The 266,106-nt window shown below is 40.1% G+C and overlaps 13 protein-coding genes across 18 annotated transcripts; 7 read left to right on the forward strand and 6 right to left on the reverse strand.

Moving 5' to 3' along the window:
- Nucleotides 1–33,086: 33,086 nt before the first annotated feature.
- On the forward strand, nucleotides 33,087–47,414 carry rnf17 (ring finger protein 17; the record flags this gene model as incomplete). The annotated part of the gene is made up of 37 exons (XM_083902859.1): nucleotides 33,087–33,153; nucleotides 33,956–34,068; nucleotides 34,154–34,251; nucleotides 34,336–34,411; nucleotides 34,488–34,577; nucleotides 34,667–34,770; nucleotides 34,877–35,045; nucleotides 35,521–35,597; nucleotides 35,687–35,761; nucleotides 36,168–36,463; nucleotides 36,548–36,652; nucleotides 37,476–37,634; nucleotides 38,259–38,430; nucleotides 38,523–38,670; nucleotides 38,744–38,931; nucleotides 39,009–39,138; nucleotides 39,222–39,378; nucleotides 39,594–39,709; nucleotides 39,811–39,928; nucleotides 40,354–40,468; nucleotides 40,612–40,890; nucleotides 40,989–41,136; nucleotides 41,620–41,732; nucleotides 41,847–41,937; nucleotides 42,051–42,172; nucleotides 42,261–42,477; nucleotides 43,345–43,456; nucleotides 43,554–43,717; nucleotides 43,862–43,981; nucleotides 44,143–44,223; nucleotides 44,341–44,460; nucleotides 44,553–44,609; nucleotides 45,324–45,434; nucleotides 45,604–45,727; nucleotides 46,243–46,378; nucleotides 46,470–46,662; nucleotides 47,319–47,414. 37 exons carry the CDS (start codon nucleotides 33,087–33,089, stop codon nucleotides 47,412–47,414), a joined length of 4,857 nt encoding a protein of 1,618 aa, XP_083758985.1.
- A 942-nt stretch (nucleotides 47,415–48,356) lies between these two features.
- On the reverse strand, nucleotides 48,357–56,736 carry cpap (centrosome assembly and centriole elongation protein; the record flags this gene model as incomplete). The annotated part of the gene is made up of 18 exons (XM_083902861.1): nucleotides 48,357–48,552; nucleotides 49,556–49,676; nucleotides 50,111–50,195; nucleotides 50,282–50,422; nucleotides 50,625–50,714; nucleotides 50,852–51,027; nucleotides 51,225–51,333; nucleotides 51,489–51,629; nucleotides 51,956–52,087; nucleotides 52,185–52,350; nucleotides 52,464–52,596; nucleotides 52,707–53,466; nucleotides 53,573–54,283; nucleotides 54,369–54,523; nucleotides 55,129–55,227; nucleotides 55,501–55,581; nucleotides 55,682–55,811; nucleotides 56,362–56,736. 18 exons carry the CDS (start codon nucleotides 56,734–56,736, stop codon nucleotides 48,357–48,359), a joined length of 3,801 nt encoding a protein of 1,266 aa, XP_083758987.1.
- A 1,432-nt stretch (nucleotides 56,737–58,168) lies between these two features.
- Nucleotides 58,169–60,137, forward strand: LOC310938369 (transcription termination factor 2-like; the record flags this gene model as incomplete). Its single annotated transcript, XM_083902862.1, has 6 exons — nucleotides 58,169–58,230; nucleotides 58,452–58,557; nucleotides 58,890–58,976; nucleotides 59,118–59,187; nucleotides 59,941–60,081; nucleotides 60,132–60,137. The coding sequence occupies exons 1-6, from the start codon at nucleotides 58,203–58,205 to the stop codon at nucleotides 60,135–60,137; spliced, it is 438 nt and encodes a 145-aa protein (XP_083758988.1). The 5' UTR covers nucleotides 58,169–58,202.
- ttf2 (transcription termination factor, RNA polymerase II) lies at nucleotides 60,114–68,183 on the forward strand. Its single transcript, XM_083902240.1, has 19 exons — nucleotides 60,114–60,600; nucleotides 61,347–61,467; nucleotides 61,967–62,128; nucleotides 62,225–62,382; nucleotides 63,245–63,326; nucleotides 63,440–63,553; nucleotides 63,630–63,780; nucleotides 63,873–63,978; nucleotides 64,064–64,248; nucleotides 65,105–65,258; nucleotides 65,333–65,424; nucleotides 65,643–65,728; nucleotides 65,823–65,959; nucleotides 66,069–66,248; nucleotides 66,427–66,485; nucleotides 66,560–66,713; nucleotides 66,815–66,897; nucleotides 67,778–67,852; nucleotides 67,937–68,183. The coding sequence occupies exons 1-19, from the start codon at nucleotides 60,154–60,156 to the stop codon at nucleotides 68,079–68,081; spliced, it is 2,691 nt and encodes an 896-aa protein (XP_083758366.1). The 5' UTR covers nucleotides 60,114–60,153; the 3' UTR covers nucleotides 68,082–68,183.
- Nucleotides 68,184–69,392: 1,209 nt separating this feature from the next.
- On the forward strand, nucleotides 69,393–88,703 carry mphosph8 (M-phase phosphoprotein 8). 2 transcript variants are annotated; one of them, XM_083902629.1, is made up of 14 exons: nucleotides 69,393–69,549; nucleotides 72,486–72,647; nucleotides 73,605–74,645; nucleotides 75,413–75,509; nucleotides 75,639–75,917; nucleotides 76,009–76,131; nucleotides 76,354–76,442; nucleotides 85,572–85,712; nucleotides 85,798–85,884; nucleotides 85,967–86,121; nucleotides 86,531–86,682; nucleotides 86,799–86,923; nucleotides 87,180–87,263; nucleotides 88,008–88,703. In XM_083902629.1, the coding sequence occupies exons 1-14, from the start codon at nucleotides 69,442–69,444 to the stop codon at nucleotides 88,047–88,049; spliced, it is 2,685 nt and encodes an 894-aa protein (XP_083758755.1). In that variant the 5' UTR covers nucleotides 69,393–69,441; the 3' UTR covers nucleotides 88,050–88,703. The 2 variants fall into 2 exon arrangements, with proteins under 2 accessions (XP_083758755.1, XP_083758756.1); XM_083902630.1 differs by having other exon boundaries at nucleotides 73,608–74,645.
- Nucleotides 88,704–102,254: 13,551 nt separating this feature from the next.
- zmym2 (zinc finger, MYM-type 2) lies at nucleotides 102,255–121,107 on the forward strand (the record flags this gene model as incomplete). The annotated part of the gene is made up of 25 exons (XM_083902863.1): nucleotides 102,255–102,968; nucleotides 103,655–103,826; nucleotides 106,138–106,292; nucleotides 106,670–106,818; nucleotides 107,441–107,603; nucleotides 109,439–109,651; nucleotides 111,082–111,235; nucleotides 111,334–111,452; nucleotides 112,323–112,448; nucleotides 112,603–112,753; nucleotides 112,844–113,016; nucleotides 113,126–113,291; nucleotides 113,973–114,001; nucleotides 114,100–114,244; nucleotides 114,325–114,446; nucleotides 114,539–114,713; nucleotides 115,189–115,356; nucleotides 115,682–115,809; nucleotides 115,927–116,013; nucleotides 116,223–116,421; nucleotides 116,522–116,664; nucleotides 117,888–118,002; nucleotides 119,007–119,249; nucleotides 120,048–120,192; nucleotides 120,619–121,107. The coding sequence occupies 25 exons, from the start codon at nucleotides 102,255–102,257 to the stop codon at nucleotides 120,875–120,877; spliced, it is 4,413 nt and encodes a 1,470-aa protein (XP_083758989.1). The 3' UTR covers nucleotides 120,878–121,107.
- A 12,226-nt stretch (nucleotides 121,108–133,333) lies between these two features.
- gja3 (gap junction protein, alpha 3) lies at nucleotides 133,334–134,758 on the reverse strand (the record flags this gene model as incomplete). The annotated part of the gene is made up of 1 exon (XM_083902802.1): nucleotides 133,334–134,758. The coding sequence occupies one exon, from the start codon at nucleotides 134,756–134,758 to the stop codon at nucleotides 133,334–133,336; it is 1,425 nt and encodes a 474-aa protein (XP_083758928.1).
- Nucleotides 134,759–140,845: 6,087 nt separating this feature from the next.
- Nucleotides 140,846–141,649, reverse strand: gjb8 (gap junction protein beta 8; the record flags this gene model as incomplete). The annotated part of the gene is made up of 1 exon (XM_083903053.1): nucleotides 140,846–141,649. One exon carries the CDS (start codon nucleotides 141,647–141,649, stop codon nucleotides 140,846–140,848), a length of 804 nt encoding a protein of 267 aa, XP_083759179.1.
- Nucleotides 141,650–144,678: 3,029 nt separating this feature from the next.
- On the reverse strand, nucleotides 144,679–163,600 carry cryl1 (crystallin, lambda 1). Its single transcript, XM_083902587.1, has 9 exons — nucleotides 163,487–163,600; nucleotides 162,904–163,011; nucleotides 161,660–161,786; nucleotides 157,642–157,803; nucleotides 157,382–157,477; nucleotides 155,751–155,849; nucleotides 151,914–152,022; nucleotides 148,171–148,277; nucleotides 144,679–144,999 (listed from the first exon to the last, which is right to left on the reverse strand). Exons 1-9 carry the CDS (start codon nucleotides 163,525–163,527, stop codon nucleotides 144,883–144,885), a joined length of 966 nt encoding a protein of 321 aa, XP_083758713.1. The 5' UTR covers nucleotides 163,528–163,600; the 3' UTR covers nucleotides 144,679–144,882.
- A 407-nt stretch (nucleotides 163,601–164,007) lies between these two features.
- Nucleotides 164,008–187,632, forward strand: ift88 (intraflagellar transport 88 homolog). 5 transcript variants are annotated; one of them, XM_083902533.1, is made up of 24 exons: nucleotides 164,008–164,180; nucleotides 164,547–164,609; nucleotides 164,735–164,794; nucleotides 164,899–164,952; nucleotides 165,037–165,100; nucleotides 165,302–165,371; nucleotides 166,074–166,164; nucleotides 166,282–166,441; nucleotides 166,711–166,839; nucleotides 167,221–167,567; nucleotides 168,371–168,441; nucleotides 168,555–168,641; nucleotides 168,823–168,922; nucleotides 170,257–170,343; nucleotides 170,459–170,645; nucleotides 171,290–171,398; nucleotides 171,501–171,651; nucleotides 172,729–172,844; nucleotides 173,255–173,307; nucleotides 173,823–173,888; nucleotides 174,333–174,439; nucleotides 177,664–177,736; nucleotides 186,795–186,902; nucleotides 186,983–187,632. In XM_083902533.1, exons 1-24 carry the CDS (start codon nucleotides 164,100–164,102, stop codon nucleotides 187,102–187,104), a joined length of 2,556 nt encoding a protein of 851 aa, XP_083758659.1. In that variant the 5' UTR covers nucleotides 164,008–164,099; the 3' UTR covers nucleotides 187,105–187,632. The 5 variants fall into 5 exon arrangements, with proteins under 5 accessions (XP_083758659.1, XP_083758660.1, XP_083758661.1 ...); XM_083902534.1 differs by having other exon boundaries at nucleotides 166,282–166,386; nucleotides 166,737–166,839; nucleotides 177,664–177,750; nucleotides 186,740–186,902; XM_083902535.1 differs by having other exon boundaries at nucleotides 166,282–166,386; nucleotides 166,737–166,839; nucleotides 186,732–186,902.
- A 2,232-nt stretch (nucleotides 187,633–189,864) lies between these two features.
- On the forward strand, nucleotides 189,865–191,734 carry il17d (interleukin 17d). The gene is made up of 2 exons (XM_083902209.1): nucleotides 189,865–189,993; nucleotides 191,196–191,734. Exons 1-2 carry the CDS (start codon nucleotides 189,902–189,904, stop codon nucleotides 191,524–191,526), a joined length of 423 nt encoding a protein of 140 aa, XP_083758335.1. The 5' UTR covers nucleotides 189,865–189,901; the 3' UTR covers nucleotides 191,527–191,734.
- Nucleotides 191,735–211,814: 20,080 nt separating this feature from the next.
- Nucleotides 211,815–218,807, reverse strand: eef1akmt1 (EEF1A lysine methyltransferase 1). The gene is made up of 5 exons (XM_083902195.1): nucleotides 218,793–218,807; nucleotides 217,768–217,966; nucleotides 217,479–217,561; nucleotides 216,666–216,955; nucleotides 211,815–212,299 (listed from the first exon to the last, which is right to left on the reverse strand). The coding sequence occupies exons 2-5, from the start codon at nucleotides 217,921–217,923 to the stop codon at nucleotides 212,166–212,168; spliced, it is 663 nt and encodes a 220-aa protein (XP_083758321.1). The 5' UTR covers nucleotides 217,924–217,966; nucleotides 218,793–218,807; the 3' UTR covers nucleotides 211,815–212,165.
- Nucleotides 218,808–219,916: 1,109 nt separating this feature from the next.
- On the reverse strand, nucleotides 219,917–247,448 carry xpo4 (exportin 4). Its single transcript, XM_083903037.1, has 18 exons — nucleotides 247,369–247,448; nucleotides 244,573–244,730; nucleotides 236,833–237,007; nucleotides 234,867–235,043; nucleotides 234,626–234,768; nucleotides 234,391–234,536; nucleotides 233,629–233,806; nucleotides 230,090–230,249; nucleotides 229,828–229,997; nucleotides 228,394–228,568; nucleotides 225,841–226,047; nucleotides 225,659–225,745; nucleotides 224,209–224,389; nucleotides 224,002–224,123; nucleotides 223,776–223,906; nucleotides 223,215–223,332; nucleotides 222,969–223,061; nucleotides 219,917–221,989 (listed from the first exon to the last, which is right to left on the reverse strand). Exons 2-18 carry the CDS (start codon nucleotides 244,698–244,700, stop codon nucleotides 221,792–221,794), a joined length of 2,589 nt encoding a protein of 862 aa, XP_083759163.1. The 5' UTR covers nucleotides 244,701–244,730; nucleotides 247,369–247,448; the 3' UTR covers nucleotides 219,917–221,791.
- Nucleotides 247,449–266,106: the final 18,658 nt, after the last annotated feature.

Consider the following 266,106-nt stretch of genomic DNA (forward strand, 5'->3'; position numbering starts at 1 on the left):
TTTTGACAAATTATCCTCTAGTTTTGGGGTAGCATATGTCTTTCCAGCCATCTTTCCTCCATGTTTTGACTTTGGACACAACTAGCAGCTATAGCATCTTGTAGCTAAGTAGCTCTTTGTAGCCAAGTAGTTCGTTGTAGCTAGTGGCCTGAAATCTGACTAATTATCCACTAGTTTTGGGGTAACATACGCCATGTCTTTGACCTTTGACACAATTAGTAGCTATTGCATCTAGTAGCTATTAGCTCAGAGGCCTGAAATCTGATGAATTATCCGCAAGTTTGGGGCTAGCATATGTCTTTTAGCTATAGCATCTAGTAGCTAGGTAGCTTTTAGTAGCTTGTGGACTGAAATCTGACAAATTATCCTCTAGCTTTGGGCTAGCGTATGTCTTTTCCGTTGTCTTACCTCATGTTCCTGCATTTCTTGTCATTGGACACAACTATCAATCGATCAATTATCCTCTTGTTTTTGACATTCATTGTAAATATTCATACTTTTTTTGTGTACTTGGTTCCACCTTTGAGTTGGACGCCATAACACTTTGGCATGCTGCTATAACCACTAAGGGAATCACATGTGTTACTGCTTTTTTACCGTCAATTGCACTTCTGAAAAAGCACATTTATGAATCTAACCCCTAACCTTTAATGTCCCAGAGCTTAAGTCATTCACAAAGCTGACGCACGACACGTGACAGTGTTGACACAGCGATGACTGAAGAAGATACGCGCTGATGACGCAGTGTGTTATTTTGAGATAAGTGCAGGATTTATCAGATTTGTGGAAAGCTGGTGTTGTTCTAGGAGATGTTTTAGCTTTCAGCCTGAGCTCATTTTTTAGACTAATCTCACACTCACATTTTCTAACACGAGCGATAACGTGCATGTCACCCAAAACAGACATGTAGGTAATCTGTAAAAGAGCAGCAAAAAAATAAATAAATAAAACCACACCTGCACGCGGTTCCAGAGACCTACATCTGACCCTCCACCCCCCACCAACCTATTTCTAAAATCCCAGGATATTTATTGCAGAGATGAGGATCTGGATTTATTTCCTCTCAGGAGGCTTTAAATTAAGAGCGAGGGTTGTCAGAGGTTAAATATGAAACATGGATTCCCAGTCAGACGAGGACAGATGAGCTGCACACAGTGAAAAGTACAATAAAAATGTCTCCGTTGAATGTGCTACATGGACAAAAATGTCCAGTCCGGCGTAAATCGGGGATTGTTCTACAAGTCATTTATAATTATCTTTGGGTAACTTTCAGAAACCGTCGCAAAATTACGGAAACGCTCGGTGTTAAAGGGTTAATAACCCCAAGAATCCCAATCCTGCAAACATATTAATAAACTAGAAAGAAGATCATTGATCGGTGCTTGTGTAACCTCACCTCGGCTGGTGAGTTTGACAGTATTACCGCTTATTATCCGCAGGGAAAGTATTCCATTACACTGGCCTTAAGTGCGAGCTGAGGGCTAAATTAAAAACAAACAACCGAGGAACAAGAATGTGAAAGATAACAAAGCATCATTTTAAAAAGTAAAGCTGTGTTTAGCAGCCGCGGGGAGGAGGAGCCGCGGTTGTTTTTGGCAGCGCCGCAGTGTTCGCAGGTCCACGTTGGCCATTAATAAACAGCTGGGTTTCTTACTGAGCCGTGTCCAATAAAGTGCCAAAGCTAATGAGTCAGAAAATGTCTCTCTGTCTCTGGACGAGTGGACGCACACAGAGCTGCAGCCGTTTAGAAAGTCACAATCATGCTCTGTCAAACGCTGAGTTTCTTCAATTTTTCATGAGCAAACGTACGAATACAAAAAAAATCTCATCCAAGTGTTACAGTTTTCAAACTCTGAGCCCATGACGGATGGAGAGATCAACATAAAACCAAAAAAATGATCCTCGAGAGGCAGCTAAAAAAAAATTTACGAGCCAGGATCCGTCTTCAAGTGTTCGCCTGTGGCCAAACCACAGCAGTTTGGACCAATCAGGGCTCTGCGAGGGAGGAAGAGCCTCGCATAAATATTGCTATAACATCAATTATATTAGAAGTGGACGTTATTTTATCGCCCCCCCAAAAAAGAGAAGCACTACATTTTCCTCTAACTCTGCTTTACACAACAGTTATCTTTGCTCAAGGACACATATAGACTTAGCAGAGCCAGGAATTGAACCCACAACCTTCCAGTTTGAAAGAGAACTCGTCACTGATACATTTCCACAATGTGACGAACCGTCGTCTGTGTGACTGACATTAAATGAGTTTTAAAAACCTGAGGCACTTCAACAGAAGCTGCTCATCAAAGACATAGTTTAGGTTAAAGAAAGAGAAAATGGAATTTGATGTATGTACAGATCACACACCTGGAGAAGTTTGCCTTCAGCAGTGTGTGTGTGTGTGTGTGTGTGTGTGTGTGTGTACTCTTGTTACCTCTTAAGGAGCTCTTCTGGCATCAATCGTGACCTTGTCGGGACCAGTAGTCACACACAATTCAAATCAAGATTTGAATTGTGGTTACCCACTGCCTTAGAGGTTTCCCTGCTTCAACACACCTGATTCAAATGACCGGGTCGTTACCAGGCTTCTGCAGAGTTAGACAAATATGACTTGCTTGAGTTAAGTTGAAGATGCTGAAGATGAAGTCGAGTTGCCTGTAGTTAAAATGTGCCTGATGTTTTTTTGAAGAAAGCCAGCACACTGTCAAAGTGCATCAGGGGAAAAGGATCATTTCTTGAATTTCAAAAATTCATTTAAATTATTCCTTAAGAGGTTTGCAAATATTTTCAACGGATCCTTGTTCAGGGTAATGCCGACCATTATGATGGTAAATTTCAAGTCATTCCGAGATACTTTTTGTTTTTGAGAAGAAAGTCAGCTCACTATCAAAGTGCATCAGGGCAAATGGATCATTTCCTAAATTTCAAAAATTCATGAAAATTATTCCTTAGGAGGTTTGCAAATATTTTCAACAGATCCTTGTTCAGGGCGATGCCAACTATTACGATGGTAAATTTCAATTATTTCGGAGATACTTTTTGTTTTTGAGACTTCAATCAGCTCACTGTCAAAGTGCATCAGGGAAAATGGATAATTTCCTAAATTTCAAAAATTCATTAAAATTATTCCTTAAGAGGTTTGCAAATATTTTCGACAGATCCTTGTTCAGGGCAATGCCGACTATTATGATGGTGAATTTCAAGTCATTGCCAGATACTTTTTGTTTTTGCTGATGAGCTGCTGCCTTCCTGGTGCAGCATGATAAATCAGTGAAAATTAAAATTCCTCCAAAGAATTTGAAAATCAAGGATACACACCATCTGGTCATGCTCAACCCATACCCAAAGTCTTAGGGCAATCTGACTAACGATCAGCGAGATATGCCTGTCACAGACACACAGACGCAATTGCTTTATAGATAGATGTACACAGTTTTAAACTTGAGTGGTTGCCAAAATTTGGATAGCAGTTGGAAAGCTTCAGACAAATGTGGGTCCCAGAGATGGATCCTTCAAGAACACCTGCCCTAAACTGTCATACAGACAGTTCTGACAAACACATACAGTCAAAGTTATGTGTTCTACGAGGATCTGCATGTTGTTACAGTGTAATAGTTTTACTCGCACATTAAAAGCATTATTCTTCGTAAATCTCCATGACAGCACACCGCGTCGAAAACACGCCCAGTGAACAAAATGGTCTTCAGGGAATATTTCGCTCGTGAGCCACAGGAAAGTGATACCTCTCTGAGATCTTATCTCAGCTAAGTGACTGATTCAGACCTAATCTCAGTCTAAACAGGTTAATTTGTAGCGAGTGCCAAGTGTGAGGCGAGGCGCACGCCTCTCGCAGGATGGGATTTCCAAGTGCGAGGTAATTGTTTTTGGAAGACCCTCCTAAAGACTTGTGAACTTTTCCACTTTGGAGGAGAAACGATGGCGAGAGAGCTCGGCGGTTCTGTACATCCAGTGATATAATGTATTCAGAAACAGACGTAGCATCCAAAACCAACAAATGCTTCGATGATGTATCACTCAGTTGCTGTGGCCTGTAATTAAATCATATTGAGCTCAGCGCTGAAATTCTGCGTTTCAGACACGCTGAGATGGAAGCAATTAAGCGTAGTTATTGATGATGGTGTAGTCAGATAGTTTGTTGAAACGTTGACTCGGTGATGTATCTCGCCACAGAAACCTCTAAAGACCGAGCCAAAACTGTATTTATCGTAGTTTATAATCAGCTCCTCGGAGAGAAAAAAAACAACCCGACTCAGCCAATAATTTCCTTGAAAAGCATCTGTGGAGAACCAAACCAAGGCTATTCTTTTGCATGTTCTCCTTATGTTTTCCAGGATTCCTTTTCAGGTAATCCAAGTCCCTCCAGCAATCCAAACAAGTTTGGGGTTAAGTAAACTGGGGAACCTTAATTACCCAGAAAAATCGCAATTATGTCGTCCATCGTTTGCTCAGCTAACGTTACAGAAATTTAATGATCTACAAATGTACCAGAATAGAATTATATAAGTCTCGTCTGAATTGACTGTAGGTGTATTGTATATGGTACTGGTGTCTGGGGCAGTCCACGGCCAACGGAATTGGGCTTGTAATCAGAGGGTTACATGTTTGAATCCCGACCAGGTACAGGGCTGTACAAAGTACCCAATCCCCATTGGGATTACTGAAAAAACTATATATATATATAAATATATATGGTAGTTAGTATCTCTCAAGGGGTAACAGTCTATTGTATATCGGCAGGAACCTTCCTTTGTGTAATTATTCGAGTAAAGGTTTGTATCAGGTTTTAATTCAATAGAATTTTTAATGTGTCAGTTTGGTCGTTCCGGGCGCAACCGTAGTACAAATGGTCATTTGTCTCCGTTTCTTGGCGCCGTGAAAGGCTGGCAAACGCTCAATGTAAAGGGCCTCTTGTCCAGTTTCCAGCTCCCCTCAAAGAAGGGACAAGCGGTGTAAACGAAGGATGGACGATTGATTCCATTAAAAAGAAAACTTGAGGGGATATAACTTATGTACAACAGTAGCCTAGCTAATGCCAGACTGCATCTTAATCTCATTTGAGATCGAGTACAGCATGAGTCTGGAAAGGGTGTAGACCTCTCTACAATCTGACCAATTGGCAGAGCGACGTTTGCTCGCAAAAACTGTGAAACATGCTTTTCGAGGAGGGACCTCTGTGGAGCCAAACAGCCAAAACGAATGATAGCTGTGCTTCGGTAGCCGTCAAGTTGGATGCATGCAAAAGCTCTTAGCTGTCTCTTATCCGTCATCATTGTGTTGAATCCATCTCTACTGATGCTCAGGGGAAAAACCTGTTTGTGATTGGTTCCCCTTCTTTCGGAGATTCTGATGTTGGCCAAAACGTTGTCCTTGCCAGATGTGTCTGCAAATCGCTGGCAGACTCGACTGCGTGTTTAAATCAAGTACTGCGATGCCAATTTGATGGTTTTTTAGAGGGTCAGCGAGGCTTTTTATGTTTGGTAACGTTCATATTTTCCGACCCATGGCTCTCAGTATCGCTGTGTTCAACTCAACTGTTGAAGTTCTACGGACAACCTTATTGGGTAGGCAGCGAGGTTTGGAGCAACAGACCAAAAACACCAAACCAAAACCATGTTTCCTCAATCTCTAATGACACATCATGGTCATTTTAAGACTTAATATGATACATTTCTTACAATAGCCCCTTTAAATTAACTTAATTTGTGGTTGAGCAGTTGGCTTTGTGGTCACACATTGTGATTTTGACTTAAGAGACAGCTGGATTTGAAATGGCTCCACTCTGCTGAAGTGCCCTTGAGCAGGGTTTTTTTTTTTTTTTCCAAAGAGCAGTTTCTGCTGCTGCTGCTTGCAAAGCTGACCGCAAGAAAAGCAGAAAATCTCTCATCGTGGATCAATAGTCACATTTGTTCCACATTCCTGACAGTATTTGCTTTGGTAATCATAAAACATGGTGTAAAAACTGACCGCCATGCTGCGTTCCAGTGGAAAAATATGTGGTTTGCTAACTCCACACACACACACATACATAAGTGAGGAAGACAATGCAGTTGTGGCCAGAATGTACTTTATAACCGGGTTTATTGGAGGAGGAGGGCGAGTCATCCTGAACCAAATATGGTCACAAACACAATCACCTGGCTCGTCCGTCACGGCACTGACGGCGTGTATGTGTTTGCGTTATTTATTCATATTCTGCACTGAGTGGCCTGCAGAAAGAATGAATGTCTTCACTCCCCAAAAGGTTTTTATTTACAGTAAGAGCTATTTACTCTCATTTGGAACAGTTTGATCCGTGCTCTCTCTTAAGCTCATAACACACATACGTTACCCACATTTACTTGTGCTCTCCAAATTAGGATGCTGTGCCTCACGCCTGTAATTAAAGTGCATTCATTCACGCTGACTCGCTCCAGATTAGGGCAGTATTTCTTCAATGTAGCATCCAGAGGACAAACCTCACACACAGGCAATGAAAAAGCACAGATCTGGACAGAGTTTCCAGGGAATGAAGAGCAGAGCTTCCCGGCACCAAAGTGAACCAAGACAATCCCAGCGGGCTCTCAGCTGAATCCCCCTGCAGTGGCATAAAGCTCTGGTTGTACTCGGCAATATTCCACGACCCATCGGCTTCAAAGAAACTCTCAGAACAAAATGCTTCAGTATCAGTCATGCTCACGATGTCCAGCGCCTACAGCTCAACGTTTATTCAAAGCCAAAAACTAGTTTTTTATTTTGTTTTTATTTACCAAAACGCCAAAAAGTCTTACCAATGACAGCATATAAAAATATTTGAATGTGCTTTGTTTTACTCTCTAATAGCAAACATTCAAATATGGCAAAAGACATCAACTATATACTTAATAAACTGACAATTATTGATCTAACTATCAAGCTATTGTTTAGGTTATTATCTAACTTGCTGCTAGCTACTAAGCTATTTCTCAGTTATTACCAAGCTCACTATCAAGCTATTTCTCAGTTTATTATCTAGCTACCTATTCAGCTGCTAGCCATCAAACCTTTAATCAGTTTATTATCTCGCTAGCTATCTAGGTGCTGGATACTAAGCTAGTTCTCAGTTATTATCACGCTAGCAATGTAGCTGCTGGCTATCAAACTATTTCTCAGTTTATTATCTAGCTACCTATTCAGCTGCTAGCCATAAAGCTACTTATCAGTTATTATCTATTTAGCCTTCTAGCTGATCGCTATCAAACTATTTCTCACTTTATCATCTAGTTAGCTAGCTGGCCAGTTATCTGCTAGATATCTGGCTATTTCTCAGTGTCTGAGTCTTATTTTTGTGACGTTTCACAAAGTCAGTTGCTATGAATGTCTTTACCTTACAAAGTCTAAGGTGCAAAACTTGGTTAGTTTTGTTGTAATTTTTCAACAATCACGTCAGAAAACTTGACAGTGAGGATTGATTAATTTTTTTTGTTTGTCAAGCAAATACCTCACCTTTGCCGTTTCAAGAAAACACTGAAACTGCTCCACCAAATATAGGACACGTTATGGGTACGAGCATGACGACATAATAAAAACACGTTTGCACAGAGATAACAGAGCTGTGCAGGAGGCGTCAGGTTAATATGACATTTACAGCAGGTTATTCACGCATTCTGAGATTCAGCTGCAAAAGAAAATACATGTTACTCACCGAGTGACTCACACGTTAAACATGCCAGGCAGCCGTATCAGGATTGACCCCCTTCTCAAAGCAGTGTAGGTAAACATTATGATAGAGGAGCTGTGCAAATATAAGCCCCAGCCCTGTTACACTGATTTTTATCAGCTATAACGCTGTGGTGGTTCTTGAACTGAGCGCTGGTTCTTAAACTTAAACTTTTTCGACAGCATTTTAAGAAATCAACACATTTCAGAAAAGGCTACAGAATTCCAGACATTCAGGGCCACCGTAGGGAGCAGTTCCCATCAGTGTAATAAAGCAGATTGGTGTAAAACAAGGGTGGAGCATGAGTAATGAAAAGAAACAATGTGGCTGCATTTGCGATGTAGAGAGTCAACAATTTATGGGTAAATAATGAGTAGGTTTGAAGGCCATAAAAAAAAGGCCTCATGTGTTAGTCACATGATGAGTCTCTTTCTAGTTTACTAGGTCAAGTTAACTGAAACTGAAGTGTTGTTGACTATGGAGGGTTCAACTTCTTGCTATCACAAAATAGAATAGTGTAGATTTATAGGTGAGTTACTATAGTCCCTAATGAAAATAGAATAGGGCCCAGCATAGAACCCTGTGGAACTCCGCAGGACAGAATAGACATTACCAATCATAACAGAGTAACTTCTGTTAGTCAAATTAGAGGAAAACTGCTCAATTGCAGTGTTGTGAATACCTTTGTAAGGTTTCAGTCGAGAACTAAGGACTGCATGAGCAACTTTATCTGTAACAATGAGGATAAGACCGACATTTTATCGGTGATATGTTTGAAGCAACACGCGACAACTGTGAAATTTGCTCCAAATCTGTAAACTGTAAAGATATAATCTGATATTATATGGCCTTTTAAGACATACGACTCTACATTTGGCCATGCAGTCTGTGTCTTTTTGTCTCTTTGTCCTCTCCCTTCCTCTGTTGATCTTCACGAGTACCAATGGAAACTCGGCTCCATGTGGTTCTCATTTCAGAGCGGTTTCTGTTGACGTTCTCAGTTCGGAGAAAATAATAACAAAATTAGAGATAAGATGACAAACACATTTCAGATATTACGCTCAGAACTCGACCCTGCAGAGGGTTTTAATGACTAAGACGGTTCATGGTGTCCTTTGAGAGTCAGTCTGAAAGTGTTGCTCTCAACACGGAGGATTTGAGTGACATCGTCAACGTCTTTATTCTCTTTATATGTTTAGATTTAAATTTTACATTGAATACTTTCATTTCAAGTGTCAGAGCTTCTTTTTACTGCGAGAATTGTTTTCAATTTGTTCCCTGAATCAGATTTACTTGGAAAAAAAATGGTTTTCAGGGTCATGACTAGACTTCAGAAGTTTGTAAAATGATAATATAGTATAAATGTAATAATAATAACGTGTTTACTCTCACTTTACAATATCACTGTGACTTTACAGTAGCACAGTAGAGTAGATTATTGAGATTTAGCAGTGCTCCATGCATTTATACTACATTTTACTGTTACTTTACAATAGTAGTTGTGTTTTAGCAGTATGACATTGCAGTAGCAAATTACTACAACACTGTATATTACTGTAACTTTATAGTAATACCTAGATTCAGTAGATAACTTGAGATTTAGGAGTATTTTCCTGTTTAAATGGAATATACAATAAAAAAATAAACGTTTAAAAATAGTATTATGTTTTAAATTATCACAATGATAGCTTGATTTGTTGTGAAATTGGCGGTTAAAAACTTCTTAAGCTGCTTCGATCTCTCTGAACAGATTATTGTTTTTATGAAATGATGTAAATTAAGTAAACATTAAGCTTTAAATAAAGCTTACAAAGCTAAATTCTGGTTTGTTTGTTTGAAGCCGATGGGAACCAATAAAACAATACTGAACGATGTCAGTGCCAAACTTCCCGAATACTTCAGTCGCGCTGCAGTGCCACCTTCAGGCCTCAGGCCTTCAGGATAGTCTTTACAACACGTTTATAGCCTGAGGTCGTTGTGATCCTGCGGCGAGTCACATACGGTATCATTCAAGCACGTCGTGAAGTGACTTTATTCTCCTGTGGATCCAGTCGTTTGCAGAAACATTAACAGTATGTTGTTGACTTTATTTTCTCTGTTTCTCTGTCTTTCCTCCTCCACCCCCGCCTCACTCACGAGCTGCTTGTGCAGAATGGCCTGTATTTTGGGTGTGTTTCCGAAGTATATAGTTATATATATACACACGGCTCCAAGCCACTAATCAGCAAAAAACCACAATCCCAGACTTCTGCAGGAAACCCAACGGTACAAAAATAGCCATCAGATTAGTGGAGTGAAGCAAGATTTTTTTTTTTTGTATCTGCTGACAGGAACATCATATTTTTGAAAGAAGATTCAGAAAAAAAGCATCAAAATTAAGTTTTCTGTGCTTTTAAAGATGCCATATGCAACATATAAGTATTTTAAGATAAGATAATCCTTCACAGCAGTAAAGTCAGTAAAGATAATGATAACAAATAATAAACGTGCATTTCCACATATGTAAAAGTACATGTTTGAAGGATACTAACAATAAGACGAAAAGGTACAACAGAATGGATATTATAGATTTTAAATTACCAGAATATATGCAGTAAGCTAGTTAGCTAACTAAATAGATCAAGCCATTCCTAGATAGATAATCTTTTAGCTAACTTTAAGCTAACTAGATAGATAGATCATCTTTTAGCTAACTTTAAGATAGATTTAAGACGTCTGGTTCACTGTCTTTATTGGAAATATTTTGTATGAATCCACTTACAAAACATTATTTTTATACAATAAAATAAAGACCAGAAGCCACACAGAAAGAGCACAATGAAATCAATAAATAAAATGTACCGCAGCAGCAGCAGCAGCAGCAGCAGTATTATTATTATTATTATTATTATTAAAGTCGTGCCACTGATTCTGCAGCAGTGAACCCAGTCAGTGACAGACACGAACATTGTGTGATGATTTAAGTCGTGACTCATTTGGTGTGTGAATCACCGATGTGTCTGCCGGAGCCTCGGTGATGATCTCAGCAGCCACAGAACATCATTCAAACACAACAAAGGAGGAAAGAACACTGTGGTACCAGGCTGATGATGATGATGCTTCACAGAATTTCAAAATTAAAGTGTCTGAGTTTTGTTATGGAACTGTTAAATAGTTCATTATAACTTGATATTCATTGAATGGGGGGGGGGGTGGTAGCCACGAGTTTGAGACCTCTGATTTAATTAAATATAAGTCAGATTAACATGTTTACATTTGATTTTGCTCATTTTAACATTATGTTAACATAATCTTTGGAGATACGGAACTTCTTGTTCAGTTTCAGCTCCTCACTGCTGAGGACCAGGCAAATCGGCTTCCTCTGTGTCGGGTGTCGTAAATAAATTACCAACACTGCAGGCTAATTAAATAAAACCCAATAATGAATCGAAAAATAGATTGCACAATGTTCGGGGGAGTGATGCATGATGACATTGATTAGTTGTTGTTTACGGGCTGTTCCGCAGCTCATCAACAATAACACGTGTCACGTTTGCGTTTAACCACCAGAAGAACTCGGCGTTCTGTCTCATAGCGAGCCATAAACGTGTTTGTGTCAGATGTTTGTTTGTCTGTAATAATAAGAAGGGGAATGGTGTTTGGGGTGTTGACTGTCCTCTCTCTTCCTGCTCTCCTCAGCTTCACCGCAGATGTTCCTTCTGCGCTCGTAATCAACAAATATAACATAGTATTAGCAGAACTGTGACGTACAATAGTTCCTCCTGGCATTTTTATAGCGCTATGTGTGTGTGTGTGTGTGTTCTTGTTCTGGCATAAACACTGACTTTGTCAGGACCAGGAGTCCTCATGGAGACCAAAACCTGGTCTTAATGAGGCAGAACCTCACTTCTTCAAAGGGCTTTTTCGGGGGTTAAGTCCTGGTTTTGGGTTTTAGGTTAGGGCTTAAGGTGATAGGCGGTTTGTTGTGATAGTTAAAGTTCGGGTTAGGGGAATGCACAAAGATGTAAAAACAAGTTTGTGTGAATGGGTGTGTACAAATTTTGATTACAACCTGTCTTTACGAGGACATTCTGTCTTGTCCTCACAGAAAATAGGCATCATTTTGCAATGACTTCCAGCTAATAATCAGTAACATGTCTATCTATCTATCTACCTATCTTAATAAACTGAGAGCTAGCTAGATAAACTGAGAAATAGCTTGCTCTATTTGGCTAGCTAACTAGCTAGCTGTTTCTCAGTTTATTATCTAGCTCTATTTATTGAGACAAACAGCTGTTAGCGAGATAGCTCGTTGGTTTAGCTAAATAGAGCAAGCTATTTCTCAGTTAGATAGCATGCTAGCAGCCAGATAGATATTTGCACTTTTTTTTTTAATCCATTAACCTGCCCTATTTTTATGCTATTATTAATTTATGCACAATGTAATTTGTGACTTCATTTCATTGTCACAATTTATGTACTTCTCAATAACAATTAAATTCAATCTAATCTCGTCTAATCTAATTTGACAGCGTCCCTCATGCAGAACTTCACTGCATGTTCTGTTCTCGGCTCAGGCATTTGTGCACCGAGGGTGAACTGCTGCGATTCGTCATGGAGAAGTGTGTTTTTTATTGTGCTGCCTCACTCAAGAGACATCATCTCAAAAAAAAAAACTGCAAAACGCCACCATACTGTATGTATTATACACTGTAAACACAGAAGAAAATTAGGACCAGACATGTTCAAACTGTATTGCATAACCTTTTAAATATAAACAATGATCCAAATGATTGTCAAATAAGTGCACGTACTGCTTATTAATTCCATCAGTTCTACTCTCTCTGTTTGTCGCCCAGCATCATTTCCAGGTTGCACACACAGTGATTCATTTTAGGTCAAGATAGATGGAGGATTGAGCTGGTAAAGCGAGACAAGAGGAAACAGATTGGAGTTTCAGATTCCAGATTCATCCCAAAGTCCACAATCACTACTTGAAGCTCTTTAACACGAATCAAGGGTGTCATTCATTCTCATTCATCCTTTTCTTCAGCACAGTTCTTCTTCAATTTTCCTTTGAAAGTTCCAAAGTTCTTCACCATGGCGCAAAGTTCTTCAATGTAGCCCAAAGTTCCTCACCATGGCCCAAAGTTCTTCACCATGGCCCAAAGTTCCTCACCATGGCCCAAAGTTCTTCACCATTTACCATGGCCCAAAGTTCTTCACCATGGCCCAAAGTTCTTCACCATTCACCATGGCCCAAAGTTCTTCACCGTGGCCCAAAGTTCCTCACCATGGCCCAAAGTTATTCAATGTAGCCCAGAGTTCCTAACCATGGCCCAAAGTTCCTCACCATGGTCCAGAGTTCTTCACCATGGCCCAAAGTACTTCACCATGGCCCAAAGTTCTTCAATGTAGCCCAAAGTTCTTCAATGTAGCCCAGAGTTCCTAACCATGGCCCAAAGTACTTCACCATGGCCCAAAGTTCTTCACCATGGCCCAAAGTTCGCCAATGTAGCCCAAAGTTCTTCACCATGGCCCAAAGTTCTTCACCATGGCCCAAAGTTCTTCAATGTAGCCCAAAGTTCCTCAACGTTCAAAACGCGTAACACTTGCGTAACAGCTGTTCCAAATGTGACTTCCTGGTTGCAGTTATTATCTGTCCGCCTTCTGTAAATGTGACATATTTCCAGTTTTTGATGTTGCTGGAAAAGGACAGAAACTTGGACGCTTGAGTTTACTCAGAAACGTTAGGAAGCATCAGCAAGCATTCACACACCTGTATGAAATGTTTTGTTGCTTAAATTCAATCTCAGCGTCTTGAGCCAGTCTGATCACATCCAAATTCTCTAGTGGCATGTACAATGTTTACACAGTTGCCATACACACACAGAGAGAAACTGCACACACACACAAACAGCAACAGTAGCTGCCAAACTGTTTCATCTGTTTCTGTGTGTGCTGGACGCTGACCAGCAGATGTTCCTCATACTCCGTGCATCCGAGAGCACGTCGTCCGTCCCCCTCTGTCATTGTCACTGTCACAGTCACGGCTCTCAGCATCCGCAGCCAAACATAGACACAGATGACAGGGCGCACTGCGCAGTGATGCCCTCCTTCGCGTTCCACGTTCCACAAACCCGGTGCCCTCTGGAGAAACCCTGTGCAGTTGTGCCGAGCAAGGATCGTAATCACACACACACACACATCCTGTCATTACACAACCACCCAGCTTTGGCAGGGGCAGTGAAGGAGAAGCTCTCGGCCAGCCTGACTTTATTTACTAAATGAAATGTGAAGACCGAGGCTCAGCGGCTTCTCGCTCAGCAGGGGGTGGAGGAGTTAAACCTCCAACGAATCTGACACTTCGCAGAATCTCAGCAAAAACAAATGTTACATCATCAGTTCACCTTACATGCCAATTCCATGGTCATGTGAGTGTCTCCTGTTGTGCCTCTTGTAAAATAAACTATATGGACACAAGTAGTGGGACCTCTGACCCTTTTGCAGCTTTACCAGCTTCCACACCTCCTGGAAGACTTTCCAGAAGATTTTGAAGGGTTTCTATGGGAATTTGTGCCCAATCCCAACCCCCAAATCCGACAAACAACCACTCACTAGCACACCTACGGTCAATCTAGAGTGTCCTATTTGCCTAATCCCCAAATTGGATGTTTTTGGACTGTGCGAGGAACCCGGAGAACCTGGAGAACACCCATGCACACATGGGGAGAACATGGAAACTCTGGGTCACTAACCTGGGTCTTCTTGCTGCAAAGGTGTAGAACATTGAGGAGGTCAAGGGCTGGCGTTGGACGAGAAGGCCCTGGCTCACAATCTCTGTTCCAGTCCATCCCAAAGGTACTCCATCGGTCAGTGAAGTTCTTCCACGCCAACCTCAAAGTCAAACCATGGCATACAAAGTAAATTAAACCAAAAGGAGGAACAAACCTGTAGCATTTGATAATCCTGGACTGAGATGCCCTGATCCCTGGAGAGGAGGTCATGTTTGCGGATTGTCTTTAACAAAGGATACCTCCAGGAACAAGCTTTTGGATAGGTACACATCGGTATTTCTATTTTTGAGTGTCACTGAGTAATCACTCACTCATTCCTAATTAATATTTTGAAATAGGCATCAATAAATATTCTTGTGTGTTACTCTGGGCCTGAACTGTGGTAATGGCTATCGTACAAAACCCATCTCACACCTAAAAAATGTCATTCTCTCCTTGCTTTGTTTTTGCACTCGAGTGCATAACTGAAGGTGAAGATGAGTAAAGACGACTTTGAGAGGTTACATCACACGCAAGTCATGTGACTGTCGAGGAAGCCTGTTTTCACATAAACAAAACATTTATTTGGGATCAAACCTGGGATTTGTAGGTCCAGGTTCAGGGCTCTGATGTTGTTATGGGTCAATTGTTGTTTGATTCCCGACATCTCTGCCCACAATCATACACGTATCCTCTCGCAGGCCTGTAAATCTCTGTGGATGAAGGTGTCTTCGGCATGTGCTCCTCGCGTTGTGTAATGTTGTTATGAAAGTTAGACGGCAAACAAAGGGGGAATTCTTTGAGTTCACACAACCTGTTGAGGAGAGAAAAGTCAGTCAGGAAAGTCGCATTACTGCAGAGGTGAGAAGCGATGCTGCGTTCCATTTACATCGTCAGAAAAACTTGGGAAACTGCTTTTGTCACAGCAACAACAAAATAACAGGAAATAACAGAAAATAACTAAGCTAACACACTAAGAACAAAAAAATAAAGATTAATATAGAAGAACTGAATAAATAAGTACCAATATACAGTGTACAGTATAAACAGTATTTAAAGAAGTAATTGAACATGAATAAGTGAACTTTTTAAGCTAACAAGTAAGGGTTTAGCGTACATTGGTACTCAAGGAAAGGCTAACTTATGTCAAGCTAGCAAAATATGGAATTTTGCACACATAAACACGGTTTAAGAACTGAAAAAATAAGTACAAATATACAGTGTACAGTAATTGAACATGAATAAGTGAATTATGCATAACCTAATATTGGACTGAAGGAAAGGCTAACTTATCTCAAGCTAGCAATTGCTAGTAAAATTTGTACGACTGATTTACTGTAAGAAAAACCAAACAAAAACCAGGTAGCAGTGTTTGTGTGGCAGCCATCTTGGAATCCCATGTCAGGGGTTTGTTACATTGCTCCAAGTTGGAAATTCCAAGTTCCGACAACAAATGGAACGCACCGTAACTGCACGCAAACTTTGTTACTGTACTAATGGATATTTTTCAGGTCTCTGTTTCAACTTTTTAATGTATATTCCAATATTTGAACACAAATATTGTAATATATATGTTGGTACTGTGGGTGAAAATCTGCAGAAAACTGTTGAAACAGGCCTGAAAATGTATGAGATAGTGGACAAAAACAGTAAAACAATAGTTGATGACACTCACTGTATCAATCCCAACTAACAGTTTATGACATCAGCGAATAACAGGAGGTTTTGAAGTGGATTTGCAGAGTTTTAAAAGGGCTGTGACATCCTGGAATTCAGTAATGATACAAAAACCCATCTGAAACATGAAAAATGTAACATACTGTATTATGCCAACAATTCCTGGCACTCCTTTGTTCTTCTTACACAACCCGTGTTTGCTGCCAGCAGCTCTTGAACTGTGCACAACCGAAGGTGAAGATGTGAAAATGTGAATATGTCGAGACTTAAGTCAAGATGCTGGGACTTAATTTGAAATACTGAGACTTACGCTAATTAAAATGTCAAGATATTTGTCAAAATATAGAGATTTAAGTCAAAATGTTGAGGGGGGGGGGGAGTATTAATGTCAAAATGATGAGATTTAAGTCAAAATGTTGAGGATTACGTGTGTCAAGAAAAAATGTCCCAACATTTTGAGAATAAAGTCAATTTAGGGAATAAAAAAATTAATAATTAAAGGTAAATTGTCCAGGGATTGAATCCCAATCCCTCAGGTTGATCCACAGCCACATGTTCTAAATGTCCATGATACCGAAAAGACCCTCATGTTACATAATTACTACGACAACGACCAGTGTTCTGTTCATTTAACTGTATGTATGTGTGTGTGTATGTGTGTGTGTGACTGAGTGAACGTACTGTACCCACACTGTGAAACAATGAATGGGTGGAAACCACTAATGATTGAACAATAATGTGGGTCCCTGTTTGTCCATAAACATACACATGAAGTACACGTGAAACACTTTCAAACACACGTGTGCATTCACTCGTTCACCTGACAGCAGCACAACACAATTACAGCTGTTCACTTATTCATTTCACGCAAAAATAAAAAGTTGTATAATGACCGTTTTAGCCATGTTATTTAATTTGTTACATGCTATTGTGCATGCATTTTATTGCCTTGTGTGAGCTTTTACATATTTTATGTCATCTTTTATTTATTCTTCGTTACGGCTGCGGTTGCTTTAAAGAGCTGAACAGGTGCACTGTACCTAATAAAGTGGCCTCCCTGACACACACACACACACACACACCTCCCCCCAACTTGTTTTTTGTCTCTTTATCCAACAACTTTCACCTTTCCCCTCAGGAAACACGGCAGACCATGAGGGCCCAGACAGTCTTGTCCCAAAACAAACAATGCTCGCATGACACCGCTGACCTCCGACCTCTCATCATCACACACGGTCATGAGACCGCCGCAGACACAATCACATGACCACATGTACAACCAGAATTTTCATTAATGAGCATCAAACTGCGAAGGTTCTGGCTGAAAAAAAAAATCAACCACAGGCAGGAAAAAGTCAACTTTTTGTAAACAACTTTCTCCCTTTTTGACTCTTTACCAAACGGCCAAACCCTCTTCAGTTCCCTTTAATCTGTTTTTTTATTATTTATTATTTGTCCACATTGTAAAAATTCTCCTTTATGTGGACGTTGCATGTCAGGTCAAATCAAGTCAATCAGTTTTTTTTTGTTTTTTTTACAGTCAAACATTCATCACTCCATGTTTAAACAGTGATGTGAGTTTTGAAGCTGTAACAAAGAGCTGAGATCTACAGATCTACGTTAAAGTCAGTTTAAAGCAATCAAAATTAGATTAGTTAGACATGGCCTCGAGCGAGTCCAAGTCAAGTCTGAAGTCTTTGAGCTCGAGTCCAAGTCAAGTCTCTGAGATCAAGTCCAAGTCAAGACTCAAGTCTTTGAGCTCGAGTCCAAGTTAAGACTGAAGTCTTTGAGCTCGAGTCCAAGTCAAGTCTGAAGTCTTTGAGCTCGAGTCCAAGTCAAGACTCAAGTCACAGTTCTGAAGTCTTTGAGCTCGAGTCCAAGTCAAGTCTCAAGTCTAAGTCAAGTCTCAAGTCTTTGAGTTTGAGTCCAAGTCAAGTCTCAAGTCCAAGTCAAGTCACAAGTCTTAGTCAAGTCTGAAGTCTTTGAGCTCGAGTCTAAGTCAAGTCTCAAGTCTTTGAGCTTGAGTCCAAGTCAAGTCTGAAGTCTGAAGTCTTTGAGTTTGAGTCCAAGTCAAGTCTCAAGTCTCAAGTCTAAGTCAAGTCTCAAGTCTCTGAGCTTGTCCAAGTCAAGTCTAAAGTCTTTGAGTTTGAGTCCAAGTCAAGTCTCAAGTCTAAGTCAAGTCTCAAGTCTTTGAGTTTAAGTCCAAGTCAAGTCTCAAGTCTAAATCAAGTCTAAAGTCTTTGAGCTTGAGTCCAAGTCAAGTCTAAAGTCTTTGAGTTTGAGTCCAAGTCAAGTCTCAAGTCTATGTCAAGTCTGAAGTCTAAATCAAGCCTAAAGTCTTTGAGCTTGAGTCCAAGTCAAGTCTCAAGTCTAAGTCAAGTCTGAAGTCTAAATCAAGTCTAAAGTCTTTGAGCTTGAGTCCAAGTCAAGTCTGAAGTCTTTGAGCTCTGTGCGCTGAAATTCATCAAGGTTCCTCGTCCAAGTCTTTGTCCGAGCAGAGACATGAAAGAGACATGAAAGTGTGTGTGTGTGTGTGTGTGTGTGTGTGTGTGTGTGTGTGTGTGTGTGTGTGTGTGTGTGTGTGTGTGTGTGTGTGTGTGTGTGTGTGTGTGTGTGTGTGTGTAGCTGTGGCACAAATCCTTCTCCGATGAGCTCATCCAAACACAGACAGAACTCTGTCAGTGACCACAAACGGACTGGGAGGACAGAGAAACCAGAGGAGGATGAAGGGGAAACGTTGTTTTTGGATAAGTGAGATGAAGGAGGTCAGAGAAAACTCCCGGAGTTTTAGCACCTGCGTCTTTTCCTTGGCCACCGTTTTTCAAGTCCAGTTGGCGGCAAAGCAGGTTTCTGCACGAGGAATTATGAGCGGCAGCCAATCGTAGCTAATTAGTCATGAGGATGAATTGCAGTGAGACACATTATACTACGATGTAATGTGCTCGTCTGTTCAGACAGCTGCAGGGGGGAAAGTCTCTGACAGTTTCTCTGACACCAGGTACGGAACAACCGGTCCAACGACTACGTTCAACTGTCAGAAATGTTCTCACCGCAATATCACGCTCGTGCAATCGTAACCTAATTTTTTTATTGCGTACAAATTAATGACTGTCTGGTCTGTAGACACTGTCTATATATTTATATATTATATTATATGAGTGTTAGGGTGTGTGTGTTGTAATAAAAATACAACTTTTTTCTTGTCATTTTATGACTTTAGTACGACTTTATTGTCAGGCAAAACTATCAGACCTGTAACGTTTAAATTAGTGCTGGGCTAACGCATGACGCCTGACCGGAAAAAGACGTCACATTTACGTGGCGCGACACCAGAGTCCAGGCACCGTTTACCTGCTAGCTCCGTTAGCTGCATTCGCTCCTTTAGCGCCGTTAGCGCTCCCACAGTCGAACTGGAGCGGTCTGTTTATTAAAGGAAAAGAGCAGCGCTAGAAATAAGCAGCGTACCTGTGTACTGTGTATTTGTGCCTCTGTTTTTAAAGTTTAGCATTACTTATTATTATAGACTCATTTCAATAATCTGGAGTCACGCAAACATGACGCCATGTGCGTCTTTTTCCGGTCAGTCGTCATGGAAACGTGGCATGCATTAACGTTGGCGCCGTTAACGCGCTCACCGCTAGTTTGAAACAATGTTTACATGCAATATGGTTTATAAGAGCAAATCTGTCTCGTGTAAGATACAGTATCAATGTTGCATATCTATATCAGGGGCCAGTCCAAGTCTTTATGGGGCCCTAAGATTAATTTGCCTGGTGTCTGGTTCATATACAACATTTATTTATCTTGGAATTTTGACCTGAGTGCATAGAAAATTAAACTAATAATAAATTAAATAATAATAAATCAGAGTCACTGAGAAAGATCAATATTTTTCTAAGGTTGTTCTTTAGTATAAAAGAGTTGGGGCACCACTGCTTTAGCATTAGCTGCACTCACTGTCATTTCACCTCATGCCTCATGTTCTCCTGTACAGTATTTACACCCGTGGTTAAGCATTAAACTAAACCAGGTATGCGTTTTGTTCTCGTTGTGTCATAACCTCTTCGCAAGCCAACTCTTGACAGCTTCTGTCAACACAGCTCAAGTCAACTCCTCCCTTTTGTCCGCAAAGAAAGAAAAGCAAAAAAATGCCTCGATGCGCGACTCGTGCTGTTTCGCGATTGCGTCACTTTATTGTGTGCACACATGACAAGGATTAATTCAGACAAAAAACGTGTGTGCAAGAAGAAGAAGAAGGAGAAGAAGTCACGTAGAGCGCGTTTGTCTCCGTTTCACAAGGCGCGTAAGCTATGCCGGGCATGCACGGGTGAATTACAGTACGCGGTTTTATTGTCATCTTGAGGTTACAGCGCTGGATTACAGAAACGTGGGGGCTTCTGGCATCGAGGAATGCGGTCGCGCAGGCACGGAGTGCGAGGCCCACTTTTATGTATATGCTGCGTTCTGTGAAACAGGGCTCTGTTCCTCCTTGCAGCACCCTCTGACCTATATATTTTATTCTGAAAAAAACAGAAAACCAAAATCTGACGTTACACGATCCGTGTGCAGGATTCTCCTGTGGAGTTCTGAAAGTCACACTATAGGAAGAAAAAAAAGAAAAAAAAGAAGAACACGCTCAAATATTTACAGCCTGATTCAAACAGTGACAGCCTTAACAGAGTGTCGGGGAGAGATTTTTATGATAGCGACCGCACGGTGTTTTTCCAAGGAGACTCTCCTTTTCTCTTAAGTCTTTGCTGAGCAAACACACAAACGCCGTTCACAAGGATGTCGCAATGTTAGTTTAGCAGGAACGAGCCTGGAAAGGCCTCGGTGTGCACTCATACCTCTGGCGTGATGTGCAAGACGTAGAGGCGTCGCGATCGAAAACGACGTCACGATCTTTTTGACAGAACGGAGGATTAAACCTGAGCTAGGGATGGGAATCAGTATCAGATTCCCTGGATCAGATATCGGAGATATAAAAATACTTCACTACGCACAGACTGTAAATAAATGTAAATACTGGTATTTGGTATCGGTAGATACTCAGATTTTGATATCGGTAGATACTCTGGTTTTTGATATTGGTATCGGTAGATACTTGGATTTTTGATATCAGTATCGGTCGATACTCAAGTTTTTAATATTGGTAGATACTCAAGTTTTTAGTATCGGTAGATATTCGAGTTTTTGATATCGGTAGATACTTGGGTTTTTGATGTCGACACTGAAGTTTTTGGTATCAGTATATCCCCTGGTTTTTGATATCGATATCGGTAGTTACTCAAGATTTTGGTACCGGTAGATATTCAAGTTTTTGACATCGGTGTGGGTAGATACTTGGGTTTTTGATATCGTATCGGTAGCTACTTGGGTTTTTGATATCGTATCGGTAGATACTCAAGTTTAGCACAACTACACGTGAGCTCCTCCCGGTAACCTGAAGCTTCTGCCAACTAATAATAGTAACTAGTAACCATGGCAACAGCTGATTTGGGCGACCCATCGTCCGACACTCGAGCCCTTTCCCACTTCTCTGAAATCACCGGTGTGGAAATATTTAGTGTTTCCTGTGAGTTTTGTCAACAACAGCCCCATCTGCGCTAAAAGTCATCGGAAGTCGAATCAAATCAAAGGATTTGGGAGAATCGTGACATCTCTGCGAAGACGGTACCGGCAGCATCTCACGTTCCGACAGAAGCGTCTAACAAACGTGCGATAAAAGCAGTTAGAAGAGCAGCCGGGGCCAAGGACAACACAACACGAGGACTTGTAAGATGTGTGGAGGATTTGCACGTGCAGATATTGATGTCATGCTTCGGCAGCGCTCTGCAGCGCCGCTGCTCTCCTGACTGTTTGTTGCCTCGGTAACAGATTGTTTCACAGGACGATGCTGTGGGCGGCGGCGGCGGCGTCGTGCTCACAGAGAATTAGTTCCACATGTGGACGACTGTCGGTGTAAACAGCCCCCCCCCCCCCATCTAAGTGGATCATGCTTCGCCTCAGACTAATAGACAGTGACGGTTCTGGAAGGAAATGAAGGAGAATTTATAATGTATTAATTCATGCAACAACAAAAAAAAAACCTGCTGGTTTCAATTAAGACAACAACAACAAAAAAAAGGCATAAAGATCCATCACGGCTCTTTATTGAGAGCAGATTCAGAAATTAGATTAACGAAGAAGCAAGTGGTTATCGAGTTAATGGTGTTTGGTTAAGAACTTAAAGACGGAAACAATAAAATACTCTTTTAGAGCTAATTTGGACTGGATTACATGGATTACACCGTGACATTAGCCTGGTGTGACGTCAGGAACCGTTGTGCTGTGAGTGATGGAATTCCTCATCTATCTGTCACTGTCACTTCAAGATAAGATAAAATAAGATAAGGTAAAGATAAGGCTCAAGGTTCAAGTATTCTGTCATCACGTAAGGAGCATGTGGAATGACACTGTCTTCTGCAGTGTATACTTACAAGTAGAAAGAATTTAATAGAATTGAGTAAAAGGCAACTTAAAAACTTTTTTTTTTTAAAGCATTAATATGCATAAATCTGTAACTAAAAGGTTGGAAAATCCAGCTAATTTAGCTAATTTCAGGGCCTAAAAACAAAGTCCTGTGATACATCTATGGGTCCCAACCCAGTCTTTGGGAATCCCTGGTGCACAGTCTACTGTGCTGTGCCAGGGTTTTACCAACAAACAAGGGTGCTAACGCAAGCTAATGCTATTGAACCTTGCGAACCGAGACGCTTGACATTTAAAGAAAATTTAAAGAATACTATGAACCGTGTAATGTTAGCTTTCCTAGCTTGGCTACTTTGTTGGCTAATGCTAAGCAGTCATGACAACAGTTACAAACACAGACACCGGGTGCAAATCAACTGACTTGTTAGCATCAGGCTAGCCACGTTTGACTGTTCCCCTGCTAACTCATTGTTAGCAAGTTGCTCTGAACGGACATTTGGAGGAAAGACTTCAAAATATTATCCCACGAGACGTCGTTAAAAATAATAACGTTAGCAGCGTCGTACAAACTCAGAAGAATTCAAACTATCTTCCGTGCATACTTGTTTTTTTCTCCTGCCAGTCGTCTTCCAAGAAGAGACTGTTTACCATTGCGTAACTGCAAATCTGACATTTTTCGGAAGTCATTGCGTCGTCTCGGCAGATTACAGGGGCCGCGTGTCTTCCACCACCGCCAGATTATCGCTTTTCGTCACCTCGGAGGCGTTCGCCCAGGTGTTTTCACCTCGCCCACAGTCGCACTTTACTCTGACTGACAGGGAGGCGGAGCTTCTCTCACAGCGAGGTGTGTAATTTAAGTTATAGGTTTGGCAGCTGATCACATCGCTGTCATTGTCTGTCTACGGGAACGAAAGGATGTTTTGAGATGACAGCGGAGGGAACAACAGAATTCCAGGCATTGTGTGTGTCTGTGTGTTAATACAGTAAATTCTCAAGTAAGATCTCAAGTGCTGTATTCTCAACTCATGACAGAGGACGACGCAAATCTATTGTTTTTGTGCTTCAGATTCCAGGTGATTCACCCGAGCAGCTGTGTTTCCATGTGATTCATGCAGGAATCATGAAGACAATCCACATCAGTCCAACTCCTTCTAGTTGCGCATCTCCTGACAGATGTCACGTCCTGACGCACAGGCATCTGTCAGCGGTTTAGTTTTTTTTTGTTTTTTTACCGTCGCTCACACTTTTAGTGTCAAATCCTGTGCTGAGCTTTTATTTTGAAGCCTCGCGTCCGCATCGCCTGCAGGAACTCACTCGACTGCCCGTATTTGTCGTGCAGAGAAGAAAGTTAGAAAATAAATAAATAGTCCTCTGGAATGAGGGAGGCGTGAGCGTCGTCTCGCTGTGTTGTCATTTCAAACAAAAGGTCGCGACCTGCGGCTCACACAGGTGTCATTTTCTCACTCTGACAAAATACAGCTTTGCGAAATCTGTGTGCCTCACAGAGGAGCCTCACTTTTACGGTTATCGGTCAATTTCCTCTTGTATTTTGGCATATTAAGTTTCTGTGTTGTTGAGTCAAAATTAAGATTCATTTTATATTGCATATTTAAAAAAATAAGTCCCAAAATACATCAACATATTACCAAATTTCACAAATTCAATCTGATTCTTAAAACAGTTTCAGTACATTTTGCTTCGCTGTGTATACATAGTTGGTGAAAATGGAAAAATATTCATTGTCTATAGGTTGTGAAAAAAAGTTGAAATTATGAGTAAAAAGTCGAAATTATGAGATAAAAAGTCGGAAAAGGTGAGATAAAGTCATAATTATGAGATAAGAAGTTGAAATTATGAGATAAAAAGTTATAATTATGAGATCAGTTTGCCTATAGGCTGTGCTGGAAAAAATAGCCGATAAGACACTCTATATTGCACATTTTCTTAGAGCCTTGGGTTTTTAGCATAGCAATGTTTAAAAAAGCAGCATAAATGCTCTGTGTTCTCAGGATTAACAACAACAGTGCAGCTTTAAAGCATGCAATCATAATAATAATGAAGATGCATGTTGTCTTTCTTATACATTCAGTGGTTGTATGAGGGTCTTGTGATCAGATAAACCAGTGTCAACACTGACTTTGCCTCCTATTCAACCTCTTCATCCTCACAACTGCCCACCCAGAGGGAGTGAAGCTGTATGTACGTACATGTTCTTTCACGCACGCACACACACACACACACACACACACACGCTCCCACGTAGATCTGGACCCTCGGTGCCGACCCCCGCCTCACCCTGAGAAATTGTGCCATATCGATGCTGAGAAGCAGGTCAAGCATTCTGTAAGTGCACCAAAGTGAGATAATTGTAACATAGACTGCGTGCTCACGGCTTACCATTAAAACATAAACCCCGCCTCCCCCCCCAAAAAAAGTCTCCGCCTCCTTCTCACCTCCACTTACACGGCATTTAAAAACAACCTGTTGTTCTTTAAAAGGTGGCAGCCTCTCGTGCGAATAGAAGTGATCGTATTCAGGTTTTTACGATGGACAGGTCATGTGGTTAGCGAGTTAGCGAGTTAGCCTCCCCGCCGCCTCGATGTTCGACGAATACTAGGTCACAGAAGGCCGGCAAGGTCTCACACATGCAGCGGCTTTGCATGTTACCTCCAACGACTGGTACGCCGTCCACCCTCCCCTTCCTGAGCTAATCCTCGACTGAATCCCATGTGACGAAAGGCTTGTGTGTGTGTGTGTGTGTGTGAGGGTGTAAGGAAACATGACGGTGAGCGCTCAAGCACGTATGACTGCGTGTGACTGAGGACACAAAAGGGTTCAGAGACAGTGTCCCTTAACTGGGGATTGTTTTTGACGAAGCGGTGGAGCAGGAGCTCCTGTGGCCTGAATGTGTGAGCTGCTGCTGCTGCTGTGGTACCAGGGGCACGGACTTTGATGTACACTGAGTAAATCAGGAAAACTAACCTCTGTCGCACTGTAACGCAAATTACCAATGTACAGTTAACAGGGGTTTTTGAAACTGGGTCAATGTAAGAAATGTTTGCAGCACCCCGACACTCCTTTATACGCCTCAGATATATTATGACTAGGTGTAAAAGTCAAAATTTTGAGATAAAAAAGTTGAAATTATGAGATAAAAAAGTTGTAATAATGAGATAAAAAGTTGAAATTATGAGATGAAAAGTCATAATTATGATATAAAAAGTTATAATTATGAGCTAAAAAGTTATTATGATGAGATAAAAAGTTATAATGAGATAAAAAGTTGAAATGATGAGATAAAAAGTTATAATTATGAGATAAAAGGTTATAATGATGCGATAAACATTTATAATGTTGAGATATGTCATAATTATCACATTTTTAAAAAGTCATAATTATGAGGTCACATTTTGAAATTATGAGGTAAAAAGTCGAAAGTGTGAGATAAAAAAAAGTTGAATTTATGAGATAAAAGATCATAATAATGAGATAAAGTTTAACTTATGAGATAAAAAGTCATCATTATGAGTTAAAAAGTAATAATTATGAGCTAAAAAGTCGAAAGTGTGAGATAAAAAGTCATAATGATGAGATAAAGTCATAATTTACGGAGCCCCCGAAGTGACATGAGAAAAAAAAAAAAGTCGAGATCTCGAGTTTCAAAGTCGAGATCTCGAGTTTCCCAAAAAAATATGAAAAAAAAATAATTTGAAAAAAATATATTTTTTTTTTTTGGAAACTCGAGATCCAAAAACTCGAGATTCATAAAAAAATATGAAAAAAAAAATTTTTTTGAAAAAAAATTTTTTTTTCTTTTTTTTGGACACTCGAGATCTCGAGTTTCAAAGTCGAGATCTCGAGTTTACCAAAAAAATATGAAAAAAAAAAAAATTTGAAAAAACTTTTTTTTTCTTTTTCTTTTCTTTTCTTTTTTGGAAACTTGAAATCTCGACTTTGAAACGACTTTGAAATTTTCTTTTGACTGGTGTGTTTACAGATACGTGTGTTGCAATAATCCCACACACGTACATTTTCAAGAAACGTATTAACCACTGCCTACTACAAACGAAACGCGCTTTCAACTTTCAATATTGTAATTTTGTTATAACGCAATGTGTAACGGTCGTTGTGGTTGTTGTTTGTTTGCCTATACACACACTAACACTGACCTCGGCTGTAAATCCAGCTGCTGGCTCTCCACGCCGCTATCACAACGGAGGAGCCTGCACATACGCAAGCAAGCAGCATTGTCATTCCAGTCAAAAGAAAATTTCAAAGTCGAGATTTCAAATTTCCAAAAAATTGTGAAAAAAATAAATAAATAAAAAATGGGGAAAAAAAAGTTTTTTTTTCTCATGTCACTTCGGGGGCTCCGTAATAATTATGAGATAAAAAGTCGAAATTATAAGATAAAGTCATAATGATGAGAATAAAAATCGAAATGATGAGGAAAAAAAAGTCGAAATTATAAAATAAAAAAGTCGACCTGGTACTGTATACTTACTGTAGAAAGATAACACACCTGTACGGTATTTTAGTAACGCCCCTCTTCCACCTGTTTCCTTGTTATTAAACCTCTTTCACAACATATAAAACACAGATAAACTCTTCATTCCACTGAACTCCAACAGTAAATAGACAGTTTAACTTACAGCTTTCAGTCTCGGTCCCCACAGCGACGCCATATTCCAGTCCAGAAAACACCAACGGTCCTCCCTCACGCGAGGCGGCGTCCTCGGATCCCTCGGCGCTCCGTGCTAGCTCACTTAGCTTAGCCGATAGCCTCCTCCTGACGTCAGCAGCTCTTCCTGTACTTCAACTTGGCTCAGACACACTTTCACTCGCACTGCTAACTAGTTATTAACATCATACACACTTGTGTGCGCGCGTACACACTTATATAATAAACGTCTCTTGTTTCTTAAAAAGTCTTCAACAATTTAACAGCTTCGCTTCCGCTTCACGACTAAGAGCAGCCTCTCGCGCTCTCCTCTCTCTTTTCTGTATATTTCCTCTCTCTTTGTCCAACAGCGCCCCTCACTGGTCACCTCCATCACTGCAGGAGATTCTGATTTACACCTCAGGCGAATGAAACAGCAATATATAAGATTAAAAGCGTATTTTTCCCTTTTGTTTTCTTTTAGAAAACATCACTTTATACACCACTTTATTTATTTATTAATGCACTTATTTACATTTTCACCAAATTATATATGTATTTCAGTTACAGGCATGTCTCATAAGTGACTTATTCTGGCTACAACTTTTTCCCCCCAAAGAATTAGATGTACCCAAGCTCTCCAACACTGGTGTCTAAAAACCATGGGCAAATAAAACCATTTATAATTCTAGAGCTAAATAATATTTTAGCTCTAGAATTAGAAATAGTTACATATATTATAAAACAGAGAATTGGAATTGGTAGCATAACAATACAGGTAGACAGACCAGGATGGCCGAGTGGTTAAGGCGTTGGACTTAAGATCCAATGGACAGTTGTCCTCGTGGGTTCGAACCCCACTCCTGGTAAGTAATTGACATTTTAGCAGGTTAATTTCAACCAGAGGGTTACGAAATCCCTCATGTCAATCACCACTGAAGGTTAACTACTGCTCAAAGTTCTCGTACCTGGTTTGTGTGTTCACTACTGATACTGTGTATGAAGCGAACAGGTCAAATTCACTATCACTGACTACTTTGTGTAAAGGTAAAAGTGTTTCCTATGAATATAAAAACTACATGCCTACTTGTATTGTAGTTTATTAGTATTATATATAGTCCATAGTATAGTATTATATTAGTAGTATAAGTATATAAGTACAAAAGTACAAGTATAAGTATAAAAAATTCTAACTGTAGTCAATGTGCATTGTTTGTTAATAATTTACGCTTATGCTGTAACTTCAATGTATAATGCTAATCGTAATGTAGCATCATAGCTTTAAAATTCACTGTCTATATTATTATCTAAACTCACATATCATCATTTTTACATGAGAGTTACGTTACGTGTGATATAAAGAATGCTGTGAACATGCTACTGCTAGTCTACGCACAGGACTGCTATGCTAGTGTTGTGAAGTTAGCAAAAACTATTACGAAAAAAAAAAAGCCAACGGCTGTTACCGTTGTTCACGTCATAGCTAACGATGCTGACTTAGCTTAACATAGCAAAGAAGAAAAAAGAGAGTAAAACATTAGCTACATTAACATTAACAACAACGAAAGACGTTAGCGCAGTAATCTGAGCTAACTTCTTTTACTGTCAAGTGAACTGAAAAAATAGTCACTTTACCTCGAAAAGTCGAAATTATGAGATAAAAAGTCGAAATTATGAGATAAAAAAGTTGAAATTATGAGATAAAAAGTTAAAACTATGAGATAAAAAGTTGAAATCAGAGATAAAAAAGGTTGAACATATGAGGTAAAAGTATTGAGGTTAAAATTAAGCTAACGACTGCTACCGTTGTTCACTTCATAGTTAGCGATGCTGACTTAGCTTAAAGTAGCAAAGAAGAAAAAAAGAGAGTAAAACATTAGCTACATTAACATTAGCAACGAAAGACGTTAGCGCAGTAATCTTAGCTAACTTCTTTTACTGTCAAGTGAACTGAAAAAATAGTCACTTTACCTCGAAAAGTCGAAATTATGAGATAAAAAGTCGAAATTATGAGATAAAAAAGTTGAAATTATGAGATAAAAAGTTAAAACTATGAGATAAAAAGTTGAAATCAGAGATAAAAAAAGGTTGAACATATGAGGTAAAAGTATTGAGGTTAAAATTAAGCTAACGACTGCTACCGTTGTTCACTTCATAGTTAGCGATGCTGACTTAGCTTAAAGTAGCAAAGAAGAAAAAAAGAGAGTAAAACATTAGCTACATTAACATTAGCAACGAAAGACTTCTTTTACTGTCAATTGAACTGAAATATTTGTCACTTTACCTTTTAAATTTTAGAGGTAAGCAATAAACTACTTTGCCTGTTGTTCACGTCATAGTTAGCGATAACGTAGCAAAGAAGAAAATAGAGAGTAAAACATTAGCTAAATTAACAACAACAAAAGACGTTAGCACAGTAATCTGAGCTGCTCTGATTATAGTGAACTAGTTTGTTTGTTTGTTTTTAAAAAGGCTTGACTATGCCTCATTTTTGGCAACACAAACCTGTGTTTACAGTAACACGTACCACATTTCAAACAATATGGTACACGCTGGTGAGGAAAACCAGACACTGAACCATGCAATAAAAACATTTGTATAAGCTGTAGGTATCAGTATCTGCATAATTCCTGGCATCAACCATACATTTGGATTTATTGCAACTGTTGTGACCGTTTTTTTCCCAGAACATTATCTGGATCATATCAATGTCGTCACGAAAAAAACGTCGGGCGCCGCGTAAATCAAAGTGCGCAGAGAATAGTTGGTTTGACGGCGACTGAATTAGACCACAAGCCTCAAAAAGCTGTTGGAAATCTGTAACTCATGGATATAATAAGGTCCATTCTGAGCAAATATCCTCCACATTTGTGTGTGTTTGTGCATCAATGCGGTCACTACACGAGTAAAGGCATACTGTGTTTTTAATGGTGCTGAACTGAAGACAAAGTATGACCGGTCTTTGTCTAACAGCAGGTCTTTCTTTGACCTGACAAAGAAGATTCGGAAAGAGCGACTTTCATTTTGCTCTTTTCACGTTGTCACCAAGTGGCCTTCAGGGAGATGGGGGGGGGGGGGGGGGGCCACTTAGAGACCGATCCATGAGCCTCCTGGGCCTTGAGGGTCTGCTGACCTTTCCTTGTTTTTACGTACTTTTTAGAAGGTCAAGGACCTGAAAGGAGGGAGGATGGTCCAAGGAGTTCAGCTACAGGCAGATCCACGAGATATGAGACGTTCTGGTTCTGATCGTCAGGAGAACATCGTGAAATTGCAACCGGTGGCTTTGACTTGGAGGACAAAGGAATTCGAGATCGTCCTACCGACATCATCGAGAACATAATTAATGAGGAAGTGGTTCGATATATAGGCGTTTGTGGTGGTTGTTTTTGTCGTTCCTATGGAAACACGAGGGGGCGGGAGGGGGGGAATCACCCGAGGATGTGAGGTGACCCACATTTGGAACCCCCATTCCCCTAACTGGCAACCCCACATCTCTTACCCCCCCGTGGGCAACATGCTGATTGGTTCATTACCCATAGTGAACACATTTACTGACCCCCACCCTTGAACACCCCCCCCACACACACACACACACATATATATATATATATATATAAAAACACATGCTCCACCAACCCCATGGAGATGCCTTCAAACATAGCTCCACACTCTCTCCTTCTGCTGGAATGCAGGGAAGCATGATGGAAAAATTATGTATTTTTCATTTAATATATACATTTTCACGTATACATACATGTATAAGCATATGAAATATGACTAGAATATATGACCTATAATTATACAGAAGTGATTTATTGACATTATACAAGGTTAAATTATCTTCTGAAACCTGTACAATTTCAGCTAAATTAAAAAAAAATAGTACATATAGTATGTATACTGTATATATACAGTATATTTACATAGTAATACCCTTGTTTGTGTGGCATAAAACAATTAGATATGTGACAGAAAAAGACTGTGACGAGTAGAGAATGAAGGGATCTTTATTTAATATGAAGATTTGACGATAATTTTTGGTTGTGCATGCATGATCTTTGATTTATGTGTAGTTATTGTAATACTTCTGTTGGATATTTGTACTTCATTACCTGCAGCTGTTGGTTCACTTTCACTTCAGATCATCGGCAGTGGGTGTATTTATGCACGTATGTGGAGATCCTGCACTTTCATTGCTCCCTCCAGGGATGCAGTTAAACGCTCTGTGAAGGTTACAGCTTTCGACCGCGCTGCACACTCCATGATTTACCTTGACCATCGCACGTGTGTGTGTGTGTGTGTGTGTGTGTGTGTGTGTGTGTGTGTGTGTGTGTGTGTGTGTGGTGTGTTTCTTCCTTGCTCTCCATGAGCTGTCTCTTCTGCTTACTGCTGCCTCACTGCAGTGACAGACCCACCGTTGTCCTCAGGGTCAGCGCTTCTACAGTTACTGTAGTTTAGCTGCTGCTGAGCCGTGGCCTTATTGGTTTAAAGACAAACGAAAGGGACTGAACGCACACGTGCCGCAGAAAATACACTCTGCAGTGAGAGAAAATGATGATTATTTGATAGTTGAATAGAATTAATTCTATGAATACACGATTGAAATCTTATAATTCCTGCCTTTATTGTCATCTCTTTACCTTATTAAGACCAATATTGTACTTAATTACACAATGAGCATCTGTCTAGCTAGCATACCATCAACGTAGCCAGCATTAGCGGAGTATCTAGTTAGCAAAAAGTGTATCTATCTATCTAGTTAGCTAGAAGAATATCTATCTATCTATCTATCTATCTATCTATCTATCTATCTATCTATCTATCTATCTATCTATCTATCTATCTATCTATCTATCTATCTATCTATCTATCTATCTATCTATCTATCTATTTTAATAATGTAAAAATAAGACCAGAAATTATAACATAACAGTCATAAAAAGTAAAGAAAATATGTAAAATCTTTTTTAAACAACAATTTATGCAGTCTCCCGCAGTTTCATCTTATAGATAGTGCACAAATACCTCACACTGGTATATTTATATTTATTTATGTATTTGTATTTCATAAAATTTGGAATATTTCATACAAATCCTCCACATTTTGATACACATTAACACACATTTTCAGTAATCAGAGTACATTTTATAATGATTCTCATTCATCCTCACATAGCAATCATTCAAAGAAAAAGCAAATATTGAATATTTACTGTTAATATTATATCTAAATAGCTCTGAGTCAAAAAAAAATACACTTGCCCTCATGGGCCAATACTTGTTTGTATCTTAGTCTTTGGCGCCCTCATGTGGTCACACGTGTTCGACAAACGTTTCCACAGAACACCTCGAGACATGTACACAGACTTTTTTAAATCTTTATATTCTATATTTTTTAATTCAGGGAGTTTCATATTTATAAAACCTTAATAAAGACCATAACAAGCCCAGAAAAACCTTTATTATTTCCCAGAGTGACGTCACAGCTGACGTCAGCGCGTCCTTTTTTTTCGGTCTCCAGATCACTTCAGTCCGACGACGTCACGGCATTGATTGGGGCACAAGAATCGAGCCGAACAGTGCCGAACTATAGATCAGTCAAAAAATACTTTACAATCCCGAAAACATGGGTTAATTTCCGACATTTTGCAAAGGAAATGTCTAAAATTTCATAAATTAAAAGTGGAGTCTGGTGTACTCGGCTGAATCGTGAACTCTCAACCGCAGACTTGAACGCACCTGCGCGGTCACGTGACGCGCGATTGCACACGGAGGTCTCGAGAGAGAGACACACACAGAAACAAGTGATTATTGAGAAACTAAATTAAAGATGAACAAACTGAACAGTCCCAGCGCTGTCACCTGCCACATTTGTGGAGAAGCCTTCGCTCTACCCGGTACAACATTTTACACCCCCTTTCTTACACTTTAACGCGCTGTTATTAAGCCAATTTTACGAGTTCTCTTCACGCTAGCTTTGCTATCTTAGCTTAGCGCGCTAATTGCTACAGCTAACGAGCGGCTAACTAGCAGCTAGCGTGTTTCGGCCCGTGGTTTTTACGGATTAAATCCATACATGAAACCATTTAATGTAACTGTAACACAGCGAACGCTGCCTATTAGATAGGTATGTGTTATTTTCTGGTTTTAATCACATGTTGTTCTTAAAGTTTACGTCTCAGAAACTTCACGCTAAAGTGGCCGCATTGACTCAGCATTGACATTATTAGTAGTGGGGAACTTAAAAAAATGTTCTCGAATGTTCTTGTGTTTGTCCTCAAACCAAAATGATTAAGTTTTAATTAATTTATTTGTGTGATATGGAGCAAAGATGAAGAAAATATTCAGAAAATATTGTTTAAATCATAGCTTCCAACTGAATTATCCACTATCAAAATTGTATCCAAGTATCCAAGAAAAATGTGTGTTTGTAGAAAAACATAACAGTTTAATAATTACCTCTAATGTTTTTAAACATTAAAAATTCAGGTATATTTTCGCTAATCAAGAGGATGACTGTTTTGAATGACATGTTTTAAGCCATATTTTGCCCTTTGACACATTAGAAACTAGCTCACTACAAACTAAGTGGATTGTTTGGCAAAGTCATCTCCTTTGAGTTATTTCTTCTTCACGCTGTGCGTTTGCAGTTATTAATATTTAAAGTCGCGTTATGTTGCGTGTGTTGTGATTTTTCAGAGGATGACACTGTGGGTAACCTCCCTCGAGTGCTCGTGTGCGGCCACATCTACTGCACGTCCTGTCTGCAGTCCGTTCAGTGCGGAGGCGTCATCCAGTGCCCGGACTGTGAGGTAAAAATGTCGCGTGGGTTATCCAGTGAAGAAGCTTTTGTATCAACGGTATAAGATCCATCTTAAAGTTTCCTTTCCTTTTCAGGTTGAGACCACGCTTCCTGAGGGCGGCGTGTTTTGTCTGCAGGAGGACAGCAGAATCATCGGCCTCATCTACACGGCTAAAATTAACAATATGAAAAGGTAAAAATTAGATGTTTGTCGCTTTGCGAAACACGAAGTACATGTTTTTCATTTTGGCAATTTTTGTTTGGGTATTTCTTGAAGCTCACAACCAAAGACTCGTCGACGGAGCAAGTTGTTATTGACTTATCCTAATGACGACTGTGGCACTGGGGAGCAGGTATGTTTACGATATCAGGAAATAAATGTCGTAATGCCAGCTGCTCGCTTGAAATGTTGTTGTTTTTTTAATCCAGCCAGCTGATATTGAGAAGATTGAGAGGGGGTTGGATGAAGCTTTGGCCCAGGCTGGAGAAAATCTCGCCCAGCTGGAAAGCATCCACGAGGTGAAGACGACTAAAAGTCCAAAAAAAGCTCCACACAACTTCACACCAAAGTGTAAATATTGACGTAGGTCTTCATTTTTGTCGTGCAGACTCTGAGCCTGGGTCTGGAAGAACAGGTGGAGAGAGAAAAAGCTCAGCTGGGGACGGAGATCAAGCAAGCAACAGACAAGGCTTTACATGCTGTTCAAAAGTGGTGTGGGATGAAATCTTAATCCTTAAATAAACCGCAGAGCGTTTAAGTCGAGCTCAAGTCGAGCTTCACCGGACAGATTTGGATGCTTTATATATCTCGTCAACAGGAGGAACATGCAGCTGAAACGACTCGCAGAAGTTGAGGACTGCTTTGCCACCCGCCGAGCAGAAGTCTGCCGCGTCCAGGGAAGATTGAAGGCCCTGGAGAACGCCATACAGATGGCCAGAGAAGTGCGCCGCGTCCCCTTCCTGGAGCAGTACTGCGTCCTGGACAAGGTCTGAAAATGTTCTACAGACAAACCAATCATCTGTTTTCAAAACAAACTCCCATATTATCCACTCAGTTTGAGATTTTTCTCAGTTTTTGGTCCTGGAACATTCCTACAGCACCCACAACCATTTCATTCCGAATGGGAGCATAGTTTACAAAATTGACTTCATCTTCTCCTGAAAAGAGCTGAAACTAGTGATTAAGACCCTTAACTTGTCCGTATTCCCACTGACCATTCCTGGGTTTCACTTACTTTTAAACTAGAAGACTATGTTAATTTTTATAAACAATCTATAGTCGCGATTTGGGAGAAAATTATGATGTATGACATTTGTGACTCTTCTGTGTCTTTGCCAGTTTGTTTGTTTTCATGCATAACTTCTGCTATCATCATGCTTACTAAGGGTGTGGAGTCTGACTCTGGCATAACAAAATCCTGAGTCTAATCTGAACCTTTGAGTGTCTCTGTCCGTGCGGTAGGTTCTGCAGACGTTGCGGGCTCCTGTGGATCACCAGTCCTTCGATATGAAATGCATTACTCAGAGCTCTGGATTGAGGTTTGTCAGTCGCTCACTTTTACTACTGCAATGTTCTAATGTTTCACCAATGTTTCTTGCACTTATTATGTGTGTGTTTGTGTTTACAGGTGTGTTTTCCAGTCAGACACTCTGGAACAGGGTTTGACCTTGATGTTGAAGATGGACGTCGGAAAGCCGAAACTGTGAGTCCCAAAAATATCTCGGCTAACAGCTACTTGTGTCATACATTAGCAAGTTATGAGATACGTGCATTATTTTCTCTCACGTATGAACGTAACAAGCTCTAACTGGATGCTAATCAGCAGAAATGGCAGATTCCTTGTTAGAGTTTTCTACAAATACCTTTGCTTAGCTACTTAAAGCGGTATTTTGTACTGTAATTGAACGAACAGCTTCTGAGTCATTGTGATGGTTAAATGTCTTGTTGTGGGAAGATTAGGGGCCTTGGAATTGAGCGATCTCGCAAAGTCACGGTCTTGCAAGAAACACATGCTGCGTTACAGCTCAACACACTTAAAATGAAAGTGTGTAGGAACCCTGTATTTCAAAATTACAATTTGATCTGACCGTATAAAATCCTCTTTGTAGTTTGTCGGCGTTTCCACTCAAAGGCTCCTCCCCGTCGGCCAACGCGAGCAGAAAGTCACCACTGCTCGTGGCCGAGGACAGACAAAGACACTCCGTCTCATCCACTCAAAGGAAGTTCCCGTCTCCGCAAAGACGGGAGCAGGAGAAGGCGTCAGGCAGCGGTTCGTCGCCTCGAGCCTCCTCTCCAGTCCCGAGACCTCGCCGCTGGTCCAACCGCTCTCACCACAGCTCGGGCTCCGACGTCGGAAGTCGAGATGTCATCGTGGAGGAGCTTTTAGAGGAAGGAAAAGAACACGGTACAACATTCGAGCGCACAACGTGTACACGAAAGCGAAACCTTAATCTGTTTTTATTAATGTCTTCTTGGTGGTTTCTTGTAGCTACTCCTCCTCCTCCTCCTCCTCCCACTGGTCCTGAGCTGGCCAATGACAGGTGCAGATTGAACAGGAAGAAGAAACATCAGGGGTGGGGTAAGAGGATGAACGGTAAGAAAAAGCAACTTTTACTTACAATAGTGCAGTACATGTCCTCTTAGATTTCTAATTCACACAATATCAAAGTCTGCACTGCACACACCGGTGCCTACAGAAACACATGGTTTTCATTGATATGAAAACAATATTTAGCTCTGTTTTTATACATTTAAATTTTCCTTCTTTTTTTTTCCCCAGGAAAATTATGATTAAAATTGACCGAGTCAGAAAAAAGTGTCATAAATTATTATTTTTATTATGAAAAATTGCAGGAATAAAACAAAATTCAGAAAGAATTATCAAATTAATTCAGAAAACCTGCCTGAAACATTGATTAATTTTGAAAAAACTGAACGGGAAAACGGTTTTTCAGGAAGTATTATTGACTTAATTCAGAAAAACAGTCAAAAAATAAATCGATTGTACTACACAATTACTACACATCAATTCAGAAAAGCAGAATATTATGATTAATTTGGAAAAAAATAAGCTGAACATTTTTTTGGGGGGGGAAATGTATCTAATTAATGCAGAAAAACGGAGCCAAACATTTAATTTTCAGCAAAAATTATTGAATTAATTCAGAAAAACAGCCAGTTATTTTATTTATTAAAGTGAATGCAATACACTTTGTAAATTACTTGCCAAGTTTGAAGCACTTTAATACAATTTCAACCAATACCTTCTGAATCCTGTCCAAACACAGTTTTAGATTTTATGCCGTCAACATTCAGACACACACACACACACACACAAGTTCCTTGCATTTATACATAGATTGTGACATATATATATAAGTATTTAACATGTTTCTCCTCCCTTTAAGACGTTACAGTGACGCAGTGGGTGGTCGTGTCCCACATCGTGAACCCGAGTCACTTCTACGTTTGCTACGTGGCCGAGAAGAGGGAGAGCGAGATCCTGTCGAATAAGATCAATCTCTTCTGCCACAGAGAGAACTGCCTTTTCACTCCCAACGATAAAGTCGAGACTGGTGTGTACACGTTTTTAATTGTTAAGCTTTGTTGGGGAGGAAAAAGAAGCATTTGAATCAGTTGAACTGAAATGCTAGATTGCTTTTACTTTGAAACAGGAACAGGAAGTGCTGTGTTTGCGACATGTGTGACCGATAATCATTTTTACTATACGTTAAAATTAGCTTTATCTTGACTCATTTCCCTCCTGTCTACTGCCCATGTTTCCCCTTTCACCACAACCTGTCTTGGCAGATTGCCGCACATCTTTGAGTCTGGTTCTCTTTGAGTTTTTTTGATAATGGATTAATTGGTTTTAAGCAAGATTTATGATTGTTTTAGCATCTAAAGTGTGAATTTTTTCTTAGTGTCTTTGCTCCACATAACAAAGAAATCATTAAAACGGAATAATTTTGGTTTGTGGACAACACAAGACATTCGAGAACATCATAATTTCCAGGTTTGACAAACACTGATCAGCATTTTTTAACGTTTTCTGATATTTTATAAACCAAATCGAGAAAAATAATCGTTAGTTGCAATATCTAGGACATGATTCCATTTTATTCTTCAACAAACATGACCAGCATAACTTCTCTCCCCGATCGTTGACATCTATCATCTTTGAATGTCTCTCTCTGCAGGATCCACGATCTTTGTGAAGTGGAAGGATGCCCTCTGGTGGCGAGCCAGTGTGCTTGAAGTCTTCCAGCGCGACTGCGCGGAGAAGGTGAAAGCCTGCAGCGTCGCCCAGCTGGACCGTGTTCAAGTCTTCTTCCCGGACTTTGGCGTCGTCACAGGAGTTACGATATACAGGTACGTACATGTACGTGTAGACACGGATGGATGGACGTGTTACTTCCTCTGTTTCAAAGACAAGAAACCGTCACTGTTTTTTTTTTTTGCAGCGCGGAGGTGGAGGAGTCCGCACTGAAGGCCGTGAACGCGGTGAACAAGCAACTGAGGAAGGTTCATGAGTCGGTGAACGTGGAGCTGAGACGCTTTGCTCCTCAGGCCATCAGATGTTCCCTCAAGGACCTGGTCCCGTATGACCTGGTAAGAAAAACCACCAGTGCTCTGTGACTTGTGCTCATAAAGCCTGATTTATACACAGCGCTTTGTTTTCCAGGCAAAGGGCTGGGGTAATGAGGCGGTATTTGAGTTCTGCAGTGTGGTCGGCTTTGCGGCTGTGGAGATGAGGCCTCTGGGTCAGGACAGAGACTCTCTGCTGGTGGACCTGAAGAAGGCGCCCATGGACCAGTCCAGTGACGTGCCCATTTCTGTCAGAGAGTACCTGGTTTTTATCGAAGTGGCCAGGTACGCTGATTGTCGTCTGTCTGGTTCTATCAGTCATAGCTGGTATGAAACTCACACGTCTGTTTTTGCTCGGTTAGGTTTTATTCTGCGGTGATACCGAGCAGACACCCGCTCCAGTACTACCCTCCCATCTACCCCATTCCCCACATGGAGCTGGACGCCGTGGTGTCCCACATCAACAACCCTGCGGATTTCTACATCCAGCTGGTCGGTACCTTAAATTAGCGACGAGAACGCTCTAAACCCAGAAAGGAAAAAAAACGGTCATTCAACACAACTTTTTCGACCAGGTGGAGAACATGGAGTCCTTGTTACTCTCCCGCAAGCTTCAGGACTGTTACGGTGCAGAGACTGAACAGGAGGACCTCAACATCTACTGCCCTGCGATTGGACAGGCCTGTGTTGCACGCTATGATGACCAACTGTGGTACAGAGCTCAGGTCACAGGTGAGGATACGTGTATAATTGATTTATGGGTTTGAATGTGTTTTTGTATTATTTTAAACCTGATTTTTCAGCTTCTTACATGTGAATATTTTCTGGATTCTTTGCTCCATATCACAAATAAATCATTAATATCGTATATATTTTAGGTCGTGGACAAAACAATGCATTTGGGACCGTCATTATTTTGCGTTTTCTGACGTTTTTTATTCATTTAGGACATCCTGGTTGCAGAAAAGTGGAAGTGTGGTTTGTCGACTTTGGCAACGTCAAAGTCTTGTCGGTCAGCGACTTGAAGAAGATTAAGGATGAGTTCTTTGCTCTTCCTTCCATGGTGAGAACATGGAGTTTTTGTACTTGCATCGTATGAAATCTATGAAATCATAATCTTTAAATTGTCCAGGATCAATCTTGTGCTGGGTCTCTTCCGCTCAGGCGATCCGCTGCTGTTTGTACGACGTGATTCCTCTGGACGGAAAAACCTGGGGCGACGCCTGCGCCGACAGATTCATCAGCCTGGCTCACCAGAAACTTGTCACTATCGTGGCTAAAGGTACACTACCGTTCAAAAGTGAGGGCTCACTTAGAAATGTCTTTATTTTTGAAGGAAAAGCATTGTTAATGTAAACGACAAATGGTACATTGTGTTTGCTAATCGTGTTAGAAGGCTATTGGATGATGAGAAAACCCTTGTGCAATTATGTTAGCACAGCTGAAAACAGTTTTGCTGGTTCTTTGATGAAAGGGCAAAATGATTATTTTGATTAAAAATCATTATTTCCATTCATTTTGCAACTCTTTTGATGAATGAAAAAGTGAGACTTTTAATGTAAAACACGACAAAAATTGTATAGGTGACCCCAAACCTTTGAACCGGTAGTGTATGTGTTTGCAGCTGTGATATTTTTTCCTCGTAATCCTAAAATTATAAGAGAAACGACACTCTTGACGCCATATTCTTCTCCGTCACTCGTCCAGGCAAAGCGCCAAAGTCTCAGCCTCTGCGCGTACGACTCTACGTGAACATCGGCGACGAGCAAGCCGGCATCAGCGAGCTGCTCGTCAAAGAGGAGCTGGCCACCTTCAAAGACGGGTAAGATGTTTGTCATCATCTGAGGGTCTACTGTAGAGCTCAAGTTTGTTTACTCTATCGTGTTGGCAGGAAACACTTGTGCATAAATGATTGGCACCAGTGGAAATCCCTTGAAAAGGTCTTTGTGTTTGATGTTGACCAAGGTTCGGAAACCCTGCTCCTCCTCCTCCTCTTGTGTCCAAACCTGCCGCTCCCTCCGGTGACGACTCCGCCGTGTGGGACCCTCCTCTCGAGCTGGGCTCGACGGCCAATTCTCCGCAACCAAAACTCATCGCCGAGGAGAAGGACGAGGAGCTGCTGGACCTCCAGCTGAAGCTGAAGCCCCACGCTGAATTCAAAGACCTGAAAGTGAGAGTCAGCCACGTCAACTCGCCGAGCAGCTTCTACGTGCAGCTCTCCCAGTACGACGCTCAGCTCAAGAGGTCAGTCGTTTAAAAACAGGACACACCGCCACCTTTTACATGAAGGAGCCCACAGAGGGGGAGGAGGTCATCATGGTTTTCTCAAATGTGTTTTCCAGGATATGTGAGCTGGTGAAACAGGAGTGTGCGCTCACAGAGCCACAGGAGGTGCAGTGGAAGGCCGAGATGTTCTGCGCCGCTCACGTTAACGGCGTTTGGGAGCGAGGGCAGATCTGCTCTGACGTCACGTCCAACAACATCGCAGAGGTTTGTAGCAGCGTACCTGACAGTCGCAGTCATTACTTTAAGCCTATTTTTGTTCAAACATATTATTAGTCCATGTTCCACCCGCGGCTAATAGCCTGAAATAGTAGAAGAAGCCCTTTTCTTTTGAATTTGATTTTTTAAAAGATATCGAATGGTAGGAAGACTTAGCTACATGCTAAATCTGAAACCAGGTAATTAATGCTCACAAACGGAAGGAGAGCATTTTGCTGTCTGTTAACATTGGAACTTGTAAGTCAAAACTCGGGCTAGTCGTCGCTAGCATTCATGGATGATAACGACGCGTTATTTTGGGGATTTGGCGCAGACAAACGGCAATGCAACGACTTATTTACTGTGAAAGAAAATCAACACAAGTGTTATTAAACGGTAAAAGAAGCATCTAAGAATCCTAACTTCATGAGGTTGCTCCTCGGGCTTAAACTGTGCACCAGTGACTCTCTTTTGCTCTTTCCTTGTTACCAGGTGATTCGCTGTGACCACGGCAACGTGGTGAAGATCGACATCAGGAACCTGCGACCGCTGTCGCCCTCGCTCGTCGGCTCTCTGTCCTTGGAGTGCACGCTGACTGGCATCAGGTTACACACACACACACACACACACACCATTTGTGTTTTAATGCAGCTGAAGACGCTAAAACAGCAGGTACTGTATTCTTGTCTGAATCCACCGACTTCCCCTTTCTTCCTCAGGCCTGCAGGAGGCAAATCCAGCTGGACTGCTACAGCCTGTGACGTGTTCTCCTACTACCTGACTGGAGTCTCAGCTGTTGTCACCATCGAGGTCTGTCTCCGCTCTTCTTCTTCTTCTTCCTCCATTTATCCCCGTTAGTTACCGTTTCCATCCCATTCGTGTGCGTCTTTTGTTGGGTCTTTATGTCTCTGCTCTGTGTCCAGGAGTTGTCGGACAAGCGTCCCGTACCCGTCACTCTGTTCTGCTCCAACAAGAAGGGGCAGCTCGTCAGCATCACCGACTTCCTGGCCAGCGAGGGCCTTGCGCTCAGAGAAAGGACATCAAGGTTTGTCTGTGTGTGTGTGTGTGTGTGTGTGTGTGTGTGTGTGTGCGAGGACTGTAATTTCACAATTCCTCTTCTGTAATACTTTCAGAGACGCTGTCGTTCAGAAACCCAGTGAAAGGGCGGAAGAGGCTCCGTCTACACCGAGCGACGCTCGTGATCAGAGGAGCTCCGACGAACGTGAAACCCAAGCTAGTCCTCAGAGTTCAGAACCTGCTGTCGTCGGTCCTTTCGCCTCCCGGTCATCGGTCCCCTCCATTCTCTGCCCTCCCAAACCAGTTCCACGCAGGATAATGACTGCTGAGATGGTGATCACACACACACACACACACACACACACACACACACACACACACACACACACACACACACACACACACTGTTAAAACAAGGTTCTGTTTCAGTGTCTTCACAAGCTCTTTCACTAAAAAAAGGCTTAAATTAAAAGATCAATTTATGCTAAAACCTCATGTAGCAGAGATCTCCTCTTAAAGGGCTAGGTTAAAAAAAAATAGTGCTGGGTGCCTTAACACGGTAGTGGCGGTTAATGGCGTCAATGCTAGCGCATGACGTGTTTCCATGACGACTGACAGAGGCACACATACGCAGTACACAGGTACGCTGGTTATTTGTAGCGCTGCTCTTTTCCTTTAATAAACAGACCGCTCCAGTTCGACTGTAGGCGCGCTAACGGCGCTAAGGGAGCTCATGCAGCTGACGGAGCTAACTGGTAAACGGTGCCTGGACTCCGGTGGCACATAAACATGATGTCACACACGTCTTTTTCCGGTCATTTGCATGGAAACGCGTCATGCGTTAACATGCGTTAACGTGCGTTAACCTAGTGCCTAAAAAAAATCCGATTAATATTGCTAGGTCTGAGTAAGAAAAACTCCCACAATGACACTTCTCAGATTCCTGACCTCATGTTGTCTTCTTCTTCTGATAAGTGGTCATAATAAATAAAATATGCATTAATATAACTGTAAACAATAATATTATTGATTCACCGGGTTAGAGAGCCTTTAAAGTTTATAGCAGCTTCAGTTCTGTGAAAGTCTACTTCATAGAAACGGAAATATTGATATTGAATCAAAATAGAAATAGTAAATGAGTGATAAACATAACCCAGGCTTTTATTATTCATGTTTCTGGGTTTTTATGTGTGTGAACAGGTGAAGACGAGGTCGTACAACCCTCCAGAGCTGCCGTGCCTCGGCCACATCCAGATAAAAGTCTCTGCAGTCGGAGACGACGGCCTCATTTACACCAGGACGCAGAACGCAGGTGCTCGTCACAGTAAAATGATTCCACACCACGACACATGCTTTATTATATTGTGTATATATCAAATTAAGTTTATCTGTGTGTGTGTTTTTGTCAGAGTGTCAGCTGGAGCAGCTGAGGGAGAGGATTCAGCAGAGCATGAAGACGCTGCCCAACCAGAAGCTGTACACGTGGAAGTCGGTGCAGGGCTGCGTCGTCATTGGGCCGGACATGCTGTGGTACAGAGGGCAGCTGCTGGAGGTGTTGGGAGGACACGTCAAGGTCTGCAAAATACACACACACTGCACTTTAATCCCTCAAACTGTTAAAAGCAAAGAAAAGACCACTAATAACTGCTCTTTTCATGCTTTTTTAATTGATAATTGTAGATGATATGTATGTTTTGTGTTGCTTTTGTGTCACCAGGTTCAGTATGTGGACTTTGGCCTGGTGGAGAACATCCCAGTGGTCCACGTTTACCCCATCCTGCTGTGTGACGATGTCCCTCAGCTGTGTATGCCCTGTCAGCTGCACGCCATCAACCCTGTAAGAGTCTCTCTCTGTGTGTTAAAATGTCAGGAAGTAAGGACAATAATGGATTAATCGTTGAGGTTGAGCATTACCAGCACAGAAAACCCTGAAACCTGCATTAATAAGGACAATAAAGCACTTGAACACCTCTTCTTCTTCTTCTTCTGTGTTCTCAGGTTGGAGGGTCGTGGCAGAGAGAAGCCGTGGCCTTGATGAGGGAGATGTTAGTGAACCGCTGTGTCGACATGATTGTCGTGGTAAATCTTTATTTAAAAAATGTGTTTATGTCCTCTTTAGGACCTTTTTTCTGGTCGTAATGGACCAGAAAGGAACTGCTATGGGATTAACTGTGTGTGTGTGTGTGTGTGTGTTAGGAGTTGCCCTCTGACCCCAGAGGTCCCCTCACTGTTGAAGTCTTCCTGGACGGACTGAGCCTCAGTAAGGTCCTGTGTCACCATGAACACGCCTCCATGGACCAGACTGTGTCCACACAGAAGGTTGTAGCTTTGTTTTTGTCTTCTTATTATGTTGAAATACTGTATGTTTGATGAGACGCCATCATTTACACACATTTACACGTCTGTAGGGAGATTCTCTGCTGCCTCCTACACTGTTCCTGGACGATTGGGACATCGACACTGAGGTATCATCATCATCATCACAACGGCTATATATGTGACTTCACTACTAACAAACCATCGGTCTTTGCCTCCTGAAATGTTTAAAGCAGCCATTCTTAGACCCCAGAGGTCTCAAACCTGTGGCCTTTTATTTTGAAATTCTGTGAAATGTTATTATTATTATCATCATTATCGTTATCATTATTATTATCGGTAGTATCATTATTGTCAGTATCATTATCATCATTATTATTGTCAGTATCATTAGTATTATCATTATCGTTATCATTATTATTATTATCGTTAGTATCATCATTATTATCATTATTGTTGTCAGTATCATTATTATTAGTATTATCATTATTGTTATCATTATCGTTAGTATCATCGTTATTATCGTTATCCTTATTATCGTTAGTATCATCATTATTATTGTTATTGTCAGTATCATTATTAATATTATGGTTATCGTAATTATTAATATCGTTATCTGTATCATTATTATTATTATTATTATCGTTATCCTGGTCACCTCAGTTTGAGACCCCTTCCCCAGACCCTTTGAAACCTCAAATCTTATCAAATCAACACTGTTATTCATTTTACAGACCGAAAATAATCATCCATACATTTGCAAGTGTAAATAAAACTCCTGCAGTACTTCCAGGGCCCATTAGGGGGAGCTTACGCCACACTTATACACTTGAAGAGTTCTAATTATAACGTGTTGTGTCCAGGGTGTGAAGGATCCAGAAGAACCCGTGTTGGGACCGTTCATCTGTTCAAAGCTGCCGGAGAAGGAGGAGCATTTTCCAGTGCGGGTCAAACATCTGTGGACTCCCAATGAGGTAACCTGAACTTTATCCTCCAGTATAAAAATCGTCCTGGATACATGCATTTTGTTTAAAACTGAACATACATTTCGTCTTCATCCTAGCAGGATTATAAATGTGATTACTGGAATTATCCTGGAAAAAAATGACACACTTTTTTTTTTTCTCTCTCTGTCTGTCTCAGCTCTTCCTGTGGTCTTTAGAGGAAACGGAAGAAGTCAAAGTGGACGGAGAGACGCTGAACGAGGCTCTGACGCGCATCAACGACGACCTCGCCGCTTTGTCACGACTCAGCAACTTCCCTCAAGGTAACAGAACGCTCGCCAGGCTGGATTAAACCATTTAAACGTCTTTTAACTGAATAGAAACGAATATTGGAGAGAGAACTTTAGGTTAAGGGATTTACCCCAGGTCTCTGAAAAGACAACTTTAGGTTAAGGCGATTTATTCCAGGTCTCTGAAAAGACAAATTTAGGTTAAGGGATTTATCCCTGTTCTCTGAAAAGAGAAGTTTAGGTTAAGGGATCTACCCTAGTTATCTGAAATATGAGTGAGGTTAAACAAATGTTGAAAGATAAATTTAGGTTAAGGGATTTACCTCAGTTCTCTGAATGATGAAAGCCAGCAACAGTAGCATTGTTTTGGTGGCAAAACACACACACTGTAGCTTTAATCATGAAAATAATGACTTTATTTCAAAAATATCCAACACTTTAATGAATTTCATAGAATTACTGAGTTTAGTAAAGTAGTCGAAAAAAGACGCAACGACGCGTCTGAGCAGAGTCCACTTCCGACTGACTGATGCTGCCGTGGTTTACAGGTGGTCCGTGTTTGGCCGAGTACAGCGACGGGAAATACTACCGAGCTAAAATCATGGAAATCACCAGCGTGGAGCCCGTCATGATCCTGGTCCAGCACGTGGACTTTGGCTCCTACGACACTCTGCCCACCAGCAGGTCTGACCTCAGGTCGACGCGTATCAGACGTGGTTCCAAGCTTCCTCTGTACAAACCTAATGGTTTTTTTTTTGTTGTCACTTCCTGTCAGGCTGCGTCAGATCCCGCCCGAGCTGCTCAGGTTCCCGCTGCAGGTGCTCAAGGTCAAAGTGGCCGACCTCAAAGCTCCGAGCGGCAGAGTCCAGCGGGGAGACGCTCTGCCCTACAGCCCCAAGTGGAGCGTGAAGGCCGTGATGGACATGATCGACCTGCTGCACAACAACGCCACCACAGCCTGCGTCGTGGTGAGAAAACACTTCAACTTAACACTTACTGCTGCTTCTATTTAGGTCTTTAAAACCTTAAAATTCTAATTAAGTGTGGTTGTATAACGTACAAAAGCTTTTCTGCCTGAAAATAAGAAGTTTTGAAAAAGCTCACTCTCCCCTGCACCAAACCCCATAGAGAAAATCAGCGATTTAACATCACAGCACACAGGAGTGGTTGATCCACTGCTGCCTGCGTTAGTGACTTCAAACGTGTTGTTTTGTGACTTCAGTGTTTGAAAACCTTTGTTCGCGTTTACCTCAGTGACAGAAACCGACCACACGAGGCAGCAGTCCACCAGCAGCTCCTGTGTCCCTGAGAGATAAAAGTGCTGATTTTCTCTATGGGGTTTGGCGTGGGAGTTACAAACATCAGCTTCCCACTCAGAAAAGGCTGTTTTACTGTGAGAAAATACAAAAACAATATATATATATATATATATATATATATGTATTCTGAAGATATTATAGACTTAATCAGGTGTATGTTTTATTTTCTATTAGAGGCTAGTTCTTTAGTGACGGCAGAAAATATTCATATTTTAGAAGCTGAAAAAGTATTGGAAAAACACTTAAAAAAGACACTTTCTCTCAGAAACAGCATGTGTTTTTGTTTGTCGTCGTCGTTGTTTCAGGCTCATGAACCAGAGTTGACCGTGCGACTCTACAACGAGCACAAAGAGTTGGTTTATGAGCCGCTGGTGAAGAGTGGACTCGCCGAGCTCGAGTGAACAAACTCAAACACTCATCCGTTCACACGTTCATGTTTGTGTTCATTCATTCATTCCTTGTTATATCATGTTACCTCAACAACAAAGTGTTCAACTAAGTTACACTATTTGACTCTTAAGTCAATATGTGAAGAAAAAAAGTATATAATTTGTGTTTTTACGTTTGTTTATACCCCAATATTTTTACTGTGTGCGTTGGAAAAGATGAGCCTGGATTCCTGGGAAGGGACAAAAATAATGCAGGTAAGAAAATGACAATTATTATTAAAAATATCAGAATTAAAGACAAAGATTTTTGCTTCAAGTTTTATGGAGAAACTCATTGTCCACTGGCATTTTTCCAAACCTCAAAATGTTAGTTTTGTTCCTCAAAAACCTTGAAGACTGGTCTATAAATTGAATGTTGTTTGTTAATTGTTAGTTCCTCTGCTTTGACTCTTCGCTCTTTTGTCTTTTCTTCAGGTTTTATTCGCAGACGTCTCCCCCGTTTTGTCGCGATCATCTTTGTTTCTTTTCTGTTGTGTTCGATCTGCAGATTAAAACTCTTTAAAAACACACTTAACGGCGTCGTCTCTGCTGTGTTTTATGACATTTATTTATAAAAGAACACTCGACAATTAACAAAACAAGGAGGATAAAAATGTATTTTATATCATCATCTCGGGGAAAAAAATAAATAGGTATTTCACATTTTTACAAATGAAAAAGGGTTTCATTTTCAAGCCTGTAGTGGAAATAAATGTAAACGAATGTAAACGGTGAGTTCATGTCGGTGCAAATTCACTCAGTTAAAATATTACACTTAAGTTCAAGTTTTAAAATAATACTTAAATAATTAAAAGGGAAGATTTTAACTTCCTCAAACTTAAAACTGTGACAGAATTTTGAATTTCTCCAAAAGAAAGAGTGAGGCCATGACTTTTCTTCATGACCACCCGACCTCTACTCCCTGATGTCCATGAGGACGTTGCCGTCTCTGTCCTTGATCCTGACGCGCCCGGTGGGGTAGTGGGTCTCCTGCCTGCCGTCGTCGGCGTACACGGTCTTCACCGTGCCGTCGGGATACTCCCTCCTCTTGTAGTCGTCCGTGTGGATCTCCCTCTGGCCCGTGTTGAAGTGGATCTCCTTGGTGCCGTCGCTAAACCGGAGACCGTAAACAAAAATTGTTATCTTATTACTCAAAATAACAGTTTATGTGATCTGTTCGATACTATTTTTATTTTAAAAGTCAACATTTTCCTTTGCATTTGACTAATAAAAGACTCTTATCTTGACTTGAAAATGTTTCTGCAGATCGTTCTTATCTGCGTTTCCACCTCAGGGTATGATATAGTTGATATAAAGTGACAATATTGTCTGCTGTGATGCTGTAGCTACCGTAAAAATTATAAATAACTATGTTGAGTTACCATGTTTTGACTTAAAGGGGACATATTATGCAAAATCAACTTTTTAATCATTTAAATCCTTATATTTGGGACTCTGGAGGCCATATCAGTCAGCACAGTGTGAAAAAAGATGACTTTTTGTGGTCCTCCTCAGTCTAAGTACAGGAGATAAAACATGCGATGTTGACTTCCGCGCTCATTACTACGTCACAATGAGCTAAATTCCTGGAATTGTTGTCTCGCGGAGCTCCGCTTTGTCCGTAAAACACGCAAGAGTGCTGGCGAGGGCAATGGTATCAGAAAACACACTCTGCTTAAAGTTCTATTTTTGGCTCCACGGTGCAGCACAGAATTCTACACACGACGGCAATGTGCCTGCTAGAACCTGCTGATGATCACTTTTCCAAATGCTAACTGCCGTTAGCTCCTCTGTGGCTGACGTCATTTCCTGTCCCTTAAGTTTTGTTTTACTTTTTTGCTGTAGGTATATAGGTAAATAGGGTATAATATGTCCCCTTTAACCAGTGGAGTTAGAAGAGCGTGTCGTCTCACCACTAGATGTCAATAATGCTAACAAAAGTTCAACAAGTGCATGTTTAGAGTCTGGGAAGAAAAAAAACCCAGCTTGGACTAAAATTGCTGTGATTATTAGCAGCAAGCGTCCACTAGGTGGCGAAAAAGGTGAACGATTCACCGTCTCTAATGATGTCTGTTCTGTCTTTAAATGTGATGATAAATGTGGTCGTTACTCACGGGTTGACCTGGATGATGGTGCCGTCTGTTAACACGCTCTCTTCTCTGCCGTCTGGAAACAGGTTCTTCACCGTCTGGTCAGGGTAGGTGATTTCCTTACGGCCGTCGGGAAAGAGTTTTTCTAGAGCGAGGGTGAAAAAAAAACCAGGAGAGAGATAATGTACGATAAACTGTGAGGACTAGACTGGAAAAAATAAACTGCTCTCAGAAATATTAAGATGAAACCAGTGGTGCTACAAATGATTAAATGGAAGAAATTCACTTGGATGAAACTTTTTAATCAATAATCTCCAGGTTATGGTGAAAGGAGGATGATTACTTGTATACTAGAGCATCTCACCCCAAAAGTTATTTTATGTTGTAATGAATATATTTTGCTTATTTCAGGGTGTGAGAGTCTACGAGAACATCACGACATTGATGCTCCTTCCAAAACAAAGGGGTAAATGAAGCAAATGCTTTGATATCATCTTATTTAATCTCTCTTTAACCTCTTTTGCTGCTGTAACAAGTACACTTAGTCTAATCTGATGTAAAAGGATGTGATAATCTCACCTGTCTGGTTGTTGGGAAAGTGCAGGACCTCCATCCCGTCAGGGAAGGTGACGTGAGTCGTCTGAGCTTCAGAGTAGAAGTAGATCTGAGGACAAAGAGCAGAGCAGTGATGAGACTCCACCGTTTTATCCCAGGACAAAGTTCTTCAGCGGTCAGAAGAGAAGCTCTCACCACTCTCTGGTCGGCCGTGATCTGTTTGGTGTCTCCGTTGAAGAAGGTCACTTTGACCGTGAGTCCGTCCGCCGTCAACTCCTTCCTGGTACCGTTGGAGAAAAGGATGACGCGATCGCCGCCGACCAGAACCTTCTCGATCTGGAAGCAGCAGAAACCACAAGAAACACGCTTCAGGACTTCACTGTGATCTTCCGGAGTAGATAGTTTGCGGTTCTTCTGATGGTGGAACGAGCTCTTCGACGTTATCGGAGAAGAAAAGGTCTCGTTCCTTCTTCAAGGAACTCTTGAAGGATCATCTTTTCATGGACAGTTTCTCTCTAAAAGTAGAAGACGTTCTCACCTTGCCGTCAGGATGTGTGATGACTTCCTGAGGCGTCTCTGCCTCTTCAGGTTCTCTGCTCTCTGACTCTGTCGACAGAGAATCTCTTTGCTACAAAAAAATACACAAGAGATGATGAAGAAGAAGTGATGGGAGCTCAGGTTCTCCAAGAAGAACCAGAGTGACTGCTGGTGTGAAGACAGAAGATTAGAAGAAGGATTATTAGCAGGATTATTATGGTCTCTTACCGGTGAGAAGTTTTCTGATGGTTCTTGGTTCTGTGGTTTCTCCTGACTCTTGTTGCCGGCTGTTGATTTCTCCTCTGAAACTCTCCTGACAGGCAGTGAGGATGAAGATGATGGAGATGAAGATGAAGCGCCTCCTGCTCCTGATGACGGTCGTCTCAGGCTGCTCTTAATCCCTGCTGACGACGATGACAACAAAAATAATCTGGTTATGGACAAAGAGACTCTCGCAGTAAGTGAAGAAATGCTGTACAGGCCTGAAAATTATTATTACAATGATTAGGCTTAAAGGAAGTTTTCTTTAATATTTTCAAAATAAAATCAATAACACGGTCTTTGGTTTCAACATCCATATTATTACTGTTAAAAACTTTACCCGAGACTCCTTGACCGATCTCTGCGGAGCTCCTTCTACACGCTGCTGCAGCGCCGCCCTGTGGTGCACTGCTGCTACTGCTGCTGCTTCCTCTGGAGTCCAGAGGACTCTGGGAAAGATACACACAAATAAATAAATACAATGAAAAGACGAATCAATGTCAGTCTAACAAAGAGTCATGATTTAAAGTCATGAAAAATTATATTCTAGCCATATTTAGTCTTCGATTATTCGCACTGAATTCAACATGTCATATATTCTTACGGCAAATTTCACTCCTTTGGTGACGACAGTGGACAGATTGTTGGGGAACATTCTTGGACCGTCCTTTGTTTCCTTGTCCTTCTCTGCACTCACAGAGTTTTTCTTCCAGGAGCTGAGGCGGAGCTTCTCCAGCATACGGATCTTTAACGTGAACGAGAGGGAATTCGACATGACATGGCGGCAAGTATACAAATGTCTTGATATCACTCTTCCATCTCCGATATACAATATCGTGTCATTTTACACATTTTAAAAATACAAAGCTGTAAAGAAACAGCTCAGAGGAGTTGGCTCATTTACGTAGGGTTACAAATCGCTAAAATGGACGCCAAAATTCAAAATAGCCGACTTCCTGTTAAAGTGATGCCATGGTTACGATCGACTTTTTTGTTCGTCTTGTTCTATAACATCTTCCCACCAACTTTCGGGAAATTCGGTGGAACTAATTTTGGACGTCTCATGATCACCTCGTCTCTGAGTGAGCCGTTCTCTTCACTGAGCGTCTCGATGTGTTGCCTCTGCCTGCTGTGCGACGACGCCCATCGGCTCTCCTTCCTCCTCAGCTCCTCCTGCAGGGAGTTCAGCTGCTGCTTCAACACCTGGCCACCGAGGGGGGGAGGAGAGAACCAGGGTTAATTAACTTAACCTAACGTTGGCTGCCGTCTCTCTTTGCTAGCATTCGAAGAAGAATCTCACCTGGATTTCCTCCCTCTCCTTCTTGTCGGGAATGGCTCTGGCGGCCGACACGTGTTTCTCGAACAGTTTGCGTTCCCTCTGCAGCTTCCTGTTTTCCTCTTTCTTGTATTCCTCAAACTTGGCCGACTCCTCCGCTTTCGTCCGCTCAAACTCCAAACGCTCCTTCCTGGAAAAAAAACCCAAAAGTAAACGATGAAAATGCTTTGTGTTTTCTCATCCCGAGTTGTTTCGTCGGTTTCTAAAGATTAAAGTTCCAGGTTCCAGAGACAGCATTCTGACCTGAGGTTCTCCTGGTTCTTCTCGTTCTCCTGCCTGAGTTTGGCGAGGGCGACGTTCTCCTTCTGGAATCTCTCGATCTCGATCTCCAGCTCGACCAGTCTCTCCCTCAGCTGCCTGGACTGGAGCTGCTGACCTGAGGATGACGACGATGATCATTTTTAATCTCTAGAGCTGTAACTAACGATTATTTTCCTAATTTCTAATCTCTTCGTATTCTAAATATATGGAAAAGATGAGACTCACTCGTCTCATCTGCAAGTTTCTTGGACTCAGAAGCAGCAGCAGGAGGAGGAAGAGTTGCATTCTGGGTCTTTGGCTTCAGTGACGGGAACAGCTTTGTCATGAGTTGGGAGGCAGGAGGAAGAAGATGAGGAGGAGGTTCCGGCTCCTGATTGGCTGATATTTCCACAACTTTACTCGCTGCCACTTTCCTCAACAAAGTCTGTGTCGGTGGTGAGACGCTGGCGGCCGTCGCCGCGGAGACGGTGGTGTCTCTGCTGCTGTCGTCGTCCAGCTGCGGCGAAATCTCGTCGACGTCGTTCCACGTGTCGTCGTCGTCGAACACGACGCGCTGTCCATCTTTGTCCTCGATCAGCGTGGACTCGTCGCCACCGCCGCTGCCGCCACCTTGTTCCGCGTCCGACGCTCCGTCCTCGTCCTGATAGGACCACTTATCGTACGGCCGGTGAGATTGTGCGGGGAAGGAGAAGTCGCCGTGACGCGTAGGTGCTTTGACCGCGACGTCGTCCCGGTCTTCAGATTCAGAGCCACCGCAGGACGAGGGCTCGCGCTTGTCCTCGACGCTTCTCCTACGGTTCGTCGCTGAAACGTCGCTTTCATTCACGGCAAAAGCTTCAGACGAGCTTTTACGCGTTAAACCGTCGCTGCTGCTCCTCTGGAGTTCTCCTCTAGGGGGCGACTTGATGGGGGTGGAGGAGAGTCGGCGCTGGTGGAGACCCTGAGCGGCCTGCAGCTGCCGGTGATGCTGGTCCATCTGAAGAACCTGAACAAGAACAGAACAGAAAGTGATCGGACAGTATACCATACAGAGCTGCAACTAATGATGTTGTGTGAATTCCTAACATCAGTAGATAAGTTTAATAAAGCACCTTCATGACAAACGAGGAGTTGGACGAGAAGGACAGCTCATCGGCCGCCTGCTCCAGAAGCTCAAACTCTCCCAGCTCCATGTTTTCCACCTGCCGGTCACATTCCCAGCTCTGGAGCTTCTCCTGGAAGGACGAGTCAAACGAGTGCACCGGGACTTTATCTCCTTCTCCTTCTTCTTCTTCTGACACGGTCGTCCTTTCTTCTGCCGATGCAGCGTTCCTCTCTTTAGCGGCGTAGCGTTCCGCTCCGAACACGCCCACCTGTTTGGTCACAGGGTTTGGCTGCGTGTTGTGAGGCCCGGGTTTTATGGTATTCTGCGGTTTACTCAGTCTCCACTCCGCTCCAGACTCCGCTCCTTGTGTATTCAGCCGTTGATAACTCCCCAAAACTGTCCGCGCCGCCTTGCCGTCAGCTCTGATGAGCTGAGGCGGTGAAATCAAGCCTTTCAGTCTGTTCTCTTTGTTCAGCACGGCGGTTTTCCGCTGCACGGGAAGCCTCTGGTTTGCGCTCCCTCTCTGGACGGCCGAAGGCTCCGAGTTGCTGCGGGACATCACTCTGACCTGGCCTTGTTGTGGTCTGGAGTCCGTCTTCACCTCATTTTTCCGTAAAGGTGCTTTACGATTGTTGGTAAACCGGGAAAGACCCTGGCCTCGCTTCAGAAACGGCCTCTTGGGAGGAGCTTGCACAGCAGCTTCAGCTACAGCCTGGCTCTGTTGTGGGAGGTTGACGACAAATTAACACTAAATTTAGCTTGATTTTTCCACAGTAGAATGTAGAGATTTGCAGTTTTCTGACCTGCTGTTGCCGTGCAGACTTCAGCCTCTGATCCTCCAGCCTCAGCTGCTCCTCCAGTAACTCCTCAAACGTCTGCTTGTGACCTCCGATGCCTGGCTTAATCGGTCTGGTGAGGGGATGGATACACATGGAACATGAACCTCTGCCGCTACCGTCTTAAAGCTGCAGTTTGAAAGCAGGCTCTGTCGGGCAAAACTATCAGCAGACCTGAGAGGGAGCATTTGTGTGTATACAGCAGCAAACCTGAAGCTGAATTACCTTTTTCTGAAGCTTTTCATGAACGTTTGTACTGTATATCCCCCAATATTTCCCCAGCCTTTGAAATGAGAATTCATGCTATAAATAATCAAATAGGTAGCTCTTGGAAATATCCGGTTTACCTATTCAACGATTCTATAAATAATAGACAGAATCTTCATTATTTTATGCACAAATTTGACTCTTCGGCGAAGAATTGGGTCACAATGGTTTGAAAATTTAGAAAGTTGGATTACTGATCATTTTCTAAATGAATCATGAACTATTTTCAGTCCACTTTTCTTTCATAATTTAAAGCAAGATCTGGGATTTTTCAGCTTAATAAACGTGCATATTTTCTGGTTTCTTTGCTGCACTGCAAAAATAATCATTAAAGGTCAAAACGTAAGACATTTGAGAAACTCCAATCAACATTTTCTGGCCAAACTAATATAGTTTTATGAAGAGAACAAACCATAACAGAGTACACACCTGTCCTGTAAGACTGCATCATCTTTTCTACCCCGGTCTTCAGTCACATCGTCTCTGTAACTTGATATTATCGTGTCGTCCTGCTCCTGAAAAACGTCCTCCTGATCGTCGCTGACGGAGTGCCACGTGTCTGTACGAAACGACGCAAACACAAACGATTCATTACAGATATAGATATAACTTTTCCTGCAAATACACATTTGGTCACTATCACGGTTGCCACGGAAACCCTGCATACGGATCAAAGGAATAACCTGGCGAGTAGTAAAACATTATGCAAAAAATAAAAATCACCACATTGACCTAAAACTCGGTCAAATTAATTAATTTGGTGAGTTTCTGTGCATTAAAAGTGACCTCAAAGAGTGAGTGAAAGAATAACAATAATAAAATGCTGTCTCACCTTCTTGATCGTCGTCATCCTCCATGCGAGTTTGACTTCTTGGTGGGCCTTCACGTCTTGTTGTGAAACACTCCGAGTCATCTGGGAAGTGGATTATCACATGGTGAGGGCAGGAAAATCATGTTAAATCTTAACATCCTGTATCTCTCTGATCTAGAAGGAACCTGGAGTCTTTCCCTACCTGCCGCACAGTCCTCGGCTCCGTTCGTCCTCCCCAGCAGCCTCTGCTGCTGCTCCTCCTGCAGAAGCAGCAGCTCCTCCAGCTGATGAGCCTTCAGCTGCTCCTGCATGTGCTGCTGCCACTTCCTCAACTACACAAATATACACACACGCACACGTGTGTCATATTTAAATCACATCACAATTCAAACTGATTTAAACGACACCTAAAGGACGACTGCCGCTCATTGACAGTGCACAGAAACACTTGCAAAGACACGATTTAACCCCTTGACATCATAAATAGTCTTACTGCGAAAACACTAATAATAGCAAAGACGCAGAAAGTGTGTGTGCAGGAGAGGTAGGTTACCAAGTTACCATGTCAAACGGCATATTCTAAGTCCAACTTCTATCACAATGTTCCATCATAATACAGGAATAATAACATATGTGCCAATCATTTCATAATAAAGCTGTTGTTTTGATGCCCAAGCGTGTTTATGATGCAAAATGCAGCTGTAAATATTCCACTTTAGTGGTGTTTGTGACCTCTGCTCTAAAGGATGATGTTCTCAACCCAGAATTATTCAGTTTCAATGGTTTCTTTGTTATATGAAGCAAAAAAAAAAAACACTATTCACACTCACATTTAAGAAGCTGAAAAATCCAAATACTAACTAACACACCACTCAAACTCACCTGTTCCAGCTTCATCATCAGAGACACATCCTGTGAGCTGCTCGCCGCCTCATCCAGACTGTCCATGTGTGCAGGTTTGCTTCCAGACGCTGGGCTGTCACTGCCAGCCCTCTCTCCTCCGGACGTGTGGGCAGCAAATCCATCCACAGCGAGGCAGCTGCTGTCGGCGGAGGCGGGCAGAGGGGCGAAGTCCGAGGAGAAGGAGTCGTCCGGCTTTGCGGGCGACGACGACCCCACAGAGGAGACGCCCCGCAGGGAAGCGGCGACCAAGTCGGTGCTGGGGCTGAGGATGACGCCGGCTCTGTTGCTGCTCGGCATCCACCGGGCCAGGAACTCTGCCTGAGAGTAGCGGAGCCCGTCTGGAGATGATGACATGTTGACCGTGCCGTCTCAGGCAGGGCCGGCTAATCTGGGGATTTGAACGGACAGATTATGGTGACAGGTTAGGGGGTTAATGACACTGTGAACAAACACGGTTGAGATCACGGTCAGATCCAAGAAAACTATAAATGGAAAGTGGTTTTACTGTGAAATCAGACAAGCTATTAGCTAAGAATGTTCTCTCTTATTCCTTGTTTTGGTCAATGAAAAATATACAATAACAGGACATGTGGATTTGATCTTACATAACACTCTTGTTTTTCCACGTTTTAAAAACTTGGATGTGGATGCTTTAAAACACTGTTTGGTTCCATAAGTGATGTTTTTAGAGCATTAGTTCATCCTTTCATCTTCATCTGTATGTGAGAATACCTTCCAAAAGTTTGTAGATATGAATCAAATCACTGGTAAGACAGAACTCCTTGCACATGTTCATTTCTGAATCTAAAAAAAGTATATTTTTTAAAAGCATAGGACAGCAACTAGCAATTATTTTCATAATCGCTTAATCTGGCAATATGTTAGCAAAGAATCTTAAGTCCAAATGACTAAAAGCAAAAAATAAAACCTTTCTAGCTCAAGTTCTCGTCATTGAAAGTTGTATTTTATCTTACACGTGATCTTTAGAGTGAAAATGCCCTCAGAATGTTGTGAAAAAGGTGCATTTCTAACGTATTTTAAAGGCCTCGGCTACACAGCTCGACACTCGATTGTTGTTTACGGTGGTACCTTTTAATCTCAGGCGCACATAAGCGTCTATTAAACAGGCGCGACGCCGCAGTGACAGCGCGAATACACTCGGAACGTGAACAGAAGTGGGTCAAAGACGTGAAAATTACCTGTAACGAGGCAGAAAAGCGATGTTAGTGAGGTAAAAAGGCTGCGAAGTCAAGACATGACAGACAAAAGTTTCGAAGGCTGCCGCCATGTCAAAACAAAGCCCGCGAGAGTGCGGGTGCATTGTGGGCAATGGAGTTCATACGTCACATGTCGTCATTCACACAAAAGTGCGTTTTATTTATTTAACTATTCTCTTTGGTGCGTACACATAACGATAAATAAACCATAAACTAACCACACGGGTTATAAAAATTACAATCGGTATTTTTATTAATTAAAAATCTAATGACATCCGGTTCAACAGCGCCTCGTTTAAATATTTCAAAATAAAACCATCCATAAATACACACATAGCGCAGTGTCCATATTACGTTTGTACTGAATGTATCTTTAAATATAATTCATTTTAATCGTGATAACTTAATTGTATAATGTGGTTTACTGCTAACACAGGCTATTTTTGTTGACCTATTTTGGCAATCAAACTTTATTTTGAAGGTTAAACGTCGGAAGTTCTTACCGGCGGTTGCGATTGGTCCATACGGAAAATACCCACATTCATATTTCAGCAGCAACTGAAGCTAAGAATTGAAAACATTGTGTGTGTGTGTGTGGAGAAAATGGAAAGAATTACATGTGAAGTTCACGGTAAGTCACTTTAAATCATTGTAAGTTGTACATTTTGTTTTAAATGATCACTCTGAACGCTGTGCGTCGTTTCCAGAAGTCTTAGTTACGTTTTTTATTTCCTGCGTGACAGTGCACTTCACTCGGCTTTAGTTTCTCCTTCGCTAACTCTCAGTGTTTGCTAACTGTCAGTGTTTGCTAACTGGCTCATTATTCATTTAATTCTCTATTCTCACACACAGGTTGTAATTGTATGTTAAAAACCGGCGTCAAAGATGGACCGAGCAAAGGCAAGAGCTTCTACGTATGCGTTGACAAGCAAGGCTGTGATTTCACTCTGGTAGCCAGGTACTTCATCTTCATTTATAGACTTATAGATAGTGAATGTGGATATAAATTGTCTTTTTTGTGTCAAATTAATAAATAAAATTAGGATTAGCAGCGTCTAAAAAAATGACTTTCATAAATAAAATCTTTGACTAGCTGACTTTTTTTCTCCCAGAAATTACAAAAAATAAACTGTACACACATAACACAAACTGGTGTTTTGTGTGGTTTTTCAAAATATAAACTAAAAAAACAACAACAATGTAATAATAATTTAAAAAAATTAATAATTCAATGAATCGGAACCCCTATTGTGCACAGTTCCATGTTTCTGTTTCTCGTCTCTTCTCCAGCATCCCTCCGTCACACTGCCTCCATCATGAAGACTCAATGGTGGAACTGCAAGCGCTCAACTTCAATCAGCAGAAGCAGGTCCACAGGTGACTGCACTGTACTTTACTGTTACACCACAGCGTACGCGTCACTGTAGCTTAAAGAAGCTTTGAGCACAAACTATTTCATTGTTGTTTGGATTGGATTTTTAACACAATATAATATCTTTTATTTTTCCCTCCTCCCAGATTATTCTTTCGCTGTGTTGCCGGTAAAAAAGCAGGCCAGAGATGGTGTGGAAATATTCCTTGGGCTTCGGTAAGACTGACTTGTGTATACTCTCGTATTCACCTTTTTATTACACACTTTTTCGATCATCGTCAAAATAGCTCCCGTAGTTAAATTCAGTCATCGGATGATTGTCGTCCGTATAAATAATATCCACTAAGATACTCAGATAAGGCTTAACTGTTCATCTGGATTTTATCGCAGGAGGCGAACACCTAAATGTGTTTGTCTTTGTTTCGCACAGATCTGCACAAATATCACATTTTCAATGAAAAGGAGAATTATTATGTTGAAAATAAGTATTCCCTCTAACATCAGCAACACATTTATTCACATATGCATGCCCCTACGCCCAACTTTATGTTAAAATCTCATCATTTCCATCAAATACAGTCAGGTCCATAAATATTGGGACGTCAACACAATTCCCTTCTTTTTGGCTCTATACACCAATACAATGGATTTGAAATTAAACACACTTTTCACCTTTAATTTGAGGGGATTTACAGCCAAATCAGGTGAACGGTGTAGGAATTAAAATACTCTGATGTCTATGCCTTCCAGACTTCAGGCTGTATGTAAGTAAGCTTGATTTATGATTGTTTAGTTTGTCCCATTACTTTTGGTCCCCTAAAAAGTGGGAGGCACATATAGAAAGTGCTGTAATTCCTACACCGTTCACTTGATTTGGATGTAAATGCCCTCAAATTAAAGCTGAAAGTGTGCAGTTAAAAGACCCAAAAGTATCATTCATCATTCATTCTGTTGCCTTGTGTTCTGCAGCCAGAGAAAGAAAACAGAACTCCACCCGACGCACAGCTCCGCTCCTCCCTCCTCTCGCCCGTCAGAAACCCCTTTAAGGCCTCGTTGTGCGATCTGGACAAGGACGGTGAGGAGAGTCACGCCAGAGAAAAGGAAAGTGTGGTGAAGGGAGGGACAGGAGTGGAGGACGGAGATAAGACGGACACTTACAGAGGTAAACCGCTTCCACCGGGGATGAAGGTGAAGAAGAGGGTCTCGGACGAGGAGAAAGACGCTCGCAAAGCAAACGGCGCGGAGGCGACGGCGGAGAAGAGCGACGAGAAAGCGGGAAACGATCCTTCGACCTCGACTGTCGATCAAACGGTGCATCCTGAGGAAACGAATGAAGAGACTCGCAAGGACTCGACCGAGCAACCGAATCCCACCGAAACGCGAGCAGAGCCGGCTGTGAAAGACGGAGCCGAGGCCCCCGGAGACTCCGTCCACGATGACGACGACGACGACGACGACGTCGTGTTGGTGTCGGTGAAACCCGCCGCTCAGAAAACTCCCCCGGCTTCCACCGTACAAAAAACCCTCACCGCCTTTGCAGGGTTTCAGCCGGCGTCGAAGGTCAAAGGTCAACAGGGGAACACCAAAGGACTGCAGAGTCTGCTCTCTGCTCAGCTGCAGCAGAGAAAGGTGAGCAGACAGAATATTTAAAAATTCAATACTAGCCGTCCCTGTGGGGGAAATTGATGTAGATAATGTAGAGCATTGGTTCTCAAAGTGCGGCCCGGGGGGCCAATGGCGGCCCGCAGAAACACTTCTGGCGGCCCGCAATGAATTACAGTTGATAGTTTTAATCCAGGAGCTACTAAGCTTGTTAAATGTTTATTGGACATTACTGGATACAGACCAATAAGTGTAAACAAAAATACTGGGTATTTACCTGGTTTCTATATGGTGAATTTTAGTGTCTTATTGGGTTATAAGCTGGTAATAAGCAGGTAGCTACAGCCCCCAATTACTAGCTATTTACCCAGTAAATATATGGTAACAGAAATGTGTTACTTGGTATTAACCTGTAATTAGAAGGTAAGAACAATGGCCAAAATACTGGGTAATTACCCAGTAAATTATATAGCTTTATTATATTAATGCTTAAATTAGACTATATTAACGCTTATATTACTTAACACTAAACCGTAAAACTGAAATCCGGTCATTAAATTTATTACTGTTTTATTTTCCTTTGGCGGCCCTCGGTCCAATATTGGGTTCCTAAATTGGCCCTCAGGTATCAAAACTTTAAGAACCCCTGATGTAGAGCGATCAATACCTTTTAAGACCCTTAGATGTACAAAAATGGGGCTAAAATGTAAATTTCTTGACTTGTATTGTTGTCATTTTTGAAAGAAATCTTCATGCGTCTTTGTTTTGTCAAGGCCACTCTGTCTGTGGTGAACGTGGCCGCTCTGCCAGACAAAGGAGAGAAGCTGAAGACTCAGGTCAAGGAGCTGGAGGACGCTCTGGACTCTCTGCGTCTCACCGCTGCGTCTGAGCCGGGTAACGGAGATTAGGATTAAGATTATATATACAGTATATATAACGCATCAAAGTATCTATGAAGCGGTGTTTTCTCTATTTTTTCCCTTTTAAAAACACACCAATGGGGCTGCAACAATTATTATTTTCTTGTTTTATCGATTAGTTTTTTTTTTTTTGTCCATAAAATGACAAAATGTCAGAAAATATATAAAAAATGTCAATCGGGTGATTCCCAAACTCGAAAGAAAAGTAATAATAATAATGAAGTTATACACTTTTAATGATGTATTTTGTTATCTGGAGCAAAAGAAAACGTGTATTCATTGGTTATTAATTGATTATAATAAAGAGAGTGTTTTAATCGTTCATCACAGCCACTCTCTTCCTCTGTCGTCAGACTAAAATGTCTGTTTTATTATGTAACACCATAAATATGCAGGGAAAAACAATTAGAATTTGCTTCATTTATGTCCTTTCTTACCTTGTATTATCTCATACGCTGTTGTATAACACTCAGATTCTCAGGAGGAAACCAGTGGCGGTGAATCTCGTCCAGGCAGCAGTCACACCACACAGAACCCGTTCAGTCGTCAGGGAGGAACCATCCTCCTCCCTGCGCCTCCTGCCTCAGGCTCCTCGCAGCACCAGGCCTCCGGCGGCTACACTCAGTTGTACGGAGGTGAGCTGAACGTCGTCTTCAAACACTTATTCAACGTCTTCATTCGCTGCTTTCAATGACGATCAAATGCTCTCAATCTTTCCGTCTTGGATGCAGCCAATCCGCAGGTTCCGGCGTATTACGGCGGCAGGATGACCAACGACCGTCTGCTGGCGGTGAAAAACGCCACCAGCGAGACCATCGACCACCTTCACAAGTCGCTGGAGTCCTGCCCGGACACCGAGGCCGAAGTACCGGACCCAAAGGGCATCAAGGTATCACCGTTTCTGAGGTTTTCCATCTCATCAGTGCGTCCTCACAGTGTGGAAGGTGGAAGAAGCGCACGGTGCAAGTAAAGTGGGACACGGTGGCTGAAAACACCAAGAAAGAAGTGGATTCTGCTGCTACTGTTCATCCTTCCCTTTAGCCTGACATTTTTCTCAGAATTCTGACTTTATTCTAACTATAAAAATCAGAATTCGTACTTTAAACTCACAATTCTGACTTTAAATCTCAGAACTTTAAAACACAATTCTGACTTTATTCTGAGTTAAAAGTCAGAAATGCAGGTGGAAGAAGCACACGGCGCGAGTAAAGTGAGACGGTGGCTGAAAACACCAAGAAAGTTTAAGAAGTGGATTCTGCTGCTACTAAAACAAAACCTGGACCTTCCAAACTTCGGTAACCAGGGCTGGAATGGCATTTCATTTTCATCCTTCCCCTTCTGAGTTTAAAGTTGGAATTTAAAACCCAGAACTCTGACTATATTCTAAGAATTCTGAACGTTTAAGAAGTCGATTCTGCTGCTACTAAAACCAGGGCTTTTAATCCTGAATGGACCCGAGTGGCGTTTCATGTTCATCCTTCCCCTGAGCCAGAATTCTGAGTTTAAAGTCAGAATTTAAAACTCAGAATTCTGATTTTAAAACTCTCTGACTTTATTCAGATATTTTAAGTCAGAATTTTGAGTTTAAAACTCTGACTTAAATACATATTTGGCTGAACATCAAGTTTCTGGGAACAAACCTGTGTAAATTGTAATATTTGGCTGATTATTATTATTATTATTATATTATATGATAATGACAAGTATAACCAGTGAAAAGCATCGTATATACAGTATATCCATGTGTTCAGGTGACGCTCCTGCCCCATCAGAGGAGAGCTCTGGCCTGGCTGCTCTGGAGAGAAGCTCAGAATCCATGTGGAGGAATTCTGGGTATGTTTTCTATCACTTTATCATCGTTACTTTAAAGAGGTTTAAATGCTGATAAATAAGAAATCATGGACTCAAACCAATGGATGTTGTTTTGTGTGTGTGTGTGGTTCCAGCTGACGACATGGGTCTGGGGAAAACGCTGACCATGATTGCTCTCATACTCGCCAACAAGAAGGCGGCGAAAGAAGAAGACGAGAAGAAGCTGGAGAAGTGGATCTCCAAAACTGGTAACGGGGGAACCTGTTCTCATTTTATTTGGTTCTCCTCTTTATTTATTTATTTGTTGTGGTTTCGTGTCTCCAGACCCCAGCATCGTGGCGTCCAAAGGCACTCTGATCATCTGCCCGGCCTCCCTGATCCACCACTGGAAGAACGAGATTGAGAGACGCGTGAGGACGGGGAAGCTCTCGGTTTACCTTTACCACGGCCCCAACAGAGAGAGGAGCGCCAGAGTGTGAGGGCGACACGTTCACGTCTCTTAGTGAGGATTTTAAAGGTTCTTTTAGTGTCTATCATAAAACGGCGCGTGTTCCCTTTGTCCCTCAGCCTGGCGGATCATGACGTGGTGGTGACCACGTACACACTGGTCTCCAAGGAGATTCCGGTGCAGAAGGAGGACGCAGACAAACCGGCCAACGACTCCGCCGAGGTGGTGCGTCGCATGTTTTTTTTTTTTTTTTTTTAAACCCAAGTATTTGAAAGAAACAACAAAGTAGAATTCACTTTTCTTTGTTCAGCCGAAGCACGCGGCTCCTCTGCTGCGAGTGGCCTGGGCTCGCGTCGTCCTCGACGAGGCTCACAACATCAAGAACCCCAAGGTGCAGACGTCCATGGCCGTGTGTCAGCTGAGAGCCTGCGCTCGCTGGGCCGTCACGGGAACGCCCATCCAGAACAACCTGCTGGACATGTACTCGCTGCTCAAGTGAGACCACGACGACCATGTTTTGTGCCTGTAATTCAGGATGGCACCATATTATTGTCGTTTTGTTTTATGGTTGTTTGAGGACATTTTTACATCATTAAGTATCGCATCAACTCGATAATCACTTTAAAAAGAAAAGTAATCTTTGAATGATAATCCCTAATGAGACGGAGTGAAAATGTGTTTTTACCAACGAGTTATGAGTGAAAATGAGTTTTCAGACATGGCCACAAGGTGGTGCTATTAATCACTCTTTCCCAGAGCCCGTTTCATGATCACACAATGGAAATTTGATGATATTTTTCCCGCCATTTAATCTTAGAATTATGTTGTCTAAATTAGTGCTGGGCACTAGGTTAACGCACGACGCGTTTCCATGACGACTGATCGGCAAAAGACACTTGTGACGTCGTGGTTACGTGCCGCGAAACCGGAGTCCAGGCAACGTTTACCAGTTAGCTCCGTTAGCTGCATTAGCTCCTTTAGCGCCGGTTAGCGTGCCTACAGTCGAACTGGAGCGGTCTGTTTATTAAACGAAACATTTTTTGAACAACCCGGAGTCACGTTAACATGACGTCACGCACGTCTTTTTCCGGTCAGTCGTCATATAAATGCGTCATGCGTTAACGTGCGCTAACTTTGACACCGTTAGCCGTCGCTATCGCGTTAACGTGCCCAGCACTAGTCTAAATGATTTTAACCTTGATTTCTTTGAATATTAATGCAGTCAGCCGCTCTATGAACAGCATTTAGACCATTTTGTGTGTAACAGCACATTTTCACATTTAAATTTAAAGTAATTGGACTGTATGTGTGTGTGTGTGTGTGTGTGTGTGTGTGTGTGTGTGTCGCTCAGGTTTCTCCGCTGTTCCCCGTTTGACGAGTACAAAGTGTGGAAAGCTCAGGTCGACAACGGCTCCAACAGAGGCCGAGAGAGGCTGAACATCCTGACCCGGACTCTGCTGCTGCGACGAACCAAAGACCAGTCTGACTCCACGGGGAAACCACTGGTACACACACACACACACACACACTCACCAGTGACTCTTGATCAAGTTTAAAAAGAGAATTTCGAATATTTCAGGTGTCTCTTCCCGACCGAACCTGCGAAGTCCATCGACTCAAACTGTCCAAGGACGAGCAGTCGGTGTACGACGTCGTCTTCGCCCAATCCAGGTTAATCCGCTCTCATTGTTCTCATTTTAATTAGAAAAAAACACATTTAACATGATTACTGTGTGATATTTGGGATTATTAGATCTGTAACTCTGTGTCTTTCAAGGTGATTTTAAATAGTGAAATAATCATCGGATGCATGTATTTGTGCATAAATACAAGTAAGGCGCTGAAAAAGCTTGAATTTGACCATGTGCGATTGTGTTTTTTCTTTTTAGATCCATGCTGCAGAACTACCTGAAGAGACACGAAGGAAACGACGTGAATACGGGGAGGAAATCCACGTCCAATCCCTTTGATAAAGGTCAGAAATCGTCTCTTTCTACTGTTTTTATGAACGAGTGGTATGTGTTTGGGGTTTTATAACGTGTAAATAAACGCGTCTCCTGTCTCTTCAGTGGCTCAGGAGTTTGCAGGAGTGTCGCGGCCTGAAGCTGCAGCGTCCAGCTCGCAGCAGGCGTCCAGCACCGTCCACATCCTGTCTCTGCTGCTGCGCCTGAGACAGTCCTGCTGTCACCTGTCCCTGCTCAAGAAGGTACAGTGTATATATGTGTGTATATATATATATATATATATATATATATATATATACACATGTATAAGTATATACACACTTGGAAGTCAAACGTCTGCCTCTCTCTCAGACTCTGGACTCGACGGAGTTGCAGGGCGACGGTATCGTCTTGTCTCTGGAGGAGCAGCTCAACGCTCTGTCGCTGTCCTCCGGCCCCTCGCCGTCGGCCGCCGACCCCAAAGACACCGTGGCCCTCAACGGCACTCGCTTCGCCGCGCGGCTCTTTGAAGAGGACGGCGAGAGCAGCAAGGTAGAGGAAATCGGCCCCTAGTCGTTGTTTCAGCCCCTCCGTCCACAGTGTTTATTTGAGCTACGAGATGCATTCAGGAAACCTTGTAAATTGCATTGCCGGTGCTACTGTATCCACCTTGTGGTAACGAATGCACCACAAACTTGAACTTAATTCTTTAACCTCCTCTTGTTTCTAGATCTCCTCTATTGTCTCTGAGCTGAAGGCCATCAGACAGAAGGGTGACGATCAGAAAAGGTAAAACAAAAACCGCTGATGATTATTCAGTTATTCAAAACCTTACTTTCTGACTAACCGTTGTCACGTGTCAGCGTGATCGTGTCTCAGTGGACCAGCATGCTGCAGATCGTCGCCGTTCACCTGCGTCACATGGGCCTGAGATACGCCGTCATCGACGGCACCGTCAACCCCAAGCGCCGCATGGACCTGGTGGAAGAATTCAACACCAACGCAAAGGGACCAGAGGTGAACGTCCACGATGAAAACTTTAATTCTGTTGTATTCTCCTATGCAGTGACGGTGAAGTCGTGTTCGGATTTATATTTGTTTTGTTTCTTCTGCCAAAGGTGATGCTGGTTTCTCTCTGTGCTGGAGGAGTTGGACTCAACCTCATTGGTGGGAATCACCTCTTCCTCATTGACATGCACTGGTGAGACACACACAAAGTCTTTAACAAGTCCTTGAGGGAACTGGTCCTTGAAAGTCTTTGAGAAGTCCTTGAATTTGAGGGAATTGGTTGTCAAAGATTTAAGAAGTCCTTGATTTTGAGGGAATTTGTCCTGTAAAGTCCTTGAAAAATCCTTGAATTTTAGAGAACTGGTCCTGGAATGTTTGAGAAGTCGTTGAATTTGAGGGAATTTGTCCTTAAGTCATTGAAAAATCCTTGAATTTGAGGGAATTTGTCTTTGTCATTGAAAAATCCTTGAATTTGAGGGAACTGGTCCTGGAAAGTTTGAGAAGTCGTTGAATTTGAGGGAATTTGTCCTTAAGTCATTGAAAAATCCTTGAATTTGAGGGAATTTGTCTTTGTCATTGAAAAATCCTTGAATTTGAGGGAACTGGTCCTGGAAAGTTTGAGAAGTCGTTGAATTTGAGGGAATTTGTCCTTAAGTCATTGAAAAATCCTTGAATTTGAGGGAATTTGTCTATGTCATTGAAAAATCCTTGAATTTGAGGGAACTGGTCCTGGAAAGTTTGAGAAGTCGTTGAATTTGAGGGAATTTGTGAGAATTTGTCCTTAAGTCTGAAAAATCCTTGAATTTGAGGGAATTTGTCTTTGTCATTGAAAAATCCTTGAATTTGAGGGAACTGGTCCTGGAAATTTTGAAAAGTCCTTGAATTTGAGGGAGTTGGTCGTAGAAAGTTTGCGAAGTCCTTGAATTTGATGGAATTGGTCCTTGAAACGTCCTTGAATTTGATGTCAACCGAGGTGTCAGAACCCTGAATAATGCTACGGAGAACTTTAAGATCTTCTCTGTGTTCACAAACTATTTTATTCCAACATTTTCTACCTTGAATGTCAATGACAGGAATCCAGCTCTGGAGGATCAGGCCTGCGACCGGATCTACAGAGTGGGACAAAAGAAAGATGTCACCATCCATAAGTAATGGGTGTGAATGTTTCATTCAAATAAGTTCTCTGATATTTCAGCTCCTTTTAAAAGGCTTAACATTGTCCTGTTCTTCAGGTTCGTGTGCGAGGACACGGTGGAGGAGAAGATCTCCACGCTGCAGCTGAAGAAGAAGGAGCTGGCTCAGAACGTGCTGTCGGGAACGGGAAGCACCGTCACCAAACTGTCGCTGGCCGATCTACGGATCATTTTTGGTGTCTGATATGCAGAGATTAAGGGTATAAATATGCAAAAATAGTGTGATAACCTCATAAATGTGAGGAAGCAGCTTCTCTAAATCCCATATATAGTGTTTGTATGTGTGTAAGGAACTCTTAAACTCTGTGTATTTTTGGTCAAATATCACGTTACGGCACATGCTGAAAAATGTCTTATTGTTTCGATTGAAAAGAGGATTTCCCCGCTTTAAATGTTTCATTTCAGGTTGTTTTACTTGAATCTGATTAAAATAATAATAAAAAAAATGTTTTCTGTCACATTTACTTTATTTCCTAAAATGTATGAATGTACATAATAATTCATGACCATTGTATAAAACGCATAACTCGACTTCCATCTTTGTGTGGCCCATGTTTGCATTGCTGTCTAAAATATTTGCGACGTCAAAATCCACAGGGACAGCTTTACGGCTGCGTTGCCTTTACGAAACATCGTAAATTTGGGTTTCGAAAGTTAAAAAATTGTGCTTTACAATAATATCTCATATTACAACTTAGCATCGCATAATCATGACCTAGCATCTCATAATCATGACTTAGCATCTCATAATCATGACCTAGCATCTCATAATCATGACTTAGCATCTCATAGTTATGACTTAACATCTCATAGTTATGACCTAGCATCTCACTATTACAACTTAGCATCTCACAATCATGACCTAGCATCTTACAATTACAACTTAGCATCTTACAATTACAACTTAGCATCTCATAATTATGACTTAGCAACTCAAAATCATGACCTAGCATCTCATAATCATGACTTGGCATCTCACAATTACAACTTAGCATCTCATAATCATGACCTAGCATCTATATAATTATGACTTAGCATTTCATAATCAAGACTTGTCTGTCTTAACATCTCATACATAATATCTCATAATTACGACTTTGCATGTCATAATTCTGTATTAGCATCTCTTAATTTTGGACTTGCTATCTCACAATTACGACTTTGCATTTTTAGAATCTCATAATTACGACTTAAGCGTTAACGCGTCGTCACAAAGGCGATTTTTAAAAACTTAAAAGAACGACGAATTTCCACGGTCGATGTGTTTATTATTTTTTCTTTGAACTCCAGATTACGAGTTCGGCCGCGGTACGTGAACGCAGCGCGGTGGGAGCGGGCGGTGACTGTTGTGCACTCGGTTCATCTCCGCCTCCTCCGAGCCGCAGTCAGTGAGGGGTTGGCCGGGGTTTCACGCTAATACCGCCCGTACCTACCTCTGTGTGTGTGTGTGTGTAGGGGGGGACGAACAACACACCGCAGGAGAGAGAAAAAAAAAACACAGACCCGTTCTTATCGCCGCCGCCGCCGCCGCCGCCGCAGCAGCCATGGCCGCCGCCGACGCCGTCGACAAAGTGGAGCCCGCGGACAGCGAGCAGGACGAGGAGGAGGACGTGTACGAAGTGGAGCGGATCATCGACATGCGCGAGGAGCAGGTACAACCCCAGCTATATGCTACATGCTACATGCTAAGTTGCTACGTAGCCGCCGCCTGGCTAGTTTGGCAGCCGCAGACATGGCTCCGGCTCGGACTGGCACTGGCTTCGCGACGCATTGCCCACGTACAAGTGGACACTTTAATGAGGCTAAAAAATACAATACAAACATACGCTGCAGTGCGTTTGATTAAAGTTAATGCATTTACGTGGTTATTTTTGTTAAAAAGCGGTGCCTCCTTTTGTTTTGCTGTGGCTCGTCCATATTTTCATAGCATCGTTTTTTTTCCTGCATAACTTCTCCCATGATGTCCGCTCTTCTCTGCGTCTGCCGAGGCCAAAAAAAGGACGGACGGACGCTGTTTACACCATTATTAGCCTTTTATATAATCTAAATATACGTTATGATGGAGCCAAATCACTGATTTAAAATACACAAATACTGCAAATACACTGACGTTTGCTAATGTTATTGTAGCATCGTGGCTAAACAAAGTCAATAACCTCCTGTTTGTGAGTTCCCGGAGCATAAAGAGTCCAACCTGGACTTTTATATCAACATATGTCAACAAAGTTTGTACTAATTAACAATTCCCTGTGCATTTACAGAGAAATATATAGAACAGTCTGTTTTTTTAATGCTTATAAATCATAATTAGTAACAGTAACAGTAACGTGCAAATCCGACCTAAAGACAAGCTAGCAGCATAGCTGTACTAATAGTGTGCACTAATACTTACATGCATATGATGCATATACTGACAAAAATGTGTAAATTAGACATTTAAATCAAGTATAAAGCCTAAATAATAACATATTTGTAGTCACAGTATGCACTAATAGTAATATTTTGCAGAGAAATGTCAAAGTTATACTTTTAACTTATGCACTCGTACTTGATCTAAACTAAACTTAGCTAGCAGCACAAGTTTAGTATGCACTTATACTTGTTTTTTTTAGACTTCCTGGTGCTTATACACACTAAAAGTGTGTAAATTAGACTTTTAAATCAAGCATAAAGCCTAAATAATAACATAATTGCAGTCACAGCATGCACTACTAGTAATATTTTGCAGAGAAATGTGTAAGGTACACATTTTAAAACTAAGTATGAAACTTAACTTATGCACTCATACTTAATCTAAACTAAACTTAGCTAGCAGTATGCACTAGTACTTGTTTTTTCTGATTTCCTGGTGCATATACACACACACTAAAAATGTGTAAATTAGACTATTCAATCAAGTATAATGCCTAAATAGTAACATATTTGCAGTCACAGTATGCACTAATAGTAATATTTTGCAGAGAAATGTCTAAGGTACACTTTTTTAAAACTAAGTATGAAACTTATGCACTCATACTTAATTTGTATTCCATCCTGGGACATACACAGAAATAAACATCTAAAATAGACTTTCTAAGTCAAGTGTAGAGCCTAAATACTAACATATTTGCACATGATTTTGCAAATAAATGCACAAATAAGACTTTCCAAACCAAAGTAGCAGCGTACTTGTACTCATAGGATGCATTAATACTTTATTTTTCCTACTCTCCCCTGCATATACAGATGAAAATGTCAAGTACAAAGTCTAAAAAAAGTCCAGTTTAATAAACTATATGCCAAAAAGTGGAGTAGAAAAGGATTCAGGTGTTTGAAATGAACGTTTTCCAGCCACACCTCGCGAACACAAAGTCAAGACGAGTCTTACAAATGATGGTTTTCGACGCAGCTGTTTGCACAGAGGCTCGCGGGGCTCTGGTTTTACACTGTTTTTTTACTGCACGCCTTACTTTTAACAAGAGGCTCACCTCCTGCGTTCAGTCAGGAACATTTTAAGGAGGGTGGAAATGTTGCCGTGGCCTGATGTCAAGGACGAAGCGACCGCGTGAAGAAGATAGTGTGAAAATACAAAATAACAGCAGGAAAAAAATCAGCGTGCACAGCAGTCTGGGTTTGGTCGGAATAAACCATGAACATATATATGGATCTGTGACATGGTTAATGAACACATTTTAATAAATTCAGCTCAGTATCTCGTTCAGTTTGACCTCAGCTGGATATAAAGTGTGAAAATGTCGCTAATTACACATTTCGGTGTCTGAAATGGGTAATTTAGACATTTGAGCTGTCGACAAATGGTTTTCACCTCGTCTGTCGAGCACATTTAGATATAATGGAGATATTTGCACTTTAGTTTTCTCAGTTTGAGCCATTTATGTTTGCATTTAGGCCTAAAAACATCCTACTTGATCCTTTGGTTGTCTCTTACAATAACAAAAGATCAGGAAAGATAAAGGAAAATCCTTTATTTAACTCCCCTAGTTAACTAAAACACATGTGAGTGACTTTAAAAATAACATTTTAACAATACATAATATATTCAATAAAAACAATATTGACAAATTTGTGGGTGAAGGAGTTCCTGTTTGTGCCTTTTTACACAGTTAAGAAAACGTGGAATAAAGCTGCTTTTAGAGTGAGATCTTCGTAGGATATCATTTGATAATTTTTAGAGGAATTATTGTCCTGATCTTCACACGTCTTACTCTAAAACATCTTCGTTTCTCACAGATCTGATCTGTGTTAACATATACGCTTATTATTACCTTTCATTTCTGCTTTATTTCTTTAAATGAAGGATTTTTCCACGTGTTGGGAACGACGACGTTGACATTAAATATGGTCAAATTCTGCTTTAGCACGGGTAATGTGCGTTAAAACAATTAAATAATCTCAAAAAGTAAGTTACGCAATTCAGTCAATTCCATGTATCTTCTAGCGGTCAATTTGATGATGTATCGTTGTCTCGCTGTTGTGAATAAATGGAGAAATGGTGATATTATTGGCATCGTGGACCATGTATCTCCTGCGACAGGTTGGCGGCGCTGAAACCCGAGCTTCATCGTCTGTGTTTTCCCGTGTTTTTCAGGGCGAAGTTCTCTACAGGGTTCGCTGGAAGAACTACTGCTCGGACGACGACACGTGGGAGCCCGAGGCTCACCTGGAGGACTGTCACGAAGTCCTGCTAACGTTTAAAAAAAACATCGTAGAAGCCAGGGCCAAGAAGGAAGCGGAGGCCAAGAAGATCGTGGTGAGTCCGAAACTACGTCCGTGTATTTGTTAGCATTCAAGTGTTAGAAATATTCTAAAATCATGAAGTTAAGAGGTTTTTGTTGATGTTTGAACGTTGTAAAGTGAGAACAAATGTTAAATACGGACGTGTTGAGCTCTGACATGAGTTAAAATTGGGTATTAAAGGCGCCATATGTAAGAATGTGGCCAAAAACAGTTACTTCATCCAAATTCAAAATACCGAGGTCTTTTAGGTTTCATAACTGGCAACCCGTGGTTGCTCGGCAGCTGAGACTCTACTGACTGCAATGATTGGTAGACGGCGGTAGGTGGCGCCACATGACTCCAAAACATGATTTCAAAACATAAACATGATTTGCAGTCTGCAAAATATTTTTTTAATGCAAATATTTTGTCTGTACTGTTGTTGTTGGTGAGTTCAGTTTGTTATATGAACATTATTCCTGAGTCTCTGTGACATATTAGGAGGATTTTTATGGCCAGTTGCTTTAGATTTATTACATGATGCACCTTTAAGTTTAAAGAGCAAAATGATTAGAGGGTTATTGTTTAAATTATGGGAAATGTATATAATGTGTTATTGTGTACTGTTGTTTTAGTTTTTGTGCTATTGTTGCTGTTATTCTGGGTTATATTTGACTTTATTGGCCAAAATAAGCCATTTTTGGTCATTATTTTGTCAAATGGATGTCAAAATGTTCATATTTTCAAGAACAAAACAAAGTGAAATAAGGAAATGGTTCATTTTATTCATTCAAAATGTGACTTTTAATATTAATAAGATGTTTTTTCATCTGTATTTGTGCAATATTTTATATATAACCAAATTGGTATATTACAGACATAAGGCTCCACCTGTTTTAAAGAAAGTAAACTGTTTACATATGAGATCTGAGCAGAAAAAAAGCAAAGATGTTGTATTAAAATCCAAATTTTCCCCTTTCTTTTCTGCTAGAAGCCGTCGCCCGTGAAGAGCGAGGTGTTTGACGCCGACTCGGACAGCGACAGCGACAAAGACCGTCCGGTGCCGTCGCCCGTCAAGAAGAAGAAGAAGAAGAAAAAGATCCGGGAAGAGGACGAATCCCCTCCGAAGGAGAAGAAAAAGAAGAAGAAAGAGAAACGTAAGGACGAGGTCAGGCCTCAGCCTGCTCCAGAGAGCGATGAAGACGACGAGGAGGAGAAGGCGCCCGCTCCGTCGTCGCCCGCCAAGGACAAAAAGGCCAATTTGAATTTGAAAAAGCGGCTGATGGAGTCTGAAGAGGACGACGACGACGACGAGCCGGTTCTCTCCAAGAAGCAGAGAAAGGAAAAGGTGAAAGAGGTGAAGAAGGATAAGAAGGAGAAGTCAGACGAGGGGAAGAAGAAGAAAGCGAAGAAGGAGAAGAAGATGGAGACCTCTGAAGACGAGGCCGCCGCTCCTCTGGAGGACGACCTGAGCGAAGGTCCGTCGGAGCCCCAGGCGGACGACTCGGTCAAGTCGTTTGACAAGGTTCGCCTGGACGATAAGTCCAAAGAGAAGAGGGGGAAGTGGGAGGTGAAGCTGCAGGGCATCAAGGACATCTTCTTTGACAAAAAGGTCAAAAAACCAGACGTCGGGCTGAAGGAAAGCAGCCTCCAGAAGCTCAAGAGCCTCACGTCCAAGGGCAAAGAGGAGAGCGCGCCGCACTCGGACTCCAGCGACAGCTCCGCCTTACACAGGAAGGTGAAGAGCAAAGGGCCGGAGAGTGCGGCGGCGCCCGCCAAGGTGGCGCCATCGTCCTCGTCCACGTCGTCCTCCGCGTCTTCTGTACCCGCGGTCAGCGTCAGCGTCAGCAGCAGCAGTGGCACCGCCAAGGTGAAGGAGGACGAAGTGGCCAAAGAGGAGGTGGCAGCGAGCTCCAAGGACAGTCTGGGCTCTGCTAACCTGTTTGAGAAGTTCCTGCTCAACTGTGAGGCCAAAGATCGAGCTCCTCGACGGCAGCCGGCGCCGGAGAAGAGCACCGCCAAACCGACGAAGGTATGACGTTCTCACACCCTCTCGCACCTTCTCACACCTTCTCACACCTTCTCACACCTTCTTAGACCTTCTTACAATCACCTTCTCACAACCTCTCGCACCTTCTCACACCTTCTCATACCTTCTCACACCTTCTCATACCTTCTCACATCTTCTCATACCTTCTCACACCTTCTCATAGCTCACACCTTCTCACACCTTCTCATAGCTCACACCTTCTCATACCTTCTTACCCTTCTTACAATCACCTTCTCACAACCTCTCGCACCTTCTCACACCTTCTCATACCTTCTCACATCTTCTCATACCTTCTCACACCTTCTCATAGCTCACACCTTCTCACACCTTCTCATAGCTCACACCTTCTCATACCTTCTTAGACCTTCTTACAACCACCTTCTCACACCCTCTCGCACCTTCTCACACCTTCTCATACCTTCTCACATCTTCTCATACCTTCTCATACCTCATACATTCTCGCACCTTCTCACACCTCATACCTTCTCACACCTTCTCATAGCTTCTCACATCTTTTCATACCTTCTCATACATTCTCACACCTCATACCTTCTCATACCTTCTCATACCTTCTCACACCTTCTTAGACCTTCTTACAACCACCTTCTCACACCTTCTCAAACCTTCTCACACCTCATACCTTCTTGGTGAACATTTGTGCTGCTGTTTTCTGAGTAAACTATATTATATATATATGTTTACGGTGGTGTTGTTGTCGTTGATTATTTCCGTCTCTTTGCCAACATCAGGTCATTGGGAAAATCGAGAAGGTTCCAAAGGCGTCCAAAGAGTCCCCGGCTCAGAAAGCGGAGTCCGAGAAGACGGAGAGGACCAAGCAATCGGACGGTAATAAAAACATCTAAATATGGGCGTTGCACGTAGACGGCTGAGCTCAGGCTGAAAGAGCAACGTGAAGATACTCAAATATCTTTCAGGAAATAGTCAAATAATCTGTGTTCATCTGCTCGTCTTCAGCCTCCAGACCCAGCCAGAGCTACGGCTTCAGCCTGGACAGCGACGAGAGGGACTCGGAAGAAACCACGGCAAAACCCAGAGCCGGAGAGGATTCAAGGGAGCGGCGAGAAAGACAGGAGGAGCCGCAGCAGCAGCAGAGACCCAGCTGGGAGAAGAGGACGACGCCGACCACGACGGACGACAAGAAGAAGAGGCGAGAGGACAGCGAGCCCAGGCTCTTCATGGCGTGTGAGGAGAACCAGGAGGCGCAGGAGACGCCGGAGGGCGCCGACAAATCTGGTGCGTACACCGACGCGTTTCAATCTTATGTTTCTACAAAAAAAACCTGCGCTTTAATATTTTCTCCTCTTATCTTCTGCCCGTTTGACAGAAAAGGGTCAGGCCACGCTGAGCCTCGGGATGGACCTCAACCTGGACTGGATGACTCTGGACGACTTCCAGAAACATCTGAACGGCGAGGATGAGATCCTGTCGGGTCCGCCGCTGTCTCCCAGTGAGTGCTTCTACCACTTCTACCCCATACTGGCTATAAAATAAGTCAACATATTTTGATATTCAGTCGCTGTAAAGTCTCTGTAGGAACTATTTTACCTCAGATATTGATGCAATGGATCCACCAGGTGTTCAGTTTGGCTCCGTATTCTTGTTTTGTGGTGTTGTTGGTTGTTGTCTTTTCTCCGTAATCTTAATCTTGGCTCCACTTTTTGTGCGTCAGGCGAGTTGCGAGATGCTGTGAAGTGTGGGGATTACATGGCGGTAAAACTGGCGCTCAATTCCAAAGAGGACTACAATCTGGACCAGGAGGTAAGTCGGTCATGTCGCAATGTTTTTTGATTTTTGTTTTGTATTTATGTATCGAGATTGATTTATTTAGATTGTTTTGATTGAATCTCAAGGTTTTGAGCCTTTAAGACGAAAATGAAAAATTCTTGGATTATACAGTTTGCACCTTGGTTGCCCCCAATGTGTGTGCTAGTGTGAGTGGATGTGTGAACTTTTATCTATCTATCTATCTATCTATCTATCTATCTATCTATCTATCTATCTATCTATCTATCTATCTATCTATCTATCTATCTATCTATCTATCTATCTATCTATCTATCTATCTATCTATCTATAACGGACACCGTAACGTCCACATTAACATGCGATAAACAACCTTATTTTGTTTTAAAGGTGTTTGACATAATTATTGGCCGTTGTCTCCAAAACCGACATCATTTTGTAACCTACTTTATACACGAGTGCGACGCTCGTGTACATACTTTAATACATGAAGATAGTGACTTAACTTTTACGTGACCTTGACTTTGCGTTGGTGTCCGTGACTGCGCTCAGAGGACATTATATAATAATAATAATAACCCATATATTAATCAGAAATTAAAAGCCTGTTCTGTCACAAGAGGAATCTCTTCATCGACTCACTTTCTGCGAATCTCCGAGCACCGTCGCCTTTTGCAGCCGACGAAGGTAAGAGTGTGACCTTCATTTATTAATAATAACTTTATTGAAATAAACACTGTTGTAATGTTAGATATATCATTTCACAAGACAATAGTCTTTATAGCTCATATAGAGATTTATATTGAAGCTTTCTGTTTATTACAGATTATACTATATATAATTGACAAATTATGTTTTTCACTTTGTATGGGGGGGGATGGTTAGAGTCTTATTTTGTGTGCATGCCAGTTAGTGCATAGAATATTATATCACATTATATCATTGTAATGTTTGCACATTTAGAGACTGCATGTTCATGTTTCCCTGCAGTGACCAGGTTTGGGAAGACGACGCTGAAAACAAAGAATCCAACGGGGAACGAAGATTAAAGCATTTGAAGCAGGTACAACTGCACATATGTATCGCCATCACAGTCATAACACAACATGCACTAGCAGCAACTCTTATATATTTAGATTGAACCTTTTGTCTGTTATCATCATCAACAACATTTAAACCCAACAAAAATATATTGATATTTGAGTGATGGAGCACCAAAGTGTCCTCATGTTTTGTGCACCTGTATCTGGCCTGGTATCCTGGACTCATTGAAGAATTTCGTTATAAAAAGTCATCCTTTTCTGTATACGCATCATCAAGAGCAACGTCTAGTGCATATTCTGTTCTCCCTCATTTCGTAGCATTTCATCCAACACCTCATGACGACACATTTACCGACACAGTAGACGTCGTACGCCATGTTTTTCGAAACGCTGCTTGATCCAATAAAGCCATTAACTGTTCTCAAATGGGTCACATGTCGTTTTTCTACCGAGTTGTGAGAGGTGTCGGCTGTTTGAGTGAGTCTTGGTGGGGGGGCGTGGCCAAGGTGCAGATGTGTTTTAAATGTCGAGGGATTATTGAGGCGGTTTCTTGACTTATCACCACCGGTTAAATCTTTTCAGTATTTACTTCCCAACAACTGTGTTTGAACCTCGTCACTTAATTATTCCAATTATTCACTGGCTCTGTGTTGGTGATGAGTCTTACGTATACTTGTTCTTTTACAGGCCTGTACTATTGGTGGCAAGGGCTCATTTGAAGGAGAGAGGAGCTTGATTGAAGAGACGAGTTTGAGCGATGCTCTTAGGTTGAGTCAAGAGGGAACGGCAAGAATAGAAGATAATATACTCCAACATTTGGATTGTCTTAAGGATAAGGTTGAAGAAATGGCTTCGTGCTACCCCGGCGACGTGAACGCTAAGCAGATGAGCGACCACAAAAACGTCCGAAATGACGGCAGCGCCGCATGTAATTCGGCCGCCAAGCAGACTAGTGAAGACGAGATGTTGGCCGACACTAAAGGCGGTTTATCGGGTGACATGAGTTTGGACGCGGAATGGATTTTGACAATGGAGCACGATAAAGCGGAGCTAGCGGGCTTAACTGACGAACAGTGTTCCCCCGATGAATCAAACGATGAGGCGGAGGATGTGGTCGCTGGCCGTTTAGAGAGCAAAAATCCCGGTGGTTCTGAGCTGGGCGCCAAAGAAATCTCTAAAAGGCAAATTCGCCGCTGTAGGAAAACCTCAGAGAAGAAAGAACCGGTACGATCGAGTCAAAGGACTTGTAAAAAAGTCCTCGATTTAACGCCTTGCCCAGAAGACGAAGAAGAGACAAAAGAGCCGCCCAAAAAACACTTCTGTTTCTACTGCCAAATGTCTTTCACCCAACTTGCAAAGCACTTGGAAAAGAAACACGCCTTGGAAACGGACGTCGCCCACGCGATTCACTTCCCCAAAGGTTCCAAACTCAGGCAGACTTTGCTTGACCAGATTCGCAATAAAGGAGATTACGAGCACAATTGCCACGTTCTTAGAAGCGGCGATGGGGAAATTGTGTCCAAGAAACAGGTGAAAAACCCTGCCGTGTCTGTCCGCGACTTCCTGCCCTGCAAGCACTGCTTTGCTTTTTATCGCAAAACCGACTTATGGAGACACGAGCGATCGTGTAAGGCCAGAAAGGGCGACCAGAAACCTTCTGAAGGCACAAGCAGAGTCCACCCTGCTGCCTCGCGGTTGCTTCCGATGTCGGAGTTCTTAACTGGCGGCTGCAAGGAAATCGTACACATCATGCATCAAGATGACATCTCGAGGCATATCAGGAACGACCCGCTTATTTGCAAATATGGCAACGCCTTGGCTGTAAAGTACGACCATGACAAGTCTCAGTTTGCGTACATTGCACAAAAGATGAGGGAACTGGGTCGATTTATCGTCGCTGTGAATGAGCTCGACAACAGTGTTAAGTATTTGCACGAAATATGCCAACCGTCCAAATTCACATTGGCCGTCGAAGGGGCAAAGAAGGCGAGCGGATTTGATCCCGGCTCCAACAAGTTTAAAACGGTCTCCCTCGTCTCGAAGATCGGCTACTCCTTGAAACGAGCTGCAGAAATCGCGTTTGGGGAAAGTCGCATGACGGAGGACAGCGAGAGCGAAAGTGAGGTCAAAAAGTTCATTCACCTCCTCGACACAAAGTGGAGCGAGTGTTTTTCGCGCAAAGCCCTCGCGTCGTCTGTGAAACCGGAAATAAAAACGGTCGACGTGTCGACTTTGACGGAAGATTTGATGAAGCTGCACCGTTTCATCGCGAAAGAGGAAGACGAGGCCAGGAGGGATCTGAAAAAAAGTCCTTCTTTGTCGACGTGGAAAAAGCTCAGCGAAGCCACGCTAGCAGACGTTTGCCTTTTCAACAGAGGACGGGTAGGAAACATCGGACGATTGCTTTTGCAGACTTACAATTGCAGGAAGAGCAACGCGACATCCGTGCTGTCGGCGGAGCACGTCCGGAAAAGCACAAGATTAGAGCTGGAGCTGCGTGCCTTTTTCACGAGGTTGGAACTTGAAGGTCAGTTTGGAAGGAACATGCTAGTCCTGCTCACGGAGAAGATGGTGCTGTCGATTGACTTGCTTATTGAAAAGCGCCACCAGGTGGGCGTGTCGACGACGAATCCATACCTGTTTGCCCGCAACGAAGGCCCGTCCTTCATCCGAGGATTGGATTGTTTCCGCCGAGCTGCCGTGGAATGCGGAGTTAAAAACCCAGACGCGCTTCTGTCCTCGACGATAAGAGAGCAAGTCGCCACCTGTTGGCAGCTACTGAGCCTAAGCGAACGTGAACTGGACCAAGTAGCACAGCTCGTCGGAGTGAACAGCCAGGAGTGTTACCGGCTATCTGAAGACGCTTCGCAGCTCGAAGACGTGAGCAAAGAACTGATCAAGATGGAACCCACGCTGCCATCAAGTTCGCCCGCCACCGAAAACAATGGTGAGTACTGATTTTCTTTGATACTGAATGTTGGATTTGTAAGACACCCAATGGTCAAGAGTTCCGCTTAGAGATTCGGCACGATTGAACGGTAGGTTCCTATTCCTAATGGTAACACAAAATACGTACCGTATTGAACCAAACCAAATAGACTCGATAGAAACTCGGCAAAAGGGTCTGTACATACCGTCCTGTACTTAAAAGGACTACATTTCTGTCATGCCGAGCTGCGGACTCACTGATGCTGAAGTTATGAATCTTACTTCTCTTGTATAACCATGTTTTTTTTGTTTTAGGAGCCACACAGAAGGCCCCTTTAAAAAGAAAACCGTGGAGTGAGGAGGAGCAGGCTGCGGTGAAGCGTTACTTGAATGACTACATCACGAACATGAAGGTTCCGGGCAAAAAGCAGTGCAACGCTTGCATCGCCGCCGAGCCGAATCTCCGCGAAAGGTCTTGGACGGACGTCAAAAACTACGTACACAACACACTACAGACGTTACGGAGGAGAATAAACCAAGGGAAGTCTGAAGGGAGTCCAAAGAGTCCTGCAGCTGAAGTCCAAACGAGCATCAAGCAAGATTTGCAGAACACCAGCGTCGTCTGTTCGTTGACGACAGTAAATCCAGATGACTTTAACTCAAGCTGCCTGGTGACAATGGCACCGCCGACAAACATGAGAGAGTCGCCGCCGCCGCCGTTCGCCCATGAAATGACCACGAGCTACGCGTCCTTGTGTTCCACGAGTTCAAACATCCTCCACTCGAGTCAGTCGCTAATCTCCTCTTTCACGCCGCTGAACGCTACCGACACGCAAGTAGTTCCTACGTTTACGCCGCACAACACCACAAACGCACTTATGCCTCCTCCGTACACTTCCGAGAGCAACCACATGCTGCCGATGTCGTCTTCGTTTTCGCAGAACATGGCGGTTATGTCTTCGGTGTACGCTCCGCACGACACTTCCGGTCTGCCGATGATTCCTGCTTTCAGCACGCTGAACGCTCCAGTTACCTCAATGATCCCTACGTACACGACACTAAACACGCCGAGCGCGTCGATGATGCCGGCGTTCTCCTCACTAAATGACCAAAGCAGGCCAGTCGTCTCTTCCTTCACAGCACTGAACCACACGGACTCGCCGGCTTATCCCACAAGTCCACCCGGGATCCCCACGACTGCCCAGGTTGTCCCAACAATCCTCGGACCCAGCGTCCCCGATAGAGCGCCCATGGTGCAGGAAAGTTCGCCCGCATCCAGCGTGGAAAGCGGCAAGCGTCCGAAGCGAAACAAGAGGTTATGGAGCGAGGAGGAGCAGGCGGCAGTTAGGCGCCAGTTTGGGGACTTCGGCAAACTGGCCAAAGTGCCGGGCAAAAAGGATTGCGACGCGTGTTTAGCTGCTGAGCCTGCATTGAACAGCAGGACGTGGAGGGAAGTCAAGTATTTTGTCCATAATTCAATCCAGTCCTTGAAAAGAAAAGGGCACGTGGTTGCCGCCAAAGAAACTGGAGAACGCGAACCCCAGACTCTCACTTCGAACACAGATTGGGATGGTCCTGTTTATCTTTCGCTGTAAATTTAACTTTTTTCAATGAAAGGACTCGGTGACTCGTAACACTTTGGAAGTGTTTGAGCACTGTGGCCATGACCCTCAAATCACACGGGGTTTAAAAATTCAGTAGATGTGAACTGTAGTGAAACACAAACCCGGCAGGCGTATGGATCTCGGATCCCTGCCGTCCTGAAGTACTTAGAAACTAGTCTACCAGACTAAGCTGTTGGTGTACTGTTGCATGAATATATGCTAAATGAGTGGAGTTGAGGATGTTTGTACTGTAGCTCGGACTTCTAAAAAAAAAAAAAAAAGCAGTTATTAATGTGTATTAATATGTTTAGATTGTGTATACCTAACGTAACGGTCCGTGATACAGGGGTGTCCATTCATCAAAGCTTATCAATGGGAATTGTTGTAATTTTTGATATGTGATCGCGTCGTTCAACGTAAACCGAACTCTTTTTTTTTTGGCCAAACCTAATTTGCAACCAATCATTGGCGCACGGTGTTGGCACTTCATCTCAAGGTTCAAGCTAGGGCTGGAGAGGCTTGCGATTTGCTTTCAGGTATTCCGATTTTATATTCGTGTACTATTTGGGGTGGATTTTGTGCCACCTAGGGGTGACGTTGCATATTGCCGCCAACTGAAATTTGGTACAACTCGGAAGAGGTAAGGGAAACACTACTTTTGGCAACCGAAGGCCTTGGCGAAAGGGGATTTTGGCTTGTAATCGGAGGGTTGCCAACCTCTGTGCCCAATTCCCATTGTTCCCCCATTGAATTGGGTCAAGTGGACACTCTATAAACCCAGTGTACTCCTCGGGCCGATCTCAAGACCGGATAAATGGGACGGTTACATCGGGAAGGGAGGCCAGCCGTCGTAAAAACAAATATGCGGTGACCCACGTATATATATATATATATATATATATATATATACGTTCTACTTCATTCGAACATAGTACGGTTAAATTGCAGTGTGCTAATTGCGTTGTTTCACGTTGGTATTTTAATTGTGAATTTTTCAGCCCTAGTTCAAACCGCTATTAACCCAGCCCGAGTTCATACCCCGTTATTAAGCATTACTAGCCTCAGTACGTGGACAATTCTTTACTCTTTACTCATCACTTCCACAATACACTTGGACGCGAATCGAAACATACCAGCAAATGTTGATGATGATGACGATGATGATGATGATGGATGTCCGTTGGTTGACTTGCGCTCCCTGAATGCCTGATTCCAAGTGAACCAAATGCTCTCTGCTTTAGCCTGTAGACGTCCGTGTGTTGTAGACGTAGACCCTAACCCCCGACCGCCTGCACTTGTGGACGATAAAGCATCTGGGAAATCAAAAATAGTCACGAATGATATAATCACATGTGTTTTATTCCATGTTTATTATTATTATTATTATTATTATTATTATTAATAACCAGAAAGTTTGAAAGGTTGGGCTGTATTTTTATATCACTATACACAAAATGTAAAGAAGCATTTTTTTTAGTACTTTATTGTATTTAATGAACTCTAATTTAAGGTAATGTACACTGCATTTGTCCGTTTAATCGTCATCGCCGTGTTTAATTTTCATCATGTGCTACATATAAAATATATATCGCGTCATCATGGCAAACGTGTTAGTGGATTTTGGGCTTGTAAATCCATACTTTGTGAAAGTGACGTCGATTAATCATTCAAAAGGGAAGAAAAAAAAGCTGCAATACATGTATAAAACACATGGTGTTGGACGTTGCCAGATATTTTCCTAGTATTATATTATCGTATGTTATTACAAAAGAAAACATTTTGAGGTTTCTTTAAGGAGCTGCAAACCTTGTTGTTTAAAGGTTTTAAGGTAAATTAAACGCGTTAATGTACAGAATCCACTTAATCAATTGAAATATTCAGTCACTGCAGTTCAGGACGTTTGAGAACGTCGTTATTTTAAGGTTTTTGGACCAAAAAAAGGTACGAAAACAATCATCCGATTGTTGACGGTCGGCAGAGAAAGAACAATCGACGACGCGGAGCACGTTGTTTTATTTTCAATCAATTTCTCTGCGATGAAATGATGTTTTTAGAGTTTCAGACGTCACTGACGTGCCATTTATCAGAGAGGAAAACTCAGTAGCAGCTGTGTCAGTGTTCACTCATTCACACCTTACTCTACATATGCATCAGTTTTTCAGTTCAATCATAACTTGGAAGAGGAGAGTTCTTCTCGTGTGAAAGTTCAAGTATTGAGACACTTAATCGTTTTTACCGTCCATTGTTTCAAAGCAGTGTTTCTCCTCTCTTTGTTTTTATAGTAGACGATGGATTTTCTTTACATTGCTGTTGTACATAAAGTTGCACATGACTCCTCCACATCCTGTTGTAATTATGTTTCCTTCTTACCTAGTACTGTAAGGAACCTCTGCTTGAACAATAAAAAAAATGTTCCTTGGTTTAAAAGTTGAGGGTTTTTGTTGTAATTAAAGGCATCCTGAAGTGCGTAACTTAAGTTTTTGTGCGATTAACCTATTGTTATCCTTCAGATTGTTATATCTGTTGCTTTGCGGACATTTTTGAGGGTTGTTAACGTGAATAAAAACTCGATTTTGCATTTCCCGAACTTGTGCGTTGCTCGAGGGCTCAAAATATTGCGCCCCCCTTTAAGGTGAAAACGGAGGCAAAATTGAGTTCCGCCGAATTTCTCGAAACTTGGTGGGAAGATGTTACCGATCAAAACGTACAAAAAAGTCAACCGTAACCATGGCCTTAGCGCAACAGGAAGTCTGTCATTTTGAGGCGTCCTGAAGTGCGTAACTTATGTTTTTGTGCGATGAACCTATCGTTATCCTTCAGATTATTGTTATATCCCTTGCTTTGTGGACATTTTTGAGGGTTGTTAACGTGAATAAAAACTCTTGAATCCTTGCGCAGGGGTCAGGTCTAGCGAAAAAACTCGATATTGGCATTCCCCGGACTTTTGCGTTGCGTGAGGGCTCAAAATATTGCGCCCCCCTCTAAGGTGATAACGGAGGCAAAATTGAGTTCCGCCGATTTTCCCGAAACTTGGTGGGAAGATGTTACAGATTAAGACGAATAAAAAAGTCAACCGTAACCATAGCCTTAGCTCAACAGGATGTCAGTCATTTAGAATTTTTGACGAAATGTTGTGTAATGTTTTTGCGGATTTCAAAATGACCACCCTTGTTTTTCGTTGTTTTTGTTCTACCTCTGTTTTTTTTTTTGCTCCTTACAAAGACGTCAAATTCCCACGTCTTCTTCTCGTACGAGAAGTTTGTAGCTACGCGGCGCGAAAGCTCTTCGTCGTCTTTCCTGCTTTTGGTGCATCATTTGGCAGCGTTACAGCACCACATACAGGCCTGGAGTATGTACTACAAGGTTTATAGACATTTCTTGAAACCACGGTGCGTTTGCGATAGCATTTTTTTTTTTTTAAGAATTAATGGCTACTTTGGCGTTTTCAGTCACACTGTAGCTGATTATATTTTAGATACTTTCCTTGGGAGGAAATGGCAATAAACAAACACTTCAGGGATTCTTATCATGACACTGTAGCCTTGCATGTGTGTCCATTTTGTCCACAGGACGTGAGCGGCATGTCCTTGACCATGCTAGCGGCGGCGGGAGGACAGGACGACATCCTCAGGCTGCTGATAAAGAAGGGGGTGAGGGTGAACGGGCGGCAGAAGAACGGCTCCACGGCGCTGATGCACGCCGCAGAGAAAGTAAGTCCTTCCTCTTTAACCACGTATTTTATTTTAGTGTTTATTCTCAATCACATTATCGTTTTTATTCACCTGCTCTCGTCAGAACTTCCTGACCACCGTTGCGATCCTGCTGGAGGCCGGCTCCTACGCCAACGCACAGGCGCTAACGGGAGAGACGGCGCTGATGAAGGTAACGGGGGCGACTGGGATTTGTGTTTGATGGTGCAATAAAGTTTCGTGTCGTTTCACTCTTCGCGTCTTTGTCCTCGCAGGCTTGTAAAAGAGGCAACGCGGACATCGTGCGCCTCCTGCTGGAGTACGGCGCCGACTGCAACATCCTGTCCAAGCACAAGAACAGCGCCATGTACTACGCCAAGCTGGGCAACAACCTGATGGTGTGCGACCTCATCAAGGACCACATCAACGCGTGAGTCTGACCGCACGACGCGTTACTTTGCTAGTGCCGGGCACGCTAACGGCGTCAACGTTAACGCGCATTAGCGCATGACGCGTTTCCATGACGACTGACTGGAAAAAGACGCGAGTGACGTCATGTTTACGTGCCTCGGCACCGGAGTCCGGGCAACTTTTACCAGTTAGCTCCGTTAGCTGCGCTAGCTCCATTAGCACCGTTAGCGCGGCTACAGTCGAACTGGAGCAAATAACCACGCTTACCTGCGTATGCGTTTCCCTCTTTTTTTAAAGTTTAGCGTTACTTTAGAGACTCCGTTGACGCCGTTAACGTGCCCAATGCTAGTTTTTAGCTAGCTAACTCAGCTGTTGCTGTTAAAAAGCGCGCCTCCTCCCTGTTGACCTGTTCTTTTGCCCACCTCTAGGTTGTCCAGTGTGGCCGAGGACACCATCAGGTCGTACTTTGAGTCTCGCCTGCAGATCCTGGAGCCCGTGTTCCCTCTGGCCTGTCACAGACTCTGCGAAGGACCAGACTTCAACATGGAGTTTGCCTTCAAGGCTCAGCCACAACCTGAGGGTAAGATATAAGACGCCAAGGGTGAGGGTGAGGGGAGACAAAAGATTCTTTGTCTGCTGGTCTTTCAGAGACTTTGCATGTTGAAGAAGAGATAAAGATATATTTTTTCTCTCCAGGCTCAGGAATCCTCCTCTTCATCTTCCACGCCAACTTCCACAACGAGGTGGTAGCCAGGCTGTGTGGACCCTGCAGCGTCCACGCCGTGGTGCTCAACGACAAGTTCCAGCTGCCCATCTTCCTGGTGGGTTTATTTTTTTTAAAACACACTATAGCAATTTACAAGGTTTCCTGAACGCATCTCGTAAAAACCTCTCCTCTAAACTCAAAAGGACGGCGCAATCCACAGAATGAGAACCCTTAAGAACGATGCAATTTCCTAGGGTCACTGAATGCATCCCGTAGCCTCAGACTTGAGGCCATTTCCGGTTGAAAATGTTTGTTTTTCACTGATTCTCTTTTTGTTTCTTTGCTCGTTCATTTAATCTCGAAACTTTCAGGACAGTCACTTCATCTACTCGTTCAGCCCAATCCCGGGGATTAACAGACTCTTCATTCGTCTGGCAGAAGCACCGACGGCCAAGGTAACGGAATGATCACGTTTAATCTCCGACGTTTAGGACGAGGTGTAAACGATCCAATTGTAGGAGAGCAGGGTGGGATTAAGCTATTATTCTCCATCTCGTCCAGTATTTGAAAAAAAAAACTAATCATAGTGGAACAACTCTTTTTGTTGCTGTTTTTTTTTTATATTTCATGGACTAGATTATTAAAAGTTTTTCCTGTTTATTTTTAATTTCGTTATAGCAGCTAGTTCGTTGGACCACCAAAATAAAAGCTCCTACAACCTAAGAACTTAAAATACTCACTTTTTAGACCAACATTGAAAGATTTTATTACATTTTACTGTGACATTTTATATTTTTAACCCTTGTGTGTCGTTCATATATCTGTAACTCGGCCAGTATTGGTTTTTTTTAATCAATACTATAATAAAAGTGATGTTTACCTTTAGCCCTTTAGTCATTTAAACATTATTTGTTTTTAAATATTTGCTATATTTTACTTATCTAAGACCACATTAATGGCTTTTGTTGTAAATAAATAATGGTTTTGATGTCTTTTTAAAATAATGTAAACAATTGATCTGCTTTTTCAGCTTCTTAAATGTGAATATTTTCAAAATAAGAGACTTAAGGACGTCACAATTTACAGATTTTCTGACATTTTCTGTGTTCTAAAATAACCTAAATCCTAACTATTGGTGAATATAAGCGGTGTTGGATTCTCATGGTCTTGTTTTTCTCTGATATTTTCTCTCTCCTCAGGTCAAACTCCTCATCTGTGCGTACAAGGTCCAGCTGCAGTGACAGGCAGAGGTCAAAGGTCAAACCCCGAGTCACCAGCAAAACAAAATAAACACAAATAAACCCTGAAGACCACAGCACAGACGACGGACGTCTTTAAAGAAACGAGGAGGAGTTTTGTTTTTTGATTCTTGACGTATGTGGCACAAAGGTCGTGACGAGGTCACTTCGGTGTCGGGATGGAAGGAGTTAGTCGTAGTTTTTCCTCTCTTTTTTACGTCATGTTGAAGATGAAGGGGAAAAAAAAAACTCCTGGTTTTGTGCCTTTTCTCTCTTAAGCTCCGCCTCCTGTTAGCGTGGACGTGTTAGCTGTGTGTGTGTGTAGAATGAATCTGCCGAGGTTTTTCTCCATTATTTATGTACATTTTTGGGACAAAGTCTGATTGTTGTTGTTCTCCACACTACGTCACGTGACCGTGAGGTCGATTTTTTCCGGGCGACGGGATCAATCTAACGATGATGCTTTTTGTTGTTTTGTTTTCAGCCGTTTATCCCCGTGTTTGACACGTGTCGAACACCGTCGAACGCAAAAAATGACGTGACGACAGGTCCTGGCACGTTAGCGGAGACGCAAACAAGCGGCCTGAAAATACGAACAATTTCAACGGTACGATGTTAATGAGTGAAAACATCGTTAAGACCAAGGAACTAGTGATGAGGGGCATTCTGGTTTGGTTTAGACGATTACGGAAATTATTTAAAAAAGCTGTAAAAAAAACACAACATTAGCTAAGTTTCTATTAAAGTTTATTGCAAACATTTTAACTGGGAATTTCAGTCTGTGTTCAACCTTCAACTGCTCCTCCTTTTTCTCCTCCCTCTCATCTTCCTCTTACTCTCCTCTTCTCCTACTCCTTCTTCCTCTCCTCCGTCTCTTACTCCTCCTCAATTCCTCTTCTCCTTCCTCCTCATTCTTCCTCCTCCTTCCTCTCCTACTCCTTCCTCCTCATTCTTCCTCTCCTGTTCTTCCTCTCCTCCCTCTCTTACTCCTCCTCAATTCCTCTCCTCCTTCCTCTCTTCTCCTTCTCCTTCCTCCTCCTTCCTCTCCTACTCCTTCCTCCTCATTCTTCCTCTCCTCCGCCTCCTTCCTCTCTTACTCCTCCTTCCTCTATTCTCCTTCCTCCTCCTTCCTCTCCTACTCCTTCCTCCTCATTCTTCCTCTCCTCCGCCTCCATCTCCTTCCTCTCTTACTCCTCCTTCCTCTCCTACTTGTATCCTTCCTCTCATACTCCTCTCCTCTTCTTCCTCTCCTCCCTCTCTTACTCCTCCTCAATTCCTCTTCTCCTTTCTCCTCATTCTTCCTCTCCTCCTCCTTCCTCTCTCCTCCTCCTTCTTCCTCTCCTCCCTCTCTTCTTCTCCCTCCTCATTCTTCCTTTCCTCCTCCTTCCTCTCCTATTCCTCCTTCTCATCCCTCTCCTCTGTCCCCTAATCCTCCTTCCTCTCCTAGTCTCTCCTCCTTTCTCTCCCTCTCATTTCTATCCTCCCTCTATTGTTTTATTTTAATTTGAAAATAATTATAAAGTAAAGATGTTGCCTTTGAGTTAAAGTAAAACCACTATCTTTGTCTTTCATGTTGCTATTTTTATATATAATTATTTTTTTCACTGTTCATATTCACACGCTTTATATAAAATAAACACTTGTTTTTGTTTTTTTTATCCACACGTCCGCCATTGTTGCTGTGCGAGACTTCCGGTGTGGCATATCCGGGTATGGTGTAAAAAGTAGTAGCTTTTCATTCGGTGACAACAACAACAACAACAACAACTTTGACAATAACAACAACAACAACAACAACAAAACAAACCATGTCCTCTCGAAAGACCGGTGTCGTGTGCGCCGTCACGGGTTGCCATAACAACTGGTACAAGCGAAAGTCTTTCCTGGAGCAGGAGTGTTACGACCACCGGCCGCAAACGCGACGGAAGTGCGGATGTAAAGCTCCGTACGAACTTTATCCTCCGCCGAAGAACGCGGCCACGCTGCGCCGGTGGCTGAAGGCGTTGAATCTGAGGAAGCCGCCGAAGAGACCGTACGTCTGCTCCTTTCACTTTGTCGACAACAAACCCACGGAGGACCACCCTGTACCGGAGAAGTGGCTCGGATATGAACCGCAGGTAAACAACAACAACAACAAACAAACTAAATTAAACACTAAATGTTATTGTTAAGTGTTAGTCGTGTGTACTTTCGTGTTCAAAGTTATTAAAATTCGGGTTAAACTTGACTAATTAATTTTTTTTAATTGTGTCACCGCACTCTAATATTACACAGAAGTGAAACCGAGCCGCCATTTTAGTTTTTTTTCGATCATTTCGAGCGTTTACGTGATATATTTTTAAGTTAGTAAACGGACACCGGAAGTGCTGCACACAAGTACAAAGTGGTGGCTCCCGACTAACTTCCGCTTTCCAAAATAAGACTGTCACGTGATGACTGTCCCCCCTTTGTTTTTGTGTTTTGCTACCGGTAGTGTGTTAGCTTATTTAAGATTCGTCCACGATTTGATGGGAAAAAATACATAAATAAATGTTCTGTTGTCATGAAATCGGAGTGAAAAATGTTTGCGAGATTAGGACGATTTTACGTTTTTTGGGGGGAAAAGGTCAAAGTAAATGCAAGTAAACACTAGGGAAAAGCAAACGTTTATTTAAGCTAAACTTACACAAGCAACGTGGCTAAAACCTGATAAAGTTATGACAAAGTATAACAATTATATAAAATTAAAATGCACAATTGTATGCTATTTTATTTTAACAAACTGCTGACGTGAAGCCTCGCGTTAGCTACGTTTAATCGCAAAACTTTTAACCGCATTTTCAGATTCTTTTTTTTCTGCGTTTCCTTCGACTGCTGTAAAGCAATTATTTTTTGTTGTTTGTTCAGCGTGACAAGCAGTAGGTGGCGCTAAAGTCCACATCGCCGCAGAAGAACGAGGTGTAACGTAGACGATATTTTGGTTTTAAAATAATGTTTTGATTCAAAAGTACATAGAGCTGCCAATTTGAGGCTGTTTTGTGTTCATATAAAATATATTTACGTATATTTATATACAATTTGTATCAATTCTAAGTATAAGAATCACAGTTGTGATTGTTTCACTGTCTCACATAAGAACTGTTGGTGAGTTACATGTCGCGTCGATTCAGTGACGAAACGGTGAACGTGACAGAAAGTGTGTGTGTGTGTGTTCAGTGCAGGTCACATGACTTCCTGTGTTCTGAAGCAGCACATGCAGAGGTTTGACGTGTCTTCAGTTCTGTTTCGAAAAAACACACCAGGATGTTTATGCGCACCACGTTTTCCCATGAACTCTTCCTTGGGTTTCAAAAAACAACAACTCATTTGTCAGACTGTATATTTTCCCCCTTCAGTCACATTTGTAAGCATTAGTGACATCTAGTGGTGAGAATAATTATAACATGTGATGCTTTTATCAAACTACTCTGGGTTTAATAAGCTTACACTTAAATGATAATAGAGTCGAGAAAAATTAAATTAAGTTTAATTAACTTAGGTAAATGATGCTCCTTACTACAACAACAACACATAATCAAATATAATTAATGGTATCACAGATTTGTGTTACCAGATCCTCACTTTTTTAATACTTTTACTTCTACAACGTAAGTACTTTTTACATCAGAAAATGACTTTTTGATACTTAAGTGCAGTAAATGTCACAGACTTACAACTTGGGCCCACGGTTGGTGTAGTGGTTAGCACTCTTGCCTTTGCAGCAAGAAGACCCGGGTTCCTGGGTTCGAGCCCCGTTTGGAACAACTTAGGAACAAGGGCCTTTCTGCAAGGAGTTTGCATGTTCTCCCTGTGTGTGCGTGGGTTTCCTCCGGGTTCTCCGGCTTCCTCCCACAGTCCAAAAACATGCGATATGGGGATTAGGTGAATTGGTCACTCTAAATTGACCGTAGGTGTGAGAGTGAGAGTGAATGGTTGTTTGTCTCTATATGTGGCGAACTGTCCAGGGTGTACCCCGCCTATCGCCCAATGTCAGCTGAGATAGGCACAGCACCCCCCGAGACCCTCTGGTGGAGGAAAAAGCGGTGGATGGATGGATGGATGGACTTCCAACTTCTACCAAAGTCATTTTCGAGTAAGATACTTGTACTTTTACTCTAAAAGTACACCTTTCAGGTACTTTATTTGCCTCTTAATGTCACATATTGTGAAATTTCAGCCTGTTGAATAGTAATAAATGTGTTTATAGAGCGCTTTTAAAGAATTTTAAAGATATTTAACAGTTTAAAACACATTATTTCATGTATAAAGTGCCACATAATGGAGCATAAACGATTATTTACACCTGAAAAGCAGTTTTCTAACACAGGATCTGGCAACCCCAAACATAAATCAATAAATAATGTATAGTCATGATGACGTCACCTTTTATGTCATAAGGTGATGGAAACGGTTTGTTTTTTTCCGTCTTTCTCGCGCCGCCATGACGTCACTCTCAGCTCTGCACGTTTCAGCGTTTTGAACGCACCTGATCCGCCATTTTGATGACGTCACCGGCTCATTAGGCCCAACACGCACACACACACACACACACAGAGTGAGAGTATGACTCATGTGGCCTGTTTTACTCATTTACGCCACTTTTAAAAAGCCTCTTTCGGCTCATTTTCCCTCATTTAACTCAACTTAAATCAAAACGCTTCCCCCCGACAACTCCGCGTGTGACGAAAACATAAGTTATTGAAGTTATTTCCGCTCAGCTGCTCCGCGTTCTGCTGCTCATGTCTGGTTGAAATTACGTGAGGAAAGCCGAGGTTTCGCTGCCTGAGAGCGGAGAACATGAACTCCGTCAACCCGGATCTCTGCCTCTGATTGGACCCGGACCCGGACCGTCAGGGACCGTGAGTGCGACCTGGTTCCAGTGGGGGTTTTGTGGGTGTTTTTCTCGCCGACGTGGACTCGGTTCTCGCGGCGGCTGTGATCCGGTTTCAGGTTTAATAGGTCGTTTTAATTACCGGCCATGCTGCCGCTGATTGATCCGTGTGCGCATGCGCGGAAACGGGGAGCGAGGAGAGGAAAAAAAGGAGAAAATTAGAAGAAGTACGAATGGGTGCCATCAAAGAGCATAATACACGAAGGGAGTCTCACTCTGCCTCTGTTTCTGGCTACAGTAATCATGAGCTCGTAAGCATGGAGGACTTAAAGGGATAGTTCAAGGTTTTTTGTTGTTGTTTATAAAGGACTACAAAGATTATTCAATTAATCGATTGTTCAATTAACCTACGACTCAATTAATCGGGTTTTAGAGTTTATATATATATATTAATACCAGCTGTTTTCCAGCTTCTTATCATCTTTCTACATTTTATGGACAAAAGAATACTAATTGAAAAAATAATTAGGTAAAGAAGATTAGGTAAATGTTTTTTTATTTTTTTTAATCATTTTGCATCACAAATAAATGTTTTATGAAAATACACTTTTATTTTGAAATTGAAAACCAGAATGTTGTGATTTTATGATCTGAAAGGCTGTCTTAAAGGCGCCATATGTAAGAATGTGGCCAAAAACGGTTACTACATTAAAATTCAAAATACCGAGTACTTTTAGGTTTGGTTTTCTGACGTAACTGGCAACCCGTGGTTGTTCGGCAGCTGAGACTCTGACTGCAATTATTGGTAGACAGTGGTAGGTGGCGCCACATGACGCCAAAACATGATTTCAAAACATAAACATGATTTGCAGTCTGCAAAAAAAAAATTTAATGCAGATATTTTGGCCGTACTGTTGTTGTTGGTGAGTTCAGTTTGTTATATGAACATTATTCCTGAGTCTCTGTGACATATTAGGAGGATTTTATGGCCAGTTGATTTAGATTTATTACATAATGCACCTTTAAGGTGAGAAAGTTGAAAAGATTTTCTTAAGATATTATTCTTTTAGATAGTAAAATACCGAATCTATACAAAGATGTGTGCCTCTTGTTTATCCTGCTCTGGCTGGTTCAAGTGGGGGTGACAATCAAAACAATGGGAACAATTATTCATTGTTTGTCTAGTAAACACATTTAGAACGGTTTTTAACATAAATGTGTGAAATGTTTCTTAGTTTGTGTTTGCAGTTTTCTGCCCACATATAAATTATAAATTATAATAATAATTATTATTTAAATAATAGTTATAAGCTTATTTAGTGCTGTAAAACATCACTGGTAAGGAAATTATGAATTTAGTGTTGACACATTGGATTTTCTTTTAGAAATGACTGTATTTTAATTTTGATATGTCACATTTGTGAGCTGTTTTTAATACTCTATATTGATATAGTACAACACAGCTTCTTAGCTTTAATGGGGTTAGCTTTAAGCTAACTTACGCCTGTAGTCCTCAGGCAGGAAGCAATGAGTATTATCTCTGGTAATTAACACATTGCATTATGTAAACACATTTTTTGTTGTTTAAAGCCAAATGTTTTTGTCATTATTCGGTTAGCAAACGGGGACAGAACACAGCTTCTTAGCTGTAACAGTTAGCTCTTAGCTAACTCACATCTGTAGTCATTGGGCAGGAAATTAAGAATAATATATCTGGTAAAGAAAGTAGGATTATGCTCATTACACATTGGATTGCCTCAACCACTTTTTGAGAAATTCCTGTATTTTAATTTTGTTATGAGCTGTTTTTAATACTGTATATTGATATAGTACAACACAGCTTCTCACCTGTAATGGAGTTAGCTTTAAGCTAACGTACGTCTGTAGTCCTCAGTTAGGAAGCAATGAGTATTATGGTTAGGTTAGCAAACGGGGACAGAACGCAGCTTCTTAGCTGTAACAGTTAGCTCTTGGCTAACCTACATCTGTAGTCCTTGGGCAGGAAATTAGGAATAATATATATTGTAAAGAAAGTATGATTATGCTCATTACACACTGCGTTTTACAAACACTATGTGGTGTTGTGGTGAAGTACTAGCACTGTTTTTGTGTTTTATGCTAATGTGTTTAAATTGTTTTGTTTGTGACAGCAAATGGAGTTAGCTAGAAGGCAATAACTTACAACTTTTAACAGAAAATGGCGTCTCTAACACGGTAACGATTGACGTAAATGTTTATGTGTCGTATGAACGTAATTGGCTTGTGTCGCACGTTTCGCGTCGGAGTTTTTCCCCAGCGCAGAGTGAGGCATCTTCACCGCGGACGATCTGTGCACCGAAAGTGGCAAGTCGCACGTTGTGCGCACGCGCTCCCCGGAATTAATGTCAAGGCACAAAAGTGGCGCTACACCGTCTCGAGCTCTCCTCCGGTAAGACCACTCCACTGACGGGCTTTTTTATTATTTCGCCGTTTTCGCGTCACACTCTCGCCACTAATTCAGTCAAACTTTCTGGGAACTTGTGCGACGCCTCCGGCGGACGCCCCAGCAACTTCCCCGGTGGGTCACACCGGGGCGAGGGCACACGTTACGGCGCCGTTAAGCAGTGAAACTGGGCTGATATGTGGCTCCGCCGTGTGTGTGTGTGTGTGTGTGTGTGCTGTGGCCACTGCCGCCTCTAGGCTCCAGTATTGTTCAGTTGGATCCCTAATGGCGGACGCCAGGCAGTGCTGTTTTCCGCTGGGGGAGGAGGAGGAGGGGGGGGGAGGAGGAGGAGGAGAAGAAGCGGGGGGGGGGGACTGGGAGAAGGAAAGCGGGGTGCGTTTAACGTGCTAACCGGGGGGTTCACACCCGCATCTGGGTCACGCTGCCTCCCGCCACACCGAGCAAGCCCCCCCGTTGTTTACCAAGCGCATGACACCAACCGGAGACAGTTCATGTGATACGCTGACGCCATGGCGCCCCCAGCGGCCGCCGGGCGTACGTGTTCACTGATTGCGCCAGGGTGGAACTGCGTGCGGCGGGATTGAGGGGGGGTGGTGGGGTGGGGGTTACTTTCCAATTAAAACCCCCGGCGTCACAGGTATCATATGAATCGGGCTTTCTCGTCCGGTTCGGGCGTCGGTGCCATGTGTGCGGCGGCGGCGGCGTCACCGTGGGAGTTTGCGTCGCGGAGAAGCCCACGTTGCTTGTCTTAACGTCAGGGATTGTGTAGGTCAGTGTCTCAATCTGTGTGTGTGTGTGTGTGGTTTTAATCCGTGATCATGTATAATCTTGGTGGTGTTTTTTAAACAATGGCGCAGTCCGTAGCTGCTGCTGCTGCTCCTCCTCCTCCTTCTTCATCTGCCGCTAATCCAATCGCAGTTTTGCGCCAGGAAGAGCAGGAGCAGAGCAGGGCTGCGAGCGGAGAGAAACCACGTTTCTCCTGCTGCTCAACTTGGAACGCAAACCCCCTTCATTTACCCGGGTTATTTATGGTGGAGCTGCGGAGCTCAGGTAGTTTTATTAATTTTTTAAAATTTGTTTTACTTCCAGTGATTTATAAAGTTTGGGAGCTGCCCTTTAAAGACAACTTTATGGCCGGAAAGAGGAGCTCGTATCACGGGGGTCGAGCGATGGCCGCTGGTGGTGACCGGGCTCCAGGAGCGGGTTAGGCACCGGTAATGAAGGGCACCAGCCGGCCCTGTTCCGAATCGGCACGGTACAGCCTGTCCTTGCTCAGTTTAGCTAAAATAAATATCTAAGCTTTCATTAGCTGCTGTGCGCATTACGCATCATATCTTTTTTTTAGTGACATAAGCCTTATATAATGTTTACAAGCGTCTGATGTGAATGCGTGTGCGCAATTGGCGCAAACCTAGTAGTGTGTGTGTGTGGGGCGGGGGGGGGGGGGGGGGAGTCATGTCAAGTTGCAGCTGATGTTGTGGAGGAGGTTTGGAGGAGCACACACACCTATGTGAAGGTGATGGTGTTCTGTTGCTCAGAGGCAGCTCCTCCCTCCTCCCTCCTTCCTCACCCTCCACCATCATCATCACCATCATCATCATCATCATCATCATGTCCACCTGGTGTTGACGTTTCAGAGCAGGGCTGCATGTCAGAGCTCATTCACGCCGGATCCCGGTTCCTCGCTCCACGTCCACGTGAATGCAGCTCAGCTCAGCTCGCAGCTCTGCATTGCAGTCTGATGAACTGAGTCTAGACCAGAGGCTGTGTGTTTTTTTTTTTCTTCTTCTGCGCTCGCTTTGCACACAGAGCTTCCCTCTGTTGGTGTTTTACATCAGGCCAAAACACTGTGTGATGCATTTTTTTGGGTGATATTTTGCAGCAGCAGCAGCGCAGTCATTAATGTCCTTGTCCAACATTTGGTCGTTTACTGATGTCATTTTTTATAAAAATAGAAGGAGAAAAAACTCATTCTGCAACGACAACGCTCACTGTGTTTGTCTGTGTTTTTCGAACGGTCGAGAACATCTTATTGATCTTGAATGTCATGCTGTTTTGGTTATTGCTTCCTGTCATGTGACCACTCTGTGTGTGTGTGAGCAACTCTTCCTCTTCCAGCTTTACAACCATGTAGAGGTTAATGGTCGCAAAGCAGCGCTCTGGTCTGGACAGCTGTAGGTTGTTGTTGTTGTTATTATAATATAGTGTGTGTTGTAATTGACAATGACAGTCCTGGATCACTTTAACTTCACTGGATTTGTGTTGAAAAAGGTGCTTTTAAAGGTCAACTGAGGGCTTGTTTTGAACGTACTAACCCAAAATTGTGTTTGTGTGTAAAATCTCTTCGAAAAGGAGTTCAACCAGTCGAGTCAGAAACGCCACAACGTGTCTCGGGCTAGCCATTGTGAGCTATTGTTAGCCATAGCTTAGCAATAACAATGTGTTTGAACAGTGCTATGTGTAGCGACTAAAAGTAGCTATGTTTGTATTAGGGCTGTCACGATTTTCGATTTAAGTTTTTTTTTTTGTTGACTTTTCTAAAGCGATAGCTAGCTAGCTAGTTAACCGAGTTGTTTTCCTCATTGCGTCGACGTCCTTATGCATGTGACGATTACGTGCTACATGCGCATAACATAGTTTACATCCAGTGGTTTTGTTGTCGACAACGGAAACTCTGTGCTTCAATGACTACAACCACAACACTGTTTTTTCCCCTTTTGGTATATTGGTTAATCCTCGATTCCACCTTTGCATTCGAAGGTCGAGATGAAGTCAAGAATTGGTGAAGAAATGTGTATTTTTGTGTCGTTAGCTAAGTCATTGTAAGCAATATCGGTCAATAACATGTTTTTTTTGCGCTCATAAACGGTTGTTAAAAAGTTAACATGTACGACTGATTTCCCGTGATACAAATTTGACGCGAGTGATTTAACGGTAAATGTAGCTGTGTTTGTATGGTGGCAGCCATCTTGGCATCCTAACATGGTCTACAGGAGGTTGCTACGATTTGGAAATCCTGGAGTTCAGGAGGTGTTCTATTTTTCCCATGACCTTGGAAAGTCTGAGCTCAGACTACATATAGAACTCAGCATGAGCATTAGAAACTAGAATAGGCCTTTTATAGCTCCCACTTACCATAGGCAAGGACCTTGCTTTATGGAGGCGGCCATCTTGTGTTATTATGTGTCATGCTTTTCCAAACCAGTCGGAGAAACGTCATCTGAAGTCGGAAGTAGTAGTAACGTAACCTCCGAGAGACTGCGTACCGGGTGAGAAAGCGGATATAAACATGGACGCTAACGCATCTTGGGCTAGCCGTTGTTAGCTATACCAGTTGATATTAATGAGTATTTAGCAATGTCAATACAGTCTTTTGTGGGGCGACGGTGGCTCAGTGGTAGAGCGAGTCGTCTTTCAACTGGAAGGTTGTGGGTTAGCTTCTCCGCTAGTCTACATGACGACGTGTCCTTGGGCAAAACACTTGACCCCACGTTGCCAGTTCAAGGAAACGCTCCTCAATATTTTACCTACTGCCAACCTGAGTGAAGTGAACTAAAATATCCGTCCTATTTAATAACTGTCGAGGTATTTATTGTCAACTTGGGTGGTGAAGTTAAAGTGAAAGTTGTAAAATTATTCAAAAATAAAAAACCTGTTTCCCTCCAGGTGTCACCACCACAGGGACTTGAGACTTTTTAATGGACGTGTCCCACAGAACTGGGGACATGATGCTAAAATGGCCTCCGCCTGTGTGTGTGTCTGTGTGTGTCTGTGTGTTATGAAGGCAGAACCCTGGATTCCACTGTGATGTCGACGGCGCTCATTTTTAACCGCTTTATTCAGGTGCTTCAGGCTCTTCCTGCTCTGGGTGAAAAGCACGGAGCTACAAAGACTGTTCTCTGTGTGTGTGTGTGTGTGTGTGTGTGTGTGTGTGTGTGTGTGTGTGTGTGTGTGTGTGTGTGTGTGTGTGTGTGTGTGTGTGTGTGTGTGTGTGTGTGTGTGTGTGTGTGTGTGTGTGTGTGTGTGTGTGTGTGTGTGTGTGTGTGTGTGTGTGTGTGTGTGTGTGTGTGTGTGTGTGTGTGTGTGTGTGTGTGTGTGTGTGTGTGTGTGTGTTGTTGTGCAGCAGCTGTCAGCTCTGACGTGATGTGTGGCTCCACAGTCGCCGTCACTGCTTTGTAGCATGAAGAAACAGAGAGATTTTTGACAGAAACGGATCAGCGTGGAACTTCTATACGAGGGAGATCCGACCCCGTTATCATCTCCATGGTCCATAAAACGTCATGATGATGTCCGTCGGTGTTTGTCAAACCTCAAAATTCTTCAGATTTAATGACCTCTGTTCTGTGGAGCAAAGAAACCAGACAATATTCACGTTTAAGAAGCTGAAAAACGGGTTTAATGCTTTGAAAAAACACTTGATTTAATTGTTTCTGCCCTAGTTTATACTGGCCACTTTATTAGGTACATCTGCACAACTGCTTGTTAATGCCAATACCTCAAATCGGCCAATCACACGGCAGCAACCCATAGACAACTGTTGAATTTCAAACCCAGCACTTGAATTGTGCAAAGCATGGACCCATAAAAAGGTAGAAAATATCCACCGAGCTGCCGTTTTCTCTTTGAGAAAATGCTTTGTTGATGCCAGAGGTCAGGTTCAAATCGATTTGAAAGGCAACACCGCTCATTACAATTAAGGTATGACGAAAAAAACCCCGTCTCTGAGCATGCGCTGCACGTCGAAGCTTGAAGCAGATTTGATGTAAAAATTTTCCTTTTTAATCACAAAGGATGTCGTCTGAACCGTTTGAACGCCACGTTGGCCAAGTCGTCGGCGCATTAGCGTACCCGTGGTAGTAATGTGGAGGGGTGTGTGTGGGGGGGGGGGGGTGTTGGCCTTAGCATCACCATGGCAACCAGGGTGTAGCTTCACTGGTTGCCGGGGACAACAAGTGGAGAAGCTGTGTGGAGCATCACACAGGGGTTGATAGCCGAGGAGGAGGGTTGGTGTGGAAGGCAGCAGTTAAGAAGAGGAGGAGGAGGAGGAACAGGCAGGTGCAGAGAACAGAGAGAGGAGGAAGAGGAGGAGTAAAGTTGCCCTCGTTGCTGGGCAGGCACGTAGCCGTTCTTGGGAGTCGGCCATGGTGACATCGCCTCTACGGTTGCATCTGCCGAGTCTGAGCAGCCCTTTCTTGATTTGACTCAAGGTTCCGGCCTCCGCCGTCCGTCCGTCCGTCCTTCCACATTAGCCAGTCGACTAACGCTCGTTTTTTATTATTGCTCATTCTGTCCGTATTTTCTAAATTCATCGAGTCGTCATTTGGTCCAGGAAAATGATGTCAAATGTGGAATTGGTCTTGGGTCAAACCAAGTAAAGAAACCAGAATTTACAGACATTGAAGAAGCTAAAACAAAACAGAGCTCTTGATTAAATTAGCCCTATTGTCCACCAACCGTCATGTGACCAGGACTTCAAGGGCATTAGGGGTGTGAATCACATGGTACCTCACAAAAACAATGCGCGACACATGGTCCACGATACGGTGATTCAGTGATAATCCACGTCATTGCGATATCTGTTCAGCTGAAGAAACCAGGAATTTTAAAAGTCGCAGGATTCCTCAAGTTTCCCCCTCATTCACTTGAGCAGCGGCACCACGAGGAGACATGAAGTAGCGACAGGGACCGTTCGCGTGAGGACAACTTAATTTGTGGATTTAAGATATCGTATTTGCTCCCGGCGTATCGCTTATCGTATTGCGCGGGGAAGGATGACCATATGTCGCCAAATCTGCGTTTTTACCCACACCTTTAGGACATTAGGTTTAGCTGATTTAAAATACTGTAGTGGACAGTTGCTAATGCTAACAACAGCTAGCCCAAGATACATTTACATCCCGACATCTTGTTTTAATAATGTTTGTTTTGGCTCAGTTAATTAAGATTAATTTGTTTAAAAAGAATACATTTGAATTTATTATGGGCATTTTTTTTAAATTGTGATAAATCTGCTAAAAACAGAGACATTTAAAGTTGCTAGCTGTGCCTTAGAGGAAACTCTTTTATACCAAGATTTTAATCATGAGAGGTTTCGCAAAACAATGGACAATAAAAACGCCATCAAATAGAAGTTAAAATGGCAGATTTATGATTCTGTAATTTTAAATTACAATTATTATAAATATTCACTGGGTTCTTACTGTACTTTTGAGAGAAACGTGCTTTGTTGGCGTAAATTAGGGTTTAAGTTTTCTTTAAATGTGTTTTTTTTTCTGGTTTCTTTGCTCCATGTGACAAAGAAATCATTAAAGCGGAATCGTTTTTGGTTTGTGGCTAAAACGAGGCCTCATTTTGAGGTTTAGGTAAACACTGATCGCCATTTTCCCCCCCTAAATATTCATTTTTTTGACAACAACTAATCGATTTATGCATTTCAGAAGTATTCTACATCAAATACTGGTGGAAAGTAAACAAGTCTTCTTTATATCCTGCTGTTTCTGCAGTGACATGACTCACATCTGAGGGATTCTGACCCCTTTTTCCTCCCAGTCTTGGTAGAACGTGTCTGATTTATTGTGATGTGTTAATTTTCCTCTGTAAAACGGAGCTTTGAGTCAAAGCAGAGCTTCAGCTTTATAGAGGATAACGTCGTTTTTTGTAGTTTTGAAATCAAAGCCTCGTATCTGGGACGTGCTAATGTTGAGTATTTGGATAAACAAAGAGCGGTGGTCGTTTGTGGCAGTGGTGGGTTTTTCACGGGGCAGCAGGAGGCATCGTGGTGGGGGGGAGGTTTCCTCCGGGGACACCTGAGCTACCTGTACAGCTGTCGACCATCATGAGAACCAATCGGCGGCGCCGCCTTTGGCCCAATTGTCTCCAAACCTTTTGTTTGTGTTGCCAGGTGGTTGCCTTAGCGATGGATGGGGAGTCGGAACCAAACCCCGCTGTATCGGAAGAGGCAGGGGAGCAGGTGGAGCCCATGGACGCCACTCCCTCCCCCCAGCAGCAAGCCACGCCTCCCCCAGAGGAGGCCGCGGAGGCAGTTTCCATGGAAACGGACGACGGAGCCACAAAGGAGGGCGGCTTGGAGGACAATGACGACGATGTGGTTCTTGTAGGGGAGGAGGCACCGCAGCCTTCTGCCACAAACCTCTCCCAGGACATGGGCAGCGCAGATTGCCTGGAGCTGCTCGCAGATGTCGCACCTCTCGACATGTCCACCGCGCCGCCGCCGGCACTCTCAGCGAGCCCCAGCCCGCCCACGTCTTCCATCGCGTCTACGGTGGAGACGCCCCCGAAACCGGCGGCGGAGCCCATCGTCATTGACGACGAGGAGGACGTCGAGCACGGAGACGCCTCCCCTTCCTCGCAGGCGCCCCCCGAAGGCGGTGGTGGCGGCGGCGGCAGCATCTCCCCCCCGGCGCCGCTCTCGCCAAACTTGCTCAGCAGCACCGAGCCGGATTCGGAGATCAGGATCGCCAGCGTCACCACGCTGGGCTCCGACGGCCAGAAGGGAGACGACGCGTCCGCCCCCAACACTCCGCCACATCCTGTGGACGACGTCCAGGCCGACATGAACCTCATGATCACCTCGGTGACGTCGCTGCAGGGAGACGCCACGTCCTTCACAGTGGTGAGTTATTTGCACACACACGCGCCAATTAGTGTCATCTGTATGGGGATTTGAACCGGCAACCGGCCACTGCTATGTTTCCAACAAGGAAAGAGGATTTATATTATATCAGGGTTCCCACGGGTCCTTGAAATCCTTGAAAGTTTGTGAATTTTTTAAAAAAAGGTTTTGAAATCACCCTAAATGGACATGGGTCCTTGAAAGTGCTTGAATTTTGAAGAAGTGATGTTGATAATTAGGTAAATGTCACCTACTGTGTCACGCCCTGCGTTGCTCGATGTATGTAAACGCCGTGCTGTGGACACTGTCCACTGTCTCTCTCTCTCCGCTGTTGACGTGAGATTCCGTGCAGAACAATGAGCGAGTAAAGTCAAAACAAGAGCTGACACTGACACCGACACTGACTTTGACCGAGACGCCAAGGACAATCACTTGTCCACATGCATGAGCTGCAAATCAATAAAAATGGACGCTCTTACAAGTCGCCCTCTCATCTTAAGCTGCAACAGTCCTTGAATTTGTGCGAATTTGTCCTGAGAAGTCCTTGAATTTGATGTCAATCAAGGCGTGGGAACCCTGCGGTTACTAAATGCGGGGGATTGCTAACGTGGTTTGATTGAGAGGACAGTTTTGTGCAAGGTGAAGATCTATCTTGTGTGTGTGTGTGTGTGTGTGTGTGTCAGGTGGCAGGTGAAGGCCAGGCAGAAGAGAACGGCCTGCAGATCAGCAGCACCTTCAGCCTGAACCCCGACACCCCGTCTGGTCGACCGCCGGCCTCCTTCAACCCCGGGCGGGGCTCGGGCCCCGTGGGCCAGCTGGTGCAGAACGGAGACACGGGGACTCACAACAGAGCAGGTGAAGAAACTGAACGCCTTGCACTTTCTCATGGGTTAAAACAAAAGAAATGTCTTCTTTTATATGGTTTTGAGAGACTCGGACCATAGTAGGGATGCAAAATATTGGACTTCTTGCCTATATATCGTGAGTTCTTGAGGTCGTTCAGTCTCTTCTGGCGGCTTATTCTTAAGTATAGGAATCGGTCAAAATCACCACATGGATTCACCATCCACAGGCTGTAAAAAAATGTAAGTAATCGGTCATGTTTGGGCTGTTTATTTCCTTTTTTTGCGAGAACAATATCGAGAATGATGGCTTTGAAATGACTCGGCGCAAATGTGGTTATTATAGTTCATAAATTGTCTAAAACGCCTGAATCTGACTAATATCAGCGCCGAAGCCAATATCTACCAATATCGCTCCAATAACAACATTTGTATTGATGTATGAGAAGTATTTTGATAAAAAAGGGACAAAAATATCCGGTAAAATAGTAGAAAAGTACTACAAAATTGACCTGTTTGTTGATAATGGGACACCATCTTGTAAAATCACGTCCTTGTAAGACAAAAAAAAAGACTTGAAGAAACTTGTCTTTTGCAAACTTCCCTGCATTACATCACTCTGAATTGTGGGTAATTGTCTCCAGCTGACTCTGCAGCGTCGTGGTTAAACGTTGAATCCTCACAGATTTCTTTCAATTCTGTGAATAGATAAAGAGAGAGGGGGGATATGTTGGGCTTGGACCTGTGGACTCGCTCTCGCCAGTCGACACCAGGTGGTGCTGTTGACTGTAGGATTAATTATGATCTCGTTTCTTTTTCCACATTCATCATCGTAGTTTCATGTCTGTTTTTGGAATCACATGATGTTTCACAGCGTCGTTGTTGTCGCCAACAAACAAACAAAACAAACAAACCACTGTGGAGCCTGAGAGGCAACAAGTGTGAAGCTGCTACTCCAGCCTAAAATGGTGCAGCTTGTTTTTTTTTTTCTAAATAAGTAAATGCGACGCCTGCCTCTTCCTCGTTGTCGGTCGTTTCCAGACTGTGAAATCGATAATTTATCATCAGGTTCTTTTTAAGATGAGCCGTTACGGCACAGATGCTGGGAGTTTAATGGTCTCTTAAGGCACATTAGCTTCTTGGTCTGAGTCCAGAACTTTTTACTAAATGTCATACCCGAGTCTTTTCCTCAGTTTCCTGTTTGCCTCACAACTATTATTATCTGCGTCTATATAAATCATCAAATCTTAATGTTTTTGGTGGTAGGCAAAAGAATCCGACGTGATGTCATGAATATTCAGGATTTTCTGCTATAGTTTTAAAAGATAGCTTTATTAAAATGAGATGCTATGATGCAGAAGAGCTGGTTTAGAGCATGAGCACACAAACGCTGCTACACTGCTTAATGCATCTTGATGCTCTAGAGTCTAGACCATGCTAAAGTGATGAAAATTTTACAAGGTTTCTTGAATGCATCTTGAAAATTTACGAGGTTTCTTGAATGCACCTTGAAGCTGTAGATCCTCAGAACAGTGATGAAAATGTATGTGGTTTCTTGAATGCATCTTGAAGCTGTAGACCATGCAAAAGTGATGAAAATTTACAAGGTTTCTTGAATGCATCTCGAAGCTATAAATCCTGCGGAAGTGATGAAAATTTTACAAGTTTTCTTGAATGCATCTTGAAGCTGTAGATCCTGCGAAAAGTGATGAAAACTTTACAAGGTTTCTTGAATGCATCTTGAAGCTGCAGAAGCTAAGAAAAGTGATGAAAATTTGCGCGGTTTTTTGAATGCAACTTGAAGCTGTAGATCCTGCGAAAAGTGATGAAAACTTTACAAGGTTTCTTGAATGCATCTTGAAGCTGCAGAACCTAAGAAAAGTGATGAAAATTTGCGCGGTTTTTTGAATGCATTTTTAAGCTGTAGACCCTGCGAAAGAGATGAAAATTTGTGCGGTTTCTTGAATGCATTTTGAAGCTGTAGACCCTGCAAAAGTGATGAAAATTTACAAGGTTTCTTGAATGCATCTCGTAGCTGTAAATCCTGCGAAAGTGATGAAAGTTTTACAAGGTTTCTTGAATGCATCTTGAAGTTGTAGATCCTGCGAAAAGTGATGACAATTTTTTACAAGGTTTCTTGAATGCATCTTGAAGCTGTAGACCCTGCGAAAGTGATTAAAATGTTACAAGGTTTCTTGAATGTATCTTGAAGCTGTAGACCCTGCAAAAGTGATGAAAATTTACCAGGCTCTTTAAATGTATCCTGTTTTCGAGAATTTGATGTTTGTGGACTAAACATTTGTTTCTTCTTCTTCTTCTTCCAGATTCGTGGATCTCCCAGTCGGCCTCCGTCCCCCGCAACCAAAAACAGATAAGCGTGGATTCTCCGTCGCCCGCTTCGTCGCTACCCAAACCTCCAGGCCAGTCTTCCACGTCCACGTCGTCCTCCGGCTCCCAGCCTCAGCCCAGGACGGTCAAGGTGAGAGCTACAGGCGTAGACCTAGCCCGGTTTTTGTTTAAAGATATTTTATGTGCGTAGGACCAATGCAGCTGTAGATCCAGAAATGATGGTGCTGAACAGCTGCAAACATAATCTCCTGAAGTCGGTACCTTTTATATTTCCTCAGTTATTGGATATTGCCCGTTTGAATCATTCCAGTTGATGACTGTTTAACTGAGTGCAACAGAACTTTTCACCTGTTTCTTGAATGTTTCTTAGTTGTTTTAAATTGACCTGCAGGGCTTTTTGAAGGAGGTTTTTAACTCCTCTGCACTACCAGCAGAGAAAGGTCATAGATTTCCTTATTGCCGTCGTAAATTCCCGTTCTAATCTCGTGTGGTGTTTGTCCTCGTCAGGTGACGTGCGCCAACTGCAAGAAGCCGCTGAAGAAAGGCCAGACGGCGTACCAGCGCAAGGGCTCCACGCACCTGTTCTGCTCCACCACCTGTCTCTCTGCCTTCTCACACAAACCCACCCCCAAGAAGAGCTGCACCATGTGCAAAAAGTGAGTGTGGAAACCTAGAAGCCGGTTGATGATTTGACTTTATGATTGTCCGGGATTGGCCTCAGTCAGATTTAGTGAGGTTGTAACCATAAACCAAAACCCTGTCTCATTTATTGATTGAACCTTATCTTTTATTTTTTTATTAAAGGCTTAAAAACAATATTTAAAGCTGTAGTTTGTAACTTTCAAATGTTAACTAATGTCTTTGAGGTTCAAACCATTGATACACTCCGAACATCCCAAATATTGCATGTTTGGCACAGGCTATACAGGTTATACAGCACGTATTATAAAAAGTGACGATGTATCGGTCCATTATTGGTAGATATCTAAGGTTGTGGTATCGGTATCGGACGAGAAAGAGTGATCGCCAGTCATTCCTACTTAAAAAAAACATCAAAAGTTCCCCTAAAAACTCTCAGAAGTGAGTTCTACTGCTCAAAAAAACCTGGTCTTTCGGCAACAGCTTAACAGGATAAACTGCTCTGCTGCTGTATACGCACAAACGCTCCCTCACATCCTGTTTTCTCAGATTGAAAATGCACTGCAGCTTTAAACATGAATGCACCGCTTGCCGTTTGTCACCGTTTCACCTCTGATGTTGTGTTTGTTTATTTTTCAGGGACATCACGAACATGAAGGGCACCATCGTGGCCCAGGTGGATTCCAGCGAGGCCTTCCAGGAGTTCTGCAGCACAGGCTGCCTGGGCGCCTACGAGAACAAGCAGAACCCGCCCAAATCAGGCATTAAAACCAAATGTACCGTCTGCGGGAAACTCACAGAGGTCAGTGTGTGTGTCTGCTGCTGTGTTTAACAACACAACTTAAACTCTGTGTATCCCTGTCCGAAAGTGATTGAAATTTACAAGGTTACTTGAATGCACCTCGAAGATGTAGCCCCTGCGAAAGTGATGAACATTTACAAGGTTTCTTGAATGCATCTTGAAGCTGTAGATCCTGACAAAGTGATGAACATTTGCGAGGTTTCTTGAATGCATCTTGAAGCTGTAGATCCTGAGAGAGTGATGAACATTTGTGAGGTTTCTTGAATGCATCTTGAAGCGGTAGAGCCTGCGAAAGTGATTGAAATTTACGAGGTTTCCTGAATGCATCTTGAAGCGCTAGACCCTGCAAAAGATCCAGAGAAAGTGGTTCAAATTGTACAAGGTTTCTTGAATACATCTTGAAAATTTGCGAGGTTTCTTGAATGCCACTTGAAGCTGTAGATCCTGCGAAAAGTGATGAGTGTAGTGTAAAAGTGTGTGGGAAGTCTTATGTTGAATACAATTTGGGTGTCTAACCATAGAAAAAAGACTTCAATAGTTGCATAAATGCACTTTTTATTAAGTACAAGTACTGGATTAATTGATGATGAACATAATCGTATATAAAAAGCCAAAGTTTCCCTTTAGCAGACTTTTTCAGGAGAATATTGTCCACTGAGGACACAGACAAAATGAAACCGTCCTCCTGAGTGGACACTTAAGTGACACTGAAGCCTCTGGAAAATGCTGTGTGGACGTTTTTCTGGTTCCACACCATAGAAGTCGTGATACGATGTCGATATGAATCGGAATTTTAAAACTATGCTGCGTCATTAATTTTTAAAAAGTCTCTAATTCACCGATCTTTCATCACCTTCTCTGCTTTATTGACACATTCGGTCCTAAACAAACATCCCCCCTCTGTCCCTGCGTCATCGTCTTCCTGCTCCGGTCACCTTTGTTCATTCACTATTTATCTCTTCCATGTTCCTTGTCAGGCTCCTCTCTCTTCTCTTGTTCCCTCCTCCTCTTCCTCTCCTTCTTTGTTCTCTCCATCCTTCAGTTTTTCACAATGTCTTCTTCATTAGCCGCTCTGTCTCCATGGACACCGCATGTAAGAATGATCGCGGCCACGTAGTCGTCGTCACAGCGGTCGTGTTGCTTAACGTACAACAGGGGGCGCTCTCTCTCTCTCTCTGTCTCTCAGCTCTGAGCGCTCACTCACTGTTTACCTCATTGTCTCAGGTGCTGCTGCTGTCACCTAGCAACCACGACGACCTGTGTTTGAGAATAAATGTGCATTATTTATGTATCGGGCCCTATTTGCATATCAAAGTGTCTGTGGACTGTATGTACTGTGTAGTGTATGTGTGTGAGAATATATTTAAATTTACACTATATATAATATATAATACAATAGCTCACTTGTACTCTGTATACCAGTTGTATGAAGTACTTTTACTGTGTAATCCAGGGTAAAATTACACTTTTTGCAACAAAAATGAAGGTAATTGTCCATTTTTGAAGTATGAAATCTTTATTTTTTTATTGGTAGTTTATGGTTTATGGTACCACACGTACTTCACATACTAGAAGTATGAAATACGTACTAAAAAATGAGGCTAATTAACCATTTTTGATGACATACATACTGTAAATTTCAGGATTTTTTCAATCAAACTGCAATTTGATTCTATTAAAAAGTTAAATAAAAGTGATGTGAATATGTTTATGTTTTCAAATGGATTTCACAAATTCGCAATCGCAGCATCTTGGAAAAGTAGATCGTAATTGGATACTTTTCTTCAAATTCTTAAATGTGAATATTCTAAACGAATGAATTCATTGTACCACAGATCCGGCACGAGGTGAGCTTTAAGACGGTGACGCACAAGATCTGCAGCGACACGTGTTTCAACGTGTACCGCCGCGCCAACGGCCTGATCATGAACTGCTGCGAGCAGTGCGGCGACTACCTGCCCAGCCGAGCGTCCGCCAACCACTTCCTCCTGGTGGACGGCCAACAGAAGAGGTTCTGCTGCCACACCTGCATCAGGGAGTTCAAGCAGGTACCGCGTGACGTGCTCACCTGCAAATAGACGTGATTATTTCTTTACTTGGTTTAGTCCAGAGTGAAATGCTCCCGTGCCTTTTTTATATTTTAGGTTGAGAGTGTGTTAGATCAGCTGTAACTGTCATCTCCTTCTGTTCACTGCACGTGCGGCTCCTAGCAGAGGTTTCTAGAAAGTGAGATGTCTCACTCTGTAAAAAAAAAAAAGATTTTGTTTCCAATTAGTCGACTAATCGGATACTACGTGATTATTTCTTTACTTGGTTTAGTCCAGAGTGAAATGCATCCGTACGCTTTTTATATTTCAGGTTGAGTGTGTTCGATAAGCAGTAACCCGTCGTCTCCTGCTGTTCACTTTACGTGCTGCTCCAAGCGGAGATTTGTAGAACGTGAGATGTCTCACTCTGTGTAAAAGAATGATTTTGTTTCCAATTAGTCGACTAATCGGATAATACGTGATTGTTTCTTTACTTGGTTTAGTCCAGAGTGAAATGCTCCCGTACGCTTTTTATATTTTGGGGTGAGAGTGTGTTCGATCAGCAGTAACCTGTCATCTCCTGCTGTTCATTGCACGTGCGGCTCCAAGCAGAGATTTGTAGAAAGTGAGATGTCTCACTCTGTGTAAAAGAATGATTTTGTTTCCAATTAGTCGACTAATCGGATAATACGTGATTATTCCTTTGTACCGTTTTATATTTTGGGGTGAGAGTGTGTTCGATCAGCAGTAACTCGTCGTCTCCTGCTGTTCACTGCATGTGCGGCTCCCAGCAGAGATGTGTAGAAAGTGAGATGTCTCACTAGCCATAAAACATTTATTGTTTTTCAGACTTTGTTTCCACAGCGCGAAAAAGCCATGCGATGAGGTGACGAGACCATTATCGACAATTAAATTAGCCTGCGACTCATTTTATCGCTGATTTTTGTTGACTGATCGTTACTAACTGATCTCGAGTGATTTAAATGATTAAAAAATAACTTAAAAATGGCCCAAACCATTGACATTTTTCCTAGCTACTACAATTTAAGTTGCATTATTTTTCTTTTCTTTTGTTTCCATATATAAATATACTCCCATATACATACACATACTAGAGCATGTATATCTGAGTAAAATCCAGACATTATTATAGTCAAACCCATGTAATTTCAAGTTCTTTAATTGAAACCTAGATTAAAAAAGGGTGAATTCAAATGTTTGTTCGTAAATTGCTTTATTGAAAATATGGTATAGTGGAAACATTTAATAGAGAAATATAAGCAGTTAAAATAAGTGATAGTGATATCTTTTACTGTTTATCCTTTAATTAGAGAGAAGAGAAAAGGATTTAAGTTGTATTTAAATCTCTTCTCATTCATTAGTTGAGTAATAAAACATTGTGGTCTCCACCTTGTTGTATTTAAATATTGATGTAAATGCTCTGTGCTCAGGCTCACAGTAAACTGGCGACCTGCTCCACCTGCAAGACGCTGATCAAGACGGGCGAGGTGCTCCACAGCATCGGGGCGAGCGGCGCCATGGGCTCGTACTGCTCCGTCAACTGCATGAACAAAGGCAAACTGACGACGACCTCGTCCTTCATCAGTGAGTCGAGCGGGAACGGAAACGAGAGCCGCTTTTCACGAGCCGCTTCAGCTCAGAATGTTGTATTCTAACGTGCGTAAAAATGTTCCTTTTCTCAGCGGACGCAGAGCCCTCGTGTCACTTCTGTAAGAGGAACTCGTTACCGCAGTATCAGGCCACGCTGCCCGAGGGGAACATCCTCAACTTCTGCAGCTCGCAGTGTGTCACCAAGTTCCAGGTAAGCGCAAAAGTCAATATCCACCATAGGTTTTTTTCTTGTTTTAGAGAAGGAAAACAACATTTTTTATATAATAAAATTATACCAAGTTTGAAGTAAGGCTGACCCTTTTTCCAAAAATCAAGTTTGGTTTGTATTTCATTTGAATACATTTGAATTTGAGTCCAACAAAACAATACATAAGGTAATTATTTATTTATGTATTTTATTATTATTATTATTATTTTTTAAATAAAAAAACATATTTAAAAACAATACATAAGGTTTTTTTATTTATGTATTTTATTTCTTTTTTTTTTTTAAATAAAAAAATATATATTTAAAGAAACACATACGGTTATAAATATCATAAAATATATCAATGAATGTTTGACATATCTAGTGTTTTATAGTTTTATGATTTAATTTTTGATTCTATTTTGTTTTTCGGTCTCATTTTTATTTAAAGATTATTTTTATTTTTTATTGTAAGTCTGTTATTTGATTTAATTTGTTTTGACTATGGTTTTTATCCACTTAGAATTTATTTTAGTCGTTGTAGATGCACGCTATCACCTCATGTGAGCTATTATGCCTTTTATTTATTTAGTTATTCTGTGTTTCTGTAAGCACTTTGGTTCACTGTGGTTGTTTTTAAAGTTGGATTGGATAGTTTCATATCAAAACAATGAGTTTTACTTTACAACGGCATGGATGAATAACATAACTGCAGTAGTAACGCTTGTATAATAATGAAATAACTTGTATAGTAGCTCATGTGACGGCAGCAGAGTGTTGTGGAGACTAATTGCATTGTTTTTGTACTTAAATATGTCGGTTATCACGATATTTAATCGATATTTAGTTGTTTGTTTGTGTTTTTATTTCCAGAACCAGACTCATCAAACGGCCACTAACGGTCAGACGCCCGTGTCCACGACCAACAACGCGGTGCAGCTGAAATGCAACTACTGTCGAGTAACGTTCAGTTTGAAGCCTGAGACTCTGGACTGGAAGGTGAGAGAATTAGAATAATGTTAAGGAAAAATAAATGTGTTATTTGTTTATGTCGGGGTTGGCCGAAGAGGCCGTGTTTTTGAACAGAACTCTTTTATCCACAGCAGGGTAAAAAAACTAACTAAAAAATCCATTTGAACATTTGTGTCTGAAGGACAAAGTCTACCAGTTCTGCAGTAAGACGTGCTGCGAGGATTACAAGAAGCTCCACTGCATCGTGACGTTCTGCGAGTACTGCCAAGAGGAGAAGACGCTGCACGAGACGGTCAAGTTCTCCGGGGTGAAGAAGCCGTTCTGCAGCGAAGGTACATTCACTTCCTGTTCTTTGTAGCACGTCTCAGCTGATGCGTCGGTAGGTTTAAATTCTCCTCTTTTTTTTTTTTGCTCGTTTCCAGGCTGTAAACTGTTATACAAGCAGGAGTTCATCAAGCGGCTGGGTCTGAAGTGCGTCAGCTGCAACCACTGCAGTCAGCTCTGCAAGAGAGCGGTGACTCGGCAGCTCGGCGGCCTGACTCGGGACTTCTGTGGCGAGCCGTGCGCCAAGAAGTTCAACGACTGGTACTACAAGGTCTGCAGCTCACACAATTATTATTATTATTATCTCTCATATATCCGTGCTTTTATTTGTATAAATTCTAAAGAGAAGTGTTTTTTGTTTGTTCCCCTGTGGCCACTAGGCGGCGCGGTGCGACTGCTGTAAGGTGCAGGGGCACCTGACGGAGTCGGTGATGTGGAGGATGGAGGTGAAGCAGTTCTGTGACCAGGAGTGTTTGCTCAAGTTCTACCTGCAGCAGAACGAGCCCATCATGGTGACGCAGAAAGGACCAGAGAACTCCAGCCTGGGTAAGAAGAACGTAAACAAACAGCTTCTTAAAGTGAAACTTAACCTCTAAACCACCTTTTAATATATAGGTGTAAACCAGTGTATATGCAGAGGTGGAAAGTCATGAATTACATTTATTTGCTTTACTGTAATTGAAGAGTTTTTTGTGTTAAATTTTACTCTTACTCCAGTAAGAGTTAAAAAAAAATTGCCAGAATTAAAGAAATAAATGAATTGGTGTTACGTTCCCTGAGTGAGAAATTAAAAGCACTTTGACCCATTTTGACATTTAAACAAACTACTTTTTTACTTTAACTTGAGCAAAAATATTTTTTTTAAAAATTGAAAAAAAAAATTTTTTTTGGGAAAACAATTTTTTTCTTTTTATATTTTGGGAAAAAAATTGTTTATTTTTTGAAAGAATTTTTTTTTTTTTTAATGTTTTTTTAATAAAAAAATTTGAATTAAAAAATGTTTCGGTACTTGTTCCACCTCTGTATGTGTATCTCATAAATATTATTAGTTGTTCTAGATGAAAGTATAGGAAATAAAAAAAAAGAAATAAATGTAACAATCTAAATATAAGAAAGTATATCTTCTGTCAAATTCCTTGTTAGTGTGCCAAAACTTAGCCAATAAAGCCGATTGTGATTCATTTATGAAGAAAAGGAAGTGATTGCATTTTATTTTCTTTCAAACAGGCCTCGACGTACAAGGAACCAAACTTGGGGTACGTAAAAATGTGTTGCTTTTTTCACTGATTTACTGATCTTGTATTTTATTGTAAAAGTAACATTAATTTTTCCCCCCTCTCTTGCGTCGTGGCAGCTGGTGAACCAGGGCACGATGGCGTACGCCGGCGGCCGAGGTCTGATGAGAGACGTCAAGAACAAGGCAGTGCTCTGCAAACCGCTCACGCTCACTAAAGCCACGTACTGCAAACCGCACATGCAGAGCAAACACTTACAGACAGGTAAAGTAAGAGACTTTTAAAACAACAATCTAACACATGCTGAGATGCATTTACATATATATTATTGTGTTTATTCACAGATGTAGACGATGGTGTGAAGAGGGAGTATATTCCTGTACCGATACCTGTGCCTGTCTTCATCCCCGTACCCATGAACATGTATTCGCAGCTCACTCCCACTCCACTCTCTCTGCCCATACCGGTAACTGTTCATATTCCTCGATCTAAGTCCATAAATCTCACTTAAATAAAAGTGAAAATGACATTTTATTTTGTTGTACTGTCCTGTCGCAGCTTCCTGTGCCCATCTTCCTGCCCACCACCCTCCAGGGGGCGGAGCAGATCGTTCAGACCATCAACGAACTGAAAAACAAGGCGACCGCCTCTGAACCCGCGGCGACCTCTGAACCCACGGAGGCCGACGTGATCTCCGACGTAGCGGAGGAGATCACAGAGGAACAGAAACCAGGTACTGGATTAATCTGAAATGAAAGATTACACATATTTTTCTTTTTTAAGGTAGATTGTGAGAGGCCGAGTGTGTAAAGCTAGTAAATTGTGTTGATAAAAAAAAAAAATTCTTAAAAAAAAAAATTACTTAAAAAAAAAAAAATTATATATTCTCCAAAAAAAATGGAAAAAGAAACATTGAAAAAAATTATTCCAAATTTTTTTTTTTCAAATTTTCAAAAAATATATTTTTTCCAATTGTCAAAAAAAATTCATATTTTATTTTTTCCAATTTTCAAAAAAAAATGTTTTTTTAATTTTCAAAAAAACATATTTTTTTCAATTTTTTAAAAGATATATTTAAAAAACATTTTAAATCTCTTATGAAAAAAAAATATTTTTTTGAAAAAATTTGTTCTGCTGCTACCTTAAAAGAAAATGGAAGTCGGCAAATGATGACAGTGAGGACTAAACCCGACTGCTGTGTGTTTCAGATGTGAAGCTGGTGAAGGTGAAGAGGGAGCGTGAAGAAGAAGGCAAGGAGGAGGAGGTGGAGAAGGAGGGTGAGTCGTCTACAGGCAGCAGCTCTGAGAAAGAAGAAGAGGAGGAGGAAGATGACAAGTATGAGCCAGACCTGGATCTGGAGGCAGACTTCCCTCAAGGTAAACACCTCTGTGTGTTAATCTCCACGTCTTTTTTATACTTTACTTTAAAATATAAAATTGAAGACATAAAATCAATAGCTCAAGTTGTTGTTTTACTGGGTGCTCGTCAACGTACCAAGAACGATAAGTTTCCTGGAGTGAGTGAGACGTGATACGAGAAACTGGTCCAACTTCTTTCTTCTTCTCACTGAAATAATCACTCACTCTCTTAATAAAATGTCAGGATTAGGAGGATTATCTACTGATTGAATTGTGTTAAAATCTTAATCTGGACTGACTCCTTCGTCAACACCCAAAAAACGTTGTGTTTTTTTTGTCTCAGACTCTGCTCCTGCTCTGGAGGGAATGGACGAGGAGATGACCTCCTCTTTACCTCCAGTCCTGGCAGTGGAGAAGGAGGATGATGAGGAGGAGGAGGAGAAGGAGGATGAGGAGAAGGAGGATGAGGAGAAGAAGGAGGAGGAGAAGGAGGATGAGGAGAAGAAGGAGGAGGAGGAGGAGAAGGAGGATGAGAAGGAGGATGAGGAGGAGAAAGAGGAGAAGACGGAGGAGGAGGAGAAGAAAGAGGAGAAAATGGAGGAGGAGAAGGAAGAGAAAGAGGAGAAGATGGAGAAGAAGGAGGCGTCGCCGCCTCGACCTCAGCCCAGGAGACAAGTACGCACCACACACAAATGCTTCAATGCATGATGCTTCATTTTAAATGAAGCATTTTTTACAAAAAAAATCATAAAAAATAATGAAACTGTACAATTTGCAGCTTTAGTTCTGGGAAAATTGACTCTTTTATTGGTATTGGTACAGAATTGGTATAGAAACAAACCTATTTATGGTTTATATATATAACAGTTGTGTTTGTGTTGCAGGGAAACAAGAGGCGAGCGGTGGAGGAGAGCGCGGACGCGACCACGTCGTCCTCGTCCTCCTCTCTCCCAGCGAGCAGGCGCTCGCCGCCGCTCAAAGCTCGCTACGGCGTCAACGCCTGGAAGCGCTGGGCTCTGACTCCGTCTGAACACGGCGACGACACCAAAGTAAAGAGCGAGTCCAAACAAAGCGTAAAGAAAGGTAAGAGACGTCGACCTTCACAGGAGTTTACACAGCGTGTGTGTGTGTGTGTGTGTGTGAGACGTTTGTATATTTATATGAATGTGTTTTTCTCTTTCAGCGCGTTCCAAAAGCAACCTCCTGTCGCTGAGCTCAGACGAGCTGAACGCGGCGCTGTCGAGGTTCGTCAGGGAAGTGTGTCGGCCCAGCGGGGAGCGCTACTCTCCGGACAGCATCCTCTACCTCTGTCTGGGGATCCAGCAGGTCGGTACCAGCGGAAAAACACGACAACAAGAAGACGCCTTTTTAGAGTCAAAATCCAACAGACACTCATTTAAATGTTATTTAATAACGACTAAGTCAGAATTTCTCAGTTTCTAAGAAGTTTCCAGTCACAAATCAGAGCAAATTCACAAATCCTGACACAGTTGTTAAAATTATTATATTTTCTTAAAAAGGAAAAAATTGTTCATTAGTAAAAAAAAAAAAAAAAGTTCAAATTAGTTTTAAAAAAAAGAGTTGAAATATGTGAAATTATAAAAAAAAATTGTTAAAATTATAAAATGAAGTGAAAAATTGTTAATTAGTTAAAATTTGTGTAAAAAAAAAAAAATTGTAAAAGTAGTCAATACATAGAATATGTAGTTGTCATATGATATGAAAGATAAACTTTAATTGCGCCCTCTGGGGAACAGGGAGCCTGCATTCTGAGCACATAATTCCAGCCTTAACGTCACTCTCCCTTACCAGCAGGTGGCGATAGTTTAATTAATCTCAGACAAATGGAAACGTTAAATGTTTATCTATCTTGTCGTCATGCAGGCGCTTCATAGTTGTTTTTGCGGAGAGAAAACTTGAATTGAAATGTTCCTCATTGCATTAAAAGTGTATTAAATATAAAGAAAAAGCTAAAAAAAAAAAAAATTCCTCTAAATGTATTTTATCATTGTTTCACAGACAGAAAATATCCACTTTTATAAAACAGCAGCGCACACACACACACACACACACACAGTAGAGTTTTCTCTCCTTTTTCTGGAGAGGTAGGAACTAAGTTTAAGGGGGAGTGGTTCCGGGTAGGACAGACATAAGTGGTGCGCTGCTCCCCCTCCCCCGTCCTTTCCTCTCACTCACATGTGAGCAGCAGCAGCAGCATGGCTGCACGGAGGAGCTCGACGCTCTTTAAAAGCGTCTGGATCTGGATGTTTCTCCCAGTAACTTCACGTAAGGTTGACTTTTAACTGTTGACGAAGGGAATCTTTAAGATTTAAGTGTAGAAATGTGGCTTTAAACTCTTGAAAATGTCCTTTCACAGCCATGTGTGTGTCCTGTGATTAGAACTCTTTGCTGTTCACATCCTGAAAACAGTGATGATTTATTTCAAATGAGGACACTTTGAATCTTTAGATCTTCCTGATGTTTTTATTCATTAATTAATTCATGGATTTATTTGTTAGTTTAATGAGTTTGTCTTGTTTGTGTCGTAGCATCTCCACGCCAAAGGCCGCACCGATGACCTGTTCAGCGACGCGTGTTACCAGCAGTTTGGAGAGGAGCTGAATAAAGTGCTGAAGGACTGGCAGCCCAGCGTTCTTCCTGATGGTGAGGCCCACAACTCATTCATGCACGAGCTTTGTTCTACCACAAAAAGAGCTTATTGTTTGAATAATATGCTAATTAGATGAAGAGATAAATGAATGCAAACAAAGTGACGATTATAAAACACTATTTTGGTCGTTTATAGCAAAATTCTCTCTTTTTAATGTGATATTTAACAGTGAAAGTGCTGCAAAAAAAGCATTAAAAATAACCTTTTAAGTGCTTCAATTTGACCTCTGTCTATTTTAGTGGGTTTTTTCAAGCTAGAGTCTGCACCCAGGGTCTTTATAGGTGCTTGAAATCCTTGATGGTTAGATAATTTGCTAATTAGATGAAAAGATAAATAAATTCAAACACAGTGACTATTTTGGTACACACACAACATTCTAGCTCTTTTAATGTGATGGTGAAATTATGTATCGTCATAATCTGCCACTGCTGGAAAGGTGCTGGAAAGGCATTAAAACAACCTTGAAAGTGCTTGAATTTGATTTTTCTGCTTCTTAAATGTGAATATCTTCCGTTTTCTTTGCTCCATGCAACAAAGAAATCGTTCAAAGTGAATGATTTTGTCATTTTAGACCAAACAAGTACTTAATTCATTGGGAAAATGATCAACAGATTAATCAATGAATGAAAATCTGGTTTATACACGCAAAAACACCTCTTTTACGTGTGTATAATTTTGTCGTATAATATTCCAGGCCTTTCAACAACAATAATTCACACAAAATGACAAGAGAAATAAAGCAGTGAAAGATGACCTTTAAAGGTAGTTTAAATGGCGCCCTCTGGTGGCCGTGTGCTGCAGCTGTCCAGTGATTATAACTCCGTCTGCTGTTCACATTCTGACTCGCTGTGATTGTACCCTAACGTTATATGAGGACACTGCAGCAGCACTCGGTTTAAACTCTGGGTTTATTAAATTAATTTAATCCCCGCGATTACACTGACTTTGCCTCGCGGTGGCGCCGTTTTCCCCCGCGTCCCTCCCTCCCTACCCTCAGGTTCCCTGTGGGCTCGAGTGGAGGAGCAGAGTCTGTGGAGCAGCGGTCAGCTGGGCGAGCAGAGTCCCGGCGCTCTGCTGCGCTCGCTGGTTTACCTCAACACCAAACACTTCGGCCTGAGGACGGTGGAGCAGCACCTGCGTCTGTCCTTCGCCAACGTCTACGGCCCCGACACCGTGCATCCGGTCACCATGGAGACCGACGTCTGCATCCGCGTGCCTTCCATTTCTCAGGATCAACACGGTGAGAATAAAACACAAGTTTTTCACATATTAAGGCCCCCGTCCCAATACCTCCCCGAACCCTAAATTTTTGCCCCAACCCTAAATTTTCCGGCTTTTTGTTTTTTTCTTCAACAAAGATGGCGGCTACATCTGCCAAAGAACAATTTAGTTGTAATATATCTTCGCAAATAAGCACGTTACAGTGTTGGAATATGTTGGTTTGATCACTAATGTCAGAAAATAACTGACCATTTGTGGAAGCAGCTAGCTAACTAGCTAGCTAACTAGCTAGCTAACTAGCTAGCTAACTAGCTAGCTGCTTCCCTCAATGAGGGGAATCTACGTTGAGGGCACTCCAAACCAAGTGGAAATTTTAAGGGGGAGGTATTGGGACTGGGCCTAAGTTAAATATATTTAAATATTTTAAATTTGTCTAAAATGTACTTTATGTCCATTAAACCCGAGAAATCATCATAGTTGGGACTATTTTCTCATATTGACATTTTTGTGTGCGTCACAAATCAAAGAGTACAAACAATGTAGTCGATTATTAATTTATTATTCTATTAATTACCAGTTATTTTGCTCTCTTACTGTGTTTTTTTTTTTTTTTTTATGTATTCAATCTGAATGATTATGGTTTGTGGACAAAACCTGGACATTTAAGGTCATTATTATCACTTTTTTTGTACATTTTATGGTCAAAACGACATAAAATATTGACCGGTTATAGGCTCAATTCTCCGTTGCAGCCTGTGAACAAACGTGGGATTAAATCACCATAAAATAACAGTGGATGTTTTTCTCGTTTTCTCAGTAGAAACAAATTCAAAGAAGAGGAAGCGTAAATCGGACGAGGGAAACCAAGACTACGAACCGGACGACGACTCGGGAGACTCGGCCGCTCGCTGCCCGCTCGACAAACACGAGTGTCGTCTCTACGACCTCTACAGATCCAAGTGGTGAGTTTTTACATTAGATTATATATATATATATATTTTATTTATGTTATTTCTGTAGTATCAGCAGCACCATTTTAAGTGTTAAATCTTAATCTGGCGCCTGAAGGACGTGTTTTTGCGTTCCTTCCCTGAGCATAAATATTACCGTCAAAGTCCAGTGATTAAAACTCTTTGCTGTTCACATCCTGAACCACGATGTTGATTAAACAACGATGAGGACTTGACTTAAAAATCAACTTTTTCATTCATGTAATAGAACGACATTTTCAACTCAATCATCTGTTAATTTTAGATTTTTTTTTTCCCCCCTCGTCCCCTCCAATTTTTGCCCCCATCTCCTCCCGCCTCCCTTTTTGTCCCAAATTCCTCCCACGCCCCTTTTTGTTCCCCCCCCTACCCCCACCGTCCCTCCTCCTCCTCCTTCAGCCCGCCGTCGTTGCGGCAGCGCCTCGACGTCTTCTACGCTCAGCCGGACGCGGCGTGCGGCGACGGCGCCGACGCCCCGCTGTGGTTCACGTCGCAGCCGCTGGAGCGGCAGATCCTGGAGAGCCTCCTCACCAGAGTCCTCCTGGTCAGGGACATTTACACAGACAAGCCACGCCCACAGGAGGAGGAGGAGGAGGAGGAGGTGGTGGAAGAAGGCGTGGTGGAGGTGGAGAAAAAAGAGGACGGAGGTGAAGCGTAGCAGCCACTTGGGATTTTTCTGTTTTTGTTAGTAGAGCCTGAAGAAGTCGTAGTAGTTTGTGCTCCTCCTCCTTCCTGTCGTAGCTCCGCCTCCTCCTCCTCCTCCTCCTCCTCGCTGACTCTCCGTTTCCTCCTGGTGAGGGAAACGCACAGAGGAGAAAGAACAAAGACACAAACACTTGATGAAATAGAGGAACAGGCACAAAGATGTGAGGGAGGAGCTGGGATTAAATGTGAGACACAAAATAAAAGGAGGTGAAGCCGTAATCCTCGACGCTCAATCCCACCTTAATCAGGTAGAAAAAAAAAAGAAAAGTCTGAGTGTTTTTTTTTTCCTCGTTTCCCATTTTCCCGGCCACCAGAGGGCGACAACAACAACGACGGCGGTCCACACAGACAGGAAGTCCTCACTGTCACGCTGTAGGTGGGAAAACGCGGAGTCGAGTTCACGGCGTCTAACGACGTCAGATAAAGTAAAGTGAATCAAAAGAAGAGAAATGGAGGATAAGATTAGAAGTAAAAGGTCGCAGGTTTCCCACAAAAGTCTCAAACTCGCGTGTCATCTGTTAATAAATCATAATTATTCCCGCTCAGGCACAAAAATGTCCACATTTTTAACCATCGGAGGGAAAATAATCTAGATTTCGAGGTTGTTTACGCCCACACACGACTGTTAGTTTGATAGATTTGCTCTCAGGTTGTTTTTACTCGGATGTTTTCCCTCAAAAGAAATCATCCCTCTTTCAGATAATCTCACAATGACGTTATAATCCCACCTCTGAAGTGTCTGGACCAGTTAAACTCAGAGCCAGGTTTTTGTTTAAGTGCAGAACAAATAAAACGTGAGATTAAAGACTTAAGAAAGAACTGGAACTTAAAGACAAGCGACTACTGCACACAATTTAGACTGAGAAACAGAATAAAAGGAGTTGAAAAAAAAGCTTTTTGATAATTTAGTCCGGATTATCACTTGTTTTCTAATTGACAGAAGAGGAATCTTGGTGTTTTTTCACACTTTATCACACAAATGGACTAAAAAGGGCGGAGCTATTGTCATTAGTTCACTAGAGTTCACAGTCTGAGGATTTAATCAGATTAAATCTAGTGTTTTGAGTATTAGAGGTCAACTGATGTGGATAGTTTTGGCCAAATTTTGTAAAGAATAAAACCGTTAATACAAAAAACTCTTAATTATCTACAGTATTTTCATTAAAAGTATCAAACGTGTCATTGAAATATAAACTTTTGGATTAAAAACATTCAGTTTTAGTGACGCGCATCAACATAAATGACTAATTCATAAACTTCCGCCGCAGATTATTTTAAATTTGGCCCAATAAAAGAGTTGAGTTACTGGAGAGTATTAGTGACATCTAGTGGTGACTTTCCCCAAGTGCGTCAGGGAAACTACGGTGGCCTTCATGCACCAGAAAGGACGTCGTCATCGTCGCACTTAAAACTTGAAAAACTCTGCGTGCGACCGTAGAAGAGAAAACATGAAGGCACAAAATGGCCGCCTTCGTAAAACACAAACGCGTACATTTCGAGGATAGGTAAAACATTTTTTTGAAGAACATGCGTGTGGGTGTTCTTATAAATTAAATCCAGATTTTGTTTATTTTTTTGCGTGAATATGACGGATTATATTCCCGCCTCTTCCTCTGAATCAGCTGGGCTGCGTTCTCTCTCTCGTCGTCGTTTTTTCCGCTGCTCTTCCTTCGCTCGCTGACATCGACTCTCAGGCCAAAAAATAAAAAGTTGCTGCATCCACAGAAGACGAAGAGGACGACGACGCCCGGACTCTTGTCTTCTCTCCTTTTATGGACCTTTTGTTCCCTGTAGCATTATTGTGATTTTGTTGCGTAACTAAACCCAGATTGGGTCGCTTTTTCCACGTGTAAATAATCTGTTCTCAGACGCGATGGAGTGGACACAGACGCTGTAATCTGAGTTTAAACGGAGAAACGTCATCGCGGCCGCACTGAAAACTTCAGCTTTTTCTATTCTATTATTATTAAAGAAGAAAAGACTGACTATTTATTTCTTTTTGTTATTAAGTTTGACGTCTTCAAGGGACTGGGATTATTGTTTTCCTTGGACGCTGCTCCCTCCGTCTGTCTGTAATCCATGAAGGACGTGGATTATTTCACCTGGGACTTTGTTTATTCTCTTTTCTCGTCTGTAATTTCCTCCGTTTTTTTAACATTTAGTTTGGAAACTAAAGCGACTTACACACAAAAGTGCGAGGACGACAGATTAAAAACAGGATAAAGGGTACATTTTGTTTGTTGAATGAATATATGCCCCGCCCCCTTTAAGGTGATGGTTTTTTCCTGTGGGATTTGGTTTACTGCTTACTCGCAGATTAACAGAATTCTGACCAAGAAACAGTCAAAATTCGCCTTTTCTCTGAATTCTGAGGGGGAAAATCTCATAATTCTGTAACTCTCAGATTAAAGTTATAATTTAAACTCACTTTTTTTCAAAATTCTAATAAAAAAGTCAGACTCCTCCATTTAATCTCTGAATTCTGAGATTGGAGTACGACTTCTGACTTTTCTCAGAATTGAGGAAAGAAACACCTCAAAAAATAACTTAAATTTCAGAGGAAAAAAGGCAGAATTCACATTTTCTCTGAATTCTTCGATTTAAGTAGGTGTTCTGATTTTTTTATTAAATTTTTTAGAATTCTGAGGGAACGTAAGAATTTTGTGATTCTGAGATTAAAGTCGTAAATTAATTTCAGTTTCTTTTTCAGAATTATGATTTTTTTTCTCAGAATTCTAACAGAAAAATGTCAGAATTCACCCTTTAATCTCTGAATTCTGAGATTAAAGTAGGAATTCTGAACTTTTTAGAATTCTGAGGGGAACAAATTAGATTAAATTATGACTTAAATCTCAGAATCACAGAATCCTGAGATTTAAGTCATAATTTAATCCGTTTTTTTTTTTTTAATTCAGAATTATAATTTTTCACAGAATTCACCCTTTAATCTTAGTAGGAATTCTGACTCTTTTAAGAATTGTTAGGGATAAAAAAGGTAACATTAAATTCTGACTTAAATCTCAGAATTCTGACAGAACTCAGAAAAAAAGTCAGAATTTAGACTTTTTTTTTTTCTTTGCTTTAATTGAGATTATAAATTAAATTAAAATAAAATTAAGATTATTTTCACTCACTTATTGACTTGGACATCCAAACACAAATGTGCTTCCCAGTGCTCAGAATATTAGGAACACCTTCCACCCACCAGTGTCTCTCAAGTGTCCCTGTTATTTTGTGCACTTTACGGTTTGAGAACCAGGGGGCGGCAGATTTCACGTAAAAACCTTTAAACTCTTCAAACTGACCCTGGATCAGTTCGAAACCTCTTCCTCCCTCTCAGACGGTTTGGACGCTGCGTACATTAGCGATGCTGTGGCTTGGGCTTCGACGCCTAATGTGAATGTGCCTATCTGTAAATACTGAAAGTGAGTGACTGTGACGTTTGTGTGTGGGCTGATCTGCTGACGCGGTCATGTACAATAAATGAGTTTGTTTTCTAAAAAAACCAGAGTTTTTTTCTTTAACGAGTGATGGATTGATTCCACCTGCAGAGGAGCCGCTGATCCTGGTCCTCAGGGGCCACACCTGCTCCAAATGACTGAGTTAATTATCTTGTGCTGCAGCAAACGGAGACGCCTGAAACGCGCAGGACTGAACTTTTTAACATTCGTAGGTAACAAATTTAAATGTTTTATATTTATTTATTTATTTACAGAAGGTGGAGTTTGTAAAGCGCTAACTCTTGTGCACCAAAGCCCGTAGAAAAAAAAATCAGTGTTTTTAGCTCGTGGTGACACAGGAGCTGCTGGTCCACATACATTTTCTGTTACCGAGGTAAGTTTTTAAAAATGTTTTTTCCACCACCGAAATAACAAGAATTTTTCATTTGAACGTACAGACTGAGTTAGCCGCGGATTTAACGTCTTTGTTTTGGTAATTAACTACATAATGTAACAATTGAGGGTTTTCTCCATGGGATTTGGTGCAGGGGAGTGAACATTTTTAATCTATGGATTCTGAGATAAAAATTAAGGATTCTGACTTCTCAGAATTGAGAAAATAAAACACCTAAAAAATAAGTCATAATTCAACTTTTCTCTGAATTCTGATGGGGAAATAAGATAAAATGATGACTTTAATCAGAATTCTCCCTTTAATCTCTGAATTCTGAGATTAGAGTACAAACTCTGACCTTTTTAGAATTGAGGAAAAAAAACGTAAGATTAAATTATGATTTTAATTTCAGAATTCTGACAGAAATTTTTTTAGAATTCAGATTTTTTCCACAGAATCCTTAATTGCATTATTTGAGATTATACTCAATGTAGAATTCTGAGGGGAAAAAAATGTCACATAGTCCTAATCCTCTTCTTTACAAAAGTATTTTGCAGTTAAACCTTTGTGCATCTTTATATAATTTTGTGAAAACAAATGAACGAGCATAAATGACAAAGAAACGTTTAAGTTCTAGATTATCTGAGCTCACAGAAGTCCTTATTAATCTCCCAGATTAAAAACACGCCGGCTCATGTCCGCGAGCCTCTTCACTGCGTGTTCTGACCTTCTTTATCTTCACCAGGTCCCATTTTTACCAGGTGTCGGGCGGACGTGACACCTAGGCAGCGAGCGCTATCTGCAACATGACAGGAGGGGGCGTGGCCTGTCCACACCACGAGGTCAGAGGTCGCAAAACCACGGAGACGAGGAGGAGGAGGAGGAGGCCCGGGAGACGCTTCAGGAAAAGGTCAAAGGTGAGAGGACGAGGCGTCTCACTGTGAACATGTGGTGTTTCACCTGCGGGGAATTCATTCAAATTTGGTCCAAAGGTTCACTTTAACAGGTCAAAGGTCACTGAAAAATAAGAATTTCTTCCAAATGTTCACTTGGATTTCAGGATAAATAATATTCTAAGTCATAAAAGTTCAAAACTTAAGGTAAACTTTACAACTGTGAATGCAGCAACATTTTAGGAACGAGTTAAGGGAATATATACAAATATGGTACAAACGTTCACTTGGACTCGAGGATAAATCTGTTTTATCCTCGAGTCCTTTACTTTAAATCTGACCTTTACTGACTTTAAAGTCAGTAAAGGTCAAAGTTAAAGGTCTTAGTGAGAAAATCATATGTATCTGTATTTGTGAACGCAGCCTTTTAAAGGGTATTTTTTCAAATTTGATACAAACGTTCACTTGGACTCAAAGATGTTCTGAACAGATTTTACAGGTCAAAGGTCACGGCAACTTTACAAAGCATGAATAATCTCGTGAACGTAGCCTTCCTGAAAAATCTGAGAATTTAGTACAAACGTTCACTTGGACTTAGATGAAGGTCAAAGCTCAAGGTCAAACCCCTTTAGAAATCATGAATGCAGGAAAATCTTAACATTTGATACAAATGTTCACATGGATTTGAGAAGATTTAAGTCCTTAGAGGTCAAAGCTAAAGGTCGCGGTAAACGTACGATTTCTATTTTAATCTTGTGAATGCAGCCTCTGGAACGGATTTTTTTTTTTTCAGACATGGTACAAACGTTCACTTGGACTTAGGTTCTGAACAGATTTTACAGGTCAAAGGTCACGGTAACTTTACAAAGCATGACCTAGCCTCGTGAACGTAGCCTTCCTGAAAAATCTGAGAATTTAGTACAAACGTTCACTTGGACTTGAGGAAGGTCAAAGCTCAAGGTCAAACTTGTTGATACAAACGTTCACATGGATTCTAGACTGATTTTATGAGTCAGATTGATTGAGTTACCGCTGAGGAAAATGTGTTTACGTCTGGCACAAACGTTCACATGGACTCAAATATGAACATTTTAGACCACGGTGAATCACTCGGGACAAAACTACTAGAGATTGGAAGATTTTGTTGCTAATGTTACCTTTTAGAAAGTCCAGATTTCCCTTTAGTAACAACTGACAGAGCGTTGAGGAACTGTCTCATATCATAGCAGGAGTTGTAAGAGGCCATAAGAGGAAATTGTCCTTGTTTTTTAAGGACATTTAGGGTTGTTAAAGTTAAAGATGTGGTTGTAAAATGTCAATCCTTCAATTCACAATCCAAAAAATAAAGAATATCATCATCAGCACCGTCCTGTTTCTCCCAATGGAGGGAGCTACACACTCGCTGTCAACTCAACTACCTCCTCTTCCTCTTCCTCCTCCTCCTCACACTCACTTTTAATGTTTCTCTCAGATCCATTTCTGGTTTTCCAGAGCCGTCGTCGTCACCTTCAGACCCTGAAACACAAATCTTATATCGCACCACAATCGTTCACCTACGCAGAGGCGCAGCTTGTGAGCAGGCAACGGCTTGGGGCCCCCCGGGCTGATAGGGGGCCCCTGACACTCCCCGTCCCCCTTAAAAAACAATGACATCTCAGTAGGAAACCTCCCTAAAGGGGCCCCACCTCACTTTAACCTGTGTGAAGTTGTGTAATGAATTTTTTTGACTAAGTTTATATAGTTTTTTAAAAAAGCTATTTACAGTATTTTATTGTTCTTTACATTTATATTTTCACATACTTTTTAATTACAAGGTTTTTTCATGTTATTTCATTCATTTTGAAAAAAACAAAAAAAAATTGAACTTTTTCATAGGTGTCAGATTATTTATAACATAATGGTGATGAACACTGGTTGGAAGGAAGGGCCCCCTGGGGAATTTTTGCTTAGGGCCCCTACAGACTCTAGAACCGCCTCTGCACCTATGACCTTTCATCATCACCTTCACCTCCTCCTCCTCCTCTTCCTCACTCTCTCACTGCATGGGGAAAAAAAATCACATATGGAGACTTTAAGGAAGAGGAAAAACAGTCATTTTTGGGGGGCGTTGCCATGGTGACGATGAAGAGGTTGAGGTAGAAAACACACGGTGACCGTTTTTTTTTTTGAAGAGGCAGCTGTTTTCTGTCCTCTGTTCTGTGAGAGTTGGCCAGACTCCAGGAACTGTGTGTGTGTGTGTGTGTGTGTGTGTGCGCGCGTGTGCGTGTGCGTGTGTGTGTGTGTGTGTGTGCGCTCAATCCCCGTCTCTTTCAGCGCACATAAAGAAAGCGCTGACCTCAGCGCGGTGCAGCGGCCGAGGCCCGCGGCTCAGACTATAGGCGGTGATTAGAGCCTCTAATGTGCGATGAATCCTCTTCCAATCACATGATATGAACCGATGATGTCGCCATTTAACGATTAAACAACGGCGTCCGGGGGGGAGGGGGAGGGGGAGGGGCTACTGTCTACTGTGTGTGTGTGTGTGTGTGTGAGGTCAGGAGGTCAGGAATGGATGACGACTGCATTTCTCGGCACTGTAACTACATTTTCTGCGCTTTGTTACTCAATTCATAATCTGACTCTATTTAACACATTTTTGTGTTTTTGGATTTTAATTTCTAGAATATTTTATCCTTTTTTTTGTTAAATTTATGCCAGGTTGTGCATTTTTAAGTGTTTTTTTTATGTATTCTTTTATTTTTAGTCAATCATAAACGACGTTAACTAAAATACTCACACTAACACACCTAAGGCCAAAAAATGTCCTCATTGAAATCCGGTTAAAATCACTGTTTTTGATGATTCAGGACAAAAAACGTGGCAATTTAAGGGTTGAAAACTGTTATTAATGTTTGATATGTATGATGAAGACTTATTATTGTATATATATATATATATATATATGTATATATTAAGTTATTATAGAACTCAGCAAAGGTCAGTTGGGCTTATTGAAAACCAGGAAGCAATCCTGCATATTGTCCATTTTTCACATCAATATAATATTTCTTCTAAGGTCAAAGGTCAGTGGCTTAAGCTTTGTTTGTTCCCCAGTTAAGATACGGTGAGACAGGAGTGAGGATCTGTGAGGACAAAATCTGTGACGGTGAGGACGCAAGGAGCAAGGAAATGAGGAAGGAAACAAGGAGGAAGGAGGTGAGGAAAAAGAACAGAAACTGTTTAAATTCACCAGTTTCACAGATCTGATCAATGTCATCTGTCACATATATATATTTATAGCTTAGGTGCATGACATATATCATACCCTGCTGTGACCTGTAGGTGTCGCTGCAGAGCTGACCTGTCCTCTTTACATAAACACGCTATCAAAGACATCATTTGCATCTGCTGCAATGTTGCATCAGAAACACACACACACACACACACACACGTGTGGGGAGGCTTCATCAATGTAGACTAGAATAGAATTATTCTTATTGTTGTATAGGAACAAACAATTTCCCAGGCTCATTATTTGGCAATCAACTAATCAGTGTTTCTCAGTCAATGTCATGACATCGATTTTATAACGTTAATAAATGTTTCATAATGTTATAAATCAGGTCGACAGAATAAACAATAATAGCTGCCAAACATTGATATTGGATCATTATTTGGCAAGCAACAAATCACCGTTTCTCCTTTTTAATTTCATAACATCTATTTCTAAAATTAAAAATGCTTGGTTCATTATATGGCAAGCATTCAAATCACTGTTAAAACGAAACTCATTAAGAATAAAAACCTCTTTTGTCAGAGTGTCGAACACAAATGATAAAATCTACATAACTATATGTTTTAAAGACATTTCCACACAAAAACAAAAATATTCCACTCTAAGGTCAAATAAGAACAGAGTAAATACGAGGAAAAGATTAAATAATCGGAGATATTTAATGTTCGGCTGCGAATTTTTGAAATTCAACTTGACAAAATGTCCAGTGAGTGACATTTTTTGAGTTTTCCGTATTTCTGTCAAACGTCCAGTGACGTGGATCGTTTTGAGGTGAAACAGTCAAACGGAGTCCATGAATGTTTCCATGAGGCAGCGGCGCTGTGGCCTCCCACAGACAAATTCATCACACTCCTGAAATACATAAAGAGGCTCTGAGGTATTCGTGCTGTGGCCTGAGTGTGAATTTGTGAGGTGATTAAAAAGCTAAAAATAACTCTCTCTCTCTCTGTCCGTCACTCTGTTCTGAGCCGAGGACGAGCGACTTTCCACTGCAGGACGGCAACTCGGATTAGCATAACAATAATAACAATGATACAGTTTATGTTTAAAGTGCTTTTAAATATTCCCAAAACTCACATAGGTTATAAAGTCTGAACCACCTTTGACCTCTGACCTTTGACCTCACTCTCTCACCAAAGAGACGCGTCGCTCTCGCAAAAAATGTCAGGTTGGGATGAGCGGGAGCTTTGTAAGCGGTTACTAAACAACAGCAGCTTTCACACAAAGCTGAAATTGGAGCATTATTTGGCAAGCAAGAAATCACTGTTTCTCCTTTTTTAATTTCACAACATCTATTTCTAAAGTTAAAAACCTCATTAAAACGCTTTATAAATTGGTGCCAAATAGTTTAATTTAAAACAATCCCAATACACAACAGGTATTTTACGTGTTTCACGTACGTGAACGAAAATTGGTACGCGCGTTAATCTTGTCAGGACGGACAAAAACGTCAATGAAGACTTTATCCTAAATCCTACAGGAAGGCGGCCATTTTGGATTGAACTGCCGTTTTTTTATTATTATTATTGTTATTATTCCAGAGTGGAAACAGAGGCTCAGGCTCAGAGTGAGTGACAGACTCAGCCTCTCGTCTGTCGCGCCAACAGCTCCATTATCTGCCGTCACTCCTCAGCTACTGAGGCTGAAGAGCTCAGCACTCGTGTGGTGACTGTGCTCTTCCTCAGAGCCAGAAAACAAATGAAATAAATAAATACAAATACGTAAAAACACAGCTTTTAACGTCTCACTGTTGTCAGCTGATGTTAATAAATAAAGTAAACAAGACTTTAAAAGTGATGCAGTCAATTTAAACGTAGTTAAAATTACATTTATGCGTTTATGTTTTTGTTCAGAGTTAAATTTGGTTCCTGAGAGTATTCGGTGTTTAAATTTACTACATTTTTGGTTTTTAGGTCCCAATGCAAGATCCCAAATGTGAACGTTTTTTAACTCAGAAAGACTCTATATATTTGGATTTTAACATTTAAATTCAACATTTAGATCTGAGTTTTGCACTTTCCAAAAGGGTTGTTCTACAAGGGCTGAGGTTCTACCTGGAACTATATGCTTCTTTCAAGGGTTCTTGGTGACACTAATGGTTCCAGTAATAACCATTTTGATCCAGAGAACCCTTTAAAACCCCTTTCCTTAATAAAGGCTTTTACAAGGGTTCCCCTCCAAAAGCAGGGTATCAGTGGGGTCTTAAAAAGTCTTAAATCCAATAATTTGAATTTAATTATTGGATTTAAGACTGTTTTTTACGCTGTGTTTTTACAGCTTAGCATAGCAGCGGAGAAAACTTCGTTCGACGATTTGTGGCTCCAATTTTCCTTCATGTCTTCCCTTCGTCTCTCACGGATTTGAAATGGGTCTTAAATTGTATTCATTATGGTCTTAAAAAAAGTCTTAAAAAGTCTTCTAAGGGGTTCCAGGAGACCAAAATGGTTCTCCTTGTGTATCTTGTGTTTATAAGTTTGCAAATATGTCTGTAAATCTGCTCAAAAGTCACTTAAATGTCATTATTTGGAGTCAAAAATGTAAAAAAAAATGAGTGTAAAATTGTGAAGAAAAAGGCGATGACGGCAAATCTATGGTACAAAAAGTGTTTTTTTTTTATTTCGTCGACAGTTTTGTAAACATTTGAGGTAAATGAACATTTACATCAACTTGTTCTTACAAAAGAATCATTCATACACAAAGGCACTTCTCTTTGTTTAAGACAGCGTGGGAAAAGCCGGAGGAAAAAACAAAAGTCATGCTCTGCATGAAAACGTTAAAGAGGAGGAGAGAGTTCGCAAGTAGGAGTCGTCGTATCCTGTCGTACTGTCGGGGGCGGGGCCATGGGACAGGGGGCGGGGCCATGGGGCAGGGGGCGGGGCCAGTGGACACTGTCTCAGCGGTGGAGTCCATGTCTGATGTCACTCTCTCTCTCTTCTTTATCATTTTTTTTAAAAGTTCTGCCTTTTCTTTCAAGAGCTGATGCTGTTTTTTAATTATTTTTATTTAAGACATTTTTCCTTTGAGGATCAGTTTGACGTCTCTCTCTCTCTCTGTCTCACATTCATTCACTCTCTCTTTCTCTCTACCAATATTACCTTTGCAGAACAGCAATTGTCTTTTTTTTTCCTAAAATGTGCAAATCTTTATTATCAACTACCAAAAATGTAAACTTTAAGGAATCAAAGAAAAAACAAAAACAAAAAAAACAAATGCAGATGAACGACTTTCAGGTTTTTTTTTCGGTTTTAGAACAAAAAAAAAAACACGGATCGAGTTGAGAATAGGAAAGAAAAGGCTGATTTGTCCACGCGTCGTCGTCGAAACACCCTGAAACGTCTTAAAGGTACAGACACGATTCTCCGAAACCCATTTTCATGTGACGGGGAAAACTTAGTTCATTAATTCAGGTGTTTTCTGTCGTCGGTGCAGGAAACTACAGCGAGTTTAACCCTTTAAGGTACTACTCAACCATTTGGTCGACCACAATTGAAGTCATTGAAACTCATCTGAAATACTGTAGGGTCTAATTTAAAAAAAAAATTTTTTTAAATATTGATTGTTATAGTTATCATAAGTACATAAAATAAAATTATAAAAAATGCAAAAAACATTTTTTTTCTTGGTGAGTACCTTAAAGGGTTCAGGTGAAACAGTAACAACATGGTAATAGTATGCTAATACATGTGTATTATTTAATATTATATTAGTATTTAATAATAAAGTCTTATCCAGGGAAGCAAAATCCACAATTAGCATATTTATTAAAGGTCCGGTGAGTTTAAGATTTAAGGTGAAATCATTTTTCGTTAGATAAAGATAAAACAATAAATCGCTCACCTGTATGAGTCTTTTTATGATGCGGCCATTTTGTGCCGATTATGTTCTAAATCTCTTTAGGTTTGATGCAAACTAAAGTCCACACCGGTTCTTTGGAAGTTGCTAAATTTGACCTTTACGTCCATACACTCTTAGAAATAAAAGTGCTAAGTAGAACCATGTAAGGTTCTTCTGCTTGTCCTCATGGGAGAACCCTTTTTGGCTTCAGGTTGAGGGTTCCACCGAGAACCCTTTTAAAACCCTTTATTCAGGAAAGGGCTTTTAAAGGGTTCTCTGGATCAAAATGGTTCTTACTGGAACCATTAGTGTTACCGGGAAATGGTTTTTCAGAAGCTAATGGTTCCAGGTAGAACCTCAGCCCTTGTAGAAGAACCCTTTAGGAACCCTTATATTATTGTACACTATAGAACACGATGCTATAACCATCACCATATTGTTATTGTGCTGTAATTTAAAGTGTTTCTCATGTGTTTGCTGTATTTTTTATGTTTTTAATTTTTAAGGGGGTATGTGTGCAGTTAGGTCAAAGGTCAAAGGTCAGGGACATGAAAGCGTTGAGAGAGAGAGCGGTTCACACTGCCAGGTCGCTCGGCCTGGCTCTGACGCTGCTGCTGCTCTTGCTAGCGCGGCTGAGCGGCCGCGGGTCTGTGCTGACGGCCACAGCCGGGGGCTGGTGCATCTCCGCGGTGGTGGTGGTGGTGGTGACGTAGCCTCCGTCCTCCTGCTCGCTCTTCTCTGCGCCCACCCAGCTGCCTGCGTTAGATGCAGTGCTGGAGGAGGAAGAGGAGGAGGAGGAGGAGGCGGCAGCAGCGGTCGTGTTGGTGTTGCTGGTGGTGTCGCTCTTAGGAAGCAGCAGCAGCTCAGCATCGACCGGCAGCTGCCGGTTGTCGGTGCAGGTGGAGGAAGAGGGCGACGGGCAGGGCGAGGTGGCCTTCATCTCCCGAGTCTGCTGCTCGGTGGCCAGGTTGGCCCAGTTCTGCTGCGTGGCCAGCCTGTGGTTGTTGTTGTTGCTGATGTAATATTGGGAAGGCCGACGGAGGGACTCCTCCTGCTGGAGGTCGTCCATCTTGAAGTCGGCCGCCGCCGGCGTCACAGCCGCAATCGCAACCGCAACCGCCGGCCCCGCAGGCGGCAGGAAGGCGCCGCTCCCCGCCGCCGCCGTGGCGTCCGTGTAGTTGGGAGGGCGGCTGAGGCCGGGCGGGGCAGTTCTCGAACACTCGGGCCGGGCGACGTCGACGCGGCGCAGCGACTCGCGCCCCGGCGGCGACCCGTTGGTCATGCCCTGTTTGACCTTCTTCCAGCCGAGGTGGTAGATCTCTAACAAATTCAGCAAAAGGGACACGCACGCCACCACAAGCATAAATATGATAAAAATGGTCTTTTCCGTGGGCCTGGATATGAAGCAGTCGACGGTGTTGGGGCAGGGCCACCGCGCGCACTTGTACAGGGGCCTCAGCTGGAAGCCGTAGAGTAAATACTGGCCCAGAATGAACCCCACTTCAAACAGAGTCTTGAAAATAATGTTGAAGACGTACGTGCGCAGCAGCGCGCCTCGGATGCGGATTTTGCCGTGCTCGTCCCTGATGGGCGGCTTCTCCTTCTTGCCGCCGTTCCGGTAAGGGAGTTCCTTGTCCTCCCGGAAGCGGTCGGCCTTGCGCAGCTCCTCCTCCTTCTCCTTGCGCTTCTCCTCCATGCGCACGATGTGCAGCACGTGGCCCAGGTAGATGAGCGTCGGCGTGGACACGAAGATGATCTGCAGCACCCAGAAGCGGATGTGCGAGATGGGGAAGGCCTCGTCGTAGCAGACGTTCTCGCAGCCGGGCTGCTGGGTGTTGCAGGTGAAGTCGGACTGCTCGTCGCCCCACACCTCCTCCGCCGCCGCCCCCAGCACCAGGATCCGGAAGATGAAGAGGACGGTCAGCCAGACTTTGCCGATGACCGTCGAGTGCTCCTGAGCGTTCTCCAACAGCCGCCCCAGAAAACTCCAGTCGCCCATGCTTCAAGATTTTCTAGCCTATGGAGAAAGTACAGGCTGGAGAGGAAGGAAAGGAAGGAGACAGAGAGAGAGAGGGTTAAAGCCGGGGAATGGAACTTTTCAACGGAAACAAGTGTCCGGTTTCCTCCCAAAGTCCTAAAAAGGTTAAATGGATGCGAATGGGAGACTGAACGGTTCTTGTGACGGACCGGTGACCAGGCTCTGTGGAGTAGCCGGTCTGATAGTTTTGCTTGACGGAGCCCATTTTCAGAAGATGAACCACAGACATGGTGGAAGTAAAAAATTTATTCAGTCGCCACTAGGGGGCAACTTACGGTGGACTCGGTTGCTAGTTTTCGGCTCTTCGCCGCTAGAATCAATTTTGCAAAGATTCCATTTAGAGGAAAACGACGGCGACAACTCGCTAGCTCGGCGCTAGTGCGACTGACGGCTGGTTGAAGTTTGACGCGATAAACGCTCTGCTGTTGTATACACACAAACGCTCCCTCAGTCACTGGGAGTCATAGTTTTGTTTTTACAATTAATCAATTCACTGCACTGGCTTTAAACACAGATGCCTGTCCACTGTGTCCACTCTGTCCACTCTGTCCACTCTGTCCCCTGTGTCCTCTGTGTCCTCTGTGTCCTCTGTGTCCACTGTGTCCACCACCTGTTTGATTCAACCCTCTCTTTCTCTGTGGCTCGCTCCACTGACCAGCAGGCATGTGCTGAGTTCAACATTATAATGTTCGAAAACAGTGTTAAGCGGAGATGGGGCTCTGGTGTGGCACGTGCACACACACACACACACACACACACACACACACACACACACACACACACACACACACACACACACACACACACACGGGTTTGTGCATCTATTCTTCTTAGGACACTGCATCGATTTTCCCATTCCTTTGAACGGCCTAAACAAAACATTATTCCTCACTTTAACTGTAAAAACAAATCAAATCTTAGTCCTGAACTGAACCAGTTCCTCAGAAAATTAGGTTCTGCCTCATTGGGACCAGGTTTTGGTCTCCACGAGGATTACTGGTCCTGACAAGGTCAGTGTTTATGACAGGAAGACGTGACAAATACTTTACAAATACACACCACATTAAAATAACAATACAAACATGTTCATGTGATTATATTCGGACGATATTTGACCCATTTTAAGTGTCGAATTTTGCCATTTACATTAGATTCAGTCTAGCTTAGAGTCAATTTATCAGTTTTTTAACCAATGTACTAATATATTGGATGATAATGAGATTAAACATAAAAACAGGAGCAACTTTGTCATTAAACCAGCTGACAAAACATGCTAAATTATTTGATTAATCAATTATTCAAAGTTTTGCTGGTAAGTTTCCTTCTTTTATTTGATGTTGTATATTTAAAAGGGTCCAAAACATGAGAAAGTTAACCTTTAAAGCAGAAAAACGGCTTTAAAAAGTATTTTATTTTAGCTTCAAGCTAGCTTACTATCTGACTAGTGAGATATTTGATGTGGTTTTAGCACAGGGTTCAGAACATTAAAAAGTAACCTAGCATGCTAAAACATTGCTTTAAAAACGTTTCAGTTTAAATTAAACGTTTCGTAAGCTAGCTCAATATCTAACTAGCTTACTATATAGATATTTGATGTTGGTTCAAACACAAACATTAAAAAGTTAACTTTTAAAGTGATAAAACTACACTTTAAATTTTAGCTAGCTTAATATCTATCTAGCTAGCTAGATATTGTATGTAGGTTTAACCCAACACACTAAAAAGTAAACATTTAAGCTAGCTAGCTACTAACTCTGTGTGAGATTTCTGCACTGAAAAGTGAGTGTACACTGTAGAACGACAATAAAGGGCATTCTATTCCATTCTATTCTACAAACACAAACAGAGGAATTATAAAGAGAAACTTACTAAAATATTCTTGGATTATATCAAGTAATAAATCCATCGACCAGAGTTCAGAATGTATATAACACCTGAAAAGAGGGAGAAAAACAAGTCAAAAACAGGGATTCATTTTCACTTTTAAGACTTTAAGTTAAGGTTTTAACCAATTCACAGCAGCACATCTAATCAAAAGAACATATACTGTAAGTAGTTATAACTTTCTTAAACATAAGAACGACTGAAAATCATTTAAAATGTAAAATAGTGTTGTTTTCTGTGTGATTTGCACTATAAATAATTAATACTGGGGTGTCATTAAAACCACAGGTGTGACCTTGTGGTGGCTTAACTGTGCTGATAACAACAACAACAACAACAACAACAATAATAATTCTGTGTGTTTCTCAGGTATTTGAGGCATGTTTGTGACGCTGAACGTTCACAGTCAGGTTCAGATACAAAGACAAACCTGTGAGGCCTCACAATACAGACTTTACCAGACGGCTTTTAACAGCCACACGGGCTTTGTCGGCCTTTTGTCTCGCTCCCTTAAATATTATTATTATTATTATTATTATTATTATTATTATTATTATAATAAGATGTCCTTCCTTCCTTCCTTCCTTGACTTAGGTCCAACTGCAGTTTCCTTAAGTGCAGGACAGTTTTCCCAGCTGTGCTCACGCTGCATCATTACCTTCAAAGTGGAGATGTCATACTTAAACACGACAAGCAAATCCTGGAGACATCAGTGGTGCCATCGTGTGCAGGAGGAGCTCCTCCTTCTCTATCTCTGGTTCTGTCGCCTCTGACGGCTCAAGTAAGTTTGCTCGAAAAGTTATCACAAACTCATTCACACTCTCAAAGGTCGTCTCCTTCTTCAACTTCTTCTTCTTCTTCTTCTTCTTCTTCTTCTTCTTCTTCTTCTTCTTCCTTCTCGCTTGTTGTTGTTGTTGTTCTTGTTGTTTGTTGTCAGTGTTTGGAGTCGGAGGCGGCTCGCTGCTCAGTCAAACAGAGCTGCCTCCTGGTTCCAGCCATGTCTGGACTGTCACATTGTGTGACCATGCATGAGTGAATCCACAGAGTCATCAGCCTGTCCACAGTCACACCACGCCCCTGTACACCGCACACACACACACACACACACACACACACACACACACACACACACACACACAAACACATGTACATTAAAGTTCCTGTAAAGTTCCTGTGATCCCACAAACTTACCCTAAACTTAAAATCCTTCAAAAACTTAAAGGTGCCATATGTAAGAATGTGGCCAGAAACGGTTACTACATTCAAATTCAAAACGCAGAGGTCTTTTAGGTTTCGTTTTTCTGACTTAACTGGCAACCCGTGGTTGCTCGGCAGCTGAGACTCTACTGACTGCAATGATTGGTAGACGGCGGTAGGTGGCGCCACATGCCAAAACATGATTTCAAAACGTAAACATGATTTGCAGTCTGCAAAATATATATTTTTTTAATGCAAATATTTTGTCTGCACTGTTGTTGTTGGTGAGTTCAGTTTGTTATATGAACATTATTCCTGAGTCTCTGTGACATATTAGGAGGATTTTATGATTTATTACATAATGCACCTTTAAATGCATTATCATAAAATAGTGATATTTCACATGTTTTAAGGTAGAATTAAGCGCTAAAAATCAATGTTAACTCCAATAAACCTCACGTCTGATAAAATAGATAATTTTAAGGTAACAAAAACAGCATTAAATGGTCTAAATCAGGGGTGTCAAACATATGGCGCGTGGGCCAGAACCGGCCCGCCAGAGGGTCTGATCCGGCCCCCAGGATTAGTTTGCTGTTGAAATACTACAATGGTAAATTTAGGGGTAATATTATTGAAATTGCAGTTATTTTTCTCATAATTTGAGTTCTTGTCGTTCATAAGTTATTATGCTATTATTTTATTGGTCCGGCCCATTTGAGATCAAATTGCGCTGCATGTGGCCCCTGAACAAAAATTAGGTCAAACCTTTTTGGGGGGTAAAAAGGGGCGGGGCTTAACATGTAATCACTATATATCGCAATAGTGATATTTGTGACGATATTTAATAGAAATGTATCAAAAATTGAACGGATTGTGTTAAAATAATCGGATTTAAAAATCTGAAGTAATGAAACGCACACACACACACTAATGTTTTTTTTTTTACTGATTTATGACACAAACAAAAACATCTCAAAGAGCAGAATGACTTCAAGGATCAAAGTGCAAGTGTGATAAAAAATATCTTCCGTACAAAACACAAACAATCGCAAAGAAACCGTTCAAATCGGAGTTTTCTAAATCTCATCGCAGGGTTTCGATTCGTGAACGAGGACAAAGACTTTTCCTTTTGTTTTCCTTTATAAACAGAAGGTCGGTTTTGTGGCTAAAGTCAAAAATAAGGCACATCCTGTGAGCTGATACAGCCGACTGAAAACGAACCCGACAAGCTTTTAAAAGCAGGATTAGGAAATTAAAACTCCAAAAAATAACAGTCAAAATAACACAAATCATAACAATAAGGCAGTTGTTTCACTTGATAAATTCAAGCGTCCACGCGGGAATCCAGTATTTCTGAATTCAAATATTCTTTTGTTTTTTATCCATTCAGAAGAATAAAAACACCTTAAACAGCCGTAATATAAAGATATACATACACATATATAAACAGTATATGTGGGTTTCTATAAGATAAACTTCAATTTCAAACACTTTCAGTTCAAGTAAAAGACGAAAAAAGATTCAACGGCGAAAAAAAGGTGAAAACTTCATATTAAATCTTAAGTCGGCATTAGTTCTAAACACACACACACACACACACACATGTGGAAATTAGAGAAAGTTAAATTAAAACTACGACATTTAAAGGTTAAAATCTTGTGCTACAGTCACGTGATTCATCCACATATTTAAACACAAACTCAGAGTATTTGTTTCTCTGCTTTAACACTTTTTTTGTTGGAGTTCCCGCCGTCACCACTAGGTGTCAGCGCAGACTCATTCTTCTCTGGTTCACTCACCGTCAACATGAAAACAAACTTTTTCACTTTTTCACATAAAAAACGACTGTAAAAAAGAAACACGGTTGTTGTTCGATGGGTTCATTTATAACGTCCGACTATCAATACGGGATTTACTGTCAGATAATGTCGGAAAAGGTCATTTTAAAGACATAGTTTGGTTGTTTTCGTTTGATACTCAGATGCTCAATTTTGCTTAAAATGTTAGCCACTTTACAAAAGGCTCACCTAATAATAAAATGTAATCAATAATATCTCAAAAAAGACCTTTCTTTCCACTGTTCCACGGCTTTTTCTGCCCGGAAAATGACATTTTACTACACCAAACTCCATTGAGAAAATCGATGATTTTACAACACAGAACACGGCAGCTTCTGATCCACTGCTGCTTCAGTCAGTGCCTTCAAATATGTTATTTTGAGATGTCAGAGTTTGAAATCCTGTGTCTAGATAAGCTAAAAAAGGCTGATTTTCTCTATGGGCTTTGGTGTGGGGGGAGTGAGAGAAGTCTTAAAGTATTATGTGAGATTTTATGAGGTGAGGTTTTTGTGAAGTGGCTAAAATCTGATGTTCGTAAACCACCATTTTCCCCATCTTCTCAAAATCGCCTGTAAAGTGTTAGTTCAGAATTTTGGACTCAGCTGGTGTGATGGAGACGTTTTCAAGATATTTCATTCAGTTCTTCTAGTTGCCGAGTTCACTGGTGCTATGGCTAGCGCAAGTCAATGGCACAAGCTAGCATGGCATTAGAAACACTCATACCGCATGGCCACCAGCGGACTGATTCCGCTGCTGCTGAGAAAGTAGTCCCTCAAAAATTCATGCAATGCGAGGTTAGTTTTGTTTCAAATATTATTCTATCAACACAGATATGTACACCGATAGTCTGCCGTTACAATTGATTTGCCTCGGGTGCACTGTGGAGTCGGTATGAGTGTTTCTAATGCCATGCTAGCAGGTAGCATTAGCCATAGCACCGGCGAACTCGGCAAATAGAAGAACTGAATGAAATTTCTTGAAAAACGTCTCCATCATCACCGGCTGAGTTGGAAAATAGGTCTTATGTCCAAAAATTCCGAACTATCCCTTTAACGAGACAATAGCCGTGATGCATTATGGGTGTATGGGTTTTTTTCCTCCTCTTGTGGATCCCATCGACGTTTGTCCTTCAACACAAGGTCTTGTTGCTGGTGGAATCCGTGCGCGCCGACAGCAGCATCTCGTTCTTCTTGTTCTCCATCATGTCGTTGTCCTGCTTCACGCTCTCCGTGTACAGGTGGTTTTTCCTCTTGGACCGGGCCGAGCACCTCAGCAGCGCCTTGCCGATGAGGTAGCCCAGCTCGGCCACGTTCAGGATCATGCAGATGGTGGACGAGGACACCATGAAGATGGTGAAGACGGTCTTCTCCGTGGGCCTGGAGATGAAGCAGTCCACCTTGTTGGGACACGGCCACTGCTCGCACTTGACCAGCCGCGGCATCTGGAAGCCGTCGTAGACGAAGTACAGCGCGTACATGAAGCCGCCCTCGAAGATGAGCCTGAAGAACAGGCTGCAGGTGTACGTCCACCACAGCGGGCCCGTGATGGGCAGACGCCTCTTCTTCAGCATCTCCCTGTCCACGTCCGTCATCTTCTCGTTGCCGTTGGACGCCAGCATGGTCCTGGTGTCCTCGCGCCGCCTGTAGGCCACGTGCATGGCCACCAGCAGGGCCGGCGTGGACACGAAGATCAGCTGCAGGCACCAGAATCGGATGTGCGACACGGGGAAGAAGTGGTCGTAGCAGACGTTCTTGCAGCCCGGCTGCTGCGTGTTGCACGTGAAGTCCGACTGCTCGTCGCCCCAGACGCTCTCGGCGGCCAGCACCAGGATGGTGATGCGGAAGATGAAGAGCACGGAGAGCCAGATCTTCCCCAGACTGGTGGAGTGTTTGTTGACCCCGCCCAGCTGGGCGTAGAGCGCCCCCCAGCTCATGGTGGTTCAGACGACCTGCGGAGGGAACGGGGAGAACGAGGTTCAACGGCCTGGAAAGCGTGAATTAAAGTAGTGACATCTGGTGGTCAGAAAGGAGATCGGAACAGAGGATATCGCTAATCCTTTCCGACGCTACGCTATCGGTACTGGAACCCGAGTTTTTCTATACATGTGCACATATTTGACATTATCTTTGTAGTAGTTATAGAGCAACTGCCAGTGCATCGGGGAACTACGGTGGCCCTCACACACCAGAAAGGACGTAATTCGTTCCCATGTTTTTGCCGTAAACTTAGCCTTGAAAATGCTAAAAAACTAGCGTTACCAAAAGAGCAGATAAAAGGCTTAATCTAAGGCTAATTTGAAGTGATAATACACATATAATACACGCCCTAAAACAACATGACGACGGTTCTCGCACATATGCTAATCCTGGCTCACTTACACCCTCGCCTTTTCCCCCGTGAGCTTCGCGCCGACGTGACATTTATTACTGTATCACGTTTCAGTCCCGACAGCTAACAACTGGTTGTTGGCGTTGTTGTTGTTGTTATTAAACAAGCAAAGCCTCTGAGCATTGGTTTGGCCGGTGCCGTGTTTTGACTTAGACACAGTTTGTGTAAACAAGGAATGACAACATAGTAGAACCACATTTTTTTTAAGATCGTATCATCGTCGCCGTCGCGGTCGTCACAAAACTAAACGTTTGTCAAGCGGTCTTTGAGTGGACAAAAGCAGCTGTCAATCACAAGATAAAATTGTTATATCAACATTTTTAAATAGATGACCTGAGGTCCACTGAGGCGGCCATTTTGTGTCACCCTGTTTTTACAGTAGCCCAAACGAGGACAAACAAAAACATCTTTTTAAGTTTGGACGCTAACTGAAGGCGACGTAGTTTCAACTAAACACTTGAAACATTTTATATGATTATTGAAGGATTTTCACTGGTAAACATTTAATTACTGTACCTTTTAATTTGATAAAACTGATGTCATGTTTTATAAATGTTCATTGCAATCAGCTGAGTGGCCCCCTGGTGGCTATTCAGTATATCCTTACATCCAGACTGACTTTCACCACTGTCTATTTATAAATTGCACTTTTTGGTGCCATTATAAGTGTTGTTTATATTTGTTTTGTTTAATAATTTATTAAAGGGCATTTAAACCTGGAATCTGAGGCGAGAGGCGACACGGGGGCCACCCTGGGTCACCGGAGAACCTGTGTACGGCCCTGCGCTGAAAACACCATCACTCTTGTTTGAACCTGAAGACTTACAGCTAATGTGAGTATTAATATTATTCATGCGAGAATCACTTTTAAAATTGTTTTTAATGAAAATTTAAAGTGAGTGAAAATACTGAAGTAATTAAATAAAGTAAAATAAAGTGACGACAGGATTAAAATATGTCGTCATAATCTTTAAAAAGACACTTTAGCGAAAGGACGTAATGAGTTTTTAAATCTAAAACAATAAAAGGTTTTACCTAAATATAAATGTAGCAATCTCTAAAATAAAGTAAGAAAAACTCACCTGACTGTGCAACTAAAATATATAATTAAAAACAAAGAAAATCAATAGTTTTCCATGAAAGTAAAGTGACTTAATCCTTTTTGTGTGAAGAAAACAGTTTTTTCCGCGCTCCAGAATCACAGAGTCAGAGTCACTGAGCTGTTGAGGAGGAACTTTGACTTTAAGAGTCTTGACTCTCTGTGAGAGACGCACCTGAGTCTGCACAAGCTTTAACATCACAGCTGCTGGAGGCAGAGGGGGCGTGGCCAGTGGAGAAGGGGAGGGGCCAGTGGTGAAGAGGAGGGGCCATGGTTGCAGTGGGCGTGGTCAGAGCGTGCGAAGGCTGATGAAACACTGAAGATGAACACTTGAGGATTTGAAGCTGTACACTTAGCATTCTTGTCTAAAGTACCGTAAAGGTAATACTTGAGTAAAAGTACAAGTATGTGACCAGAAAATCACTTAAAAAAAAAAAAAAAATATTACTTCATTAAAAGTACTTAAAGTAAATACCGTTTAATGTATCAAAAAGTAATTTACTCATACAAAATGTACTTAAGATACTTGAGATATTGGCGGATACTTGAGATATCGTTCAAGACTTTAGATATTGGTAGATACTTGACATATCGGTAGATACTTTAGATATCAGTAGGTACTTTAGATATCAGTTGATACTTGATATATCGGTCGATACTTTATATATCGGTAGATACATTAGGTATCGGTCAATACTTGAGATATCGGTCAATACTTAAGATATTGGTCGATGCTTTAGATATCAGTAGGTACTTAAGATATCGGTTGATACTTGATATATCGGTCGATACTTGAGAAGATCGGTTGATACTTGAGATATCGGGCAATACTTTAGATATCGGTAGATACTTGAGATATCAGTAGATACTTGAGAATATCGGTTGACACTTGAGATATCCCTCAATACTTGAACTATCATGCGATACTTTAGAATATCGATAGATACTTGAGAATATCGGTCGATACTTTAGATATCTGTAGATACTTGAGAATATCGGTCAATATTTTAGATATTGATAAATACTTAAGATATTGGTAGATACTTTAGATATCGGTCGATACTTTAGATATCGGGTGATACTTGAGATATCGGTCGATACTTGAGATATTGGTTACCTTAACCATAACCACAGTCCAAATCTTAGTCCTAAACTTAACCAGTTCCTTCAGAAATGAGGTTCTGCCTCATTAGGACCAGGTTTTGCTCCCCATGAGGACGACTGGTCCTGACGAGGTCAAACACAAAACCATGTCAGATTTATCACAGATCATGTGACTGTGGTCACTCCTCTCCCGTGGTCACTGTGAAATTAGAATCTGCTCCAGAGTCTGAGAGAGAAAAAAAACCCACTCCTGATCCCCGTTTCCTCGAATCAGAGCGTAAACATTCTATGTGCGACTCACCACGTCATCCATTTGTTCTGCTGACATTAAGATAAAAGCACAGCAGAGATGATTCAGTAACGTCTCATGACTTTATTTACTGGCATTTGCAAAGTCAGAGATTAAAGAAAAAGTCAGAATGCTGAGTCAGAATAACTTCTGTTCTTCATATTCTACGATCTCTGTCCGCTGTAGCACCTTGACCCCGAGAAAAAGTACGTTTTAATTTGATTTGAATGAATAAATCCCTTTTAAAACTGATAAAAAACAATATGAGGCGTTAGAAAAAAACAGTTTAGGAAGCGTCTTCATGGTCCTTCTTCAGTTTAGACAGTCCCATCAGCAGCTGGTCTCTCCTCTCCTTCCTGGCCGTCAGATTCTTCTGGTCACTGGGAATCAGCTCACTCATTTCCTGTGGGGAGGACAAATACGGTCTGATATCAAGCACCTTGAAGGGGATAAAACCAGGTCTGAAACCCCACAGAAAGTCCTTCAAACCTGGAAAAAAAAAACTCAAAACCTGTTCAAGCGCTCTCATCATCATCATCATCATCTTCATTTACACTATAAACTGCAGGGTGTGTGTGTGGGGGGAATGGAAACTGTCTGGTATTTCCAATTAAAACTATGTTTCTGGAATTTGTTGAAATAACATGTAGGTAGTAAAAACACACACACACACACACACACACCCTCTGGGTCTGAGATTCTTCAGGGAGGTGGGATAAGTTCCTCGACAGGTTCCTGAGCCCTGAGGAAGAGTTCCTGTGCTGGAATCTCACCTTGTTCTCGTGATGAAAGCAGCTTATCGATGACATCACAAAACCACTTATCACGTAACAGTTGGAGACCATTAGCAATGTCCTTAGGGCTTTTTAAAAAAACACAACCCCCCCCCCCCCAAAAAAACCCCCTCAAAATTTACTACATTACATTAAATCACAAGTTTCACTCTCGATCGTCAAAATTGCGTTAAATGCTAAATGTTGTATTTTTTTTTCTATTGCGTCTAAGTCGCACATAGTTGTTTCCGATTTTAACCAAACTTGGTAAACTTGATGATCTCGTGATTCCAAACAAATGCCTAATGCACTTCTATTGGCTCCGCCCACCCAGAAGTCGGCCATTTTGGGAAAAAACAAAAATGGCTAGCATTTGAACGAACTCGTCCCCTAGCACACACGTTTAAGCTAGCCGCGTCAAACTCGGTCCATTGGTTCTCGACAAGCTAACGATTAAAAATAGCGAAAGGATTTTCTCTTTACGTCAAAAGGAGCGGCCTCAGCGCTCCGAAACTGTTGCATGATTTCATTGTCCGATAAATTTAAAGTTGTATTGTGCGACGTTCATCTGTTCAGTTTTTACTTTACTTTTGTTTTTCCAGATAATTTAAAGTTATAATATAAAATGATATTTGTGGGATATTTGCGTCCATCTGTTTACGTCACTTTTTACTTTTGTTTTTCCAGATACAGTAAATCAAAATCACGTCGTCCTGACAGAAACTGGTTCAACTGTATTTGTAGCAGGTATGAACACACATTATATATATATATATAGTATACATAAAAGTATATAATCAGCGTCGATAACTTTGTCTGACTCGTCGCATCGGAACGTTCCATTAACTCAAGTATGTCGCGTTGTGTCAATCAAAACAAACCGTCACATGGTTCTGTTTATAAAACATGAGGTGAACAAAACCATAGAGCGGTGGTTTCATTTTGTACTTTTAAAGGACACAAAACAAAACAATTAGGTGACGACTTTAATTGCGTTCATTAAAGTTCCGTTTTTAGAGTTCGTTAGTTCTGCGAAAACTCTCTTTCATAACCACGATAAGGGTAGAATGGAAACTGAAATATCGTGACCTCGTCATTGACTGAGGAAATCACCAGCGACTTCCAGACGTGGCAGACGTCACTTTGTTTTCATAGCTGTGGTTTGCAGAAACATCAGCGCTGTCGTGTGGTTTAGGCTGCAGATCAAGTTCACACTCTATTAAATCGCGGGATTATCCAATTTAAAAACAAAAACAACAACATTCAGAGAATCGGAAATGCTGCTTTTTAAAGTTGGAACAATTCGCAGGAACGAATAACGCCTATGTATTCTTTATTCCGTGGTTGTCGTCCACGGCAACCGTGAAAAAAACCCTGCCCTGCCCTGTGCCGTTGTGGAGTGAATAATCCTCATGTAATTATGATGATTAATATTCACAGAGAATGCAGAGCAACAACAGCTCTGGGTGTGAGAACATGAGCGACTCTTATTGTCCTCCGAAGGCTCATTGTTTCCCTCACGTGACGACCGTTAACAGTCCCGCGTGTTAGCGAGTTGGCGCGTTAGCGTGCAACCACGCGACGACTTCAGTCACGCAGAACTAAAGACTCCAGGCGTCTGCAAACGTTCGCTCCACCGGAGCAAATCGGTGACGGGAAGTCATAAAGCAGGACATTTAAAGGGCCAGTGTGTAATATTTTATCTGCAGATATTGAACAAAACGGAGCTTAAAACATAACGCTCCCTCACTTGTTCTTTACGCTCCCTCATTTGTTCTTTGAGCCCGATTTGTTCTTTGCGCTCCCTCACTTGTTCTTTGCGCTCCCTCACTTGTTCATTACGCTCCCTCACTTATTCTTGATGCGCCCTCACTTGTACTTTGCGCTACATCCCTTGTTCTGTGTGCTCCCTGACTCCCAGAAATTTGTTGTTTACGCTCCCTGACTTGTTCTTTACCATACCTGATTTGTTCTTTACGCTCCCTCATTTGTTCTTTGTTCTCCCTCAGTTATTCTTTCACTGACTTGTTCTTTGTGGTCCTGTTTTATTCTTTACGCTCCCTCACTTGTTCTTTACACTCCCTGATTTGTTCTTTACGCTCCATCACTTGTTCTTTACGCTCCCTGATTTGTTCTTGGTGCTCCCTCACTTGTTCTTTGCACTCCCTCACTTGTTTTTACGCTCCCTCACTTATTCTTTACGCTCCCTCACTTGTTCTTTACGCTCCCTCACTTGTTCTTTACACTCCCTGATTTGTTCTTTACTCTCCCTCACTTGTTCTTTACGCTCCCTCACTTATTCTTTACGCTCCCTCACTTGTTCTTTACACTCCCTGATTTGTACTTTACGCTCCCTCACTTATTCTTTACGCTCCCTCACTTATTCTTTACGTTCCCTCACTTGTTCTTTACACTCCCTGATTTGTTCTTTACGCTCCCTCACTTGTTCTTTACACTCCCTGATTTGTACTTTACGCTCCCTCACTTGTTCATTACGCTCCCTCACTTGTTCTTTACGCTCCCTCACTTATTCTTTACGCTCCCTCACTTGTTCTTTACACTCCCTGATTTGTTCTTTACACTCCCTGATTTGTTCTCTACGCTCCCTCACTTGTTCATTACGCTCCCTCACTTATTCTTGATGCTCCCTCACTTATTCTTGATGCGCCCTCACTTGTACTCTGCGCTACATCCCTTGTTCTTTGTGCTCCCTGACTCCCAGAAACTCCCTGAAAGTTTATTTTTCATGCTTACATACTAGACCTTTAATGTTTGGCCGTCGTCGTCGTCGTCACACTTACGTTACAGATTTTCTTGGCTCCCTCGCCGCAGAAGTCTGGTACCGGTCCACACGAGGTCAGAACCCTGGATAAGCCGCCGCTGTAGCGCTTCATATAATCCTCTAAACCTGTGTGAGATGAGATGAGATGATGGAGAGACGACGAGAACAGTTCACGTGTTTATCAGAACTTTTTAAAACCGCACAACAACCACAAACTGTCTGGCAGAGAAAGTGACGACTCGGCGTGAACATTCTGCTCCGCTCCAGGAAAAACTTTTATTTAGGAGAATTTAAAGTAAAATCAAGTTTTCCTTCAATGACATCTGTTCAGTTTCTCTTATACTTTCGTTTTTTTCCCCTCCTCAGATAAATCAAAATAACACCCGTGTTTCCTGCTTTGCACCAACCTCCTCCTCAACAGTTAATCCTGGAGCTGACACACTGGGATGTAAACATACTGTACTTTGACAGGTATGAACATATATACAGTATATGTATATATTATCTGTATCTATACGCCTCTCTCTGTCTGTAACCTCAGATTACTTTCCCTTTAAAAAAAAAAAAATAGAATAGAGAGTTAGAGAAACACAAGACTGCAGATGTTTTACTGTTCACAGAAAATCATTTCCTCATAGTTCAAATCTTTACTTTGTTTGTTTTTCCTGCAGCAGATTATCTGTGGCTAATTTGTCAGGTGTTAATAGATGAATATTAACAGTTCAAGGTGTGTGACCTGTTTTTCTTAGTTAAAGAGTGAGTAACTTTGTGATGAGGTCAACGGGCAGGGATGAGGACTGTTGTGTGGACTGCTAAATAGTGAGCTATTCTATAAATCCACCTAAAGACTGACCAGCAAATAATGAGCTCTTCTAGACATCCACCAAGAGACTGCCTGCAAAAACAATGAGCTGTTCGAAACACAACCAAACAGACTGACTGCCAAATAGTGAGCTGTGTGTATATATCCACCAAGAAAAGTATTGCCAAATAATGAACTGTTCCACACATCTGCCAAGAGACTGAGTGCCAAATAATGAGCTATTGAATACATCCACCAATAGATTGACTGCCAAATAATGAGCTATTGCATACATCTACCAACAGACGTGGTGCCAAATATATTGTAATCTTTAGATCTGAATCCTTAATTTTAGATTAGATTACAAATTACAGATTAGATTAGATTACAAATGTTCAATATAAAATTTTATTGCATCATTAAAACTTAAAATTTTGAGACGAGATTTGTCAAATATTTTTGTCCAAAAAGAAGTTTAAAAACACACAATTAACCATTTTATTCAACTTTCAGTCAGGAGCAAATTAAAGAGGCAACAATTATGACCAATGATTGGACAAAACTGATCATAAAGAGGGGGACGTGAGTTTGGTTTGTTGACAAAGTCCTGCGATAAGAGACTCAGCGGGTGAGGATAAAATAAAAGTCAGTGTGGAATAATGTGGAACGTATGTGAAGTGGTTCACACTGTGTCTTTAATGAAAGCAGGTCAGAGGCTCTGTCTTTAAAATAACTTTGTCACACGGACATGAAGTTTCACACCGAGAAAACATTTAATCATTATTCACATTATTTGGTCGGAAAAACTGAAAAAAAAAATTGAATATAATGTGAAGCTTTTTTGAATAAAAGTCTAAAATTAAACAGTGAAACACACACACACAAACACACACACTGCTGTATATGTACAGTATATATAACACACACGTGTGATAAATGCCATCGATCACCAACCAGACTCAGACTCTGTGTTTGATTCTCTTTTCTTTTACTGCCACTAACTCACATTTTTCATCATAATTTCTTTTTAGTAATTATTTTAACGTCAATATTCTGTACGATCGAATAGATAATGCTCATGGACTCTGGTCCCCACTAAAGTAAATATGCCAGAATGTGTGTGTGACCGGTGCATTAGAAGAGGACACAGCTCCTCCGAATCCAGTCCAGACCCAGGAGAAGATCCAGAAACTCGCGTGATTTAACGTGACTTCGGAATATAAACAGACTGACGGCATCGTCAGCTAGCGCTGCTAGCTGTTGTGTGTGTGTGTGTGTGTGTGTGCGCGCGCGATGTTTTGTCTTAACTCGGCTCGTACGAGTTACGGTTCTGAACAAAAGTACTAGCGTTGGGCGCGTTAACGGCGTCAACGTTAACGCATGGCGCGTTTTTTCCATGACCGGAAAAAAGACACGCGTAACGTCATGTTTACGTGCCGCGGCACCAGAGTCCAGCCGGTTAGCTCAGTTAGCTCCTTTAGCGATGTTAGCACGCCTAGAGTGGAACTGGAGCGGTCTGTTTATTGAACGAAAAGAGCAGCGCTACAAATAACTAGCGTACCTGTGTACTGCGTATGTGTGCCTCTGTTTTAAAGTCACGTAAACATCACGTCACGCGCATCTCGTCATGGAAAACGCTACATGGGTCAACGTGCATTAACGTGCATTAACATTGACGCCGTTAACGGTCTACCAAAATCTGGCCAATTAGCCGTGTGGGGGCGGGGCTTCAGAACAGTGAATGTTGCTGAACTTTACATGATTTGTAACCAGGTTTTTAAACACTTAGCAACTTGAATTTGGCGAGGTGGTTACTAACAAGTTTTTTTTTTTTTTTAAATCACTTTACAGGTCTAAATGTCCTCCTGAGTCATTCGGGCTAACAGAGAAGGAGACTTTTAGTGCTCCATTATCTGATCGGACGGACTCGGAGGACGGGAAGTCTCTCTGAACGATCCGAGGAGAACACGATCACAGAGAGCTCCGGCGGCGTAAGTACAGGTAGAGTTGGCGTCCATGCTCCGCGCTCACTGTGAGTTTTGGATTACTGGTGTGACTGAGTGCATTCATCGTCCCCCATCAAAAGGCCGCTTTGTTTCGTACCACGGCGACCTTTTTTTTTTTTTTTTTACCTCTGTGTGTACACAGAGTCATGGCCGCTCTGTGGGTTTCACACTCGCCGCTGATATTCCTCATGTGCCCGAGGATTCACTCTCCATCTCACACACACACACACACACACACACACACACACACGTTCTCACACAGCAGTCCTTCTGAGGACGCTCGCAGACATAATGGCATTCCCTAATCCCTAACCATAATGCTAATCTTTAGCTTCAAACGGTTCCTTTTTAAAAATGAGGTTCTGCCTCACGAGGACCAGGTTTTGGTCTCCGTGACAACGGCTGGTCCTGACGAGATCAGTGTTTATGACGTCCTGAAGAGGTCACACATACAAGAACACACACACACACACACACAGAGGAATGCCACGGTACATGCATGTACAGTGTGTGTGTGATTTTCTCACACTTTAGATAAGCGACGCTCTGGTGTTCAGAGAAGAGTCGAGTATCGAGAGACTCAATTTTATATATATGTATATACATATACATATATATATATATTTAAATATAAAAACAAGTTCCAAATAAATAATCAAGAAAAGTAAAGTGACAGTGGAGAAATATTAGAGTAAATAGAGTAAATAAATAACTTTTTCAACTCAGTCCTGTCACAGAATTAAAATAATCTACTGGAATAATGACTTAAACTGAGTTATATGAGCAGAGATTATAATTTATCATGTTATTTTGTCACAACTGTGGTTGGTTTAAGGCCTCAAAAACCTCTCTGCTTTAAGTAAAAGATGGATTATGGTTTTGATTAAATTGAAATAACACATTTTTGTCCAAAATATGTCAAATTATTCCCCCCCCAAAAAAAGGAACCGTTACCTTCTGGTGCATTGAGGTGCATCGTTTCCATGGGACCGATGAAGGCGTAACGCATTCCTAAGCCCTCTGACATCACCAGGTCGATGTCCTTGACTGAGACAACACCGTCCTGATAAAAGAGGAAGAAATCGAGTCGATAAATGTACAACGAAATCAAACATTGAAGTGAAAACGGCTCCGTCCAGAGTTTCCCTGACTGGAGGGTTTCATGATTCTGATGATTCTGGTTTAAAAATATATGCCTGCTTACGTCTAACATATAAGAAGAATATATTTATCACTAAATGTCGCCATTAAAACTGCTCAGAACTGACGTTTGTAAACCGCTCACTCTCCCACACCAAATCCCATAGAGAAAATCATCGTTTTAAACTCACAGAGTCACCGGAGCTGCTGCTCCACTGCTGCCTCGTGTGGTCACTTTATGTCACTTAGGTTAATACACACAAAGCATTTTCAAACGCCGAATTCACTAAAGAACACATTTGAACGCACTGACGGAGGCAGCAGTGGATCAACAATCCTGTGAATCCTGTGTGCTGTCACTGCTGTGATGCTAAAATCACTGATTTTCTCCACGGGGTTTGGTGTGGGAGAGTGAGCGGTTTCCAAACTTCAATTTCCAGTGAGAAAAAGCCGTCTAATTCCGAAGAAAATGGGGCAAACTCATTCTAAAGATACCGTAGATTTAAGCCGTTATAGATTTATTGAGTGATGTGTTTTTGTCAAGTAGCAAAAAAAAAACCTGAACCATCCCTTTAAATTCCCTTTGATGCCAATCGGACGACTCCCACCATCTAATGTTCCCCCTAATCACCCGGCTCTGTGTGTTCAGGATTATGTCTGAGAGCAGCTGAGGATAGAGGGATGGGTGGACGGAAGGCGACACACGGGGGTGGTGGTGGTGGAGGTGGGGGGGTGTTCAGGTGTTTCTGGGTTACAGAAGAGGGAAATCAAAGCCCTGACACAGATACAGAGAAGGAGGGCGAGTGAGAGGAAGGGGGTGGGGGGGGGGGACAGGGTCGTCTTTGTTTGGGTTCCCCGAGTCCAACAACGAGCCCGTTATCTGAGAAAAGTGGGATGGAGGGTGAGGTCTTTTCTACGCCGTAATCACACAGGGGGGCAAACGAGCTGCTTTCTCAGCCGCTCTGCTTTCCAACGCTGGCACCGGTTTCAGCGTGAGAGAGAGAGAGTGAAGGTCCTTCCTTCTACTGGACCAAGGATCACAGAGCCGCTCTGAGATCGCAGACCTTAACGCTCAAAAGTTTAGGTCCTAAAAAAACACAGTTTTTTCAATCGAGGCAAAAGTCTGATCTGAAAAATCTGCCCGCAAACACGACGTTTAACCATCACACTCATGCACAGTTTAATCGGGCTAAGGCCATAGTCCGACTAAGACGGGCAATCGGACAACTTTCCGAGTCCGACTATACACGCTGAAGAGAAATCGGACTATGAAAATAGCATTATCCGGGTATGCTAGTCTGACTAAGACTAGCTCGACTACTCAGACTAACGTGTTTTCGTGACATTAAGAAAACAGAGTTATTGTCTTAGTCTGACTAAAACTGGACTTTTGACACGTAGTATGTAAACGGTTGTAAAAACTCCCCGACTCCAGTCCGACTAAGCGTACACATGAAGGAGCAATCGGACTATGAATCGCATTATTATCCGGGTATGTTGATCTGACTAAGACTACCTCAATTTAAGTCGGACTAACACGTTTATGTGACATTAAGAAAACGGAATTATTGTCTTTTGACACACATGTAAACGGTTGTAAAAACTCACCAACTTCAGTCCGACTATACCTGCAGGAGTAATCGGACTATGAATCACATTATTCGGGTATGTTAGTCTGACCAAGACTAGCTCGATTTAAGTCGGACTAATGCGTTGACATGACATTAAGAAAACTGAATTATTGTCTTAGTCTGACTAAAATCATACTTTTGACACACATGTAAAAACTCGACTCCAGTCTGACTAAGCGCACACATGCAGGAGCTATCAGACTAAGAATAGCATTATCCGGGTATGTTAGTCCGACTAAGACTACCTGTACTAAGACTACCGTTTACATGACATTAAGAAAATGGAAAGGTTGTCTTAGTCTGACTATAATCGGACTTTTGAAAAGGCCTCTTGGATTAGAGGTGAGACATCTTCAGTTTAACTAACGTCCAGTGCAGGGTGTGAAACTTCCAGACTTTACCGGAATATAAATTTGGCGCCAGTATAAACAGCGTTCTGAGAAGTGACATCTACTCTGTAAATCACGTTGTTTTAGTCACACGACAGCAAGGGTTCAGCGAGGTCACCACACAGAGAGAGAGAGAGCGTCCACCGTTTGTTTTTGAATTTAACTCGTCTTTGTCGTCGTCTTCTCCTTGATTCTGACGCACACATTCCTGTCGCCGCGTTTTTTAACGACTTAATTAGAGCCAGGCCCAGACTTCGTGAGCTGACGCTGACTAATTTACAAGCTTTACCTGTTGTACGACTTTGGCGAGACGAACCGACAGAGTGTGTCTGACAGGTTTACACTTGGGTTTTGAAATTGTGTTAATGGTTGGGGCTGAAGATCTAATTAAAAAAAAAATATATATATATATATATTTTTTTAAATATTTATTTTTTCAATTAAATGTATCACAGAGATTTAGGAGCTAAAAACTGTCGGTTCTCGAGTCACGACAGAAAATGTCTCTGCACGTTTAGGTGATTAAAAAAGCTAAATTTAAAGTTGTAAAAATCCCAGGTATTTTAATTGGGTAAATCTGTCAGTTGAATAAGTGTCAACTGTCAGTCAATCAATCTTTGTTTACACAGCACTTTATATTCATATAACAAACAACACAAAGTGTTTTACTCGCCACACCCATTCACATATTCACACACCCATTCACACACAAGGCTGAGTCAAAAAATACCCGCTAACCCATAAATACATTAGTAAATAGATAGATAATAAATAAATGAATATAAAATAAATCGATAAATATGCATAAACATAATAAAATAGAAAATATATAATATAATAAACTAATTAAACAAATAGATATATTAGAAATAAAATAGAAATAACGAAATGCCCCTTAAATAAATGAATATGAATAAACACATTAAAATTATATAATTATATAATTAATAAACGATAAGTAAATGGGTAAATAAATATGCATAAACATAAAACATTGAAATAACATGGGGTTTAACGCGGGCCGGGAATCAAACCCACAACCTTCCAGTTGAAGGACGACTCGTCGCTATTTTTACTCTTGTCACGTGTGTGTGTGTGTGTGTGTGTGTGTGTGTGCTAACTCTGTGCTAACACTCCACACTCAGCTTTCACACGCGTGTGTGAAGACACAAATATCACATGATCGATGTATGGACGCCAGGACACACACACACACACACACACACACAGACAGACACACACAGAGAAAATAATCCACTCGTCTCGGCTTCGTTTCCTCGAAGTCCGCGTCAGCTCCGAGAATCTGAAATCCTCTGACCTGTTACTGCTGTTCTCATCTCTTTCTCCTCACTGACTGAGTCATGAGAGTTCAAGCTCGGGCAACGATTGTCATCGCCGTCATCATCCTCATTATCATTCTGACCATTTCTCCCATTAGAGATCACGTGATGGCGCCTGTCGTCGGAGGCTAAAGCTCATTTACCCTCAGAAATGAATCTAGACCGACCTTCCTCTTCTCTGCTTGTGTTACAAAAACCATCAGCAGCTAAAGCCTCACTGAGAACCCGTTTCTTTATACAACAGACTGTGAAAAGAACTGAATAAAACGACGTATAAAAGCACGCACTGACCTGGACCAGCCTCCAGGACTCTGCGATAATGGCCGCCTGGACTCTGTTGAGGGCAAAACCATCGATCTCTTTCTTCAAACAGACGGGCGCCTGACCGACCTGAATCAAGAGAAAACCGTCGGGTCAGGAAGGACAACAGCTCCGAGAAGACACTTCTAAGTTTGAATATAAATGCATTTCAGAGCTTTAAAGGTAACGTAATGACAACACATTAACGCATTAAGTACCCAGGTGGCCCAGAAAGAGTATCAAGTACCTACTTAGTACCCAGGTGGCCCAGAAAGGGTTTTAAGTACCTACTTAGTACCCAGGTGGCCCAGAAAGGGTTTTAAGTACCTACTTAGTACCCAGGTGGCACAGAAAGGGTATCAAGTACCTACTTAGCACCCAGGTGGCCCAGAAAGGGTATTAAGTACCTACTTAGTACCCAGGTGGCCCAGAAAGAGTATCAAGTACCTACTTAGTACCCAGGTGGCCCAGAAAGGGTTTTAAGTACCTACTTAGTACCCAGGTGGCCCAGAAAGGGTTTTAAGTACCTACTTAGTACCCAGGTGGCACAGAAAGGGTATCAAGTACCTACTTAGCACCCAGGTGGCCCAGAAAGGGTTTTAAGTACCTACTTAGTACCCAGGTGGCACAGAAAGGGTTTTAAGTACCTACTTAGTACCCAGGTGACACAGAAAGGGTATCAAGTACCTACTTAGCACCCAGGTGGCCCAGAAAGGGTTTTAAGTACCTACTTAGTACCCAGGTGGCACAGATAGGGTTTTAAGTACCTACTTAGTACCCAGGTGACACAGAAAGGGTATCAAGTACCTACTTAGTACCCAGGTGGCCCAGAAAGGGTATCAAGTACCTACTTAGTACCCAGGTGGCCCAGAAAGGGTATCAAGTACCTACTTAGTACCCAGGTGGCCCAGAAAGGGTATCAAGTACCTACTTAGTACCCAGGTGGCCCAGAAAGGGTATCAAGTACCTACTTAGTACCCAGGTGGCCCAGAAAGGGTATCAAGTACCTACTTAGTACCCAGGTGGCCCAGAAAGGGTATCAAGTACCTACTTAGTACCCAGGTGGCTCAAAAAGGGTATTTAGTACCTACTTAGTACCCAAATGGCCCAGAAAGGGTATTAAGTACCCAGGTGGCCCAGAAAGGGTATCAAGTACCTACTTAGTACCCAGTTGGCCCAGAAAGGGTATCAAGTACCTACTTAGTACCCAGGTGGCTCAGAAAGGGTATTAAGTACCTACTTAGTACCCAGGTGGCCCAGAAGGGTATCAAGTACCCAGGTGGACCAGAAAAGGTATTAAGTACCTACTTAGTACCCAGGTGGGTCGGAAAAGGGTCACTCAAAAACTACCAAATCATTTTCCATCAAACGTTGTGTTGCATCAGGTCATCAACCAGTAAGGAATTCAAAAACACTGGCACTAATCTGACAGATCCGATTAGGTGGATTAAGGATTTTCTTTAGCGGTGCATGACTATAGCGTTTTTACTTTTGTCAGAACTATGTGCTCTCTGAAACATTTTCCTAGTTCGTCACATTGTTGCCTTATGTGGTTCATCTAACGCCTACAGTACTGACATTTACTTTGTTCTCTCAGGACTGAGTAATCCGGGATCTTTTACCTTGGTCATTACAGCGTGGGTGGTGCTCATCACACCCTCTGCTGTCTCTGGGTGAGGTACCAGCTCCACCAGTTTAACATAGTAGGGTGGGTTTACCTGAGAAGCACAGGACACACATCATCGTCATCATTGTTCAGTGGAAACTCAGTCATCCTTCAAGATAAAGGACATGTGATAATAGTTCAACTGTATTCCCTCAGTTTGGCGCCCCCTCACGAGCGCCACCTACTGGTACCAGGGATGCCCCCCGCGGCACTGACCGGATGGGAGATGAGGCAGCGACTCTTGTTGTGGACTTTGGAGAAGAGGCTGCTGGGCATGATGTACGAGGTGGAGCTGCTCAGGATGACGTCGTCTCCCACAAGTCGCTCCACGTCCTGGAAGACGCTCTGCTTCACGTCCAGCTGCTCAAACACACACTCCTGGTAAACACACAAACACACATTCAGATACATGATGACACTCCGCAAAGTCATTAAGTTAAATGTGCTAATTCTTGCCTTTGTGGGCTTCACATATAGGACCCAAATAAAAAAGCTCGGAAAGGGTACTTGGTACCCACTTCGTACCTAGGTAATCCAGAAAGGGTATCAAGTACCCACTTAGAACACCCAGGTGGCCTGGAAAGGGTACCAAGTACCCAAGTGGCCCGGAAAGGGTATTAAGTACCCACTTAGTACTTAGGTAGCCCAGAAAGGGTACCAAGTACCCACTTTAGTATCCAGGTGGCCCAGAAAGTGTACCAAGTACCCACGTGGCCCGGAAAGGGTATTAAGTACCCACTTAGTACTTAGGTAGCACAGAAAGGGTACCAAGTACCCACTTTAGTATCCAGGTGGCCCAGAAAGTGTACCAAGTACCCACGTGGCCCGGAAAGGGTATTAAGTACCCACTTAGTACTTAGGTAGCACAGAAAGGGTACCAAGTACCCACTTTAGAATCCAGGTGGCCCAGAAGGTGTACCAAGTACCCACGTTGCCTGGAAAGGTTACCAAGTACACACTTGGTACCCTGTTGGCCCGGAAATGTAACCAAATATCCACCTAGTACCCTGGTGGCTCGGAAAGGGTGTTAAGTACCCACTTCGTAGCCAGGTGGACCGGAAAGGGTACCAAGAACCCACTTATAGTATCCACTTAGTACCTGGGTGGCCCGGAAAGAGCCACTTAGTGCCCAGGTACTTAGTTCCCTTTCCGGGTAGCCCACATGGACATGCTGGCTGGGGTTTGACTAGTTTTTTAACCCGTGTTACTTGTACTGCACGCATGAGAACTTACTCAAAAAAACGACCAAATCAATCTCCATCAAACTTTGTGTTGCGTCACAGGCACCAACCGGTAAAGACATCAAAAACACTGGCACTAATCTGACAGATTTAGTGGATAAAGAATTGTTCTTTGTTTTGGCAGCGCGTGACGCATCCTTCTTACTTTCGTTGGAACGATGCGCTCGCTGAGCACCTGCTAGCTCGTCACGCCATGAGAAGGATGTTGAATTCATTGTCACTTGCGTGTCGTCGTCATTCAAAATCAGGTCAACGTGTTGTTACTCAGTAACGGATGTGATTTAAAACGTAGACAAAAAGCCCATTCAATTACAGTAATGCGAGTAAATGTAATTCATTGCTTTCCACCTCTGATAACTACTACTTGTCAAAAAAAGATGAATACTGTACTCAAACAGGGACTTGAACCCTGCACCCTCAGAGTAAAAGTCTGACGTGAACTACCAAGGCTACACGTTTGTTTTTGTTTGTTTTGTTTTTTTAAAAATCATCCACTTCAAACTTGGGCCTGTGCTTTAAGGTCGGCCCTGAGAGGAGTGGCCGTCACAGGCTGCAGTGCAGAGAGAACGCGCTCTTTAAAAACCAGTCGTCGTCGCTGGAACTGCTTGAACTGGCTGAGCAGGCGGAACGCGGTGATGTGAAGAATGTACGTCGCGCACGTCACGTCACACACTCCACTGACTTCACACTCTGAGACTCAAACTCCTAAACTGGACATTGTTCGGTATCAAAACGGGCACTTTTATTTTGAAATGACGTGAAATACCATATGTCAACAAATTGAATTTTGACCCACAAAATGTCTTTTTCCCCACTTTTCTTAAAATAAATGATGACATATTGTGATGAATATAGTGTAAAATCTGATTTATTCAACAGGAAAATCTCCCCTGTGTCTGAAATATCATATAAGGCAAACTTGAAATTTACAACCCATAATAAACACCCCAAACAGCCAGAATAAGAGGAAATGTACACCTCAAAACAGCTCTATTCTGTGTGGAATCTGCTTTTTTACTCTCTTTATGGACGTTTTGTCCCATAAATTAGGTAATAATAATAAATAAATAAAAGAAAGAAAGAAAATAATAAATTAATAAATTAATGCATGAATAAATACAGAAATTAATGAATAAAAGAAAAAATTAAGTTTTCAGTTTTTTCATAATATATTATTATAATTAATTCCACATTTTACATTGATGTGTTTTGTAACATAGCTGCACTTTTAAACTTTATTCATTATATATCAGTATTTTGGTCCATAACATGTCAGCAAATACCTAAAAAATAATGTTTTCAAATGTTTGGTCGAAAAAACCCCAAAATTATTCAGTTTTAATCACAATATTCACAAATATTCACATTTAAGAAGCCAGAAATAATCATAGAAACGATTAACTGATGATAAGCAAGAGTTAATAATCCAACTCCAGATGAATGACATGAAATGACAACGTTATCAGGAAGTGTAGGTGTGAACATTTGCAGATCAGAAATCACAATAATCCCTCTATTGTTCCTTGTTTGAATGAACTCTTTAACAGGAAATTGATTTTTTTTGGAACTGACCCTTTTTTCCCTGTAATGACAGGAATCATTGTCTGCTTTCACTGACACCTCAAGTGTGTTTCACAAAGGAAACAAAGCGTGCAGGTGTGTTAACTGTAACTGTATCGTCATGGCGACAAAGACGATTTGAGTGATTTGTCGTTAAAACTGAAGCTCCTTTTGTTTGCTTTAAAGCCTCAGTCTGACGAGGTCTTAACAGACTTCCTGAAAGCGATCAGTCACTCAGACCACGAAAACACTACATTATATACTCTATTTTATTCTTAATCATGAATAAATGGAAAACATCCAGATCTTTATGGTTAATAACAGAGGTGTGGGGGGGAAAAAAATTATCGCAAATAAAACTTTGCGATATTTTGCGTGGCAATATTGTGTCGCTTTTGAGACGCTACATGCTACAAGAAACATTAAGTGTTTGTGGATTAGCATAAAGAAATACCAAATAACTATTGCGGTTTCAGTCCACTAGATGGCGCCAGGTGCTCCTTCTCCCTTGAACTGCTGTGCGAGTACATCGCAATGTATGATTTTGTGAATACTTCATCATATCGTGTCCAAAATATTGTGATTATATCGTACTGTGACTTATATAATATCGTGACTTAGATAATATTGTATCGTGACTTAAATATCGTATTGCGACTCGTATATCGTGACTTACGTGTTGCATATTGTATCGTAACTCAAATATTGTGACTAAAATATTGTGATTAAAATATCGTGATTATATCGTATCATGACTTAAATATGGTGATTAAAATGCTGTGGTTAAAATATCGTGATAATATCGTATCATGGCTTAAATATCGTGATAATATCGTATCATGGCTTAAATATCGTGATAATATCGTATCATGGCTTAAATATCGTGATAATATCGTAGCATGACTTAAATATGAAAATATCATATTGTGACATATATCGTGACTTAGATGATATATCGTGACATAAATATCGTATTGTGACATATATCGTGACTTAGATGATATCATATCGTGACATAAATATCGTATTGTGACTCTTATATCGTGACTTGCGTATTGTGATAATATTGTACCTTACATATCGTGACTTAAATATCATAATATTGCATTGTGACTTATATATCCTGACTTGGATGTTATCATATCGTGACTAAAATATCATGATAATATCGTATCGTGACTTAAATATCATGATAATATTGCATTGTGACTTGTATCATGACTTAGATAATATATGGTGACTTAAATATTGCAAAAATATCATCGTAGATGGTAGCGTTAAGACCTGGTTTTAGGGTTAGGCACTTGGTTGTGATGGTTAAGATTAGGGTAAGGAGCTAAGACCATTCATTATGTTGATGATTTGTCCTCACTAAGGCATACAAACAGGTGTGTGTGTGTGTGTGTGAGTGTGTGAGTGTCCAGTGACGTTACCTGGACAAAGAAGGCGCCCTCTAGTGCCTGCTCCAGGTCGTCGTAGCTGCTGAGCAGAGCGAGCTGCTGCGTGGACGTCAGCTCTCCTCGGATCATGTGAGCTTCCTCCAGCTCACTCAGCTGCTTCCTGAGCAAAAAATAGCCAGTGGAAAATGTCACGTCGCAGTTCACTCACACACAAGATGAAGAATAATTCATCTGACGCGGAACACACGATATTAACAGAGATGGACCGTGTTTATACGTCGGTGACAGGGTGAGGACTGAAACTATGATGGATCACAGGATCTGTTTATTCAGTCCAGAATGTTCTTTTTTTATAAAAACTTTTTCATGTATTTTTTATAAAAGAATAATTCTGCTTATGTAAGGGTCAAACCAGAAACATCCAGGATATAAATGTGTGTTTGAGCACATGTGAAAATGTAGAAATTATAAAGTGACCTAAACTGAGAAACGGACAGGAAATCAGACGACAGAGGTAGGAAATGTCCAGTTCAAGGACGCCCTCTACTGTCCACAGAGCAGAGGACACAGCAGCACAGTGGTTATTGACATCTAATCTTTAAATGTCTACATTTCTCCTCAATAACAGTATTTTATATAACAGAGTAAGACTGCGTTGCTTTGTCATGCAACACTAATGTTTAACCAGCGATGACTCGACTGAGACACCGTTTTCAAGCAGGAACACGTCTTTGTTCGTGTTTTTCCTGCAGCGAGAAGAAACTGCTGACGGAGGCAAAGTCTGAGTGTTTTCTTTGACGGTTCTGAGAGGAGGTTAGAGTTTGGACTGGACAAACTCTAACAGGTTATTTATTTATTTAAACTTGCAGTTAATGTCCTTTTGTATTTTCAGCCAAACTGACTGAGAAATTGGAGTTTGTTAAAGCTTTTAAAAAAGTGGAATTCTAAGGTAGCTAAGGCCACACCTTTTGATATGTGGACCGAGTTTGACGCAGCTAGCTTAAAACGTGCTAGGACGAGTTCCTTCAAATGTGTAGACTAGCCTTTTTTGTTTTTCCAAAATGGCCGACTTCTGGGTGGGCGGAGCTAATGGAAGTACATTAGAAATGTGTTTGGAATCATGAGAGCAACAAGTTTACCAAGTGTGGTTAAAATCGGAACAAATATGTACGAAAAATAAAAAATTTTGCACTTCACGCAATTTTGGCATTTACGACCTCGTAAAAAACTCAGAGTTCCCTCGGCAAATGGAACGCGGCGTTCAAACCAGGACTGACTTGATCTCCGCGACGGCTTTAGCGGCCTGTCCCGGCTGGTTGTCGTAGATCTTCACGGCGTAGCCTCCGCTGACGAACACCATCGCCCACGAGCGGCCGATCAGTCCGCTGAAAAACACACACACACACACACACACACATTTGGGTGGAAGTGAGTAAATCAGAGAACATACTGTGCCTTTAAATACAATAACAAGGGGAAGCAGGAGGATATTTGGTGGAGTGTTTACTCTTCCTGGTTTGAGGTCACTCACTTCACCAAAGGTTCAGCACATTGTGAAACAGTGAACATAGCATTGCAGCAGGTGTTTGGCTGCATATATAAACTGTAATTATAAAGCCATAAAACCCATAAAATGCTACTTCATTAAGCACTAAATGACTCTGTTGTTGTACAATAGCAGTCATTAAAATCACTTAAACCTGTCATTATCAAGAGCAAGAGGCTTTGCCAAGAAATGTAAACTCATAAAAATAATCTATACAGTGCAACCACTGAACTATGTGCTGTAATTCACTCATTACAGTTCATTAACTGCTGTTAAAGTCAAACACAAACGCAGAGCGGTATAATCTCACTCACCTGCCGACGACGGTGATCGTTTTCGCGTCGGATTGGCTCATTTTTCGGGGGCAGATTACGACAGGGATTAGGTCAAACCTCACGATGCTGCTGACATTAGCAGAATAATCTGTGTTTCTATCAAAAACTGAAGCCCCGCCCCCTCAGGAGTCACACGCTTCCCGAAACCCCGGTACGGTGTCTGAGAAGGCGCTCAGCACCTTCGCGTTTTAAAAAAAAACCCATTTACTTACGTTGATAAACATTTTAATCGATTATTGCTTTGTTTTTCCTTGTGTAACTAGTAATTTAATTTGATTATTTCAAACGTTATACGATAATATTACAGTAAAGCGCAGACACTTGTAGAACGCGTACGATTGTGACTCTGCTCTTGTGTCCTAGCAACGCTAGAGATCGGGTTTTAAGCCAATCAGAGAGCCGCTAACGTTTGATTGACACGTAAGGAACCAATCATAAGCGAGAGAAGTAGGAATCGCTCGCCTTTGCCGCTTGGCATTGTGGGATTGAATCACTGGAACGACAACAAATTGCCTTTTCGCTGCGACTTCGCTAATAACTTGTTTTCCCCCCCGTTACATTTCCGTGTCACCGCTTCTGTGGTTGAACCGAGATGGAGAATGTGCATCTCGTACCGGAGGACGACGACCTTTATTCGGGTTACAACGACTATAATCCCACATTTGACTCCGAGGTGAGTTAGCGACTATGCTACATTCACCTAGCTTACAGCTCGTCGCCAGTAATGTACACAACAACAATATGACGTATAACGGTTTGTGTGCTTGTAAAGTGGACTTTGCGTAATAAAGAATAATGGGGACTAGTTATTTTAAGTAAATAAATGAGTTACCAATTATAGGTAATGCAGTGCCTGTATTTAAAAAGTGCCCTCTGGATGGCGCTAAAGAGCTGCTACTACAACAACATCCAATGTCTCCATGATCTGATTTCTATGATAATGTATTGCATTGAAGTGTTTATAAACTGACCTCTGAAGCTTAAGACAAAGCTCCTCAAAATAGTAATTATTATTATTCTTTTTATGATAAATTACAAGGAGTTGGAGAACGATGTGGGCTTCCAGCAAGCAGTCAGGACGAGTCATGGAAGAAGACCTCCTGTGAGTATGGATTATATATAGTGTGTATGTGTGTGTACATGTGTATTTATATATTTGAGGTCCAAAAAACAAACAAACGTACCTTTTGTGAGGACATCTGTGTGACAATGTCCTAAACTTTCCAGATGACTGCGAAATTTCCCGGCACTGCCATCGGAGCTCGACCTTTAGCTACTTCATTTGGTGTAAGTTTACTAGTTTTTGATAAGGACGTATATCTCTGGCAATATTTATTTAAACGTGTCCTTATTATTCTCTCATCCTGTCTGTACTCGTGGGTTTCGTGCAGTCTCGGATCCCTATGACCTCTTCTATGGGCAGACCGGTGACTGGAGCTGTACAGGTACATACTGTAGTGTATATGATGTTAAAAAAAAAGGTTATTTTATGTGAAGTTAAATGTTTTTATTGTGTTATTGTGTGACAGGATGGAGCCGCTCGACCGATGACTGCAGTCAGAGCCGCCGGTTACACGTCCTCTCTGACCCGTGGTGAGTTTAGAGCCAAACTCGTCAACCAAAATTGTCTATTGCAGCTTTTATTTGTTGTGATTGAATACTAAATTTCCCTTGTAGTGTTCTAAAGCTTTGGTCTCATCATTCTCTCCTTATTTAAGTATGAATGAATGAAATGGTCTTTAAGAACAGGCTCTAACATATTTATTATTTTCTATTGTGTTTTTTTTTTTTTAGGCTCAACCTTTGACCCTCTGGGCCAGTCCAGAGGCCCCGCCCCTGCACTGGAATCAAAGAATGAGGACACGTGAGTGTTAAAAACATTTCACATACGATAAGGCACTTTATGTTGGAACTATAAATAACAATTAAACAGCATAATTTCTGAATTATACTACATTCTATATCACTGTGGCTCTTTTTCTAAACAACAAAACGTCCCACAGCGCCCTCTGCTGGAACACATTTCAGATTAAAAAGTGACAAACTGCTGATCATCTGGGCAACTTAATCCCGGGTGTTTAATCCAAAATATGCAGGCTGCAACTCGCCATTATTTTCATAATGAGTTAATCTGTCGAACATTTTCATGATCGATTATTTTCATGGATTATTAGTTTGTCAGATATTTTCAAAATGGAATCATCCGTCAAATATTTTCATAAACCATTAATCTGTTTAATATATGGATTATTAGTCTGTCGGCTCTGTCTATTTCATCAAAGAGAGGCTGAATTTAGCTACTTTGAGATTTTCTCAATTACAAAACTTAAAAATTCAAATCTTCAGCAATAACTGAGAATCTGGGTTTCAAAATAAAGTGCAGGAGCACGGTCAAACACCGGTGTTCTCACCAAGCACAATAAATCAATAAAGTGATGGGCTGCAGTGCAACTACAGACAGTTCAAACACTGTATTTATCTGTACGTACTGTACTAATACAATAACTTCCAGTTCTGAGATGGCTTCATGGTTTCTAACACACCGTTTCATCCCCGGTCTTCACAGGCCTGAGGAGAAGATCAAGATCCTGGAGAAGAAAGTCAACGACCTGATCGAGGAGAGCTGCATGGCCCAGAGCATGGGAGCCTTACAGCTGGTCAGGACTCTCCTGGGCTTCAGAAATCACGCAGTGATCAACAGCGATCTCAGTTTATTATAACGTGCGTTTCCTCTAATGAACCCTTGTGTCTTACTGTGTGTTGTGATTCTCCAGGCTCTTGAGAAAGCTAAAGAGGCAGGAAGGAAGGAGCGAGCCCTGGTGAGGCAGAGGGAACAGTCTGGAAATGGGGACCACATCAATTTAGATCTCACCTACTCGGTAAGTACTTTTTCTGTTTGTGCAACATTTACTTCCTTCTGTTTCAAACCCCTCCGTTTTTAATATTTTTAATGCATTATTAACTTGTTTTTATCCATTTTATTCTCCGAACGTACTATGTTTTTAACTCTGCCTGTAAAGAGGGCATGAGTGCTTTGAAAGGTGCCGAAAAGAAAATATATTATTTATATGAATCCTTATTAAACTCTATGGAGGCACTCGTTTGTATAAGCACATTGGGATCCTACTAAATAAACATGAACAAGCTAAAAAGAACAGTGAATAGAGAATAGTTTTATTTTTTTTAATAATTTTACTGAAGAGATATTGAATATTTCTCTTATTACCAGGTTTTGCTGAACCTCGCCAACCAGTATGAGAACAATGAAATGTACCCAGAGGCTCTGAACAGCTACCAGGTCATCGTGAAGAACAAGATGTTCAGCAACGCAGGTGAGAAGACCACCACTCAACTTCACTCACGACATAAGATTAAAATGACGAGGATTAAATAGGTGGGATTCTGGTCTAATTTATGCCCAATTCATATTTTCATAACTGATTAATCTGTGACTAATTGTCATCCCTGGAAATTTGGTAACAACAAAGAAATAGTGTACATTAATTAGGGTCATTAGTCATGTCAAAGGGAAACTTTGTGCTGTTTTCCCCGCCCTCTTTTTTGACTTTATCTTTGTTTTTAACTTCAATTTCTTTGGTTGTTTTGTTCATGCAAAATCTGATAAAACTATGATTGGGGGGAAAAAGAAGAAGAAATGTGTTCTCAGAGCACAAAGATGGAAATGTAAACTTCAGATTGTCTCTTCTCTACAGGCAGACTGAAGGTCAACATGGCCAACATCTACTTCAAACAGAAGAACTACCCCAAGGCCATCAAGTTCTACCGCATGGCGCTGGACCAGATCTCCAACACCCACAAGGAGATGAGGATCAAGATCATGCAGAACATCGGCGTGATCTTCGTGCGCATGGGCCAGTACTCGGACGCCATCACGTCGTTCGGACACATCATGAGTGAGAGCCCCAACGTCAAGACGGGCTTCAACCTCATCCTGTGCTACTACGCCATCGGCGACCGCGAGATGATGAAGAAGTCCTTCCAGAACCTCATCGCGGTGCCGCTGGGCGTCGACGACGAAGACAAGTACATCGCGTCCAACGTGAGTCACCTGGTATTTATAGAATAGTATATAACTGTATAGTATAATTTGAACCTTTGAGCTCTGGGAGGAGCTACAGCTTTTTTCTTTGCTATTCTGACCATGGGCGGGCCTTTGGAAGCTGCCTGCTGATTGGCTACTGAGTTTTTGGAGTGACAGCTCCGAGGACGGGACGTAGATACAGGCTCACGTTTTTTTGTGGTCCTCCTCAGTCTAAGTACAGGAGATAAAACATGCGACGTTGACTTCCGCGCTCATTGAGGCGTCACAATGCGCTAAATTCCTCTAATTGTTGTCTCGCGGAGCTCCGCTTTGTCCGTGAAACACGCGAGAGTGCTGGCGAGGGCAACGGCATCCGAAAAAACCGGAAGTCTGTGAAAAGTTCTATTCTTGGCTCCACAGTGCAGCACAGAGTTCTACACAAACTTCCAGCCTCAGAGGATTTATCTGTCCAGTGGATACATCTTATATATGACGGCAATGTGCCTGCTAGAGCCTGCAAATGATCACTTTTCCAAATGTGAGCTCCCAGTAGCCTCTGTGGCTGATGTCATTTCCTGTCCCTTAAGTTTAATTTTACTTTTTTGGACCTTTAAGGTGGACCTAAAGAGATACCACTAAACCGAGCGTTCTGAACAGGGCTGTTTTGGCAGGGTGATTGAACTGCTGTGGTGCTTCATCCTTATGCTATTTTGACCAAAGCATGTCACAGAAACGTTCATTAGGACACCAGGTTTAACTAGCTCCCTGGTATAGGTTATTATATGATCCCTATAATATTAAGTCTTTGTTAACTCTTTCAGGACGACACCATCTCAAACATGGTCATCGAGGCTATTAAGAACGACAAGCTTCACCAGATGGAGAGAGATCTGTAAGCAGAACAATTATGTGTCATAAAATACAAAAACACTAGAAAAATCCGTTTTTTTTAACATATATATATATATGTTTAACGTGTATTTCATTTTTTAATCTAATAAATAGAAAGTCCTTGGCTGAGAAGTTCATCATGACGGCAGCAAAACTCATCGCTCCGTCCATCGAGGCTTCGTTCGCTGCTGGATTTGACTGGTTTGTCATGTTTTTTTTTTGTTTTTTTTTACGTCTATAATACCAACATTAGAGGGCAGACAAGATATATAAATATATATATATATAGCCCTATAATGATCAGCTGTTTTAAGGGTTAACTGCTAATCTACTGTTTCAGACACTAAATCATGTGTGTGTGTGTGTGTGTGTGATTCTTCAGGTGTGTGGACATGGTGAAGAGCTCTCAGTACGTGGAGCTCGCCAACGATCTGGAGATCAACAAAGCCATCACTTACCTCCGACAGAAGGACTTCAACCAGGTGAGTGTCCTCTCCTCTCCTCTCCTCAGCGGCGTAAAATAAAGGGCAATACCACTCCATTTTAATCTGAACTGTGTGTCATGTGATCATTTCAGTATTAATCCAAAAAGGATAGAGTGGTATCTCCCTGGTACAAATAATACTCTATTGTTACGTCGGTTACCTGTGTTTTTGTTCCATTTTTATTGTATATTTAGTGTCTTTTGTTTGTCAGCAGTGTTTATATATATATATATCTATAAATACAGTATATATAAATGCAGTGTATATGTGAGGTTTTCCCTGCTGTTGTCTCTGCAGCATCAGGCTCATGTTTTCCACGTCTCATTGCCCAACATTCTCTCTTGCTTTTGTCTCGTTTTTCCCTCCCATGTGCATGCCTAAGGTTGAGGTATGTGTTCCTTCTGTTTCTATTTTTGATTGTTTTTTGGGTTTTATTTTCTCCCTCCGTCCCGTCATGAATTAAGCATGAGTTTTTTTCGAAATAACTTCTAACGGTGGTTTTTAACTTAACAGTAGTGAACTAAACTGTGTTGTTTACACCTGTGCTGCATGTGCTGCTTTTAGAGCGTCTACAGTCTGTGGTGTCGGTGGTGGTGGTGATTTCAGCATCTCAAAAAAAACGTAATGTTTTCACTGTAATACTGATGCAAAATCTCCCCAGTCAGTGACTTTTTATTTAAGTACACGTCTATAGCATCTTTCACAATAAAATACATTCAAACAGCACAATATGAGACCACAAGTAGGAAATTAACATAAGACATGGAATAAAATACAATAAAATTAATATCTAAACACTGGCTTAACTACATCAACAACTTTGATAATCGATTATTTTATTTTTAAAGAATTAAATCTAATTTCTTATTTTTTCAGCTTCTTAAACAAACAAATACTAGTTTTTACATTATCATTTTTTATTATCATTATCAGTTTTTACATCTTTAAATACAAAATGAATAAGAATGCAAGTTTTTAGGCTTGGAATTAAGGATTAATCACTTATTTGGGTCATAAAATGTCAGAAATTAAACATCAGTGTTTCTCAAACCTCAAAATTATTCAGCTTCAATGATTTCTTTCTCAAATGGAACAAAGAAACCAGGAAATATTCACATTTAAGAAGTTGGAAAATCAGAAAACGTTTTTTTAATCGGTAAGAAAAACACTCAAATCAACGAATTGACCATCAAAACAGTTGACTTTTAACTGATAAATGACTGATTACGTACTGGGGAGACTGTAGTCAACACAGTATTATAGTAACATACTAGTGTCACATATTTGTCATTATTGTTGTTGTTGTTGTTTTTTTAAATGTATTTCATCAGGCTGTTGAAACCCTGAAAACGTTTGAGAAGAAGGACAGCAGAGTGAAGAGCGCCGCAGCCACGAACCTCTCCTTCCTTTACTTCCTTGTAAGATTCTTCAACGATTAAACAAACAAACAAACAGAACATTAAACAATATTGAATAAAGCTAAAGTTCCTGTACGAGCTGACCTCCTGACGTCTCCCTCGCCCTCTCCACCAGGAGAAGGACTACGACCAGGCCGACCGCTATTCCGACCTCGCCATGAACGCCGACCGCTACAACCCGGCGGCGCTCATCAACAAGGGCAACACCGTGTTCGTCAGACACGACTACGAGAAGGCGGCAGAGTTCTACAAGGAAGCGCTGAGGAACGACTCCTCCTGCACCGAGGCTCTCTACAACCTGGGTAACGTTGGGAAAACGGCTGCAGATTAAGTCTGTTTTTGTATTGTTTTCATTTTTATGTAAAACTAGAGAAAGCTGTTAAAAAGCACAAACTGCTTGGTTTCCCACAGTAACGGTACACTCACTTAATCCAGATCTGTGCCCAGATCACCACCAAAATCTTAACATTGCTGCCATGGACCACAGTCTATATCTCCCTGAAGAATTAATCCCTTATTTTTTGATTTTGTTCTGTTGCTCACAGACAGACAACACATGACTAAAACCTTGTTTTAGGACAAAAATGTCTTTAATCAATTCTGGTGCAATGATGGTAAAAATGTTAATGTGGTATATTCCCAAAAAATTGTACCAGATGATTAAACTTGTTGCAGAAAAAAAACCAAAACTAATTAAAGTACCATATGTATTAGTTTTGCGCAGTCCTACAATTAGAGCTATTTAATACTAGATTGGAAATAAATGACTGAAACGGCATCATTTGGAATATTTTTGATTAATATGGGGAATCTGTCAAGTGGTGTAACCATCAGTCAAGGAGCCATTTAGTTGATATTGAGCAGGATATCAATATCAACTGTAGCTGCTTTAAAGTCTCTCTGTTCTCAATAGACCAGGCCTTGATTGACAGGGTTTTGTCTCCAGGTCTGTCCTACAAGAAACTGAATCGTCTAGACGAGGCCCTGGACTGTTTCCTGAAGCTCCACGCCATCCTGAGGAACAGCGCCCAAGTCATGTTCCAGCTGGCTCAAGTGTATCCTCCCTACAAGACCGCGCGTGTTGATAGATCTGTTCAAATGGTCTCTTCCCGTTTCTATACCAAACACCTTTCGGGTCCTTGACTCGCCGGACTCAGCTATGAGCTTCTGGAGGATCCGCATCAGGCGATCGAGTGGCTGATGCAGGTCATCAGTGTAATCCCCACTGACCCCAAGGTGCTGGCCAAACTGGGAGATCTGCATGACGGCGAGGGGGACAAGTCGCAAGCGTTCCAGTGCTACTATGAGGTACAGTAAGAGAATGATACTTGTATATACATTCAATTGTATTTGTGGAGCACCAAATCACAACATACATGATACATATGATATATACTGCCTAGACCGGTTGTGGTGAAAAAATTGCGGGACATAGAAAACTAGTTCTTAAGACATGTAAAATAATGTTATTCATGGATATCAATTTTAATCATAACGTAACTATAAGGATGACACTACGACTACTAATTATAAGATAAGACTTAAATTCAGTCATCCAGTGACTCACAATATAGACGAGAAGGTAGTAAAAAAAAATCAGTCAGAAAAAGTCACAAATAACAGTTTGACCAGTAACTTACAAGTCTAAAATGTAGTTTAATCAAACCTAAAGGATACGGAAATAAGATGATTGCACAAGGCAGCGAGGACTGGCTCTTATCCAGGACATATTGTGAGTTCTGGATCTGGATCCTGCAGCTCTGGAGTCACAGGTACCGGTAGAGCAAGGACAGACTCTGAGAAGTTATTACTACTACTACTACTACTACTACTACTACTACTAATAATAATAATAATAGACTCCCAACTGGATCTGGATCCTGCAGCGCTGGAGTCACAAGTACCGGTAGAGCAAGGACATACTCTAAGAGGTTATTATTACTACTACTATTACTACTAATTATAATAATAAATAACAATAGACTCCCAACTGGATCTGGATCCTGCAGCTCTGGAGTCACAGGTACCGGTACAGCAAGGACAGACTCTGAGAAGTTATTACTACTACTACTACTACTACTACTACTACTAATACTACTACTAATAATAATAATAGACTCCCAACTGGATCTGGATCCTGCAGCTCTGGAGTCACAGGAACCGGTAGAACAAGGACATACTCTAAGAGGTTATTATTACTACTACTACTAATTGTAATAATAAATAATAATAGACTCACAACTGGATCTGGATCCTGCAGCTCTAGGGTTACAGGTATCTGCAGCGCGAGGACAGAGATGATTATAATAATAATGTTATTATTATTATTATTAATAATAATAATAATAATAATAATAATAATAATAATAATGTGTCACTCTTCAGTCTTTCAGGTACTTCCCCTCTAACATCGATGTGATCGAGTGGCTCGGCGCCTACTACATCGAGACCCAGTTCTGTGAAAAGGCCATTCAGTACTTTGAAAGAGCCACACTCATACAGTAAGTGGCCACTGTTTATTTTACAGCGCTCCTCATAAATCTCATAAAATCTTAGTAAAACTGATGATGATTAAAGCATAGGGGGGCTGTTTCCACTCAATATAGCAGCCACAAATGAGTCTGTGAAACGTTATTTTACACATTTTCTGACTACAAACATTCTTATTTCATCGCGTCGTCGTCGTTGTATTTTGTGTCTTCTTTCTTTCATTAAACACATAACTTGGTTCTCATCTGTAAGCAGTTTCTTTGTAACTTGAGCAACTTGGGGACAGATGATTCCATTTAGTTTGCCTTCCAGCTGGATTCATAATTGGAATTTCACTTATCTAGTTATTTATTTTTTCAATTAAAAAACCGTCTTGGGTTTACAGTTCTATGCTCATATTGTTTTTGTCATGTTTTCTCAGACCAACACAGGTGAAGTGGCAGCTGATGGTGGCGAGCTGCTACAGACGAAGTGGTGAGAATGAGTCTGAGTTTGCTTTATCATAAAGTGTATATATATGTATATATATATATGTATACGTATATATTTATGTATATATATGTGTGTGTATATATGTATATATACATAATATGTATGTATATATACATAATATGTATGTGTATATGTATATGTATGTATATATATATGTGTGTGTATATATATGAATATATGTGTGTATATATGTATATATATGTATATATACATAATATGTATGTATATATACATGTGTATATCTATATATATATATACATATATATGTGTATATATATATTTGTGTGTGTATGTGTATATATATATATATACACACACATATATATATATATATATACACACACATATATATACATATATATACATACACACATATATACATACATATACACATACACATATTTATGTATATATATGTATATATTATGTAAAATATGTGATGGTAAAGAGGTTATTGTGAACTAGCAGTGAAGACATGTATTTCATTTCTTTTACAGGAAACTACCAGAAAGCTTTGGACACGTATAAAGACATCCACCGCAAGTTTCCAGAAAATGTTGAATGTAAGTCCCGTCCTCTTTGTGACACACAATCCACAAACTTTACACACAAAGCTACAACAAGGCAACATAAAACGCACAATAAGTCGTGATCAAATGGTCAAAATTAGTTTGATTTGTTTCTCATACTGAAAGTCGGGGAGAAGAGGCGGGTCTTTAGAAGTGATTAAATATGAGTTTTTGGTCTGGTTTTAGGCTTAGGCTAGGACTCCAAGACTCCTATAATTCTATGATATCTGTTTAGAGGAAACGCAATGAAAAGATGTACCATATTTATTTATTTTTCTTTTGAAAAATTGACCCTAGTAGCAGCGTGTACATATAAAATAAGATGGGGCCCAAAACGCAACCCTGGGGAACACCATGATCGTTCAACTCAATCAAAAGAGTGTAAAAGAGTAATAATAAAGACTTTAAAACGTGTTGTTGTGCGTGTTCATTTCTCAGGTCTGCGTTTCTTGGTGAGGCTTTGCACCGACATGGGACTGAAGGAGGTTCAAGAATACGCCACCAGACTGAAGAAGGTGGAGAAGATGAAGGAGATCAGAGAACAGGTATGAACACTGTCACTGTACTGATTTTCTCTGAAGGTTTAAAATATATGTAAGAAAATACAGAAATGTTCAAGTTAATACGCAAAAAGAAACAAGAAAAAACTCCCCCTCAACATTAAGACCTAATGAAGAAAAATACCACAGTAAAATGTTCTGGAATCTTGTGTCCAGATGGAAAAGATTTACGTGTGTTTACTTCCCTGAGATTAATTTATACAAAACAACCTAAAGTAAAGAGTCTGTGTGCTTTAATGATGAATCTCATGAATATCAATATGACACAGTCAATGTCAGTTATAGACATTTAAATGTTTTCTTTTCCTCCTCTCGTTCCTGGCGTCCTGTGTTCATTTCCTGGACAAGAACACAAACACTATTTTTTGACATGAAGTTGGTCAGCGGTCGCTGCTCTTGCAGAGACGCATGAAAAACAGCTGTTTAATTACGTATTTATTTATTTCCCTCTCCTGTTTATTTGATTCCGTGAATCGAACCACGCTGAGAGGAGCTTAAACAGCTGTTAAACACCTGCCTGGTCGTGTTATTCACAAACGGTGATGATGATGATGATGCTTTTACAGGGTTTTTTGGGGGTGTCCAGGATCACCTGAGACATCTGAATGTCATGGATAAGTAGGAATGAAGCATGTGCTTCCTTGTTTCCTTTGTTTGTCTTTAAATTCGATATAAATAAATCCAGGTTGGTTTTCCACCTAAACATAGAACGACTGTGAGGACAGAGGGAGGAAAACAGAAGTCTGTAACTCTTAAAACAGCAGTTTCCTTGGGAACTGTCATAAATAGTAAACACTGACAGTGCGCGCTAATGCTCTTTCTTGGGAATGATTTATTGTAAAATGGGGAATAAATCATATGCATTTTTCCGTAATTCCGTAATTTGTAATTTAGGAAAGAGAGTTGATGACCTGGAAAACAAACACCCAGTGCATGAATGAAAGAATCCTGAAAATGAAGGCCGTAAATCAGAGCTTTTTCAATTTCAAACTCAGTCACGGCCACGTTTTCAAACCCAGACATTTTTCCACAGCCAGTAAACGTATTTTCAGAGGCTATAAGAACATATGTGCAATATTAAGTGTCTTATATCCCTTTTTTTCAGCACAACCTATTCATTTTCTCCAACTATATAAACTTTTGATAGATAGCAATGTCTTCTCTTAGCTAGCAGTCTTCTTTTAGCTAAGCTTAAGCTAGATAGATAGATAGATAGATACCAATGTCTTCTCTTAGCTAAGTTTAAGCTAGCAGATATATATAGATAAATGGATAGATAGCAATGTCTTTTCTAAGCTAACAGTGTCTTCTTTTAGCTAACTTTTAAGCAGATAGATAGATAGATAGATAGATAGATAGATAGATAGATAGATAGATAGATAGATAGATAGATAGATAGATAGATAGATAGATGATGATGTCTTCTCTTAGCTAGCAATGTCTTCTTTTAGCTAAGTTTAAGCTAGCAGATAGATAGATAGATAGATCGATAGATAGATAGATAGATAGATAGATAGATAGATAGATAGATAGATAGATAGATAGATAGATAGATAGATAGATAGATAGATAGATAGATAGATAGATAGCAATGTCTTCTCTTAGCTAGCAGTCTTCTTTTAGCTAAGTTTAAGCTAGATAGATAGATAGATAGATAGATAGATAGATAGATAGATAGATAGATAGATAGATAGATAGATAGATAGATAGATAGATAGATAGATACCAATGTCTTCTCTTAGCTAAGTTTAAGCTAGCAGATAGATAGATAGATAGATAGATAGATAGATAGATAGATAGATAGATAGATAGATAGATAGATAGATAGATAGATAGATAGATAGATAGATAGATAGATAGATAGATAGATAGATAGATAGATAGATTACACTATATAAAGTGTATACATTTTTCCCATGGCTGGGCACAAATACTCAAATTATTTGGGGGAATTTATTTGCCAGTGACTCTTTTAAAAAATCAGTCGAAGCAGAAACAGAATCAGCCAAAATGTGGTTTTGAACGTTTTCACCTCACTCAGCCAACCTTGCACGCTATCTGACCTGCGATCATCTGCGTTTCCTTCAAACTGAAATACCCCGACTTTGTGGTGTTTAATGAAGTCATCCATGTTCGGAGGAGAATTTTTGGAGGCTCACGATGTGACCTCCTCCAACCTCCTCCTGCAAAGTGATGGTGACGTTTTAATGTCGCTGGATCAAGTGCATTGACGTAAAAACATTTTTCCTCCTCTGATGTTTTCTGGGTGAGGTTTTTTAGAAAATACACTTGTAGTATTTGGCCACAACGGCCGTTTTTGTTTTTCAGACTTTCACGCAGATGCTTCCTTTTCAAAAAATATGTGCCTACGATTATTGGGATATTTTATAACGGCGACGCGGGTGTTAGACGTTTTTAAAGTCAGCTCCAAAAATAGATGACAGTCCTGTGACCTGGTCTGGAGTCAGTGTCGAGTTCTGGAGCAGGATTGGGAGCAACAGAGTCCGTGTTCACCCCGGGTCCTGTGGAGATGTTAAATCAGGGCCAGGAACAGATGAGAAGGAAGACTCGGTCAAATCACAACCAGCTGCTCTTAAATCCGCCTCTCTGAGACGCAGCTGGATCAGAGTCACATTTCTGCTGAGACGCAGTCGCGGCCAAAAAAACAAACACACACAAAAAAAAGTCCCAACTCATGAATCCCAGACTTCTCCAAAAACTGAATGACAACACGACAATAACTGATCCTACTATTACAGCTGTATAGTTTATGGAATGACAACTGAGCGGATGATTAAAACTAATATATATATGTAGAAGATTAAATCACTGCTGTATGTTGTGTTTATGCTAAGTGTGTTACTTTTCCTGCTTTAATTTGTTCCTGCCGTTGACTTCCCCCCCAGTGGAACTGTGAGATTGATTCCGATGATATGTATATCTATGTTTTTATATTCTGTTATTACTTCTAATTGCATTATGACTTTTTTTGTGAGATGGTGTGAGTTTCTTAAATAGTTTTCATGCCAGTAAATGTGATGTAATTGATTGGAAACAGAGGGAGCGACAAATAAAGTGTAAAGGCCCAGGCTCAGCTCTGGAAGTGGACGTCACTACAGAAACTTAAACAGATTACAGATCTAATTAAAGTTAAAAAAAAAAGTGTTATTTATCTCGAATCCTCGTCTGTTTCTTTGTCTTTTCTGCAGAGGGTGAAGTCGGGGCGTGAGGGCAGTGCCAGAAGTCGGAGAGAAGGTAGAGAGGGCAGCGCTGGGAGTGCGGGTGAGTCATTTTTAGTAGAGAGAGGGCGCCTCCTAATGGCTGTTCTCCCTGAACAGCTGCATGTACACAGCAACAATGTTACTACAGTTGCCTACGCTGCAAAGAAAACTGAAACATTTGCAATAAAGCACATTGAGGCTATGAGGATATTTCCTCAGGTCGTGAGGAAATTAAACCACCTTTTCCTGAGGCCAACGCCGCCCAATGCCTGATTTTGAGAAATGCCAAACTGTGGGCTGAGAGCTGAGGGAGGAAGATTGGGGAGCAGTGCAGGGGGGCTTGGCCTGGTAGTGAAAACCTGAAGACACCGAGTTTGCGGTTGTATAACTAGCGTCTTAATCTCTTACTCCACATTTGAATTGTTGGCGAGAGAAAGACGACAAAATGACGGCGCTGGCGTTGTGTAAAAATGGGGGAGGAGTCTGGGACAACGAGTGACGAAAGACTGGATTAAGAAAGCCACTGGCGAGGCAGTAGATTTTTAAGATTTTTATGGATAATTTGATGTATGTTTTCAATACTTTACACTAAATTGTGAACATTTGCATCTGGATCAACAAAACAGGGACTATGTTATGTATACGGTGTGAAGACGATCACAAAGGTTAGAAATTATAAACTTAACAACGTATGTTGTAAAATTAACAACCTGGTGATAAAACTACAGCTTTTAATGTTTAAAATAAACAAAACTTTGCGTTTATCTGGAACCCCATTAGCTTCCACACGGTGATATTTGCTAATCTGCTCCGATCATGTTGATATAGTGAACGTGATGCATTCAAGAAACCTCGTAAATTTGACTTCACTTTGCACCACAAACTAGTTGGAGTAGAAAGGAGTAGAAAAAAACCCAACATGTTTTTATAAATGAAATCACTGCTAAAACATTTGTTTTTAATCTTTTTTTAATATATTACAAATGGTCACAGTGCAACTGATCGACGTTTCATAATCACGGCGAGTAATCGAACGCTCATGTTCGTCCCCGGTCGATATGGCAACGGCATTACAAACAAGTCAGTCATCAGATCCACAGATGAATAAAACAGATGCATTTATCCTTTCACTTCAGCAGTTCATGGAAGCACATGAATGTTTAAGTATTTATGTGCGACGCGACGCCGATTCTGTCGCTAAGCCTTAAAAATGACAAACATCGGCGTGCCTTGTTTTAAATTAGAACAGCCATTTGAATAAAAATAATAATGAAATTGGAGCGGGGAGGGAAGCCAGCACCGTTTTAACACTCCCTCGCTACAGATCCACAACAAACACCAAATACAGACACATTTTACTCCAGACTGGTTGCAACACAGGGGAAAACTGGCACGTTGGCAAATCTCAAACGAAATCCAGACAACGCTGAAGTAACGACGAGGCCCCGGCTTTTCCCATCTGTGTCTGTGGTCTCCTTTAATGTAGTTCTACATAAATCTATGTTTATATTTGACACCGACTGCTCCACAACTGCCAAGACCTCCGTTAGTCCCCAGTGTCGTTTTTTATGTTTTTATTATTGTATATTAATACGTTTTGGCTGAATATTAAATTAAATGATGTTAATCCCTACAGATTAAAGTTGTTTAACTGAACTGAAACCACAAACTGTTCTCTCACTTCTCTAAGGCATCGCAGAGGATGTCAAAACAGGTGAGAGGAGGAAGGTTATGAAGGTGTCTGATTGTATGCAGCAGCGTTTTTTTCCCCTGTTTTCTGTGCCGTTTTATTCCCTCTTTATCGGTTTTACCTGTTTTACACTTTTAGTGCATTATGTTCACTATTTATCTCTCTGGTTCTTCTTTTCTCTGTATGTTTTCTCGCTGTGCTTTATCTTTACTGCCCATTTATCTCAGTGGTTTCCAAAGACTGGGGTACGGGAGAATTATTTTGGGTCCCTGAACTCATTTTGCAGAATTTTCCCAACCTCTTAGATAAGATTTATTTGTTTTTTTTACAGATTTGGCTGTAATTTATTATTTATTATTCACAATTTATACAAGATTTGGATCAAAAGCAACTATAAATGACAAAGAAGTTATTTGAACAAGTTTTATTATTACTTGTTTAAATCCCACAAGGGAAAATAACAACATAGTTTCCCTTTAGGATTAAAGTGCAACAAAAAACAAGCGTTCAAATTAAATGAGCATGAAAACAAGATAGCAGGCCCTGCCATTGTAAACAACAATAACAATAATATAACTTTCTACTGGCTTCTAAACTACGGGAGCCCAGGTTAACCAGAAAAGTGATTTATCGCCCAGCTCTCAGAGAATATTTAAGAAACACTTTTTTGGATTATTCCTCAGAAATGACGGATCAGTCGGATAGAACTTGTGACAGAGAGAGAAACTGAGGAAACCAGAGCTCAATAGTTTCAGTCCAATAAAGTCTGTCATTTCCTCTCAGAGCGTTTCAGAACATCTGAGATAAATCACGTCGCCTTTTTAAAAAAAAAAAATTTATACGACGCCAAACCACAATTAACATTAGCTCAAGACACTTGACATAGGCAGCAATGCAGAGAGAACAGAGAGGAAAACGTAGCAACAGTCAATATAATGAAAAAGCCCTTGCTACAACTTCATTTACCGCTCAACAATGAACGAGTTGCGGTTTCATTTGAACTAAGACATTTTTTAATGGAAAATTTATGAATTTGTTACAGGTAAAGTTCTGTGTCTGTGTCTGTATAATCTATCTATCAGCAGCTTGCTAACTACAAAACTAGCTAGATATAGCATCTATCTATCTATCTATCTATCTATCTATCTATCTATCTATCTATCTATCTATCTATCTATCTATCTATCTATCTATCTATCTATCTATCTATCTATCTATCTATCTATCTATCTATCTATCTGATAGCAGCTAGCTAACTACAGCGCTAGCTAGATATAACATCTATCTGTCTATCTAATAGTAGCTAGCTAACTACAACATTAGCTAGATATAGCATCTATCTATCTATCTATCTATCTATCTATCTATCTATCTATCTATCTATCTATCTATCTATCTATCTATCTATCTATCTATCTATCTATCTATCTATCTATCTGATAGCAGCTAGCTAACTACAGCGCTAGCTAGATATAACATCTATCTGTCTATCTAATAGTAGCTAGCTAACTACAACATTAGCTAGATATAGCATCTATCTATCTATCTATCTATCTATCTATCTATCTATCTATCTATCTATCTATCTATCTATCTATCTATCTATCTATCTATCTATCTATCTATCTATCTGATAGCAGCTAGCTAACTACAGCACTACCTAGATATAACATCTATCTGTCCATCTAATAGCAGCTAGCTAACTACAAAATTAGTTAGATATAGCATCTATCTATCTATCTATCTATCTATCTATCTATCTATCTATCTATCTATCTATCTATCTATCTATCTATCTATCTATCTATCTATCTATCTATCTATCTATGTGATATCAGCTAGCTAACTACAAAATTAGCTAGATATAGCATCTATCTATCCATCTATCTATCTATATATATATCTGTCTATCTATCTGATAGCAGCTAGCTAACTACAGCGCTAGCTAGATATAACATCTATCTGTCTATGTGATAGCAGCTAGCTAACTACAAAATTAGCTAGATCTATTATCTATCTATCTATCTATCTATCTATCTATCTATCTATCTATCTATCTATCTATCTATCTATCTATCTATCTATCTATCTATCTATCTATCTATCTATCTATCTCATAAACAGTTTCTTTTTCCCATTTTAGATTATTAATCCTCGGAATTAAAACTTTTCTTTCAGTGTATCCGTCTTTCGGGGTCACCACAGTGGATTACTTGCTGTTTTTCAGTGATCCACATATTTGATATTGACGTTGCAGACGTCTCTGCTGCCCCTAAAATGTTGATAGATGGTGCAATAAAATTAAAACAACAAACAAGAACATGGGCCAAAGTGCCCTTTAAGCACTGCCGTGTTCTACGCCCTGCTTTTAAAACAGCTTACACTAGCGTCATACAAAGGGGAAAACATTCATCTAGTTCCTTTTATTGCTTCAGAACTGTCCAAGTTGGAAATTATTGACTTTCAACAGTCTTCCCACTGGAAACTTATCTGCACTGTTACAAACCCCGGGATCGGGACTATTTTGACAGGCAGCTGCGATGTTGGCCCTGTGGTCCGTGTTTTCTCTCCCACACACGAGCAGGAGAAGGGAGTGGGGAAACGGCCAAACCTCTCCCAGATATTTGAGTTAAAACCTTGAGAGCACCTGAGAGTTTTCCCTCTTTTCTGTAAAGTCTGCAACGTTGTACGTTTTCTGTGCGTTTGACATTTTGGGGGCGGAAAAACTGCCTCGGCGGCGTCGGTTGGTCTGACCTTGTTTTTTTCGCTGTTCAAATAAATGGACTCGTTAGGTGCGAGCTTGAACTCGCGCTGTGCTGCGCTGTGTTTCTGAACCCTCTTTTCCAAGTTCATGTGATCATCCAAGAGAGGGGGGTTTTCCAACGTCGACTCCGATTATCCATCATCGTCATGGACGTTCCCCCGTCGACCTGCTGCGGGAACATTATGTTGTCGAGGCCGGCGAAATAAAACAAATCATCATTGCTAAACTCTTACGCGGGGATTTATTAGCTCGGTCTGTCAGTTTCAGCCACGTTGTGTCATCCCTGTTTTCCGGCGTCTCCCAGTTGTGTAATATAAAAGAGAAGAGAGAAAACACACACGCACACACACACACACACAAAGGCGGTCCAAGAAAAAGAAATGTATTTTCCAGTGGAGTTTGGCAGCATTTTGCGAAGCCTCGTGTGAGATGTTTGAAAACTGTGTGAGAAGGTGGAACACCAGGGCCTCTCCTCCGCCCTTCCTCTCTCCACTCTGTTTTTCAGCCGCGGCTCCCGTCCGTTTCCATGGCGACCTGGCAGCCATGTGTGATGGGCTGCTGTCTGTAATCATGTCTGTCCCTCAGCTCGCCACAGAGACTTGTCAGTGTTTAATCTGAGACTTGAACGTAAACACAGTCTTTGACGTTCTCCGTCACTCTGTGTCCACGGTGAATACTATATGGAAACCCTTAAAACATTTTTTGATGAATTAATGGAGCGTGCTTTATTAGTAAAATTTGAATAATATCATGGTAAACCAGTTTTTATGATCAAATTAAAATCATTAAAATTATTCCTTAAGAGGTTTGCAAATATTTTCAACGGATCCTTGTTCAAGGTTATGCCGACTATGATGACGGTAAATTTCAAGTCATTCCGAGATACTTTTTTTTTTTTTTTTTAAATGTCAGCTCACTGTCAAAGAACATCAGGGCAAATGGATAATTTCCTGATCTTCAAAAATTCATAAAAATTATTCCTTAAGAGATATGCAAATATTTTCAACGGATCCTCGTTCAAGGTGATGCCGACTATTATGATGGTAAATTTCAAGTCATTCCGAGATACTTTTTGTCTTTGAGACTTAAGTCAGCTCACTGTCAAAGTGCATCAGGGCAAATGGCTCATTTCCTGAATTTCAAAAATTCATGAAAATTATTTCTTAAGAGGTTTGCAAATATTTTCAACGGATTCTTATTCAGGGCGATGCCGACTATGATGACGGTAAATTTCAAGTCATTCCGAGATACTTTTTTTTTTTTTTTTGAAAAATGTCAGCTCACTGTCAAAGTACATCAGGGCAAATGGATAATTTCCTGATCTTCAAAAATTCCTAAAAATTATTCCTTAAGAGATATGCAAATATTTTCAACGGATCCTCGTTCAAGGTGATGCCGACTATTATGACGGTAAATTTCAAGTCATTCCGAGATACTTTTTGTTTTTGAGACTAAAGTCAGCTCACTGTCAAAAAGTGCATCAGGGCAAATGGCTCATTTCCTGAATTTCAAAAATTCATGAAAATTATTCCTTAAGAGATTTGCAAATATTTTCAACTGATCCTTGTTCAAGGAGATGCCGACTATTATGAAGGTAAATTTCAAGTCATTCCGAGATACTTTTTTTTTTTTTTCTTTTTAAATGTCAGCTCACTGTCAAAGCGTATTAGGGCAAAAGGATAATTTTCTGATCTTCAAAAATTCATGAAAATTATTCCTTAAGAGATATGCAAATATTTTCAACTGATCCTTGTTCAGGGCGATGCCGACTATTATGATGGTAAATTTCAAGTCATTCCAAGAAACTTTTTGTTTTTGAGAAGAAAGTCAGCTCACTGTCAAAGTGCATCAGGGCAAATGGCTCATTTCCTGAATTTCAAAAATTCATGAAAATTATTTCTTAAGAGGTTTGCAAATATTTTCAACGGATTCTTATTCAGGGCGATGCCGACTATGATGACGGTAAATTTCAAGTCATTCCGAGATACTTTTTTTTTTTTTTTTGAAAAATGTCAGCTCACTGTCAAAGTACATCAGGGCAAATGGATAATTTCCTGATCTTCAAAAATTCCTAAAAATTATTCCTTAAGAGATATGCAAATATTTTCAACGGATCCTCGTTCAAGGTGATGCCGACTATTATGACGGTAAATTTCAAGTCATTCCGAGATACTTTTTGTTTTTGAGACTAAAGTCAGCTCACTGTCAAAAAGTGCATCAGGGCAAATGGCTCATTTCCTGAATTTCAAAAATTCATGAAAATTATTCCTTAAGAGATTTGCAAATATTTTCAACTGATCCTTGTTCAAGGAGATGCCGACTATTATGAAGGTAAATTTCAAGTCATTCCGAGATACTTTTTTTTTTTTTTCTTTTTAAATGTCAGCTCACTGTCAAAGCGTATTAGGGCAAAAGGATAATTTTCTGATCTTCAAAAATTCATGAAAATTATTCCTTAAGAGATATGCAAATATTTTCAACTGATCCTTGTTCAGGGCGATGCCGACTATTATGATGGTAAATTTCAAGTCATTCCAAGAAACTTTTTGTTTTTGAGAAGAAAGTCAGCTCACTGTCAAAGTGCATCAGGGCAAATGGATCATTTCCTGAATTTTCAAAAATTCACGAAAATTATTCCTTAAGATTTTTGCAAATATTTTCAACTGATCCTTGTTCAGGGCAATGCCGACTATTATGATGGTACATTTCAAGTCATTCCAAGAAACTTTTTGTTTTTGAGAGGAAAGTCAGCTCACTGTCAAAGTGCATCAGGGCAAATGGATCATTTCCTGAATTTTCAAAAATTCACGTAAATTATTCCTTAAGAGATTTGCAAATATTTTCAACTGATCCTTGTTCAGGGTGATGCTGACTATTATGAAGGTAAATTTCAAGTCATTCCGAGAAACTTTTTGTTTTTGAGAAGAAAGTCAGCTCACTGTCAAAGTGCATCAGGGCAAATGGATCATTTCCTGAATTTTCAAAAATTCACGAAAATTATTCCTTAAGAGATTTGCAAATATTTTCAACTGATCCTTGTTCAAGGAGATGCCGACTATTATGAAGGTAAATTTCAAGTCATTCCGAGATACTTTTTTTTTTTTTTAAATGTCAGCTCACTGTCAAAGTACATCAGGGCAAAAGGATAATTTCCTGATCTTCAAAAATTCATGAAAATTATTCCTTAAGAGATATGCAAATATTTTCAACTGATCCTTGTTCAAGGAGATGCCGACTATTATGAAGGTAAATTTCAAGTCATTCCGAGATACTTTTTTTTTTTTTTAAATGTCAGCTCACTGTCAAAGTACATCAGGGCAAAAGGATAATTTCCTGATCTTCAAAAATTCATGAAAATTATTCCTTAAGAGATATGCAAATATTTTCAACTGATCCTTGTTCAGGGCGATGTCGACTATTATGATGGTAAATTTCAAGTCATTCCGAGAAACTTTTTGTTTTTGAGAAGAAAGTCAGCTCACTGTCAAAGTGCATCAGGGCAAATGGATCATTTCCTGAATTTTCAAAAATTCACGAAAATTATTCCTTAAGAGATTTGCAAATATTTTCAACTGATCCTTGTTCAAGGAGATGCCGACTATTATGAAGGTAAATTTCAAGTCATTCCGAGATACTTTTTTTTTTTTTTAAATGTCAGCTCACTGTCAAAGTACATCAGGGCAAAAGGATAATTTCCTGATCTTCAAAAATTCATGAAAATTATTCCTTAAGAGATATGCAAATATTTTCAACTGATCCTTGTTCAGGGCGATGTCGACTATTATGATGGTAAATTTCAAGTCATTCCGAGAAACTTTTTGTTTTTGAGAAGAAAGTCAGCTCACTGTCAAAGTGCATCAGGGCATGCTGACTATTATGAAGGTAAATTTCAAGTCATTCCAAGATACTTTTTTTTTTTTTTTTTTTAAATGTCAGCTCACTGTCAAAGCGTATTAGGGCAAAAGGATAATTTTCTGATCTTCAAAAATTCATGAAAATTATTCCTTAAGAGATATGCAAATATTTTCAACTGATCCTTCTTCAGGGCGATGCCGACTATTATGATGGCAAATTTCAAGTCATTCCGAGATACTTTTTGTTTTTGAGAAGAAAGTCAGCTCACTGTCAAAGTGCATCAGGGCAAAATGATAATTTCCTGATCTTCAAAAATTCATTAAAATTATTCCTTGAGAGATATGCAAATATTTTCAACAGATTCTTATTCAGGGCGATGCTGACTATGATGATGGTAAATTTCAAGTCATTCCGAGATTTTTTTTTTTTTTTTTTAAATGTCAGCTCACTGTCAAAGTACATCAGGGCAAAAGGATAATTTCCTGATCTTCAAAAATTCATTAAAATTATTCCTTAAGAGATATGCAAATATTTTCAACTGATCCTTGTTCAGGGCGATGCCGACTATTATGATGGCAAATTTCAAGTCATTCCGAGATACTTTTTGTTTTTGAGAAGAAAGTCAGCTCACTGTCAAAGTGCATCAGGGCAAATGGATCATTTCCTGATCTACAAAAATTCATTAAAATTATTCCTTAAGAGATTTGCGAATATTTTCAACTATAAAAGTAAAGCAGCTTTGATTAGTCATCGAGAATAGAAAAGCACTGTATTTATTGAAGCTTATCGTATCTCATGTGTTTGGTACAGACAGCAGCCACAGCAGCAGCAGCACCAAAGGAGAGCGACTCAGCTCCAAGATGAGGTCACTTCCTGCCTCTAACGAGCCTTACGAGGCCAGCAACCAGAAAGAGCTCGGTGAGGAAAAACGTCTGTTTCTCTGTCGTCGGTGACATAAAACAACGCTCTTAAATCTTCTTTTTCCTCGTCCGGTGCAGACGCGTCTTACGTGGACCCTCTGGGACCTCAGGTGGAGCGACCGAAGACGGGAGCGAAGAGGCGAGTGGAGGACGACGACTTCGCCGACGAGGAGCTGGGAGACGACCTGCTGCCCGAGTAGCTGCTCCAACCTTCAAGGCCTTTTTTTTCCCCCCACACAAAACTTCACTTATACGACCTTTACTTAAAGAATTTTCGGTGAACGCGGCATTGTTAATGAAAAGGACTGATAGTTTTGCTTGACGGAGGTCGTTTTCTGATGAAAAAGTGATTCTTTTCTGTCGTTTTAGTTTTTTTTTGTATCGTGTGTATGAAGTCATTTCTTGAAACAATGCCGGGTTTTATGGAAAACTCTTTAAGAACAACCAAAAAAGAACCATACGGAGGAAACCAAATATATCACTGACTGCAGCTTTAATAAAAACCCTCTGTTCCAGCTCAGGAGTAAATGGACTGCGACTTCTGCGTGGATGGAAACGCTCGGCAAGAACTGATAACGCTGAAAATGTCGCAACTTTATCCTAACGTCACTTACTCCCCCCCCCTCTCTCTTTAAATCCAGCACTGGAGCGCGTCTTTATCCTGGGAAACGTCTGGAAAATCCATCAACACAACAGGAGCACACATAACGTACTTTCACAGATGCTGATGTTGTTTGTGTGTTTTGTACCAACAAAAAGAATGTCTATTTGTAGTATAATATTTATACATATATAACTTTATAAATCTATTTTTTTAAAAACGCTTGAGAGGGATATTATGATATTATTAAAGGGATGTTGAGTTTTTTTTGAAGTGCTATCGTATGACATACTGACATAATCGAGCTCATTTGCAGCTAGCAGAGTCGCCCCCTGGTGGCTGACCGTCGTCTCTCTTGCTCCAGAAAGCCACGTCCGTTCCTTTTAAGTACAGTCTGTGTGTTTATCGTAGAGATGGAGGCGACGTCGACAAAACGGACGATTTTCTCCACGGACTTTGGTGCAAGAGAGTGAGTTGTTGAATTATTAAGTCAGTTCCAGCCCTAATTTGTAATAAAATAAAATAAATGATGCCCTTTAATATGAGCTTTTTCCCTCCGATCAGACTGAGGCTTTAGTGGAAGGTGAAGTGATTTACAGTCGTCATGTGTTTAAAATGTTAAACCTTGTATAAATCTCGACGACGATAAATTCTTCTTCTTCTGTTTTTAAGGGGATGTGGACTCCAGGATACAGCAGCAGAGCAAGTACACACACACACATTCACACACATTCTTACCATACCCTTAAATTCACCTTAATTTAAACCTAATCGGACCCAAACCATAAAACCAGGTCTTTAATCCTGAAAAAAAGCCCTGAAAAATGATGTGGATCAGACAAAATGTCCTCACAAAGAAACATCTAACATCTCTGAGGACCAGGATTATAAGACGCCGTTTTCGGACTTTGACCATAACGTCTAATCCTTAATCATAATTTATAATCTTAGTCCCGAACTTATCCTGTCCCTCAGAAATGAGGTTTATAAATCAACACAATTACAAATATCTACTTCATGAATGACATCTATAAAGAACCACTGGTTGCAGTACCATAAAATGTCTGCAGGTGGAGCCCCAGAGAAAAAAGCGCTGGAAAACTTTTTTGATTATTATTATTTTTAAAATCTTTGGTCCAAAATTTTACAAAAACGTCATACTATACTATGTCGACCAAAATTTGGAAAAATCTTTGCCAAAAAAATTTTGGTCCAAAATTTGACAAAAACGTCATACTGTACTATGTCGTCTAAAATTTGAAAAAAAAAAGAAAAAAAAAAACTTGGTCCTAAATTTGACAAAAAAAGTCATACTATACTGTCGTCTAAAATGTGATTTTTTTTTTTTTTTTTACAAATTGAGTATAGCATGTTATAACAACCTAAGGAAGTGATTTCAATGAAAACAAAGTGAGGACCGGCCAAAAGTCCTCACTCTGTAAAAATGACCTCACTTTGTTGGTTAAAAACCCTCACTGGTCCTCAGTATGCCGCAAGTACAAGAACACACACACACACACACACACTCAGAGAGAGAGAACACTGTGGACTTTCACTTCTGTCTCGAGCTGCTCTCGTGAAGACAGAGGACATTTTTCACGAGCGGAGCTAAAGTTTTTTTTTTTTTTCTAGGACTGGGACTCCAGATTAGGACTGGAACTAGGGGGATTTCAGATGAGGAAGACTGTCACTTGGACTCCAGATTAGGGCTGGGACTACCAGGTTCAGTCAGAGTTAATCTGGATTACAGGGTCTGTGAAAGTTTCATCAGCAGAGAAACGGTTTTCGTCTCCTGCGTCATTTTTTGTCATCGTTGACAGGGGAAAAAAAAGCAGCAGGTGTTAATCTGTCACTGCGGAGATTATTTATTATTCTGGGACAATCATTACGACAGTGTGTGTGTGTGTGTGCGCGTGCGTTTTGTGCCAAAATGTTCCAGTTGGCCGCGCGCCCTCGCCGCGCCGCGCTCTCAGCGCCAGGTCCGCAGTTTCCTGCGCCTCAGTGTGTTTTAAAGGAGAAAAGTGACTCGTTGTCGGTCAAAGTGCGTCATTAATTCAACTTTTCGCTGGATTTACTTCGTTTTTTTTTTGTTTTTTTTCCTGTGGAAGCGTGTTTTTTTTTTTTTTTTGTGCTTTCGTTCGTCTTCGCGCACGGAGATGCCGCGACAGCTCCGCCTCCTCCTGCTCCTCCTGCTGCCGCCGCTGCTGCTGCTCGTGTCCGGCAGCAGGTGGTCAGCGGCGGCCGTCAGGGTCCGGAAGAAGGCCGGCAGCAGGGGGCGCTCGTGCGTGGACCTGCCGGAGGAGATCCTGGAGCAGATGTTCGGTCGTCTGTCTGTGGGTGTGATGAGCGCATTCCACCACGCGCTGCAGCTGCAGCCGCGCGACAAACACAACAACATGAGTTGCCCCAACGTTTCCGCGGCAACGCTGACCCACGGCAAGGGTCCACTTCCGGTCAATCTGCTGAGCGTCGCCCCCTGGGCCTACCGGTGAGGAACTTCCTCTATATATATGAATTATACATGTTGTATATATTTACACATACATGTTTAGATGCTATGTATTCATACAGATATAGATATTATATATATTCACATTTATAGATTATATATCTCATACATGTATAACATACATGTTATATATATTCACACATGTATAGTTATATATATATTCACATATAGAGATTATATATATATACATACATATTCATACAGATGTCATATATATTGACATATAGAGATTTTCTATATATATATTCACACATATATAGATGTTACGTATTCATACAGATAAAAATGTTATATATGTTCACATATATAGAGATTTTATATATATTCATACATAAATGTATAACATACATGCTATATATATTCACACGTACAGTTGTTATATATTCACACACACACATATATTCACACATACATGTTAAGATGTTATATATATTCACACATGTATAGATGTTTATATATTCATACAGCTATAGATGTTACGTATTCATACAGATAAAGATTTTATATATATATATTCATACATAAATGTATAACATACATGTTATATATATTCACACACACATATATATATATTCATACATACATTTATAGATGTTATATATATTCACACATGTATAGATGTTATATCTGTTCACACATGTATAGATGTTATATATTCATACATGTATAGATGTTATATATGTTCATAAATATGTAAATGTGATACATATTCACATATGTATAGATGTTATATATATTCATATATATATATACATGTTATACATATTCACACATGTATAGATGTTATATATAGTCACACATATAGATGTTTTATATATTCATACATACATTTTATACATATTCATACATATATAGATGTTATACATTTCTTTTTATGTTTGATGTTGTATATTTATACATATGTAGATGTTATAAATGTATACAATATACAGATGTTATATATCTATACACATGTTAGATTAGATACATGGAGATTAGATGTAACTTTATCAATCCGTCTGGGAAATATTTGGATGTTTTATATATAAATATTATATATATATATTCAAACATACAAAGTTATTTCTCCTGTTTCACTGAATCATACATCCATTAAAATTATAATCTGATATGAAATGACACTTAACAAGGAAAAAACCACCTCAGCGCATGTGTGTGTGTGTGTGACTTCCTGTTTGCAGGATCCTGTACGACCCGACCCGCTACCCTCGCTCCATCCCTGAGGCGTACTGTCTGTGTAAAGGCTGCCTGCTGGGGGCGTACGGTCAGGAGAGCGACCAGTACCGCAGCGCTCCCGTCTACGCTCCCTCCGTGATCCTGAAGAGGACGGGCTCCTGTGTCGCCGGGCGACACTCCTACACCGAGGTCTACGTCTCTGTGGCCGTGGGCTGCACGTGTGTCCCCAAGCTGCCGGACAAGCCGAGGGACGCCAGACACAAGAGCAACCAGAGTCTGGACAGAGCGGAGGTCAAAGCCGCCCGACGACTCAAAGCACCGCTGAAGAAAGTGTGAAAGGAAATGTTGTTTTTCACTTTACCTCAGAATGAGCTTCTATATTTATATCCAGAGCCAGATCTGCTCCAAAGAGGCAGCCGTTTTGGAGCATCATGTTTTTACAGTAGCCCACAGTGGACAAAATATAAACAATCTTTGAGTTTTGACGCTAACTGAAGGCTATAAAAGGCACAATAACACACTTTTACACACTGTATCTTGTGTCTACACAGCAAATGTACAGAAAATTGCTTTTAATATCTGGGATTAAGATGTACAGATGTTCTGCTGCATAATAAAAATAAATTTTACCATTTTTACGGAGTGGGAGTGAAGTATTGTTTTTGGCGGCTATGTATGTTCGTTTGTTTGTCCGTGTTTCCGCACTTGCGCTTGCCACTATGACCAGCAGAGGGAACCAGAGGCTTATTGCGTGAATGGGGTGAAGTCTTGTTTAATGTGTTCCAAAGTCAACCAAAAAAGTCATGGTTTAGTACGACGTACTACATAATATAGTATGACATTTTGTTAAGTTTTGGACCAAAAAACTGTTTTTCAAATTTTTTTTGTCAGATGTTGGACGACATAGTATAGTATGTCGTTTTGTCAAATTTTGGACCAAATTTTGTTTTAAAAAAATGGTCACATTTTGGACGACATAATATAGTGTGACGTTTTTGTCAAGTTGTGGACCAAAAAACAGTTTTTCAAAAAACTTGTCAGATGTTGGACGACATAGTACATAGTATAGTATGACGTTTTTGTCAAGTTTTGGACGAAAAAACTGTTTTTCAATAAATTGTCAGATTTTGGACGACATAGTATAGTATGTCGTTTTTGTCAAATTTTGGACCAAATTTTTTTTTCAAAAAATTGTCACATTTTGGACGACATAGTATAGTACAACGTACTTCATAGTATAGTATGACGTTTTTGTCAAGTTTTGGACCAAAAAATTGTTTTTCAAAAAACTTGTCAGATTTTGGACGACATAGTATAGTATGTCGTTTTTGTCAAATTTTGGACCAAATTTCTTTTTTAAATAATGGTCACATTTTGGGACGACAAAGTATAGTACGACGTACTACATAGTATAGTATGGCGTTTTTGTTACATTTTGGACCAAAAAACTGTTTTTCAAAAAAATTGTCTGATTTTGGACGACAGTATAGTATGTCGTTTTTATCAAATTTTGGACCAAATTTTGTTTTTCAAAAAAATTGTCAGATTTTGGATGACAAAGTATAGTATGTCGTTTTTGTCAAATTTTGGACCAAAATGTTTTTTTCAAAAAAATTGTCAGATTTTGGACTAAATAGTGTAGTATGACATTGAGGTTGATGACATAGTATAGTATGATGTTCTGTCACATTTTGGGCAAAATAAAAACACATTTCAAATTTGTTTTCGATTTTGGACGACATAGTATAGTATGTCGTTTTTGTCAAATTTTGGACCAAAATTTATTTTTTCAAAAAAATGGTCAGATTTTGGACTAAATAGTGTAGTATGACATTGAGGTCGATGACATAGTATAGTATGATGTTCTCTCACATTTTGGGATTAAAAAAACACATGTCAATTTTTTTTTCGATTTTGGACGACATAGTATAGTATGATGTTTTTGTTAAGTTGTGGACCAAAAAACAGTTTTTCAAAAAATGGTCAGATTTTGGACGACATAGTATAGTATGTCGTTTTTGTCAAATTTTGGACTAAATAGTGTAGTATGACATTGAGGTCGATGACATAGTATAGTATGATGTTCTGTCACATTTTGGGCTAAAAAAATGTTTTTCCCATTTTGGACGACATAGTTTAGTATGTCGTTTTTGTCAAATTTTGGCCCAAAAAGTTTTTTTCAAAAAAATGGGCAGATTTTGGACTAAATAGTGTAGTATGACATTGAGGTCGATGACATAGTATAGTATGACGTTTTGTCACATTTTGGGATTAAAAAAACACATTTAAATTCTTTTTTCAATTTTGGACGACATAGTATAGTATGTCGTTTTTGTCAAATTTGGGACCAAAATGCTTTGTTCAAAAAAATGGTCAGATTTTGGACTAAATAGTGTAGTATGACATTGAGGTCGATGACATAGTATAATATGATGTTCTGTCACATTTTGGGATTAAAAAAACACATGTCAATTTTTTTTTCAATTTTGGACGACATAGTATAGTATGTCGTTTTTGTCAAATTTGGGACCAAAATGTTTTTTTCAAAAAAATGGTCAGATTTTGGACTTAATAGTGTAGTATGACATTGAGGTTGATGACATAGTATAGTATGATGTTCTCTCACATTTTGGGATTAAAAAAACACATGTCAATTTTTTTTTTCGATTTTGGACGACATAGTATAGTATGACGTTTTTGTTAAGTTGTGGACCAAAAAACAGTTTTTCAAAAAATGGTCAGATTTTGGACGACATAGTATAGTATGTCGTTTTTGTCAAATTTTGGACCAATTTTTTTTTTCAAAAAATTGTCACATTTTGGACGACATAGTATAGTATGACGTACTACATAGTATAGTATGACGTTTTTGTCAAGTTTTGGACCAAAAAACTGTTTTTCAAAAAAATTGTCTGATTTTGGACGACAGTATAGTATGTCGTTTTTATAAAATTTTGGACCAAATTTTGTTTTTTAAAAAAAATTGTCAGATTTTGGACTAAATAGTGTAGTATGACATTGAGGTCGATGACATAGTATAGTATGACGTTTTGTCACATTTTGGGATTAAAAAAACACATGTCAATTTTTTTTTCAATTTTGGACGACATAGTATAGTATGTCGTTTTTGTCAAATTTGGGACCAAAATGTTTTTTCAAAAAAATGGTCAGATTTTGGACTAAATAGTGTAGTATGACATTGAAGTCGATGACATAGTATAATATGATGTTCTGTCACATTTTGGGATTAAAAAAACACATGTCAATTTTTTTTTCAATTTTGGACGACATAGTATAGTATGTCGTTTTTGTCAAATTTTGGCCCAAAAAGTTTTTTTCAAAAAAATGGTCAGATTTTGGACTAAATAGTGTAGTATGACATTGAGGTCGATGACATAGTATAGTATGACGTTTTGTCACATTTTGGGATTAAAAAAACACATTTCAATTTTTTTTTCAATTTTGGACGACATAGTATAGTATGTCGTTTTTGTCAAATTTGGGACCAAAATGTTTTTTTCAAAAAAATGGTCAGATTTTGGACTAAATAGTGTAGTATGACATTGAGGTCGATGACATAGTATAGTATGATGTTCTCTCACATTTTGGGATTAAAAAAACACATTTCAATTTTTTTTCCGATTTTGGACAACATAGTATAGTATGTCGTTTTTGTCAAATTTGGGACCAAAATCTTTTTTTTCAAAAAATGGTCAGATTTTGGACTAAATAGTGTAGTATGACATTGAGGTCGATGACATAGTATAATATGATGTTCTGTCACATTTTGGGATTAAAAAAACACATGTCAATTTTTTTTCGATTTTGGACGACATAGTATAGTATGTCGTTTTTGTCAAATTTTGGACCAATTTTTTTTTTCAAAAAAATTGTCAGATTTTGGACTAAATAGTGTAGTATGACATTGAGGTCGATGACATAGTATAATATGATGTTCTGTCACATTTTGGGATAAAAAAATGTTTTTCCGATTTTGGACGACATAGTATAGTATGTCGTTTTTGTCAAATTTTGGCCCAAAAAGTTTTTTTCAAAAAAATGGTCAGATTTTGGACTAAATAGTGTAGTATGACATTGAGGTCGATGACATAGTATAGTATGATGTTCTCTCACATTTTGGGATTAAAAAAACACATTTCAATTTTTTTTCCGATTTTGGACAACATAGTATAGTATGATGTTTTTGTCAAATTTGGGACCAAAATCTTTTTTTTCAAAAAATGGTCAGATTTTGGACTAAATAGTGTAGTATGACATTGAGGTTGATGACATAGTATCGTATGATGTTCTCTCACATTTTGGGATTAAAAAAACACATGTCAATTTTTTTTCCGATTTTGGACGACATAGTATAGTATGTCGTTTTTGTCAAATTTGGGACCAAAATCTTTTTTTTCAAAAAATGGTCAGATTTTGGACTAAATAGTGTAGTATGACATTGAGGTTGATGACATAGTATCGTATGATGTTCTCTCACATTTTGGGATGAAAAAAACACATGTCAATTTTTTTTCCGATTTTGGACGACATAGTATAGTATGTCGTTTTTGTCAAATTTGGGACCAAAATCTTTTTTTTCAAAAAATGGTCAGATTTTGGACTAAATAGTGTAGTATGACATTGAGGTTGATGACATAGTATCGTATGATGTTCTCTCACATTTTGGGATGAAAAAAACACGTCAATTTTTTTTCCGATTTTGGACGACATAGTATAGTATGTCGTTTTTGTCAAATTTTGGACCAAAATCTTTTTTTTCAAAAAAATGGTCAGATTTTGGACTAAATAGTGTATTATGACATTGAGGTCGATGACATAGTATAGTATGACATTTTGTCACATTTTGGGATTAAAAAAACACATTTCAATTTTTTTTTCAATTTTGGACGACATAGTATAGTATGTCGTTTTTGTCAAATTTGGGACCAAAATGTTTTTTTCAAAAAAATGGTCAGATTTTGGACTAAAAATCTGACCAGTGTAGTATGACATTGAGGTCGATGACATAGTATAGTATGATGTTCTCTCACATTTTGGGATTAAAAAAACACATTTCAATTTTTTTTCCGATTTTGGACAACATAGTATAGTATGTCGTTTTTGTCAAATTTGGGACCAAAATCTTTTTTTTCAAAAAATGGTCAGATTTTGGACTAAATAGTGTAGTATGACATTGAGGTTGATGACATAGTATCGTATGATGTTCTCTCACATTTTGGGATTAAAAAAACACATGTCAATTTTTTTTGCGATTTTGGACGACATAGTATAGTATGTCGTTTTTGTCAAATTTGGGACCAAAATCTTTTTTTTCAAAAAATGGTCAGATTTTGGACTAAATAGTGTAGTATGACATTGAGGTCGATGACATAGTATAATATGATGTTCTGTCACATTTTGGGATTAAAAAAACACATGTCAATTTTTTTTCGATTTTGGACGACATAGTATAGTATGTCGTTTTTGTCAAATTTTGGACCAATTTTTTTTTTCAAAAAAATTGTCAGATTTTGGACTAAATAGTGTAGTATGACATTGAGGTCGATGACATAGTATAATATGATGTTCTGTCACATTTTGGGATAAAAAAATGTTTTTCCGATTTTGGACGACATAGTATAGTATGTCGTTTTTGTCAAATTTTGGCCCAAAAAGTTTTTTTCAAAAAAATGGTCAGATTTTGGACTAAATAGTGTAGTATGACATTGAGGTCGATGACATAGTATAGTATGACGTTTTGTCACATTTTGGGATTAAAAAAACACATTTCAATTTTTTTTTCAATTTTGGACGACATAGTATATAGTATGTCGTTTTTGTCAAATTTGGGACCAAAATGTTTTTTTCAAAAAAATGGTCAGATTTTGGACTAAATAGTGTAGTATGACATTGAGGTCGATGACATAGTATAGTATGATGTTCTCTCACATTTTGGGATTAAAAAAACACATTTCAATTTTTTTTCCGATTTTGGACAACATAGTATAGTATGATGTTTTTGTCAAATTTGGGACCAAAATCTTTTTTTTCAAAAAATGGTCAGATTTTGGACTAAATAGTGTAGTATGACATTGAGGTTGATGACATAGTATCGTATGATGTTCTCTCACATTTTGGGATTAAAAAAACACATGTCAATTTTTTTTCCGATTTTGGACGACATAGTATAGTATGTCGTTTTTGTCAAATTTGGGACCAAAATCTTTTTTTTCAAAAAATGGTCAGATTTTGGACTAAATAGTGTAGTATGACATTGAGGTTGATGACATAGTATCGTATGATGTTCTCTCACATTTTGGGATGAAAAAAACACATGTCAATTTTTTTTCCGATTTTGGACGACATAGTATAGTATGTCGTTTTTGTCAAATTTGGGACCAAAATCTTTTTTTTCAAAAAATGGTCAGATTTTGGACTAAATAGTGTAGTATGACATTGAGGTCGATGACATAGTATAATATGATGTTCTGTCACATTTTGGGATTAAAAAAACACATGTCAATTTTTTTTCGATTTTGGACGACATAGTATAGTATGTCGTTTTTGTCAAATTTTGGACCATTTTTTTTTTCAAAAAAATTGTCAGATTTTGGACTAAATAGTGTAGTATGACATTGAGGTCGATGACATAGTATAATATGATGTTCTGTCACATTTTGGGATAAAAAAATGTTTTTCCGATTTTGGACGACATAGTATAGTATGTCGTTTTTGTCAAATTTTGGCCCAAAAAGTTTTTTTCAAAAAAATGGTCAGATTTTGGACTAAATAGTGTAGTATGACATTGAGGTCGATGACATAGTATAGTATGACGTTTTGTCACATTTTGGGATTAAAAAAACACATTTCAATTTTTTTTTCAATTTTGGACGACATAGTATATAGTATGTCGTTTTTGTCAAATTTGGGACCAAAATGTTTTTTTCAAAAAAATGGTCAGATTTTGGACTAAATAGTGTAGTATGACATTGAGGTCGATGACATAGTATAGTATGATGTTCTCTCACATTTTGGGATTAAAAAAACACATGTCAATTTTTTTTTTCGATTTTGGACGACATAGTATAGTATGACGTTTTTGTTAAGTTGTGGACCAAAAAACAGTTTTTCAAAAAATGGTCAGATTTTGGACGACATAGTATAGTATGTCGTTTTTGTCAAATTTTGGACCAATTTTTTTTTTCAAAAAATTGTCACATTTTGGACGACATAGTATAGTATGACGTACTACATAGTATAGTATGACGTTTTTGTCAAGTTTTGGACCAAAAAACTGTTTTTCAAAAAAATTGTCTGATTTTGGACGACAGTATAGTATGTCGTTTTTATAAAATTTTGGACCAAATTTTGTTTTTCAAAAAAATTGTCAGATTTTGGACTAAATAGTGTAGTATGACATTGAGGTCGATGACATAGTATAGTATGACGTTTTGTCACATTTTGGGATTAAAAAAACACATTTCAATTTTTTTTTCAATTTTGGACGACATAGTATAGTATGTCGTTTTTGTCAAATTTGGGACCAAAATGTTTTTTCAAAAAAATGGTCAGATTTTGGACTAAATAGTGTAGTATGACATTGAGGTCGATGACATAGTATAATATGATGTTCTGTCACATTTTGGGATTAAAAAAACACATGTCAATTTTTTTTTCAATTTTGGACGACATAGTATAGTATGTCGTTTTTGTCAAATTTTGGCCCAAAAAGTTTTTTTCAAAAAAATGGTCAGATTTTGGACTAAATAGTGTAGTATGACATTGAGGTCGATGACATAGTATAGTATGACGTTTTGTCACATTTTGGGATTAAAAAAACACATTTCAATTTTTTTTTCAATTTTGGACGACATAGTATAGTATGTCGTTTTTGTCAAATTTGGGACCAAAATGTTTTTTTCAAAAAAATGGTCAGATTTTGGACTAAATAGTGTAGTATGACATTGAGGTCGATGACATAGTATAGTATGATGTTCTCTCACATTTTGGGATTAAAAAAACACATTTCAATTTTTTTTCCGATTTTTGGACAACATAGTATAGTATGTCGTTTTTGTCAAATTTGGGACCAAAATCTTTTTTTTCAAAAAATGGTCAGATTTTGGACTAAATAGTGTAGTATGACATTGAGGTCGATGACATAGTATAATATGATGTTCTGTCACATTTTGGGATTAAAAAAACACATGTCAATTTTTTTTCGATTTTGGACGACATAGTATAGTATGTCGTTTTTGTCAAATTTTGGACCAATTTTTTTTTTCAAAAAAATTGTCAGATTTTGGACTAAATAGTGTAGTATGACATTGAGGTCGATGACATAGTATAATATGATGTTCTGTCACATTTTGGGATAAAAAAATGTTTTTCCGATTTTGGACGACATAGTATAGTATGTCGTTTTTGTCAAATTTTGGCCCAAAAAGTTTTTTTCAAAAAAATGGTCAGATTTTGGACTAAATAGTGTAGTATGACATTGAGGTCGATGACATAGTATAGTATGATGTTCTCTCACATTTTGGGATTAAAAAAACACATTTCAATTTTTTTTCCGATTTTGGACAACATAGTATAGTATGATGTTTTTGTCAAATTTGGGACCAAAATCTTTTTTTTCAAAAAATGGTCAGATTTTGGACTAAATAGTGTAGTATGACATTGAGGTTGATGACATAGTATCGTATGATGTTCTCTCACATTTTGGGATTAAAAAGACACATGTCAATTTTTTTTCCGATTTTGGACGACATAGTATAGTATGTCGTTTTTGTCAAATTTGGGACCAAAATCTTTTTTTTCAAAAAATGGTCAGATTTTGGACTAAATAGTGTAGTATGACATTGAGGTTGATGACATAGTATCGTATGATGTTCTCTCACATTTTGGGATTAAAAAAACACATGTCAATTTTTTTTCCGATTTTGGACGACATAGTGTAGTATGTCGTTTTTGTCAAATTTGGGACCAAAATCTTTTTTTTCAAAAAATGGTCAGATTTTGGACTAAATAGTGTAGTATGACATTGAGGTTGATGACATAGTATCGTATGATGTTCTCTCACATTTTGGGATGAAAAAAACACATGTCAATTTTTTTTCCGATTTTGGACGACATAGTATAGTATGTCGTTTTTGTCAAATTTGGGACCAAAATCTTTTTTTTCAAAAAAATTGTAAGATTTTGGACTAAATAGTGTATTATGACATTGAGGTCGATGACATAGTATAGTATGACGTTCTGTCACATTTTGGGCTAAAACCTTAATTTTTTCCGATTTTGGACGACATAGAATAGTATGTCGTTTTTGTCAAATCTTGGACCAAATATTTTATTTTTCAAAAAAATGGTCAGATTTTGGGCTAAATAGTGTAGTATGACATTGAGGTCGATTATATAGTATAGTATGATGTTCTGTCACATTTTGGGCTAAAAAAATAATTTTGGACGACATAGTATAGTATGACTTTTATTTTGCAAACAGGAAATAGGACAGTTTGATTCAGACGTTTTCAGTAAATGAATTGTAAAGGAAGAAAATCAAACAGCTCCTTCGAGGCTTTTTCACGTCTAGCTCTTTCCTCCCAGGATCGCAGAGTTGTTGATGATGAAGTTGAAATCCTGTTGAAATTGAAATGACGCAAACACATGCGACGCAACAGAGAGTTTTAGTTTGGTTTTTGGAAGTTGTTTTGTTTGTTTAGTTTTGTTGTTTTTCACACACACACACACACACACACACACACACACACACACACACACACACACACATTCGTAGACACTTACCTGCAGCGGGATTTGAACCCACGATGTCTTGAGTCGTGATGCGACGTCCTTGTCCACTGCACCATCTTCAGCGCTGGTGATTCTCCTGACATGGACAGACGATGAAGGATCAAACAGTTTGTCCTCGTCATTCAGTTTTTGAAAAACTAAGAATTTCAGAGTAAGAGCGTGAAGACAATGAGGTTCTAAGTTCTAATCTTACAAAGAAGTGAAGTTCACACACTTTGAAAACTTTAGACCCAAAAGACAACAACAAAGTGTTTCTGTGCAGCTCAGTGAAAGTGGCTCTTTCTGTAAGAGTCAGACTTGTGTGTCGAAGGTTGTGAGTTCAAATCCCATCATCAAGTGTGGTTTTTAAAGACGTAGTATGGTATGATGTTTTTTGTCAAATTTTGAACCAAATCTTTTTTTTTCAAAAAAATGGTCAGATTTTGGACGAAATAGTGTAGTATGACATTGAGGTCGACAACATAATATAGTATGACGTTCTGTCACATTTTGGGCTAAAAAAAAAAAATTCTAAAAAGTTTCCAATTTTGGACAACATAGTATAGTATGTCGTTTTTGTCAAATTTGGGACCAAAATCTTTTTTTTTCAAAAAAATTGGCAGATTTTGGACTAAATAGTGTAGTATGACATTGAGGTCGATGACATAGTATCGTATGACGTTTTGTCACATTTTGGGATTAAAAAAACACATTTCAATTTTTTTTTCAATTTTGGACGACATAGTATAGTATGTCGTTTTTGTCAAATTTGGGACCAAAATGTTTTTTTCAAAAAAATGGTCAGATTTTGGACTAAATAGTGTAGTATGACATTGAGGTCGATGACATAGTATAGTATGATGTTCTCTCACATTTTGGGATTAAAAAAACACATGTCAATTTTTTTCTCGATTTTGGACGACATAGTATAGTATGTCGTTTTTGTCAAATTTTGGCCCAAAAAGTTTTTTTCAAAAAAATGGGCAGATTTTGGACTAAATAGTGTAGTATGACATTGAGGTCGATGACATAGTATAGTATGATGTTCTGTCACATTTTGGGATTAAAAAAACACATGTCAATTTTCTTTTCGATTTTGGACGACATAGTATAGTATGTCGTTTTTGTCAAATTTTGGACCAATTTTTTTTTTCAAAAAAATTGTCAGATTTTGGACTAAATAGTGTAGTATGACATTGAGGTCGATGACATAGTATAGTATGATGTTCTGTCACATTTTGGGATAAAAAAAATGTTTTTCCGATTTTGGACGACATAGTATAGTATGTCGTTTTTGTCAAATTTTGGCCCAAAAAGTTTTTTTCAAAAAAATGGTCAGATTTTGGACTAAATAGTGTAGTATGACATTGAGGTCGATGACATAGTATAGTATGACGTTTTGTCACATTTTGGGATTAAAAAAACACATTTCAATTTTTTTTTCAATTTTGGACGACATAGTATAGTATGTCGTTTTTGTCAAATTTGGGACCAAAATGTTTTTTTCAAAAAAATGGTCAGATTTTGGACTAAATAGTGTAGTATGACATTGAGGTCGATGACATAGTATAGTATGATGTTCTCTCACATTTTGGGATTAAAAAAACACATTTCAATTTTTTTTCCGATTTTGGACAACATAGTATAGTATGTCGCTTTAGTCAAATTTGGGACCAAAATCTTTTTTTTCAAAAAATGGTCAGATTTTGGACTAAATAGTGTAGTATGACATTGAGGTTGATGACATAGTATCGTATGATGTTCTCTCACATTTTGGGATTAAAAAAACACATGTCAATTTTCTTTCCGATTTTGGACGACATAGTATAGTATGTCGTTTTTGTCAAATTTGGGACCAAAATCTTTTTTTTCAAAAAATGGTCAGATTTTGGACTAAATAGTGTAGTATGACATTGAGGTCGATGACATAGTATAGTATGACGTTTTGTCACATTTTGGGATTAAAAAAACACATTTCAATTTTTTTTTCAATTTTGGACGACATAGTATAGTATGTCGTTTTTGTCAAATTTGGGACCAAAATGTTTTTTCTAAAAAATTGGCAGATTTTGGACTAAATAGTGTAGTATGACATTGAGGTCGATGACATAGTATAATATGATGTTCTGTCACATTTTGGGATTAAAAAAACACATGTCAATTTTCTTTCCGATTTTGGACGACATAGTATAGTATGTCGTTTTTGTCAAATTTTGGACCAATTTTTTTTTTCTAAAAAATTGTCAGATTTTGGACTAAATAGTGTAGTATGACATTGAGGTCGATGACATAGTATAGTATGATGTTCTGTCACATTTTGGGATAAAAAAAATGTTTTTCCGATTTTGGACGACATAGTATAGTATGTCGTTTTTGTCAAATTTTGGCCCAAAAAGTTTTTTTCAAAAAAATGGGCAGATTTTGGACTAAATAGTGTAGTATGACATTGAGGTTGATGACATAGTATCGTATGATGTTCTCTCACATTTTGGGATTAAAAAAACACATGTCAATTTTTTTTCCGATTTTGGACGACATAGTATAGTATGTCGTTTTTGTCAAATTTTGGCCCAAAAAGTTTTTTTCAAAAAAATGGGCAGATTTTGGACTAAATAGTGTAGTATGACATTGAGGTCGATGACATAGTATAGTATGACGTTTTGTCACATTTTGGGATTAAAAAAACACATTTCAATTTTTTTTTTCAATTTTGGACAACATAGTATAGTATGTCGTTTTTGTCAAATTTGGGACCAAAATCTTTTTTTTCAAAAAATGGTCAGATTTTGAACTAAATAGTGTAGTATGACATTGAGGTTGATGACATAGTATCGTATGATGTTCTCTCACATTTTGGGATTAAAAAAACACATGTCAATTTTTTTTCCGATTTTGGACGACATAGTATATTATGTCGTTTTTGTCAAATTTTGGCCCAAAAAGTTTTTTTAAAAAAAATGGGCAGATTTTGGACTAAATAGTGTAGTATGACATTGAGGTCGATGACATAGTATAGTATGACGTTTTGTCACATTTTGGGATTAAAAAAACACATTTCAATTTTTTTTTTCAATTTTGGACGACATAGTATAGTATGTCATTTTTGTCAAATTTGGGACCAAAATGTTTTTTCTAAAAAATGGGCAGATTTTGGACTAAATAGTGTAGTATGACATTGAGGTCGATGACATAGTATAGTATGACGTTTTGTCATATTTTGGGATTAAAAAAACACATTTCAATTTTTTTTTCAATTTTGGACGACATAGTATAGTATGTCGTTTTTGTCAAATTTTGGACCAATTTTTTTTTTCAAAAAAATTGTCAGATTTTGGACTAAATAGTGTAGTATGACATTGAGGTCGATGACATAGTATAGTATGATGTTCTGTCACATTTTGGGATAAAAAAAATGTTTTTCCGATTTTGGACGACATAGTATAGTATGTCGTTTTTGTCAAATTTTGGCCCAAAAAGTTTTTTTCAAAAAAATGGTCAGATTTTGGACCAAATAGTGTAGTATGACATTGAGGTTGATGACATAGTATCGTATGATGTTCTCTCACATTTTGGGATTAAAAAAACACATGTCAATTTTTTTTTCGATTTTGGACGACATAGTATAGTATGTCGTTTTTGTCAAATTTGGGACCAAAATCTTTTTTTTCAAAAAATGGTCAGATTTTGGACTAAATAGTGTAGTATGACATTGAGGTTGATGACATAGTATCGTATGACGTTTTGTCACATTTTGGGATTAAAAAAACACATTTCAATTTTTTTTTCAATTTTGGACGACATAGTATAGTATGTCGTTTTTGTCAAATTTGGGACCAAAATGTTTTTTCTAAAAAATTGGCAGATTTTGGACTAAATAGTGTAGTATGACATTGAGGTCGATGACATAGTATAATATGATGTTCTGTCACATTTTGGGATTAAAAAAACACATGTCAATTTTTTTTCCGATTTTGGACGACATAGTATATAGTATGTCGCTTTTGTCAAATTTGGGACCAATTTTTTTTTTCTAAAAAATTGTCAGATTTTGGACTAAATAGTGTAGTATGACATTGAGGTCGATGACATAGTATAGTATGATGTTCTGTCACATTTTGGGATAAAAAAAATGTTTTTCCGATTTTGGACGACATAGTATAGTATGTCGTTTTTGTCAAATTTTGGCCCAAAAAGTTTTTTTCAAAAAAATGGGCAGATTTTGGACTAAATAGTGTAGTATGACATTGAGGTCGATGACAGTATAATATGATGTTCTGTCACATTTTGGGATTAAAAAAACACATGTCAATTTTTTTTTCGATTTTGGACGACATAGTATAGTATGTCGCTTTTGTCAAATTTGGGACCAAAATCTTTTTTTTCAAAAAAATTGGCAGATTTTGGACTAAATTGTGTAGTATGACATTGAGGGCGATGACATAGTATAATATGATGTTCTGTCACATTTTGGGATTAAAAAAACACATGTCAATTTTTTTTCGATTTTGGACGACATAGTATAGTATGTCGTTTTTGTCAAATTTTGGCCCAAAAAGTTTTTTTCAAAAAAATGGTCAGATTTTGGACTAAATAGTGTAGTATGACATTGAGGTCGATGACATAGTATAGTATGACGTTTTGTCACATTTTGGGATTAAAAAAACATATTTCAATTTTTTTTTCAATTTTGGACGACATAGTATAGTATGTCGTTTTTGTCAAATTTGGGACCAAAATGTTTTTTTCAAAAAAATGGTCAGATTTTGGACTAAATAGTGTAGTATGACATTGAGGTCGATGACATAGTATAGTATGATGTTCTCTCACATTTTGGGATTAAAAAAACACATTTCAATTTTTTTTCCGATTTTGGACAACATAGTATAGTATGTCGCTTTTGTCAAATTTGGGACCAAAATCTTTTTTTTCAAAAAATGGTCAGATTTTGGACTAAATAGTGTAGTATGACATTGAGGTCGATGACATAGTATAGTATGATGTTCTCTCACATTTTGGGATTAAAAAAACACATGTCAATTTTCTTTCCGATTTTGGACGACATAGTATAGTATGTCGTTTTTGTCAAATTTTGGACCAATTTTTTTTTCTAAAAAATTGTCAGATTTTGGACTAAATAGTGTAGTATGACATTGAGGTCGATGACATAGTATAGTATGATGTTCTGTCACATTTTGGGATTAAAAAAACACATTTCAATTTTTTTTTTCAATTTTGGACAACATAGTATAGTATGTCGTTTTTGTCAAATTTGGGACCAAAATCTTTTTTTTCAAAAAATGGTCAGATTTTGAACTAAATAGTGTAGTATGACATTGAGGTTGATGACATAGTATCGTATGATGTTCTCTCACATTTTGGGATTAAAAAAACACATGTCAATTTTTTTTCCGATTTTGGACGACATAGTATAGTATGTCGTTTTTGTCAAATTTTGGCCCAAAAAGTTTTTTTCAAAAAAATGGGCAGATTTTGGACTAAATAGTGTAGTATGACATTGAGGTCGTTGACATAGTATAATATGATGTTCTGTCACATTTTGGGATTAAAAAAACACATGTCAATTTTTTTTTCGATTTTGGACGACATAGTATAGTATGTCGCTTTTGTCAAATTTGGGACCAAAATCTTTTTTTTCAAAAAAATTGGCAGATTTTGGACTAAATTGTGTAGTATGACATTGAGGGCGATGACATAGTATAATATGATGTTCTGTCACATTTTGGGATTAAAAAAACACATGTCAATTTTTTTTCGATTTTGGACGACATAGTATAGTATGTCGTTTTTGTCAAATTTTGGCCCAAAAAGTTTTTTTCAAAAAAATGGTCAGATTTTGGACTAAATAGTGTAGTATGACAATGAGGTCGATGACATAGTATAGTATGACGTTTTGTCACATTTTGGGATTAAAAAAACATATTTCAATTTTTTTTTCAATTTTGGACGACATAGTATAGTATGTCGTTTTTGTCAAATTTGGGACCAAAATGTTTTTTTCAAAAAAATGGTCAGATTTTGGACTAAATAGTGTAGTATGACATTGAGGTCGATGACATAGTATAGTATGATGTTCTCTCACATTTTGGGCTTAAAAAAACACATTTCAATTTTTTTTCCGATTTTGGACAACATAGTATAGTATGTCATTTTTGTCAAATTTGGGACCAAAATCTTTTTTTTCAAAAAATGGTCAGATTTTGGACTAAATAGTGTAGTATGACATTGAGGTTGATGACATAGTATCGTATGATGTTCTCTCACATTTTGGGATTAAAAAAACACATGTCAATTTTTTTTCCGATTTTGGACGACATAGTATAGTATGTCGTTTTTGTCAAATTTTGGACCAATTTTTTTTTTCTAAAAAATTGTCAGATTTTGGACTAAATAGTGTAGTATGACATTGAGGTCGATGACATAGTATAGTATGATGTTCTGTCATATTTTGGGATAAAAAAAATGTTTTTCCAATTTTGGACGACATAGTATAGTATGTCGTTTTTGTCAAATTTTGGCCCAAAAAGTTTTTTTCAAAAAAATGGGCAGATTTTGGACTAAATAGTGTAGTATGACATTGAGGTCGTTGACATAGTATAATATGATGTTCTGTCACATTTTGGGATTAAAAAAACACATGTCAATTTTTTTTTCGATTTTGGACGACATAGTATAGTATGTCGCTTTTGTCAAATTTGGGACCAAAATCTTTTTTTTCAAAAAAATTGGCAGATTTTGGACTAAATTGTGTAGTATGACATTGAGGGCGATGACATAGTATAATATGATGTTCTGTCACATTTTGGGATTAAAAAAACACATGTCAATTTTTTTTCGATTTTGGACGACATAGTATAGTATGTCGTTTTTGTCAAATTTTGGCCCAAAAAGTTTTTTTCAAAAAAATGGTCAGATTTTGGACTAAATAGTGTAGTATGACATTGAGGTCGATGACATAGTATAGTATGACGTTTTGTCACATTTTGGGATTAAAAAAACATATTTCAATTTTTTTTTCAATTTTGGACGACATAGTATAGTATGTCGTTTTTGTCAAATTTGGGACCAAAATGTTTTTTTCAAAAAAATGGTCAGATTTTGGACTAAATAGTGTAGTATGACATTGAGGTCGATGACATAGTATAGTATGATGTTCTCTCACATTTTGGGCTTAAAAAAACACATTTCAATTTTTTTTCCGATTTTGGACAACATAGTATAGTATGTCGCTTTTGTCAAATTTGGGACCAAAATCTTTTTTTTCAAAAAATGGTCAGATTTTGGACTAAATAGTGTAGTATGACATTGAGGTTGATGACATAGTATCGTATGATGTTCTCTCACATTTTGGGATTAAAAAAACACATGTCAATTTTTTTTCCGATTTTGGACGACATAGTATAGTATGTCGTTTTTGTCAAATTTGGGACCAAAATCTTTTTTTTCAAAAAATGGTCAGATTTTGGACTAAATAGTGTAGTATGACATTGAGGTTGATGACATAGTATCGTATGATGTTCTCTCACATTTTGGGATTAAAAAAACACATGTCAATTTTTTTTCCGATTTTGGACGACATAGTATAGTATGTCGTTTTTGTCAAATTTTGGCCCAAAAAGTTTTTTTCAAAAAAATGGGCAGATTTTGGACTAAATAGTGTAGTATGACATTGAGGTCGATGACATAGTATAGTATGACGTTTTGTCACATTTTGGGATTAAAAAAACACATTTCAATTTTTTTTTCAATTTTGGACGACATAGTATAGTATGTCGTTTTTGTCAAATTTGGGACCAAAATGTTTTTTCTAAAAAATTGGCAGATTTTGGACTAAATAGTGTAGTATGACATTGAGGTCGATGACATAGTATAATATGATGTTCTGTCACATTTTGGGATTAAAAAAGCACATGTCAATTTTTTTTTCCGATTTTGGACGACATAGTATAGTATGTCGTTTTTGTCAAATTTTGGACCAATTTTTTTTTTCTAAAAAATTGTCAGATTTTGGACTAAATAGTGTAGTATGACATTGAGGTCGATGACATAGTATAGTATGATGTTCTGTCACATTTTGGGATAAAAAAAATGTTTTTCCGATTTTGGACGACATAGTATAGTATGTCGTTTTTGTCAAATTTTGGCCCAAAAAGTTTTTTTCAAAAAAATGGGCAGATTTTGGACTAAATAGTGTAGTATGACATTGAGGTCGATGACATAGTATAATATGATGTTCTGTCACATTTTGGGATTAAAAAAACACATGTCAATTTTTTTTTCGATTTTGGACGACATAGTATAGTATGTCGCTTTTGTCAAATTTGGGACCAAAATCTTTTTTTTCAAAAAAATTGGCAGATTTTGGACTAAATTGTGTAGTATGACATTGAGGGCGATGACATAGTATAATATGAAGTTCTGTCACATTTTGGGATTAAAAAAACACATGTCAATTTTTTTTCGATTTTGGACGACATAGTATAGTATGTCGTTTTTGTCAAATTTTGGCCCAAAAAGTTTTTTTCAAAAAAATGGTCAGATTTTGGACTAAATAGTGTAGTATGACATTGAGGTCGATGACATAGTATAGTATGACGTTTTGTCACATTTTGGGATTAAAAAAACATATTTCAATTTTTTTTTCAATTTTGGACGACATAGTATAGTATGTCGTTTTTGTCAAATTTGGGACCAAAATGTTTTTTTCAAAAAAATGGTCAGATTTTGGACTAAATAGTGTAGTATGACATTGAGGTCGATGACATAGTATAGTATGATGTTCTCTCACATTTTGGGATTAAAAAAACACATTTCAATTTTTTTTCCGATTTTGGACAACATAGTATAGTATGTCGCTTTTGTCAATTTTGGGACCAAAATCTTTTTTTTCAAAAAATGGTCAGATTTTGGACTAAATAGTGTAGTATGACATTGAGGTTGATGACATAGTATCGTATGATGTTCTCTCACATTTTGGGATTAAAAAAACACATGTCAATTTTTTTTCCGATTTTGGACGACATAGTATAGTATGTCGTTTTTGTCAAATTTGGGACCAAAATCTTTTTTTTCAAAAAATGGTCAGATTTTGGACTAAATAGTGTAGTATGACATTGAGGTTGATGACATAGTATCGTATGATGTTCTCTCACATTTTGGGATTAAAAAAACACATGTCAATTTTTTTTCCGATTTTGGACGACATAGTATAGTATGTCGTTTTTGTCAAATTTGGGACCAAAATCTTTTTTTTCAAAAAATGGTCAGATTTTGGACTAAATAGTGTAGTATGACATTGAGGTTGATGACATAGTATCGTATTATGTTCTCTCACATTTTGGGATTAAAAAAACACATGTCAATTTTTTTCCGATTTTGGACGACATAGTATAGTATGTCGCTTTTGTGAAATTTGGGACCAAAATCTTTTTTTTCCAAAAAATTGGCAGATTTTGGACTAAATAGTGTAGTATGACATTGAGGTCGATGACATAGTATAGTATGACGTTTTGTCACATTTTGGGATTAAAAAAACACATTTCAATTTTTTTTTCAATTTTGGACGACATAGTATAGTATGTCGTTTTTGTCAAATTTGGGACCAAAATGTTTTTTCTAAAAAATTGGCAGATTTTGGACTAAATAGTGTAGTATGACATTGAGGTCGATGACATAGTATAATATGATGTTCTGTCACATTTTGGGATTAAAAAAACACATGTCAATTTTTTTTTCGATTTTGGACGACATAGTATAGTATGTCGTTTTTGTCAAATTTTGGACCAATTTTTTTTTTCTAAAAAATTGTCAGATTTTGGACTAAATAGTGTAGTATGACATTGAGGTCGATGACATAGTATAGTATGATGTTCTGTCACATTTTGGGCTAAAAAAAATAAGAATTCAAAAAATGTCAGATTTTGGACAACATAGTATAGTATGTCGTTTTTGTCAAATTTTGGACCAAATTTTTTTTAAAATAATGTTCACATTTTGGACGACATAGTATAGTACGACGTACTACATAGTATAGTATGGCTTTTTGTCACGTTTTGGACCAAAAAAATGTTTTTCAAAAAAATAGTCCGATTTTGGACGACATAGTATAGTATGTTGTTTTTGTCAACTTTTGGACCAAATTTTTTTTTCAAATAATGGTCACATTTTGGACGACATATTATAGTAGGAAGTATTACATAGTATAGTATGTTATGTAAACTGTGGGTTATACAAATAAAGATTGATTGATTGATTGATTGATTTTGGACGACATAGTATAGTATGTCGTTTTTGTCAAATTTTGGACCAATTTTTTTTTTCAAAAAATTGTCACATTTTGGACGACATAGTAGAGTACGACGTACTTCATAGTATAGTATTACATTTTTGTCAAGTTTTGGACCAAAAAACTGTTTTTCAAAAAAATTGTCAGATTTTGGACAACATAGTATAGTATGTTGTTTTTGTCAAATTTTGAACCAAATTTTTTTTCATAAAAAATTGTCAGATTTTGGACGACATAGTATAGTAAGACGTTTTTGTCAGATTTATGACCAAAACATTTTTTCCAAAAAATTGTCAAATTAAAAACATCATAGTCCAAAATGTAAAAAAATGTTTTGGTCCAAACTTTGACAAAAACGTTATACAATACTATGTCGTCCAAAATTTGACAATTTTTTAGAAGAAAGTTTTTTGTTCCAAAATTTGATTAAAAAAAAGTCATACTTTAGTATGTTGTCCAAAAAATGACAGCAAAGAGTAGAAGAAACTGTTTTTAAATAACTTTTATATATTTGTGTCCAAAAACAAAGACAGATCACAACAAACTGGAGCTAAAACTGGTATCTGCACAAGCAAACTCATGTTTACCTCCAGAGGGCAGCGGACGTCAGCATAAATAAATAAATAAATAGCAACATGTCAATAAAACAACTGTTTTACACAATAAAAGCCCTGACATGATGAATGATGAATTACTGCCCCCTACTGATGAAAAAAGGAAACACAGCCACAAATGTCTTCAAATTTCTGAAAATTCTCACGTTTGATAAGCTTAAAGCTTTAAATAAGAGCTGTTAGAACTGATAAACGTCTTTCATTCATATGGTAATAAATCCAGTAAATCGAGTGTCTTTGGGGAGACGGGGGGTGGGGGGGCGTCTTCAGCAGGACGACAGACGAGATGGATAGTTGACGAAGCAGTGGAACTCGTTGGACAAGTTTTTGTTGTGTTTGGGCAGAAAACGGCATTTTGTCACGTCCAACAGCTCTTTGGCCAAAGTCTCCATCACTTCACCTGCAACACAACAACAACAACAACACACAATATTAATATAAACATAAAAATCTGGTGTAAAAAGCTGCTGAAATAATAGAAAATAAGTCATCATTCTCTAAAAAAAACCTACTAATTTGTTCCTAGAGGCGGAAAAAGTCACATTCCCAAAAACTGCTATAAAAATATTATATACTGATATTTTTAATAGCTTAAAAATACTAAAGTATGACTCTTTGTCAAATTTTGGACGAGATGCTGAAGTACGACTTTTTTGTCAAATTTTGTACGACATGCTATAGTATGACTTTTTTGTCAAATTTTGGACGAAATGCTATAGTATGACTTTTTGTCAAATTTTGGACGAAATGCTTAAGTATGACTTTTTGTCAAATTTTGGACGACATGCTAAAGTATGACTTTTTGTCAAATTTTGTACGACATGCTATAGTATGACTTCTTTGTCAAATTTTGGACGAAATGCTATAGTATGACTTTGTCAAATTTTGGACGAAATGCTTAAGTATGACTTTTTGTCAAATTTTGGACGACATGCTAAAGTATGACTTTTTTGTCAAATTTTGGACGAAATGCTGTAGTATGACTTTTTTGTAAAATTTTGGACGAAATGCTTAAGTATGACTTTTTGGTCAAATTTTGGACGACATGCTATAGTATGACTTTTTTGTCAAATTTTGGACGAAATGCTTAAGTATGACTTTGTGTCAAATTTTGGACGACATTCTAAAGTATGACTTTTTTGTCAAATTTTGGACGAAATGCTATAGTATGACTTTTTTGTCAAATTTTGGACGAAATGCTATAGTATGACTTTTTTGCCAAATTTTGGACGAAATGCTATAGTATGACTTTTTGTCAAATTTTGGACAAAATGCTTAAGTATGACTTTTTGTCAAATTTTGGACGAAATGCTTAAGTATGACTTTTTGTCAAATTTTGGACGAAATGCTTAAGTATGACTTTTTGTCAAATTTTGGACGACATGCTTAAGTATGACTTTTTTGTCAAATTTTGGACGAAATGCTATAGTATGACTTTTTTGTCAAATTTTGGACGAAATGCTATAGTATGACTTTTTTGTCAAATTTTGGACGAAATGCTTAAGTATGACTTTTTGGTAAAATTTTGGACGACATTCTAAAGTATGACTTTTTGGTAAAATTTTGGACTACATTCTAAAGTATGACTTTTTGGTAAAATTTTGGACGACATTCTAAAGTATGACTTTTTTGTCAAATTTTGGACAAAATGCTATAGTATGACTTTTTTGTCAAATTTTGGACGAAATGCTTAAGTATGACTTTTTTGTCAAATTTTGGACGAAATGCTATAGAATGACTTTTTTGTCAAATTTTGGACGACATGCTAAAGTATGACTTTTTTGTCAAATTTTGGACGAAATGCTTAAGTATGACTTTTTGTCAAATTTTGGACGACATGCTAAAGTATGACTTTTTTGTCAAATTTTGGACGAAATGCTTAAGTATGACTTTTTGTCAAATTTTGGACGAAATGCTTAAGTATGACTTTTTGTCAAATTTTGTACGACATGCTATAGTATGACTTTTTTGTCAAATTTTGGACGACATGCTATAGTATGACTTTTTTGTCAAATTTTGGACGAAATGCTATAGTATGACTTTTTGTCCAATTTTGGACGACATGCTATAGTATGACTTTTTTGTCAAATTTTGGACGAAATGCTAAAGTATGACTTTGTGTCAAATTTTGGACGACATTCTAAAGTATGACTTTTTTGTCAAATTTTGGACGAAATGCTATAGTATGACTTTTTTGTCAAATTTTGGACGAAATGCTATAGTATGACTTTTTTGCCAAATTTTGGACGAAATGCTATAGTATGACTTTTTGTCAAATTTTGGACGAAATGCTTAAGTATGACTTTTTGTCAAATTTTGGACGACATGCTAAAGTATGACTTTGTGTCAAATTTTGGACGACATTCTAAAGTATGACTTTTTTGTCAAATTTTGGACGAAATGCTATAGTATGACTTTTTTGTCAAATTTTGGACGAAATGCTATAGTATGACTTTTTTGTCAAATTTTGGACGAAATGCTATAGTATGACTTTTTTGCCAAATTTTGGACGAAATGCTATAGTATGACTTTTTGTCAAATTTTGGATGAAATGCTTAAGTATGACTTTTTGTCAAATTTTGGACGACATGCTAAAGTATGACTTTTTTGTCAAATTTTGGACGAAATGCTATAGTATGACTTATTTGTCAAATTTTGGACGAAATGCTATAGTATGACTTTTTGGTAAAATTTTGGACGAAATGCTTAAGTATGACTTTTTGGTAAAATTTTGGACGACATTCTAAAGTATGACTTTTTTGTCAAATTTTGGACGACATTCTAAAGTATGACTTTTTTGTCAAATTTTGGACAAAATGCTATAGTATGACTTTTTTGTCAAATTTTGGACGAAATGCTTAAGTATGACTTTTTTGTCAAATTTTGGACGAAATGCTATAGAATGACTTTTTTGTCAAATTTTGGACGAAATGCTTAAGTATGACTTTTTTGTCAAATTTTGGACGAAATGCTATAGAATGACTTTTTTGTCAAATTTTGGACGAAATGCTTAAGTATGACTTTTTGTCAAATTTTGGACGAAATGCTTAAGTATGACTTTTTGTCAAATTTTGGACGACTTGCTTAAGTATGACTTTTTTGTCAAATTTTGGACGAAATGCTTAAGTATGACTTTTTGTCAAATTTTGGACGACATGCTAAAGTATGACATTTTTGTCAAATTTTGGACGAAATGCTATAGTATGCATTTTTTTCAAATTTTGGACGAAATGCTTGAGTATGACTTTTTTGTCAAATTTTGGACGAAATGCTTAAGTATGACTTTTTGTCAAATTTTGGACGACATGCTAAAGTATGACTTTTTGGTCAAATTTTGGACAACATGCTATAGTATGACTTTTTTGTCAAATTTTGGACGAAATGCTTAGGTATGACTTTTTGGTCAAATTTTGGACGACATGCTATAGTATGACTTTTTTGTCAAATTTTGGACGAAATGCTTAAGTATGACTTTTTTGTCAAATTTTGGATGAAATGCTTAAGTATGACTTTTTGTCAAATTTTGGACAACATGCTAAAGTATGACTTTTTTGTCAAATTTTGGACGAAATGCTATAGTATGACTTTTTTGTAAAATTTTGGACTACATTCTAAAGTAAGACTTTTTGGTAAAATTTTGGACGACATTCTAAAGTATGACTTTTTTGTCAAATTTTGGACAAAATGCTATAGTATGACTTTTTTGTCAAATTTTGGACAAAATGCTTAAGTATGACTTTTTTGTCAAATTTTGGACGAAATGCTATAGTATGACTTTTTTGTCAAATTTTGGACGAAATGCTATAGTATGACTTTTTTGTCAAATTTTGGACGAAATGCTTAAGTATGACTTTTTGTCAAATTTTGGACGAAATGCTTAAGTATGACTTTTTGTCAAATTTTGGACGACATGCTAAAGTATGACTTTTTTGTCAAATTTTGGACGAAATGCTTAAGTATGACTTTTTGTCAAATTTTGGACGACATGCTTAAGTATGACATTTTTGTCAAATTTTGGACGAAATGCTATAGTATGCCTTTTTTTCAAATTTTGGACGAAATGCTTTAGTATGACCTTTTTTTCAAATTTTGGACGAAATGCTTAAGTATGACTTTTTGTCAAATTTTGGACGACATGCTAAAGTATGACTTTTTCGTCAGCTTTTGGACGAAATGCTTGAGTATGACTTTTTTGTCAAATTTTGGACGAAATGCTTAAGTATGACTTTTTTGTCAAATTTTGGACGAAATGCTATAGTATGACTTTTTTGTCAAATTTTGGACGAAATGCTTAAGTATGACTTTTTGGTCAAATTTTGGACGACATTCTAAAGTATGACTTTTTGGTCAAATTTTGGACGACATTCTAAAGTATGACTTTTTGGTCAAATTTTGGACAACATGCTAAAGTATGACTTTTTGGTCAAATTTTGGACGAAATGCTATAGTATGACTTTTTGTCAAATTTTGGACGACATGCTAAAGTATGACTTTTTCGTCAGATTTTGGACGAAATGCTTGAGTATGACTTTTTTGTCAAATTTTGGACGAAATGCTTAAGTATGACTTTTTGGTCAAATTTTGGACGACATTCTAAAGTATGACTTTTTGGTCAAATTTTGGACAACATGCTAAAGTATGACTTTTTGGTCAAATTTTGGAAGACATATGACCTTTTGGTTAAAACTGATCCGTTTTCAGGTTGAAGTTGTCAGAGAAGACAATAATAAGACACGTCTGTGTCTTCTCGTGTCCCCGGGTCTCACCTGTGCAGAGCAGGACTTTACTTTTACTCAGGTATTTGACGGTTTTGGCCACTTTGCGCAGACATTCCTCGGACAGGTACGGAGGGTCGGCCAAGACCACGTCGAAGCTCCGCGGGGGGACGTCGGCGGAGAAGGACAGCGGCTCGTTGTAGTCGTAGAAGACAAAGTCGTCCCCGTAGGCGGAGAATCGTCGGTCGTATTCGAAGACGACGGCGGTCACGCGCTGAGAGCCGCCCACGACGCCCTGCTTCAGCTTCTGATAAACACTGGGAGAACTCACACAAGCTATCCTGAGAGCCAAGAGAGGACAGGAGAGGACACATGAGGGGGGCGGGGCTTTAACCACTTCCTAAACTTTATTTACATAAACAGATTACGCACGTTAACGCGAGAGACGTAAATGTTTCCGCGCCGCGACACCGGAGTCCAGGCACCGTTTACCAGTTAGCTCCGTTAGCTGCATTAGCTCGTTTAGCACCGTTAGCGCGTACCTGTGTACTACGTATGTGTGCCTCTGTTTTTGAAGTTTAGCGTTACTTTAGAGACTCATTTTAACAAATCGGGACGTCACGCAAACATGACGTCACGCACGTCTTTTTTCGGTCAGTCGTCAAGGAAACGTGCCAAGCGCTAACGTTGACGCCATTAAACGTGTGTTGTTGTACATGTTTTCTATCTTTATAATACTTTAAACTAACAAACACTGCAGTAACACCAACAATTATACTAATGCGAATACAAATAACGATAATACTAACAGTACATATACGACTAAGGTTGACAACACTTCTGTAAAATAAGGTGCGTTGTTACCTGCCTCCCTCTCCAGCCTCGCGTACGACCTCTTCCGCTAACCGAGTGGCTGTTTCGTCACTGTACCAGAACTGACTCATGCTCTGAGGAAGAGACGGAAATAAGTACAATAATAAACAATAACAACAACAAACAGAACAAAGATAGTCAATAAAATACAAATTACATTGAAGAGGGTTAGATAGAATTAGATAATACTCAGATAATCCCTGTATAAACGCACATGAATAACTTTATCGACACTAACACAGAATGACACCATATGCTGAATCATCAGTGTAAACCTCACCCAGTCCTCCTCCACTGATCCCACTGCAAACTGGTCCGACTGCGTCGAGCCCTCGAGTCCTGAACCAGAACAGGTCTCTGCGTAAAACTGGTGCAGGGCGGCGAGCGCGTGAGCGGAGAGCGTGGGCACGTCGTCGTCATCGTCGCTGTCGCTCATGACGACGACGATGAAGAAGAGGAGGAGGAGGATGAAGAGGACGCTGTGACGAAATCAAAGAAAACGTGATTATGCGTGAAGAAAAGTAGCAAGAATAAGAAGTATTATGTCAGTAAAATTAGCTAATTAAATACTAAATAATCTAAATACATAAAAGTACCACACAGTGTGCAGAGAAGTCCATAAAAAAAACCAAAAAACCAATATTAATATATATAATTGGATTTCATGCATTTAGGCTAATGTTGCATGACATTAACCTCTAATAATAACAACAATAAGACAGTACATACGTATATATACATATACACACATACATATATATACATATACATATATATATACACACAAACATATACATATATATATATACACATACATATATACACATACATATATACATACCCACATATATATACACACATATATATATACACATATATATATATACACATACATACACATATATACATATACATATATATATACACATATATATAAACATACATATATATATACGCATATATATATATACATACATATATATACACATATATATATACACATATATATATACACATATATATATACACATACATATATATATATATATATATACACATACATGCACATACATACATACATATTTACATATACATAATATACGTGTGCACATGTAGTCGACTCAATCTGTACGTCAGCTACACTGCGTTGTGTTCTGTGCACGAAAACACGGGCTACGGGACGCAGAGCTGCTTTCACACCATCGACGCATCTCACAATTCAACATTACGTTAATATTTGTTCACAAATTAGCATTAAAAACTTAAAAAACATAACTTTTCGATCTCGGAAAGTCGACAACATACCTGTGTCAGTGAGGGACAGCGCAGACTGACCACCAGAGGGGCGAGCTACTACGTCATATCCGGGACGAAACCCGACTTTCAGAATAAAAGCTCTGATTTGTAAAAATGAAGGAATAAATAGAATAAAACCACACAAATTAGATAAGAAGAGGCTAAAACGAATCATATGATGGATTTGGGTGAAAGTAATAATAATAAAGTACCAAAAGGAACATTTTTCTATCTCCGCTGCGAACGTGCAGCTGTGTTGCAGGCTGATGACTTACGGCAACTACAGCTCAAAAATAGTATCTAACTTTTAATGTTTAAATGGTTTAAAACATATTAATTTATCTGTTTTAAGTCAGAGTCACACATACACGTGATGCAGTCGGTTAATCGAATATCGGAGTGGAAAATTTAAAACTGTTAAAAAACGCCGCACGATGATGACGTACGGCAGAAAGTCCGGCAACTGTGAAGAAAGATTTTCTTTTTTTCTCGAAAAAGTCAAACGTAAAATAAAAAGATGCTCGGAAAAGGTTTTTAGATGTGTATGGAAGAGGATTAGGGTCATTTGTAAAATAATAATAATAATAATTTCACTTTGTATTTTTGCTTAAACTCTATATTTCACGTCGGTGCATGTACAATGGTTTTGCTAGCGTAACAAGTTAGTTAGCTAGCTAGCATACTTAACATACGTAAAATGTTCTCATTCTAAGATTCTTTTAATATCATAATCCCTGTTCAGTTAAAATATTGATTATAATGTTAAATTTATAATAATTTAAATGAAGTTTAAAGAAACAACCATTAGACAAAATTAAAGTTCCAGTTTTCTTACATTTAACACAGGCGTGTATTTATTAGTGAATAATCACTTTTTTAATTAAGATTTGACTGGAAAAAAAATACAATTCTTAAATTTCAACTGATAAATTATTTAAATATGATTAATTTCTCGAATAACCGTAATAATCTTTATTAATAAAGTAGATAAAAGACGTTACAAACAGACGAGGACGCGCGTGAGGGACAAAAAAAAGCAGAGGCCACGACGACATTTTTTATACAATAACTTTATGTACACTTTTACACTTCATTAACAAAAACAACAAAATAACACAAAATTAACAGCCGTTCTACAATAAACCAGGTTGGTGCGTCAGCGAGTGGCTCTGCTCCTTTTCTTATTTTTGGTTTTTGTTATTGCTGTCCGTCAACAGTCTCTGCTTCAATCCAGTGTGAAGATGATGATGATGATGAAGATGAAGAGTGAAATTAATCTGCTAAACTTTAGAAATCCCGCTGCGTCTCGCAGGTCTTTGTCTGTCCACAGGGAGGCGCCCGCGACGACGTAATACTACAATCCAACAACAACAACAACAACAAAAAACAAACTGCGAACAAAAGAATAAAATAAATCAAACGCAGAGAAAGTTGCTCCCTCTTCGGCCGAGTTCATACGCTGATGAACTCTCGGCGCCCTCTGCTGGCGTATAAAAACACTTCAGTCCGCTTCTCGTCTGGTACATTCCACCGTTATACATCTATGTATATATACTGTATATGTACACCCTTAAGTGAAACGCAATCCTCGTCCTCAACAAACAAACAAACACCTCGTCCTGTGCTATGTGGTTCATTCATCGAGCCTCGTAAAAAAAAAAAAAACAGCCGTGCTCCGCGTCTCCGTCGTCGTGGCAACGCTAAACAGTGGACGTTCACGTCGGCTTAGAAAATGGACGTCGTCTTTTTGAGAAACTCTCATTGGACGATTTCCAGCTGTCAATCAAACCTGGCGTCCAATCGCAATCATGCGATCCGTCTAATTTACCTCAAATGAGTAGGAATGAATTAGAAACCAGTGATCGAGTTCTCTTTTGCGTCGCCCCCTGGTGGCTGACGGCTACCGAGAAGATGGCGTCCATTTTATTTATGTCCCCGGTCTATGGTCACTTCATGTACGACATGACGTTCACACACACACACACTAACGCATGTAAAACAATCAACAAGACAAAGGCACTGTGGGAACGAATGGGCAACATGTGTGTGTGTGTGTGTTTTCTTGTATTTGTTACCTCTAAAGGACCTTCTCTAAAAACAAAAACCTTGTAAAGAACATTAAGGTCAGAATGAATGGAAATCAACGGAGAGTCTTTAAAAGGATAGCTACGTGAACCTATGTGTGTGTGTGTGTCTGAGAAACATGGTGTTTTCTTGTATTTGTCACCTCTTGAAGACCTTTAGTGTCGTCTGAATGAACGGGCGTCAATGCAGAGTCCTGAAAACAGTTAAAATGAAGAGTGTGTGTGAATATTCTTGTATTTGTGACCAACACAGGACCATTAGTATGAGTATGAGTGTATAGAGTCCTCACAAGGTTATCTAAGTGAACCTGTGTGTGTGTGTGTGTACATTCATCAACAAAAACCTCAGACTGAAGAAAAACTTCACTTTTCAACAGCAGCAACTCGTTTGACCTTCTTCTCTTTCTTGTATTGGTGGCCTCTTGAGGACCTCGTCAGGACCAGTAGTCCTCATGGAGACCAAAACCTGGTCCTACTGAGGCAGAAGCTCATATTTAAAAAAAGAACTAAGCAAAGGTTAGGGTTAAGGTAAGGGATGATGCTTTTTTTTTTTTTTTTTTTTAAGGCTGTCCAAATGAATGGATGATTGTGTGTGTGTGAAGGTGAAAGGGGGAGGAGCACAACAACCTTGTTGCTCCGCCCCTCGACGACGGGACAGGAACCTCCCTCCTGAGTCCGTCTGCTCTGCAGTTCAGTCTCCACGGCAACCACTTCATCGTTAACGTCCAATCCGTCAATCATGCTGTTTTTTTGGGGGGGCGGGGACACGGTTAAAGAAATAAAAATAAAGAAAAATCTGTGGAGGCGGAGTCAACATTCAGTCCTCAGCGCCGTCTCTTTCTCCGTTACCCATAGTTCATTGGGGCAGAGTTTGTGGGGGGGCGTGTTTTCCGAGGCAGAGGTGTTTTTTTTTTTTTCCAGTGGTTATTTGACGCAGAGGAGTCCGCCCACGTTGGCCACAAACTCCTCCAGGCTCTTGAGGAACGCCACCTTCTGCTTGCGGTCCATGGCGGGTGGCGTGCTGCTCGCCGTCAGCTTGTTGAAGGCGTCGGCGAGCCGCTGGTAGATGACGGCGTCTCTTTGAGACGACAGCAGCGTCTCCACCAGCTCCGAGTATTCAGCCTGACGCAGAGTGGAAGAAAATACAAAAAACCAAAATGATTCAGTTTGAATGATTTCTTTGTTTTACGGAGCAAAGAAACAAAGAATGTTCACATTTAAGAAGCTAAAACGATCACAAATCTTGTTTTAATCATGAAAAAAAGGTTCAAACCCATTAATCGACTATCAAAATATACGATTAAAGGTGCATTATGTAATAAATCTAAAGCAACTGGCCGTAAAATCCTCCTAATATGTCACAGAGACTCAGGAATAATGTTCATATAACAAACTGAACTCACCAACAACAACAGTACAGACAAAATATTTGCATTAAAACTGCTCCCTACTGCCATCTACCAATCATTGCAGTCAGTAGAGTCTCAGCTGCTGAGCAACCAGGGGTTGCCAGTTACGTCTGAGCTACAATGGCGGAGAAAACGAAACCTAAAAGACCTCGGTATTTTTGAATTTGAGTGTAGTACCCGTTTTTGGCCACATTCTTACATATGGCGCCTTTAATTTAGTAATCGATTAATAATCGGTTCATCGATGAATTGTTTCTGCTCTAATGTCGAGCAACCTCTAAATAGACGATCTTGTTTTGTCCACAAACTTATCAGATTTAATGATTTTCTTTGTTGTTTGGAGCAAATATTCACATTTAAGAAGAATTTGTTAAAAACATCAACAATATTCAGTTTAAAGCAGCAAAAGAACCAGAGCTGTGTTTGCACAGAGCGGACACCAGAGGGCGCCACAGTCCAGTAAACACAGCTGAGACTCGTTTATCGTCCTTAAACACGAGGGAGACGACGTCTCACGATGGCGTTTGTTTGATTTAAGTGGGAGGTTTTTTTAGTGGAAAAACAGAAAGTAAATGTTTGTGTAAATCAAACCTCTGACGTGAAACTAACAGATTAAGTTAAAAGAGAAAGAAGCTTTTGTTTTAAACATTTCTAACACGACAACTCACTCATTCACTCACTCATTCACTCACCTGGTGCAGGCACACGAGTGTGTAAAGAGCTTCTCCCGCTGCCACCGTCATCTCTGTGTTGTGTTTTTGCAGGACCAGCATGTCAAACACCAGCTGAAGAACCAAATAAAGGATTAAACGTGTGCTATATTACATATAAATAAATAAATAAATAAAACAAAGTGTAGTTGTTATTTGGATGAACTGAGCCTTTAAGAAGACACAGTTTTAGGTAAATCACGTTAAATGTTTTGGGTTTTTTTGTACCTTGAGGAAGTGACGCGTGGCGACGAAAAGGGGCGTGTCCTTCTCCTGGTTCTTGGCGCACTGCTCGGCCAGAGGAGACAAAGCCTCTAAACACAGCTGACTGATCTCTGAACTCATCCTGACAAAAACAAACGCTAAGGAAAACAAAAAACCAACCAAAGAAAGAAAGAAAGAAAGAAAGAAACCGTGAAGAAAAGCATGAAAGAATGAGGAAAATGTGCAGCTGCAGCAGAAACGACGACGATTTCTGACGCAAACGTCACTGAGGCCGAGAAAATAAACACTAAAAGTGACTTTTCTGAGATGGAAATGATGTGAAACACTAACACAGAAGAAGGGTTTACTCATAACTCAAACTCAAACTAAACATTCGATTTTGCAAGCTTTAAACTCCAAAAATAAGCTTCTAGGACAAAATTAAGTGTGTAAATCTGAAAAACCAAAAGATCTGGTGTAAAAAAAAACTTGAAAAAGCGCTTGAGAATGATCTTTTTATGCTATCTGTCAAAATAAAACACCAATCTGGTGAAAAATCTCAACGTCTCTGAGGTTCAAGGATACGAAGTCATGCCGAGCTCCAGAGAGAACATGAGGCTCTTGAAGAGTTCCTCTGGCAGCTGAGGGATCTTCTCTGGGAAGATCTCGCAGATGAAGGTGATGAGCTTGTAGTACTGGTTACACAGAGACGGGAACTGGAGAGGGGGGGGGGGGAAGACGATTAATGTGACACGACGTGGTGATATACGCGTGTATATTTATATCCACACTTTATAGGTGTCAGTTTTACCTTGAGCAGATCCTGAGACATGAGCGGAAGAACAATATTGACACCGTAAAGAACCACATCTGCTGCAGACACTGTCCGGTTAGTCGCCGGCGTTCCCTGGTCCTGATTTCTAAACACTTCATCTTTTTAAAAACAATATGAGAAAAATATTTAATCTCACGTCACTATAAAAGACGAACGAGGAGGAGGAGGATGATGAAAGCGGACCTGTGTCGCTGAAGTCGATGAACTCCTTGGAGAGCAGGTTGGTGAGCAGCTCCATGATGAGCAGCAGGTCCTGGTACTGGTCCTCCTCGGCCGAGGCGTCGCTCCGCTTCCGACACTGGTTGTTCTTGGAGTAAACCTGCAGCAGCGTCAGGCACGCCTCGTACAGCTTCATGGACTTTGTCTGCGAGGACGAGAAGGGAAAACAAAGTCTCAGGAGGAGAAGAAGTATTTGGAAGAGCGGACCGTTCCAATCTTCTTCTTTCTGGAAGACGTTACTCGAAGATTTTGAAGCGTGCTTTTGTTTCTTTGGAGCGTTTATTGAGGTCAAGGCTCTGACGTTGGAACGAAGAAGGTTCTGGCTCGCGATCTCCGTTCCAGCTCGACGGGGTTGAGGTCGTCGAGTTCCTTCCGCGCCAAACTCACTCAAGTCAAACCATGTCTTTTACGGTGCTTGGTTTGTCCACGTGTTGGAATAGAAACGAAGGAGCTTCCTCAAACTGTTGGAATCGAAGCATTGTCTAAAACGTCTTGGTTTGCTGACGCGTTGAGACTGTCCTCAAGAGCAGAGGTGTGGACAGGGCTGCAGCGAATCATCTTCTCAGTGGAGAGGAACCGTAAACCTCCAGGACTCTGAGGAGGACACGGTCAGTTTGACGCCTCCCCCCCTCCTGGTCTGGAAGGTCTAAAGATCCATGAGGACAAAAAACCTCTGGCCACAGAAACAGTTTGTTCCTCTCGCTCAGGCCAGGGCTCCTCCTCTGACATTACACAACAATCTCTACAGATTTTTATTTTCTGCTCTTACATTTAGTTTGGTTTTTCCTGTCAAAAAACATGATTCCGATACTGAAAATATTCCCTATCCCCTAACGCTAAGACCGGAAATCGTCCTTACTAACCATAAAACTGCACAATTTCAGGGCGATACATGAACTGACGGATGCGCTGGAATTATATGGAATTATTGGCTCTGTGTCTCTACTTTAACACGAAAATATTCCTTCTCATCTGCCCTGAAAACCTGAAGGAAATGGCTCAGAAAACAGAAAATGGCATTTTGAGATGAAGCAAATTTGCTCCAAATGAGTGGAAATCTGTATCATTACTTTCCCTTTTTTGATAAGAGACAACTAAGTATAACTGGACATTTAAGCTGTGTCAGGGTTTTCAAAGACCTGAGCTCAGCTGAAGGACTTGATGGAGCCAAAGCAGCAGCAGCAGCTTCTCAAGAGAGGAATAAGCTACGTAGAAGAAGTCTTGGAAAGAACTCCATGAGATAGGAACTCGTGGACTGACAGAAGGAGATGGTCGGGGTAGAAGGTAAGAGTCAGGACAGAAGATGTGATTCGTGGAAGAGCTGACAGGTTCTGGTAGCTCTTGCTAGGTCATTCTACCTGTAGTAGTCCAGGGCTAACGTACGCTGCCTTTCGGAGAGCATTTCTTCACTCACCTCTCCAAGGTAACAGATCTGCTTGTGAGCGACTTCCACGAACACCTCGATAATGAGGTTGACCGTCTCTGGAGTGTTGCTGTAAACCTGCAACAACAACAACAACAACAACAACAACAATCAAGAGTGAGTTCAACGGCAAACTCTTTAAAAAGAGGGACGTTCTCGTCTTCTTCGTTTACCTCCATGAGGCCGATGCAGCTGGACAGGAAGTCCATGAGGAAGGAGAAGAGCGAGGCCACGTTGTCGATCTGCGTGGCCTCGGCGATGCCGCACAGCGCCTCCAGCGTGGCCACGATCTCCTGCTTGACCGCCTCCTGCTGGCTGATCTGAGCAAAGTTCTCCTGGTTGATGAGGTTGAGGAAACGCTGCTGGAGCGGGTGAAGAACCTGGAGACAGACGACCGAGAATCAGAGGCCGCGTTTGAACCGAGACCGTCAAATAAAAGCGTTGTCTTTGGATTTTCGTTTGTTTTATGTCTTTTAATTGACGTCGTTTGTTTTATTTATATGTGTTTTATACGGTCTCATGTGAGCTTTTATATCTTTTATTCATCACTCTCTGCAGCACTTTGGTCCACTGTGGTCGTTTTAAAGTGCTTTACACATAAAGCTGGACTGGAATGGATATTAGGAGAATATATTTTTATGTTTTATTGTTCTTTTTTTTATGACCTTATTTTTATGTGTTTATGATGTCATCTCTCCTCTAACTCTTTTTGTTTTATACTTTTCTGCAGTGTTGCCTTTTTTACGTCTTCTTTTTATGACACTAAAATGACATTTTGTGGCTTTTCCCTTAAGGTTTCTCTTAATAAACCACTTTTAAAAACTTTTTTTTATAGTTAAATATGCTCTAATGTAAATATAATCTTAAAATTTATAATACAGTTAATTAAAACATTAATTTATTAAGTTTTACAACATTAAAAAAATGAAAATTAAGATTATTATTTGACTTTAATTTGCTATAATTGATAAAAATCAGTGACTTTTAATACATTTTTACATATTTACTTTTGAAAATCTATATTTATTCCAATCCAATGTCTTTTTAAAGCACATTTAAACACAACCAAAGTGCCTGACGGTAGTTACATTGAATACAACTAAATAAACAAACAAAGACGATGACGTCTCACCCACAAAATTCACTTCTTTAAATATACATCTGTATATTTGTCATCTATTGGATTTTTATGTGTGGAAAGATTTGACTGTGAAACCGGGTTAATGCAAACTCTAGAGTAACACGAGTCTGTGGCATTTGTGAGCGTTAGCGAGCATCAAGGTAAATATCTGATGTCTCCTCTTCCTCGTCCGAGTGAAGCAGCTGTGAGATTCAACAGCTGCGTCTCAGCCTCTCTCTCCTCCCTCCTCCATAATTACTATGGAGTCGCTGTGGCTTTACACCCCCGTTTACTACTGTCAGCTTATTAAGACGGAGGCCTGCGGGGATTAAGACCAGGATCAAGTTAAACTCACCGGACAAAGACCGGGTCAGATGCGGGATCTTATCGACGGGCGTCCGTCGCCGCTCGTTTTCATTAAGACGAAAGCCGACGCGTTCACATTCCTGTTTCTTTGTGTCGTCAACAATGAAGTACTAATATAAACACATTACACTTGAATTTAGCTTGATGAGATGATACCACTTTTTTGTGATACCAATACCACAAACTCGAGTATCTATTGATAGCAATATCACAAACTCGAGTATCTACTTATACCGCTATCATAAACTTGAGTATTTACCAATATTTACTGATACCAATATATCACAAACTCGAGTATCAGCTTATACCGATATCATAAACTCGAGTATCTTCCGATATCTACTGATACCGATATTACAAACTTGAGTATCTACCGATATCACAAACTCAAGTATCTACTTATACCGATATCACAAAATCCAGTGTCTACTTATACCGATATCACAAACTCAAGTATCTACTTATACCGATATCACAAAATCCAGTGTCTACTTATACCGATATCACAAACTCAAGTATCTACTTATACCGATATCACAAAATCCAGTGTCTACTTATACCGATATCACAAACTCAAGTATCTACTGTTATCTACTGATACCGATATCACAAACTCGAGTACCTACCAATATCACAAACTTGAGTATCTACTTATACCGATATCACAAACTCGAGTATCTACTGATATCACAAACTTGATCATCTACCGATATCAAAAACTTGAGTATCTACCGATATCACAAACTCGAGTATCTACCGATATTTATTGATACCGATATCATAAAGACGAGTATCTACGGATATCAAACTTGAGTATCTACTTATACCGATATCACAAACTCAAGTATCTACCGATATTTATTGACACCGATATCATAAGGACAACTATCTACCACTATCAAACTTGAGTATCTACTTATACCGATATCACAAACTCGAGTAAATCCTGATACAGATATCACAACCTCGAGTATCTACTTCTACCGATATCACAAACTTGAGTATTTACAGATTTATTTCAACTCCTCTCCACTGCACTGACTCCTGTCTTTCTTCTCCTCTGGTTGAGATGTTTTTGAGAGGAAAACTGGGGCTTTTTAGGTGTAAGACTCCATTTCCAACATTATCTCTTGCCGACATCCCATGTGTTGAGGAGGTGCTACCAACTACACATCTGAGGCTGCTAAAATAACACAATTCTCCTTTAAAACGAGGATTATATCACATCTTAAGTGGTTACCTCGGCCCAGTATTGCTGTTTGGTGTCAGAGTCCATGTGAGCGAAGCCTCCGAGCACCAGCGCCTTCATCAGTGTCCTCTGCACAGGGCTGGACAGGAGGTGGAGCGGAGGACTCCTGCTGGCAAACTGCTTAGCCAGGTTCCACCAGCTCTCACACTGCACCACGATGTTCGCCCTAAAAACACACAGGAAAAACCATCATGGAGATGATGGTGTCGTCCTAAATTAAGACTCTAATGATTTTATTTATAGACAGAAAAACAATACAATTTAGCATAAATAATTAAACTAAGAATAAAATTAGACTAAAATATTTTATGTGGCGAAATATCACTTTGGAGACAGATCAGAGATCGATTTCACTTAGCATTATTTTTGCAATAAAGTCAAAATTAAATATTGTGGCCTAAATATCGAGATAATATTGTATGGGGTCTTAAATATAGTGAAAATATCGTATCGCGGACTAAATATCTCAATAATATCGTATTGTGACTTAAATATCGTGATAATATATAAACTTAAATATCAGGATAATATCGTATTGTGACTTAAATATGGTGATAATATCATACTGTGACTTAAATATCTCGAAAATATTGTAATGCGACTTAAATATTGTGATATCGTATTGTGCCTTAAATATCGCGACAATATCATATTGTTACACAAATATTTTGATATCGTATTGTGCCTTAAATATTGTGATATCGTATTGTTACTCAAATATCGTGATAATATCGTATTGTTACTAAAATATTGTGATATCGTATTGTGCCTTAAATATCGCGACAATATCGTATTGTTACACAAATATTTTGATATCGTATTGTTACTTAAATATCGTGATATCGTATTGTTACTAAAATATCGTGATATCGTATTGTGCCTTAAATATCGCAAAAATATCATATTGTGACTTAAATATCGCGAAAGTATTGTAATGCGACTTAAATATTGTGACATTGTGCCTTAAATATCATGACAATATCGTATTGTTACTTAAATATTGCAGTAATGTCGTATTATTACTTAAATATCGTGAAAATATCGTATTGTTACTTAAAATATCGGGTAAATATTGTAACGCTACCTAAATATTGTGATATATTGTGACTTGATATTTTATGAAAACCTGATTTCTTTTTGCATATATTGCATTATGGGTAAAGCTCCTTTAACTTACTTTGGTTCCTGACTCTCTAAAGTAAGAGTATAGATAAAGTAAGTGCCTTTATCTATATAAATTCATATATAAACAGCCTAATGTCACTGCAGAGCTACGACTAAACAGCATTTTGAACATTGGTTATGATTATTTTGTAAGTAACTGATAAAATTCTTGGATCATTAAAGAAAAATCAAGTTTAATTTCCAAAAATCAAAGGTGCGTCATCCTCCAACGTCTAACGTCGACTCAGACTCCAGACTCACCTCTCCCTCTTCTCCACCAGCGTCACCAGCAGCTCCACCGTGTCGTTGGACAGCTCCACCTCGGAGCTCCACACCGACAGGTTGCTGATCACCTTCTCCAGGAGGTATCCCACAATCCACTGGGCTCCCTCCGTGTCTGCGCCGAACGCCGTGCTGAGCGGGATGCTGATCTGAGGAGGGGGAGGAGACCAGAGATGTTGTTAGAAGGATATAACTGAGGTTTAAAGAAGGCTCAGTGGAGAGAGAAAAAGAGTCCTCAGACCTGCTCGTAAAGCTTCTCGTCCATCAGCAGGTACGTCTTGGCCCAGCGTCGGAGGAACCACATGATGTCCTTCCCCATCTGTGGACTCAGGAGGTCGGTGAGACTCGCTCGGCTCGCCCTGGACTCCACCTCCGACGTCCGCAACACGGCCGACAGTAACCTGAGACCAGAAGAAGAAGAAGAAGAAGAGACCAAACGTCAGTTTGAGACATTTCCAATCACACACAGTCCTTGTATAAAGGGACAGGGGGACAAAGGGACAGACAGAGGGCTTAGAGGACAGGGCACAGTTTCACATTGTTAGCAGAAAACAAACCACGGTGACATTTACGAGGCCCTGTTTCGCCGCGAGGAAATGTGATATCGCCGGCCGCCGCACTCATCATCGCCACACACACACACACACACACACACCTGAGCGACGCTTGAACGACCTTCAGCAGACAATATCACTGTCACTGTCGTCACAGTGATTATCCACACACACACAAATTGTCGTGAAACACTCTACAATAACAATAACGAGAGATTCACGTCACAACAATGTCAAGGTCCATTTTATTGTTTAGAGGCGTTATTTTGTGCCGAGGCTCCAACAAACACACGTGAGGACATAATAATCCTGATTGTGTACAAACAATGAGTTATAATCGCACTCTTGAATCAATATTTGATCTATTTATCGTGACCTGAGACGAGATACAGTATGTCCTTAGATTTTGGATATTGTCATATCGTGATAAAAGTTGCCGATTTTAAGCCTAATCGTTTGTGTTGTGGCAGAATTTGACCATATTTATCGTCATTATATCACTTATATCATTTTCTTTTAGTTTCCAATTTTTTTAACTGATGATACAAATAAACGTAATGTTATATATTAACATTATATTGTATATCGCAACAATACCCACAGTATTTTTCCAATATCGTCATAATATCATATTGTGGCCTAAATATTGTGATAATATTGTATGGGGTCTTAAATATCATGATAATATCGGATCGTGGCCTAAATATCGCACTAATATCATATCGTGCCTTAAATATTGTGATAATATACAAACTTAATTATCGTGATAATATCGTATTGTTACTTAAATATCATAATGCGACTGAAATATTGTGATATCGTACAGGTTTAAATATCATGATTATATCGTAACCTGTCTAAAATATTGTGATATCGTATCGTGACTTAAATATTGTGATAATATTGTATCATGAATTAAATATCGTGATATTGTATTGTGACTCAAATATCGTGATAATATTGTATCGTGAATTAAATATCGTGATATTATTGTATCATGACTTAAATATCATGATATTATTGTATCATGACTGAAACAGATCGTAAACAGTAGCTTATATTTTATTTCAGAGTGTATTTACAGTCACTCTCACTCTTTAAGCAGCTCCTATATCTGGATACAGACCAAAAATACACACATATTATTTATACGACACGTCGCCCAGCATAACAGAAATATTTATTTGATTTATATTGGGATATATATGGATATAGAATGATGTAAATAAATATAAGTATAAAAGTAGATATATTGTGAAGCCCTACACACAGTAACATGACTGCAGTGCAGTTTAATGCATGCGACACATTTTTGTGGGAGAACAGGCTGAAAATGAGTTTCCAGAGTCAGACATCTGAGGCCCTGCAGACGCAATTATTGTTCAGTGATTTTTATTGAGCGGCGTCGTCTCGTCATCTGCTGCCTGTTGTCATTTTGTGCTGCAGAGCAGAAGAGAATAAAAGCTGCTGCTGGAGTCGGAGCAGCTTTTATTCTGTCACTGCAGCAACAAAACATGATTATCTTTACTCACCCATTTACTATCAACAAACTCAAAGTCAAACATGTCTTCTTCACACCCCAACAAAAATGGATTTATTCACCGCAGACAAGACGGGGACGTTGTTGTCCGACTATTATGATGGTGAATTTCTGAATTTCAAAAATTCATTAAAATTATTCCTTAAGAGGTTTGCAAATATTTTTACCGGATCCTTGTTCAGAGCGATGTCGACTATTATGACGGTGAATTTCAAGTCATTCCAAGATACTTTTTGTTTTTGAGAAAAAACTCAGCTCACTGTCAAAGTGCATCAGGGCAATGGCTCATTTCCTGAAATTCAAAAATTCATTAAAATTATTCCTTAAGAGGTTTGCAAATATTTTCACCGGATCCTTGTTCAGGGCGATGCCGACTATTATGATGGTAAATTTCAAGTTATTCCGAGATACTTTTTATTTTTGAGAAAAAACTCAACTCACTGTCAAAGTGCATCAGGGCAAATGGCTCACTTCCTGAATTTCAAAAATTCATTAAAATTATTCCTTAAGAAGTTTGCAAATATTTTCAACAGATCCTTGTTCAGAGCGATGTCGACTATTATGACGGTGAATTTCAAGTCATTCCAAGATACTTTTTGTTTTTGAGAAAAAACTCAGCTCACTGTCAAAGTGCATCAGGGCAAATGGCTCATTTCCTGAAATTCAAAAATTCATTAAAATTATTCCTTAAGAGGTTTGCAAATATTTTCAACAGATCCTTGTTCAGAGCGATGCCGACTATTATGACGGTGAATTTCAAGTCATTCCGAGATACTTTTTGTTTTTGAGAAAAAACTCAGCTCACTGTCAAAGTGCATCAGGGCAAATTACTAATTTCCTGGATTTCAAAAATTCATTAAAATTATTCCTTAAGAGGTTTGCAAATATTTTCAACAGATCCTTGTTCAGAGCGATCTCGACTATTATGACGGTGAATTTCAAGTCATTCCGAGATACTTTTTGTTTTTGAGAAAAAACTCAGCTCACTGTCAAAGTGCATCAGGGCAAATGGCTCATTTCCTGGATTTCAAAAATTCATTAAAATTATTCCTTAAGAGTTTTGCAAATATTTTCAACGGATCCTTGTTCAGGGCGATGCCGACTATTATGACGGTGAATTTCAAGTCATCCGAGATACTTTTTGTTTTTTAGAAGAAACTCAGCTCACTGTCAAAGTGCATCAGGGCAAATGGCTCATTTCCTGGATTTCAAAAATTCATTAAAATTATTCCTTAAGAGGTTTGCAAATATTTTCAACAGATCCTTGTTCAGAGCGATGTCGACCATTATGACGGTGAATTTCAACTCATTCCGATATACTTTTTGTTTTTGAGACTAAAGATGGAACAGATTGTTGTTTTATTTTTATTTTTTTTTACGTGGCATCACTTTGATGTCGTGCAGACTCTGAGCCTTGCCGACGCACTTAGAGAAGACAAATCTATTCTGGGCGAGAGTTTAACGGTTGTCTCGCCCGGCGGCGGCGGCGGCCACAGTAACAACATCCAAGGACTGCAGCACAATATGAAGTGCTAACACGTATCTCACTGTTACTTTGTCTGGACCTTGAATCTGCGACTCTGTGACGCTTCCTCTGCCTCATACTGTTTCCTCACCAACTCACTTTCTAGCGCTTTATCCACCCACATTTGAGAAGCTCACGATTCCCCCTTCTTTCTGTCTCACCTGATGACCGAGTCTGTGCGGTTGCAGCCCGGTATGGACGACGCCTTCTCCCCCGGCGAGCCCAGGATCTGCAGCGTCGTGTTGATGTCCACCTCCGTCGAGTGCTTGATGGAGAACTCCATCACCTCTGTGGGGATGAGCGGCGTTTCGCCCTGGGGGTCGTCTGCCAACACGTACCCTGCAGAGAGAGCAGATCGTGGTTTGATTACTGGAAGAATGTGTGTTTATATATATATATATATACACACGAAATATTCACGACATTACAGACAAAAAAAGAGTCGATATTCCAGACTTGAAGGCGTTTTCTTTTGGCAGACGTTCTAACGCAGCTGAAAAGAGTAAATTAATGGCGAGAGCTGCTTTGAACACTTTAATGATGCTGATTCAGACGCTGTTTAATGAACTCAAAGTAAAAATAAAAACAGGGTGGAGTTCAGTCCCACTTCTGACTTTTTTCCGGCACATATTTTGTGTTTGTTTTACTTTTTATTTTGATTTAAACGAGTCGCGTTCTTCGTGTTTTAAGAGTTCAACACTCTGGCTGTTTTAAATGTGCCTTTTTAATTCACTTTTATGACGTCAACGTGTAGTAAAATGACTCTTTACTGTATTGTATGCGTGTATATAGTGGCGGTTGACCAATAAAGGGTTAATTAGAGATTTTTACAGACTTTCGTCATAAGGGGAAACCCAAAAAAAAAATCTGTGTGAATTGATTTAACTGAAATAAATGACGTTTTTCTACGTGAATAAACTGACCTGAGACCAGTATGAGCCAGTGGATGTCCTCGTAGAGGTCGTCCAGGACTTTGCGGTCCATGGAGCCCGGGTCGGTCGAGGCCATGAGGTGCTGCTGCGTCCTCTGGAGTTGACCGTGCACCCGCGTCACGCGGTCCTCCAGCAAACTGGAAATGCAGAGTAATTATCTTTAAATAACGAGTTAATAGAATGAGGGAAGCGACGAGGAGAGACGAGAGACGGCGAAGGCGTTCACCTCGTGAGCAGGGGGATGCAGTGGTCGGCCGCCACTCGTCCCAGCATGCCGATGCTGGACAGCTGGTCTGAGAACAGCTCCCTGTCGTCTTCCTGCAGCTCGTTGATCTCCTCCTCGTCATGAGACGAGATGCCGTTCACAGACTTTAAAAAAAAAAAAAAAAAAGGTAAAGAGGAGAACAATTCAGTTTCCAGGAAAGTTGAGATGAAGTAAACAAGCGGGCGAGATCTTAAAGCGGTACCAGGTTTCTCGTGCCGTCGGGAGCGGCGATGTGACACTGGATGTACGAGTTGAAGACCTGCACGGCCGGCTGCACGAAGCAGCCGCGGGGGAAGTGCTCGTCGTCCTGCACGAGCGTCAGCCACGACTCCAGCAGCTTGTCGTACGCCTCCATGTAGACCATGTCGTCCTTGTCCAGCTGAGATGAGAGAGAAGAACGTGTGAAAAAAACGGACGTAAATGCTCCTTCATCTCCGTTTTATGGGGCTGGTTTGGGTTTTTACCGCCAAAACGTCAAGGAACAAAACGACGACAAACCTTTTAAACCTTTTAAAAAGAGAAACCACAGGTCACTTTAGACCCAGAACAAACCACTTTAACACAGTGGAAAGAAGTCAAAGTGACTTTTTATTTCTGTTGTTTACCTTAAAATAATTAAAATAACATTTCGTTTGAGTTAAGCAGAGCAGCACACGCTCGTTAAATGTCCACTGTTGTTGACACAAGTTGGCAAAAGTACACAAATCTGTTCCGAAATGTTCTTTGTCCTTAATTTTGTTGTTGTTTATGTTTTAAATGTTCGGTTGCACTGTATTGTTCTTATAAATGCCCCGTGGGAGCTTTTTGTTTGGTATTTAATTGGTTTATTAATGATTTGCGTAGACAAATGTTTTCATAACATTTTTGATTTTCAGAATTTTAGTTTTACTCCCTTTAGCCATGTTTTTGTTGATATATTTACTCGTTTTGGTAAGCAAATGTGAGTTTTTGTTATTTATTAGGATCGCTTTTGGGCATAACCTGAGTTATGTATGCGAGATTACTGGATTATAGGATACAAGGACTCATTTTGTTATTTGTTTGCTTGCTTTGGACGATAAACAGACACAAAACGGCAAAAACAAGCTGGACTGGAGTGTAAGATTCATACCACAGGGTTTCCCCCAGAAAACCTGCTAAGGCCAGTTGGTAGCCTTTAAAAGTAAAATAAATCAACATCAATTAAAAAAGTGGTAGTGCCCTCGTGAACCGGAGTCCAGCAACCGTTTACCAGTTAGCGGCGTTAGCTCCTTTAGCACCGTTAGCGCGCCTACAGTCGAGCTGGAGCGGTCTGTTTATTAAACGAAAAGAGCAGCGTTACAAACAACAAGCGTACCTGTGTTACTGCGTACGTGTGCCTCTGTTTTTAAAGTTTAGTGTTACTTTACAGACTCATTTTAACAAATCGGGAGTCGCATAAACTTGACGTGGAAACGCGGCATGCGCTAATGTGCGTTAACGTTGACGCCGTTAACGTGCCCAGCACAAGTAATATTATATAAAAGTGACTCAAGTTCTACTAAAGTCCTTTTCTGGTAAAGAAACTTGTACTTTTACTCAAGTAGCAGCTTTAAAGGTGCATTATGTAATAAATCTAAAGCAACTGGCTATAAAATCCTCCTAATATGTCACAGAGACTCAGGAATAATGTTCATATAACAAACTGAACTCACCGACAACAACAGTACAGACACAATATTTGCATTAAAAAATATTTTGCAGACTGCAAATCATGTTTTGGCATGTGGCGCCACCTACCGCCATCTATCAATCATTGCAGTCAGTAGAGTCTCAGCCGCCGAGCAACCACGGGTTGCCAGTTAGGTCAGAAAACGAAGCCTAAAAGACCTCGGTAGTTTGAATACCAATGTAGTAACCGTTTTTGGCCACATTCTTACATGTGGCAACTTTAAGGTACTTTATACGAGACTACCCATGATGCATTAGTGTTTTTTTTATTTTTTATTTAAGTTTACATCGAGTGATGTGTTGTGAGCAAACAAAGGGCTTTTAATGAAGAACATTTAACAGTGACAGAGCATAAACAAAGTTGAACAGACAGACAGACAGACAGACAGACAGACAGACAGACAGACAGACAGACAGACAGACAGACAGACAGACAGACAGACAGACAGACACACACACACACAGAAGTCGTCACTCACCACCTCCTCCAGCGCGGCGCTGCGTCCAAACGAGCAGGTGAGCAGCGTGAGGCAGTTGATGAAGGAGGTGAAGAGCTCGCTGGGCAGCGCGGTCAGAACGCTGCGCGGGAACATGGTGATCAGGTTGGAGATGATATTGGAGATGCCCACCGCCTCCGAGTCCTCGATCTCAATCCTGGGAACGCGAGATGATAAAAAAATGACGGGAGATCTAATAAAAACATTCTGCGACGCCGACGTTGGCTCCAAACGTCGCACATTTTCAATCCTGCTGCTGCTGCCGCCGCCGCCAGAGGAAAGACTTTTTCCACCCTCTCCTTCTCTCCCGGGTGAGGCCGAGGCTAAGCTGAGGTCACTTTGCAGTTTTACGCGCTGGTGACGGCGGTTTGGAAACGAGGGCCATGAAAATTGATCCAAAACTCGTGGGCAACGTGACTCCCGACAAGGTTTCCACAGCTGCATGTGAGGTTATTTTTACGGTATTTCTGCCGTCCACAGTTCAGACAGTTCTGGGACGACGTGATCCACTCGTGGAATTGCAACCATTTGAAGCGACTCTTATCGTCACATCACACGCTTCATTTCTTGAAAGCGGTTTATGGTTTTAATTCGCCGCAAATTTGCACAAATCCAACCACTTAATCTGAACAGTCAGATTGAGGAGATACTGGAGCAGATTAAGAAGTAGGAATACAACAATTACTGCTCATTAAACGAGTTTGTCTTTGGATAAACGTGATTTTTCAGCTTCTTCATCATTTTGAGGTTTGGAAAAGACATTTTCTGCTATTTTTCCAGACCAAACGAATTCATAGATAATCAATTAATTAGTTGAAGTGTTTTTTTTTGATAATCAAATCAAGTTTTGTGATTTTTCAGCTTCTTAAATGTGAATATTTTCCGGTTTCTTTGCTCCAATAACAAATGGATCGTCAATGAATCATGATGAAAAAACACTGATCGACATTTTCTGTCAGTAGTTTTAAAATAACAGGTAAAAATGTCAAGTATTTAGTGTGACCTACTCTTACCACTTATAAACCACCATCTCTTAAAGTATCTGTGCTGACATTTCCTGGTTTTAAAGGCTGTTGCATTGATTAAAAAAATCACATTAATTCAGGGAATAAATGTGTGAAATACACTAAATATTATATATATATCGATTATAAAAATACAAGGAATGGATGCATTCGTATTTAAAGAGGTCACTGGTCAATTTGACCATATTTAAAGTCAGGTTTATTGCTTCTAACACACGTAAATATCCTTCATTGAACATAAAAAGAAACTATATATAACTATTTATATATAGAGATTATATATACACACACACACATACATAAATACACATATATATATTTAATTAGAGACTCATTTGGTATGGAATATTTAAAAGCACTACGAGTACAAAGTGCCGTCGAGCGTCTCGGATGGAGACGGTTTAAATAGTTGTAATATCACACGTGCTCATGTGAGTTCCCAGGAGCCCGCGGGGTCTTCACAGAACGAGGCTTGGTCAGGGCGCAAATGTCGGCACTTTGTTAGCGTGATGTAGTGGAAACTAAGTGGCTGCGTTTGAGCGTCACGCGCCGAGCATGCGAGGAAGTCGGCGGGCCACGGAATTTTATTTTGTCGCGTCACGACATATATATATAAATATATCGTACACGAGCACATGGTTCTGCAACAACGACTTACTCCATGGTTAAATCGATGTGACGTGAATCTCCAGCCTCTTAAATGTGAATATTTCCTGTTTTTCTTTGCTTCATAAAACAAAGAAATCCTTAAAAGTCATCATTTTGAGGTCGGAATCAACATTTTTCACTGTTTTCTGATGTTTAATGGACCAAACAACTCATCAATCAATGAAGGAAATAGCATATCAATCGATTATTAAAGGCAAAAATTTCAGGCATTTTCCCCTCAATTTTTTTACCTTGCAAATACAACATTATTGGCAAAAACACAAATTTACGAGATTCCTTGAATGCATGCCATCCACACGGCGATAATACGGAGCTAACATTTGATATTTTAATTCAGGAACTGAATTTCTGGAACTGAAAATGACAAAGACACCGTTTCTAATTGACGTCAAACATATTGGAATTTTCTGTGTATAATTCCAATAAATATAATATGTTTTTGTTTAAATACAGTAAACGTACGCCGACAGGAAACATCTGCGACTGGACAAATCACGGGGCCAAACTCTGGCCTTAGAGCTCTTCTTTAAACATCTCGATTAATAGAAAAAGACGCCTTTTTGTACGTTTCCTCTCACGTCTGTACATTTCTGCGGTTACATTTGAGCACCGGGAATAGCAAAGGTTACGTTATCCTGAGTGTATTTGAAGTCAGAAGAGGAACAGAGTGTGTGTGTGTGTGTGTGTGTGTGTGTGTGTGTGTGTGTGAGAGGCTGAACTAACCCCTATAAGATGGGAGTTAAATTGCGAGCAGAAATGTTCAATCACTGCAGATCGACCATCCCTCCCCGCATGGTTTTCCGATGAGGCAATTGGAAAAACGCTCCAAGAATAGGTGATTACAGAGAGAGAGCGAGAGAGAGAGTGAGGCTGTGAGCGGTGAAAAAAGAGAGAGAGAGACCCCGACTCAGTGTATCACATGCTTTAGAGGGAGCTGGTGTTCTCTCTGTAATGTGTGTGTGTCAGTTATTTATACACAGGAGAGTTGCCCCTTAATTCAGATCAGAACCATGCCGACAGCAGACACACCCACACACACATGAACATGAGATGCTCGTACTGTACTCGTTAGCCTCGGATAAAGGCACGTCTCTTTTCCTGGAACTTCTATTCACATTTATCGTCTTCTTCTTCCATAAATCAGATTTAGTTACTGCTATAAAGTAAGGATGGACATGGCGTCTTTGAGTATGAGGTACCATCACTCTGGTAACCCAAAGGGAAGGGTACTGGAATATGGAACGCTTTGGGAAGGGTTATCCCTAATAAAAACGCAAAAAAAGATGTACCGCACCAAACCGAACCATTACTAGCAAACGAAACTCTACTAAAAAGATAAGAAAACCAGTGCTGGGTACGTTAACGGCAGTTATTGACGCGTTTCCATGACGACTGGCCCGCAAAAAGACGCGTGCGACGGCAAGTTTTACGCGCATTATTTGTAGCGCTGCTCTTTTCGTTTAATACTCCATTTCTAATGTAAAGTTCGCTAAAGGAGCTAACGCAGCTAACGGTGCCTGAACTCAACACACGTCTTTGTTCCGGTCAGTGGTCATGGAAACGTGTTCTGCGTAAACGTTGACGCTGTTAACGTGCCCGGCGCTAAAGAAAACCAATGTTATTATCAATGATTGCATTTATAAAAACAAAAGTTGTGTTTTACAGAAGTGTTGTAGTTTACGAGATTTCTTGAATGCACCTCAAACTTGCTCCTCTCAGCTCAAAATACTGAAGAAAAACCGAATCCAAGGACCTGTGGGAACCCTGACTGGCGTTAAGAATGCCAGATACAATTGAACCGTTGACTATACAAATAGCATTTTAGCTCGAAATGCTCATTCCTATTATTAGTTAGTGAGATTTAAAAAGCTCCATTCCTGATTACAGGAGTAAATAAATGGTTCTTCTCTAAAGCCGAAAAACTAGACAAAGCTCCTTCAGCTCATTTGGGTCAACTTTAATCTTAAACATCAAACCATAAGTGGATTGGTCAAAAAACCCATGTAATACGAGCCTGGACGTTTGTTTGCCGAGAGTGAAAAGAACCCGATGCTATCAGAGAATTTGAATTAAGTGCAGCTGAAAACCGATAACACGTCGTCTACGAGGAGCTATGGCAGCAAAGCCCCCGCGGTCGAGGTCGAAACCAAGCGGGGAGATCGTGAAGATGGGGGAAGACGATCTCATCATAACAGCATGCACAGGGTCAAACGGAGGTCCGTCAACGGTGAGCGTAAGACTTAAAAAGACTGTACGACACAAAAACTGTCAAAGAAAACAATTCATCAGATAATCTATCGGTATTGGCTGAAGTGTTGACATTTACGGGACTCCTTGAATGCACCTTAAACTTGCTCCTCTACGCTCAAATTTACGAGGGTCATTGAATGCATTAAATTAGCTGCTCCCATTAACTCAATACAGTTTAGATTTTCTTGTCTTTTGGAAAATTATAAACCAAAATGGATGAGCCGATATGATGCATGGCATCAGTACCAGTATATATTGGTTATACTGTATACCGCTGTAAAAACGTAAATAAGAGTTAGCAATAGCATTTTTAGTCGTGTTATGCTAAAAAAACGTGTTTAACAGATTTGTACGTCAAATTGGTATCGATCAATATTCATATCGGACACAGAATTGGGGAAAACCAGGTGTAAATTGAGTTAACCTGCAGCACGTAAATGTTAAACGTGCATTTTTAAAACAGGTGCGGGGAATGGAACGGTCTTAAAATACTGCTTCTATGTTAAACCCTGGAGGGATCTCACTGCAGCTTCACCCCACCGCTGCTGCTGCTGCTGCTGCTGCTGCTGCTGTTGCTACGTCTAAAAACAGAGCAGTAATCTCCTTTAATGCATCTACCTGCAGACCAAAACACACACTGAATCCCCCGTGCCACACGCAGGGACGATCAATAACCCGCCAAACAGCTGCCGGTGAGACCAAGTGACAAGAAATACACAACTCAAAATATGATTTAAGATTACACGCTTCATACTTCCAATCCTCTGGCCTCTTTATGCCAATTAAACGCCAACCATATGAATTCTAATATAAAAAGGACCATATTTAGCGTAGCAGGAGTCCGTTAAATGAAGTAAAACAAAAAAGGTAAAAACCGTCTGTAGGTCACTGCAGAAGCAAGACAAGGTGAGTCGATGTGGAGCGTGGGATTATTTCTGATTGAAAGCTGTGATTGCACGCCGGGTCGGCGGTGACACCAGCGCTGAAGTCGAGAGGCGGGAAGAAAATGTGAAGGAAAATTGGCTTTGAGCTGAGCTTAAGGGATAAAGAAAGCAAAAGAAAAAAAGACATGACAACCTTTATTTCCTCTGCCTTGGAACACCCAGGTTCACAGCTGCCTAGTGAAGGGATTTTCAGCAGAATAAATTGAGCTGAACACTCGACTACGTGCAGTTTATTCCACTGGAAACCTGTTGGGGGTTTGTGATGCAGATGTAATCGTGAAACGAGAGCATGAACTGGCTGTATCTTAAAAGGATTTTCACAATAAAAGCAAGCAATTTACACCAATATCAGTTGGTAGGAGCTAGTTAGGTTCTCGGTTTGTTGTTTTCTGCTCGTAAATAAGTTAAAATCGGTTTCTTAAGCTTTAACTTGTGGGATAAAATAATCAATTTTGACATTTATAACAATATATTTGCACTCAAAGTCACCTTAAGGGGAGATTTTAAGAAATAAGAAGATGGAATCATTTGTTTTAGCCCAGATGACACAAATCATTGGAATATTGGCACACGGTTGATGGCTTTATGGAACCATAACATAACAATGTTATGGTTAATGTGGAAAAATCTTCAAAATTGATGCAACAATCATGATAATTAAAGAAACGATACTGCTTTAGGGCTGAAACGATGACGATTATTGTCATATTCAATTTTCCAATTGAATCGATTCACTGTGTGGTTGAAAAAGACGATTTATGTGTTGCACGGGGCAAAGAAAGTAGAAAATATTCACATTCAAGAAGCTGAAAAGAGAAAAAAAATCTGAAAATATTTGGCCGCGCAGCTTCCAGAGGAACGATCGACTCGCGGCGCTGTTTAAAATAGCCGAGTAACGCCAACAGCGCGTTATCGGCGGACGTAATCTCGACGAGAATCGACATGTTTTTCAGATTGCGTGAGGTAACTGCAGAGCTCCGGGGGCTGGAGGTCGTGATCAGATTAAAAAAACCATTGTATAACATAAACGCAACGCAAGCGCTCCCCAATATTTACCACTGTTTTTAAACGGTTGCTAGCGTTGGTGTATTTCCTCCCCTCTTCTACTCTACTCTCTCTGGTTGAAAAACAGCGTCTCTGTGAGAAGAATAACTGCATAATTTGATCTAATTTCACCAAAAATGTTTGGGTTTTTTTCCTCGGCATCTGGGAAACATAAGCTCCGGGTGAAATCCATTTTGTTACAGGAGCGACGAATCACAGGGCCGTTAAAAAAAAACTACAGAGACAGACTCAACATGCGAGCGTTTTTCCTGTGAATACAGCAGCGAGGGCCACTGTTGAGTCTCTCTGGACGAAAACACGGAATCCTTGAGATTGTCGTCGAAAAACAAAACATGTGCTGCGAAGGACGGAGTGACTGGTGACACACATTAAAAGGGCTTTTTAAATGCACATTAAGTGTTTTATAAGAGTCAAATCAATGAGGGGAAAGTGACTTTTACCTGCATTAACCTCAATCACGCACTTCATTAAAGAGCGAGCGCGGCTCGTGTTCAAGTCAAAATTTACTGCTTCTTGAATGACGACGAGAAGCCTTTTTCATTTTCCCTAAGCACAAAAAAAGAGGGGGAAGTTAATTCACTTTAGTGTCGTGCAATAAATCTATGAAATGCGGCCTTACGTCAGAGTTATATTTAATAAAGTTTAGATCTCAGTTCAAAAAGACACTGATGGACACGAGTGACGCAGCAGAATTTAGGAAAAACTCTTTTGTGTATTAATATATTATACAGTTATTACAGAATCGTTGTTGCTTCTACACTTAAAACATGTGATATACTCTGTTAAAAGGTGTCAATCTGTATGAAAGAGGACGTATGTGAAATTTCTCTTTTTTTTTTTAAACAAAAATAGAAATAAATCCTGAATCCTTTGAGAATCCTCTCAGATTCTGTATTACAGTTGTTCCCTAAAGCCTGGATCTTTATTTCACACAGAATAAACCAAATAAACAATGCTTTTAGAAAACAGAATACCTGAATTATGAGAATTAAGTCAGAATTGTGGATTTGTTTTTAGTATTTTGCTTCCCAAAAAAAAACCACATTGTTTATACAATTGTTTGACAAAAAAGGGAAAGATTCCAATGTATATTCCTTCCTTTACATCAACTATTCATGCTTCTATTCCAGCTTTAATCCAGCATGCACCCTATTATAGGGCGGGTACTAATGATTATTCTCGTAATCTCTCAGTCTGGCGATTCATTTTCTTTATCGATCCATGAATCAATTAGTTGTTGAAAAATGTCGATGTGTGAGACTCCCAAACCTCAAAAAGATTCACATTTAAGAAGCTGCGAAATCAGAAATCTTTGTTTTAATCGTGAGGAAAAAGCGTCAAAGCGGCGAATCGACGATTAAATTAGCGATCGATTAATCGAAAATATTTTGAGCTCATGTCTCCTCACGGTGGCGACTTTATGACCTTTGACCTCTTTGTTGCGACTTAATCGAGAAACCCCCGCACTTATAACTAATAACTCAAACTCACTATAACTAGAAAAGCACACGGAGAGCGCAAGGCAGCTCAGCCCCCCGCACAAACTAGCGATAGAAATATCGCTAGCGTCTACGGATCACAGCCAAAATGTAATCACTTGTTCCTGATCCCATTGCGGACATTTCCTGAAAATTTGATCCAAATCCGTCCGCGACTTTTTCGAGCTATGTTGCTAACAGACAGAGAGACAGACTGATCGCTAAAACTGATAAATCGCGAGACAGAGATGAGATGACGATGATGACGATAATGATGATGATGACACGTACCCGTTGATCATGCTCAGCAGCCCCTCCACCAGGTGAGCCAGGTACGACACCTGCGCGCTCTCGTCGGGGAAGACGGGCCCGTGCATGGAGGCCAGCTGGGCCAAACACTGCAGAGAATCCTGGGCCATGTCCGAGTCCTCCCGGATCTTCCTGTGCACCTGAGGACGGAGAGAGAGAGAACGTCTGTCTCGTTATGTGTTCTTTGGATTTTTATATAAAGTTTTCAAAAACTAAAACCTAGCAAATTTACACTTTTAAGAAAGTTCATTTTAATTATTAAAAAACAACAACAACCTCTTAAACTGATTAACCAATTAATTTAGTAATCCGTTTATCGAATAATCGTTGCAGGCCGACCTATAAAACCTGCCTATGTACATGTTTTACACTTAATTAACACTTTAATTAACAGCCTTACTTTAAACATAATCAATATCAATCAAAAGAAAATATACAATATCTAAAATGTATATAACACTAATCAAAAAAATGAGGAGGAGGGGCCCGAAAACAACTATATTTTAGGTTATTATTATTTTAGGTTATTTAAAATGTTGTTATATTCCAGTTACTTGAGTATTAATTGATTACTAAAACGAATCGTGGTCATTATTCCATAATTAAATTAAAGTAATTCAGATTTTCTTAAAATGTCGACTTAAATATTTTTCTGGGTTTCTTTGCTCAAATATAACAAATAAATCATTAAAACTCAATTGTTTTGGTTTGTGGACAAAAAAAACTGACATTTTATGAACCAAATAAGTCACTAATAGTCGGGCAGTAACTTTCCCCGTTAATTAATTATTACATTTAATTTCAAATCAGTGATTAAGCACCTTTTAAACCTTTACACCTACAATACCAGTGTTTCAAATGCAACTGCAGGATATTTAAAAAGCAACAACTATGCCATATTTTCTATATTAACTAAAAAACTTTGGTTTGCGGACAAAACGAGACATTTACAAACATTTGAGAACCGAAAATAATCAACAGATTAATCCGTTTTAGCAGTGTACGACTGAATAAAACAGCACAAGCAGCATAAGCATAAGCAGCAGCAGGTATATCTGGGATATCTGAACATCTCTGGAAATACAGTAAGTGCACACAGTTCAGCGAGGGGGGAAAAAAAAGAACAGACGAGCTAAAAATATGTGGAAAAACCCCTGCGCTCTGTCACTTTTAACAAGCACAGATGGTTTCACTTTTGTCCGCTTGCCCACCTGCATCACCGAGAGAGAGAGAGAGAGAGAGACAACGAGGACGGAAAAAGAAGAAGAAGAAGAAGAAAGAAGGAAAAACAACAGAGCGTCCTTTAACTCACCGCTCTGTATTGTTTCACACACAGAGTCAGAATTAGACGTTTACGAGCCCTGAAAGTGCCGATAGTGTCGCAGTGAAATGACAGGGCTGAGGTCGAACTGAGGATTTGTTTGTCCACGACAGAAAGAAGAAGAAGAAGAAGAAGAATAAACACGAAACACTGAAGCCGCTGAGGCTCTTTTATCTTCGGTGGTGACTGCGGTTTCAGCGTCTGAGCGACGAACACTTCAGCGACAATGGCTGCACAGCGACGCTCTTCAAACGTAAAAATAAAGTCTGCGCTTGATAAAGCCCGTATTTTGTCAATCGTACGTTTTTTAAAGGACGTCTCTGGGTTATTTCTAAACTTTATTTTGTCACGACGGCTAATTATTCTTATCACATTCATGGGAAAAATAAAAGAGGACGAGGAGCTTGAAAAAGTTAGATTTTAAGTTGAGTGGAGATTAAATCATCAATAATTATCATGATAAAATGTGATTGAGCTTAAAAAGTCAATAATAAATTGTGATTTTAAACACCTTTACAAACAGAAAACAACATAAAGTTGTGAAATGGAAACATTTTGTGTTATTTCTAAACTTTAATATTCACAATTTTACTTTTTACTTCATATTAAAGTTCAATATTTACCATTTTACAGATTTTCTTTTTTAATTAATCATATTCTTTTTAAACAGTTATAAAATAATCATATATTAGGTTTTTATCGTGATGAAATGTCAAAAAGTTTTGTTCTAGAGTGAAAACTAAACAATTAATTGTGATTTTAAACATCTGTGCAACACAAAATCTGATTTGAAAACTGATTTTTCAAATTATTTTCACGTCTCAAACTAAGTTTGTACAGAGCGTAAAACATTAAATAAGCCTAATATTAAACCTTATATGATGTAAATTGTGTTTCACTTATTTCCCAGCCATAATTATGAGCTAAATTAAATCTGAAATTGTTAATTTAATTAACAATAAAAGGTCGACGGGGCCTGGAGTTTGGCGTAACCATGGCGATCGACTGTCGTCACCGCCGAGCGACATTTCACACATCATAAACATCGATTGTAAAAATATTAAGGCGGCGTTTACTTTAGTGACATCAAATATTCTTTTCATTGTAATCACACTGAATTCTTCTGAATTTTACCGGTTAAAAATCAAGTCTTCAGTTGCAGCTTCCTAAAAAAACGACAGTGACGGTGCAACACAAACGCTGCCACGCTCGCAGTGTCACTCGCAGTTTACAACAGCATTACGTCTCCGCGACCGCGACCGCGTTACAAAAACAGTTAGAAACTATTACGTTACTATGGCGAGCAAGGGGGGAAAAAAAAAACACACACACACAAAAAGAAGCCTCGGTAAAATCAAATTTAAAGACTTTTTATAGCTCCTGTGGGCAGAGGCAGAGACTCCTGATTCTGATGCTTTTTAAATTCAAAGTGAACCTGTCAGAAAACAAATACTCACTCGCTGACTCTCACGCTGAAGCGGCAGCAAAAAAAAAAAAATATGGCGAGGCGAGGTTTTTCAACACGTCTATCTTCAGACACACACCACCGTGACCCTGGTCAGAAACAAACAATCACACGCCCCCCCTCTCTCCACCCAGGGGGCACAGACCGACTCAATCGAACCCGGAGAGCGAGAGCGATTTCTTGGCTCCGAACCGCCGCCGCCGCCGCCTCCTCCTCCGCCGCTCAGAGCGCTCGGGACAGCAGGAGCAGGAGCAGGAGAGCCCGGGCATTATCGGGTGAGCGGGAGAGAGGAGGAGTGGGAGCGCTGACGGCGCCCCCCCTCAGCAACATGTGTTTCCACTGATGGCTCAATGTAGACGTCTGGGAGCTCCCGCTGCCTCCCTCCTCTCTTTCTCTTTCTCCCTCTCTCTATCTCTTATTTCCCCCGCGCTCTTTCTTCGCCTTCTCCCGTCGTCTCTTCGACTGTCATCCTCTTAAATCCAGAGTGAGCACTTCTTCACCAGCCCACAGACCCATCGCTGGAGCAATCAAACTTTCAACCTCCCCTCTCTCTCTCTCTCTCTCTGTCGCTGCTTCCTCCTCCTCCTCCTCTCAAATCACTTCCTCTAAATTCTTCCTCTCCCTCCTCCTCTCTTCTCTCTCCAGCTGGGAAGCGATCTCACATGCTAACGCAGCGTAGCCACCACAGTCCTCACTGCTGCTGCTGCTGTTGCTGCTGCTGCTGCTCCACTTCCAGAACGTGAAGTCATCCTCTGGAAGAGCTCAGCGAGAGGACGGTGGCGGGGGGGGAGAAGAAGGGGGGAGACCAGAGATAAAATGAGGGAGGGAGGGGAAGCGGCAGCGCGAGGCCAAAGGATTGAGCAGCGCGAGCTCTGAAAAAGCAGCTGCACCAGCGAATGATCCATGCCACGCCAGTAATGTCAGTCCGTCGCCTTGAGTCTGACTATAGTTAGAGATACACGTGTACGTGTACGTGTGTGTGTGTGTGTGTGTGTGTGTGTGTGTGTGTGTGTGTGTGTGTGTGTGTGTGTGTCAGGGAGTGTGGGACGAACGTAAAGGAAACAAAAACATTGATAATACGAATAATACAATATGAAACGCAGGTCAGATTAGCGCAGATAAGCGCAGGATTTGGTATCAGCGGAGAATTACGGGACGCTTCCATTCCAGTACGACTCAAATCGGCTCGTTTTAGTTCTCGCTTTTCCATCAGCGACAGTACCTGAAAACGTGACGTCGGCCACCGATTGGTCAGAGAGCGTCGTCGCTGGAAGACGACGTCACGAGCGCCGACGTCCGACGCGAAGAATCAAAGCGGACAACGAACGAAGTGTAGATTTAGTTAAAAAAAGTACAAAGCTTTTTTTTTTTTTTTTTTTAAATCGACCGATTCTAACGATTCAGTTACACTGGGGGGGGGGAAAAAAGACTGCTTTACACGTCACTCGTTTGTACCGCGTGTATAAAATGGCGTAGCGTGCTTTGGTTGTAAAAAAAAGTTGTAATGTCTTGTTTTGTCTCAGTTTTTAATAATTTCCTTGTTAAATGGGGCAAAGAAACAAAGAAAACATTGTTCAAAACGAATCGATTATCAAAATAGTTAACGATTCCTTAAGTAATCGATTAATCAAGTCATTATCTCAGCTCTAATTACGACAATAGGTTTTTTTTTAAGGTTTTGCGACTATTATCCATCATGAGACCTGCAATTGAAATATAATTAGAATAATCTGCATTTACCGAGTGAAACTATGACGTAAATTACAGTTAATAGTTTAGATAGAGTGTTTTTTTTTATACAATATATAAACAAGCTCACTTATTTTCCAGCTTCTTAAATGTCTTAAGTATTTTCTGGAAATCATTAAAACTCATTCATCTTGGTTTGTGGACAAAACAAGACATTTGAGAACGTCGTCATTTTCGAGTTTTGGGGGGATCAACATTTTCCAACTTTTTTTCTGGGATTTTAGAGACTAAATTTCAATCATATTGTGAAAATAATTGGTAGTTTCAGCATTATTTAACTTGTACTTTAACATACAAATAGTTTCTTTTTAAACAGTACAACTTCTCGGTGGGTTTTATGCTAACAAAACAGTAATAAAGTTCTCAAATGTCACTTTAGTGTCACCAAAGAGCGGAGTTTGGGAAACACAAAAGGACATTTTTCATCATTTCTTGACATTTTATGACCCAAACCATTTACTCACTCGTCAGAAAGTAGCGGACAGATTAATGGAGAAAGAAAATAAGCCGTAGTCGGATCGAGTTTTTAACCTAATGACAAACATACTTCGGCCGTCTCATACACGCTGAATACATCATGTCACTGTTTACACTGTAAAAAAAAAAGTATGCAAAGCCCTCGGCGAATAACATTAAAGTGGAGTCAGGCGTTGGAGAAAATCATGAAACAGAACTGGATGAGTGTGTTTGAATTATTATTAAAATATTTTGATTATGCTATTCACGAGAAGCGGCCGCTAATGGGAACCGTGCCTCGCGAAAACAAGAGATCTCGAGTCACTTCAAAGAGTTTGGACGTCCATCTGTCGTCAACAACAACAACAACAACAGCAGAAAAAGACAGCGTCATATTTTTTTTTTTCAGATGTGGGCATCCAGCTAAAGTGAAAGCACAACACAGATGCTCAGTGGGGTAGAAGAGGATTAAAAAAAACAAGTCCAGACTAACAGCTACGGGCTTGAAGGAATCATCGTAGCTCATTAGCATCCACCATCTGCAAGTCGTTGAACAGGCACGGAGTCCATGGCACGACACCACAGAGGGGGGAAAAAATAAAATAAAGAAACATCACTGAGCGTGCCTGAGTTTCGCCAAAGACCATCTTGACACTCCGTAACACTACTGGGGAAATGTTCTGCGGGGAAAGATGAAATGAAGGTTCCCATTGTTTGGGTAGAACAACCTGTACTGCGCTGCACGTGGCATACAAGAAAAGGAAGTGATCGCTAACAACAAGACAACATCGTCCCAGCAGAGAGGGAACAATTGACGGAACAACGTTCCGAGTACAGAGAGCTTGATAAAAAAAAAAAAAAGGAATTGTACATTCCTTTTAAATTGGAAGTTGGAATTGACTGCCGTCCAGTTGATAAGTCGGAAAACAGCAGTCAACGGATACAAAATTCAACCGCAACCAATGACTCCTTTCATAACCGATTCATCGAGTAGTTGAGTGGTCCAGAAAAATGTCCGAAAATGTTAATTGGCGTTTCCCAAACCCTCGAAATGTTGATGTTCTCACATTCTCGTTTTTTGTCCGCAAACCCAAAAACTAATCAGTTTTAATGATTTCTTTGTTCTTTGGAGCAAAGAAACCAGAGCATGTTCACATTTAAGACGCTGAAACAATCGGAGGACTCCGATGAATCCATCGTCGAAATGTTTTTACGACCGAGTTGACGCCGAAACAAACGAAATGGAAGCGCAATCGAGTAGCAGAGTTCGGAATCCAATGTCGGGGTTTGTGAGGTTGCCCCAACTTTCCCGAGTTGGACTTGAGAAGAAGTTGAAGGACCGCCCCCGTCTCAAATCGGAATCGCCCGACTTCCGACTACAACTGGAACGCACCATAAGTTCCACTTGAAGCCACGATGGCGCGATTGTGGCTTCAACTGAAACATTTCCCTTGCTTTGCTAGCTTGCGCCGGAAGAGACTTAGTTGGCTACGTTGAGAAAGCAGCAGCCAATCAAAACACGTTATGCAAATACAGTACATCACCAGGTGCTAGTCAACTCTACATAGTAGAGATGACTCGATACTACTATCGCAACTGTTCTCGAGTATCTACCGATATTGTACCTAAGGGTAAGGGTAACCCTTACGTTATCATTCCGGTGATTTTGACAAATGTTGCACCAATACCACTATCTTCCAACAACAACTCTCCACGATTTTTGTTGGACAAAAGCAGCGTTGTAATCTAACAAAGTACAAATACTTAGCTCACGTATCTGTACTTTACTTCGTTTAGTTTCCCTTTAAGGTACTTTATACAAGACTGGAAAAAAAAGTGTACCAAACCTTCAGCAACATTAGCCATTCCTGCTACGTACGCGTAGTTAGCCACGAGAGACACACCGCTCCGCTAACATCCGATAGCCATCTCTGGCACCTAGCATCACACTGTCGAGCATTAACGCGACACATGTGTGCGAGTTGGCCGCGATGTCGGCCTGGCTGCTCTCCAGCCACAGCCTTACCCCAAACATGGAGTAAATCTCCCCTCAGACTAAGTCAGAATATAAAGCCGAGCACCAATACAGATGTTGTGGAATGACCTCACAGCGCTTCACACCAAACATCGTGAGAAAATGTCAGAGGCTCTGTGGAACTACACAAACCGTCTGTTTGAGGTTATCGCTGCCAAAAGGGGGCTTCAATCCCCCGTTAAATCCGAGGCGTAGCACTGCGAGTGTTTGATGGTTGTGTTCAATGGAGACGCTCACAGAATGTAAATGTTTGTGTGTTATTAGCCGCAGCACATTGCGTTCATCTCTCCCTGTGACTTGGACGGAGATCGGACGATGACAGCAACCCTTTTTTACGACCCGTTAATGCAGAAAAGCAGGAAATTCCGATGGCTTCGCACATGATTTTGTGTTTACTCGGTCATGTAAACATTATTTTTTGAATAACCTGCTGATTATTCTCTCAAATAACTCATTGTTTATTGCACAAAATACAAAACAGCCCCTGCCTAATTACACTGGAGTCTTCAAAAGTGCCCGGTTTCATCGTATTTGACAAAGAGGAACCCAATCATCACAGCAAAGAAGAAAAAAGAATCTTGGATTCTTGGAATTTTGTTTTTCAGGTCAAATCATATTCCCCTGTTAGCTACGCGCAACGCCACACCTTAAGAGAGGGCCCCTTTTTTTCCTTTTTGTTGTTGCTTTCCAAAGGATTTCATGTAAAAAAGGATTAAAAAGGGAGTATAGTTTGGTTAAAGTCAGTCTTTGCTAGTCGTCTTTTTTTCCCAGGCATCACATCGTCATTTGCGCTCTGTAGCTTAACTTTACTCGCCCATTGTTCTGCACGGAAGCTCACGTCAACGGTGGAGAGAGTGAGACAGTGGACAGTTAATGCCGGTTAATGGGGTCAACTTTAACGCACAAGATCCAGGCACCGTTTACCAGTTAGCTCTGTTAGCTGTGTTAGCGACTTTAGCGCGCCTGCAGTCGAACTGGAGCGGTATGTGTGCCTCTGTTTTTAAAGTTTAGCGCTACTGTAGAGACTCATTTCAACAATCGGGAGTCACGTAAACATGACATCGCGCGCGTCTTTTTGCGGCCGGTCGTCGTGGAAACGCGGCATGCGCTAACGTGCGTTAACGTGCCCAGCACTAACCTAAACATCAACGTAACTTCTTTCTTGCACAAAATTCAAGCGCTTCCAATGACCACCCATGTCTATTTAGGGCAATTTTCGCAAACTTTCAAGGATTTCAAGGACCCGTTGGCAACAATTGCAGGCAGCTGACGAAATACCAGCTTTCGCACGCTTTTCCCAACAACGTTACTTTGCTCTCTCTCTCTCTGTGTGCAAGTGGCACATGCACACAATCAAAGATTGTAGAAGCAGATGTACCGCGTCTCTGAGATTTGTTTATTTACGACTCGGGTTACCGAGAAATGTTTGAAGTATAAAGGCGGCGGGGGGGCGGAGGAATAAACAGATTTGATTCTGGATGAAATCAGATTCAATAAAAGTGTAAATAAATAAAACAAACCCCCCCCCCCGGAGCCCCTTGCTGTGCAGACACACATTATCATTTTCGGGATTCGATACTGAATACAAAACTGTGGGGGAAAAGAAAAGGGAAATGAGAGAAAATGAGGTAGAAATACAGGTAGGCGATGAAGCTGAAGGGAGGAGATGAGAATACGCAGAGGAAGAGATGGAACGAAAGAGGAGGGGAGTGAGAGGAAGAGAAAGGCAGGAGTGATATTTATAGAAGGAGACAAAGCCTGGTGTCTGTTACCTCGGGGGCTCAGAGGCTCATCTTTCTCTCTCTTTTTTCAAATCAACACTGCACTTCCAACTTATTGTCTCGCGGGCTCTGCGCTCTTTTCCGCCATCACTCTCTCAGATTGGATTAGTGTCTGTCTGCGGGCGTCTGCTGCAGCCTCATCAGTCCCCTCAACTCCACACAAACCCATTCTCGTTTTGTGGCTCAGGGGAAAAAACACAAATAAGATTTACGCGCTACGTCAATCTTTGTCAGGAAACCGAGAGAGGAGTGGACTCGCATCCTCAATGACGTCGTTGTATAAGACAATAACGACAATATACGGTTGAAAACAACATCCTGATGACATCGAATTTAGCAACCGTGTTTGGAAATGTGTTTGATGTTCATGCAAACACCCAATGTTGCTGCTAAATGTTGATATTTTGTAGAATTTCAAAGTAAAAGTGTTTGTTTTGCTAGCTGCTTGGCATCTGCTGCCAAGGACAAATCTGAGTTTTAGATATTGACAGATCAGTGAGGACAATCTGGTCAGTTCTTATTCCATTTAACTGTTGAGATTTGGTTAAATCTGCGTCTGTGTTATTTATAGTGGAAACTAGAGCTTTCTGCTTCTTATAATTATTATTATTTAGAGAAAAATAACATAACAAAAAACATTAATAAAATCTTTTTACCCCAAGCTAATTTGTGGTGGCAGCAGCAGCTCACATTCAATTAGTGGACCGGAAATTTACGAGGTGTCTTGAATGCACGTTGAAGCAGCTGGGATAGTCCAATTAACACGGTGCTTTAATACATAGAAAAATAATTAAATCGCCTACTATTCGTTTTTTTCAGAGTTAGGAAATGTTATGCCTGAATGCAACACTTTGTATTCTATGCTATTTGATACATTTAACGCAGAAAAAACACAATTATAGGTCAGGACACCGTACATTATGAGGTGAAATCATGGTTTTAAGTCCATTAATAAAATCAAATATTATAGTAATAGTCATTTTGTAAAATTTTGATTTCAAATTTAGAGTTTTGTCAAAAAAAAAAAAGAATTAGCTGATTATCCAAACCGTAACATCACTGTCGATCAACGGATCAGTTTACAGGACCTCGCGTTGCTAATGTCGCCATAAATATCGCAGTGCAAACATTTGCGTTGCGAGTACGAGTGTTTACACTGACTGCAGTAGTATGTGTGTGTGTGTTTGTGTGTGTGTGTGCGTGTGTTTACAAGGTCGCTGCAGTGTGTACGTCTGCGTGAAACAAACCAGATGCATCTGGCAATATTGCATGATTCATGTTTGCATGTGGGTACACACTCAATCATGACTGGACGCTGCTCTCTAATCTCTGCGAGCCAAAGTGAAACTCGAAAAAACCCCAGAGAAACACAAACAAAACAGTGAGGCCAAAATTACAGAGGTCTCAAGTGTGAGTGAGTGAGTGTGTGTGTGTGTGAGAGCATTTACACAATCTCTTTTCTTTGTGTGTGTGTGTGTGTGTGTGTACACACTGTGATCAGAGGCTGTTAAAAATCGAAACAAAAATGAAGTAGGTTTATTTTAAAGGAGGCCAACAATCAAAAGGCTTTTTCCTTTTCAATCTCCCGTGGCCCATTTATCCTCAAAGCTCTCTTCTGAAAATTGCATCCATGTTTCACTCCCTCTCTCTCTCTCTCTCTCTCTCTAAAATCGTATTTCTCTGCTCCATCTGTTTTTTTTTCCTCTTTGTCTCGCCCATTAAATTATACGCACAGCTCTACATCTGCATCCCCTGCTCCATTTTCTTCCATCCCTTTCAAGCCTCCCACTGCTTTTCCCCCCCCCCCTTCTTCCCATCACTCGGAATCACAGCATCCATCAGACATCCCTGAAACGGAGATTGGTCTCAAACTCAAAAATGTGCCCACCCCCCAAATCGACAGGCGGACGCAGAATTATAAAGAGAATTATTCTCGAAAGATTACGACCTTATTCGCATAATAGTATGAATTTTTACTCGTTCATTGTCGAAAGATCACAACCTTGTTCTCGCAAGATTAACACGTTCTCATAGTATTCCGACTTTGTTTTCAAAAGATCACGACCTTCTCAAAATATTCAGACTTTTTTCTCGTTTACCCTTGAAGGATTACGACATTATCTTCGAAGGATTACCACTGTTTTTCGAAAGATTACGACTTTATTCTCGAAAGATCGCAACCTTGTTCTCGGAAGATTACAATTTTGTGATCATAATATTCCGACTTTTTTCACGAAGGATTACGACTGTTCTTTTAAGAATACGAAGTTGTTCTCATAATATTCTGACTTGTTTCCGTTTAATCGTAAAAGATTACGACTTTGTTGTCGAAAGATCACGCATTTGTTCTCGAAAGATCACGACTTTGTTTTCGAAAGATTGCAAATTTGTTCTCTTAATATTATGAATTTTTACTCGTTCATTCTCAAAAGATCACAACCTTATTCCCGAAAGATTACCACGTTCTCACAATATTCCGACTTTTTTCTTGTTTACCCTTGAAAGATTACGACATTATTCTCGAAGGATAACGACTGTTCTCAAAAGATTACGACTTTGATTTCAAAAGATCACAACCTTGTTCTCGAAAGATTGCAACTTTCTCAAAATATTCCGACTTTTTTCTCGTTTACCCTTGAAAGATTACGACATCATCCTTGAAGGATTACGACTTTGCTCTCGATAGATTACGACTTTATTCTCGAAAGATCGCAACCTTATTCTCGAAAGATTACTACTTTGTTCTCGAAAGACTACTACTTTATTCTCGAAAGATCGCAACCTTATTCTCGAAAGATTACAACTTTGTTCTCGAAAGATTACGACTTTATTCTCGAAAGATCGCAACCTTATTCTCGAAAGATTACAACTTTGTTTTCATAATATTCCGACATTTTTTTTTAAAGATTACGACTTTGTTCTCATATCTTTGTTCTCTCATATCCTGACTTTTTTTGTTTATTCGTGAAAGATTACAACTTTATTGCCGAAAGATCACGCCTTTGTTCTCGAAAGATCCCGACTTTGTTTTCGAAAGATTACGAAATTTGTTCTCAAAAGATTACGACTTTATTCCCGAAGATAACGACTTCCATGATACATCGTCAATTTGGCTCCAATACTCGCATGTCGTAGGATTCCATGTATTCTGAATAAATGCTTCAACACGAGTGCTGCAGCAATCTTTAAAACCAGGAAAAGACATGACATCATTAAATTAAATATAATCTTGGACATTTTATAGGAGCTCCTAAAACGGTGGCTCTGCGTGGATTTATTAAAACCCGACGATCACAAATATTTTGCAGATTCTTTCTTTAAAAAGGATTCGTTCTTGTGTGTGTTTACGATGTTCCAAACACAACAGTGATGGAGCCAGATAATACACACACACACACACACACACACACACACACACACACACACACACACACACACACACACACACACACACACACACACACACACACACACACACACACACACACACACACACACACACACACACACACACACACACACACACACAGAGTGTCCATACACAGGTTTTAGATAGTGTATGATGGGTGGGTTATTGCGGTTGTTAACAGGGGGGCCCTCCCTAATCCTGGGGCCGGGCTCTAATCCTGCCACTGGTCTGCAGTGGACTGTGACCCCTGATGGCGCGTGTCTCTGAGCACACACACACACACACACACACACACACACACACACTATTATCCTGTCACAGCTGAGGACACGCGGCAGCTGAGACAGCAGCGCCACGTTAAACCGAATAAACACAGCGACGCTGCACGAAACCGCGCAGGAACAACTCGGATAAATGCAGTGGCAAACACAAAAATATACACAACGCGCTCTTGCTGACACACAAACGACACACACACACGCGCGCGCGCGACAGCTGACGGCAGCCTTACAATAAACAGTTGAGCTACTAGAAATACCAGCGTGCGAGATGAGACCCGAAGGCCTGAAAACTGAGACCAACGCAAAACACATCCTGCAGATTCCTGCAGCAAAGACAACCGGCGGAAAAATGGCAAACATTTTTATTCATGTTCAGGGGGGATGGGGCGGGGATGGGTTGGGGGGGGGGTGAAGCCTCTGCGTGCTTTGTGTGTTAAAATCTCTGATTACGTTCGCCGCTCGGAGCCAAATGACATTTGAGATTGCTTTTTGATAATTGACAATCAAGGACAATCAGCGGGAGAACAGTGTGTGTGTGTCGCGATTATCGAGAACAGCGCGAGGAGAAAACTGTAATTAGGCATCTGTGGACTGTCAGGGCAAAGAAAAACTCAAATGTTTGTTCTACTGCAGCGAAAAAAAAGGATCCACACAAACATTTTGTTTTTTTCGGTTCGCCACTCACTGCGCATTTGTTTTATTTTCCACTCTATGAAATAAACCAGATAAATTAAATAAAAGCAAGACTATTTTCATCCGACAGCGACAGGAGGAGGATTCCAAACGCTCTGCCTCTGCCCGTCTGTGACGCTGAAGGACAAATGTCTCGGAATGTGATGAATGAATCTTTTAGGAAAATTAGAGGCAGAGCAAAGTCGTGGGTTTCAGCCGATGAGTGCGACACTCATCCAAAGAAGTAAATATACGACTGCGGCGGCTGAGTGGATGTGCATCGACTGCAACTCATTTAATTACAGAAAAAAAAAAACGTCGCTTTTCATCCAAATTCCATGACATGATTTGGGATTGTTGTGACATGTTGTTTATTTAGTTTCTTATTGAAGTTAGACTTTGTGTGTTTCTGATATTTATGTTTATTTTTTTGGATATTTAACTTTTTCTCTCATGTTTTCTTTATAAATGCTCAAATAAACCAAACTTTCAATTTGAAGGAAGCATTTCATGGGTATGACAACATGGTTTAAAGAAAGGAACATTGAATTAATATAGCGCTGCAACTATAAACTTGATTCATAAATTATTTGTCAACAAATTTTACAATTAATGAATTTTAGGTATTTTTTTAATTAAGGGGTTTTTTTTGCATCTTAAATGTGAATATTTTCTGAAAATGAAAATATATGAAAATAACCATACCATAGTTGCATACATTAGTATTTTTTTTATAATTTACTTTGTCTTAAAATAAGCCTAAAATGACTTCACTTGCACTCGTTTTTCTCTGATGTATTGTTTATAAAAAAGGTGCAAATAAACCAAAAACAAACCAAAATGAGCGTAAAAATGTCCTACACCAATGTGTTTTACTGAAAACAATAATGAACTAATAACCAGTCTCGCTTTTAAAAACCCCAAAAAGACCAAAAAGTGAGGAATTTTGATGATAAATGTCACTTGTACCTGTATTTTTTATTGTGTTTTACAAAAGTAAAAACACATGCAGCACTAAATAACATCTCCACTCAGCCTCTAGTGTAATCTGATTACTCAGACATACTATTCGCCATGTTCAGCTTTGAAAAGAATTACAGGTACAGAATTGGAGCAATATTTGGCAAAGGGACACGTGTGATTAAGACGCAGTGGAGCAGAATTTAGTAGCGGGGGGGGGGCAGGTTAGCGCAGCAGTGACTCAAACAAATTCAAACAAACCAGAGGCAGAGAACACAAACTAATGGGTCAAACCACATCTGAGGGGGTTTAAATTTAAAACTCGCAGACGCCGTAACACGCGACAGCAAACTGAGCCGACCGCTTAAAAACCGTGTTTACGACACGTCCTGCACCTGTGTGGGAGTCGCAGTAAAATAGACTCTAGTTTCTATTTTCTGCCTCCTTTCCTTAAACATTTATTTTTTGGTGGTAACTTCTGTGACACAGTCGGCCTCAAACCCAAAAAGGACACATCAAAAAGGGGTGATCGTCGCACAAATCACGTCCTCACCGAGTCATTTAGTTCTCAACGTGATGAACAAACCCGACACGAGCCAGCGATGTTGACGCCGTGTTTGGCAGCATGAACGCGAGTGATGAGGTGGAGACATACGGCCATGTTTTTATTTTCCTTTAGATAAGATAACGAAGCAGAGTCAGGGAGCAGTATTTGGCACCATAAATTTGAAGCAGTGAACTTAGTGGGTTCATTCATCCTGAGTGAACCCAGAAAAGGAGAGCAAGAGGACAATAACACCAGAGAGGTCAGAGACATTGTTACGTTGCCGTGGTTACGTTTAAAAAAAAAAAAAAATCTTTAACTTAGTTCTGTATTTTAATTGATGTGATGAAAAGTTAAAATAGTCTGAAAATCGTAAAAGTAAGCTTCGCTAAAAGCATTTATGCGAACAGCTACGCCAAAAGGGAAACGAGTGAGAAATCGCGACACATCATGAAATCACAATATGACTTTATCACGATATTTAAATCCCGATATGATGTTATCACGATATTTAAATCACGATATTTAAATCACTATGTTATCAAAATATTTAAATCACAATATTTAAATCACAATATGATGTTATCACGATGTTATGACAATATTTAAATCACAATGTTATCACGATATTTAAATCACAATATAATGTTATCACAATATGATGTTATCACGATATTTAAATCACAATATGATATCGCGATGTTATCAAGCTATGTTATCACGAAATATTATTACAATATTTAAATCACAATATGATGTTATCGTGATGTTATCACGATATTTAAATCGCAATGTTATCGCGATATTTAAATCACAATATGTTATCACGATGTCACGAGATGTTATCACGATATTTAAATCCCGATATGATGTTATCGCAATATGTTATCACTTACCAAAATCACGATATTTAAATTATAACATGTTATTGTGATATTTCAATCGTAGTATGTTATCACGACATTTAAATCACAATATGATGTTATCGTGATATGATGTTATTACCATATTTAAATCACGATAGGATGTTCTCACGATATTCGAATCAGGATATGATGTAATCACGATAAAGCTAGAACTGGTGATTTCATGTAAAAAGTGCCATATGTGTTGTATAACAGGTAGATAAACGATGGCTCATGGCAGCGGTGGATCAGTGTCTGGAGAAGACCGCTTTGTTCCACACTTCCTCTCCACGCTGTCTGCACGGCCAACATGAGCCGCCTCTTTCAAAACACACACACACACACACGAGCCAGTGCACAAAAATACACATTTGCTGCACGAAAAAACACGACCCCACTGCAAAGCGGCCATAAATCTACTTAATGGAGCGTCGGAGAAAACCACACAAGTCATAAAAAAGAAACTTGAGAAGTGCCAAGAGGACGATGTCAAGTGGGATTTCTTCACCCAACATGAAAAGACAAACTGTCTCTTTGTTTATTATAAATAAACCACCATGTAGAGGTCGGGGGGGAGGGGGGGGTGGACACAGAAATAGTTGAACTTGAAAAACCTCGGCGGTTACCTCCCTGACACAACGACACGGATGGAGACTCAGACAGAAACGCCAGAGACAAATTTCACACAAATCAAATCTGCAACAACAACAACTGCCAACTTCAAAACCCGCTGACCTTAAAGCAGCAAAACAAATCACTGAACAATCAAGGAAAAAAGGATCCGATTGCGATTTTTCCGGACAAAACGCGTGAAGCTCTTTCATTTTAAAACAAAATGGCCGGGTCACAGATACATATTTATGACTTTCAGGCCTGAAAAATGGAAAATAAACATCAATAAACTACAACGCTCAAGCTTGAAAAGTGTGAAAACACGACTGAGGTTAAAGTCGCCAAGGCTGCGACTTAAGATCAGTTAATCTGCCAATAATTCTGCCCAAAAAGTTCTCAAACGTCTCGTCTTGTCCACAAACCAAAATGACTGATTTATTTGTTCAAAGAAACTGGAAAATATTCACTATTTAAGAAGCGGAAAAATCCCAAAAACTTGTTTATATTTATTTAAAAACAGGATGGAGCGCCATTAAAGTAACAACTACTATATTTTAGGGCTGCAACGATAAACAGATTAATAGATTATTAATCGATGGCTATATTTAGGTCACGATACGATATCATCGCGATATGCTGAGTATTGACGATATCATATAGTGAGATTTATTGGGATTATTCATCGGCCATCTTGTATGGGTTTTTCAGCGACTTAGAAGTGAATAATCTCTGGTTTCTTTGCTCCATATGAGGTAAAAGCATCATTAAAACTGAATAATATTGGTTTACGGACCAAACAATTACTCGAAATTGATTGGTAGAAGCCCTACTTTAATTGCAAGAGCGCAGTCGAAAACGGAACAATTTCGACGTTTCAAACTGCGATTTCTCGTCAATTGTTCAGCTCCGATCACAACAACAATTCCACGCCTGAAACGTACAAAAAAGACAAAAAGACACGGATGGACGAGGAAGACGTGTACGGGGTGAACTCACGGTGAAGAAGAGGTCCATGACGCGGGTGTCCAGCAGCGCTTCCCTCCAGGACTCCGTGGGCTTGAGCGTGACGTTCTGCGTGGCCTCATACATGGCGATGTAGTGGCGCCCCAGTGACCCGGCGGCAGTTAAGGCCAACAGCAGCATAGAGCGAGAGAAGAAGAGGAGGAGGAGGAGGAGGAGGAAGAAGAAGAAGAAGAAGAGGAGGAGGAGGAAGAAGGAGTGCTACACAGAAGAGAAAGAGAGCAGCTCTCTGGACGACTCGTTAGCCACTTGATAACTCACTCACCCTCTCATTAACCCTGTCACTCTTGATTCCACCAACACTTCTCTCACCCTCCTTCCTTCCCTTCCTTCCTTTCGTCAGCTCTCCTCTCCCACAGAGAAAACTCCTCCTTGCCTTCTTTTGTCCACTGTTGTTTTCTCCCCACAGTCTTCACCCTCTCTCTCTCTCTCTCTCTCTCTCCACTTCTTGTCCTCCTGTTCACCTCTCTGTCTTCCCTCCCTCCTTTTCCCTTCTTCCAGAACTCGGATTTCTCTCCTCTGCTTCCTCACGATCTGGAAACACACACACACACACACACACACAGTTGCAGCCAATAGAGAGTGCGCTTGACACTCGGCGTTGTGTCGACTCCTTCCACAAGACGTTCCTGGAGACTCCTTACAGCTCAGTAACACCTCCCCTCCCTCCATCTGCACCAGCCAATCACTTCATCACGTCCTCGGAGGCTCCTCACACTCTCACCCCCTCCCCCCCCTCTCACTAATATATATATATTTTTAATCTTTAAAAGAACTCCAGAAAACCCTAAAAATAAAAACGACACAGCCACAACACTTCCTGTCCTTTAGCCCGAGACGCCAAAAACACACACACGCCCACAGCTGAGCTCATCGAGAGAAATCCCAGTAAAACTGTTCATTCCTCACGCAAACAAAATGATGCCTTCAATCAAAGCATCAAAACACTTAAAAACCCACATTTAAGGGCTATTTTTGACAAATATGCAAGTATTTTTATCCAAAAAAGTCATCTTTTACAATGGAAATGAACTAAAATCTCATTTCAACCTAACCTCAATTACATTTTATTAGTTTTTTGCCTTTTAACAATCTTTTTTTTTTTACTTTATTCCACTTATTTACAATTATGGACGATATTTTGACAGTGTTTTGTCTATAGATGAATTTTAGACCTTTCTTATGTGGAAATTTTGGTTTAGATGCTTTAAAACACACTTAAGACAAAACACAATATTTGGCTCCCAAAACAACCAGTGATTAAAAAAATATGCAATCTAACTGTAATATTCTTTCCCAAAAGAGTGTTTTTTTCACCTCAAAAACATTATTAACTTGATTTTTTTAAAGTATTGGAGGCATTAAGGTGATTGATTCGACTGATATCTGTAATATTAGACCTTTTTTTTATTTGGAAATGTTGGAATCCCTGGTTAAAAATTAAAATTTAAAACACTTTAAAGAGTTATTTTAAGTACCTTTTACTATCACAACGGTGTCATTTTGTGTCTCTACGCTTCATATTAGCATCCTAAAAAACAGATTTAACGCAAATAAGTGAATAAACGAACATGAATTTGACATAAACACACAGCCGTATCGGTGGCCCTGCAATCATGGACGAAATATGGACAACGTTTTTGCTCAAAAACCATTAATAAATAGATTTTTTTTAAGTATTAAAGGCATCATGTGGAATCATCTGACCGATATCTGCAATTTTGGACCTTTTCTATATGAAAATGTTGGAATCCCTGGTTAAAAATACAGTTTATGAGGAGTTTATAACTCATTTTAGACACTTTGAAGAGTTATTTTTGTCTCAGGACTTGAACAAAGTACGTTTAACTGTCTGAACGCTTCATATTAGCGTCCTAAAAACCAGGTTTAACACTAATACGTGAATAAACGAACATGAATTTGACATCGGCACATTCAGTCGTATCGGTGGCCGTGCAGCTCGGCGACAGCAGGGGGAGGAAGAGGAGGAGGAGGAACCTTCCCGAGGAATGTCCCATCAAAGCCAGAACGCGGCAGAGGCCGACGAGGTCACGCATTCCTGCGACACCAGCCCACAGAGTCACTCCCCGGCGCACACACACACCCACCGCGACACACCGCAGCACACTGTTCGCACACAGAAGTTGGCACCTGTTTACATGTCTGTGTGTGTGTGTGTGTGTGTGTGTACGGGCCTCGTTAAAAATAGCCGCAGTGGACCAAAGGACCTCGGACTGAACCTTTCCAAAAACCACGGAATAAGCGACGGATTTCGCGGAAAAAAAACGAGTAATAGTGATAATATATAGACGGGAAGATTCTATCTATAAACACAGAGCGAGTCCGTGTGGTATTTGTGTTTTTTATCGTCGTTTATACAAAATGAACTAAAAAAACACGGAAGTTTGGGTTTACGTAACTTTGAACACGTTTTTTTTTGTCTGTGAAACACATAAAATGCAACATTATTCCTGTAAAAGCAGGTTCCCGTCAAGCAAAACTATCAGACCTGACTGAGGGAGCGGTTGTATGTATACAGCAGCAGTGCAGGCACGGGGGTGGGGCTTAACAACTGTTTTTTTTTTTCGAGCTGCAGAATTCATTTTTCACACGTGAATTACTAGCTTAATTGTTTACTAGCTCAATGTTGCTGTCGTCTGTGTGGACATAAAAGATGTCACTTCCTGTGTGCAGCAGGGGGAATCGTAACAGCAATTAAATGATTTTTTATAGTCGTTATAGGCTAATTATTTGTTATTTATTGGCCAGTTATTACAATTTAAGACAGTAAAACTTTCTTTTTCTTTTAAAAGATTATAAGTTTTTAGTTTTTGACGACCTGATGTATTTCATATTTAGATTATACATACTTTTTACAGAGTTGCACACAGATTTGGATTATTTGTTATCAATAAACGGGGGGAAAAAAAGAGAAAATTGGCTAAAACTATGTGCGGTAAAACAACTTGCAGCAAACCTTAGGGCTGCTAATCGCGCTTATTTTTGACAGGGATTGCGATACGAGTGTAGTAACCGTGTTTGACCACATTCTTACATATGGCGCCTTTAACAAATATTGCGCCTCGATGTATTGCGGTTAAAATTCCGATCGATTGTTAAGTTCCCGCCCTAAAATTCTATCCTTGTCCATAGAAAGGTGACTTTTAAGACGTGTGTTTATGTTTAAAAGTTACGCACTACAGCTTTAACATAGCACAACTGAATAAACTCAAATGTGAAGAAATAAGTTCACATTCACATGTCCACAGTGGGGGGGGGGGGGGGCAGGGACCACCGCGGTGACAGAGGTTACACATCCTAAAGATCATATGACCGAGCAGAGGCCTCAGGAATGATAACTACACGACCACTCGGACTTCTTCACACAGCTGGACAAACGAGTACGACAGAGCGCGACGACAACGACGACGGTGTTCGTTTCACCGAAAGACAAGCGCATTTGTTTTATTCGTCCTTCGATTAAAGGCCAGACAACAGAATGAAAACACGTTCACGACGAGGTCAGTTATGAGGCAACGTGTCCTTCAAGCAGCTGAAAAGAACGTCGTGTGCTCAGAGATTGATAAACGTGACTCTGCAGCAGGGCGACAACGTAGTTTAACTTCAATTATTGATAATTTTCGAAGAGAAATAAGGAAAAAGGTCAGAAAATTAGCCAATATTTGCCATTTTTCAAGTCAACTATTTATTAATCTGCATATTATTACAAATGAAAGGTCATTAAAGTCATTAAAATGTGATTTTTTTTTCACGTAAAAGTGCATCATTTGTTTACTCAAGAGCTTTTTCATGTATGTAATAATCACTGTATGAGTTATTTTTGTTGAAAATACTGCATATAATCTGTAGTTTGGAGACATTATTTCTCATAATTAATTATTAAGCAGTTGTATTTTTAATATATTGGCCAAAAAAACAAAAAATAACACATATCGGTCGACTTCTACCCCAAATTATTAAAATATCTCCTCATAACTTCATGCTTTAACTTATTATCAGACGAAGTAGTAAATTTACTCTCATATATTATTAAATACATAGGGTTGATACCACACAAAAAAATCAACTATTGAACTTTTGACATGAAATTCGAATTAAAACTGTAATATAAGAGATTCTAATTGGTAGTAACAGCACTTAATAGTTCAAATACTGATAATTGGGTTGACGGCATCGCGTCGAGGTGTTGCTACGGCGACTATTTGACCAGCAATTACCTTTTTATCGCCATGAAAAGAGAGAAAATTATGGCTCAATAAACTTTTAATGGAGCATCTTGAAGTGA

The sequence above is a fragment of the Microchirus variegatus genome (genome assembly GCF_963457635.1).
Source record: "Microchirus variegatus genome assembly, chromosome: 16".
Classification (NCBI taxonomy): Eukaryota; Metazoa; Chordata; class Actinopteri; order Pleuronectiformes; family Soleidae; genus Microchirus; species Microchirus variegatus.

What these genes read in the sequence shown, in the direction of transcription:
- ift88 (XM_083902533.1), top strand. Translation starts at nt 164,100, where the DNA reads ATGGAGAATGTGCATCTCGTACCGGAGGACGACGACCTTTATTCGGGT. An exon ending in CTTTAGCTACTTCATTTGGT is followed by an intron (nt 164,795 to 164,898) that starts GTAAGTTTACTA and finishes GGTTTCGTGCAG; the next exon opens with TCTCGGATCCCTATGACCTC. An exon ending in CAGCAACCAGAAAGAGCTCG is followed by an intron (nt 186,903 to 186,982) that starts GTGAGGAAAAAC and finishes CGTCCGGTGCAG; the next exon opens with ACGCGTCTTACGTGGACCCT.
- il17d (XM_083902209.1), top strand. Translation starts at nt 189,902, where the DNA reads ATGAGTTGCCCCAACGTTTCCGCGGCAACGCTGACCCACGGCAAGGGT. An exon ending in GTCGCCCCCTGGGCCTACCG is followed by an intron (nt 189,994 to 191,195) that starts GTGAGGAACTTC and finishes TCCTGTTTGCAG; the next exon opens with GATCCTGTACGACCCGACCC.
- eef1akmt1 (XM_083902195.1), bottom strand. Translation starts at nt 217,923, where the DNA reads ATGAGCGACAGCGACGATGACGACGACGTGCCCACGCTCTCCGCTCAC. An exon ending in GAGGCTGGAGAGGGAGGCAG is followed by an intron (nt 216,956 to 217,478) that starts GTAACAACGCAC and finishes CTTGGCTCTCAG; the next exon opens with GATAGCTTGTGTGAGTTCTC. An exon ending in TAAAGTCCTGCTCTGCACAG is followed by an intron (nt 212,300 to 216,665) that starts GTGAGACCCGGG and finishes GTTGTGTTGCAG; the next exon opens with GTGAAGTGATGGAGACTTTG.
- ttf2 (XM_083902240.1), top strand. Translation starts at nt 60,154, where the DNA reads ATGAAGGTGAAGAAGAGGGTCTCGGACGAGGAGAAAGACGCTCGCAAA. An exon ending in GTCGTCTTCGCCCAATCCAG is followed by an intron (nt 65,425 to 65,642) that starts GTTAATCCGCTC and finishes TTTTCTTTTTAG; the next exon opens with ATCCATGCTGCAGAACTACC. An exon ending in CCAACGCAAAGGGACCAGAG is followed by an intron (nt 66,714 to 66,814) that starts GTGAACGTCCAC and finishes CTTCTGCCAAAG; the next exon opens with GTGATGCTGGTTTCTCTCTG.
- xpo4 (XM_083903037.1), bottom strand. Translation starts at nt 244,700, where the DNA reads ATGGCCCAGGATTCTCTGCAGTGTTTGGCCCAGCTGGCCTCCATGCAC. An exon ending in CCGACGGCACGAGAAACCTG is followed by an intron (nt 234,769 to 234,866) that starts GTACCGCTTTAA and finishes TTTTTTTTAAAG; the next exon opens with TCTGTGAACGGCATCTCGTC. An exon ending in TGTCTCAGGATCTGCTCAAG is followed by an intron (nt 223,907 to 224,001) that starts GTAAAACTGACA and finishes CCCCCTCTCCAG; the next exon opens with TTCCCGTCTCTGTGTAACCA.
- mphosph8 (XM_083902629.1), top strand. Translation starts at nt 69,442, where the DNA reads ATGGCCGCCGCCGACGCCGTCGACAAAGTGGAGCCCGCGGACAGCGAG. An exon ending in CGGAGGCCAAGAAGATCGTG is followed by an intron (nt 72,648 to 73,604) that starts GTGAGTCCGAAA and finishes CTTTTCTGCTAG; the next exon opens with AAGCCGTCGCCCGTGAAGAG. An exon ending in GCACCGCCAAACCGACGAAG is followed by an intron (nt 74,646 to 75,412) that starts GTATGACGTTCT and finishes TGCCAACATCAG; the next exon opens with GTCATTGGGAAAATCGAGAA.
- cryl1 (XM_083902587.1), bottom strand. Translation starts at nt 163,527, where the DNA reads ATGAGCCAATCCGACGCGAAAACGATCACCGTCGTCGGCAG. An exon ending in AGGGCGCCTTCTTTGTCCAG is followed by an intron (nt 157,804 to 161,659) that starts GTAACGTCACTG and finishes TGTGTTTACCAG; the next exon opens with GAGTGTGTGTTTGAGCAGCT. An exon ending in GCACCTCAATGCACCAGAAG is followed by an intron (nt 148,278 to 151,913) that starts GTAACGGTTCCT and finishes CATCTCACACAG; the next exon opens with GTTTAGAGGATTATATGAAG.